Raw genomic sequence first — 217352 nt, 5'->3', positions numbered from 1 at the left:
TTGATTTGCGATTATACGCTTATAATTTTGTTTATTTGTTTTTTCATAATCAGCAATGCATATTATATGTCATGGAGAAGTGATAATTGTGTTTTAATTATGTTTGATTTTTTTGGTTGCATGTGACCTTTAAGAACATCGTGAAACCAAGCCCCAACACTAACACACAGGGCCTAGATTTTCGAAGCTCTCTCAGCGCTAAGATAGTCGTAAGTTATTGTTAATGTATGGCACTTACGAATATCGTAGCGCTAAGAGAGCTTCGAAAACCTAGGCCCTGATCATCGTGAGTTTGGCAAATTCTTTGGACAAATGGCTAAATCCGATTTAGGGATAACTTCTTTGAGTGGCATTTTAGAAGTTTGGAAGTACAATATAGAACAAACTTTATGGATAACAACTTCATTTATTCGTGAGTGCGACGTTTCGATACGGATTCTTGTACCGAATATAAGAAGTTGTTATCCACAAAGTTTGTTCTATACAGATTTGAGGATATTTTCAAGAAAAAAACGAGTTTGAAATGGTTATAATTTTCATGAAAATATATTGGAATTGAGAAACTGGAGCCATACATTTATACAAAACACATTTACAGTGTATTCTGTAGGTGTGGTTGGTAGTCCGATAGATACAGCGTTCGCTCGGTACACTAAAGTCACTGTATTGATTCCCAACACGGGTGAAGTCGTCAAGCCCGTGACATGCCGGATTTCTGACAGTGCTAAACACGTTGAAATTAACTTACTCACGGCATGGTAACAGAATACCATCACGTCACTTATGTGTGGATTAACGAATGACTGTACGCTCGTTGCCCCTACTCGCTGCTACAGTTGCGTTACATACACGAGCACGTAGTTAAGACATTGTTGGTGCGCACTTACGTGTAAGTATTCGAAATTTTAGGTTTTAATTTTACCCGCTGTGAGAAACACATCTCAATATAATGTCTGGTAATTTTACATGTTAAATACCCATAGACACAATTAAACACCAGGAGACGCATATTTTGGTTTAGTTTATGAATATACCGAACGTATTAACATTAACGTTGACGCTATGGAGTTGTTTACCCGCCAGCCGTTCAGGCCGTCTGCATTCCCCAACTACACGAGACGTTAGTGTGTCTCCATAACGCCATGCCATCACTTTGTACTTCTTGTTTAGAGCCCATTTACAATTTTCTCAATGTTATCGTGTAAGATTATCGCTATCGTGTTTACAGTTAGTAACCGGGAATTTATGCACTTGTATGTTTACGTAGCCAATCTAATTAAGGTATTAAAATGCCGGACTGATAGTCTTGCTATACGAGCCACGCGGTCTGAGCTCCGCCATTTTAAACCCAGCATTTCCCTGTATTGTCCGCTGTGTCATTCAGACAACCTTAACTTGGTGACTATCTTAAACACTGATAAAGAATTAGGTTAATTATTTCAATCTTAATTCGATAATTGCCCTTCCCCTCGCAGCGACGCCAGCGTTAAGCCTACCCTGCCTACTGAGATGGTGCCGAAGTACCGCGAGACTCGTGGGATTTCGGCGAGATCCTGCAGAGAGTGTGGGATAAGATATTGGCTTTCATTTCCCTGTATGGTGCGTTGTGTGTGTTGTAATTAAGAGCTTACGCTTATGCCAAGTCTGTTACGCAATTGTGAGTTACCTTGACGACAAACGATTGGTTCTGTTTAATATGAAACGTCTCTATTTCCGGTTATATTAATGTCACGTGTCTCGAATCTTCAGACCAATCACAAACGTTTTCTTAAACTGATACGTACGACTCTTTACGGCGCGTGTTACAACAGTACGAAAGTGGAACTGATAACAGTTTGCTTCTTTTTATGTTGTATCACTTGTATAATCGTGGTGGAACACGACCGCCTCCGTGAAGCTCGGTCTTGTAATTTAAAAGGGAATTTGCCCTTTGAAAACTGGCATTCGCTAGCAAGTTGGATCCATGTCGTGCCAACACCTCTTTGTGATTAATGTCAAAGAAACAGTTAATACTAACCCTAATAATATAATGATAACGTTTCAACGCCGCACCGATCATAGTGGACTGGAAACTGGCACCAGATTGTGGAGTGTGTGAGTGAGTTGGGGTTAATGCCGCTCTAAATGGCATCCAGGTTATGTCACAGCGTTAACCGCTTTGGTGGAACTCAGCTCAGTATGGTGACTCAAAGCAAGAAACGTAACGGGAGCGAACCGGGATTCGAACCCACCACAACAGGTTCTGGTGTGCCCAAGAGACGTCATTCTGCACCGTCCAGGTTGTGGTACATTGTGTTACGGTGTCCCTCAATGATATTCACGGTAGGAGTTATGTCAGCCCGATGTGGGTAAGGATTTATTTCAACCACCTACTTGAACACCTTACCACACTTTCGTCAGCAACACTTGTGTTATTCCATTACTACTCCATTTCCCCTCTTCGCCTCGTGAGTCTTATTTAGTGCCCCCCTATCAGTGTCTACTCTTGGTACTTCTCCCCTTGTCACACCATCCTCATTACATAATAAAACCCCGCCAAACACCCCCAGCAGCACCCCTACCTTCACCTACCCTATCGCCTTACCCCCAACGCTAGCGTCTCTATTAGCCTCAGCCCTAGCGCCAATCAACTCACCTCCTCAATGTTCCCACTCTTCCCTACCCTGGAGTCCGCGAGCCTCCTATCATAGCGAACCCACCGTCATCAACGCTAGTGCCCCTTCCCCTACCATAACGAACCCTACCTTGATAAACCGTGTGGTGGGGTTGCGTAGTTTTTAAAGCTCTTCACGCTGAAGACCCGGGTTCGATTCCCCACATGGAGAGTAGATTGAGTGAAGCCCATTTCTGATGTCCCCCTCCATGGTATTGCTGGAGTATTGCTAACAGCGACGTAAATCTAACGTCACTCTCTCACCATGAACACAAGTGCCTTCGCCCCTACCCTCGTCTACCTTAGTGGCTGTACCCTAGTCAATCACAGCGCCCCAAAACTCACCCGCCCCAAGCAGCACCGATGTAACACCTGTTTGATGGGAGTCTCTGGTTCCCATACACTCCGGCTGCCTTAAATCAGCAGATCCGACCGGCGACTCGGCCACTTTGTCCGCCATCTTGTTAATCAGGCGATAAACGCATACATAATTAATATGTCAATAGTTGTTAAGTCATATGCGAGTAATCTGCCCATAGAAGTGAAACAAAAGCCTGATGTTATGATAGTAGGTAGTCACACGATGCTGGCCAGATGGTGCGGGAATCCCTTCACCGAGCTTTAAACTTGTCCCCCTAATGAAGCGTGCACTTATGATGTGAACCGCTCCGCTCCTATCGTCTAAATCAATTCCCAGCTTGTAAGCCGGCCATTACGACAGGCGCCGATACTCGCAGACTTTTCCTAGGGTCACATCAAGCGCTTTTCTGACCGACTTCAAAAAGTGATTTGTCATTTAAACAAAGATTTCATGGTACATGGTTAGACGCAGAGATATGTCGGTGTGAACAAGGTATACAGACGGGCTACCAGTCATCCGGGGTGGCCCCCTCTCACCCCCAGAGGTTCAGAGCTCTGTGTCACGCTATTCGCTGCGCATTCTCTCTCACACACACCGGCATGTTCACAGTGTGTTGTTAGAACTATAGAAGATATACACCCGATAGCCGAAGGGGTGGCCTTTAGATGGAACAGATAGGGTCATGCTGGGATTGTTTCCCACATTAAAGGGACTCTTCGAGCAGATATATGTGTGCACCGATATACCAACGTTTGAGACACGAACTAACCCGGTTCCACATTGCAGGAACTCTTGGTACATGTTTAGCAAACTGCAAGTATCAAACATGCTGTGTGCCCTCTTTAACTTGTGTGTGAACATTGCAATGTCACTGACGTTCACATCCGTGTTATGTAATTTTATACAGATCTCAAGAATACACGATCATATTTATCCTCGGTACAGGGGCGCTTCCGTGGATTTTTCAGATAAAAGCTAGGCCATTATTAATTGCATTAGGGACAAAAGGAAAGAAAGGGGCCGGTGAGGAGACCGACGTATCGCCAGTACCCCTCCAAACCCCACCCTCCTCCAAACACCCATCCCCCACCAATCAACCCACCCCCCAAACCCACCGGATCTGCCGCTGTTGGTTGTGTAGTCTACACACATTACTATCATGCAACTTGAAATCAGGTTCCAACCTCCTATCTCCTCAACAAGATAACTTAAAGAAAGCACATCTCTCAGTTGCAAGATGTTTTGAAAATTACTTTTAACTCTGGGTGGCCTCTGTACAATCTGTTTGTCATAAATGGGCTCTTTGAACGTATATCGTACATGCACTGACGTACGTGTGCTCCAAGACTAATGGGACTCTTTATACATCCCTCAAAAGAAACGCGTTACCCAATTTTGATAGTTTTGGTAACCACAGTTGCAGCACTTCTGAATACATGACAGGGGATGACATCTTTCAGGATGACAGAGAAAAGGTGCATCACGAGTTAGGACATAACAAGGAAAACTACAAAAGGTCAAGGTCATGCGAAATCGGTGTCTCGGACTTCCACACTAAGCTCTCTTATACGTTGCCTCTATCGCTTAGTGTTTCCATAGCATGTGTATATAACAAATCATTTTAAGTTTCCCTTTTGAAAATATCATGTGAGCTACGACTCATACTTCAACCCGCATTAACGGGACTTTTCGAACATATTGGTTTTAATGCCGATGTGTTGTGTGAGAATTTCCCTAGGTGATGCAGATGCTGAAATTCACAATTTAAGGAGAATCTGAAATTCGAATCCATGACTATAGGATCCAGTCACGGGTAAGGGACGTTACTCTGCACGGCGGACTGCTGCGTGTTTGACGTCTAAGTTACCCGTATCCTCATACTTACATGGCAGCACCTATTGTGCTGTGGTTCACATAACGGGACTCTCCGGGCAGATCTTCCTCCAATCGTTTGAACACCACATTATAAAAGGTATACATGTTTCTTAGTTTGTAATCCGTACACTTGTATTCCTGCAGCTCAACGGCAAAGCTGGTAGGACTGAAAGGAGGTCTTTGTTTATCAACCTCCCAACCTGGACACGATACACGTACAAAATGTCACGCCTTGACGTCTTTGAAGGCTCATATTTGTACATGCCGCAAGTCTGACATCGTGGACGACCGCAACAACCACAACGTGTCAGCGACCCATCCCTCCGGCGAGAAGAGGATACAGTGATTCGCGAGTAGTAGGTGAGGTGAAATGGAGGTTAACGCCGCCTTCAAGATTATTGCATTTACGTATAAAATGTGCATGTGCGTGTGTGCGTGTGTGTGCGCGTGTGTGTGCGTGCGTGTGTAGGTGTATGTGTGTGTGTTTGTGCGCATATGTGAATGCCGCCGAGGATCGAACTATACCGGCCTTCTGCTGCCCTGGCCTTGTCCCCTAGGTCCGGGACGTGATCCGTGTCGGTTTAAGCACCCCTCCATATATACCACGGACCGTGACACCAACTTTGGGCTTCAGTATATCGATGTAAGGATTCAAACATGGATAATCCGTGCAGCAGAGGACCACTGAGCTACACTGTTGGTCTATGTTTTAAAAGAACACGGTCTGACAAACAAGCAAAAAGTTTAAAATAAAACATTTCAGATTTGTTTGTTTTTTTGAGGCATAGAGTTTTGGCTTGATGTCACAGAGATGACGGGTGAATACTACACAACGAAGAAGTAAGTTTGAAAACCACAGAAATGTATACTATTCCAAAAAAGATACGCATAACCCAGAAATCTGTTGCGAAAATGTTGTATTTTGAAACACGTATAACTCGTCCACAAATAGACTTTAAGAAATGAAATTTTACCTCAGTTAAGAAGAAGGAAATGTCTATACAACTAAGTGGATAATTTTAGATAACGGAGACGTTGAGCGCGATGGTGACCACGTAGCGTGGTCCCGACGTCGGGTCTCCTTGCTTTCAGTCCAATTTCTCTCAGCCTGTTCCGTACAGTTTGACCAGATAACCTCCGAAGTCCAGGCACCCTGGTTGTTGTGCTCTCACACGTGGCAGTACGATCACGCAAATGTAGTACCCGGATGTACCGATCTTGGGCTACAGTGGTGACTCGAGGTCTGCCTGTAAGGGGATGGTCATTTGTTATACATGTTTGGTAATAACGAGCTGCAAATCGTGATAACGTGCTCAGACTAACATTCAGACGCCTGGCAACAGAAAACTGGTATTCTCCAGCGTGCATTCTTTCAATGGCGATGTTCCGTGTCGCATCGTCAAGACTTGGCGTAGTCATTTGACCTTGAAACTCCTTCAAAACGGATGCCGATTTCCAAAAGTAATCTTGATTTTAATAACCAGACAGTGCATGCTCTTTACTGCACAATTTCAACTGGAAGGTGATTTCTGTTGCGTTGTGGCGATGCCTTTTCAATTCTTGTAAGAAATCTCATCAAAATCAACATTTTCACGTAAAGTCGACTTTTCACTTGAGCAATTGTGTTAAATCATGTTATCAACACTTTTGTTACATATTTCGACGATTGTTTGAACACAATAGGTAATTAATAGATTTTTTTAAAATACAAAACGTCTATGCGTTTCTTTTTTGGGATAGTATATTAAAGAACTTAAAAGTGTCATCGGACCTGTGAAAACAGGGTATTTTTAAAGATCAAACCTCGGACGCGTTTCATTAACCTCAGACGTGAGCTAGGCCCATTGGGGAGGCCTCACAGAAATGCGATACCTAGAGCTCTTATGTCAGTGCTGTTTCACGTCACGGACATTTAGTGCTTGGAGCTGCTGCTTATTGAGATTAAACGTCTGAAAAATGCAATGCATTGATATAACATCAAACGTCAGTAAGGCTGTCGATGCAACCTTTACGTCACAAGGTCGTAATAAGGGAACTCTAAAGTCATACAGCTACAAAGCTGACGAACGGTTCAGAGATCGAGACCTTGAACTCCCAGTCAAAGACAATACCCGGAACGGTGATGTTGCTTGACGCAATAGCACCTGCGACGTGACGGCAGAAACCGTGCTTGGTTGAAACAACCCTCATTCAGTCTGAGTACGTTAATGGGATTCCTGCCCCTGTGAATGGTCCAGTAACTCCTTCTCGTCTGAGATTCTAGATTTGACGGTTCCCTCACCTAGTGACTGCAGAGAATGTAGTCCCTCATAGTTTCACATAAATAAATCCAACAATGGCATTAACACCATAGGTGCTTCATTTTCTGTACATGCTTGTAGTCTGTCATTCTAGCTAATCTTGTTGATTCAGTGAGGTTTTGTGCGGTTCCCCAGCCAAATGGTGTCACGTCACAGCCTTCGGCTTGGTTTGTGGAAGAATGATGGTCATTTTACAAAGCTGGGCTATTTATTTAAGATTGTAGTCCTGATGTATAGAGTCACGGATGTCGGCCTTAGTCAGTCTTTACAATGATGCTTTCAGCGCATATAAACAACCCCCTAACCATCTCCAGTTACAAGGAAAACCCAATAACGGTCGGTTTCACAGTTGTGTTTCCGAATGGAAGTCTTTTGAAATTCTGTTTTGACACAACGTGGGTTTCCTGCTAAAAGACCTTGGATATATTTTTCGTACGTTAGCAACATATTGTTCCTAGCTTCCAAAGTCTCAGGGCAGTAGATGTATCTGGGGCTACTCTAGACTTTGTACACGCCACATTGTAATTCTGTAGTCGTTGTACACGCCACATTGTACTTCTGTAGTCGTTGTACACGCCACATTGTACTTCTGTAGTCGTTGTACACGCCACATAGTACTTCTGTAGTCATTCTACACGCCTCATTGTACTTCTGTAGTCGTTGTACACGCCCCATGTAGTACTTTACACGTCCCTTTGTACTGATGTACATATTGTGCACACACTTGAACATGTCAGCAATATGTCAGCTATATGACAGCTTGATAATAATAGACTCTGGGTCGGACAATCCAGTGACCGATAGTGTGAGCAGGTATCCTCGCCTTCAGTACACGTGACACTACCTAAGTCTGACCCGCAAACCTCACGGATCTGAGTGTGGTGGAATCTGGTGTATGGTTGTATTTCCATGGCAACCCGGAAGTGTTCCGGTGTATGACAATGTAATATGTGGTAATGTAATATGGGACATACATGATGGTGTTCTCGATGCTCAGCTTCTGACACGGATAACGCAAACCTAACATGGGGTCAGGAAACAAAGAAATGTCGGGTAAACCTAATCACAACGAGAGCGTGCCGGAACGTGTTGTTGTCGTGTCGGAGACAAACAGTATCTAATCAGTAAGTAATTTAATTCTTGTGATAATGATAATCATCATCGCCAGCCACAAATTCTGTTATTAGATTTCCCCGCGGCGAATAAATCGAGGCGAAGTGGCACTCTTCTTTGCTATTTTAACCAGTCTATCTGTAAGTGGAGAGCGCTTTCTCATTATTCGAGTATTTCTCCTGTTGCATGTAGTCCTTGAGTTACAGGCCACCCACTCGACTCGTTTGTGTCAGCCATCACGGGCCTCCTTCTAGAGCCAGCTCCAAACAAAATACCCCATAACATCCCCTCAAGTCACATTATCACCAAATAGAGATATATAGAACTATAAGACCAGGCTACTTGTATAGAACCAGAGATATGGCCAACAGTGCTCTGTCGCCAAGCTTACGTCTAGAGCTTATGTTCAACATACGTATGGCACTACATCGGGAACTTGTAATTTAACGCTGACATTTTCTCACAGAAAATTGCTGAGAAAACGTGCTCCTCACCTTAAGAGTAAAATCACTTCCGGTAAGCTATTAAACGCCCTTGGAGTTTCTCAGGCTATAGCGTATTGGAAGAATTTACACAATACAAAGAGACCTGGTCAAGGGGATGGGTGGACGTGTTTCCAAAAGAGTATCTGACTTGGCCACTGTCCATTGACAGCCGGACAACGGGGAAGTTGACAAGCCGGATTAAGTCTCCCGATAACATCTACTGTCTCCGATGACCACGTCAGTGACGACTGAACGTCACGGGGAACGTTAGCGCCCTCCTTGTGACAACTATCATATCTGGCCCATCATCTTAATCTCCTGTTGGCTTCGTTTAGTGGTCAGATGTTACTGGTCGTTCCCCCTAGGGGGCGATTGTCAGGTGTAATAATAACGCCACATCTACCTGTCACGGGCGTATACACCTCAAACTAGACGACCCTCAGATTCTGATGTGAATAGTCGCAACGTTACGGTAAAACCAGTCCGGTTTTTGTCCTAAATTTGTTACCAGTCTTAAGCTGGCGTGTGCGTGTTACTGTTTGGTGTTCGATAAGATAAGACCATGGAGTTTTTATTATTCAGATATCTTACGAAATATATAACGTACCGACGAATACGACGTACCTTCTGTGAGTGAATTAGTATGGTTTTACGCCGCTTTAAGCAATATTCCAGCAATATCACGGCAGGGGACACCAGAAATGGGTTTCACATATTGTACCCATGTGGGGAATCGAACTTCGGCGTGACGAGCGAACTAGGCCACCCCACCGCCTTGTACCTTCTGTTGGCACTACAGGGAGTTGAGACAAACATCTAGTTTATGAAATGAACATATTTATCCGAAAAAAACATGATAAAATTATATTCATAAAATATTATAAAAAAGGGACCAGAGACTTTCTTCATATTTCGCCTGAAACTGTGATAATCTAGACTTGCAACATGTCCTAGCTTGCATTGGCTTTCTTGAATATATTTGTTTCAGGGTCTGTATGACCGGCTACAGGAAGTACAATACACAAGGGTTTTCACGGTATATCCAACTGGTGTACGTGGTGAAGTGAAATGGGGTGTAACATCAGGGTTAATGCACATAGTCTCGCTTATGCATAAGTGTGAGTTTATTTGTCTCTGTGTGTTCGTGAGTTAATGTTTGGAACATAGTCTGTTTGCAGTGAAAACGTACCGATGAATTTCACTTTAAACAAAAAAAAGTAAATCGAGTAAAGTGAAATTAAGATTACGAATCCTCATAATTTTACAATGCCAATTGACCATTTAATCCCAGAATTTTATTCAACTTAGGATAAAGGTTATTTAACAAACGATCTTAGTTTCACCTCGCTATTATTGGTTTGTATTACAAGGGTGTGTGTGCATTAAATGAAACACCGAGAACAAGTAGGTTTGGTCTAAGTTAACGCTCGCCACGTACCGCACGTGCATTTGTTTCACTGTTCCAACTACTGTGCTTACCCCCTTGTAATACAAACCAATAATAGCGATTTGAATCTATGATCGTTTGTTGGACAACTTTTATCCTAAGTTGAATAAAATTCTGAGATTTAAATGGTCAATTGGAAGGTAAAATTATAAGGATTCGTAATCTTAATTTCACTTTATTCGATTTACTATTTGTTTAAAGTGAAATTCATCTACGTTTTCACTGCAAACAGACTATAATCCGGACATATGCCGTTTTTAGTGCAAGCCCATTGAGATACCTTGCCACTGTATAACATGGACAGCCCACTCCGACACACTGTACTGGCTCCTTAATGCCGAGCGCCAGGAACGGTAACAACAAATACCATCATTAGCGTGTTTCGGAATGACGCTCCCAGGGCGTTGAACCACTGACCTTCAGCACTCCATTCTATCCAAAACTGAAATCATCTTACAAAGCTGGCAAAAGGCTTTAATATGAGAGGGAAAAGCCTTAGTAATGGCACTAGACATCTGTTAAGTGTGTCATGTAAACACATGCAGTGCATACTATTTAATAATTAAGGCGTGGTCTGTTGCTATGTGTCTCTGTAAAGACTAACCCAATTCTAACCCGGATCTTCACAGGTGGCAATTAGTAAAGAAAAATACTCAATCATAGATGTGTCTGAGCAAGATCCACAAAAATGCACCGCCCTTAATACCGTTTCAACATTTTTGTAATGTCAGCGCACACCAGGGCGTGCAGCCTCGTTCTCAATCCTGCTTCCGGGAGCTATAGTGTCCCTGATAACCCCGCATATGTATCACCTTTGGCGTCGCTCTTGACCCTTGCAGCGACCTTGAAATACACACTGAAACCTTGAGGTTGCGACTGTCGTTATAGCTGTCTACAGTAGCAGAACAGACGTCAGGGGTTAATTCAAATTAACCTGTCGTGTTCAATCAGCCGATAGCAACACACGTTAGGAATGCATCGTTACCAATTCCAACTATTTTAATTCATCTGTACAAGCAGGAAGAAGGCTACATCGGGATGACGTTGGCGTGTGTGTAAAACACGGTCCATTATCTTCTTCTTTTAGTGAAGGACAGCTAAGCGATCAGGTGATTGAAGCGTTTGTTTGTCAAAAAGTCCAAGTTCGATTCCTGACAAGGATACAGTGACAAGCGTACATCTGTTGATCATTGACGTGGTCTTGCTGAAGGTGACGTACACCACTTGAGTCAGGTGGAGAATCAAAATGAATGGGAATATTTTTAGATATAATTTCAGTTTGTAAACCAAAACGTAGTCAGTTATCTTGTATATTTGTTTAAAACATGTCGCCAAATGATAAAGTTAAATGTTTTGACATTAGTGAGCGTAACCCCTCCATATCTGCGTGTGTGTATCAATACCTAGGTGTAATGCTTGTGAAATGTTGGAATCGCTGCAGAAGTAGTAGTTCCACATACATCTCTTTCAAAAAAAAAGGTTATTCAAATATTTATTTGGCGTTTGTCATTTCAAACACTTGTTTGTGTGTAGAAACAATAGCGTTACCTTTTTTATTTATGTGTGTGTTTTAACAACTTAAGGCTGTGTACAACATAAATGTGTCGCGTTTGTCTGTTTCTCAACAAACAACAACATGCAAATAAGTTCTTATCCGCTGTGTCGAAAGGTGTGAGCTTGGATGTAAAGTAATGCAAATAAATCAGAGAAACTATAAACAGGGGAGGGCGGCGCTCCTGGTTGCAGGGGCCTCGTTCTTGGATGTAGGCTGTGAAGATGTGGCATTAAACACGGGCTTGGTATGTGTAGCTCCATACATGTTTATATTTATGACAAGAATTATTATGGACAAAAAACCTCTTTAGTTATTCACGCAGAAAGTGAAACACTTGCCCGTTGATGCTAGACGCTCTTGTGTAATATGGTGTTGTAACGGTTGAATCATAAACGGAACAAAGATTGTGCTTGTTTTATGTGCACACATGAAAGGGTTGGCCTTGATACCAACACCAACCCAATCTGGCGTGTGAAGAACGGTAACCCGTAAGCATTTTACTGTCTGTAGGAGGGCATCTCCACCGGGTACAAATCTTGGAGGAACTGTACGTGTGTGTGTGTGTGTTTGTGTGCGTGCGCGTGCGTGTGCATGCGCGCGTGTGTGCATGCGTTCACGTGTGCATACGTGTGTGCGCACTTGTGTTTGTGGGCATTCGTGCGTGCGTGAGTGGGTGTGCGTCACTGTCTGAGCGTGTGTGCGTGCGTGCGTGCGTGCGTGCGTATAAAAATGAGGGACTGCGTGTTATTGCTGTTTATGATTCCAAGATACGTCACCACTCACTTCGTTGTCAACATGTACATCAGATACACGTTTGTACAAACAACACCAAACACTCTGCTCTCATCAGGCACCTGCCACGTTCAGACGAAGGGAATGGTACCAAAAAGACGAGTTTGCTTTTTACGTTTTATGGGTTTTTATCTTTATTCGTTCTTACACTATTATTGCAATTATATTTTGTTACTTGGCGCTGAAAACAGACAACACGACCAGATTATCTATGTCTACCTCAACAGTAGAGAGTTTGGAGAACTCCAGAACTAGCTTAGCGAGGATCCCTGTTTATCTCCAGGGAGCCAGGTAGCTACACTATGTCATTCAAGTGCCGAGATGTTTTTCTCAATGCAGATGGACAAACGATTTATGGTTCTCCTTCTCTCTGTTTTCCTCTCCCCCGACCCCCCGTCTGTCTGCCGCAGCCTCGCCCCGTCTCAAGGCATGATGCTCGAGGGAAGGAGTGAACGTGTTTTGGGGGGTCATAGAAATTGTTTTGTTTCCCTTCCCCTTATCAGTAAAGTGTATCAGGTACGGAATTCCCTCAATAGAAATAACGACTTAGTGTGCCTTAATTTCCCCTGATGCCAGATCAGTATGCTTCACGCTGATTGGTTACATGCTCACAGCTCAATTAGTGTGACTAATCAAACAGGTGGCAGGCATGGGGAGTGTGTCATAAACCTTTGGTATCTTTATGTTTTGCGAGTACCAATGATTTACAAATGAGCTCTAATTCAAGGCAGCGACGTCATGCGTCCATGATCGGGAAGAATTCCCAGCAATGTCGTATTTATTTAATTTGTAGGTCATGCGGTGCATGCTCTTTTGCTGCCTAAATTGCCTGTCAGTTGTAAATTAATGGAAGTGGTGTCATGAGTGAATGGATGTCGAGACGTAGATGTCATGTGTGTCTGATGACGTCACCTCCACCACGTTCTCCACCATCATTTGTCACAGTCGTTGCACACATGGTACAGAGGGAACGAGTTCCTTTGGAGGTAATCGTGGTGAGTGTGTATCTGTTCCCACAGAACACAGGCGGAAAACCCGTCGTGGCGTTATGATTCATAAAGACGATACATTAATGAGTTGACTGAGGTAGAATTAACTTTTTAGTTCGGGCCAGGCCGTTGACAATACTGTGTCACACACCACATGACGAAAGTTGATGTGAGCTCCGGATAAAGACATATCGCCAGACCGGGGGGTACTACAGCCTCACACCGGGGCTGGATAGCTTTCTGTCCTGTGTTGACGCGTTAGATGAATATGCACATTCTAAACTCACACCCAAGCAAGAGTGCAGCACTCAGTGAGTGAGGGTATGTAGGGTAGTGTTACACTGTCAGTGTTAGTGAGGGTATGTAGGGTAGTGTTACACTGTTAGTGTTAGTGAGGGTATGTAGGGTAGTGTTACACTGTCAGTGTTAGTGAGGGTATGGATGGTAGTGTTACACTGTCAGTGTCAGTGAGGATATATCTGGTAGTGTTACACTGTCAGTGTTAGTGAGGGTATGTAGGGTAGTGTTACACTGTCAGTGTTAGTGAGGGTATGTAGGGTAGTGTTACACTGTCAGTGTTAGTGAGGGTATGTAGGGTAGTGTTACACTGTCAGTGTTAGTGAGGGTATGTAGGGTAGTGTTACACTGTCAGTGTTAGTGAGGGTATGTAGGGTAGTGTTACACTGTCAGTGTTAGTGAGGGAGTGTTACATGTAGGGGGTAGTGTTACACTGTCAGTGTTAGTGAGGGTATGTAGGGTAGTGTTACACTGTCAGTGTTAGTGAGGGTATGTAGGGTAGTGTTACACTGTCAGTGTTAGTGAGGGTATGTAGGGTAGTGTTACACTGTCAGTGTTAGTGAGGGTATGTGTCAGTGGGTAGTGTTACACTGTCAGTGTTAGTGAGGGTATGTAGGGTAGTGTTACACTGTCAGTGTTAGTGAGGGTATGTAGGGTAGTGTTACACTGTCAGTGTTAGTGAGGGTATGTAGGGTAGTGTTACACTGTCAGTGTTAGTGAGGGTATGTAGGGTAGTGTTACACTGTCAGTGTTAGTGAGGGTATGTGTTGTAGTGTTTCCCTGTCAGTGTTAGTGAGGGTATGTAGACTAGTGTTACACTGTCAGTGTTAGTGAGGGTATGTAGGGTAGTGTTACACTGTCAGTGTTAGTGAGGGTATGTAGGGTAGTGTTACACTGTCAGTGTTAGTGAGGGGTATGTAGGGTAGTGTTACACCGTCAGTGTTAGTGAGGGTATGTAGTGTTTGTCACAACTGTTAGTGTTACACCGTCAGTGTTACACTGTGTTAGAGGGTATGTAGGGTAGTGTTACACCGTCAGTGTTAGTGAGGGTATGTAGGGTAGTGTTACACTGTCAGTGTTATGTGAGTGTTACACTGTAGTGTTAGTGAGGGTATGTAGTTACACTGTCAGTGTTAGTGAGGGTATGTTACACTGTCAGTGTAGTGGCAGTGTTACACCGTCAGTGTTAGTGAGGGTATGTAGGGTAGTGTTACACTGTCAGTGTTAGTGAGGGTATGTAGTAGGTAGTGTTACACCGTCAGTGTTAGTGAGGGTATGTAGGGTAGTGTTACACTGTCAGTGTTAGTGAGGGCATGTAGGGTAGTGTTACACTGTCAGTGTTAGTGAGGGTATGTAGGGTGGTGTTACACCGTCAGTGTTAGTGAGGGTATGTAGGGTAGTGTTACACTGTCAGTGTTAGTGAGGGTATGTAGGGTAGTGTTACACTGTCAGTGTTAGTGAGGGTATGTAGGGTAGTGTTACACTGTCAGTGTTAGTGAGGGTATGTAGGGTAGTGTTACACTGTCAGTGTTAGTGAGGGTATGTAGGGTAGTGTTACACTGTCAGTGTTAGTGAGGGTATGTAGGGTAGTGTTACACTGTCAGTGTTAGTGAGGGTATGTAGGGTAGTGTTACACTGTCAGTGTTAGTGAGGGTATGTAGTGAGGGTATGTAGGGTAGTGTTACACTGTCAGTGTTAGTGAGGGTATGTAGGGTAGTGTTACACTGTCAGTGTTAGTGAGGGTATGTAGGGGTAGTGTTACACCGTCAGTGTTAGTGAGGGTATGTATGTACACAGTCAGTGTTACACCGTCAGTGTTACACTTCAGTGAGGGCATGTAGGGTAGTGTTACACTGTCAGTGTTAGTGAGGGTATGTATGGTAGTGTTACACTGTCAGTGTTAGTGAGGGTATGTGTGGTAGTGTTACACTGTCGGTGTTATTGAGGGCATGTGGTGTAGTGTTACACTGTCGGTGTCGTGAGGGTATGTGTTGTAGTGTTACACTGTCGGTGTTAGTGAGGGTGTATATGGTAGTGTTACAAATTCAGTATTCGTGAGAGTATGCGAGGCATTGTTACACTCAGTTTTAGTGAAGGTATGCGAGGGAGAGTGTTATTTGCCTGTTATTGTTGTTTACGGAGAAAGCGGTTTTCTCATGGAACCTGGATTACACAAATACCACTCCCGGCGTTTAACTCACTCACCCGAGAAAACAAACCACTGTAGCTCCCGTCTCCCCATTCAAATGTTGACTCCGTGTGGACTTGCCTTATGCCACAGTCGTGTAGTGCTTGACCTTTAAACCAACTACCTCATGAATTATTAAAGGAAGCCACTATGTTATCACATCTAAGGTATTGTTTGTGGCTAACGACTGAAAACTCAGCGTCTTTCGCTCTTAATGCCATCACACCTATGTCCCAGATTAACTTTACGATCGTTTGTAAGGTTAAATACATATAACACCTAGCTTTAGAGAAATGGGTTTATAAAACATGCATAGACAATGCGAGGAATAATTCATTAACAGTGAAATAAATCATCGCTCTGTAATTCCTGTGTGACATAAATCCGACGACGACCAGCCAATCGAAGTTTCACAAGAGTCACAACTTGTTGTTTATCATGAGCCATTCCCTTCATGATTGCCTAACTCCCACTGGACTGGTTGTCCCAACTCAAAGACCTGCGTTCGTCTCGGCCGTCTAATCCCCCAATAATCCATGTTACCTTTAACAACGCGATCAGCAAATTAGTCCCGCTATTTGAACAGTGGAAATTAGTACGCGTGATAATTGTAGGTCTGGATGAATTTCAGTGTGAAATGTCTGTCTTCCCGGGGGTGGTCACGCAGTACGTCGATTGTATAAACAGATAAAGCAATAGCTGGTGTATACATGTTGAGTCAATCCTGGCATGTACAGATAGAGACATTGTTGGAGTACAAACGTAATACAAGTTCTGGTGTATACAGATAGGACCATCGCTGGTGTATACAGATAGGACCATTGCAGGTGTATACAGATAGGACCATTGCTGGTGTATACAGATAGGGCCGTTGCTGGTGTATACAGATAGGACCATTGCTGGTGTATACAGATAGGACCATTGCTGGTGTATACAGATAGGACCATCGCTGGTGTATACAGATAGGACCATTGCTGGTGTATACAGATAGGACCATTGCTGGTGTATACAGATAGGACCATTGCTGGTGTATACAGATAGGACCATTGCTGGTGTATACAGATAGGGCCATTGCTGGTGTATACAGATAGGACCATTGCTGGTGTATACAGATAGGACCATTGCTGGTGTACAGATAGGACCATCGCTGGTGTATACAAATAGGACCATTGGTGTATACAGATAGGATAGGGGCCATTGCTGGTGTATATAGATAGGACCGTCGCTGGTGTATACAGATAGGGCCATTGCTGGTGTATACAGATAGGACCATTGCTGGTGTATATGACATTGATGGGTATACAGATAGGACCATCGCTGGTGTATACAGATAGGACCATTGCTGGTGTATACAGATAGGACCATTGCTGGTGTATACAGATAGGGCCATTGCTGGTGTATACAGATAGGACCATTGCTGGTGTATACAGATAGGACCATCGCTGGTGTATACAGATAGGACCATTGCTGGTGTATACAGATAGGACCATTGCTGGTGTATACAGATAGGACCATTGCTGGTGTATACAGATAGGACCATTGCTGGTGTATACAGATAGGACCATTGCTGGTGTATACAGATAGGACCATTGCTGGTGTATACAGATAGGACCATTGCTGGTGTATACAGATAGGACCATTGCTGGTGTATACAGATAGGACCATTGCTGGTGTATACAGATAGGACCATTGCTGGTGTATACAGATAGGACCATTGCTGGTGTATACATACAGATGGGACCATTGCTGGTGTACAGATACAGTGTATACAGATAGGACCATTGCTGGTGTATACAGATAGGACCATTGCTGGTGTATACAGATAGGACCATTGCTGGTGTATACAGATAGGACCATTGCTGGTGTATACAGATAGGACCATTGCTAGTGTATACAGATAGGACCATTGCTGGTGTATACAGATAGGACCATTGCTGGTGTATACAGATAGGACCATTGCTGGTGTATACAGATAGGACCATTGCTGGTGTATACAGATAGGACCATTGCTGGTGTATACAGAAATGACCATTGTTGGGGCATGGACGTAGAGCAATTTCGGGTGTATACAGATAAAACCATTGCTGGTGTTTACAGATAGGCCCTCGCTAGTGTTTACACACAGCTCCATAACTGGTTATAAAGTGTAACAGTGTCTTGTGTATACAGGTAGAATGATTGCTTATACGAACACTTCCTTATGTACAGCGGTGGAACCATTTTAGGTGAATACAGATAGGCCATTTCTATATATATATACACCATTGCTGCTCTACAAAACTGTTTCTACGTGAAACGCATGGCAATAATAAACTTATCATAAAACTAACACTACTAATTAGTTAATGTTTTGACTATATTTCTCATTTTTAGGTTTCACACTAATTTGGTTGAACGTTATCAGAATCACGTATATCTGATCGGCAGTAGAGAGGATGCTGTATGGACAGGTGCGTGGGCCGACAGATGCCTCGCTCAGTCCAGTTGACCCCAGGATGTGTTTCTCCGCTCCTGCCACAGAGTTTAAACATGAGAATCACTTCTCTAGACACAAGAAATGTCTAAACACACATATACACAGCAACAATACCGAGGACATATTTGTTCAGTTTTGATGTTGTCGATGACAAATTTACACTTGAGATGATCTGTGCTTATATACACGTTAAGCCATGGTTCCCTCACCCCCCGTTAGTGCACAGTTTGTCTTGTAATCACCGGGTATTCCAGTGAAGAGGGAAAATTGTGGACTGATATTGACAAATTCATTCGAAGGCCAACAGGTTTGTTTAGAAAGGAAATAATATCGTATACTTGTCACTTCTGCCGACAGGTTAACACATTGCAGTTGTTTATTCACACGTTCAACATTCGGAACATACCCAGCAGGGGCTAGTTCTCATTCCGACCTCCATTCGTAGGATATCGACTGTAGAAATAGCAAGCGTTCAGTGTTGAAGCATCGCTCTGACCACTGCAAACAAATATCAACAGCTATGGGAGGAAATGCCAAGAGATTAGAAAGTTTAGAGCGATGATTTCTCAGGATTTGGGGCGAAAATTGCAAGGAAAATACCTCATGATTATCAGGCCTCAATAAACAATTTCAGGTAAAACGTGCTCGAATGGAACAAACATTTGACAAAACGTTTGAAATTACAGTTAAAAAATACAAATGCGTATAAATACAATGTATGTACACAGCTAAAAATATTGACGACTCGGTTCTTCAAATTTAATAACCGAATTGAATCTGTTGTGTCTTGACGGATTAACTGTAGCCATCTAAAAATGGGATGGTACTTAATTAGTACTATACGTGGATGCATGCTGGTGGAAACATTAGTCATGCAAATAAACTCCCATGTGAGCGGGCATCTCATCGTGAACTACTTGAGAGAGATTGATCTGTTTCATAAATTGTAACAATGCAATGTGAATGACGGATTGCTTGTTTTTAAATAGTGTGCTATGACCTTTTCTATTTGTAAAGAATAATGTAATTAATAAATATGTTTTTAAAAAAACCAAACTCATTTAAGCTTAGAACATGTACTTAAAATGTCCATGTATGCAGACTTTTCACAGCATGTTACGTTTTACGTTCAGTGTCGTTATCCACATAAAATAAAGATTTGACAGAGCACAAGGTTAAGTATAAAGTTTAAACTGTAGATTTTGTTAGATGAAGAGAAAGCTAGTACTATCATAAACTCGACATGCATGTTCCCATAAACCGAAGTGTCGCACTTAAAAACGTTAAAATCCATTACATTATGATAAGCTCATGATAAAAATGATCTTTATATTTATCTTTATCTCGTGTATATTTATTAATATACACGAGAAATTCATCAAAAGTTCATTAACTCAGGTCTGTGAAATAACAATGACGTGGTTGTGACGGCAGAAACCTACTCTTTCATGCCGGTATCTCCGCACGCTTAGCCTGCCGCCTAGTCTCATGACACGCCTCCATATATTGTACAAGCATTTGATGGCGGCTTCAGATTCGCCTCGGGCGCTCATTAAATTAAGCCGTTGCTGTGTGCATTCATTCACAGGACAGTATACTCAATGAATGGCATATATATGTCATTCAGAGACTGTCATGATTATAGATCTTTGAGGGGAGACATGTTCGGTATTTCATATGTCGCGTTCAGGTGAAATAGAACCCTTCCATTTTCCCATTCTTTATATGTCTGAAACCATCATTAGCAGTAACTGGTAATGATGACGGGCCCGGATGCCTAATGATCCATATATGGGATGGCTATCAAAGATGAATGAGGCAGCTCTATAGATGTTCAAAGAATTTCACATAATTATGAATCCTCAAGCTTTATCGTAAAACCCCCGACCCATCACTCAGACCTTGATCATATTTGTGTGATGGCGGTTTGTGCTGTAACCGACCCCATCTATTGTGTGATGGCGAACATCAAATATAGTGCGGGACTGTATTTTGAGCGGCATATCGTAATCCATCGCATCAATATTGTGTTAACGATTTTCCAAAATAAACTCTTTAAAACATATTTTCAGTTTATGAGGATGTAATGACTAAGCGTTGTATTCTACTGTGGTTAGATCATTTTAAAGTGCCGTGGATGACTGCGTTTCATTGCATCCCAGCGTGGGTCGTTTCTATTACACTGTTTGACCGGATCACAGTTATAACAGGTGGCAGTATTTCGTGCAATGTGGTGAGTGTTTAACATACTCAGTAATATTCCAGCTTTAAGACTGCGACCAGTGAATATCAGATTCTGAACCAGACAATCCACTGATTGAAAGATCCACGCCGTCGGGCTGCAATGACACGCATCCAACCAATTCACTATCTGATCAGCGGAACCTCTGGGTCTCCCTTTCGGGTCTCCCTGGGGGCCAGTCCTAACCCGGGATATATCCGTAGTGCAGGTTGATGGGGACCAGTTGATTCCCCGGGGTATATCCTCAATAAAGCAGGTTGTGGAGACCAGTCCTAACCCTGAATCCCCGAGATATATCCGTAATAGTGCAGGTTGCAGAGACCAGTCCTTACCCTGAAACCCCGGGTTATAGTGCAGGTTGCGGAGACCAGTCCTAACCCTGAAACCCCGGGTTATAGTGCAGGTTGCAGAGACCAGTCCTAACCCTGAAACCCCGGGTTATAGTGCAGGTTGGCGGAGACCAGTTCTAGCCCTGAATCCCCGGGTTATAGTGCAGGTTGGCGGAGACCAGTTCTAGCCCTGAATCCCCGAGTTATAGTGCAGGTTGCGGAGACCAGTCCTAGCCCTGAATCCCCGGGTTATAGTGCAGGTTGCGGAGACCAGTCCTAGCCCTGAATCCCCGGGGTATATCCGTAATAGTGCAGGTTGCGGAGACCAGTCCTAGCCCTGAATCCCCGGGGTATATCCGTAATAGTGCAGGTTGCGGAGACCAGTCCTAGCCCTGAATCCCCGGGGTATATCCGTAATAGTGCAGGTTGATGGGGACCAGTACTAACCCTGAAGCCCCGGGTTATAGTGCAGGTTGCGGAGACCAGTCCTAGCCCTGAATCCCCTGGGTATATCCGTAATAGTGCAGGTTGATGGGGACCAGGATCCCCGGGGTAAAGCAGGTTGCAGATGAAAACAGCATTGCCGCTATCATATTAATATCACAGCGTCATATAGGCGAGTATGCTGTATTTGTGTGCCGTGTCCTGGTTGGGAGGGCAGGGTTACATTACCGGAGTTCGTCAAAGATTAGACATGATTCATGAAGAGGTTCAGTCTGTACATCAATCAGTCTCCAGAGGTTTCTAGGATGAAGACAGAAAGGTGCCGCATCCCCCGGAGATACAGCGCGGAACGCCCGGCATCCTGGCTCCGAACCGTATATCTGCATACCTGTCTCAGACCTACCTTGATATTCATAGTGCACAGTCCTTCAATTAACACGGGTCCCGAAGATCGTTTAAAGGTTTACAGGAACGCGCGTACACGTTTCATGGCATTGTTGTATCTGTGATGTGATGCTTGTGGATCTGTGAAGTGTTTTTGGTGAATCTTGCTGGCGTGGAAGATGTGAAGAATAACGCTGAGATATGTTGCCGACTGCCAGGAAGGGGTGGCTCGCCAGGGGTATTCGCCACGTGTCTGGGCACGGGGTGGGGTTTGATCTTGGGGAGGGATGTCTGTCGGGGCTATTCGTCCGAGATGCAAGTCTGTGTGCGGGGGGTGGAGTGTTGCGATTAGGGGAGGGGTTATTCGACGAGGATACCTGTTTCTGGACGCGGGGGTGGAGGGGATTGTGACTTGGGGACAGGCGGCCCACCGGGTGTTTCGCCCGAGATACATGTGTCTGGGCGCGGATGGTGGTGTACTGTCATTGAGGGAAGGGTTGGTCGCCAGTGTATTTGCCATTCTACGGAGATAAATCTGCTACTCGATGTCCGGCAGAGCAGTCTGCTCTCCCAACCAGTTTCGAATGCATAAACGACTCATGGTCGACCTCGGACAACACCAGACATTTAACGCCGCTTTCAACAATCTGTTGTTCAGATATGTCAGGGAATATTAATACATTTGGAGTAGGCCTTACTTACATGGTGAAGTGGTCGCCCAGTCACCATCCACGACTGAGAGCATGGTGCTGACAAGTCAAGAATCATTGTAAGGAGAAACTTGGATTCCAACCCTCGATTATAGGAGTTTGCCATGTTAAAGGGGCACAGTTCGACAAAAACTTAGACGGATAGGAAACCCAAAACTAACAACTAGTCTCTGAAATGAACAAATTTTACACAAAAATCAGTTCATAATATAAATAATAAAATGTAATGAAAGGGAGCCCTGTGACATTCTTCATTCTCAGAAACTGTGGAAATCTAGACTTGCCACATAATCTAGACTTTCAGGGCTTTCTTGGATATGTTTGTATGACAGACTAGTGAAACCCATGCTTCCAGAAACCTAGAAGACACTAATGAGGAACTGAACTGTTGTGAAACAGACACACCATCTGAGAGGTTATGCCTTCGTCTCTTAATATGAGCAAAGGTACAACACTAAGTGTCAAAGTAAAACACTTTTAATCACATTTTTCTTAAATTTTCATCTGATATATACCTAACGAAACAAATAGAATCTTTCTTTTTCAGAAGAAAACTTAGACTTGCAAATGTATTGTAGGCTTGTTTGGGGATTTTTGAATGTGTTTGTTTAAGGTTTTGTTTAAGAAACTGAACCAAGGCAAGTTCTATAGACCTACTGGTGAAAAAGGAGAGTGAGACAGACAGCCGTGATCCTGGGGAGTAACTCAGCGTGTGTACAGCAGCATCATCAGCAGCAACAGCAACAGCAGTAGCAGCAGCAGCAGCCGTGTGTGCGGGATGTGGGAAGTGGCAGTACGAGCTACCGCTGAAGAACTTCAAGGACTGTTCTATTGTCAAGTTCAAAGGTCCGCTCCCGAATTAGCATTCCTTCCCATATCAAAGCGTGCTTCACATAGGCGCAAAAACAATCTGCGGTGTTGACGCAAAGGTCCCCGGACTGACACCAATATTTGCCTACATTTACCTGTCATTTGCCTAAAGCTTACTGCTATACCCTAGTTTATCAAAATACTGACTTGACATGAGTTTGATAGGCGTCCCCCAGTGGTTGGGAGCAGTGGAGTCGTCTAGAGGGGTAAACAGACTTGTACCCGCACTGGCCTGGGTCAACCCACGGGTGAAGGGCTAATCTGGGAATCCTGGGAGATCTGGCCTCCGTACAGCAACATTGTCAGGCAGTTATTCTTTTTGAGAGCTGTAGAACTGTTCGCTTGTTTTTGAACGATAGCAGATTGAGATTCATTCTGTGAGGCATTAATGGTGTCCCTGCTCCAGGTGTCATTGATGGTGAACGTTCGCTGGACTGACAGACATACGTACATACTGAAGTCTGACACCATAACATCCGACGCCAACCCCTGAGATCTGCAGTCTCACAGTGTAGTAATCAGTTTCATCTACGTTTGGCCTAAACACTAACCTGTAGCAACCGGTTCTATCTAGTGTAACCTAAAATCTAACCAGTTACAACATGTTACATCAGCTGTGACCTAAACTTTCAACATGCCGCAACTAGTTCCATCAGTTGTCACCCGGGAAGCTCCGGGTTAGAATTGGTTGTCGTAAGAGGCGATTGACGGGATCTAGTGGTCGGGATCGGCTTACACATCTCATCGTATCCCAATTGCGAAGATCGATGCTCATGATGTTGATCACTGGATTGTCTGGTCCAGACTCGATTATTTACAGACCGCCGCCATATAGCTGTAATTAAATATTGTTGAGTGCGGCGTTAAACAGCAAACCAAACCAAAATCCATCAGTTGTCACTTAAAACTTCAACTTGTAGCAGCCGGTTCCATGTAGTTTGAACACAACTCTCAACCTGTAGCAACCGGTTTTATCAGGTTTTAACCTGTTTTGACCAAAATTTTCGTCATGTAGTAACCGTCATGTAGTAAATTATAGACTAACGCTTGAAAACATTATAATTTTGATAGAAACAATCAATTCCTTTCAAATTGAAAAGGAGCCCGAGTTAGTAAGAAGAGTCCTGAACCTGAGGAAATCTAGACTTGATTCGTTGGGGCTTTAGCATTGCAGAAAGGGCTGGACAGAAGGGAAAATAACGCTGTTCGTGGACTGCGAGACTAACTGAAACTTGTACAGTAGACTGTTTTCCTTTTGTTCGAGGGATGGTAACAGTGAGTGAGTGAGTTTAGTTTTACGCCGCACTCAGCAATATTCCAGCTATATGGCGGCGGTCTGTAAATAATCTGGACCAGGCAATCCAGTGATCAACAGCATGAGTATCGATCTGCGCAATTGGGAACCAATGACATGTATCAACCGATCCCATCAGTCGCCTCTTACGACAAGCTGGGTTGCTGGAGATCAGTACTAACCGACCTTCACGGGTCGGTAACAGAAGAGAGAAATGATGAAACAATGTAGTTACTATTCAATCTTCGTCACTACGTTGAGTTCGGAGACCGCCTCCGTGGTGTAGTGGTTAGAGCGTCCGCACGGAGAGCGGAAGGTCGCGGGTTCGATCCCCGACCGCGTCATACCAAAAGACGTTAAAATATGGTACTTGTTGGTCCCTGCCTGGCTCTCGGCATTAATGGGTACAACAAGGACTGGTCGGCTCGGAGTCAGTATAATGTGTCTGAGTGGGGTATTCATGCTTCACTGCGGCATGGTATCTCAGTGGGCTAGTACTATAAAACCAGCTTAAGTCTGGGCTTGTACAAGCAGCCGCACATACACATACACACGCATGCACGTCGTCATATGAGCGAATTATTCTCAAGTACGACGTTAAACCCAATTTCACCTCACCTCACTCTAAATACTGTAAAGAACAATTTCAGTCTCTGATTAAAGCAAATATATAACATTGCCAAAAGTCCTGAAAAGAATGTCCGGTTAAGAATATTTCATTGTCTTTCCCTTACTAAGCTCCATTCTTGGAAATGTTTATATTAATGTAGTAACATTAACCTCTCCGGCAAGTATCACTTTCTGTGTCTCTGCATCCACCCATATAAGCCTGCCCAGACTCTATAAGGAGAGTACATTAAGATCTGGGTATATCTATCATGGGCAGCTTCAGGTAGTCGGCAGTCCGCGCTCCAGGCATCTCCGTGACTACTCCCACATATAAATGTTGGAGGGGTGCCTGGTATCCAACAACCGCTCCACGACAACGGCGTCTGTGGCGGTGACCCTCCTCCTCCGCGTATCCATTTGTCAACGCGGCAGCGTGTGGTGTGACACCAGGGGGCCAGGCCCCCGGCCCCCCTACCCGGCTCCACCCGGAATTCGAGTCAGGACCTGGCCACGACCCAGATGTAAAACATAGTACATAAGGGTTTGCGTGAGACGTCAGGGGCTAAGTGCCTATCCCTTCTGGCCGGCCCCACCCGGTACCGGAGCAAGTTCCAGGGCACGATCCTGATGTAAAACATCGTCTTGAAGGAGCGGGTAAAAGATGTGTGGCAGACCTACTTGACTTTTTTGCAGATCCAGGAACAGGTCGATTGACTTGAGGGCCAGAGTGGACTGTTCTGTACACACTGCCTACAGAAGAGGTTGTGGAGCATCCGAGGCCACAGGCAGATCAGTAGGTAGATAGAATTATCACCTATTATGGTATCTAGCTTATCTCGGAGGAATTTAATGTGTATTTACCATCCACTTGAAGCGAATGCTCGTGTTGCGAAAGATGACATCAACAGATTACACGCCATCCGAGTAAATTCCAGCCGAGAACCCTATACGAGGGGACAACAGATGTATGCTGGCCAATTTGGATGAGAGTCTCGTGGCGCTTACATGGGATCATTCTGGTGAAAAGCTGCCACTCTAAGCCTGTCAATCAACTAGTTTACTTACAAGAGATCAGTTTGGGAGAGCGTACATATATCTATCGCCTCGTGTGTGTCGTCTGCTTACAGGTCACATTACCGCCTCACGCCTCCCCAAGAGAACACGTCACTGTCACTTGAACTAAGCCCCTCGCGTCGCCAGTAATGGAAGAAAGCAGTACCTTCAAGTCTTCTTTGGAAAGTCTCGAGTTCACTCTGACACGAAAATCCATTGATATAACAGATCATTTAATATCAAGCAGTGCTGTCAAACCATTTCAGTCACATCACAAATTGTTGAGGAGCATCTACAAAATGGTGGGCTAATCTTCAATGGTTCGACAGACACTCGTCATGTGTAGGAACGTCATCATTGCCACTACCAATAGCGGGCCGACACAGGCAGGAGCTTCTAGTTCATTCGTAGTCTCATGCTGGAGTCAGCACTCTTACAACCATATTACGACCGCTTGTAATAATCGGCTGTGGTCCAAATATTCAAGTGGTTTATATCATAACTATCGTTCCAGCGTCACAGCCCACGTGGACTGGTATGGTGCTGGCAACCCAAGAAACCCACGTGGACTGGTATGGTGCTGGCAACCCAAGACACCCACGTGGACCGGTATGGTGCTGGCAACCCAAGAAACCCACGCTGACAGGTATATGGTGCTGGCAACCCAAGAAACCCACGTGGACTGGTATGGTGCTGGCAACCCAAGACACCCACGTGGACTGGTATGGTGCTGGCAACCCAAGAAACCCACGAGGACAGGTATATGGTGCTGGCAACCCAAGAAACCCACGAGGACTGGTATGGTGCTGGCAACCCAAGAAACCCACGTGGACTGGTATGGTGCTGGCAACCCAAGAAACCCACGAGGACAGGTATATGGTGCTGGCAACCCAAGAAACCCACGTGGACTGGTATGGTGCTGGCAACCCAAGAAACCCACGTGGACCGGTATGGTGCTGGCAACCCAAGAAACCCACGTGGACTGGTATGGTGCTGGCAACCCAAGAAACCCACGTGGACCGGTATGGTGCTGGCAACCCAAAAAAAACACAAGGACCGGTATGGTGCTGGCAACCCAAGAAACCCACGAGGACAGGTGTGGTGCTGGCAACCCAAGAAACCCACGTGGACCGGTATGGTGCTGGCAACCCAAGAAACCCACGTGGACCGGTATGGTGCTGGCAACCCAAGAAACCCACGAGGACAGGTATGGTGCTGGCAACCCAAGAAACCAACGTGGACCGGTATGGTGCTTGCAACCCAAGAAACCCAAGTGTTGAGATGAGGTATCCGAACCCACAATCACAGATTTCTGGCGGCATAAGGGGCTCAACTCTGCTCAGCGACATTGCAAGGCTTAGACGACGGGGCAGCTATGGAGGCGAGGATGTTGTTTAGACCTGGACCTAGGATCGCTTACGTTGCAAATTGTAAGTGTAAGTTTATCTAGCGGAATCCACCATACACATGCTGACTCGACTTCGGAGGTTGTTTCATGTACTGCAGCAGTGTCTTGCAGTTCCTACATGTACAGAGTGCCCCCTCCGCAGAACTCCAGCTCCGGGGACCTGATGTCGAACACAGTGGCAACGAGTGAGTTCAGTTTTACGCCGCTTTTTAAGCAATATTCCAGCAATATCACGGCGGGGTACACCAGAAATGGGCTTCATACATTGTACCCATGTGGTGAATCAAACCTGGGTCTTCGGCGTGACGAGCGAACGCTTTAACCACTAGGCTACCCCACCGCCCCCAGTGGCAACGAACATCATGAAGGCAACAGTATCAGTGATACATCTGTTGTCCCTTCGTACAGGGCATCGGCTGGAAAAACATCTGTACTGATGACCGAGCAAATGTTCCAGCAGTATTCCGGACAAGTCAGAGAGGCAGTCAGCATTGTGTGAAAGCCCTGAAAGAAGGACGACGTTTAATGCTTGGGTGAAACCAACGAGGGCTATGTCTACCACGGTCTGTAAACTCACCAATGGGTAGCTTGCTGTCCGCAACAGAGAATGAGTGAGTGAGTGAGTTGGGTTTTACGCCGCGTTGAACAGTATGTCAGTTACTGCGCGTCAGCTTGATGTGAGTGGAAAGAACTACATGATGCAGGTGTTAGATGTGTATCACTTTGAGGAAATCCAGAGCGCGCGGGGGAGGTGTGTGTGTGTGTGTGTGTGTGTGTGTGGTTTTGAGAAACCCAGAACCACTATCAGGGTGAAACGTGCACGCCTGTAGTACCCAAATCTGAACATGATTAACGTCCCCTTGTATACAGATACCATAGCCGTATAATATATATTTTTGCGTTAAACAGGAACAAACGATGAATTTCAACCAGAGCTCAACATCTCATCGTTACATATACGTGCGTAGCTTGGTTTAAATGCAAATGCCTACTGTTTCATAACACTGAAGGTAGGTTAGGTATCTGATATTGCCTCTATTGGACACACAAAAGAGTGAGAGACATATATGGTGTGGTGTTGAAAATGACCAGTTGGACGTTGCATGGTTGTGTAACTAATCAGAGTTAATGTCGGATGTGCAGGCACACTGAGATACCATGCCATATATTGCTACACTCCTTGTTCTATAACTAAAGGTCTAGCTGCAGGCAGGGTAACAAGAAGTACCATTTTCTAGTCTTGGGCGTTCCTCTGCGGCATGTACTCTATGCATTTATCCAGGCTGGTAGGGGCGACTATTGAGGGGGAAACAACTATTGTAATAGCGATGGTCTATTGCAACATACTATTGCAACCAACTATTGCAATAGTTTTGTTTTTCTCTCATGAATTATCTCATTTGAAGTCATTTCCCAAATGAATGTATAGTTTATATGAAATATAAATAAGCTGAAGTAAATTCAGTCTCTTTTAATAACTGACAAGAAACTTGAAACCCAGATCAAGTTTGTTTAAGAGGTCATATGGGTGGATATATAACTCTAAATCAAAGTGAACGAATCTGGTACTTCCTGCATTTTGCGCTGCGCATTTATCAACGGAAGTCAATTACTAAACTATCGATAGTCACACATACTATCGATGCACTGATAGTTTTTCGTTTCTACCATCAATTAATTGCTATCGGAGACTTAACAATTGCAATCCATCGATAGTTCGACGCATCGTTACAGCCCTACCACCTGGCCAAGAAACTGTGGTTGAATGAATGCCTTCTGGACCCTTTCACAATGAAACTATATACTGAGAGAAACAAACAAAGGATCAAAGGAAAATTCAAGCGTTCCTTTATTATTTTCCAGTTTTTGTCACCACAGCGCTATTCAAAGCTGGTGATATTGCTAAAAGCGGCATAAAACTAAACTCACTCACTCACTTTGAGTGTTGGTATTATCAAGATGGGGTATCAGCTTGATCAGACACGTAAACCCTTATAGTAGCATGATATGTTATTTCATTGTGTCATACATTGGTATACATGCAGAGACAAATGAAGATTGAGTGAAAGTGTTTATTTTCAGAATATCCACACACACAGGTGACTAACATACACGTGGTTGCACACAGGGATCTCAACACGCCTCTAGTAATGCTGCATATATGGTGAACTGCATCAAGATGATGACAAGTACCTGGTATAGTACTGGTCACAGTAGCCAGTACCTGGTATAGTGCTGGTCACAGTAGCCAGTACCTGGTATAGTACTGGTCACAGTAGCCAGTACCTGGTATAGTGCTGGTCACAGTAGCCAGTACCTGGTATAGTGCTGGTCACAGTAGCCAGTACCTGGTATAGTGCTGGTCACAGTAGCCAGTGCCTGGTATAGTGCTGGTCACAGTAGCCAGTGCCTGGTATAGTACTGGTCACAGTAGCCAGTGCCTGGTATAGTGCTGATCACAGTAGCCAGTACCTGGTATAGTGCTGGTCACAGTAGCCAGTACTTGGTACAGTACTGGTCACAGTAGCCAGTACTTGGTACAGTACTGGTCACAGTAGCCAGTACTTGGTATAGTGCTGGTCACAGTAGCCAGTACATGGTATAGTGCTGGTCACAGTAGCCAGTACATGGTATAGTGCTGGTCACAGTAGCCAGTACTTGGTACAGTACTGGTCACAGTAGCCAGTACTTGGTACAGTACTGGTCACAGTAGCCAGTACCTGGTATAGTGCTGGTCACAGTAGCCAGTACCTGGTATAGTGCTGGTCACAGTAGCCAGTACCTGGTATAGTGCTGGTCACAGTAGCCAGTACCTGGTATAGTGATGGTCACAGTAGCCAGTACTTGGTATAGCACTGGTCACAGTGGCCAGTACTTGGTATAGTACTGGTCACAGTAGCCAGTACTTGGTACAGTACTGGTCACAGTAGCCAGTTCTTGGTACAGTACTGGTCACAGTAGCCAGTACTTGGTACAGTACTGGTCACAGTAGCCAGTACTTGGTACAGTACTGGTCACAGTAGCCAGTACCCAGTATAGTACCTGACACTGTAGCCAGTACCCCACATTGTTGCATGTACCTGGCATGATAGTGTTGACTCTGTTGGGAGTGTCTGACGCAAGAAAGAGTTTAGTACAATAATTTGAGATATTGCATAATCCACAACATATATAACTTATTGAATTACATAGATTCATGACACATGAGAACATTTAGATGTCCTTAAAAATACAAAACAATAATCTGCAACATAAAACAAGGTTACCCAAGCAATGCTTAACAGAATTACAAGCTAGCTGGTTCCCGCTGTTACACGATACAGCCAGCAGACAACTGCAATGAGAATACATCAACAGCATGCACTTGCCTGTTGTTGCCAACCGGACCTGTTGACACACAGATACCTATCTCACAATCATGGAATAGGATGACACACGACAGGAGATACTGTTGACAACATAAGTTAGTACACTGTTACATGGTATTGAAACCAAAACATTTACCTACTGTTGACATCACAGGTGTTACCTATTGCTTACAACATTGTGATAAAATCTGGCCTACATCAACTGCAGAGAGCACCTCCTGTGTCCAGATACAGACACCTAACCCACATCTGTGAGAGTGGGTGGTCAGTAGAGAGCACCTCCTGTGTTCAGATACAGACACCTAACCCACATCTGTGAGAGTTTGTGGTCAGTAGAGCGCACCTTCTGTGTCCACATACAGACACCTAACCCACATCAGTAAGACTGGGTGGTCAGTAGAGTGCACCTTCTGTGTCCAGATACCTGTAGACACCTTACCCACATCAGTAAGATTGGGTGGTCAGTAGAGAGCACCTTCTGTGTCCAGATACCTGTAGACACCTTACCCCCATCTGTGAGAGTGGGTGGTCAGTAGAGAGCAGCTCCTGTGTCCAGATACCTGTAGACACCTTACCCCCATCTGTGAGAGTGGGTGGTCAGTAGAGAGCAGCTCCTGTGTCCAGATACCTGTAGACACCTTACCCACATCTGTGAGAGTGGGTGGTCAGTAGAGAGCAGCTCCTGTGTCCAGATACCTGTAGACACCTTACCCCCATCTGTGAGAGTGGGTGGTCAGTAGAGAGCAGCTCCTGTGTCCAGATACAGACACCCTACCCCCATCTGTGAGAGTGGGTGGTCAGTAGAGCGCACCTGCTGTGTCCAGATACAGACACCTAACCCACATCTGTGAGAGTGGGTGGTCAGTAGAGTGCACCTTCTGTGTCCAGATACCTGTAGACACCTAACCCACATCTGTGAGGGTGGGTGGTCAGTAGAGCGCACCTTCTGTGTCCAGATACAGACACCTAACCCACATCTGTGAGAGTGGGTGGTCAGTAGAGAGCACCTCCTGTGTTCAGATACAGACACCTTACCCCCATCTGTGAGAGTGGGTGGTCAGTAGAGCGCACCTTCTGTGTCCAGATACAGACACCTAACCCACATCTGTGAGAGTGGGTGGTCAGTAGAGAGCACCTCCTGTGTTCAGATACAGACACCTAACCCCCATCTGTGAGGGTGGGTGGTCAGTAGAGCGCACCTTCTGTGTCCAGATACAGACACCTTACCCCCATCTGTGAGAGTGGGTGGTCAGTAGAGCGCACCTTCTGTGTCCAGATACAGACACCTTACCCCCATCTGTGAGAGTGGGTGGTCAGTAGAGAGCACCTCCTATGTTCAGATACAGACACCTTACCCACATCTGTGAGGGTGGGTGGTCAGTAGAGAGCACCTCCTGTGTCCTGATAGAGACACCCCATCCCAACATCAGTGAGTGTGTATGACTTTTCAGTGACTGGTTCTGGTTCCACATCTGGCATCATCGAACATTACAAGACCCTTCATAACTTCATACTTGATAACTAAATAAAAGCTGAAAATACTGGTTCTTCAGCTTAAACTGACCTGTAGATATTTGCACTCCCATATCAAACAAAACCTAAACAAAAAGTACAGAGTGTAAATTAGTATCAAAATCTAGATATAAAATATTATTAACCTGTAACTGTGTCCATACGAAACATTCATATATTCACTTATTGGTGATTTTCACCATGACTGCTGTGCTGCAGGAACAGTTTTCAACATGGCTGGGTAAGCAATAGGTGAAATGACCCACAGAAGGGACCTGCCATGTAGCTCCATGCACACTGCAGTTGGCGAAATGTCGAAAATAGTAAGTTATGTCAAGCATAGGATATCACAGGGCACAAGGCTGTGACCTACACAGAAAGTATTGACCTGACATTAATCTCTCACAATCATCTGACACAACACTTGTCTTTAAGTCATGAACTGACATTCAGATCACACAATCATCTGACACAACACTTCTGTATTGAAGAAATGACCTGACATTCATCTGACACAACACTTCTGTCTTGACTGACTGACTGACTGAGTTTGGTTTTACGCCGCTTTTAGCAATATTCCAGCAACATCACGGCGGGGGACACCAGAAATAGGCTTCACACATTGTACCCATCATAATGACACAACAACACTGGATTCAACTCTAATCGGCTGACGACCTACGTCTTAACACTCTTGTCTTGAGTAATGACCTGACATTTAACCACTAGGCTACCCCACCGCCCCCTTCTGTCTTGAAGTAATGACCTGACATTCAGCTCACACAATCATCTGACACAACACTTCTGTCTTGAAGTAATGACCTGACATTCAGCTCACACAATCATCTGACACCAGATTCTGATTGATTCATGATCAAAAGAAATACATCTTATAAGACAAAACCAACCAGTCAGATAACTGATGATTTACTTCTTTAAAACACTGACAAACTCCAGCCAAGGTGGCTGAATATTCAGCAAGTCAGAAACACAATACACATACAAAACAATGAAGAACTTCACAGTATGACAGATATGCTCACATCAAATATTAAATACATTTATGACTTACAGATAGTAATACCTGTCCCGGAAGAGGAGGTAACACTTGAAAAAATCAACACCAATACATCATAATATATTCATATGACACCAGGTCTCAGTAAAACCGGTGAGTGTGTCCTGCTCTACTGGTAGAACCTGCCACGTAAAGGTCAAGGTCATTATGGAGATTGCCCTGGAGGAAATAGTCCTCACTTAAGTAATATGACACAGTTATTAACACCAAACAGTTTATTTTCTTTGCTTCCCGGTTTGTCTAATTTGATACACATCACGGCAGCCAAACACAGTTTCTCTATTACAAACATAATATGTGAACAAACACATAATTCTTCCTGAATTTATTTCCATTAATGTACAATAACAACTCTTAACAGGGACACAAAAAGAGATACTAACTGTTCTTGTGCTGAGATTTAACTAACTAATTACGTTATTATATACTCAGTCATACTCAGTAACTGTGTCAATGGTCCCAAACCTGGCCAGATTTGATAAAAAACCAAGGCAGTATAGTGAAGCTGTTGAAACCTATCAGATATAGATCAGAAAAAAGGATTAATACTTTCTGTATAAAGCTTTGGCATTAGGTACATCTAAAACTCTAAATATATAAACAAATGCATTTCAACAGCTGAGAAAACATTATCACAACAACTCAAAATATATTCTTTGAATAGATAGACACTTCAAGCTATAACAATTCTCATGGAAACTCTAGCCTTCCAAACATGTCATTAGTCATAACAGTAAAACATCGACATAGAGAGGAAACATGCCTCTGTTCACCCACCTCTGTTCATGGGTACCCGGTAGGATAATATAGAACTGTGACTGCTAGTGCCTCAGGAGCAGCTTCACTTGTACAGCCCCCAGGGTAGGTGCAATACACATCATCATCACAATCAAATTTGTATGTGTGAATTTTTCATACTTATTGGTAAAACAATGGACTCGGATGTATTTCATCCCAATGAATACCATGCCCTGTGGTTCGCATTCACTGGTGACTGTACTCTACCTGACTGTACTCTGTATCTACATACTAGAACACATATACTTAATAATGCTGTATTGTTTCATTAAATGCTGATACACAAAATTAAGTCTTTTCTTTAAAGACAACTTACAATATATAACAATCCATATGATATACAATCAATGGGTCGTGTGTACATTGTTAGGTAAACAACTGAATTGGAAATTACTTCCAGGACTATTCCAAAGTAGACTTTCACAGGCCCACAAACATGATCTACAGCAGGAGTGCCATCCACCACATGGTGGTGAAAGTGGTTGTACACAAGGGAAATGTCCCGTGTCCCTTTCTCTCTCCTGGCAAATCAATGTTTATGTTGAACACTATTATTACAAAAAAAGATTTTAGAAATAAAGAAAATTAGGTTAAGTTTCTAAAAACACATCTCTCGAAAATTTGATATCTTATAAAAATCTTGAAATTTATGTGAATATAATCAATCAGTCAAAATATTCTGCATATTAAAATATGTTCATATTGACAGTGTAAGGAATTTTGCTTCAACCAGCCTGAAAGAAATCTTAAATGACAGATCTGCTGGAGCTATATGGAAAAGAAATCCCTTGTAATAGCTTCATGATATAATAAGAACACCCATTGGTATACAATAAGAACGCACACAAACACAAAAAACAGTTGTCACTGTGAAGCAAATAAATTTGTCAATGCTGCAAGGTAATCTGTCACATCACACAAAAAGTAGAAAAGAAATACTGTGGTGTTATCAAATGCACATTGATATAAAACAAGTACCATTTTGATATAAATCTGTAATTGGTGTAAATTGTAAAAACTGAGACACACTTATAAATATCCCTGAAATCTGCTGACATTGTTATCTACAAAAGCTCAATTACAAAATCTGTACCTCATGACAGTCTAATCTAAACTTGACAAAAAACAGTTTAACATTTAAGCTCTAAAATATAAGTATATAAGTTCAGATTTTCATTTTCAACAGGTGTCATCCGCCATTATGTCCCACCTGTACAGTGTCTGGGAGTGTTCCCACATACAGGGCTGAGCTCAAAAGGTAATACATCTGCCTCAATAACACAGCTTGAACTTGCCATGGTGTAACAATATGAAGCCATATAACACTATATGAAATACATTATACAGGTGGAACTATGTGACAATCTGTTCATACAAGCATCCATTCTTGTGTGCATTCACTCTGTGGAAACATGTGATAAATGTTTGTGATAAGTGTACACACACAATAGCATGGGCGGATAATGTGGCAATGCTACAACATCGGTGCGGATAATGTGCCAATGCTACAATATCGGCGACATTACTGTAGCCGCAACATTGAATACAGCAACAGAGGGCCACATAATCATTTTCCCATTTGACAGTGTCAACAGCCTCTACAACAAGCAACCCTTCACCAATAATGAAGGCCAACATAAAGCCCTTCAACACTTACATGCCATTGAAAAGTTTATTCTGCTAATGCATGACTTCTGTATTTGGTCTTTTCATCCCGAGGCATAGTGCTTCCCAACACACCGCTTTCATATAAAATCTGAGACAATATTTTCCATACAGCTAGCTGGAAGTTATGGTGGAGCTCCGTGTGTGGTCCCCCCTCCTGATGGCGTGTCCCTCAGTTCCACTCCCCTACTACAACAGGGGGCGGGGCACCCACAGTGGGCGTTGTCAAGGCTCACTTTCACTCTCCAATCAAGGAGGTTATCATCAGCAGCTTTTCATGACAATTTCTACAAGATTTTTCTTTGAACAAGTTGTGTATTAGAAAGTGGGATTACATAGCAGCTGATTCTGAAAGCTGAATGGTTGACCTTGTGCATACCAGTCATGTTTTGCTTGGGCTCGCTTGTAAGGAAGCCTTCTCTACCAGTCCTCACCCAGCCCTGGACCAGGGACAGCTGTTCAAGGTGGGAGGCCATAGCTCACTAAATGATGGAACAAGCTCTAAAAAAACTAAAGCGGCCATAAAAAAAGTTAATCGGCTTGTAAAATGGTAGTATGTATGAAATCAACATGTTCACCATGAACAAACTACTTACTTCAAACTGAACACACACAAGCAAAATTGAAAATGCACACAATTTAAATGGTAAAATATCCATTTGTATATTATCATGTCTTTGGCTGTGTCAATCAAACAAATGCAATCAAATCAATAAAAGAACAGCTGCTGTTCCTCCCGAGACTGACACGTCCATGAGACGGAGACTGACACGTCCATGAGACGGTCTACAGTAAAGGGACTGCCACTTATAAGGGACTATATTCCACAGTGTTGAGCCGGTACATCATGCCAGATCAACACTTGTTAGGAAGTGACTTGTACTCAGACACTGTCTTTGTATAATAAACACAATAAATTACTGTTGGAATAGTAATCAAAAGTTGCAAAACCAGAGAAAAGACAGTCTCGAATAAATACCCAAACAGATTCAACTGGGTATAAACGCTAACATGGTAATGAGAATCATATAACTGGATCACTGATAATCAGTGAAGACACCAGGTGTCTGCGAAAGTGGTAAGCACGTTCTGCTGTACCAGTAGCACCTGTCATTTATACAATTGTCATTCCATATGTAAAAGCTAAAGCAAGCCAAGCTAATCTGAAGATGAAACTCACTGCAGCAAGGGTGAAGAAGGTAACCCATGTCTAGTCACCCAGTTTCAGAACGCAGTGAAACACGGCCATGCAGTTGATACGAAAGCATGTTACCCCCTGAAATGCCTAGAATCCTTCTGCCCTCTAGCTGGCTAGTGCAAAGTTCCATCCCTGACAAACTCTGGTGCCATTACACCAGTCTACAAGAGCAACACTATGATGCAAATATGAATGAATACTGAATGCTCCTCCATGTGGACAGAATGCACGTTGTTAAATTACGCTCTTCAGCTGGTCCCAGTCTTAGGGAGATAACAAATCCTTTTACTCTTATTTCTTACACACTACAGTACAGTTGTTGCACACTACAGTACAGTTGTTGCACATTACAGTACAGATGTTGCACACTACAGTACAGTTGTTGCACACTACAGTACAGTTGTTGCACACTACAGTACAGTTGTTGCACACTACAGTAAGTTGTTGCACACTACAGTACAGTTGTTGCACACTACAGTACAGTTGTTGCACACTACAGTAAGTTGTTGCACACTACAGTACAGTTGTTGTATGTTACAGTGCAGCATTTTTTGCAGGATACAGTACACCTGAAATCAGTATTAAAAAGTAAGAATGTAAAATTTGTAAATCAAAGTGACATTGTCATAATCCATAACTTTAAAATTTCAAGTTATTGCCACATAAATCAAAGGTCCCCCTCAGCTCAGAGCAGTTTGATGTTCTTTTACTGAAAAAGTGGCCATTTGTTAATGGTGTTCTAGTAGAAGTCAGAGGCGACCCTATTTTAGTGGCATTCTAGTACGCATCAGAGGTGTTCATGTCTGTGAGGTGTTCTAGTCCACGTCCCAGGTGCCCCTTTCTATGTGGTGTTCTAGAACAAGTTACTGGTGATCCATTTTAGTGACATTCTAGTACAAGTCCGAGTTGGCCATGTCTGTCTTGGTTCCGATGCGGATGAGGCGGAGATGTTCCTTCTCGTGTTCCTTCAACAGATACTGGTCCTCCTTCAGGTGCTGGCGATGATTCTGCAGCTTCATGTAGCTCTCCTCCCTCTGAGCGTGTGTCTGCCAAATAATCAGGGAGAATACATACAATACACCCTTGATACTGGGACAGGTAGAACACACAGGTACTGGGACAGGTAGAACACACAGGTACTGGGACAGGTACAACACACAGGTACTGGGACAGGTACAACACACAGGTACTGGGACAGGTACAACACACAGGTACTGGGACAGGTACAACACACAGGTACTGGGACAGGTACAACACAGCTACTGGGACATGTACAACACACGGGTACTGGGACAGGTTCAACACACAGGTACAGGGACAGGTAGAACACACAGGTAGAGGGATAGGTACAACACACAGGTACAGGGACAGGTGGAACACACAGCTACTGGGACATGTACAACACACAGGTACTGGGACAGGTAGAACACACAGGTACAAGGACAGGTGGAACACACAGGTACAGGGACAGGTACAACACAGCTACTGGGACATGTACAACACACAGGTACAACACACTGGTAGAGGCACAGGTACAATACACAGGTACTGGGACATGTACAACACACAGGTACAGGGACAGGTACAACACACAGGTACAGAGAAAGGTACAACACACAGGTACAGGGATAGGTACAACACACTGGTAGAGGCACAGGTACAACACACAGCTACTGGGACATGTACAACACACAGGTACAGGGACAGGTAGAACACACAGGTACTGGGACAGGTAGAACACACAGGTACAGGGACAGGTGGAACACACAGGTACAAGGACAGGTGGAACACACAGGTACTGGGACAGGTGGAACACACAGGTACTGGGACAGGTGGAACACACAGCTACTAGGACATGTACAACACACAGGTACAGGGACAGGTACAACACACAGGTACAGGGACATGTACAACACTCATCACATACAAGTAAAATACACAACATACAGAGCTTTCCTCTAACAAAGACAACACACTCATCACATACAAGTAAAATACACAACATACAGAGCTTTACTCTAACAAAGACAACACACTCATCACATACAAGTAAAATACACAACATACAGAGCTTTCCTCTAACAAAGACAACACACTCATCACATACAAGTAAAATACACAACATACAGAGCTTTCCTCTAACAAAGACAACACACTCATCACATACAAGTAAAATACACAACATACAGAGCTTTCCAGTCTCACCTCTAACAAAGACAACACACTCATCACATACAAGTAGAATACACAACATACAGAGCTTTCCAGTCTCACCTCTCAACAAAGACAACACACTCATCACATACAAGTACTCAATACACAACATATACAGAGCTTTCCAGTCTCACCTCTAACAAAGACAACACACTCATCACATACAAGTAGAATACACAACATACAGAGCTTTCCAGTCTCACCTCTAACAAAGACAACACACTCATCACATACAAGTAGAATACACAACATACAGAGCTTTCCAGTCTCACCTCTAACAAAGACAACACACACACATACAAGTAGAATACACAACATCATCAAAGACAACATACAAGTAGAATACACAACATACAGAGCTTTCCAGTCTCACCTCTAACAAAGACAACACACACTCATCACATACAAGTAGAATACACAACATACAGAGCTTTCCTCTAACAAAGACAACACACTCATCACATACAAGTAAAATACACAACATACAGAGCTTTCCTCTAACAAAGACAACACACTCATCACATACAAGTAAAATACACAACATACAGAGCTTTCCTCTAACAAAGACAACACACTCATCACATACAAGTAAAATACACAACATACAGAGCTTTCCAGTCTCACCTCTAACAAAGACAACACACTCATCACATACAAGTAGAATACACAACATACAGAGCTTTCCAGTCTCACCTCTAACAAAGACAACACACTCATCACATACAAGTAGAATACACAACATACAGAGCTTTCCAGTCTCACCTCTAACAAAGACAACACACTCATCACATACAAGTAGAATACACAACATACAGAGCTTTCCAGTCTCACCTCTAACAAAGACAACACACTCATCACATACAAGTAGAATACACAACATACAGAGCTTTCCAGTCTCACCTCTAACAAAGACAACACACTCATCACATACAAGTAAGTAGAATACACAACATACAGAGCTTTCCAGTCTCACCTCTAACAAAGACAACACACTCATCACATACAAGTAGAATACACAACATACAGAGCTTTCCAGTCTCACCTCTAACAAAGACAACACACTCATCACATACAAGTAGAATACACAACATACAGAGCTTTCCAGTCTCACCTCTAACAAAGACAACACACTCATCACATACAAGTAGAATACACAACATACAGAGCTTTCCTCTAACAAAGACAACACACTCATCACATACAAGTAAAATACACAACATACAGAGCTTTCCTCTAACAAAGACAACACACTCATCACATACAAGTAAAATACACAACATACAGAGCTTTCCTCTAACAAAGACAACACACTCAACACATACAAGTCATCACATACAAGTAGAATACACAACATACAGAGCTTTCCTCTAACAAAGACAACACACTCATCACATACAAGTAAAATACACAACATACAGAGCTTTCCAGTCCCACCTCTAACAAAGACAACACACTCATCACATACAAGTAAAATACACAACATACAGAGCTTTCCTCTAACAAAGACAACACACTCATCACATACAAGTAAAATACACAACATACAGAGCTTTCCTCTAACAAAGACAACACACTCATCACATACAAGTAGAATATACACAACATACAGAGCTTTCCAGTCTCACCTCTAACAAAGACAACACACTCATCACATACAAGTAGAATACACAACATACAGAGCTTTCCAGTCTCACCTCTAACAAAGACAACACACTCATCACAACAAGACAATACACAACATACACTCTTTCCATCTCACCTCTAACAAAGACAACACACTCAATACAAGTAAAATACACAACATACAGAGCTTTCCTCTAACAAAGACAACACACTCATCACATACAAGTAAAATACACAACATACAGAGCTTTCCTCTAACAAAGACAACACACTCATCACATACAAGTAGAATACACAACATACAGAGCTTTCCAGTCTCACCTCTAACAAAGACAACACACTCATCACATACAAGTAGAATACACAACATACAGAGCTTTCCAGTCTCACCTCTAACAAAGACAACACACTCATCACATACAAGTAGAATACACAACATACAGAGCTTTCCAGTCTCACCTCTAACAAAGACAACACACTCATCACATACAAGTAAAATACACAACATACAGAGCTTTCCTCTAACAAAGACAACACACTCATCACATACAAGTAAAATACACAACATACAGAGCTTTCCTCTAACAAAGACAACACACTCATCACATACAAGTAAAATACACAACATACAGAGCTTTCCTCTAACAAAGACAACACACTCATCACATACAAGTAAAATACACAGCATACAGAGCTTTCCTCTAACAAAGACAACACACTCATCAAATAAACAGGCTACCCTCTTAAACTTTTATCTGTATTCCATAAAAAGGGATCATTTAAAAGACCCTCAAAATTTAAATAAAGTGTGAGCACTTGAAATCTCTGACAATTTAATTTCACAAGCTTGTGCCTGCCATGCTATATGCAGAACTTCATTCAAACAGTGAAACTTCGCCATCCATTTAAGCACACACGTTACATGCTACCATACACTCCAGCATATCTGAGAGCAGTACAAGTAACAATGCAGTCAGCTCTGTGTACAGTTAAATGTTACTTATACTGAACTTGTCACCTACAGACAGTGTAGTGGGGTCTGAGTGGAGAACCGGCTGCCTGTAGGCCGGGTATTGACATGGGTGTTATCACTCCGCTCACACACAACATCAAAGAGCAATTTCCACCTCAGCCTCATCTTTAAATGTGAATCTATAACAGCACTGGCTTAGCGGACTGCGGGGACGAGAAAGTGATGATGTTGTGTTTACACACAAGCCCGACATACAGTGAGAGGACTACAATACCCATGTTATACCTCAATGGCGTCGGCTGAAAAACCGGTGCAAACCCTTCAAGCGATTTCTATGTGCTTGATCCTTAGATTATGGTTTGTGGTGATTAAATGAGATTAAGAAAATCTCACCTAAATATCCCCACAGTCTAATGTGCAAATAATCTTCTAAGAATTTATCAGGCTGAACTTTAAAGTAGTTTATAATTCTATGAGATTAGCTAGAGCGTATTATATATGATAATAATGTACTGTATGACTCTCTGATGTTACATATACCTTTGAACTTTTGTTAATAATTCTGAAGTCACCTGTACTGATTAAATTCTTACATTGTTTTTTACTTCTGGTAAGGTAAATGTTTAATCATGAAAACTCATTATAATATGTGTAAGGTAAAAAATAACAAGAAGCTTGTGTATCATTATGATACTCCTGATCACATTTTTCAGAGAATTGGGTCGGTGGGGTAGCCTAATGGTTAAAGCATTTGCTCGTCACGCCGAAGACCCGGGTTCGAATCCCCACATGGGAACAATGTGTGAAGCCCATTTCTGGTGTCCCCCGCCGTGATGTTGCTGGAATATTGCTAAAAGCGGCATAAAACCAAACTCAGTCAGTCAGTTTTCAGAGAAATACTTGTTTTGCCTTTGCATGTGTTTGCAATGAATGCTGTAATGGAGGGCAGGATAAACACACATTTTGGTGAACAATCCCTGATATCATCACCATTCAACAATGTATGCACACACGCTTCTGGTACAGTGGGAATCACTCAATGGACTCTAAGCTTTGCAGAGTCTTCTCATGTAGTGGTTACTTTGATGTTTCTACAAAATAAAGTGTACATTCCTCTTGAAACAGAGATGGTTCAAGTAACAAGGCATCACTATCTAGCCCAAACCGGAGCTTTTACTTTTATTCATTTGTAACCATGGTTCCACTTGTTTGAGATTTGTTGAGAACATGAAATGGCAATTATGGACAATCTTATCCCAATCTCTACTACAATCGCTGTACCTTTGTCCCCATTATTGTACGGCGATATAGTATTTATATAATGGGAACCCAAATCACAGTACCTTTCTCTCTATTATTGTATTGCGATATAGTATTTATATAATGGGAACCCAAATCACTATACCTTTCTCTCTATTATTGTATTGCGATATAGTATTTATATAATGGGAACCCAAATCACTATACCTTTCTCCCCATTATTGTATTGCGATATAGTATTTATATAATGGGAACCCAAATCACTATACCTTTCTCCCCATTATTAATGCAGTGATATAGTATTTATATATAATGGGAACCCAAATCACTATACCTTTCTCCCCATTATTGTAATGGTGATATAGTATTTATATAATGGGAACCCAAATCACTATACCTTTCTCCCCATTATTGTATTATTGCGATATAGTATTTATATAATGGGAACCCAAATCACTATACCTTTCTCCCCATTATTGTATTGCGATATAGTATTTATATAATGGGAACCCAAATCACTATACCTTTCTCCCCATTATTGTACGGCGATATAGTATTTATATAATGGGAACCCAAATCACTATACCTTTCTCTCTATTATTGTATTGCGATATAGTATTTATATAATGGGAACCCAAATCACTATACCTTTCTCTCTATTATTGTATTGTGATATAGTATTTATATAATGGGAACCCAAATCACTATACCTTTCTCCCCATTATTATGCAGTGATATAGTATTTATATAATGGAACCCAAATCACTATACCTTTCTCCCCATTATTGTATTGCGATATAGTATTTATATAATGGGAACCAAATCACTATACCTTTCTCCCCATTATTGTATTATTTCAGCGTATAGTATTTATATAATGGGAACCCAAATCACTATACCTTTCTCCCCATTATTATGCAGTGATATAGTATTTATATAATGGGAACCCAAATCACTATACCTTTCTCCCCATTATTGTATTATGATATAGTATTTATATAATGGGAACCCAAATCACTATACCTTTCTCCCCATTATTGTATTGCGATATAGTATTTATATAATGGGAACCCAAATCACTATACCTTTCTCCCCATTATTGTATTGCGATATAGTATTTATATAATGGGAACCCAAATCACTATACCTTTCTCCCCATTATTGTATTGCGATATAGTATTTATATAATGGGAACCCAAATCACTATACCTTTCTCCCCATTATTGTATTGCGATATAGTATTTATATAATGGGAACCCAAATCACTATACCTTTCTCCCCATTATTGTATTATGATATAGTATTTATATAATGGGAACCCAAATCACTATACCTTTCTCCCCATTATTGTGTTAGATATATATTATTTATATAATGGGAACCCAAATCACTATACCTTTCTCCCCATTATTGTATTGCGATATAGTATTTATATAATGGGAACCCAAATCACTATACCTTTCTCCCCATTATTGTATTGCGATATAGTATTTATATAATGGGAACCCAAATCACTATACCTTTCTCCCCATTATTGTACTGCAATATAGTATCTATATACTCATAGAAACGAATAAGGGAACACTTGAAAGTACAAGTGTTCCTTTATTTATTTCCAGAATTTAACTCGCAGTGCAATACATACCTTGTGAAAAAAGCTGGAAAAGAATAAAGGAACACTTGTACTTTCATGTGTTCCCTTATTTGTTTCCATGAGTATATAATGGGAACTAGTATTTATATAATGGGAACCCATTATTGCATTGCGATATAGTATTTATATAATGGGAACCCATTATTGCATTGTGATATAGTATTTATATAATGGGAACCAATTATTGCATTGCAATATAGTATTTATATAATGGGAACCCATTATTGCATTACGATATAGTATTTATATAATGGAAACCCATTATTGTACTGCGATATAGTATTTATATAATGGAAACCCATTATTGTACTGCGATATAGTAATTATATAATGGAAACCCATTATTGTACTGCGATATAGTATTTATATCATGGAAACCCATTATTGTACTGCGATATAGTATTTATATAATGGGAACCCATTATTGTACTGCGATATACTGTAGTATGTCTATAATGGGGACACAAATCATGTCACATCAAGGTCTGAATGCACACCGTCTTCATTCAAATGTAATATATGACACATGATTGAGAAAAGAGCCCTGCTACATTTGTTAATTTGCAGTCCCAGCATGGCCTCAACAATAAAGATCCCATTAAGTCTCACTCAATATTACAGGAGCCCTCCTTTGGGGTGGGTCTACACCAGCACACCCCAGGACACACAGGCAGAGGAGCTGGAGGGGGCACACATTAATTGAAAGCAGCACATTTATGTGCCAGTTCACATGAAACAGTTGGAGAAAAAACAATCAACTGAGAATTACTGATCATCTGTCCTGAGTGAAAAAATGGTATATCCCTGAACCCTTAAAGTTGACTTTCAGCATTCATTCACAAGGGGCACATAATCATTAAACCCTTTAGGGTGACTTTCAGCATTCATTCACAAGGGGCACATAATCCTTGAACCCTTTAGGGTGACTTTCAGCATTCATTCACAAGGGGCACATAATCCTTGAACCCTTAAAGTTGGCTTTCAGCATTCATTCACAAGGGGCACATAATCCATGATGTTGAGTTCCAGCTGGTCATTGTATATATGACACAAAGCCCTTGACAAATGAAGAAAAACATAAGATCTGCAAAGGGACTTCACACAAGTCAACTTATTGTCAAATGAGGTCATGTAAAAGGGCCGAAGGTCCCATGATGTCCTATGGCTTCAGTGGTCCAATCAACACTGGGAATCCACATTTGTAAATTTGTTTATTTCACATGGTCTTTTTACCCTATGGTGACGTCATGCCAACTGAAGGAGTACTTTAGACAAGTTCCTATGATCAGGAGAGGTTGGAGGTCAGTGACTCCATGCATGCAGCACATCCTATGCTGTTGCCTACATAAACCGTATATCAGGGTTCGTTGTAAGTTCTGACACTCACTTATTGATATATTGTCTATGAGATATTGTCATAGACGTACATCCACTAACATGTGAGTCACTTCAGCAAACTTAATTCCTACGGCAAGTAAGTACCACAAGCATGATACTGTGACTTTCAGACAAGGGACAAACTTGATGAATGTGATCAAGTACTTGCAGATATTTGACTGATCACAGCAGTTTGCTGATATAAACACAATTTACATGTAAGGAACATCCAGCCATCTTTTCTAACACTTCTTAAAGACTGAAGAGACACTAAAGTGAGTGAGTTTAGTTTTACGCCGCTCTTAGCAATATTCCAGCAATATCACAGCAGGGGACACCAGAAATGGGCTTCACACATTGTACCCATGTGGGGAATCAAACCCGGGTCTGAGCGTGAAGAGCGAACGCTTTATCCACTTGGGTCCTCAACCACCCAGAGACACTAAAGAAAATTGATGAAAGAATTTACATGTTGTCATAGAACTAATACTTCTGAGCACTGATTTGAAATTGAATATGTTATCATGAGGATCCTTTCTCCATTTCCCCCCCACCCCCTGACAAAACATCTGCTAGATATTATCAACCTGCTGGTGACAGCACAGATGAGCGTCTGTTGTGGCTTTGGATGTCACGCATGATACAACGCAACAAGTTCCCACGACATCATAAACTTTACAATACAGGAATCTAATTGTTTTCATCTTGTCACAACATGTTGCCACACATGATTTGAATAATAAATGATGTAGATGATGAGGCAACGTCATGTAGCAAGCCAAATCAACAGCCGCAGTTGTCACTCTGGCCGGGAACCAAGCTTCCTGTTGGACTCCATGGTAGAGGAGACGACACACACATGGAAACAGCTCTTGTCACCAGTTGTCATGTTTTACTGTACCATGTCTCTATACAAAGATGCTGGTCACTGACACTGTCAGGTAACCTCCAGCGAGAGGACATCAGCTCATGCTAGTCAGTAGAAGCCGTTTATTTATTTGTTTGAGCAGTTGAGCATGGTTTTATGGCACTTTTCGCAATATTCCAGCAATATCACTGTAGTTGATACCTGGAATGGACTTGATTATTTACAGATCACCGCCACATAGCTGGAATATTGCTAATTGGACCGTTAAACAACAAACAAATATACAACATCAGGAATGGTCTTCGCACATTATACATAAGTACTACTCAGGTGGGGAATCGAACCCTGGCCTTCAGCATAACAGGCAAACACTTTAACCACTAGGCCATCTGCTGCTCCGTTATTTGAAACAGGATATTTCTTCATTCTCTTCAAGACATTCAAGTCATTTCATTTTATGAAAATGTCCATCACCCCACTTGCCCTGAATATGAATTGAAATGGTTAGACCCTGCGACAACTTTCAAACTGTCAAACACTTTGGTCATGCCCTTTTACATTTTCAAACACATAAACTGTGTTCAGAGTAGATACTGTTTCAGGATGCCCGTTGAATGGTATCAGATAAAACACAATCTGATATATTTCTGCTGAAATGACTCTTCAAACCACCGCAAACTTCATTAAACAGTTGCCATTGATTTAGAGAGACCCAATGGTATTCATTAATTGATGAATAACCGCCATATATTGAATTCAAAGAAAATGGGAAACTTGCAAAAATTATTTATTTGATCTTTCTCGCAAAACAAAGCAGTTTAATCTGAGATGATAAAACGTCTTCCTGTTCCAATGCCTTACAACCTGAATTTTCATCTGCAGTTGCGTTCCAAAATCTAATTTTGACATGCGAGCTATTTTCTTTTCCTTTCTTTAACGTAGAGCACATTTACTTCAACTTGTGTGGTGAACTTCAAAAGAAATGCCAGGAAATAATTCTACTTCCAAAAAGTTATTCCATCTCTTTTGATTGTCTTTTTTTGGCCCTCTTGTAGTTGTAGAGCTGTTTCATCTCATGGTCAAACTCCATTACAGTCTCCTGTTCGCCGTTCACATCCCTTTCACCACACAAATGAATCACTTGAATGATTTCTTCATCATTTTGCAAGAAAGAATGTTATTTTTTCTCAAATAACTCAAAATGAAATTGGACAGAAACTGAAGCTTGTAGTTTTGTGCGAGCATGAATTATATGCTCTTTGTTCCCCAGCTACGATAACAGACCCTCTCCTACTCTTGTTGTTATACAGGATTATGTAGTAAGTACGCCTTGGATTTCAGGAAAAGGCACCAATAACATGTCTGAGAAGTACATACAGTTTACACACATTTGAATCATCTCTACAGCTTGGTTTATGGAAAGGCATCATTACTTAGATTAATGATCAACAAATTTTTCTCAATATTCCAAAGCACTGGACAGCTACAGGAAATTGTCTTAAAACACTGCCCGGCTAAGTTAGGTTAAAAGCAGGATTGAGAAGTACACTTAAAGATTTCACTACTTCTTAAATATTTAACATGTCAACAAACTTCAAATGTTCTGTTTGAACATTGTAAAAGCAATAATTCTGTAATATGACAATATTTGACCTTACTGTGGGAGTCCATAGGGATGTAGGTCACAGATGTATATAACATGGCGGTAGACACCAAGCTCAAGCATTGCCTTGTTTGTTGTTTGTTTAGCCACAACCAGCAACATTCCAGTCAAATGAAAGCAGCTGCAATTAGTTGAGTCTGGATAGTGATTGATATAATGAGCAGTCCCAAGAAGTAGGATATGGACCAGAATATCCAGTGATTGATATAATGAGCAGTCCCATGAAGTAGGATATGGAGCAGAATATCTAGTGATTGATATAATGAGCAGTCCCATGCAGTAGGATATGGACCAGAATATAGTTGATATAATCAGCAGTCCCAAGAAGTAGGATATGGACTGGAATATCCAGTGATTGATATAATGAGCAGTCCCATAAGTAGGATATGGAGCAGAATATCTAGTGATTGATATAATGAGCAGTCCCATCCAGTAGGATATGGACCAGAATATAGTTATTGATATAATCAGCAGTCCCAAGAAGTAGGATATGGACCAGAATATCCAGTGATTGATATAATGAGCAGTCCCATGAAGTAGGATATGGAGCAGAATATCTAGTGATTGATATAATGAACAGTCCCATGCAGTAGGATATGGACCAGAATATAGTTATTGATATAATCAGCAGTCCCAAGAAGTAGGATATGGACCAGAATATCCAGTGATTGATATAATGAGCAGTCCCATGAAGTAGGATATGGAGCAGAATATCTAGTGATTGATATGAGCAGTCCCATGAAGTAGGATATGGACTGGAATATCCAGTGATTGATATAATGAGCAGTCCCATGAAGTAGGATATGGAGCAGAATATCAAGTGATTGATATGAGCAGTCCCATGAAATAGGATATGGACCAGAATATCCAGTGATTGATATAATGAGCAGTCCCATGAAGTAGGATATGGACCAGAATATCCAGTGATTGATATAATGAGCAGTCCCATTAAGTTGGATATGGACCGGAATATCCAGTGATTGATATAATGAGCAGTCCCACGGAGTAGGATATGGACCAGAATATCCAGTGATTGATATAATGAGCAGTCCCATGAAGTAGGGTATGGACCGGAATATCCAGTGATTGATATAATGAGCAGTCCCATGCAGTTGGATATGGACCGGAATATCCAGTGATTGATATAATGAGCAGTCCCATGAAGTAGGATATGGACCAGAATATCCAGATATTGATATAATGAGCAGTCCCATTAAGTTGTATATGGACCAGAATATCCAGTGATTGAAATTGCAAGCAAAATACCATGCCGATGGGATATGATGACAGAATCTTCAAGTCACCAAGACTGACCATCCACTCCATGTATTCACCTGTTACTACTAGTACAGGTTGCTGGGGAACAATTTTAACCCTCAGTTCCCTACGGTTTATTTGATTTTCACAGCCTGTTATTAGTACTAAGCATTTGGTAAGACACTTTGTAAAATCTGGGTCACAGATTCAGGTGACGATACAAAAATGTAATCTTAAAACATTTCTGAAAAGCTACAGATCTTATTCATATTCTGCTGAAAGCAAAATTATATGTTAACAAGCATTGTCACTAAGGTGACATAATCCCCCGCCGCAAATTATCCAATCAAACTTATAAAGTAATGTTTAAGATGAAGTTAAATGTCAACAAAAACATGACCAGTCAACCTCTCTTGATATCTTGCTCTATAGTTGTTCAAACACACACATATTTTGAAGATTGACTTTGACCTTGACATGAATGTCATACTGATGAAATATGCACATATAGTACTAAAGAAATTGCTTATTGAAAAACATTCAAGAGAAGTCTTGAAAGTCTATGAAGAAAATCCAGTGAACCGTTCTTGAAATATCTTGCTTACAATTCAGGTTAACATGCTGAAATCTTCAGTGTGTCGTCGTGACCCTGAAAATAATGTGAAGGTCACCAAAATTGACTGGGCCCTGCGCCTTCCCTGGATGAAGCTTGGTGTCAAATATTAAGAAACTCAGCGAATGGTTCTTGAGATCTCTTGCTGACAAGCATAACATACCGGTTAATATGCTGAAATCTTTAAAGTGTCTCTGTGACCTTGAAAATTAAGTGAAGGTCACCAAAATTGACTGGGCTCTGCGCCTTCCCTCGATAAAGCTTGGTGTCATATATGAAGAAAATCCAGTGAACGGTTCTTGAGATAGCTTAACATGCCGGTTAATATGCTGAAATCTTTAAAGTGTCGCCATGACCTTGAAAATTATGTGAAGGTCACCAAAACCGACTGGGCCCTGCGCCTAGATAAAGCTTGGTATTGAATATGAAGAAAATCCAGTGAACGGTTCTTGAGATAGCTTAACATGCAGGAATAACGTCAAAGTCCCCTTGTGACCTTGAAATGAAGGTGAAGTCTACCAAACCTGACTTGGAGCTTTCTTATACTGTGATGAACCTAGGTACCAAATATGAAAAGAATCTAGTGAACGGTTCTTAAGACATTCCAATTTGTACGGACGGACGGATGGAGCCTAATACTTATCAACTATAACAACAAAATGACTTGGCATGTGACTGTTAAATCCGCAAGACATTAGATGGTATACAAATGACCAGACAACATGAAAACTCATACAGCACAAGGAGTGAGTCAGTGAGTTTGGTTTTACGTCGCAATTAGCAATATTCCAGCAATATCAAAGCAAGGGACACCAGAATTAGGCTTCACACATTGTACCCATGTGGGGAATTGAACTCGGGTCTTTGGTGTGATAAGCAAACGCTTTAACTACTAGGCTACCCCACAAAACAATTATAACCTGACATTCTTTATTTATTTTTATTTTCTTACTTTATGGATTTTTAGCGTGACAAAAATATATAAAATAAGCAGCACAAAAGCTTGGTCTATGACTCCAGTTTCCATTTACAAAAAAAAGTGTTATTCCAGATGTGTTTTCCATGTAATTGTTAATCAGCCAACAACCTGTCTGTCACTTGTGTGAGTACATAAATCTGTGAGAGCACCAGCAACTCATCAAATGTATATTGATAACAATCCAACTCTATGTCTGCGGACTTGTTGAAAGAGAAACTAAATTTGTTAAAGTGTGTTGATAAAAGGTCAACTCAATTTCTTCAGGACTTGTATCATATTTAACAGGAAAGCTATTAAAAATACAAATAATATACCAGGATATGTTGAACACATGACAACTGGGACAATGCAGCATATTTACATTCAAGAAGAATATGGATGGTAAACAAGCCAGACATATGGGCATGTGTGTAATTTTCTGGCACCATATTGTAAATGGTTGCTAATCACTGTGGCGTTATTTGTTATAACACAGTGCACATTTACAAGTCCGACAAGTCTTTATTGTCCTCACATGGTTTACATTGTCTCCAGTGAAGGCTGCCATTTTACCGCCATTGTGTTTGACACTAAAGAGAAGATATAACAAATGTGTTTACACGTGTTGTCTTCAGGAGGAGAAGACTTTCTAAACTAAGAATGGTTTGCGGGAGCTAAGTAAACAAATACAATAAACAAGCCTGCGCCAATGTCGATGGTACAAATGTGTGTATCAGGCAGGGTAGACAGGGGAGGCGACAGGAGAGCGCATAAAACACCACGGAATCAGACACATCCTCTCAGGGGGGCAGTCATGTGTTTATTGCAATTTCACTTTCATTAACATTTTGTCTTAAAGAAGGAACAACATTATATGCAGAAAGTTCCCATAATCTGTGTGATGTAAGACGAGCAATATAATCTGCAGTGAGAGCTAAACAGGAGAATATTTAGTATTTGTCTACAACAACTTTTTCTTTTTGCTGGATTTGAAGGAATTAAAGAAACTCAAATATTACTTACATACCACACAGGGCACAGGGCATTGTGTATGACTGAACAGGGCATTGTGTACGACTGAACAGGGCATTGTGCGTAATGAACAGGTTATTATGTATGCCTGCACAGGACAATTTGTATGACTGCACAGGGCATTGTGTGTAATGAACAGGGTATTGTGTGTAATGAACAGGGTATTGTGTGATGAACAGGGTATTGTGTGTGATGAACAGGGTATTGTGTGTGATGAACAGGGCATTGTGTGTGATGAACAGGGCATTGTGTGTGATGAACAGGGCATTGTGTGTGATGAACAGGGCGTTGTGTGTGATGAACAGGGCATTGTGTGTGATGAACAGGGCATTGTGTGTGATGAACAGGGCATTGTGTGTGATGAACAGGGCATTGTGTATGACTGAACAGGGCATTGTGTATGACTGAACAGGGCATTGTGTGTAATGAACAGGGCATTGTGTGTAATGAACAGGGCATTGTGTGTAATGAACAGGGCATTGTGTAATGAACAGGGCATTGTGTGTAATGAACGGGGCATTGTGTGTGATGGAGAAACAGGTCACGTGCATGATGCTTACAGCATTGTGTATGCTGTCTGAATAATACCCAGGGTACTGTGTGGTTGTTAGAGTTCCTTGTGCATGACTTTGTAGGACAGATGCTCTGTATAGTAAATACATCTAATACACAAACTGCGACCTTTTAATGCTAAATGTCCAGTTATCATCTTATTCATTATGTTTTATGATTTTATTCATTTGCATTTTTGTCAAGCTCTGTGATCCAAAACGAGTTCCTTTTAATGTAATAAAGCATTGTCTGTCTGTTGTCTTTACAGCACACAGGGCCTTGTGCATGACTTAATGCACCAGAAAACCATTAAAACAGTCTCAAGTGACATGGTTATAGGAACTCTTCATTACATGAAGTACCATCATGGTGGTCAGTCATTAGACAGCTGGTCAGAGGCTACCTGCGGACGGACGCTATATCAGGTGACTGCAGCATAGATCAAACATATCTTGTTTCATTCCAAAATAATAATAGATGATATCTGCTTGACATAAAAAGACACAATAGCCATCTTTAAGCCTGTCAGATCAGAGAGTCATTTCGTATCCATAGCCCTGTGTATATGGAATGGGAAGGAATAGGGAAGGAGTATGTGGTGCTTTGAGTAGCTGGTACAGAGACCGACTGATACAACAGGGGTGTAAATATCTCACCTGCAAATTTTGCAGGGATTGAAGTCATAACGACAGCGTCAAGTATTTTCATTCATTCATTTATGAGGTTTTTTTTCATGCCTTATGTCTTGATTTTTCATAAAGATACCTCCGAACACAAAGAACAGTCTGAAATTACTGTAATTTGCACCAAGGAAAGGGCATAAGGAATTGCTGCAGTATGGCAATAAACTAAGTGGTGAGGAGTCACACAAAGACAGCTATGCTGTGTGGGATCCCACGTTCAGCCGATGCTCACAGAGGAAATGATCATCACTGGACTATACCATTACTATGAACCATACAAGGAACTTGGTAAAAAGAGTAGCTAATCAGGTTATTCCAAGAAATGCAATCTGAAAGAATAACTGTATGGGTTGTTTAAACATTTGCAATTCATATTTTAATCTGAGACACCAGACATACCAGAGTCAAATATTGCTTGCTTCTTGCCTTACATGGTAGTCAAACAATTCCAGCCTTATCACAACAGTCGGCAAATAGTCTTGTCCAAACAATTCCAGCCTATCACAACAGTCAGCAAATAGTCTTGTCCAAACAAACAGGTGGTTGACGTTATGAGCAGCAGACTAAGATATCTGTACAAATCAACAAAGTCATAGCCCCTTCACCACTAAACAGAGCATTAGACTCCTCGAAACCTATTCCAACTGCAAGGGACAATTAAATCTAGTCATAACAAATTAACATCTGTAAAGGATGGTATGGAAAGTGTGAGTACTAGGTAGAAAGTGGGCAAGTCAACAGTTAGACATCCAGCGACACACATGCCGGCAGTCCCTGGCTCTACCAACAACACGTAGCCAGGTAGGTGTGACGGATGTATCCCTTCAACTCCCTCCTCACAGGTGTTCTAGCCGCAGGGAACTTGGGAAATCTGATCTCTTAATACTAATCTTCAAATCCCTATCTGGCCATCAGATGACAGACTAATTGAGGCAGTAGCATCTCACCTACATGTCTGTCAGCCCCGGGGTGAGTGGGTATATATCCCTGCCCCCCACCAAGGGACCAACATCTGATATTCTGTGGGGTGGAGGGGGGCTTGAGGCTCACGGTGAATTACATTTTAAGACATAATTTGTTCCAGAAAATATCTGACAATATTATGCATCAGGTGCGACCAACAACCCCCAAAAAAAGTTCACTTGGTGAATAAAAACATTTGTTTTGAGACAGCAACTGAAAATATATTCTGTCACGAATTCCCGCACAATAGCTCACCTACATATATACACAACAGTCAGGAAGGTCAACAAAGACCACTGAAAAATGTTCAAAGATGAGGAAAATAGAACAACAGATCCCTGTTACTGTGTGTTTGGTCTGATAAGCTGTGGCCTCATGTATCGAAACATGGATCCAATGAAGCAGATGAAATTAAATAATCTGTCTGTAAAGCAAGATAACAAACCAGTCACCTGATCAGTTCAGTCAGTAAAGCAGACTAACACACCTCCCACATTCAGTCAGTAAAGCAGACTAACACACTTCCAATGTTCAGTCAGTAAAGCAGACTAACACACTTCCAATGTTCAGTCAGTAAAGTATACTAACACACCTCCCACATCCAGTCAGTAAAGCAGACTAACACACTTCCAATGTTCAATCAGTAAAGCAGACTAACACACTTCCAATGTTCAATCAGTAAAGCAGACTAACACACTTCCAATGTTCAATCAGTAAAGCAGACTAACACACTTCGCACGCTCAGACGTTCAGTCCGTTCAGTCAGTAAAGCAGACTAACACACTTCCAATGTTCAGTCAGTAAAGCAGACTAACACACTTCCAATGTTCAGTCAGTAAAGCAGACTAACACACTTCCAATGTTCAGTCAGTAAAGCAGACTAACACACTTCCCATGTTCAGTCAGTAAAGCAGACTAACACACTTCCCACGTTCAGTCAGTAAAGCAGACTAACACACTTCCAATGTTCAGTCAGTAAAGCAGACTAACACACCTCCCACATTCAGTCAGTAAAGCAGACTAACACACTTCCAATGTTCAATCAGTAAAGTAGACTAACACACTTCCCACATTCAGTCAGTAAAGCAGACTAACACACTTCCCATGTTCAGTCAGTAAAGCAGACTAACACACTTCCAATTCAGTCAAGTCAGTAAAGCAGACTAACACACTTCCCATGTTCAGTCAGTAAAGCAGACTAACACACTTCCAATGTTCAGTCAGTAAAGCAGACTAACACACTTCCAATGTTCAATCAGTAAAGCAGACTAACACACTTCCAATGTTCAGTCAGTAAAGCAGACTAACACACTTCCAATGTTCAGTCAGTAAAGCAGACTAACACACTTCCAATGTTCAGTCAGTAAAGCAGACTAACACACTTCCAATGTTCAGTCAGTAAAGCAGACTAACACACTTCCAATGTTCAGTCAGTAAAGTATACTAACACACCTCCCACATCCAGTCAGTAAAGCAGACTAACACACTTCCAATGTTCAATCAGTAAAGCAGACTAACACACTTCCAATGTTCAATCAGTAAAGCAGACTAACACACCTCCCACATTCAGTCAGTAAAACAGACTAACACACTTCCCACATTCAGTCAGTAAAGCAGACTAACACACTTCCAATGTTCAGTCAGTAAAGCAGACTAACACACTTCCCACATTCAGTCAGTAAAAGTAGACTAACACACTTCCCACATCAGTCAGTAAAGCAGACTAACACACTTCCCATGTTCAGTCGGTAAAGTAGACTAACACACGCCCCACGTTCAGTCAGTTCAGTCAGTAAAGCAGACTAACACACTTCCCACATTCAGTCAGTAAAGCAGACTAACACACTTCCAATGTTCAATCAGTAAAGCAGACTAACACACTTCCCACGTTCAGTCAGTAAAGCAGACTAACACACTTCCAATGTTCAATCAGTAAAGCAGACTAACACACCTCCCACATTCAGTCAGTAAAGCAGACTAACACACTTCCAATGTTCAATCAGTAAAGCAGACTAACACACTTCCAATGTTCAATCAGTAAAGCAGACTAACACACTTCCCACAGTTCAGTCAGTAAAGTAGACTAACACACTTCCAATGTTCAATCAGTAAAGCAGACTAACACACTTCCCACATTCAGTCAGTTCAGTCAGTAAAGCAGACTAACACACCTCCCACATTCAGTCAGTAAAGCAGACTAACACACTTCCCACGTTCAGTCAGTAAAGCAGACTAACACACTTCCCACATTCAGTCAGTAAAGCAGACTAACACACTTCCAATGTTCAGTCAGTAAAGCAGACTAACACACTTCCCACGTTCAGTCAGTAAAGCAGACTAACACACTTCCCACATTCAGTCAGTAAAGCAGACTAACACACTTCCAATGTTCAATCAGTAAAGCAGACTAACACACTTCCCACATTCAATCAGTAAAGCAGACTAACACACTTCCCACATTCAGTCAGTAAAGCAGACTAACACACTTTCAATGTTCAATCAGTAAAGCAGACTAACACACTTCCCACATTCAGTCAGTTCAGTCAGTAAAGTATACTAACACACCTCCCACATTCAGTCAGTAAAGCAGACTAACACACTTCCCACGTTCAATCAGTAAAGTAGACTAACACACTTCCAATGTTCAATCAGTAAAGCAGACTAACACACTTCCCACATTCAGTCAGTTCAGTCAGTAAAGTATACTAACACACCTCCCACATTCAGTCAGTAAAGCAGACTAGCACACTTCCCATGTTCAGTCAGTAAAGTAGACTAACACACTTCCAATGTTCAGTCAGTAAAGCAGACTAACACACTTCCAATGTTCAATCAGTAAAGTAGACTAACACACTTCCAATGTTCAGTCAGTAAAGCAGACTAACACACCTCCCATGTTCAGTCAGTTCAGTCAGTAAAGCAGACTAACACACTTCCCACGTTCAATCAGTAAAGCAGACTAACACACTTCCAATGTTCAATCAGCAAAGCAGACTAACACACTTCCCACATTCAGTCAGTAAAGCAGACTAACACACTTCCAATGTTCAATCAGTAAAGCAGACTAGCACACCTCCCACGTTCTGTCAGTTCAGTCAGTAAAGCAGACTAACACACTTCCCACGTTCAGTCAGTAAAGCAGACTAACACACCTCCCACGTTCTGTCAGTTCAGTCAGTAAAGCAGACTAACACACTTCCCACATTCAGTCAGTAAAGCAGACAAACACACCTCCCACGTTCAGTCAGTAAAGCAGACAAACACACCTCCCACGTTCAGTCAGTAAAGCAGACTAACACACCTCCCCAGTTCAGTCAGTAAAACAGACTAACACTTCCCACGTTCAGTCAGTAAAGCAGACTAACACACTTCCAATGTTCAATCAGTAAAGCAGACGAGCACACTTCCCACGTTCAGTCAGTAAAGCAGACTAACACACCTCCCACGTTCTGTCAGTTCAGTCAGTAAAGCAGACTAACACTTCCCACATTCAGTCAGTTCAGTCAGTAAAGCAGAGTAACACACCTCCCACGTTCAGTCAGTTCAGTCTGTAAAGCAGACTAACACACATCACCCTGTTCAGTCAGTAAAGCAGACAAACACACCTCCCAAGTTCAGTCAGTAAAGCAGAGTAACACACTTCCCACGTTCAGTCAGTTCAGTCAGTAAAGCAGAGTAACACACTTCCCACGTTCAGTATGTAAAGCAGAGTAACACATCCCATGTTCAGTCAGTTCAGTCAGTAAAGCAGACTAACACTTTCCACGTTCAGTCAGTTCAGTCAGGTAAAGCAGAGTAACACACTTCCCACGTTCGGTATGTAAAGCAGAGTAACACATCCCATGTTCAGTCAGTTCAGTCAGTAAAGCGGGACTAACACTTTCCGCGTTCAGTCAGTTTAGTCAGTAAAGCAGAGGGCAACACATCACCCTGTTCAGTCAGTAAAGCAGACAAACACACCTCCCCAGTTCAGTCAGTAAAGCAGACAAACACACTTCCACGTTCAGTCAGTTCAGTCAGTAAAGCCGACTAATACACCTCCCACGTTCAGTCAGTAAAGCAGAGTACACACATCACCCTGTTCAGTCAGTAAAAGCAGACAAACACACCTCCCCAGTTCAGTCAGTAAAGCAGAGTAACACACTTCCCACGTTCAGTCAGTTCAGTCAGTAAAGCAGACAAACACACTTCCCACTTTCAGTCAGTTCAGTCAGTAAAGCAGAGTAACACACCTCCCACGTTCAGTCAGTAAAGCAGAGTAACACATCCCATGTTCAGTCAGTTCAGTCAGTAGAGCAGACTAACCCTTTCCACGTTCAGTCAGTTTAGTCAGTAAAGCAGAGCAACACACATCACCCTGTTCAGTCAGTAAAGCAGACAAACACACCTCCCCAGTTCAGTCAGTAAAGCAGACAAACACACCTCCCAAGTTCAGTCAGTAAAGCAGAGTAACACACTTCCCACGTTCAGTCAGTTCAGTCAGTAAAGCCGACTAATACACCTCCCACGTTCAGTCAGTAAAGCAGAGTAACACACATCACCCTGTTCAGTCAGTAAAGCAGAGTAACACACTTCCCACGTTCAGTCAGTTCAGTCAGTAAAGCAGAGTAACACACTTCCCACGTTCAGTATGTAAAGCAGAGTAACACATCCCACATTCAGTCAGTTCAGTCAGTAAAGCAGAGTAACACACCTCCCACGTTCAGTCAGTTCAGTCTGTAAAGCAGACTAACACACATCACCCTGTTCAGTCAGTAAAGCAGACAAACACACCTCCCAAGTTCAGTCAGTAAAGCAGAGTAACACACTTCCCACGTTCAGTCAGTTCAGTCAGTAAAGCAGAGTAACACACTTCCCACGTTCAGTATGTAAAGCAGAGTAACACATCCCATGTTCAGTCAGTTCAGTCAGTAAAGCAGACTAACACTTTCCACGTTCAGTCAGTTCAGTCAGTAAAGCAGAGTAACACACTTCCCACGTTCAGTATGTAAAGCAGAGTAACACATCCCATGTTCAGTCAGTTCAGTCAGTAAAGCAGACTAACACTTTCCACGTTCAGTCAGTTTAGTCAGTAAAGCAGAGCAACACACATCACCCTGTTCAGTCAGTAAAGCAGACAAACACACCTCCCCAGTTCAGTCAGTAAAGCAGACAAACACACTTCCCACGTTCAGTCAGTTCAGTCAGTAAAGCCGACTAATACACCTCCCACGTTCAGTCAGTAAAGCAGAGTAACACACATCACCCTGTTCAGTCAGTAAAGCAGACAAACACACCTCCCCAGTTCAGTCAGTAAAGCAGAGTAACACACTTCCCACGTTCAGTCAGTTCAGTCAGTAAAGCAGACAAACACACTTCCCACTTTCAGTCAGTTCAGTCAGTAAAGCAGAGTAACACACCTCCCACGTTCAGTCAGTAAAGCAGAGTAACACATCCCATGTTCAGTCAGTTCAGTCAGTAAAGCAGACTAACCCTTTCCACGTTCAGTCAGTTTAGTCAGTAAAGCAGAGCAACACACATCACCCTGTTCAGTCAGTAAAGCAGACAAACACACCTCCCCAGTTCAGTCAGTAAAGCAGACAAACACACCTCCCAAGTTCAGTCAGTAAAGCAGAGTAACACACTTCCCACGTTCAGTCAGTTCAGTCAGTAAAGCCGACTAATACACCTCCCACGTTCAGTCAGTAAAGCAGAGTAACACACATCACCCTGTTCAGTCAGTAAAGCAGACAAACACACCTCCCCAGTTCAGTCAGTAAAGCAGAGTAACACATCCCACGTTCAGTCAGTTCAGTCAGTAAAGCAGACAAACACACTTCCCACGTTCAGTCAGTTCAGTCAGTAAAGCAGAGTAACACACCTCCCACGTTCAGTCAGTTCAGCAGACTAACACACTTCCAATGTTCAATCAGTAAAGCAGAGTAACACACATCACCCTGTTCAGTCAGTAAAGCAGACAAACACACCTTCCCAGTTCAGTCAGTAAAGCCGACTAATACACCTCCCACGTTCAGTCAGTAAAGCAGAGTAACACACATCACCCTGTTCAGTCAGTAAAGCAGACAAACACACCTCCCCAGTTCAGTCAGTAAAGCAGAGTAACACATCCCACGTTCAGTCAGTTCAGTCAGTAAAGCAGACAAACACACTTCCCACGTTCAGTCAGTTCAGTCAGTAAAGCAGAGTAACACACCTCCCACGTTCAGTCAGTTCAGCAGACTAACACACTTCCAATGTTCAATCAGTAAAGCAGAGTAACACACATCACCCTGTTCAGTCAGTAAAGCAGACAAACACACCTCCCCAGTTCAGTCAGTAAAGCCGACTAATACACCTCCCACGTTCAGTCAGTAAAGCAGAGTAACACACATCACCCTGTTCAGTCAGTAAAGCAGACAAACACACCTCCCCAGTTCAGTCAGTAAAGCCGACTAATACACCTCCCACGTTCAGTCAGTAAAGCAGAGTAACACACATCACCCTGTTCAGTCAGTAAAGCAGAAAAACACACCTCCCCAGTTCAGTCAGTAAAGCAGGCTTACATACGTGACTGCTAACCGACAAGCTGATGGACAGCTGATTGAAGTCAACCTGAGAGAGCATATCTTTAGAAAATCCATCTCTTTAACTCAATAACCGAATTAACTCTGTCTATGTGCAGGCTTCCAGGAGTTTACTATATAAATGATATTGACTGAGGTTCAACCTGTTGGCTTGCGTGTAATCCACACTGTAAACAGGCTCCCTGACTCTGTGAATGAACTGGGTACTAGCTGTGTGCTGGGACAATGTACCTACCTGAATGTCAAATATATCTCCACTCTCTCTCAACCCCCAAAGTCATGTAGCATACCACAGCTCAAATGCAAACATATTTAGGCATTATCTAAATTGGAGGTTTTGAAATTCTTCATATAAGGATGAATGTGTGGTTTTTATTAAGCTAAATCCAAAAGGGAGAACAAAGGTTGGGCCAAACAGACAGAAAGGCATTTCCCAGCACAGAGCTTACAGACAGAACTCCTTCCTACAAACGGCGGAAAGGGAGCAGTCCCAATAGGACTCAGATACTATACAAGAAGTGGACTGCATGTGAACTAACGCTTCAACTGTAATTTGAATAATAAATGTATTTATTGTAATTCCAGCATCCATAACGCAAGACAAATTCCCTTCTTGGGCAATAAAGTATTATTATTATTATTATTATTTCAAATCCATCTTATAAAATTTTGAGAACAAAACAACTGCACTTCTAGCTAAGCAATACACACTTGGCTGACATTGTTTGTGTGTACATACTAACAGATGACTTCTTTTTTCTGTCATCCACTTCTCATTATACATTTACCTAGTTTTGTCAATGCACATCAAACACGGAGAGAGAAGGTCTCTTACTAACATTGAATAGTATAATTAAACCATAGCTGTTGTCTTTAATGGTACATCAACTGAATTGTTTGTCTGTGCAAAAAGTCTTCTGACAGAGGGACATTGGGGACTTTTACGGTAACGAACACTGGTTGTTTACTAGCATTTTATAAACATTATCTTTTCATGAAATATTTGTTTAAAGCAGTAATTTATATGTTACTCTATGCATTGTATGCATGTGGTATTTAATAGCTTTTGTTCAAAGAAATGAAGAAAAATATGGCATTATTCTTATCTTGATCAGAGTTCTGTTCTTGTATAATAGTAATACTTAGATGTTGATAAATGTGTTTGATTTTGTCAAATCTGATTTGCATATTTGTCCCAAAACTTCATATCAAGACAAGATGCATACACGAAAGGCTCAAGGAACACACATCACATGCATCACACAGGGTCGACTTACACAGTGTTTTCACAGCTAAACAAAGACTTCTCGAACATGTTTTAGAATATTGTTATCACAATATTGCAATGAATTCCTGATCTGTACAATGTTATCGATAACATGCTGCTTCAAGCAGTGTCAGCTGAGTCTCAGCTGATCACGTGGAAGAAGCCTGTTGTAGGCAGGATTGTATGTGATGTACTAATGTGTGTCAGCTGAGTCTCAGCTGATCATGGGGAAGAAGCCTGTTGTAGGCAGGATTGTATGTGATGTACTAATGTGTGTCAGCTGACTCTCAGCTGATCACGGGGAAGAAGCCTGTTGTAGGCAGGATTGTACGTGATGTACTAATGTGTGTCAGCTGACTCTCAGCTGATCACGGGGAAGAAGCCTGTTGTAGGCAGGATTGTACGTGATGTACTAATGTGTGTCAGCTGACTCTCAGCTGATCAGGGGAAGAAGCCTGTTGTCAGCTGACTCTCAGCTGATCACGGGGAAGAAGCCTGTTGTAGGCAGGATTGTAAGTGATGTACTAATGTGTGTCAGCTGACTCTCAGCTGATCACGGGGAAGAAGCCTGTTGTAGGCAGGATTGTATGTGATGTACTAATGTGTGTCCAGGACACAGATCTGTATGAAAAGAACACAGAAAAAATATATATTGCACCCTAAGGGACACGATAATGTTCATTGTGCTCATTTCTTGACAAGAAATCCAAATGTCTTATAATAAGTCATTATGTAATCTTCAAGTACACTACATTCATTCATTACTTACTTACTCGCATTTATTACAAGGGCCTTTAAAATTACATATTGGGGATCTCCTGAACCCTACTAGGTCAAGGTAAACACAGGTTGACACAGGTCTTAGATGTACAGCATTTTGGACAAACCCATGAGCAGTGTATGGTGCTTACATACAACCAGGGTGAACCAGGATTCGAACTCAGAATCACATGTATCTGGTAGCAGGAGACAGACATTACTCGAACAAGGAAACTGCAGTGAAACCATACCCCCATTTCTTTAGGCATTCATTTCACTTAATGAACTCAGCAAGTTATCATAATTAATGACCAAATATTTCTAGCCAGTTGTAAAGCAATAAATCTATGGCTGCTGTCCTGACTGTTCTGCTACACTTGGGCAGTTCCTATCTAAGTTCATAACTCGGCCATATTTCTTCCCCAAAATGAGCCCTATAAACATGGCCTGTATTCTCCCTGTCAGATTCACCCTTTTTTATCACAGGCCAACCAAGTGAGTCTCAACAGAAACAAATGTCCCTTTCATTATGAAACCTAACATTTATCTAAATGACATCTAATAAATTATGAAGTCTCTTTACAATCTGTAATGGCAGCTTTATATTAGGATGAGATATTTATGTGAGTATGAAGTGTTTCGTCTGTGGGACAGACTATCAGAGGAAGCAAAACACTGTGTGTCTGTGTCCATGTTTCCATTACAACATCAAAGGAGTTATGGGCAAATACGCCCTGTGCGACATCCGAAGGTCGACCTGTGATGAAAGGCTTGGATATGGAAAGGATCATTACATATGGTAGTTGATGTGATACAAGGTAGAATCTGTCAGCACTACCACAGCCATTTGCACTGTAACTGTGTACCAGGCTGTGATCCAGAACAAAGATCCGGGACTGGTCAGTGACTTGTCACAGCTGGGGACTGGACAGGGACAGCACTTTTCACTATTGTTAATTGTCACTTACAACCTTATTCACTCTGTATGTCGTATGACCTGACATCAGTAGTTATCACAATATGCTTTTAAGAAAAAACACATTTATGATATTAGGGCAAATCAGCTATATGGTATCAGGTAGGCATTACTAGTCCTGACCAAGCATCTCTCATCTATACATTGATGATGGTGATGATACAAGTGTCCATTAGGGTACATAAGATACACACTACTAACAGGCTACTAGACAACAAGTACATCATTACATAGTTCAATACATGTACCTTTCTACTATCAATAAATACTGACCATTGAATATACTTAGATACAACCATCTAAGTATTGACGAATACATCAAGATACAAAAGGTCAACGAATGGCCGACGAATGCATCAAGATACAAATGGTCAAGGAATGGCTGATGAATACATCAAGATACAAATGGTCAAGGAATGGCTGACGAATACATCAAGATACAAATGGTCAAGGAATGGCTGACGAATGCATCAAAATACAAAAGGTCAAGGAATGGCTGACGAATGCATCAAGATACAATGGTCAAGGAATGGCTGACAAAAGGTCAAGGAATGGCTGACGAATGCATCAAAATACAAAAGGTCAAGGAATGGCTGACGAATGCATCAAGATACAAAAGGTCAAGGAATGGCTGATGAATACATCAAGATACAAAAGGTCAAGGAATGGCTGACGAATGCATCAAGATACAAATGGTCAAGGAATGGCCCGGCGGAATGCATCAAGATACAAAAGGTCAAGGAATGGCCGGCGAATGCATCAATGCATCAAGATACAAAAGGTCAAGGAATGGCTGATGAATACATCAAGGATACAAAAGGTCAAGGAATGGCTGACGAATGATACATCAAGATACAAATGGTCAAGGAATGGCTGATGAATACATCAAGATACAAAAGGTCAAGGAATGGCTGACGAATGCATCAAGATACAAAAGGTCAAGGAATGGCTGATGAATACATCAAGATACAAAAGGTCAAGGAATGGCTGACGAATGCATCAAGATACAAAAGGTCAAGGAATGGCTGATGAATACATCAAGATACAAATGGTCAAGGAATGGCTGATGAATGCATCAAGATACAAAAGGTCAAGGAATGGCTGAGGAATGCATCAAGATACAAAAGGTCAAGGAATGGCTGATGAATACATCAAGATACAAAAGGTCAAGGAATGGCTGACGAATGCATCAAGATACAAATGGTCAAGGAATGGCCGACGAATGCATCAAGATACAAAAGGTCAAGGAATGGCTGACGAATGCATCAAGATACAAAAGGTCAAGGAATGGCTGATGAATACATCAGGATACAAAAGGTCAAGGAATGGCTGGTCGAATGCATCAAGATACAAATGGTCAAGGAATGGCTGATCAAGGAATACATCAATACATCACATACAAATGGTCAAGGAATGGCTGATGAATACATCAGGATACAAAAGGTCAAGGAATGGCTGAGGAATGCATCAAGATACAAATGGTCAAGGAATGGCTGATGAATACATCAAGATACAAATGGTCAAGGAATGGCTGATGAATACATCAGGATACAAATGGTCAAGGAATGGCCGACGAATACATCAAAATACAAAAGGTCAAGGAATAGCCGACGAATGCATCAAGATCCAAAAGGTCAAGGAATGGCTGACGAATGCATCAGCATACAAATGGTCAAGGAATGGCCGACGAATGCATCAAGATACAAATGGTCAAGGAATGGCTGACGAATGCATCAGGATACAAAAGGTCAAGGAATGGCAGATCGAATGCATCAGGATACAAAAGGTCAAAGAATGGCAGGCGAATGCATCAAGATACAAAAGGTCAAAATGGTCAAGGAAAGATGGCCGAAGGAATGGCTGATTTAACATCAAGATACAAAGGTCAAGGAATGGCCCGCCAAATGGTCATTGAATACATCAAGATACAAAAGGTCAAGGAATGGCCGACGAATACATCAGGATACAAAAGGTCAAGGAATGGCTGATGAATACATCAGGATACAAAAGGTCAAGGAATGGCCGACGAATGCATCAAGATACAAATGGTCAAGGAATGGCTGATGAATACATCAGGATACAAAAGGTCAAGGAATGGCTGACGAATGCATCAGGATACAAAAGGTCAAGGAATGGCCGACGAATGCATCAAGATACAAATGGTCAAGGAATGGCTGATGAATGCATCAAGATACAAAAGGTCAAGGCATTGATTGACCAATGAATAAGCCTGGATACAGACTATCAAGGCATTGACTGACCAATGATCTGCTGCTGAGTCTTATCCCCAAACAACAACCTCTGAAGACACTGTCTAGGTTCCAAGTCACTTGTGCCTATTAATTCAGCATTCTGTTACATCTGACCTGTTCCAGAAATAGCTATCTATTCCTTTTCTAATACCTGCCAGGAGGATAGAAATAATTCCATTTTGTCAATCTACCAATAACACTATTCACAACTTTTAACTTCAGAACTTAATCAAAATAATGAGAGTTATAAATGACAACTAATATAAGATGACAATTATCGCGACAAGACAGTGGGTCCATGACATAGTGACAGGTTGACCAACTCCAGAATGTCCAACTCTCTAAGGTACAGTGGGGGGAGGGTGCCTTACCACTGCCAGGAGAACACAGCCCATGTCAGCATAGTCCATATCAGCCCACCCCCACAAATCACCAACCTTACCTACTGCCCCAATAGCTGCAGCAGGGACCTACCACCACCACCTATCCCTTCTGCAACTCTGCCTTCATTCAGCATAATTGAAATAACTATGTGTACTGTAGTTGCCATCTGATTACTCCACCAAATACCTTTACTTATGTATTCTGTCGTAAAACCTAACCTGTATAGTTTTACTTGGAAAACTGGTGGAAAAAAGCCAGGATGTTCTGACTGAAAGTGTTTGATTTTTTTAAAAGTAAAAGCTGAGTTCATATAATACCAAGTAATAGGATCACAGATGCAAGGAACAAAGAATTTTGCAAATATTCACACCAATTACATAATAATATATAAGTATTACAGGACATTAACATTAAACAAATTATTTTAAAATGTAAAATTTCAAAACAATTTTGCTCACTCTGTACACTCATGTTCACAATCGGACACATCTATTCACCCATGTTCACTATCGGACACCTCTGTACACCCATGTTCACTATCGGAAACATGTTCACTCTCTTCACCCATGTTCACTAACAGACACCTCTGAACACCCATGTTCTCTATCAGACACCTCTATTCACCCATGTTTACCATCAGACACCTCTCTACACCCATGTTCACTATCAGAAACCCTTAGTGAGCCATGTTCAGAATCGGACACCTCTGTACAACCATGTTCACAATCGGACACCTCTGTACAACCATGTTCACTATCAGACACCTCTATTCAGCCATGTTCACAATCGGACACCTCTGTACAACCATGTTCACTATCTGACACCTCTCTTCACCCATGTTCACTATCAGACACCTCTCTTCACCCATGTTCACTATCAGGCACCTCTTTTCACCCATGTTCACTATCAGACACTTCTGTACAACCATGTCACTATCAGACACCTCTGTACACCCATGTTCACTATCTGACACCTCTGTACACCCATGTTCACAATCAGACACCTCTCTTCACCCATGTTCACTATCTGACACCTCTGTACACCCATGTTCACTATCTGACACCTCTGTACACCCATGTTCACTATCAGACACCTCTCTTCACCCATGTTCTCTATCTGACACCTCTCTTCACCCATGTTCACTATCTGACACCTCTGTACACCCATGTTCACAATGAGACACCTCTCTTCACCCATGTTCACTATCTGACACCTCTCTTCACCCGTGTTCACTATCTGATACCTCTATTTAGCCATGTTCACAATCGGACACCTCTGTACAACCATGTTCACTATCAGACACCTCTCTTCACCCATGTTCACTATCAGGCACCTCTTTTCACCCATGTTCACTATCAGACACTTCTGTACAACCATGTCACTATCAGACACCTCTGTACACCCATGTTCACTATCTGACACATCTGTACACCCATGTTCACTATCTGACACCTCTGTACAACCATGTTCACTATCAGACACCTATCTTCACCCATGTTCAGTAAAGGACACTCTGTACACCCATGTTCTCAATCAGACACCTCTCTTCACCCATGTTCACTATCTGACACCTCTGTACAACCATGTTCACTATCTGACACCTCTGTACACCCATGTTCACTATCAGACACCTCTCTCTTCACCCACTGTGTTCACTATCAGACACCTCTCTTTACCCCATGTTCACTATCAGACACCTCTCTTCACCCATGTTCACTATCTGACACCTCTGTACAACCATGTTCACTATCAGACACCTCTCTTCACCCATGTTCACTATCAGACACCTCTCTTCACCCATGTTCACTATCAGACACCTCTGTACACCCATGTTCACTATCAGACACCTCTCTTCACCCGTGTTCACTATCTGACAACTCTCTTCACCCGTGTTCACTATCTGACACTTCTCTTCACCCGTGTTCACTATCTGACACCTCTCTTCACCCGTGTTCACTATCTGACACCTCTCTTCACCCATGTTCACTATCTGACACCTCTCTTCACCCATGTTCACTATCAGACACCTCTCTTCACCCATGTTCACTATCAGACACCTCTGTACACCCATGTTCACTATCTGACACCTCTCTTCACCCATGTTCACTATCAGACACCTCTTCTTTCACTATCTGATACCTCTCTTCACCCGTGTTCACTATCTGACAGCTCTTCTTCCCGTGTTCACTATCAGACACCTCTCTTCACCCGTGTTCACTATCTGTTCACTATCTGATACCTCTGTACAACCATGTTCACTGACACCTCTCTTCACCCGTGTTCACTATCTGACACCTCTCTTCACCCGTGTTCACTATCAGACACCTCTGTACACCCATGTTCATAATCAGAAAACTCTCTTCACCCATGTTCACTGTTATCTGAGACACATCTTTACAGGCATGCAAGGATCTGCTAATTGTGGGCTAAGCTTCATGGACAGAGGACTTGCCAGCTGATATCTAGTTCCAGGACTACTTGACAAGTGACTGTGTCAAGTGCACTGTCAACATCAAACTATCTAACTCTGTCAAGTGCGTGAGGGAGCTTGGTTTGAGACCCTAAGGACAGTATTACCATAGCATGTCAACTGATGGAAGTTACATTCTATACTGATTAAGATATTCAGTCTAGATAGTTTAAACCACATATAGTAACCAGCATTAGTAATTATTTTTCTATTTTCTATTTCAGACAAATTTGTAACATACACGATTTCATTGATTTATTACCAGCATACTCCACTCTGTACACCATAGTGATGCAGGTAGGTATTGTCTTAGGAGCCATGTTCTACACAAGCAGCACATCATCCAGACAGACGGGGATAGAGGGGCGGCGATTATGCTAATGTGGGCAAAGGCATGCACTTCCTGGTTACATATCACTTTACATACGTTTTTTATTTGCTTACTCAACTAGGTCCCAATGACACATATATGTACGTAGCTATTTCCAACAGACACATATATGTACGTAGCTATTTCCCAATGACATATATATGAATGTACCTATTTCTATATGAATGTACCTATTTCTCAATGACACATAGATGTACGTAGCTATTTCACAATGACACATATGTACGTAGCTATTTCCAACTGACCAATTTTTGTACATAGCTATTTCCCAATGACACATGTATAAACGTAGCTATTTCCAAATGACACATATATGTACGTAGCTATTTCTCAATGACACATATATGTACGTAGCTATTTCCCAATGACACATATATGAACATAGCTATTTCCATATGACACATATATGAATGTTGCAATTTCCCAATGACACATATATGAACGTAGCTATTTCCCAATGACACATAGATGTACGTAGCTATTTCCCAATGACACATATATGAACGTAGCTATTTCCCAATGACACATATATGTATGTAGCTGTGTCTTAATGTCATATTTATGTTCATAGCTATTTCCCAATGTGGCATGCATGTCCTCACATGTGTGTGCAGCTACATCCCAGGGTTACATATCAGGGTGCTGTTACATCATAGCAACTTTATACTATGCTTATCATCATTTACACTCAAATCTGACTAAACTGCATGTGTCAAATTACTGGTTCTCTTAAACCAATTTGGGAGTACCAAGCAATAAAATTACACTCCCTAGATGACTCGGAAAGTTAAAATGAAAAACAGCTTCAACAGACAGGGCAAACATTAAATTCACTTCACACAAACCTGCATCACTGTGATTGGCTACAATTACAGACAGGATACCTTCTGACAACATGCCAATATCCAATCACGTCTATTAACACGCACACATTACACCAACTGAACAAGGTGATTACTTTGTACACATCAGCAGCAAGCTACCTTCTCATGTGATTGCCGTTGACACTTGAAAACAGGGTGAAACAGATTCAGATTTGCTAGTGAATCTGTTATTCAAGGTATGACTTATATCACTATACTAATCATGCAGAAAACAGTGAGATCAATGATACACTGGAGTAGCAATTCCTGTCACTGTCAACAGCCCCAGTACTGAAATTTAGGTATGTTTTAAAAAACTGTTGTTTCAATCCGACATTGAATTTTTTTCTTAATAATATGTTGCTGGGTAGATGTATGCCAGATAGGTGTATGCCAGGTAGATGTATGCCAGGTAGGTGGTGGATGTATGCCAGGTAGGAGTATGCCAGGTGGGTGTATGTCAGGTGGATGTATGCCAGGTGGATGTATGCCAGGTGGGTGTATGCCAGGTAGGTGTATGCCAGGAAGGTGTATGCCAGGTGGATGTATGCCAGGTGGGTGTATGCCAGGTGGGTGTATGCCAGGTGGGTGTATGCCAGGTAGATGTATGCTATGCCAGGTGGGTGTATGCCAGGTGGGTGTATGCCAGGTGGATGTATGCCAGGTGGATGTATGCCAGGTGGGTGTATGCCAGGTGGGTGTATGCCAGGTGGGTGTATGCCAGGTGGATGTATGCCAGGTGGATGTATGCCAGGTGGATGTATGCCAGGTGGGTGTATGCCAGGTGGATGTATGCCAGGTAGGTGTATGCCAGGTAGGTGTATGCCAGGAAGGTGTATGCCAGGTGGATGTATGCCAGGTAGATGTATGCTATGCCAGGTGGGTGTATGCCAGGTGGGTGTATGCCAGGTGGATGTATGCCAGGTGGATGTATGCCAGGTGGATGTATGCCAGGTGGGTGTATGGGTGTATGCCAGGTGGATGTATGCCAGGTGGATGTATGCCAGGTGGATGTATGCCAGGTGGATGTATGCCAGGTGGGTGTATGCCAGGTGGGTGTATGCCAGGTGGATGTATGCCAGGTGGGTGTATGCCAGGTGGGTGTATGCCAGGTGGATGTATGCCAGGTAGGTGTATCCCAGGTGGATGTATGCCAGGTCGATGTATGCCAGGTGGGTGTATGCCAGGTGGGTGTATGCCAGGTGGATGTATGCCAGGTGGGTGTATGCCAGGTGGATGTATGCCAGGTGGGTGTATGCCAGGTGGGTGTATACCAGGTGGATGTATGCCCGGTGGGTGTATACCAGGTGGATGTATGCCAGGTGGGTGTATGCCAGGTGGATGTATGCCAAGTGGATGTATGCCAGGTGGATGTATGCCAGGTGGGTGTGGGTGTATGCCAGGTGAGTGTGGGTGTATGCCAGGTGGGTGTGGGTGTATGCCAGGTGGGTGTATGCCAGATGGGTGTATGCCAGGTAGGTGTATGCCAGGTGGATGTATGCCAGGTGGATGTATGCCAGGTAGGTGTATGCCAGGTAGGTGTATGCCAGGTAGGTGTATGCCAGGTGGATGTATGCCAGGTAGGTGTATGCCATCAACATGCTGGTCTACAAGACAAATATTAGGAAAGCACTGTTAGTACCACCAAATAACACTTGGGTCAAGTTATGAAAAGTCTATCCCTGTATTTTGCTAAAATGAGGACATATATTGGTCAAACAGTTCATATTAAACATTGCATAATTACAATATTTTCAAGCTTAAATGCCAGCAAAATTAAAGTGTTGTTCAAGATGGCTACTAACGCAGCAGTTTGATGGCAGGTTGGTATTGTAGCCAGAGGTAGCCACACAAGCGGGACACAGAACCATGATGGTGTCGTCCATGCATAACAGGAAAGAGGTGTAAAACCCACCATAAAACAGGTCCCTTCAATAATTAATGTTGTTTAAACAACACAATGTATCCAATCAATACAACTCCACCAGCAATAAGGTGAGCCTCATGACCCAACAAGTCTGTATGGAGTAGACTTTAATGCAGAGCATACACAATGAAGCCACCACTTTCACCAGTGTGTTAACCAGTTGAGACCACACTTCTCCCCTTGTTCTGACCCTCTTGAATCATAGTGATCAGTTGCCATGTGCTTGTCAGACTTTCAGGTAACTATACCGGATATTCAGGCAGAATTATAGTCAATTCTCACATAAATAAGAATTTGAGGCCTTTGTATTGTTGGCCCAGGGGAAGATATGGGTCTTCAAGTGACCAATTTACCTGTACACACAATATGACTCACACAGTTTAGCAGTAAGAGGTCAAACTTGATTGCGAGGAGGACATATTTCCTCCTTCAGGTGAGGAGTTGACATACAAGACACCCCAACCTGTCACTCAAACCTGCTTCAGTGCATGCAGTATGCAGTGGGTTGTTCAAGTTCACTCACTACATACACCATGTCACTCACTCACTACACCATGTCACTCACTCACTCACAAGAAAATGTTCATATATAGACACACACACAACATCATGTCACTCATATACATACACACAACCTGTCACACACATACATACACTGGGGCGGTTTATTGCTGGAATTTTGCTAAAAGCAGTGTAAAACAATACTCACTCACACACACACACCATGTCTCTCTCCCTCTCACTCACTCACTTGCTCTCACACACACACACCATGTCTCTCTCCCTCACTCACTCACTTGCTCTCACACACACACCATGTCTCTCTCCCTCTCACTCACTCACTTGCTCTCTCTCTCACACACACACAATGTCTCCCCCTCTCACTCACACACCATGTCTCTCACACACACACCATGTCTCTCTCTCACTCACACACACACCATGTCTCTCTCACACACACACACACACCAGCCTCTCCCTCTCTCACACACACACACACACACCATGTCTCTCTCTCAAACACACCTGTTAAACACTCACTCCACCAAAGACACCATGTGACACACACACACACATCATGTCCCTCTCTCTCTCTCTCACACACACACACACACACACCATGTGACAACCACAGGCTCAATATCTGCTACACACAATGTGACAAACACACACAACACCATGCCATTTATTGAGAGACTCTCAGTCTCTATGCCAAGGAATAAAAAATTTGCCAAAGGCTGTGTCGAAAGGGTAAATTGACAGAACCATCTGCGATATCACTGACCCACTTATATACATAATTTGCATCAAGATAATGTTCTCCCTCAATATCAATCCGAAGCAAGTCTGGGACATAGATAAAAGCAAATTCTCCCTCCCATTCACAGTACGCATAACCCTGCTTCCAGGCTTCAAAGCTAAAATTGGCTTAGGTTATGAACGATGCACATTATCTTTGAAAAACTGACATTGACATAATGTCTATCATGTTTCTATTTATCATACACTGACTCAAATTATGACAGCAAGTGTCTGTGGGGAAGGTGTTCTGACATGGGACAGTACAGAGTCAAAAGTCAAGCATAAACTCTTCTGTGTTCAAGTCCGGGATGAAAGTCAATGGGTCCAAAAAAGAAAATTTATGTTTGATTGAAGATTAAAAGTATCCAACACTGCAATTCCTGAATTCTTTTCAAAGATGTTTTTTAACAGATCTGATCTATTTTAAGAGAACTCTCAAACAGTTTAATTTCAAACTACACTGATGTTTTATGCATCAGCAGTATTTCTCATACAACACACAAAGAATTGACTAAAACCCTCAAATTCGTCCCCTCTCTGAATAAAACATATTTTTTCCATATAAATATAAGTTTCTCATCAAAGGCAAAACACCAAACTGTAAATAACCAACAAAATATTCCAAAATGGTATCCCAGATAACACAAATTAGAGTATTTAGAGTGTGGGATGTTAATGTATTTGTGTTTCACGTGACTGTCAGGTAGTTTAAGACAACCTTCGGTATTAGCTGTTGTCAATTGCTGATGGACCAACAGTTTTCTCTAGTTCCACATCGTCTTTCAGTGTGTACAGGGAATCCACCCGACTCACATCCCTCTATTCACTCCAGTGGATACAGACTGCTTCACTGCCTCAGTAATTAATGTTGACTTGCAATTTCAATACTGAAGAGTAACTGGAGCAGCATTTAGTGTTGAGTGGGAATCCCGTGGTTTTAAAGGCTAAATCCCATCTTTTCATGTGAACGTGGGGGTTGGACAATGCATCTCAAGGGTTGCAATCAAACACGGCTCCTCCTGCCACTGAATGAATCATACAGCTCGTACGATCAGCTTTTTGTGTTAACACAAGCTTACAATGAACTCAAGTGTTGGGCATCCTTACAAATCCCTGCTCCTCACAATAGCTAACAAAGAAAAAACAGACTGTAGCTGTGTTAAAGATTTCAATACAGCAGTAGGTGGTCAATATTGTCTGATTTACCAGTCAAATTGAGGTGGCCATTACGCCCTGTACTTGACAGGCGATGCTATCATTAGCCAGTTTCCGTCACATTTCACTGATCCCCTGCTCACACTTTCACATTTTATCCAAGAACTTTAACTTTTTTTAAATTTACTGCTGTAAATCATCAATGAATCACTCTCAACCGGGGCTTTTAACGTCTTAACTTTATTACAAGCCAACTGAAGGGCCGGATGAACATAGCATATTCACACCTCATGAAGCCCCCTGTGAACAACACTGATCTTTGAAATTCCCCAACAAAAACTCTACTGACAAAAACACAAAATCTTTTCATCAGCAAATACTTCAAGCATACAGCATAATATCTGTATTATTGCATAGACTTCTGAAACATGACAGTATTTTCAAAATAGCCGGTTGGCCAACAAAAGAATTTGTTGACAATAACTTGGATATGAATGATTTTAACAATCATGTGAAAATTTTGGCATTGTCATAAATCTCCTTGATATCCAACAGCAGGTCAACATTTAAGGGAAAGACAGGCAGATCTTTGAGATTTCACAGCAAATAAGACATATTCCTAAAGTTACATTGTCACTCTTGAATACATTACAATCAAATTGATCTTGTTTTCAACTCCTCAATGACTTCATTTTAACCCTTTGACATTAATACATATAATTAAAAAAAAATTTGTTTACCTGTATGACAGCAAACAAGCACAGTGACTTCAAATGATTCCCCATAAATATTGTTTATGGAAGATCTCTTTCAGTAATTTAATATAAAGGCCCTTGCACAGATCACTTACTCAATAATCTCTTTCAGAGATTGCTTTGGAAAAAGCACAAAGATCATAAAGAGTCTTTATGAGACATCAGGATTTTCAATAAAGAGTCCCTTAACTTGAATATATGTGCTGCTTTGAACAGCAATGCAGACATGGGCATATTTACGACTGGAGTAAAATAAGCAATGTACATATATCTGATAGAGTCAGAGCAAGGTCTACCAGATGTAATCCTTCTATTGCCGGTATTTAATCTGCTTACAGACATCAGATTATCCGTAGAAATACCATAAAGTAATGCCTGACACCGCCCCCTTTCTGTGCCACAAAGGCAGGAAAATAAGTTCTACATAGGCATGTTTGATGGGAGCTACTGTACAGGAATGTGTGACAGGTGTTACAATACATGTAAGTATGACAGGTGTTACAGTACATGTGAGTATGACAGGTGTTACAGTACAGGTGAGTATGACAGGTGTTACAGTACAGGGATGTATGACAGGTGTTACTGTACAGGAATGTATGACAGATGTTACCATACAGGAATGTATGACAGGTGTTACTGTACAGGTGAGTATGACAGGTGTTACTGTACAGGAATGTATGACAGGTGTTACTGTACAGGAATGTATGACAGGTGTGACTGTACAGGAATGTATGACAGATGTTACTGTACAGGAATGTATGACAGGTGTCACTGTACAGGAATGTATGACAGATGTTACTGTACAGGAATGTATGACAGATGTTACTGTACAGGAATGTATGACAGGTGTTACGGTAAAGGTCTGTATGACAGATGTTACTGTACAGGAATGTATGACAGATGTTACTGTACAGGGATGTATGACAGGTGTTACTGTACAGGAATGTATGACAGATGTTACAGTACAGGTGAGTATGACAGGTGTTACTGTACAGGAATGTATGACAGATGTTACTGTACAGGTCTGTATGACAGGTGTCACTGTACAGGAATGTATGACAGATGTTACTGTACAGGAATGTATGACAGGTGTTACTGTACAGGAATGCAGAGCTCCAGATAAGATTTAGCTCATTTGGGTACTGTACCCACTGTATTTTTTTGGAGTGGGTATTATGAATTTTGAGTGGGTATTTCATTTTCCGTTACCCACTACTTTCAAATATGTGCGTATTTCACATATTTCACGTATTTCAGTCATTTTACTCACCTAAGCATTATGTCATTGAGTAAGTTTACTAAGCAGGTATGTTCTGCCTTAAGTCATACCGAAGCAAAACCAACTTAAATATAATGGAAATGATTTCATAAAAAATCACTCATCCTATACTGACAGTACAACTTAATAGCAATTGATATCTTTTTCATTACGCAAGCGAGTTTTATAAATATATTCCGTACGCATTTGTTTTAAACTTTTTGCGTATCTGACATTTTAAATGCGTAATTGGTACGCAACAATTATTTTTCAATGCGTAATTGGAAATTTTCTATGCGTATTTTACCCGGATACGCAGCTTATCTGGGCCTCTGGGAATGTATGACAGATGTTACGGTACAGGAATGTATGACAGGTGTTACTGTACAGGAATGTATGACAGGTGTTACAGTACAGGTGAGCATGACAGGTGTTACTGTACAGGAATGTATGACAGGTGTTACTGTACAGGAATGTATGACAGGTGTTACTGTACAGGAATGTATGACAGGTGTTCCTGTACAGGTGAGCATGACAGGTGTTACTGTACAGGAATGTATGACAGGTGTCACTGTACAGGAATGTATGACAGGTGTTACTGTACAGGAATGTATGACAGGTGTTACTGTACAGGTGAGCATGACAGGTGTTACTGTACAGGAATGTATGACAGGTGTTACTGTACAGGAATGTATGACAGGTGTTACTGTACAGGTGAGCATGACAGGTGTTACTGTACAGGAATGTATGAAAGGTGTCACTGTACAGGAATGTATGACAGGTGTTACTGTACAGGAATGTATGACAGGTGTTACTGTACAGGAATGTATGACAGGTGTTACTGTACAGGAATGTATGACAGGTGTTACTATACAGGAATGTATGACAGGTGTTACTGTACAGGAATGTATGACAGGTGTTACTGTACAGTTGAGCATGACAGGTGTTACTGTACAGGAATGTATGACAGGTGTTACTGTACAGGAATGTATGACAGGTGTTACTGTACAGGAATGTATGACAGGTGTTACTGTACAGGAATGTATGACAGGTGTTACTGTACAGAGATGTATGACAGGTGTCACTGTACAGGAATGTATGACAGGTGTCACTGTACAGGAATGTATGACAGGTGTTACTGTACAGGAATGTATGGCAGGTGTTACTGTACAGGTGAGCATGACAGTCGCTACTGTACAGGAATGTATGACAGATGTTACTGTACAGGAATGTATGACAGATGTTACTGTACAGGTGAGCATGACAGGTGTTACTGTACAGGAATGTATGACAGGTGTTACTGTACAGGTGAGCATGACAGGTGTTACTGTACAGGAATGTATGACAGGTGTCACTGTACAGGAATGTATGACAGGTGTTACTGTACAGGAATGTATGACAGGTGTCACTGTACAGGAATGTATGACAGATGTTACTGTACAGGAATGTATGACAGGTGTTACTGTACAGGAATGTATGACAGGTGTTACTGTACAGGAATGTATGACAGGTGTCACTGTACAGGAATGTATGACAGATGTTACTGTACAGGAATGTATGACAGGTGTTACTGTACAGGAATGTATGACAGGTGTTACTGTACAGGAATGTATGACAGGTGTCACTGTACAGGAATGTATGACAGGTGTTACTGTACAGGAATGTATGACAGGTGTTACTGTACAGGAATGTATGACAGGTGTTACCGTACAGGGATGTATGACAGGTGTCACTGTACAGGAATGTATGACAGGTGTCACTGTACAGGAATGTATGACAGGTGTTACTGTACAGGAATGTATGACAGGTGTTACTGTACAGAGATGTATGACAGGTGTCACTGTACAGGAATGTATGACAGGTGTCACTGTACAGGAATGTATGACAGGTGTTACTGTACAGGAATGTATGGCAGGTGTTACTGTACAGGTGAGCATGACAGTCGTTACTGTACAGGAATGTATGACAGATGTTACTGTACAGGAATGTATGACAGATGTTACTGTACAGGTGAGCATGACAGGTGTTACTGTACAGGAATGTATGACAGGTGTTACTGTACAGGTGAGCATGACAGGTGTTACTGTACAGGAATGTATGACAGGTGTCACTGTACAGGAATGTATGACAGGTGTTACTGTACAGGAATGTATGACAGGTGTCACTGTACAGGAATGTATGACAGATGTTCCTGTACAGGAATGTATGACAGGTGTTACTGTACAGGAATGTATGACAGGTGTTACTGTACAGGAATGTATGACAGGTGTCACTGTACAGGAATGTATGACAGATGTTACTGTACAGGAATGTATGACAGGTGTTACTGTACAGGAATGTATGACAGGTGTTACTGTACAGGAATGTATGACAGGTGTCACTGTACAGGAATGTATGACAGGTGTTACTGTACAGGAATGTATGACAGGTGTTACTGTACAGGAATGTATGACAGGTGTTACCGTACAGGGATGTATGACAGGTGTCACTGTACAGGAATGTATGACAGGTGTCACTGTACAGGAATGTATGACAGGTGTTACTGTACAGGAATGTATGGCAGGTGTTACTGTACAGGTGAGCATGACAGTCGTTACTGTACAGGAATGTATGACAGATGTTACTGTACAGGAATGTATGACAGATGTTACTGTACAGGTGAGCATGACAGGTGTTACTGTACAGGAATGTATGACAGGTGTTACTATACAGGTGAGCATGACAGGTGTTACTGTACAGGAATGTATGACAGGTGTTACAGTACAGGAATGTATGACAGGTGTCACTGTACAGGAATGTATGACAGGTGTCACTGTACAGGAATGTATGGCAGATGTTACTGTACAGGTGAGCATGACAGGTGTTACTGTACAGGAATGTATGACAGGTGTTACTGTACAGGAATGTATGACAGGTGTTACTGTACAGGAATGTATGACAGGTGTTACTGTACAGGAATGTATGACAGGTGTTACTGTACAGGAATGTATGACAGGTGTTACTGTACAGGGATGTATGACAGGTGTCACTGTACAGGAATGTATGACAGGTGTCACTGTACAGGAATGTATGACAGGTGTTACTGTACAGGAATGTATGGCAGGTGTTACTGTACAGGTGAGCATGACAGTCGTTACTGTACAGGAATGTATGACAGATGTTACTGTACAGGAATGTATGACAGATGTTACTGTACAGGTGAGCATGACAGGTGTTACTGTACAGGAATGTATGACAGGTGTTACTATACAGGTGAGCATGACAGGTGTTAGTGTACAGGAATGTATGACAGGTGTTACAGTACAGGAATGTATGACAGGTGTCACTGTACAGGAATGTATGACAGGTGTCACTGTACAGGAATGTAGGACAGATGTTACTGTACAGGTGAGCATGACAGGTGTTACTGTACAGGAATGTATGACAGGTGTCACTGTACAGGAATGTATGACAGTCGTTACTGTACAGGAATGTATGACAGATGTTACCATACAGGAATGTATGACAGGTGTTACTGTACAGGTGAGTATGACAGGTGTTACTGTACAGGAATGTATGACAGGTGTTACTGTACAGGAATGTATGACAGGTGTGACTGTACAGGAATGTATGACATGTTACTGTACAGGAATGTATGACAGGTGTCACTGTACAGGAATGTATGACAGATGTTACTGTACAGGAATGTATGACAGATGTTACTGTACAGGAATGTATGACAGGTGTTACGGTAAAGGTCTGTATGACAGATGTTACTGTACAGGAATGTATGACAGATGTTACTGTACAGGGATGTATGACAGGTGTTACTGTACAGGAATGTATGACAGATGTTACAGTACAGGTGAGTATGACAGGTGTTACTGTACAGGAATGTATGACAGTCGTTACTGTACAGGAATGTATGACAGTCGTTACTGTACAGGTGAGTATGACAGGTGTTACTGTACAGGAATGTATGACAGGTGTTACTGTACAGGTGAGTATGACAGTTGTTACTGTACAGGAATGTATGACAGGTGTCACTGTACAGGAATGTATGACAGTCGTTACTGTACAGGAATCTAGGTTCACCAGGTACACTACTTATCATCCACCTCACTATTCCACCAGGTACACTACTTATCATCCACCTCACTGTTCGACCAGGTACACTACTTATCATCCACCTAACTGTTCCACAGGTGCAGTATTAATCATCCACATCACTGTTCCAAACCGCTATTCCACTATCCCATACAGGCCACTGCTAGTTACGACCTTCCTGTCCACCCACACATCAACACACTCTAACCTTGTCCAGCTCGGCCTTCCTGTCCACCCACACATCAACACACTCTAACCTTGTCCAGCTCGGCCTTCCTGTCCACCCACACATCAACACACTCTCACCTTGTCCAGCTCGGCCTTCCTGTCCACCCACACATCAACACACTCTCACCTTGTCCAGCTCAGCCTTTTCCCGGATGAGCTTCTGTTCCAGTTCCTGTTCCTGCTGATGGCGCTCAGCGATTTCCTTCTTCAACTTGATGGCGCTGATCCTCTTGGTTTCCTGTAGATCATTTTGAAGCCGTCTAACAGCCTGCTCCTGTTTCTGCCGAGCATACTCAGCATTCCGCACCTTCTGGTATAAGTTCTGCTCTGTATCTTCTCCTTTCACAACCATTTTCTACAAGAACATGTACACTATATTGTAAACTGCATCGAACACCAGAAAAGACTGTTGATATGACATAAGCTGGTCGCTTCAAGTGGTGATTAAATGTAACATGCACTGAGAGATCCATAGCACTTTGTCTGATTTTGTGCACTTCATTCAGAGCGGTAACAATTATAAAGACAAGCCAAGAAATGTGAGCATGGCTCATTAATATAACACTCCCGTCCATGACTCCCAATTTCAGCTGAACCACAATTATTAATCATTTTCTTGACAAAAATATAATATCTGTATCAAATTATACACTGGCTGTTGTCTGCTGGTGTATACACATCAGCCTTGGCTTACTCAATTGTAAATTTGTAACCAATAGATGAAAATATTGGTTGTTTTTATTAATTTTAATTCACAATATGTACATTGCACTGCAACTCTCGTTAAAACAAAGAAGGTTATCCCCAAAATTAAAATAACTTGAAAGTTATTGGTTGAACAAACTTTTGTTAGTTCAAATTTTTAAATTGCTGGAATTCTTGACAATAAAGACCTCATTATCAAAATTTGCACAGCACAAATAGTTATCAAGTTATTGGTTGAACAAAAATGTATCCCGACAAAAATATTGGTATAGCTAATTAGATACAATTAGAGCTATAAAGCTCTTTACCTCAGAAATATACCAAAAAACACTCATTATGTAATTCTGTATACCACATACAAACTGTTAGGGATGCTAGAAGCCAGGAAATGAATAAAACACACAGAATTTATGGACAACTTCTGGTTTATTGTACATAAAAACCTAAATCAAATCGTGGACAATGCAAAACAAGAACAGTTGTCATTCATATAGTTTATGTTTTTTAATCTACCACATACCTGCTACACAGCAAACATCCACAATTATGCCTGACCAAATGGCCGAGAAAAGATCCAAAATGACATGTCAAGTTAACAACAGATGGACAACACACCACCATGATATAAGCTCACTCGAACTTCATGGCAGGTGACCGGGAATAAATAAATGTCAGCTCCATGCAGTAACAGAAAGTCATACACAACTCAATACCCACAAAGTTAGGTTTAAGCACTTTCAGGCTGGACAAACCCACAGGTTCTAGGTTCTTCAGATTTAATCATATTAACCTTCAATCACAACAATGAATTTTTTTGAAATAACATGTAATAGCTTTCATCATACTCTAAATGTAAAGATATTGTGGTGTACACAAGTTTGGAGAATCTATTTTAGATTGAGCAACCTACACTTCAGCATCACTGAATCACACTTAAGGCAGAAATCAAAAGAAATTGCCTACCAAAATATGATTCATTCAAAACTACTATTGTGCAGATTTCGAGAAACAATGGCTTTGTGTGGTGTGATAGGTTTCTCACCTGAAAGAACTTGAGTGAGTCTTCATGCTCCCTCCGCTGCTGCTCTGCGTGCCGCCTCTTGAAGCGCGCCTCCCACACGGCCTGCTGGGACTCCTCCTTGTCCTTCTTCTGACGCATACTGTTGTGCAGCTGTGTCACCCTGCGAGTGTTGTGGGCCTGGCAACAAAACAGTACAGGACATTATTAGGCAGTACAAGACACTATTAGACACTACAAACTGTTGTGCTGCTGTCACCATGCAGGTGTGATGGATCTTGCACCACAACAGTACAGGACATTATTAGACAGTACAAGACATTATTAGGTAGTACAAACTGTTGTGCAGCTGTCACCATGCAGGTGTGATGGATCTTGCACCACAACAGTACAGGACATTATTAGACAGTACAAGACATTATTAGGGAGTACAAACTGTTGTGCTGCTGTCACCATGCAGGTGTGATGGATCTTGCACCACAACAGTACAGGACATTATTAGACAGTACAAGACATTATTAGGGAGTACAAACTGTTGTGCTGCTGTCACCATGCAAGTGTGCAGGATCTGGCACCACAATGGTGCACAACACTCTAAACAGTACATGCTGCTGTGGAGCCACGTGAAACTATGGCAATCATCACCAGTCAGCTCCCCCAGTAGGTGGACAGTTTTAAGGAACAGTCTTGTCCACTCACAAACTATATGCTACTGACTTGAAAACACAAATGTTGAAGTTTAGTTTCCATTGACCAAAAATTACTAAATTTGCTTTTTATCAGTAATCATACTGAGGCTCCAGTCCAGCTGTGGATAAAGTACTGTTTATTACGGTTGTCCATTCAGGGAACTATTTTGTTCAATATTGGGGATGTGCACAGTTCATTGCTATTAGCAAGTACGTCTAATATGACAAGTAACAATACGATGTTCTTTACTTTTATTCACTCCAACCATCATGTCCAACTACTCTCTCACATGTATATGATTATAATTTTCTTCATATGTACATCTCATATTTTCCCAACCTGTCATTCACCTTCTGAACAAGCCCAAAATAACCCTGGGACTTTGTGTACGTGTAATAAAGAAGTTGTTATCCAGAAGATTACTTGTTGTGCATATATCCAGCTTGTATATGCCTACAAAGACTCTCTTCAGGATGTAATGTAGGAAGTGTAGAATGAGTTTCAACAAGACAAAAACAACAAACAAAATAACAAAACAAATATACTTTCTTGTAGGATCAGCAGCATAGCTATTACTTAAGTCATCAAATCTGGTCCTCAGCCTGCCAGGGAGTATTCAAAATGTTTCCTCGCATATCAAAATCAGCAAATATTATCTCAACATTAAACATTTTAGTTGAATAATAGTATTTCGAAGAGTTCCCATCAAGCCTCTGGAACTCATTTTAATTGCGCTTTTACAATTTTAACTCATTATTACAAGGAAGTTTGAATGCTGAAAGGTACAGTGTTGACTCCTGTTGTACACCAATGGATTCGATGAGTGATGGCAGTCTGTACAGTCTCCATCAAGATGAGGCACACTCTGAGTAATTAGCAAATAGCTCTGCCATTTCATGTCCAAGTCCATGCCCCATTAGCCCGATAAGCCTGCCTGGTACCCTGCCCATGTACACAAGCCAGATATGTGGGTGTCGTGCAACCCATCAAGGGGCCACGAAACCCCAGCTGTACCGCCCCAGTGTAAACATACTGTCACCCACACCACTAAACCTGGGAGTCTGTCACTCTACATATCTCCCCACACACACAGGCTACAGATAACTGCTTTGTAATTGCACAGCAGGATACTTGGGGCAGAGGGCACAGATTATTTACAGAACATCAGGCGTTAATGTCTATTAGATGTGTTCCTACAGTACACTTTTAGGCCTACAAATATAATGTGCACCATTGCTGCCTACTGTACTTATGCTTGTAACCGATCAATAGGATAAGGAAACCTTACCTACTGTACTCTTGTACAGTCCATCAATAGGCTGTGCACCATTGCTGCCTACTGTACGCTTGTACAGTCCATCAATAGGCTGTGCACCATTGCTGCCTACTGAACTCTTGTACAGTCCATCAATAGGCTGTGCACCATTGCTGCCTACTGTACTCTTGTACAGTCCATCAATAGGCTACACACCACTCCTGCCTACTGTACTCTTGTACAGTCCATCAATAGGCTGTGCACCATTGCTGCCTACTGTACTCTTGTACAGTCCATCAATAGGCTGTGCACCATTGCTGCCTACTGTACTCTTGTACAGTCCATCAATAGGCTGTGCACCATTGCTGCCTACTGTACTCTTGTACAGTCCATCAATAGGCTGTGCACCATTGCTGTCTACTGTACTCTTGTACAGTCCATCAATAGGATAAGGAAACCTTACCTACTGTACTCTTGTACAGTCCATCAATAGGCTGTGCACCACTCCTGCCTACTGTACCCTTGTACAGTCCATCAATAGGCTGTGCACCACTCCTGCCTACTGTACTCTTGTACAGTCCATCAATAGCCTGTGCACCATTGCTGCCTACTGTACTCTTGTACAGTCCATCAATAGGCTGTGCACCATTGCTGCCTACTGTACTCTTGTACAGTCCATCAATAGGCTGTGCACCATTGCTGCCTACTGTACTCTTGTACAGTCCATCAATAGGCTGTGCACCATTGCTGCCTACTGTACTTTTCTACAGTCCATCAATAGGGTGAGCGCCATCGCTGCCTACTGAACTCTTGTACAGTCCATCAATAGGCTGTGCACCATTGCTGCCTACTGTACTCTTGTACAGTCCATCAATAGGCTGTGCACCATTGCTGTCTACTGTACTCTTGTACAGTCCATCAATAGGGTGAGCGCCATCGCTGCCTACTGAACTCTTGTACAGTCCATCAATAGGCTGTGCACCACTCCTGCCTACTGTACCCTTGCACAGTCCATCAATAGGCTGTGCACCACTGCTGCCTACTGTACTCTTGTACAGTCCATCAATAGGCTGTGCACCATCTCTGCCTACTGTACTCTTGTACAGTCCATCAATAGGCTGTGCACCATCTGTCTACTGTACCCTTGTACAGTCCATCAATAGGCTGTGCACCACTCCTGCCTACTGTACCCTTGTACAGTCCATCAATAGGCTGTGCACCACTGCTGCCTACTGTACTCTTGTACAGTCCATCAATAAGCTGTGCACCATTGCTGCCTACTGTACTTTTGTACAGTCCATCAATAGGGTGAGCGTCATCGCTGCCTACTGAACTCTTGTACAGTCCATCAATAGGCTGTGCACCATTGCTGCCTACTGTACTCTTGTACAGTCCATCAATAGGCTGTGCACCATTGCTGCCTACTGTACTCTTGTACAGTCCATCAATAGGCTACGCACCATTGCTGCCTACTGAACTCTTGTACAGTCCATCAATAGGCTGTGCACCATTGCTGCCTACTGTACTTTTGTACAGTCCATCAATAGGGTGAGCGCCATCGCTGCCTACTGAACTCTTGTACAGTCCATCAATAGGCTGTGCACCATTGCTGCCTACTGTACTCTTGTACAGTTCATCAATAGCCTGTGCACCATTGCTGCCTACTGTACTCTTGTACAGTCCATCAATAGGCTGTGCACCATTGCTGCCTACTGTACTCTTGTACAGTCCATCAATAGGGTGAGCGCCATCGCTGCCTACTGAACTCTTGTACAGTCCATCAATAGGCTGTGCACCACTCCTGCCTACTGTACCCTTGCACAGTTCATCAATAGGCTGTGCACCACTGCTGCCTACTGTACTCTTGTACAGTCCATCAACAGGCTGTGCACCATCTCTGCCTACTGAACTCTTGTACAGTCCATCAATAGGCTGTGCACCATCTGTCTACTGTACCCTTGTACAGTCCATCAATAGGCTGTGCACCACTGCTGCCTACTGTACTCTTGTACAGTCCATCAATAGGCTGTGCACCATTGCTGCCTACTGTACTTTTGTACAGTCCATCAATAGGGTGAGCGCCATCGCTGCCTACTGAACTCTTGTACAGTCCATCAATAGGCTGTGCACCATCTCTGCCTACTGTACTTTTGTACAGTCCATCAATAGGCTGTGCCACATCTGTCTACTGTACCCTTGTACAGTCCATCAATAGGCTGTGCACCACTCCTGCCTACTGTACCCTTGTACAGTCCATCAATAGGCTGTTCACCACTGCTGCCTACTGTACTCTTGTAGGCAGCTTGATGTGGTAAAAGAGCACAGTAGCAAGTACACTCACCTCAAGTCTCTGTTCAATCTGCCGAGCCTTCAGGTCCAAATCTGCATTAACAGCAGCTGTGTTGAGAGATCTCTGCATGGTCGTGTTGTCTTCCAGTCGAATCTGTGTGTCCGTCAAATGTCTTTGTTCTGTAAAAACATACTCATAGTCTGCTTACTAATGCCTCAGTACTGTAAGATCTAAAACACCTCTGTGATACTATTGCCTTAGGTTACCTCTGCCAACCTACAGCATAGATTTCCTATAGAAATAATGACAAAGACTTGTTGTTTAGCACCACTCTCAGCAATGTTCCTGCGGTATGACAGCAGTCTAGACCACACATTCAAGGGAATGACAGCACAAGCATCACAGAGCATTCCCAGTCCTATTGGTCAGCAAATGATTGCAACAAGACTATAAGATGTTTTTCAACAATCAGATAATACCTTCCCAGTTCAATGACTGGTACTAAAGACTGGCAAGACAGGTATGCACATGGAACTGACCATCTCTCTTCTTGATGTCCAGGTGGGCCTTGGTGAGGGAAAGGTCAGCACTAAGCTTCCTCTTCTGCAGCTCTGCTGTCTTGCCATCTCCATCACTCCTCCTGGACACAACATACCCTTTTATATCCAACACTGACACCCACTGGAGACATCACTAGGGTGATATCAAGATTTATTACCCATGTGGTCAACGTATGGGTAGTTGCATACTATTCTTGTACATACCCCGAGTGTCGTATCGCGTTGACCTGTGTCGTAACGACTTGACCTGAGATTCTGAGATTGGATAACATTCTGGTCACAATTAGGTCACATTCTGACGTAACTATTTTTTCATTCATAACAAACACGTGAATTCATTCATTCTACAACTTAAATGCATTGTGGGAATGTAAACATTGCGAATGTTGCCGTGTCGCTGTTTAATTGTGAGTCGAACTGAGACATCATATCCGTCGAAAAACATAAATCCAATGTTTCCACCAGTGATGTTAGCCGAATGAAGCAACTGCAAACCAAGAAACGGGGTGCTACGGAGTAGTTTACTGTAGGAGGCTGTACGAGGCGATGACAACTGACATGCATCGTGACGTCGTTACCAAGGCAGTGACGTCATTACAGTGTGACCTCATGCAGATATTGTACTACAGTACAATACTCTTCCGCAACCTCTTTATGAAACCGGTTTAGGTTTGAAACCATAAAAATAACAAAAATACGCTATTTATGCATGTAAGACGTGGGTAATAAATAAAATACCACACTCGGTCTTATTTATGCAGGTAAGACGAGGGTAATAAATAAAATACCACACTCGGTCTCACTACATACGAATTATACGAAACTCGTGACCTTCGCTCGGTCAGATACCATAGGAAAGACACTCGTTTCGTATAATTCGTATGTAATGAGACCTCGTGTAGTATTCTCTATATATCACTACAAGGAAATTACATCACAAAGCTTTGCAGACCATTGTGACATAACCAGAAACCATGAAACTCTGCTCTACTGAAACTGGTATTTAACACAGAAGACAATGGTCAATGGATATTGCTGTTCTCCATTTAAAAACTGAAAAAATCCCAAACAAAAGATTTTAGGTAATACATGGTACATATCCAGTCGTTCAAGGGTTATTACAGCAGACATCAGCTCAATCACCTTGTTGATTCCACAGGTACTCTAACAGTACTACCTGGTTATATTACCACCCTGGATACAATGCCATATTTTCTCCTGGACAAACTGTGGCATTATATCCAGGGTATACTGTATTTAGAATCTCACTGATATTTTATGAATCAACTGAAACATAAACCTCCTTATGAAGACAGGTTGATATACAAGGGAGTCCGGTAATTCCGCGTGTCTGGTAATTCTGCGTAGCTGCAATAGCGTACTTCTGTATCGAGGTTAACATCGTCTGCTACCACATTTATGCTTGAAATCGGGACATTTCTACAAGGGACTGGCTTTTAATCACTAAAGGTAAGTAAATAACAGTAATTGACAGATAAATTGACAGTTTTATGAAAATTCGTTTTCTTCAGACTTTTAAACCTTTTTCTTCATTATTCACAATTGGATTTAATATGCAACACTCTTCCTTACATTGATGAAGTGATTTTTGAAAATTATCTGGCCCTAATACGCTTCCATACTTCGGATCCCCAGCTCGATGTTATGCGCATCAGTTGCTGCGCAGAATTACTGAACAGCAAGCGATGTCATCAGAACGCCGGTAAAGTCAACCATATGGCATAATGCAACATTAGAATCTTATAGTCGTCAATAAAACTTATATTTCTAGGTAAATATGATGCATACCAGCATGTTTAGGCAACATAAAACCACAAAAAATAAGAGACGTTAGTTGCCGTATTGCGATCGATGTGCTTAGGTGCGCGGAATTACCGGACGGCATTGTATACCACCAACATGGTATCAGATATACCATAGTGAGTCTGTGTGAGTCAAGTGTGAGGAGAGGGTGGCAAAACACAGACACAGGCATAATGTACAGTGATGAAAGACTGAGGCTGATACGGAGTTGGGGCCAAGTTTGTATGAATGGAAGCCACAAGATGCAGATTGCTAACATAAGAGCTGTGCCTTACACCACAATGATACCAGGGCCATCTGGGGTACATAGTATCAAGAGCACATCCTAAATAAAGGATTCTAAATTACTTATTTCAGACATAAGATTAAGAAACTTACATAAGTTTTGACTCCAGTGACAAGTCGGCATTGTTATTTTCATGTATTCTCTTCGTCGTGTCTGTCTTCACTTCTCTGTAAATGGAGATAAACATGGCAGGTTTACATTATGCAATGACTACTAACATCACATTTCAATATTCAAAGATTATAGGAATCACAGTCAATCAGTCATAAAATAGCAATAATGGAAGAGGTACCTGGAAGTGTCGACCCTCTGAACGCGCCTCTTCTGTGCCTCCATGTTGAGGGAGATGGCCAACTCGGCCAGCTCTTGCTTCAGCTTGTACTGCTCCACCTTGTGGGATGTAGAGAAAGAGAGACAGTCAAGGAGTACTGGTTAATGGACAAACATACAAGTGCCTTTGGTGACTCACTTAACAGATCTGTGTCAACACTAAACAATACAATGTCCATTAAAAAAAAAAAAATCAGCAAATTGCTCTTGGTGAAGACAATCCTTATCTTATCTGCTTTTATTCTTACCTCTTTCTCCCTCAACTTTGTTTCAAACTCCTGGCTAAAGCGTGACAGCTCCACCCTCTTGAGCTCCAGCTGGCTGAGTTTTGTCTGGTAGTCTCGCGCAACCGCATTTCTGGAAAGATCAGCAACAATATCATCAACATCCCCAGCATTGAGTCAGCATGAGTCTATCACTGATAAAAAGAGCGCTTAAGACAAAATATGGACACTTACTGATTATTTGAATAGCTTGCCATGCACTATCCATCTTGTGATGAGGACATTCTGAGTGTTCATGTGAAGACTGAACGAGACTGATCACTATGGTAAGTTGGCATGTGGGTCGTATTCGATATACCAGAAGAACTGACAAGTTTAAGAATGACTTTGAGTTGAAATTCAAGTCGACATAAGAAAATAATTACATCATCAGCTGTCCTCTGGGTTACTTTTCAGCATAAACTTTCAAAGGATTCCTATAAGACATTGAGAAGCATTTACACTTTGAATCTACTTTTCACTTAATATTATACTGAACAAAATATGGCAACTGATGCAATGATAGCAAAGGTTTCATGCAGAAAAATGTATGGAAACATAAGTTGGCCATGTAGGTCAATATCTGTGTGTTCACCATGATACATGCATTACAGCATACTGCTGTATATGGTTGCTTGTAAAGAGCTGTGCCAAGGTGGGCCAAGTTGACAGGTGCTTGGTCTCTGGTATACACTTTCAGCCTGAGAATATCCCACTATTTAGTATATGTCAAGGGAATTAGCAGATCAGTGCACTGACTGTATGCCCTCTAGTCAGAGAAAACCGGTGAATGACATCGTCATCTGGCTTTCAAAGAATTTTGCTGAAAATTCTTCCTAATGGAATTATGAAATGATTTCAAATTTCAGCAATAAATTGCTGTCCATTCAAATGTCCTTTCAAAATACCCCAAAAGTTTGTCTGTCATGTGGGATACAACCACACTCCATGACACTACCATACACATACTGATGACGGTCAAGAATTATTATTAATAATAATAATAGTGGATATTTGTAAAGCGCCAGTGTCCACCCACTCATGCATGCTCATGGCGCATTAAAACTATTTACAATAGAAGGGAAAATGTCAATTATAGCCTTTAGTAAAAAGGAATGTCTTTAGGTCCTTCTTAAAAGAGTATTACCCTGGTATACCAACATTTTCTAGTATCTGTGATAAAAGAATGTGGGCAGCTTTTGTGTATTTTGTGTCATAATGCATAAACAAGCAGTCTGTGTGGTAATAATTGTTGACATATCTATTTATTAGTTGACTTCAATATGTAAGTCTTTCCTTCATAGGTTTGGTTTGGTTATTGTTATACGCCGCACTCAGCAATATTCCAGCTATATGGCGGCGGTCTGTAAATAATCAAGTCTGGACCAGACAATCCAGTGATCAACATAATAAGCATCAATCATCGCATATCCATCATCTACATATATACCTACGTAAACATGATAAATATTGACATCAATTCTTAATTCCCTTGAGGTAGCTGACTGTACACAGTTGATCATACATCAATGTCTTCTGATTGTCTTCAATTAATACAAAACAGTTTTAATGTTCAGTACACCCTGTGACAGTGTTGCTACTGTAGGGTATAAAGTGCTGCATGGGGGGAATGTTCTGTCTCCAGAACCACAAATTAACTGCCAACAAGAACACTACTGAGATGACTTCACTCACTGTTTGACAAACACTTTCCGATCAATCTGTTTGGCACCTTGATCTCTTGACAAACTCAAACCTATTCTCTTTTTCGTTCTCTGAAAAATACAAATGATCCCTATATATGACATGTACAGCGTTGCAACAACTTGTCTTTATTCTACATGCTAACAATGTCCCAGATTCTACAGAAGTTGGGTATCTGAGTAGCCAAATGGATACATACATGTCGCTGTAGAAGGATGTTTGATCAGAACAAATGAAAAATTAAATGTTTATCAGTTGTTTATAGTTCTATAAATCTAGTGATACCATTTATAAACTAGTCATTGATGTACCTCTATCATCAATTACGAAGGTGGGTGGGCTGACACAGGATGGTGGGTGGACTGACAGGATGGAGGGTTGACTGACACAGGATGGTGGGTGGACTGACAGGATGGAGGGTTGACTGACACAGGATGGTGGGTGGACTGACAGGATGGAGGGTGGGCTGACACAGGATGGTGGGTGGACTGACAGGATGGAGGGTGGACTGACACAGGATGGTGGGTGGACTGACAGGATGGAGGGTGGGCTGACACAGGATGGGGTGGACTGACACAGGATAGGGTGGGCTGACAATGAGTGAGGGATTGGACCGACATAGAACGAAAGGTGGTATGACACAGGTCCAGGTGGACTGACACAGGATGGAAGGTGGACTGACACAGGATGGTGGGTGGACTGACACAGGATAGTGGGTGGACTGATTGGATGGAGGGTGGACAGACACAGGATAGGGTGGACTGACAATGAGTAAGGGATTGGACCGACATAGAACGGAAGGTGGAAAGACACAGCTTCAGGTGAACTGACACAGGATGGTGGGTGGACTGACACAGTATGGTGGGTGGACTGACACAGAGCGAGGGATTGGACCGACATAGAACGGAAGGTGGAATGATGTAGAACCTGGACTGACATTGAGTGGAAGGTGACAGGCATTAGGGTAGAGGGTGGACAGACACAGGATGGAGACGGATGGACATGAGGGTAGAGGGTGGACAGACACAGGAAGGAGACCGATGGACATGAGGGTAGAGGGTGGACTCACCTCTTCCTTCTTGTGAGTATGGTCTTGGGATATTTTGGTTAACTTCTCCAAAGCATGATTTAACTTCTTGTCCTCAGCCAGACGTTTCTTGTTGATTGCTGTAACAGATATGTCATTGTTTAGTTACCTGTCTTTGTGAAAGGAAAAGATAAAGGAGGGGCTCTGCTACAGCAAACTTGCCATTTCCAACATGAAAGATATTGATAATGACATTGTCTTTTGCCCCATTGATGGAAGAAAATTGACAAATCACTAGGAAACTCCTGAAATGAAAATTCTTTAGATTTTAAGTCAAACACAAGTTTTTCACCTTCAGGTATGTGAAGGTGAAGATGTGCTGTCACTAACTTGGTACAGAACTGAAGTCTAAAGATTTCACAGACTTTCAGCATTGTTAAGCGATCAGCTTAATTATTTTTTCTCAAAATAGTTCTATCAAAGAGTGTTAATTATGAAATTACTTGAAAACACCATCCCAAAACATCTGGTGTCTGGATCCCAGTCTACGTCTAGATGTTATAATTAGTGACTTGTGAGAAATTGAGACCCTGTTTGTGTGCAATGAGGGTAATGAAATACTAGAGTGACTGATATCCTTAAGTTTGAGTCAGCAGACAAGTCAGACTTAAACCTAACTTGTTGGGACTGACAACTGCACACCTTTCAACCCACCCATCATTTGTGGAAGACTCGCAATTCCATGATTGTGCATGTCTCTAGACATAACAGACTACTTCTCTTCCAAAACTGCATTTTTCAATTATTTAAAATTTGCCATCATTGTCCTGAAGAATAAAACAAAGGACAGCTTGTGGTTGATTACAAAAGTCTGAAAGCAAGTTTTCCAATTAAATCTGTATGTAATCGTCCATCTCTGCGTAACACATGGAGCATTTGGTTCCACATGATTATCAACCAAAACTGCTCAGCATTTCTTAAAAAATGATTTCAAAAATTATAATCATGGTGTTCGGATTAAAAATATAGATTGACTTTATTATGCCAACCAAATGCCCTGCCTATACAACACCTGGATCGACTTTGAAAAAGAAGAGATATGTTTGCAAGTATCCAGAAACCTGAAGGGAAGGTCTTCTCTTCCTTGCTCAAGGGAAACAGGACACATGAGTCCTTAATTACAACATGTTGTCAGGAGCATATTATTACTTGATGCAACACATTAACAGTGAAAGACAATCTCAGGTTGCAATGGCGAGTTCATCCTTACGATCAATAACATCATTAAGGCTTCAGGAAAACCCAGTTGCATACCAAGTGATGGTACTATCAGAACCTGTCTGTGATGGTGGTTGCAGAACTCAACTTATATTTAGTTTCACAGACCTTTCACTTAGAGGGTGCGGGGTGTTTCTGGACCATGAAACTGCTGAATAGTGTGGAAATACAACAGTGATGATGATCATAAAGAATGGCCTTCCCTGCATGTGCCTGTGTACAATCTCTAATCATCAGAGAAATAGTTTGAGGCCACTTACAGATGTTTTGAGCAAGTAAATGTTTAAGCATTTATTATTAAATTTAACTAACATTCATCATTAACAAACTGTGATAACCAAAATCATATGAAACCTATGCAACAGCATGGAAATACATTAAACAGAAAATGTATTATTCCAATATTGATGTGTTTCTATAAGTGATTTTAAATTGTTGTTTTAAAATATTTCTGTGCTCTTAATGAATTACTGTAATATCTGTAAATCGTATTGATATAATTAAATAGCTGTGTGTGTTCATTTTGCACATATAAATTACAAATAATGGGGAAAACTGCCAATTGTTTTGAAATTTGTTTTGACTTTGATTGTGAGTTAATTCAACAGAACTACACCACAACTAATTGCCCTTGTAATCTACTAACAGAGGCCATGACCTTGACTGGAAGAGCCTGATAGCCTATTGTTCTGACAGTGTAAATGTGATGGTTGGACATGCCTCTGGCTGTCAAGAATTAGGGAGAAGCGGCCAGCAGTGGTTGACCTTGGCTGTAACGCAAACTGGCATACGTGGTGATGAAGTCACAGAACAGTAAGGTACCCTTAGTGATTAACGTGTCCGTTCACACTGAATACTCGAGTTCGAATCCCAACATGGGTTCAATATGTGAAACCCATTTCTGTTGTCCCCTGCCATGATATTGCTGGAATATTGGTAAAATCTGCATAAGACCATACTCACTCACTGGTGATCAAGTCGGCTATCAAAAAACTCTCTGGTCAAAATGGTAACATGACTGGTAGTATTTCAATAATTATTTGTATATGTTAAAATATTCTTGTGAAACAGTGACTTTTATAAAACAGAAGTATTAACAATAATAAGACACTGTCGTCAGATTGTCTAGGAGTTGAAAAACTGAAAAATAGTATTATCTCAGTTTTCACAGTTTGCAGTACGAAGATTACAGTGTTTTACAATTCCTCTCAGGAGGTTTAGGATGAAGCCCACTCAGGACGGCTCAGCTGATCCTGGAACAGTGGCCAGACATTTCTTCCAATCACTCTAACATGCATGAAGTTGTATTTCCTGATAAAGTCAACGTTTGGGAGAAATGAAATTATCTGATGATAAAACTGGATGAGATGAGCAGTGATCAATGATAATTTAATAAATTTTGACTGATTTAACGTCATTAATTAGCTACAATTACACAATGTACGCAGATGAAGTGAAGGTGTGCGTCATGCTCACACACATGCAGAATCTGCTGGGGTAGTATCTGACAATGTTTGTCGAGAGTCAGATCATAAACCACTAACTAAAGACGAATTCACCGAACAGGAGAACAAGTTTTTTTGAAGATCTTGATTTGATCAACAGATCAACGGAGCAAGATCATCATTATACAATGTTCTGACATATGAGGCATACACAATGATTACAGCCATTAAACTTGGTTGCCCTTTATTAAAAACTCTACAGTGCACCTGATGAAGGAGTAAGAATATACCCTGAAATGTCCTATTCCTAAGAGTACTATGATGAAATCCATAAACGCCCTGATTTTGTGTACCACTTCCAAATGCCATTGTATACTGTGTATATTTTAGAAATATAAGACTGTTCTACCAGGTTACATTCTCACAATGATCAAGAAGCCTACATTTGGTAATGCAGTCCTATAAAATACTTGCTGGATCAACCTTGACCCTGGATGGCACCAACAGATTGAAGCATCTCCCTGCCCTGGACATCAAGTGCCAGGTTCAAACTCTGACACTGCTGACACTCAGATGTTCGAGTCAACCATGAAGAAGGTAAAGACAAACAGGAGATCCGAGCTGGGCAATTCCACCATTTGTGCTGCTCTGCTGATTTGCAAAGTGAATTGTAGGAACTGTGCTACTGCTCCTAATGCAATAGAATTCAGTAGAATTAGGAGAACTTTAAGTAAACCTAATTATACAACACAACTTAGACACTGAAATCTCTAAATAAACATCTGTTGTTGTTTATTAGATTTTTAAATACATCTAATCCAACGTGATATGACACTTTTTCTGAGCCTCATTAAACTTGTGAATTATCCGCTTCAAGTGTTATTGTCACTTTATAAAAAACTGACCCATTTTAAAAGCCAAAAATTGCCATGTTGACAGGTCTGGAATTGTCCCAAGCATAGCCCTTCTGTAAGAGACACTCAATGTGAAAGTCCAAGTAAAAGTGAGTGAGTGAGTGGTTGTGTCAACATGGAGACAGAACTGTTTCAGAGCAGTTTTAGCTTTATTGTTCCTCTCTCCTTGAATGCTGCAGAAGCAAGGCAGCTGTCCAGACAATGTATTCCTATGATATCTATAATGGTAAAAGCCACAAAGTTGGGCTCGCCAACAAGTTTATCAGAGATGGTGATATAAAAGTGACAGTGTGTTTGATGAGGGGACAGTAAGTGTCCCTGTAGCCTGCCACAATGGGGTAGCACCCTGCTGACCTGCACTGAAAAATCGTAGGTCAACAATGTCCACTCACAAAAAGGTCACATGGGTCATAACAATATTTCTGAAGTCCCATCTACTAAATTTTTAATCATCGTCCAGATAGTGTACTGTGAAACTGGCATTATGCGGGACCAGTAGAGAATGGCTTGCAAGACAGAGCTGGACTGCTAGGAGTTGGTCACAGGAAGAACATGTCACATTTACACAATTCATCTCCCATCAAGAGGAGGGGTTTTGATTGACAATGACTTAATTACCTTGCCCTTGTTTGCCTGATTACAGAGTTAATCGCCAGGTAAACATTAATATAAGGATTGCTAACATGCTAATCCCTGATCTGATCTGATGATCTGACAGCCACTCAGGGGTTGAATTTTTTTTCAAAACTCCACTGGACACAGGTCCAGTAAACTTTCAAAATCCACTTGACCAAATATTAATTTCACTTGACCACAATTAACAATTTGGTTTCTTTTGCAAATAATCTTTATCAATTGGTAGCAACTGCATTTTGTTTCATCATCAAAATACATATATCAAAACATTTCAGTAGTTTGGCACTACGGTACCACGGTAAAGTTTAATGTGGATATTTACTTGACCGACCGTAGAATTCCACACGACCCGGGCAATGGTATTTTTCAACCCCTGCCATGCTGTATGTAGAGATGTGACTTGGACAATTAGTACCAAGAATAAGATTTTTATAAAAAAATGTGTCCATAGAAGAAAGGGTAAGATTCAAATGGAGCGGAGTAAAATGGTAAATTGCTGAGGCAATCTGTTATGAATTGACAACCTCTTTATTACAATAGATACTAACACTGTTAGTGTTATCAAGCAAGTGATCACTTGCTTGATAACGGTGCTAGTATCAAGTCAGCGATACTGATTTACTACAGATCTACCATTAGGTAAAACATGTCGTCCACAAGGGATTGTCACCAGTCATACGACTGGGTTCCAGCTTTATGGGATGCAGTGGGGGATTCAGGTCCAAGAAACATATCACTTTGAGAAACTTACAAACCAGTGATCTTAATCACAGTTAACATGGGATTACAACCCATGATCTTGACATTACCAGGTCACTATCAATCAGGTGACATCTGAGTGTCACATTATACATAATTAAATCTTAATTACAGTAATGACTTCTTAAACAACATTCCAAGTAAATTTCTTCTTCCCCTACTATTAACTTAATGATCAGATGAATTTTAATGATCAATTATTTTAAGTTAGTTCCAGCCTGTTGCAGATCAGTGAGCATCTCTCCAGGGGAGAGGGCATCATGTAGAGCAGAGACTATATGTTCTCCGGGATGAGAACAGGTGCTCATCACAGACGACATGGGGAAGTCTCCACACCTGTCATCGACATACTTCACAGGCTTTCACACACATGCAAATTGTCACCAACATCTCAAAAGTATGCATTAATTGACACTGACCTCGGACTACTACCATTAATATTCTGTTAATGTGAACTTAAGCATGAGCTCGTATTTTTCACATTTGCACATAGAATTCATTAAGCAAATAGTCTGAGGTCTGTAATGCTTCCTCCCACTGTCTGGGTGTGGGGTGTGGGGAAACACATGTTCAGACAAGCTGTGATGAAGGAGAGCACCTAGCTGGTAGAACACTGACAAGTTGTGAGGCAACCATTAAGTAATAGAAAAACCTGAGTAAATCAATGTCTTCTCTCCTTCACATCACAACAGGGGTGTTGTTTATGTTGACAAACATCACAAGGGTTAAATTGCAGGTGTTAGTAGTTTTCATGCACCTGAGAATTTGTTGCAATCCTCTCATGAATAGTAATCAGCCGCTCATGTCCGTCCTGGAGGACAGGAGACACAGGTTATGCAGGTATGTGGGGGAAGGGGGTGTACTATTGGGGGCAGGAAATGGGGTCTGTTGGAGGGGACACTTAAAGGAGCACTTCTTGGGACATCAAGTGGGTCATTCATTGTGAGAACTGAATTACATTGGGTAGTCCATGGGACAGGGAGAGAGCACTGAGTTGAAACAAAAAACTGGGAATTGCAGTTTCAGGATGATGGACAATATTTGGGTGACGGAACATGTTGAACTATTTCGGGCACAGAACATGGGCCACTTTCCCATTTTGGAAATAACATCGGGCACAATGTGTGGGAAAGACAACAAGGGAACTTGAAGGGAAGGAGAAAGGGGAAGGACAAAACATAGGGCACAGTATGGTCAAAGAAAAAGGGGCACTCTTTTGGGAACGGAAAATAGGGCTCTTCGATAATGTTTAGGATCAGAACATGGTGCAATGTAAGGGGGGACACAACATGGGGCACTGTGGAGGGAATGTACATTGGTCACTGTATGTGGGACAACATGGGGCACATGGGGTGGGGGGTGGCAGCAGAACATGGGGAACTGTGTAGCGAACAGAACATAGGGCACTGTGTGTGGAACTGAACTTGGGGCACAGTGTGTAGGGGACAGAACATGGGGCACTGGCTGGGGGACAGAACATGGAGCACTGGGGGGGACAGAACATGAGACACTATGTGGAGGACAGAACATGGGGCACTGTGTGGGCAGAACATGAGACACTGTGTGGGCAGAACATGGGGCACTGTGTGTAGGGAACAGAACATAGAGCACTGTGTGTGGAACTGAACTTGGGGCACAGTGTGTAGGGGACAGAACATGGGGCACTGTGTGGGACAGAACATGGGGCACTGGGGTGGGGAAAGACAGAACATGGGGCACTGTGTGTGGAACAGAACTTGGGGCACTGAGTGTGGAACAGAACATGGGGCACTGGGGGGACAACATGGGGCACTGGGGGGAGACAGAACATGGAGCACTGTGTGGAGGACAGAACATGAGGCACTGTGTGGGGCAGAACATGGGGCACTTGGTGGAGGGAGGGGACAGAACATGGGGCACTGTGTGGAGGACAGAACATGGGGCACTGTGCGGGGCAGAACATGGGGCACTGTGTGTGGGCGCAGTACATTGGGCACTGAGTGTGACGGACAGAACATGGGGCACTGTGTGGAGGACAGAACATGAGGCACTGTGTGGGGCAGAACATGGGGCACTTGGTGGAGGGAGGGACAGAACATGGGGCACTGTGTGTGTGGGGACAGAACATGGGGCACTGTGGGGGGACAGAACATGGGGCACTGTGTGGGACAGAACATGGGGCACTGGGGTGGGGAAAAGACAGAACATGGGGCACTGTGTGGAACAGAACTTGGGGCACTGAGTGTGGAACAGAACATGGGGCACTGGGGGACAACATTGGGCACTGGGGGAGACAGAACATGGAGCACTGTGTGGAGGACAGAACATGAGGCACTGAGTGGGGCAGAACATGGGGCACTTGGTGGAGGGAGGGACAGAACATGGGGCACTGTGTGGAGAGGGCCGGAACATGGGGCACTGTGTGTAGGGGACAGAACATGGGGCACTGTGGGGGGGACAGAACATGGGGCACTGCGTGGGGGAAACATAACATGGGGCACTGTGGAGGACAGAACATGAGACACTGTGGAGGACAGAACATGGGGCACTATGTGGGGACAGAACATGGGGCACTGGGGGGGTGTGTAGAACATGGGGCACTGTGTGTGGGACAGAACATTGGGCACTTAGTGTGGGGGGGGCAGAACATGGGGCACTGTGTGGAGGACAGAACATGAGACACTGTGTGGAGGACAGAACATGGGGGCACTATGTGGGGGCAGAACATGGGGGCACTGGGGGGTAGAACATGGGGCACTGGGGGCAGAGAACATTGGGCACTTAGTGTGGGGTGGGGGGACAGAACATGGGGCACTGTGTGGAGGACAGAACATGGGGCACTGTGTGGAACGAACTTTGGGCACTGTGTGTAGAAAGAACTTTGGGCACTGTGTGTAGGGGACAGAACATGGGGCACTGTGTGTGGGGGGCAGAACATGGGGCACTGTGTGTGGGGGCAGAACATGGGGCACTGAGTGTGGGACAGAACATGGGGCACTGTGTGGAGGACAGAACATGGGGCACTGAGTGTGGGACAGAACATGGGGCTCTATGTGTGGGGGTACAGAACATGGGGCACTGTGTGTGGTACAGAACATGGGGCACTGAGTGTGGGACAGAACATGGGTCTCTGTGTGGTGGGGTAGAACATGTTGGCAGCTCATGATGAACGCCAAGGGGAAGATGGAATTTTCATATGGAATAAACTTCTTTCTTTGTTACCTGCATGATCATAACATGAACTCATGACCAGTGCACAAACAGATATTTTATGAGAGCTTCACAATAATTTCAGCTTATACATTTAATTGCCAATCTGCTCTTTATCATGAAAGAAACCTATAAACAAATAGAACTACATCAAGCAATAATTACTTTCAAATGATCAAATGCACGTGAGGAACTCAATTAACGACAGTTTACTGAATGCACATACCATCCCTAACATTATCTGCAATAAAACATGCATAGACCTCAAGATTCAGGTATCATAATTTCCCTACAACTATAACTAATAAACTAACAAAATCTTATCATGACTCTGTTGAAATAGACAGGTTATTTTTCATCAAACTACAGAAATTTAGAGTTATTTCAACCTACCCAGGGGTTCAAAATTTTCTTAAAAAGTAACTTGTCCTGACTAATTTTCCACTTGCCCTGATTTTATGAAATAATCATGATGATGTAATTATGAAAGAATAAATCAACATGGTATTTGATGCTAATGTTTACTGGACTATTTATTGAAAAGTGATAAATAACAAAGAAAGATAACTCTACTTCATTATCATTGCAAAATTTAATAGCTACATTTTGAGCAGATATGAATTTAAATCCAAGTTTATTTGCAGTTTGAAACCATAAGTGGAATTATCTAGTAGCCCATTTTTGAACCCCTGCTACCTAAGCCAAAACTTTATTGCTATATCTGAATGTGTATTATAGTATACAAGATACCTGGAACACAAGCACCCCAACAAGGATACAAAAACATTTTTATCGTCTAAGGAGATGCAATAACAATGAGACAACTGTGTTTTCCATATGCACCATGATGGATTTTCTTTGTAACTTTATCTCGTGAGTTTCATTTGTTTTTCCTAATGAGTAATGCCATGACAGAGCAGCACTCTGCTATTGTGGACACCGAATACCTAAGTGAGGTGACATGTTCAACCAGCTTGTGTCACCTTACAGCAGTCCAGTAGTACCACCTGACTGCCCTAACGACCCTCGGTAATCACTACCGCCACACATCGGCACCAGCCACAGCCACGGCACATCAGTCGAACTGCCGCCGCCTCTGTGACCGTGTCAGGTGTATAATCACCAACTACTCTGTTCCAGGGTTCCGGTGACAACTCCACATATGTCGTAATAACCACCTTGAGAGAGCTCAGAGCTTGGTTACTTAGTTCTCTGGGGTTACAGACATTTTGGACATACAAGAATAGAGAGTGTGTTATGGTGTGACTTTTAGTCAGTAATTAATGTGGAGGACTCTGGAATAGGAAAATATCGAAGCTACAACACAGCAGCCTGTAAATAATCCAGTCCATCAAAGACAAATACATTGAAGCAAGAGAAACATCTACTTTGTCCAAATACAAAGAAACACTGTCAATACCAGGTCATTATTGTTAACAGTTCTCACCATTTCAGCTGAATCCACAAAGTTATTCTGTGAAGAAACTAAGAAAGTGTTGTCAGTACTGACCATTTTCGAAGTCCCTGAGTGTGTGCCTGACTGAGCGATGGTTCTTGATGATGTCACCCTCCACCCTCTTCAGCTCCCTCTCCTCCTGCTTGTGCTGCCACATGTGGTCCTGGAAACACATGGACAGGTAGTGAGGACATGGCAGGGGACCATAACAGAAGTAGTGAGGGCATGGCAGGGGGACGGTAACAACCAAAACACATGTAGTGAGGACATGGTAGGGGACTATAACAGAAGTAGTGAGGACATGGCAGGGGGACGGTAACAACCAAAACACATGTAGTGAGGACATGGCAGGGGGACGGTAACAACCATAACACATGTAGTTAGAACATGGCAGGGGGGCGGTAACAACCATAACACAGGTAGTGAGGACATGGTAGGGGGACAGTCACAACCATAACACAGGAAGTGAGGACATGGTAGGGGGACGGTAACGACCATAACACAGGTAGTGAGGACAAGGCAGGGGGACGGTAACAACCAAAACACAGGTAGTGAGGACAAGGCAGGGGGACAGTCACAACCATAACACAGGTAGTGAGGACAAGGCAGGGGGACGGTAACAACCAAAACACAGGTAGTGAGGACATGGCAGGGGGACGGTAACGACCATAACACAGGCAGTGAGGACAAGGCAGGGGACAGTCACAACCAAAACACAGGTAGTGAGGACAAGGCAAGGGGACGGTAACAACCAAAACACAGGTAGTGAGGACATGGCAGGGGGACAGTCACAACCATAACACAGGCAGGGAGGACAAGGCAAGGGGACAGTCACAACCAAAACACAGGTAGTGAGGACAAGGCAGGGGGACAGTCACAACCATAACACAGGTAGTGAGGACAAGGCAGGGGGACGGTAACAACCAAAACACAGGTAGTGAGGACATGGCAGGGGGACGGTAACGACCATAACACAGGCAGTGAGGACAAGGCAAGGGGACAGTCGCAACCATAACACAGGTAGTGAGGACATGGCAGGGGGGTAACAATCATAACACAAGTAGTGAGGACATGGCAGTAACAACCATAACACAGGCAGTGAGGACAAGGCAGGGGACAGTCACAGCCATAACACAGGTGGTGAGGACAAGGCAGGGGGACAGTAGCAACCATAACACAGGCAGTGAGGACAAGGCAGGGGACAGTGCTGACCATAACACAGGCAGCAGTGAGGACAAGGCAGGGGACAGTAACGACCATAACACAGGCAGTGAGGACAAGGCAGGGGGACAGTAACAACCATAACACAGGCAGTGAGGACAAGGCAGGGGGACAGTCACAACCATAACACAGGCAGTGAGGACAAGGCAGGGGGGACAGTAACAACCATAACACAGGTAGTGAGGACATGGCAGGGGACAGTAACAACCATAACACAGGCAGTGAGGACAAGGCAGGGGACAGTCACAACCAAAACACAGGTAGTGAGGACAAGGCAGGGGACAGTAACAACCATAACACAGGTAGTGAGGACAAGGCAGGGGGACAGTAACGACCATAACACAGGTAGTGAGGACAAGGCAGGGGACAGTAACCACCATAACACAGGCAGTGAGGACAAGGCAACAGTCGAACCATAACACAGGTAGTGAGGACATGGCAGGGGGGCGGTAACAATCAAAACACAAGTAGTGAGGACATGGCAGGGGGACAGTCACAACCAAAACACAGGTAGTGAGGACATGGCAGGGGGACGGTAACAACCAAAACACAGGTAGTGAGGACATGGCAGGGGGACAGTCACAACCAAACCACAGGTAGTGAGGACATGGCAGGGGGACAGTAACGACCATAACACAGGCAGTGAGGACATAGCAGGGGGACAGTAACGACCATAACACAGGCAGTGAGGACAAGGCAGGGGGACAGTAACGACCATAACACAGGCAGTGAGGACATAGCAGGGGGACAGTAACAACCATAACACAGGCAGTGAGGACAAGGCAGGGGGACAGTAACGACCATAACACAGGCAGTGAGGACATAGCAGGGGGACAGTAACAACCATAACACAGGCAGTGAGGACATAGCAGGGGGACAGTAACAACCATAACACAGGCAGTGAGGACAAGGCAAGGGGACAGTAACGACCATAACACAGGCAGTGAGGACATAGCAGGGGGACAGTAACAACCATAACACAGGTAGTGAGGACATAGCAGGGGGACAGTAACAACCATAACACAGGCAGTGAGGACAAGGCAGGGGGACAGTAACGACCATAACACAGGCAGTGAGGACATAGCAGGGGGACGGTAACAACCAAAACACAGGTAGTGAGGACATGGCAGGGGGACAGTAACGACCAAATGACAGGTAAGGAGGACATGACATGGGGACAGTTACGACCAAAACACAGGTAGAAGACTTAATACAGCATTATCACACATCATTAAGCAAGCTTCAACCCAAACTCTATCCACAACATGTCAACACTTCATCATTTGGGACTGGATGTGTAACGATATGGCAATATAGTATTGTATCAAGATCAATTCTCACAATAATATACATTGACTCATTACTCCAGTATTGCAATACATATGATTCATTACAATACAAGTTATACTGATATGATTTCCTGGTTGGCTTTAATAGCAGAAGCTGCACAGTGCCCCCAAGATTATATGTTTCTCCTCTCCCCCTCTTTGCTATCTGACATTTGAAAAGAAACAATTCAGGATTGTCATTCACCTGCAAAAGGGATAGAATACAAACTTATGAAAATTAAAGTACTGCATCAGGATACAAATTGTATTGCATCTGTATCATTGAGATACGTATATCACACCCAAAGCTCTTACTGGGAGTTAACTAAAGTCAAGTTGGACTCACCTCGATCACCCTGATTCTTTTATCATAGTCCTTCTTGTCTCGCTCGACCCTGGATGTGAGGTTGACCACACTCGGCCGGTCGGAGTTGGACTGGGCGCGTTTCCGCAAGGGGTCATTCCGCAAAACGTAAGGGTGACCATACCGGGAGGAGTCCACGAAGCCATCTGGACCTACTTTCCTCTCCTGCTCTCTGCACAACAAAGTACAATAATGTGATGGGTAAACCATTTCACAGCATACGTTACATGTTCTGGAGGGAGGGCTTTGGCACGTTTAGAATGTTTTATTCATCATATCTTTTTTTGATATATATCATAGACTACAATTATCAGGCTGTGATTTTCTGATCTTCCTGAGGGCAGAGCTATAACATTTTCCTCACAATGCTTGATTGTATTCATGTCCAGGTTTAAACGCATTGATGTCATGGTTTCCACATGTTGAACCCACCTTTCCTGGTAATGTACAGTCAGTATTCCATAAATACAGCATTACAAGATTCAAAATGACAATGACGGATTGTAGCATTTTCAACTTCACATCCAGTACCTTGAGATATTTTTACAAGATGTGATATTCCTCACTCTAATAACCAAGTCTGACCACCCAATGCCTTCACTTGTTCCCCACGACAACTACAGCCTGCTGGGAAAGTGCCCTCATCCGGGAATTACCAAAGGGAAAAACATGGTTAACAGTGCTATAGTCTAGGGATGTCACGATACATAAGTTTCATGATTCGATACGTATCACGATACCTATTTTCGCAGCATTATGGCATAAATTTAGTTTCATTTTGAACATTAATACTTCATATTTTATAATTGTCCATGAAAACATCAACATTTTTTATTCTCAGAGATCAAAAAGTTCTAATTTCCCATCTTTGTGCATGAAAAATAATCATTTATGACTCGCATAACATAAAAAAAAACATGATACAATTGCAAAATGTAAATGATACACCAACATATTTAAACCGATACTTTCAAAACTAAATATCAATACAGCTTTGAATGTATCGATAATTGTATGGTCTTAGAAAATGTATCGATGCATCGATGTATTGTGGCATCCCTACTATAGTCTGTATGTGTCTTTCACTATGGTTAACTTGACATGCATTCAGAATTTCACGGGAACTCAAGGAACTTTCAAGTTTACATGTTATGCATAATTTCAAAAGTTCCAAAAGAAACTTTATTCACCAACACATACAATATATTGTAACATCTTATCAAAATTGGATGGTTGAAAATGGATGGTCTAATGCAAGCACAACTCAAAGAAACAATGGAATGCCCACAGCAAGGGGCATTTACATTGACTTGAACTAAACCTGTTGGTGTGATGTGTTGATTCTATAGCTACGTATGTGCAGTTACTTTGTGTGATTTACTAACAAGCACCAACATTCCTTTCTAGACACAACGTCAGAATCTGCAGGATTAAAGTATGAACATGTCTGCTGGTCTGGAAGACCCTGACAACTGAAGCCCTCATGTCCTCCTCTCACTCATGCTACACAGACTGAAAGGAGTTTAGGACATTGGACATAACTCAACAGAGTTGGAATCCAAGTATGAAGGTCCAGGAGCTGTGTCATAAACCTGATGTTAAACAATAAGACAGATGATGAACTACAATAAAATACTACAGCCAAAGTTCCAAATTCTTGGTATTATGTCAATGTCAGGAAATATTGTAAAGTAAAAAACATCTCACGCTTGATCTTATCACATAACTTCTTTTCAAAACATTCCTCATGATGACATATATTGTTCAGAGCCAATGTCACTCAAAAGTAATCTGTGCAAACATCTAAAATCTATAAACCAGCTTAATGCACAGCATAATTCCTAAAATATACCTGGGGATTCAAGAAGTTCTATTTCACTGACATGGAATAGGGGCCAACTTCAAGTTTATAACTACTTACTACCTTGTTATGTTCTTGTTTCCTCACTTACAATCCAAATAAAACACATAAACACCCCTGTGAACACCTTGTCGCACAATGGAGAAAAACATGTGTACCCTTGTAATCCTGGTAATAAACACAAACCTGAAGGCCTCCAGCACTCTCTGAAGTTTTATCAGTGTTTACAGGTTCTACCCTGGCTATGTCCATGTGACAACTACCTGACTGGCCAAGTGGACAACTATACACAAACATGCCTGAACAACGGAGCTAACACAGTACAAGTAAAGGGTGATAACATGTTGTGGTTCCTGCAGGTCACTGACTTGATCTTGTCAGTTTTGATAAATTTTGTTGTTATCCATTAAAACTACATTTGTTCCTTGAGACTTCTGAAAATATCCCTCTGAAATGAACAGTGAACCACAACAGATTATTTTAGGCCTATACTTGTGTTGGAATTGTTGTGGAATTGTTGGTGTACCCAAAATATCCAGGGATTGAACTGAAAAAACAGATGCATATATCACACATCATGACAATAACGATATGAGCATAAGGAATCGTATCACAATACTTGGATTAAACTGATAAACTCAGGGGTGGAAATAAGTTTAAAATTGCTAGTGTACTCCGGTACAGTGGCACATGTAAAGTCACTTGCCCTGAATGGGTTATTTCCACCCCTGAAACTGATTCTTCTAAAGCAGTCATGTCTAGGTAATTAAAGGGTTATCTCCCTTGCACTGCATGTTGACCATCTTGACTACACTTGCCTGTCTGACATACAAACAGACCTGAATGTACACACAGCATTTCTAAATTTAGTTCATTGCCAATATGAATTCATTTCACATTTGATTACAATATATATAAAATGATGTCATTTTACTTGGAAAAAGAAATGTGAGGTTCATACTTGAGAAATGCAGCATATCTCTTGTTTTCAGTGGTTGTGTCCCCCTCATCTGCGTTGCCAGGCGGGGCACTGTCTGGACGCCGGAGGAGGGTGTAGCGACTGTAGATGACAGGGCTGCGCTCAAATGGGAGATCAGTGAGAACCATGTTGGCAGGCTATGTTCACTCCACGTATCTGCAATGTAATGTCAGAACATATAGAATACATTTCATACCCTCCACCATGTTGTACAAGAGGCCAGAGAGGTTGAAGTTTCTTTAGAGCAGCCTAAAGGAAAGGGTTAATTCCCAAAATAAGCGATGTTTTCAAACAACACCAGTCAAGAAAAAATGTACCTCCATCAGCTGAGTTTTCTGTGCACCTCACCAACATTCAGAAATAAAATTGTAATGTGTGATGTGACTGTGGCAACATAATGATGTAATCTCCATAAGGCGTATCTCTCATACTGTCATTATGTTTTCACTGTGGCTTGAAACAATCCCCATCCCCCAGATTTGGTCAGTTTCAACTCAGAGTCTACTTCACAATCCAACATTTCCTGAAAGTAGTTTTTCCGTGGTAAAGTACAACCAAGCAGTGACGGATTGTGTAGGGGACGATCCATGTCACAGGATCTGACATCTTGGCTATTTCATAGGCCAGAGAGCAGTAGATTTTTACTGAGACAAGTAAAAGCAAATGAAATGGTAGTAAGTTTGCATAAAAATCTTGATTCAATAATTACATTTCTGTCACTATAATCAGTAAAAAGAAGGCTTTCTGCAACTCTTAGCATTGCATAAGAATGCAAGGTAATGACACAAAAAGCAGGAAATATCTCATCCTGTTTAGGTACCCAAAATTGGAAAAACATAGCCTTGATATATTATTTGACATGGATTATACCTTGGATTACTGATTTCATATTTAGCATATATTTATTGCTGTTTATCAAAAAGTATGTTATTGAGCTGTTTCAATTGAGTGGCCTGGCTAAGTATCAAGGTTGCATTTTGTCAAATGAACCCGAGTTTGCAAGCATAATTGTAAACAAAAAGAGAATAAATTTAAAATACAAAAATTAAAATTAAAACAGTATAGGTTCTTGAGAGGCATATAGAAGTTGGTAATCAAGTATAAGACGAAATATTATGGATGTCAACTTCTTCTTTATTGTATACACGTTTCTGGGCTATTCCTTGCCCCTTCGTCAGGTGAATGCTAACTAACAGATATACAGGATATATATACTAGTAATGTACATGAAGCCAGAGTGATTTTAAGCATGTATATACAATAAATAGGGGATTTTAAGATGAAAGATAATAAAATATACAAAAGCAGATATGGTGTTGTTACAGAGGATTAAGTTGGTAAGTGACAGAAGCCAATCAGTCTAATTGGTGTACAAAAGGGTGGCTGATAGTATACAAAAGGCAGCGTTGAGACTGTTACAGTGGATTAAGAGGTGATGGGTGAAGCCATGAACCTAATTGATTTCCCAGGCATTGGGTAGGTAAACCCCTTGATCCCTGTTCATCTGTGGTGCTAATCTTTTGATGCTGATAGACTCCGAAATCTTGCGTCTTCGCCAATCATGGATGTTGGATGCTATGATGGTTGTAGCTTGCCAGTCAATGGAGTGTGATGGATTGTTCACAATGTGTTCAGAAAGGGCTGACTTTAGATCTGATTTCTCTACTGAGGTTTTGTGCTCTTTGAGCCTGATGTCAATGGAGCGGGATGCCTCTCCAACATAGCTGCTGCCACAATCACACATTAGCTTGTAAATGCAACCCCTGGGCTTGTGACTGGTGTTGGTTGAGGTACCTCTACCATTGGCCTTCAGAATGGTTTTTAGTGTTTTGTCCGAGCTGAAGGTCACATCTATACCAGCAGTTTTCTTGAGCTGTCAGCTGATATGGTGGCTGATCTGACCTTGGTAGGGGATGTTTACTCTAATCGGGGATGGCTCAGGCTTGGGTTGGTGTTCTTCTTGCTGTTGGAGGGTCAATGCTATGGTTCTGTCCACAAGACGTTTGGGATAGGGGTTGAGGTTGATAAATGTGGTATTTAGATGGTCTATTTCTGCTTGGAGATGGTCAGGGTTGCAGATGGATTTAGGGTTGATACAATGGCGCGTTTGATCTGGGGGTGATGGTTGGAGAGGTAATGTATATACTGGTCAGTGTGGGTGGGTTTCTGTAGACGGAAAAGGTGATGTTGTCTGAGGAGTTCTGCAAGGCCACATCTAGGAACGGCAGTTTCTGTTGGTCTTCTATCTCCATCGTGAACTGAATGCGCAGGTGCTGCTTGTTGAGATGGTCAAGGAGGATGGCAGGGTCGTGGTCGGGATCTAGGATGGTGAAGGTGTCATCCACCTTTCTGTACCAGCAGAGTGGTTGGAAAGGGGATGTAGCCAGGGCTGTCTCTTCAAAGCTGGTCAAAGGTCACCAAAATAGACTGGGCCTTGCACTTTCCCTAGATGAAGCTTGGTGTCAAATATGAAGAAAATCCAGTGAATGCTTCTTGAGATATCTCGCTGACCATCTAACATGCAGGTTAACACACTGAAATCTTCAAAGTGTCACTGTGACCTTAAAATTAAGTGAAGGTCACCAAAATCAACTGGGCCCTGCGCCTTCCCTAGATGAAGCTTGGTGTCAAATATGAAGAAAATCCAGTGAATGGTTCTTGAGGTATCTCGCTGACAAGTATAACATGCAGGTTAATATGCTGATACATTCAAAGTGTCGCCATGACCTTGAAACTTCAGTGAAGGTCACCAAAATCAACTGGGCCTTGCGCCTTCCCTAAAAAAAGCTTGGTGTTCAATATGAAGAAAATCTAGTGAACGGTTCTTGAGATATCTCGCTCACAAGGGTAAAACGTTAAAGTCCCCTTGTGACCTTGAAATTAAGGTCAAGGTCACCAAACCTGACTGGGACCTTTCTTATACTGTGATGAACCTAGGTACTAAATATGAAAAGAATCTAGTCAACGGTTTTTAAGATATTTCAATTTGTACGTATGGACGGAGCCTAATACTATATCCACGCTTCGCACTAAACGCTCGGCGGGTGATAATAATATTGATGGGACTTTGTATTTCAATCATCAATATCAGAGGTCCGAAACAATGAGGTTTTAACATGTTTAAAGGTACAATGTCACACGCATTTCTCTGAAAATACATAATGCATTTCTCTCAATAATACTAACTATCAGCCCCCAGAGACGCTACCCTAAGATACGCTATTTACGTATTTAGATTACAAAATTAAATTAAAAAGTTCAAATGAATTAATGCAATGTTGCATTAAAACGACTCTCACGCCCTCTACCAGACGAACATCATTTCAAGCAAACGCCATAGAGTTATGTCCATTAGAGCTCTTGTTACGAATATCCTACGCACAACTTGTGATTGAAACCAGTTCGGCAAATGTCGACAAAACTGCGTGCGACAGTTTTCGATGTGCGGAGCAATCGTTTACATTCCATATATGGCAAGTTTTTTTTATTGGAAGCTGTTTGCCTCGAAGTTTCAACATCAATAAGAAGCTGAAGTGAGGGCATATGCCCCCAATGTATAAAATATAGGCAAAAATATTGTCGAAAAAGCCTGACATCATGCCTTTCAGCTTATTTAAACATTAACACTGAATGTAGCACGATGATAAAATACAATATACAATTTTAAACAAACTACCAATGTTTCTTCATTTTGTCTATCAAAGACACTTGTTTGAAATCTTAAATAAACTCCTGAAGTATCAACAATGGAACTGGCCATTTTTCAGATGCAAAAAAAAAATACTAAGCGGGAATGAGGTAGGTCTTATTCCCCACTAAATAATCAACAAGTCAAAGTAATGACGTCTAACATTTAATAAGGCAGAACAGACACAAAAAATACTCTTAAACCAATGAAAAATCCCCCACACTACACCTTCTATCAATTCCATGAAAGTGAATATTACAAGAATGGTATCATGACATAATGGAAGTTAATTTCCACATACTAATTCCTAACTGCTGACTGAAGTGTTATGGAAGTTTTCTCCCTCAGTGGCAATATTTCAAGTGACGATGTTAAGCTGTGCAACGATGTCATCAAATACAGAACATGAAAAGCACAAGATTTGCAAAACCATGTGCACACTGTGTAGCGACAGGTGTATTAGGGCGAGCTGACCCAATAAAGACAGAGAACAGCTGTTTCCTTCTGTTGAGTGTCAATCAAATTTTATCCTACTTCTAATGGTAGTCAATAACCTCAGCTCAGAATGTTTTTTTGGCTTTTTCCAGAACCGAACACAAGTTCTACTCATGTTATTTAGCAGCTAACATTTATGATATCCTAACATATTCCTGTATCAATGCAAACAGAGTGTAGGTAAACATATTGCTTGCTTGAGCCAAGCCATGACAGTAACATCATCCACACTACTGATGTTAATGTGATCCCCACACAAACTGCCTGACTTCTATACATACAGCTTACAGTTGAGTACACATTGTAATCTGAACAACACAATGTCATCATGACCCTTCACCTTAAGTTCTGGTTCAGAACATTCACAGAAATAACCACATCTCTCACTCACATCTTGGCTGAAATAAACAGTAATTCTCATTATGAGTGAGTATGGTTTTACAGAAATTACACTGCTTGGAGCAAAATTCTTGTTAAGGAAACCAGAAATGGGACTCATAAGAAAGTGTGGAATCGAACCAACACTTTCAGCAGAACAAGCAAACACCTTAACCATAAGACCACCCCCATCGTCTCATCAGGGACTACCTACATCATCAATCATATACAACTAGACACAGGCTGGTCCAAGGACTGAGGAAACCCTCCTGAGGTTACATATACTACTCACATGAAGTTAAGAACACTTTATCCTGGCATGATCGATTACCTGTAGTCATGAGAAAACCATAGGTGATCTTTAACGTATTTACAGTAGTGTATGTATGATAAAGTAAGGGAGTTCTTTTTAAAATATTTTCAAATTAGGCACTCCGGAAGATGTTTTGGTGTGCCCTTTCAAATTTAAGTGTACCAACAAGGGGACTATTTTTCAACTACCAAAGAGAAAGAGGTTAGAATTATGTCTATTATGAACATGCATGTTGCTATGGTCATTCATAATGACATTTCAAAAGTATTTCAGAGAGAGATTTACTTATATTCAAATGTCTGCATAGGTCCAAATGGTAGTCCAAAAGGAAACGGCATGAGTCCTTACTGAACTGTTCTCAAACACGTAGACCTAAGTTAACTTGAATGCTGCATTCTTGACTAACCTACTTGGACTGGGTCACAGTTGCCAAGCTACCTAGCATCTGGAGGAACTACTTCTCCCCTACCCTCGCTGTGTCATGTGAACCATCAGTCCATTGTGGATCATAACTCATGGTGTCTGCAGTACATCCCTGGAAAAGCCAACATCTTAGAACCATAAAGTTTTAATGTTTAATTTCCAGGAATCACCAAACAGACCAGAACATGCAAAACAGCTACACCGATACATTTAGGTGGACAATTTACATCCAGACAAAGATACTGGTTAGTGATGATCACAAAGAGATGCCCCATATGGTGAAGTATGTCTGGATCGGAACATACCTAATTGATTGAGTGTAGTACAACCACCAAACGCTCCCTGACTTCTGTCTACAGATACCAAGAAGCAGGATTTGTTAATAATACATGACAGTGGTGGGTTGGAGCAACTGATACCACATCTAAACGGAACACCTGTACAACTACAATCAATACTCAGATCCCATGGGTTTACACAACGAGCTGCTTAGTGTATCTCAAGATGTGTACTAAAACAATCTGCTGATTGTTGGTTTATTGAAACATGAATCCAAACTTGGTAGTAAATAATAGAAACAGATGCTGATTCAAGAACAATGTACCTCTAATATGTTACTATTTTAATATATTCATATATATCTATCAAATCTATTCAGAAGAAATTTCCAGTACCATCATTTAGGGGTGAAACGGTATGCTCTTACCACGATACGAATTGTGGAAAAAGTCCTACCTAGACAGATTTTGACAAAATGATTCAATTTCCAGGCACTTTGGAAAAGGTTTAAAAAGGTTAATAAAATGATGGTACGAAAACTGAAAATACCATATTTTTGGATTGCACCTCGGTAAAATGAACCAAATGGAAAATACTGTGGTATACCGTTTCACCCCTGCCATCACTTCTTGTATAAGCTGGCAAAAACATAGACTGGAAGAACAACTGGTTGACCAGGACCCTAGGGTACAGTCACATTTACAGTATATTCACATATCTTTCTCTAAAACTGTGGTTCAGTGGTAAAGGAAAATTAAACAAAGTTTATCAAAACTAATTCCATAGTCAAATTGCATGGTCAATCACGTCAGTCACAAAAGATGCATATTTCTTATCAGTCTCAGTGATGAGACATCAGACTACCTGGTCGTGTTAATACTGACCTTTCACACTACAACATCAGCCAACTCCAACATGAGAGATTATCAATATTGAGCAGAGTTAATTAAATGATAACAATTCTCACAGACTATCAAGTCGACAAAAAACATAACATAGCCAATTTCTTCCAAAATCTACATGAAAATTCTGGATATACTCAATTTGGCCAGTCTGTTTTAGTTTCACCTTTACATTCTGTTCAAAATGTTCAGTGAGTGTTTCTGAGAAGTATTTTCTGGATCATGTGCTTTTGTTTGTAACTAGGATCTTGAAACATGTCACACGTATCCCAGTCACTCTCACACCATGCTTAATTTACTGCTGAGCAGTGGCTGCAAAAAATACCCTTCCACATGAAAGCAAACCATCAAGTTTTGATACTTCATCTGTCACAAAGAATCCAAGATGTTAAATTTTACAAAAGATATCCCTGTGTTATTTCACATTAGGCCAAATAAACAAAATGTTGTGGTTCCGATTACACCTCTTTAAAATTTAGGTTAGGTAGGTCAGAAATAAAAAATTTTTACATATTTTTTTTAGAAGTAAAGTACAAACTAATAACACATTATCAATGTGTAATTGTTTATTCAATCAAGCATGTGGCCATCATATCGACTTTCTCTATCAGAATGACAGATATCTGTTGGTGCCGGCACAAAAACAATGTTATCTGAAAGCTTATTTTATTCATTCCGCTTAAAAACAATAGGGTCGGCACCAGAATTCAACGGTCGGTCGGGTTATCGGAACCACAACATATTTTTTTAGGCCTTAATTATATATCCCTGATTATTTTTGGAGACCAAAGTACATTAATACACCACACCAAAAGTAGGTACACTGTTTGTAGTCAGATAACATGTTGAAGTCAGAAGGCATACCATATTTCTACTGACATAGAGATTGACAACCATTCAGTAAACAAGCCATGCTACATTTTATTGGTCAATACCCAGTATATGCCCGAGAACAGCAGTGCTGCATTCTACATATAGTCTTTATCCACAGCCACTAGTCCTAAGCCGGGGTCTGGTTTGTTCAATTCTTTGTTGTTTAATGCCACAATCTTCCAGCTTTATGACACCAGTCAGTAAATAGTAGTCCAGAAGACCCAAACATTTGGAGTTTTCAAACTTTAATGTATGGGCATATATACATTAAATTGTGTTCAAAGAGAATTTTCGGAGATATAACTAGACATGCTTAGTGGCCGATATTTGGCCCCAAGCCTTTGGCAAATGACAAAAAATTTCTAATTTGAATTAAACGTTTCCCAATACATCTGAACTTACAAAAATACAATGGGTATAAACACCTAATCTTAAAAAATGTGGCTCTTTTCTTTTCAATAGTGATTTAGTTTGGAATCCTAAATATAAAATCTTAAAATTTCAACATGCCAGCACACAAATAATTTTAGTAAATAAACTCACACATGTCTGAGAGCAGAGACTATATAATAACATAATATATTGTCTCTGCTGAGAGTAAATTAAGGCATACAAGATGACTTAAACCATGCTGTTTATGCAATCATTTGTGAACTTTTCAGATCTGATAGAAAGAAACACATACAATGAATTAATTAAAAACACAAGATCAATTTGTTTACACGTGTGGCATGTATGAACTCTACATTCATGCAACCTAGTTACCATTTCTGACTCCAACTGAGTGAGCTAAAATATTATATTATGGGAAATTTTGAAAAGTATGTTACAGTATCTCAAATAACTCATAATCTGATAAAAGCCAAACATGTAACTGAAGAAAATGTGACAATTGCGAAGATACAACCAACACACTGACAGGCTGAAAAGATCTTGTCATGATATGCAAATTTCTCTGAACAGTTACTGAGTTAAATAGCAGGTGCCCTTTGTTAATAAAAGCAGGTGCCCTCTGTAAACAAACACTGAATACACGATATAAGGGCATAGGAGCTGAAGATACTTACATTTTATTGTCGCTGTTAAATAATCTAACAGAAAGACCCTAAGTTGTTGCTCCTTGCACGTGTTGATTTCTCCTCTAGTGACTACAAAACGGCAACTTTGACACTGTCCATAGCAGCCGACATGCAGCCACGGACTCAGAGCAGAGGTCGTCTTGGAGATAGTAATTCACAAAATATCAATTATTCTATCAAGATTTAAATGATACTATCGGGACGACATGTCAATTCAGTCCTTTCGCTATTTTGACATTCAAACTTTGGCGTCACCATCCCGCCAGTTTCCATGAAAACGTGACTCCATTCAGGTTGCTATGCAAAACTATATATCCTTACGCGAGTACCGGTATTATGTGTCGTCATTGAAACACAGCTATAAAAAGTATAAACGAGCTTTGTTTGCATGCTCTAAAGTTTATGTATGCAAAAATCACCAACCTTTATAAAATTGTATATGTAGTATGATTATATCATTGAAGAGATTAACATTTAATAATGCACTATTTTCTTTCACGTCGGTATATCCGTCGATTCCTTGTTGGCGAGAGGTCTCATGTAAACAATCTTCAGGATGGAGGAGGAGGTACCGAGTGGAAGTGACAATATTGTTACAGAATTCAGCACATATGAAGATTTTCTGGATTCACAGATAACGTCCTTGGATTTATATTATCTCGAGGTTGTATTTTTTATAACTTGGTAATCAGTATTGTTTTGTTTGGGGCTGCAAAGTTCGTTCTATAGTGAGATATGATTTGTCATGAGACGAATGTCTTTGGGTCAAAATTGAATTTTTCGTCAAGGCGATACATGATCTATTTTACTTTTCCACATCCTATTACAGATAAATCCTTCATTATTGTTCGTAATTCCGTTGCCTAACAAGTCGCCTGGGGATGGAGATCTCATTTTGTAATAATTATCCTCATACATAATGGGGTTTATTACAGGGTTCAGCTAAATGTACGTGTTTGTACACCTTAGTGGATAAGGAACCATTTTTTAGGAATGGAATGTGGTTTTCTTCCTCAATGGCCTGGCAAATAAATCACCCAGTGATGTTCCAACATGCATAATAATGACACTTTCTTCAATATTGTGCTCATACGTGCCATGATTAAGTTCGTACTTTTTCAGTTTTGATATTTTTACATGGCGGATGTAGTATTTACCTTGAAACAAGATTTTTAATTTTAACCATGACCATTTGGACTTGAGAAAGTCTCAAATTGCTGCAGTTGTTCACTTCCTACATTTGCTGGGAGTCTTTCTCATTGATGTTGATTTCTTTCATAGGATGAAGAACTTGCACGTCAATTGGTGGAACTGGGCTACAGGGCAGTGGAGAGGTTCTCAAGCGTGAGGAATTTGAGGCCAGAAAGAGGGCAGCAGAGGCTAGCAGACTTTCAAAACGCAGCCAACAGAAGTGTGTTTAGTATATATGATTTATTATATCTTACCCTTCAAGTTCAATGACCCACTGTCTGTTGATGATGCTAAATGAGACATTGTCCAAGAGGATGCTATAAATCTGAACTATATCATGATTTTTGCGTGTCTTGTGTTTTTCATCACATGTTTGTACATGTTAGTGATTAATGTTTAAGCATATTAAACCTGTTCACGTGTACCTGTTATACTCAATTCCTAATTTGCTGCGACATTCCATGATGATGTTCTATGTAAGGGTGCAGTAACCTCATGGCTTAGTGAAGGCTGAGGGTGCTATTCTCAATCTCCTTACCGTAAGCATTAAAAAAGTAGAAATTAATATATTTTTGGTTTGATATGTGACACTTTGTATGTGATGAACTGACTGTTAGTGGTATATAGACTAAAAGAAATCCCAGTACACAAACTTTGTATTGATCAGTGAAGACAAAATCATCCCAGTCAACATCCATCACATGCATTCTCTGCATCATTTTGAAAATGACAAAAGCAGTCACCAATATGAAAACAAAACATAAGGCTTATGATGCTTAAGTTGACATTTGATGATCAATTATTGTGATTACTCACTCTGCTGTTATGTTGTCACAGAACACTTGCAAGCTCTGGCAAGGACCTGAAAGATCCTTTCTCAAAAGCTCTGGCTCAGAGAGAGGAAGCCAACAGAAGTGGCAAGATGACAGTAAGTTAGCCATCCACCTACTTCTTTGATACTTGAACTGTGGAACATAGAAAGGCTGCGTGGGCAGTGTAGAATATTAGGGACACCTAGCTAGAAACAAGACGAGAATCAGATACAAGCCTTGCATACCATGAGGGTTCACAATGCCAATGATATACCTATCCATGTCACTGGCAGATCCAAGAGGGGTACAGGGGGTACAAACAGACACACATAGACACATGGACAAACAAATCAGCAAGTGTGACCAACCAATCATTTTACTCGCCTATCTACCAGAGACCATAAAATATTACACTTTTGTTTAAAGTTCATCTTGGTTTATCAAAGTATTGAATGTTGCATTGTTGACCTGTACTGAGTCTGAAATACATTTGCATATTGGGAATGGCTCACTTTAATGTATTGTGCACATTTGCATCCCTTAGGTTGTGGTTTGAAATCCAATATTTGCACAGTTACAATTCTTTGTAATTTTATTAGTCATTCAGCTGAAACTGCATCTACAATCTGCCTCTTCATCTCAGTTTGGTTTTAGTGCAACATGAAGCTGACACATAATGATGTAACTGAAGAAGTACTGTGGATTTAGATTTCTACAGCTTCATCCGTTATGTGTATATAAGTATGTCATTGTTTAACAATTGTCAACTTTCAGACAATTATATTCATCCGCGACAAAAAATGCCAGAGGCCAGGAGATTTCTGGATACATAGACTACGCTCATCGTTTGAAGACTGAGGATTTCGAGCCTTATTTTGGAGGTCGCAAGAGATTGTTGCCTCGACCATCAGACCTGAGGGACATTACAGCCTAAAATGTCTGTAACTCACATATAGTTTGACACAAATTGGTTATGTTTGAATTACAGTCTAAGGACAGACCTTTTATTATTTCATGTTTACATTAGGTTTGGAAAAACTAAATATTTAAAATCTGAATAAGACTTTTCAATTTGTGTAGTTGGTTTTATCTTCTGAAACTAAGGGAAAAGGTTGTGTAGCTTCTTGTGTGTAACAATGGATATGTTGTGTAGCTTCTGAATTTTGACAACGGATACATGTTGTATAGTTTCTGATTGTAACAAAGGATATATGTTATGCAGCTGTACCATGTAACAAAAGATATATGTAGTGTAGCTTCTGATCAGTGAAAATTGATATAAATTGTGTAGCTTCTTATAAAGTGCACTTATTACCTAGCTTCTACAACTGGGAAACTCAGACGTCCACCTCCAACCCAACACCCAACTACCAGGTCATAGCTGAAAATGCCTCAGGTTTGCTCTTCAAGAACAAGAGAGACCGGAAAATTATCAATGTTGATCCAAAGGTGAGTTGAACATTTTTCATCCAAAAACACTATCAATACCCCATAACTTGAGTGAAATTGGCATTGTTGGTCAGGGAATTGCGAACCATTGCTGGTCGGGTCACAAGTTAAAAAGCATCGGTGTATACATGAGCACAAACTAGAATCAGTCTTTTCCTGAATCTTTCACATGACAAAGAATTTACAAATCCAAAAATAAGTTTCTTGAAATTTAGAAAATACAAAGAGATGATTACACAAAACTAGCATAACTTTAGAAGTTGTTGAGACTCAGTGATCCGTACTGCTTAGACCTATATATAGTATACTGTACTTGAGCATAGGCGACCATGAATATTGGGGGGGGGGAAGAGAGTGTAATGGAAAATTGTTCAGTATATATGTTATGCTGTTATTTGGATTCAGCTGTTTCGTACTATTCTTCAAAATTTCAGTATGGTAATTAGCAGATTAGTAATTTCATTTTCAATTCCTACAGAATTGATATATTGGTACACAAAAATCATTCCTGAGCCAGTGTTAAATATTTTATAAAGATAGCTGGGCTGATAATTCACAAAGGTTACCCATCCGGTTTACAAATAATGAATGAAAATGAATGGTCTAATATCTGTTATCACATTGTTGACATTATTGATTACTTCAATCATTTTCAGCATAGTGTCCAAGGCAGATAAATATGAATACATCAACAAATCTTAAATGTTAAATTGGCTACAGTAAGATCATTTGCCTTCACAAATGAATCTCAGTATCCATAGATCATCATGTGAGCTTATATGAGTTTTAATGTTCTTTATTCATATATTTTACAAATGCAGTTTGAAACATCATATTTTCTAAAGTTTCTATTGCAATAAATCAGAATAGAGAGAAACGTACCTCAGGATGAGCCCATTCTGCATTCTTGATCGGAACTGTCATGCTGTTGTATTTTATTGTGTTATATAAGAAAGGAGCATACACAGTAGGGAATATTTCCTGATGCACAATACCGCTCACACCCAGTTGAACAGGAACAACTATATTCGGTTTCAGTTTTGGGATGTGGAAAATGGACCCGTTTAGAGTACCGGGTACGTTTCTGTATTGTGACGGGTTTTTTACCTTGGGTACAATTCTGTAGTAACTACCCCTTTTTACTGTTATTTTGAGGGGTCAGTTTTATTGAGATTGCAATGAAGTGTGTTCAATTTATGTTTTTCCATGGCAATGTGTTTCAGGCTCAGACTCCAGGAGACAATTCTACGCGGACAGTGGTAGAGACACCAAGATTCATCCAAGTTGTCATCTATGATCACATTACAAGGAGAAAAACATAAGATGTCAACATGATTGATTACTTTTTTGTATATACCTAAACTTGTGAAGTCATACTTTGTGTATGTGTAAATATATATTCATCATTACAAGACTTTATTGTCTTTTAAATTCACAGGGGTACAGTTTGTGTTCTGGAATCCCACACCATGATATTTAACTCAGTCAATCATTCTTGTTACCCTTTCTTGGCGCAGATAAGGATTATCTCCCTTAGTACATCAAGGGACTTTTGCCCCCGAAAGTAGAGATCAAATGAAGAGAGACCTATCAGTATTGGCTATTAATAATCTGCCATTTGTTGTAACTTCTATTATATACTCTTATAAAAAATTTATACTTGACATTGACTTTCAAAGTTTAATAACAAAACTGTTAAACAAGATACAAGCAACAAAAGATCATGACACTATAATAACACTAGACATGTATCTCTGGTAAACCACATGAAACATTTACACAGACGTGAGTGACATATGGGTGGTCAAAATGTCAGTATTGTTTATGACCACCATGAGCCCAGATGATGACGCATGGAAGCAATCAAACATTGCACAATATGCGAAGTGTTCTGTCACTCATGCTGCGGTGTCATAAGAAGTTGCGGCTGTGTCAGATTAGCTGCGGTGTCATAAGAAGTTGCGGCTGTGTCAGATTATCGCCAGACTGTCGTCATAAACCTAGAAAGTCGCTGGGTGCGACAAAGAAACAAATGTGCTGAGATCCTTTGACAGCAGGAAACGTGGCAGTGAATGTTCTCCCCAAGTTAAAGCAAGCAGATGTAAAGTAAAGTGAATATTTTATTTACGTGAAATGAAATTACCACTTGTTACAATGACGTGTATATAATAAATGAATTAACATGAAATCATACATACAGATAATTTACCCATCATAACATTAATTATTGTAATGTTCATCTCTGCAAGTACTGTCATTGCCCTTTCCACAAACCTGTCTTAAAGGATTGTAAATGGGGCTCTCTTCTGTCTGTTAATACATTATTGAATAAGCCATAGTAAACAGTCTAAATCAGTTGATATCTAACAGAACAGGGTCTCTGGCTGAAGGTTATGCAGGTCCTTCCAGCAACCACCCACTGAGTGGCGTCTTTAGCATGGTGATGGCACATCAAACACCGACGTGTTAGAAACCGGGGTTGAGAATCCGTTGAAGAACAGAGTCAAATTAACATAAGCTGAAACAATATAAGACATTGATGTAGAAATTGATATTTCCAAATAATTGCTAAAATCTTTCATTTAGGTAAAGACAATACTAGAAATGAATGACTAGTTCGAAGTTTCATTATGATAACTGATATCAACCCAAGAGAAGCATCCATGTGTAGGACAGTTTTGAAAGACAGACCTATTAGCAGAGGAGAGTTGCATCCCTTAACATGTGGTTATCCACAATTTGGTAAAAGTCCAAGGAAAGTGAAACTTTGAGCTCTCATCCCACAGTAAATTCAGTACTGTTATGTCACTGAAATGCTGGTCAGTTAGATATGTCTGATCATTTAACTGTTTAATGAGAATGATGAAATTAAAAGAGTAACAAATCAATGCACAACACGTGAACTTACGACCACTGATATCCTCGAAGATGGGAGTACAACTGTCTTGTGCCACGGTGATGGTGATGTTCATCTTGTAAGGATCCAGTGAAAATTTCCAGGCGTTAAAGGCAGTACCGTATTTGGGGAGACCAACATAGCTTTCTCCCAAGGAATGTTGCGGAATCTGAAAGAGGGCAATATATGCAGTCATCAACCTCTGGTCTTCTTGCTTTGTCACCATCACCAACATTGGAAGCAGTTCTTAATTGTTCTGTTGAATAATTGAATGGTAGATCAGATATTTAGTGGTTTAAATTGAACTCACTGGGCTGCATTATTTAAACTACTTACATGCATCTGCAGTACATGTGAAACCCCTTGTTTGGTTGCTTAGCTGCCATATTGTCTTAATATTGCTCAATGTGACGTAAAAACATCATCATGCTGCCAACCTTATAAACTCCGGGAGTCTGTGTCATTTCCTTATGGATGCTCACCTGGGATACAAGCGATCATAGGGACAGGGTTAGCAAACGATGTGCACTTGCCGGCTGGAGAGATCCTGTATGTTTTCCGCTGAAGATATACACGTAAACATTGGGGGATTAGGTTTTATACCTCACTCAATATAGGCTGTGGATGTTAGTCTGACGTACTTGGGTTTTTCCCAAGGGTGGTCAGAGTGTGATAAAATGCCACTGGCCTGACCTGTTACATGATGTAACCATCCAGGCTGAGGTGGACATGTCTGTAGGTCCTGTCTGATCCACATAGCCACAAACATTTACACTCCCAACTATTATAGCAATGACGCATCATGGTCGAATCACTATGACTGCTTTGTGGTACATGGGTTTATTATGTTCCATAATTCTTTTGGACTGAAACGAAAGACATGCATGTTGACAGCAGTGTCTACATGCACATTTAGGACTATTAACAATTTACACATACAGTGCTGCACACTGTCAACAACTTACCCATCACCAAATCAGTGCATGCACACACACACCAAGTGTGTTTGACAACAATGCAAGGCTGAAATTATCGCATTTGCCATTTGGCAACAAATCACAAACAGTTATCCAGATTATAATTTGCCATGTACCTTCTGTATCAATCTCTGACAAAAGAAATGTTTCACGCCACTGACAATATTTATCTGTGCATATGAAATAGTATGTTTCAAACACTATACAGTCTATTACCTGTTTTCCTAGCAATGACAGTGACACAATGTCTATACAAAACATGTTAAATATGAAGACTTACTTTGTTGTGGTCGGTGACGGTCCTAAAGCCTGCAACAGGGGCAGATCCGGGTTTCAGCAGCATTTCCTGCTGGGCTTCCTTCTTCAGGGTGAAATCGGAGTAGAATATAGAGTAGGGCTGCAGTGAAGTAAACAGATAATAATATAAACAATGGTTAAAGAAGGGGTGCAGGCTGAGTAAACAGACAATAATATAAGTGTTTAAAGATGGACTGTCAGTCAAGGAAACAGAATATTGAGAAAGCAGTGATCAGGAAAGAGCTGCAAGTCATGTAAATGGACATAACAGAACAGTATTTAAAGCAGCTGAAAATCGAGTAAACTAATTGTAGAGGAAGTAGTGATGAGAGACTGGCTCTAAGTCAAGCAAAACAAAGGAAGTAATATCTAAAGAAGGACTGGAAGTGAAGTAAAACTGTAGCAGAGTAAGTAGTGTACATCGATTATCAGTGATGAGTAAATAGATTGTTGTGGAGGCAGTGTTTTAAGATTCGAAGCATGTTTGTGTAAACAATCTATAGTTGACATACCTTCTAGAGTCACGAACTGAATGCTTGAATAAGATCATTCTGTTTGGGGATCACTACGTTTGGGCAAGACTTCTGCCCGTATTCCCCCTAAAGTTTAACGATGAGGAACAATTTCTTTCGGTGGCAAACATAAGTTTGATATGTCTTTAAGTATGTTCAGATACAATTAAAGAAACATGTTAAAACACACCCTTATCACATGAGGAATATATATTCAGGTGATATAATTTAACTAGAAGGAAATTTAAGGGAGGGGATACGGGCGGAAGTCTTTCCTATGTTTGTTTGTCACACATTGACAGAGTAGTTATATTTACTGGTACTTATAGTTATAGCTCAAAGTCCTACAAAGATGATTACATGTTCTGCAAATAACAGATGAAGTTTGAATGCCATAAAGCTTCTCTCTGTATATCTGAAATATGAGCATATTCTAAATGCATCATCGACCATGTTCACTTCTAAATGTCATGCTTCCAAAAGAAGCAGTCTAGTTCCCTGTGATTTAGAAATATCGCTCCTCCCTTATTGCCATTCAGTCACACAGACATGTCCTAGAATCTATCAGGAAACATTTGGAGAGGTATTACAATGTTCAATGACAGAAAAGTGTTTGAATACCATCTCGGTATTAATAAATCGTCCTCCTTGCATGGGCTTTCTGCTTACCAATGGGTCTTGGTTGAGTCTGCCACCTTGTGCAGTGTAAGCTTGCCAACTGTTGGGGAGACAACATTTGCGTGGATCTTGGGCCACAACACACGACACCACGCAGATCAGGAAGATGTAGGTTGCAACCATCTTGGAGATACCCTGAGCAGGAAGAGGTTTTGAATTTGCAATTAGTGGTGTTGCATTTATACTGGTATGAACATCTAGGTCACGTGCCCTTGGGGACACATACGGTGTATGTGTAGGTGGATATAAATAGCTCTTGAGTCGCTGTCACATGTGTTGATTTTACACAATAGACAATCACATGATCACAAAGTCATCTGACCTAGCTTGCCTTTTTATCCACATTCCTTCTACTCCCCACACGGCTGGTGATACAAACAGGGTGTGCATTATCTTCGTCACTGTGCACCATGTTTAGCTTGATCCAGTTCCTCTCATGGTGAAAGTCCCGAATGGGATTCAGCCTAAAAATGTACGTGAATCTGGACTTGGACTTTGCTGAGAAAGTATAATCCCATTGTAAATATATTCATATACAATGTATTAGAATGCTTTATTCACTAAATGCCGGCACGACACGGAAGCTCCACCATGTTGCTGTTGTTATGAACATGGGGGTCATATCAAAGATATTTGATGGTATTATTGCAGGGTGAGATAAGGGATGGTCCCCGGTGCCAGAGTGAAATAAGAACTGAAAACGACATGTTAAAATGATCATTCATTATCGTGTTCCTAGTGACATTACTGACAATGTCATCATTGGTATTGATAGTGGCAGTAGAGCTAGAATTTGAACAAATCTTATGGATAATTTTCAAGCTCCTTCTTTTGATAAACCACAAGTATTGTCCAACTATTTAAAAATATATTACGCTGCTGCAGTATGCCTACTTGACATCCTGACAAGAGTAATGTTAGAGTTTATATACCCTGCACGGGATTTGATTGATTGAACAGAACAGTTTATGTGATATGTACAGTGAATTGTAGTTCACTTAACCAGTTCTTTAAATTTACCCCAAAATGCTTGCATGCTTGTGAGATGGTCCCCCGATCATCTATCGTATAACCAATCAGCATGCTTCACTGGTTTGCCTGCTTAAACAATATAGGAGACAGCATCCAGGGAATCCCCATTAATTTAATTATTATTTTCACTTAGGCTCATTTAGACCTAGCCCCCGGCCAAGCATGTTGTCACAATTCACTTCCATGCAAACAGAAATACGTCAACAATATCAGTGCCTGTTCAGTTAGAAGAATTATGTACTCCCCCATGTCTAGACATTCATTCGTAGTAGGACACGCCCCATTTTGTATTTTTACTCGGCTTGTTATGGGATAACAATTTTTAATCCTTGAAATGAAATGTAGAATTCCTCAAGTCAAGGAGATGTTTCAATAAATACTGTGCGGTCAAGTGCGTTATACATAAATGCATAAAATATCTCAAAACAATAATCTTATATACACTTTTTGATGGGAAATTAAAATCCGAATAAGCATCTCAAATGGTAGAGCTTGTAGGCATAACAATTATAATACTTCTTCTTTCAACCTAACATCATATAATAATAATTCGGGGACCATTCACAGAAATCATTTTAACAAATATCTCAATTATACCTCAGCTGTCGTTATATAAATCATACATTAATTATATTTGCCACTGAACCAAATATTTATTAGTTCACAATCAGCATATTAGTAATGTAAAATACATTTAGTGTGTCCATACATGGGTGCAATATAGGCACAACTAGCCACGACAACAGATCTAATTAACTTACATATTCAATAACGACTGAGATTTTATGCATGACAATGTTCATGTAAGTACACTATGTACATCGTAATATCAAGAATTTAACCATATATTGTGCACTGTCACAGTACCATCATCGATATAGCACATCAACTGAACCATCAAGTTCAAAACCTCATTAAAACTACCACAACAGAACAAAACTTTTATTACGCTCAGCTCGTGATACTTTTGAAGATAGGTACGAATAAGAATACATAGTGTCCCGGGACGGTTTCCATGGAAGATTGTACAGTTTTCATGATTGTAATACATAATGAACATAGATTTTTTAAAACACTCATTTATTTCCATTTAAACAATTCCTTACATTTTAACACACTGAGGTTGTTTTCTATCGTAATGGGTTGGGATATACATGTACTAGTATTGTTTGTTGTTTAACGCAGCGGTCAGCAATATTCCAGCTATATGACAGCTGTACAGTACAACCAGAAATTATTGAGAATTTTAATACTCTCGTATTAAATGTGAATATTAGCAGAACATAACTCCAGATTCAAAGACAGGTAAACAGTTAGTATTTTGTCAAGTCACCATGGGCAGCAATGCAGGCTTCAATGCGGCGGGGCTTACTACTGATCAAAGAAGTTAGAAAGTCGTGGTCCATGCTGTCCCAATATCGGACCACCTCTTCTTTCATTTCAGCAATATATATTTGTCAGATTTTTTTTATTGACACCAAACATTTTCTATTGGATTTAGGTCAGGGCTATAGCTTGGCCAATCTAATAATGTCATATTTTGGGTCCGAAACCAGGCCTTTGCATGCTTTGAATGATGTTTTGGGTCGTTGTCCTGCTGGAAAATCCAAACTTTCCATAGAACACGTGAGCAGATGGAAGTAAATGTCCCTCGAGAATATCTGTGTACCGCTCACTGTTCATATTCCCTTCAAATACACAGAGGGGCGTTGCCCCTAACACAGATATGCCACCCCACACGTTAAATTTCGGACTGTACTTTGGGCGCTGATACAAAGGTTTTTTCAGTTTGTTTGGTCCATAATTTCAGTGTATTAGGAAACGGCCATACAGAACTTTCATCTGAGAAAATCACATTGTCCCAGTTAAAATTTCTATGCTGTAAGCACCAGTTCAACCTTCGCTCCTTTTGTTCAGGTTTCATGATCGGTGATGGAATTCCTCGACTTTTCTGCCAACCCATTGCATGCAGCTCAATTTTAATTGTCTCCTTATAGACAGCCACAGTTCCTCTATCAATCATATCCAGCCTTAAGTTTTCTAAACTCCTTCGTTTGTTTTTAGAAACAAGAATACCAATAAGCCGCCTCCTGTCACAGACAGTCAATTTTCTGGGCCTACCTGCGCCTCCCTGGTGCTCAATGCCATATCCATTTGCAATATTTTTCAAAACACGATAAACAGTGGACAAAGGGATGCCTGTTCTACTTGAAATCACTTTAGCTGATCTGATGTCCTTGTTATAATACTCTAAAATCAACTTCCTCTTCTCTAAATCATCCATACTGAGGATCACTGAAAATGTCGTCTGCTAGCAAGTAAACAAAGGGGGATAACTCTTCACAAACTAATGAAAAGGGATTAACGGAGTTGTCTCTCTTGAATGAAACCAAGCACTTGATAGCTGGTCAAGGTTGTTTATACTAGAAATCCAATTAAACATATTCTTAAATTTCTCAATAATTTCTGGTCATACTATAAATAATCGAGTCTGAACAAGACAATCCAGTGATCAGCATGGACCTACGAAATTGGGATATGATGACATGTGTCAACCAAATCAGGGAGTCTGACCACCCGATTCCGTAAATTGCCTCTAACGACAAGCATGGGTTGCTGAAGACTTCGGTTTTTTACTTTTCTTTTCATCTCATGTTTTAAACGTTTCCATTCCAAATTCATCTAGGTTAAAGCCCCTACATTTACATTTTTTTGGGCATGGTGGTTTATTCCCTATTACCAGTTATTCATAATTTAATGTTAAACCCCACCTGCCCCGTCGGCGAAATTGGCGCCCGCCAGAAGCCGACGTTAAACCATCTAATTAGTCGTCGACAGCAGATACTACTAGATCTACTAATCTAATGTTCCAACCTTTAAAAACACCAACCTACGATTGTGCATGTTGAATGTCAGGTCAGTCAAGACACATGTCACCACAAACGACAAGGCACAGGACATCCATGATCTTATCCTTCAACATAATCTTGACATTTTGGCACTTACCGAAACATGGCTAAGAGATGACGGCTCCGACAATATTGCAATATGTAAACTGACACCAAATGGTTACAAATTGGCACAAATCGCAAGGAAAGGAAAAAAGGGTGGAGGAACAGCAGTTGTTTATCGAAACAGCTTCACATGTTCGGATCTTATTGTTACTAACTCAAATACTACCTATGAAATCATCGGATTACAGATGAAGTTGGATGCGGAAGTCTTAAATTTGCTCACAGTTTACAGACCACCAAGAAGAACCAACATCTTCTTTGATGAATTCTCTGAACTTCTGAATTCTCTGACAACCATAAGTGGAAAACTTGTGATCTGTGGAAGATTTTAACTACCACGTTGAAAATGCTCAGAACAAGGATGCTGCAAAGTTCCTAGAGCTTGTCGACACCCACAACCTGCTCCAACACATCACAGACCCAACGTTCCTCAGTACGTGGTACAATGATGATATTAGAAAAGCAAAACGTAATCATCGTCAGTTGGAGAAAAGGATGCGGAAGACAGGTCTTGCTGTAGATTCACAACTCCTATAGACTTCATGTCACAGCCTTAGTGGAATTCTCTAAACGTGAATATTTCAATAGTGTTTTGGAAAATGTATCTGGACAGAAAGCTGTGTTCAAGGGATCAAACAAACTACTCTACAAGCAAAAGACTAAATCCCTTCCATCACACTCATCTCTAGCAAATCTGTGCGACCAGTTCTCAAACTTTCTTACAAATAAGATCCTGAAAATCCGAACATCTCTCAGCTCACCCACAGTTCAGGCCCCGGGATCATGAAAAAATCTTAAGTCTAAAATTTGCTTAGCACAAAAATATCTTAAGTCTAAATTATTTTGCTTAGCTAAGATTTTAGATAAGACTGGATCATGAAACTGTCTCAGCCAAATCTTAGCTAAGACTAAGACTAAGACAGTTACCATGGAAATTTTAGAATGATGTAATCATGTCCGGTCACTCTTAAATAATTGAGGAGAATAGTTTAGTACCAGGCACCTGCTGAAATGTTCCAAACAAGTCAACTGACGCTTTTATCCCTGCCGCGGTGACTTTTAGTGTCTTTAAGGTTGGGATGTTTTCTAAATACACCAACACGAACGCCTAAATGCGCTTTCTGCCATATTGCATTGGATAGTGTTTTCAAAATCACGTTTCGCGAAGGCCGGTATTGAGACGCCTATTACATCACGTATATTTCCTTTTCATCTGTGACAAATACATCACTGAATTCCTCATACATTTTAGTATCAAATAAGAAATGGTCTTTGTCACTAAAACCAAGTGTCTAGGTGATATGAAACGAACGCTGTGTGAGAAAGACAGCACTTGTTGAAATGTAAACAAAGAAACATTGAGACTTTACACTGTGTACTGCATTTTCTCAAATTTCAGACACCCATTCGTCTATTCGTAGCATGCATAGGCTCAATACTTTTAGAACATACATGGAAATAGTATCGTAGCAAAAAATAATAGATACAATACAGTAATGTGATATGTTTATACGAAATTGTCAAAGTTTCTGTGCAGCGTAACGTCATGACTGACGGAAAATCTCGCAGAACAACAACGGTAATGATCGGCATATCTGGCTTCTTCTCTTACTTGCAATGAAAACGATAAAACATGTAACAATACACAGATAGTCAGAATCATTCTGATTACTCACATCACACATTTATGTACAAACGATCCCCGAATCAAAGGAAAGGTCCTCGCAAAATCCTGTATACCCATGTCACCGAAGCCGCCATTTTGTAAGAAATCGGTCACGGGTTGTGACGTCATATACGTCAACATTGTTGTTACATATTTGGCAATTTCTTTGAGGTGAAGGTCGGTTGAATAACAGTAAACACAATCGCCATGTTCCACCGATTACACTTTCAGTGTATATTTTGAGTATCTTTCAGATATTTTTCATGAAACTATAATTTCATTATCTACATTTACCCTTGTTCTATATCATATCCTTGGATATAGGGTATACGGTTTTCATTCTTTCAAGGGTTTTGTTTGTTTGAATAATATTTACATAAGAAATTGATATACTGAGTGTAGTACACCATATTTTAAATCCTTAAACAAGTTTTAAAAGAACAAACGAAGGCGTAACTGCAACATGTACTTAAATAGTTCATGTATCATGTGCAATATTCGCCATTCGGACCAATATTACAGTTGCATATGAACAGGTTATGAATAGCGATTTAACTTTCATGACCCGGGGCCAGGGTTGTGAAATATTCTGTTTAATTTACGTCAAATTGATGCCAAACAGGTGCGTGTGTTGTTCATATTAAGATACAAAGTCAAACCGTCTAATTATGGATCTATTCAGGACATTATTTAAATGGTAAAATCAGTCATTTTAAGTTCTGTCACAAGAGTGTTAAATTCAGACATAGAAACCAAAACCTTTTACACAATTCATGGATATTATGTGAGATATATACTGATCAGCATACCAGTGCCGTTTTTCCGACGTCGCAAAATACATAAAACAAGCAATGACGTCTACTACAATTTTGTAATCTTTTCAGTAATTTCATTATATTTGAAGATATGGCTAGTACTCAGTAAATAATGATGCAAAATCAGTCAAAATACATCTACACAAACAGGAGAATATGTGAATTTAAGAACTAATTTACATATCGGATAGGGCCATCAAAATCGCTTTTACGTGCTTTCTCATGTAGTACATTGTCATCTTTTCTTATAACTTGTGAAACTACTAAAACGTATCCGCTCACATTGGGGAACTTTGTATTGGAATACATGTAGTTTGGTTCACGGTGAACAAAACATAAGGAAAATATAGCGTCCGTATCCACAACGAATTCTCTCCAAGTGATATGAGTTACATTGACCTAGTGTTAAGCATAGCGGAGTTATGCCCCCCTTATCTTTATACGCGTATGACCTCTCTGTCGTCCTTTGACGTCATAGAAGAAAATCCATTTTTGACATTTATTGCGAGTCATTTTTAATGTTGAGCGTACAACGTTATGCATAAGCAAATAAACCCATTTCATATATACTTATGTCGTTCAGATATCAGGCTGTAATATATTCGCTCACACTTTCTGTAAAGATGCCAAATTAAAAAAAATCGTAGCACAGTGCTTTTACCGGTGCACGATCAAAAGCGGAGAAATTTACTGTTTTTGAATGCATAGCAAAATTTTGGACATCATTTAGCAGTGTTTATTTCTCAAACCGCCGAGGTATTTGCATTTATACTTATACCAACGGATAGGAAATTTAATATTCCACATTTCTGTGTAATTTTATAGCTGTACGCAGATACAGGACCACGCGAGCACAAATCTCGCACAACGTTCACTTTTCAAACCTTATGAAATTGTGCGCCAGAAAAAAAACCTCGGCATCAAAAAGGACTTAAGACTGGTAGGTAGCAGTCTCAGGATTTAAGACAAAAAATGATCTCAGTCTTAACTTTTAAGACTAAAAAATGTACGTGATCCCCGATTTAAGACAATTTTTGGGACTTAAGATCAAAATGACAGACTTAAGCAAATTTTAGACTTAAGTCACTTTCATGACCCCGGGGCCAGGACAACTGTACATCCCAGGATGAAGAGAAAGTGTTACTTGAAGTGTTTCGACCAGCAAGCGAGATAGAGGTGTCAAGGGTTATCAAACAGAGCCCTGAAACTTCTTGCAGTCTGGATCCCATGCCCACCTGGATTTTCAAGAAGTGCATCAGCACCATTGTCCCTATAATGACTGACATAGTTAATGCATCGCTCAGTGAAGGGTGTCTTCCTGTGTCACTCAAAGAAGCCATCATTGAACGTGTGGTTGCTACAAGACTGAAAGAACATCTCACTACTCACAGCCATCTTGAACCACTGCAATCAGCATACCGTGAATATCACAGTACTGAAACCGCCCTTCTCAAAGTGCAAAGTGACATCCTGGAAGCAGTGGGTTTGACCGGAGCAGCCGTTCTTGTTCTCTTAGACCTGTCAGCTGCATTTGACACCATTGATCATCGCATGTTGCTTGACATCTTGCAATACAGAATATGGATCACTGGGCAAGTTCTGGGTTGATTTGATTCATATATGACTGACAGACGACAACGTGTTGTCATTGATGGTCATTCCTCCGAGTCATCAGATTTGCTGTATGGTGTGCCGCAGGGCTCAGTGTTGGGGCCCATACTGTCCACCATCTACACTTCACCACTGACTCATCAGATTTACTGTATGGTGTGCCGCAGGGCTCAGTGTTGGGGCCCATACTGTCCACCATCTACACTTCACCACTGACTCATCAGATTTACTGTATGGTGTGCCGCAGGGCTCAGTGTTGGGGCCCATACTGTCCACCATCTACACTTCACCACTGACTCATCAGATTTACTGTATGGTGTGCCGCAGGGCTCATTGTTGGGGCCCATACTGTCCACCATCTACACTTCACCACTGACTCATCAGATTTACTGTATGGTGTGCCGCAAGGCTCAGTGTTGGGGCCCATTCTGTTCACAGTCTACACTTCACCACTGACTCATCAGATTTACTGTATGGTGTGCCGCAAGGCTCAGTGTTGGGGCCCATTCTGTTCACCATCTACACTTCACCACTCGGTGACATCGCACGATCACATGGACTCTCGTTCCATCTATACGCAGACGACACTCAGCTATACATGGCATTCAAACCGTCGGTGAAGGCATTCATTTCTGTCACCTTCACAGTGCTGGAAACATGCATGGACGAGATAAAAGAATGGATGACATCCCATTATCTAAAGCTGAATGGAGACAAAACCGAGTTTCTTATCATAATGCCCAAACATTCATGTCACGACATTGTATTACCAGATTTCCACATCGGCAACCATAAGATCAGCCCAAGCAAACAGGCCCGAAATCTCGGTGTCATTTTCGATGCAAACATGACACTTGAGTCTCACATAAACTCTGTCTGCAGGAAATCTTATTTTCATATCCGCAACATTGCCTTGGTACGAAGGTACATGAACAAAAGAACCGCCATCTCCTTGATCCATGCCTGTGTGTTGTCACGCATTGACTACTGTATCTCACTCCTGCAAGGTTTGCCATCATGTCTGATCAGGAAGTTACAAGTTGTACAAAACTCAGCAGCCCGAGTCGCAACAAGAACAGCGAGACATGATCACATCACACCAATTCTCCAACATCTACACTGGTTGCCAGTGCCACAGCGGATCAAATACAAACTTGTCCTGCTTGTCTTCAAGTGTCTCCACAATCAAGCCCCTCAGTATCTCTCCAGCATGATAACCAAATATCAACCTGTCAGATCTCTTCGATCCTCTCACCAGTTTCTCCTTCAGCCACCTGCACTAAAAACCAGTCGCATCACCAGCCGTTGTGGAATCAACACCTGAGATCTAACCACGACCTGGACTCATTCAAATCACAGCTAAAGACTCATTACTTCCGTGAAGCATACAAAAACTAACTTTCCATCAGAGTCTCAAGCACTGCAGAGCAGTTTATTTCTGGATATGGCGCTATATAAGTTTTTCCATAGATAGATAGATAGATGGATGGATGGATGGATGGATGGATGGATGGATGGATGGATAGATAGATAGATAGATGGCTTCAGATACAGACTCAATAACCGACGACAGACCTGCGTACACTGAAAGTGTGTTCATGGAGGCTGCCTTGGTAAGTGCACCACAGTTGGACAGTTTGTTTGAAATCAGGCCCCTTACAACCATCCACAGGAACGCTGATGAGACCGTCTTCCCCAACTGTGACATCCGTGGCTGCTACTTCCACTACACACAGGTTCTCTGGAGGAAGGTTCAGACTCTCGGCTTCAGTGAAGCCTACCAGCAGGATCCTGAAGTCAACAGTTGGGTGAGAAGAACAGCAGAAGGCCCGAGGACGAACAATCATCTCGAGGGTTGGCATTCACATCTCAACAAGACTGTCCAGGGAGCTCACCCTAACATTTTCGCTTAAATAGCGAAAGTGCTTCAGAAGTTGGAGAAAACTGAGAGGAACAAGTTAGTGCAGATGTCGAAATTTGTAACCACTGGTGCGTAAAATTGTTTATTTAAGACTGTAGACGTTATTCCCTGTAGGCATTAGTAGACTCCACCAAATTAATGAGAGATTTTCCCCTTGACGGACACTATACATTGGCCGAACTAAATCACCATACTGACCCTGTCTGTATTATCAGTGGTTGGAGAAGCAGGAATGTGTATAAAAAGGCCAGATCAGATGACTTTGTGATCATGTGATTGTCTACTGTGTAAACTCAACTATGACACAGGGAGCTGACTCAAGAGCTATTTGGAGCAAACCACACATATACAGTTGACAATCTTACACTCCACAAGGTGGTAGACTAAACCAAGACCCGTTGATAAGCAGAGAGCCCATGCAAAGAAGGACGATTTATTAATGTAGAGACATTTGTCTTGACAGACATGATGGTATTTTGGCACTTGTCTCTGACTGGCACTTTTCCATCATTGAAAGTTGTAATATGGACATATCTCTCACTAAGAAAGCTCAGGGGGATCAAAATGGGTTTTTTTTAATTTTCTGGGGACGATATTATACAATTATAGACTCTTGTAGAGGTCGATATCGGTTTTATTGATCTGAGTAAAACAATATCGACCGAGCTTGCGAGGTCGATATTGTTTTTCTCAGGTCAATAAAAACCGATATCGACCTCTGCAAGAGTCTATAATTGTTTTATTATATAATGAAAGAGAAACGGGTTTTAACATAAACTTTTAATGCACACACTGTGCCATCTATCCGAGTGATCTGATTGGCTGAAAAGCGGGGGAGGCCCCTTCGTACGGGATTCCTTGTCTATTTTTAGTAACCCAAGTCAATATCGTAATTTATCAGAAAACTCAAGTCAATATCGTGTTTTGTAGTCAATCATGTGACGGTCTTTTGACCAATCGTGGTACAGGAAAAATACTACCTATATAATAAAATGGTTTACAGTTATGATGTGACAATGCTAATTACTCTCTGTCACAATGGTATTAGACCCTGCTTGACTAGCGGAAAGCTGAGAGTCACCACACTGTAGGCAGTTTCTATCAATTTATGTTGGAGAGTAATGAACAGAATACTAAACTCGCTTTTGCTCGTTTGATATCATTAACTCGTTTAAAAAAAAAGGTATCATACGGAAGGTCGTTTAGTATCCTCTTTTTATTTAAACGAGTAAGTTAAGCAATCAAAAAATGAAAATGCACAAAATAAACTCAAGATTTGGACAAGACATTCCTGTAATGAACAAAATTGTAAGCTGTGGATTTTCTTTAATACCGAAGCTGAAAATGATACATGTGTATCTAGATATTCTGAAATGATTAAGATATATTTATAGAAACTATATGCAAACTTAAATGCATCAATCAATTCATGGCGTTATTTTTTAAAATGGCAAAAATGTACATAACATTTAGTATGTACAATGAAAGTTCAACTGTGATATTAAAAGATTATTTTAAAACGCATGAAATGAATATAAATAAGAATAGGTAAAATTTAAAAGTTCTATATAATTTACTTGTTTCAAAAGTGGTATTTACCAGAAAAAAGTGGTAATTACCAGTTTCAGAAGTGGTATTTAACAGAAAAAGTTTGCAATTACCAGTTTCAAATATTTTAATTACCAGAAAAAAGTGGTATTTAACAGAAAAAGTGGTAATTACCAGAAAAAAAGTGGTTATTACTACTTGTGGAAAAGAAAATTCAAAACACCATTTTGACCCCTCTGTGCTTTCGTACTCTGGGCCTTCCTACTAAAACAAAGTATGTGAGTGGCAATAAGAGAGGAGCATTATTTGTAACTTGTACATTTGTCTAGACAGGGAACTCAGGCTATTTCTCCAGAAAGCAAAACATTTAGAAACGATCACCCTCCATGATGTATTTAGAATATGCTCATATCTCTTGCGGGTGATATCAATTATTATGATAAAGCTATTCATTCATTTCTGTGGTATAGCATTTTTTGGAAATATCTATTTCTGTATCAGACAATGTCTTATATTGTTTCAGCTTATGTTGACATGACTCTGTTCTTCAACGGATTCTCAACCCCGGTTTCTAACATGTCGGGGGAAGGATAACCTTCACCCAGAGACCCTGTTCTGTCAGATATTGACTGATTTAGACTCTCTAATTCAATAAGGTATTGACAGACCCATTTACAATCCTTTAAGACAGGTTTGTGTAAAGGGCAATGACAGTACTTGCAGAGATCAACATTACAATAATTTATGTTTTGATGGGTAAATTATCTGTATGTATGATTTCATGTTAATTCTTTTATCATACACACATGTCATTGTAACAAGTGGTAATTCCATTTCACGTAAATAAAATATCTACTTTACTTTACATCTGCTTGCTTTCATTTGGGGAAAACATTCACAGCTATTTTTGGTGCTGATAAAGGGTCTTTGTTGTTTAACATCACACTCAGCAAGTTTCCATGTATATGACGGTGGTCTGTAATTATTCTGGACCAGACACTCTAGTGATTGACATCATGAGCATCAATCTATCCAGTTATGATACGCTGACAGGTGTCAGCCAAATCAACCGGCCTGACCACCCAATCACTTTAGTTGCCTCTTGCATTGTTGCTGAAGACCATTTCTAACCTGGATCTTCACGGCAGGGATGTTTGCTTAGAGGCATGTACAATGTAACATTCTGTCCCCACATCACTTAGGGACCATTCATAATTTATGGCTATGTGTGTGTGTGCGCGTGCGTTGATCTGTGTTTCAATTCAAAATAAATCAAACACCAGAATATCTTCAGAATGAATTTATTCATAACAAAATGATAACATGAAGTATCTTTATAAACAAAAATAATACAACATGTGTGTATAATGCTGGACAGAACAACTTTCACAGATTTGGTAACAATTAACGCATGTACAATGATGTAGTGATTACAAATGGAGCCAAAAAAGATATACTGTGGTTCCAATCACTGAAAATTAGTGAAACCTCAATCAAAACCACATTAATTCACTTAGATACAGGGATGTTAACAGGTATAGTAACAATCTTCCATGAAGTCTCATTGATATTTATAACTTATTAAATAGGCTACAACAATAATATTTAAACTTCAAAATACTTTCTATATGTATAAAATACTGTTTGATGAAGTGCGATGCCAAGACATTAGGCATAAAAAGGAACATGGTACAAACCTAAGAAACATACATTCCTTTCCAGAATTATTTCCCTTCAATTGCCTGGTGAATGAAAGGGCAATATGTCTGCTTGGGAGATTCAATATAACTAAAGCACTATGAACACAACCACCATAACACAACACACTATCTGCATACAGAACAGATTCAATATTATAAGGAAGGCTAAAACAAGCTTTCTGTGTAACAGTATAAAAATAACTGACATGCTGGTCAATACATGAGATGGTCATGTTTTGGTATTGCCATGGAATTTCACACATGCTGTATTATTTTGTTCCTATCCAATTACCAGATTTTTTAATAGCTTTCTTCCCTTTTCTGTTTGTTCTGATAGGTTCATTGTAACTGTTGAAAATTATACACATGTGTACAATAAATCAACTTGACTGCACTTGAATCCATTGGAATTGCCTTTGTTTCATTTAAAACATACACTCATCAAATCTATGCCAAGTCCAAATAATCAAAAGGTGATATAGGTGAAGTAGACAAACATAAAGATTAAATAAGCAATGTGATGCAGTGGACAGACATGAAACATGTACTGCAACCAATACTGCAAGCATCTCAAGAATGGAAGAAACATATTTGCTTAATCAGCAAACAAAAATCGACAAGTTTCCCCATGGCAAATCGTACTACTGAAATGAAATCAAGGATCACCCGACATTATCAATCAAACATCATACAATCCATGTAAATTCCAGGTTTGTTGGATTGAACATCTGGTTAAAGGTTCACTGCAGATAACAGATTATAAGGGAGAGAATACATGGATGTTTACTTTTGTATTATGAGGATCACAACATTTTGGAATGTAAGTTTCTGCTACAATGCAGAGCATGTATATGTGCATGTATTAAAGAACAGCAAAAGTAATAAGATACATCACAATACATATGACTTCATAAACTTTACTGTAACAACAGAACTTGTAGTGCAACTTGTGAGTGGAAATGTGAAATGAGCATGAAACACTGACAAATGACAATATATTCTCACTATCCCAAAACCATTGAGATGACAGGGTCAAATTTCGTGTGGTTTATAAATTCTGTGATCACAGTCATGCTCGAAGCAAACATATTGTCAGGCTACAGGCAGTTCCTGGTATAGTTTTTGTCTATCTTCTTGTTGTAGTGTATACACTGACAGGCAGACCAGATGGAAGAGCTTTGTCCAGGTCACATTACAAATGAGGACATGGCATGTGCATGCTGATATGGGAGACAACTCTCTATGCACTGTAGTACCATGGATGAGCACATCCTCATGACATGGCACACAACTTGATACAGTCATCAGCTCCAGCCACAGCAAACAGCCTCCCTCCCATGGTGGTGTCAAGGGCCTGCACAGGCTTGATCATCTTCACCTCACCAATCACCTGCCACAAAAACACATTTAACTCATACATCATATTAAACGGTAAGCTATAATATCTGTAGAATCTTTTTTCTCTAAATATAGTTATTTTTATAATGCGGAATTCAGCTATCAAGACTTGCATTGTATTTAATCTAGATTGGTATTGATTAAATTAATCGCAGATACTTCACTATCACAGTCAACAGCCATGGTGAAAGAGGCATGTAGACTTGCACACCTTACCTATCACCTGTCACAAACACATACTCTTATGCAATGCATTATAACTCATGTTATAACTCACATTAAAATGTGGCTAGGGTTGGGTAAATTGGCTAAGAACCACAACATTCTTTTACAAATGAACAATAGTAATGTGAAAGAATCATGTGGTCCTCAACTTCATTGAGTAATATATTTATTTTCCATGTGTATGACATTTGTCACCTGAAAATACACTTGGTTAATAATTTCTAGTTAGCAGTTAGGTGTATTACTTAGAAAAAATGTTTCATTTTCTGTAATAACTAGGGATGCCACGATACATAAGTTTCATGAATCGATACGTATCACAATCTTCTGACCTATTTCTTTTGTTAAATGAATCAGAATTTCTGGACAGACTGGGTAAGTTCCACAAAATGATCTCAGCAACCCATAATGTACTTGGCGTCTTGGTTAATTGCATGTCATGGAACTCTGATGGTGTGGGACATTGCTATACATATCAATCACTGGCCTGTCTGGTCCAGTCTTTATCATCTACAAGTTTCAATCATATTGCTGAAATACTGTTGAATCAGCATTGTAAAACAAACAAATAGAAGTCTAGCGGTTTAAAGAATCAATAACTTGAACTTCCTATTGTTCAGTAAAGGCCACCTTACAAATACAGCAGTTTTTGTTCTAAATAAAAACTAAGTAAATAGTTTTACAGCTATCATTAACGAATCTTAGAGACCCACTATCTTGAACTTTACACACTGGGGTTATGGCAAGGACCCCTTGATTTGGTGACATGTTGAATTCATGATCTACAGGACTCATGTTGTTATTAATTAATTAAGTAATGTATGAAATATTGATAATATTATAATAGGTCCATTGACCAATGTGCATCTTTTAGAATAGGAACATTCTAGATATTAAGTCATGGTAAAACATGACTATCCACAAATACAAATGGAAACACTTGTTAAAACACCAGACTAAATAACACATGCTCCAAAACTTAAAAATACTCCAGCTGCTTGAATGTATGCACACAACCATACTCACCTCATTGGTGTCCATATTGATTGCCTTAGCACTGTTAGTCCCACTTCCCCCTGCCAGCACCACATTGTTGTCACAGAACTGAGCACAATACAGGTAGGCACCCTTAGGGCCTGGGAATTTCACCGTCTTCTTGGGTTTGCCATCAGTGTAATTCCACACCTTTAAAGCATCTTCAGCTACCCATGATCCAGTCAGAATGTCATACCCCTGAATAGTAGGGAAGAATTATTGCTTAGATGAACACATGTACACAAAATCTGTGCCAAAACAGAACCCCCAGCTTAAATTAGATCTTTTACTCTGATGTGGGAGTCAAAGATCTGATTTGAATGAGATTGGATGTGGGATTTGAATGATTACTAACAGTCCACAGTTCACTCAAACAGCTTAACCAGTTACCTCTATTATGCTTGTAAATAACTCGATGGTTATAAGTGTGACATTGACCTTTTCAATATTTCAACATAACAATATAGAGACAAATGCACTGAAATTTGTGAACTGTATGTTTGTATATGAATATTATAAACCCATCACAGAAGCTACAAATGCTGTTTAGGGCAATAGTTCTGAATGTTCATAACATAGGGATTTAGCACCATATCAGTAATTATTACCCTCAGATCCAAACTGTCTCCACAAATGTGAGGTCCCCATATCTGTCGCTTGATTCCATCTGTTGATCGAGAATCCCAGATCTGAAAACAACCATAAACATTAAATGTGTCTTGGACATCTTTACCTATCATACCTTTCAAAGCTTGAAGAATTGATTTCATGGGCAAAGCTGATAGCATATACAGAGGTGTTGAACCGTGTTCTATACAGACATATCCTGTAACGTCACAGCCACCATTCTAATTAACTAACATATGACACATGTGTTTCATGCACTGTCATCAATCACACATTAAAACTTCCAAAATGAATTTCTCTTTAGTTTGTTACACCAGTACTTCATTGCTCAACATCTCTGAAGAAAGCATTTATATATTTTACATAAGAAACCTAGCATCCTTCAAGAGGTAACTGGTCAGCAATATTCAAGATGGTCTTAACTGCACTGTTCCTTATGAAGGGATATGGATCAAGGTTTTAAGATTGAAAGCCTAGGTTATGGTTTTGCACCAAAAAAATGCTGTGCATATAATGTGCCTAACTGTCTGAGGTCTAAAAGCCAAAACTTCATTTTCTGTCATTGTTATTAGATTATTACCAGCTGAGCTTACTGGACCAAGCATTATTTACTAGACTGAGGCTAAACTGGCTAAAGTCACACAGTGACAGGTATGAATATCAAAAACATTAACAACATCAACACAACAATACTTGTTGGGGTGCTTTACAGATTGACCAGATTAAAGTTAACATTAGAAACATAATATAAATAGATTCACTTACAGAGGGAAAGAATTGAGTACAATGTATACGTATTACTATATTTTAGAAAATGGTCATGGTTTTGAGCTGCTAACCTTGACATGGTTGTCCCATCCACCAGTCAGAAATATGTCGTTGTACTCGGGGTGGTATTTCAAAGCAAAGACTCTCTGTGTATTTCCCAAGCACTTCATATCTGAAGGATCTTTAGAGTTGTCATAGCCATCATATTCATTCACCAACTGCAATGTGGAATATTCAACATCATCTGGGAGTTCTGTCTTATTGTGTATTGATAATGTAGCCTATTCATAATAGAAAACAAATTACACAAACATTTACGATATGTTCCTCAAAGCGATCATAGCACTTAGCAACAGTCATAAGTCTATGTTAAAGTATAGGAGTTACGATTATCTTAGTGCTACGAACGCTTTGTGGAACAGGACCCAGAATCATAAACCAAATAATAAATGTAACAAAACATTTAGATGTGCAACAAAACTAACAGTAATAACAAATGCAAGAGGCTTTATGGAATTGTCATCCATAAAGCATCTTGCCTGTGTTATTGATACTTACTAATCAACTCTAAAATGTCAATCAAAGAGATTAAATGAACGGTGATCCATTGAATACTGTTTCTTTGAATGTGACAAACAACACTAATGTTTGGATCCATGGGGATATAACACAATGAGACATTACCTGGCAAGTTTTGGTATCATATATTCTGACTGCAAGGTCTTTGCCTGAGGTAGCAAAGTTGTACCCATCTTCACAGAAATCAAGACAGTTAATTTCATTATTCTTTTCTGAAAGAAAATAGACACAAAATATATGATAATGTTTCAGCTGAAAACTAACACTTTCAAACTGAAATGGAACTTAAGTAAAATATATAACGACACTGACAAATGTATAACAAGGCAATATTCACTGTCCGACTATTTTGTCGACACAAAAGACATAGAATGGTTGATATTAATATGTTGATCTTATCAGCTGATTGAAGTGAATGAGCGAGTGTGAAGTCAAAAGTATCATAATACATGTAGAAATGCACATGTACTGTCACACTAAAGTGGGTACAATTCATTTGGTTACTCAAAGGAAAAATTAGGATACCCAAATGAGATGAACACAAGCGAGTACATAACTCAATGACCCAAAAAGTTATCTGTAACTCTGTACCTTAATTATTGAATATTATCATTTTTTGTCAAATGCATAGTATTGTACATTCTTGGCACACATTACATATTCTTGTCTGCGGTCATTCTATACATTTGTGTGTACAGGACACACATTTCTGTGTCACGTAAAACCATGAACACAGACACACACACACACACACATATATATATACATGTATATATATAAACAGGTCAAGATAATGACCACTGTGAATGAGGAGTGTTGAAGGTTTATTATTTAAGACCTGTCATTGTACCAGTGCTAGGCATAAAAGTCAAGGGGTCCTTGTCATTACCCTAATGTTACACTGTAAAGATTTAGGGGTCCCAGATTCTCGAAGAGGCAATGCCCAAGGACCCCAGGATCCCCCTTAATTTCAAAACACTGCCTTAAATGATATATGTATTCTACCGTGTTGTGTGTTAGAAGGTTCAAGAAGCCATAATAAGGATACTCAAGATTAGAAGTGTCTTTTTCACTGACAGAAGTCGGTTTATGGCTGTCCAGAACATGCATGTAGGATGTATCACAAGGAGAATAAAATTTTTACTGCTGACTCATTATTTTAAACAAAGAATAAAATTTTATCTTTGCTAAACTAAAACTACCATATTCATTGTATTAACCCCTGACCAAACTCATGATATTCATACTCATACTGGTTTTTTCTAAGAATACCAACAGTGCAGGACTGGGTGCAGTTTCTACCTTTCTTTTTTGTATAGTGGAAATATTATCATGTTCATGTTAACAAACTTTAATAATATGTCAACAGATCTCATTTGAGGGCAGCCATTTAGATGCTTTAAGACAAACATTATATTAGGTAACCGACAATGTATAACATTTATTTACATATTTTATACAGCAGTAATTATTCAACAGTTAAAAGTGTGTAGCAAAAGTATTACCTGACAGAATAAAGTTTCATCAATGTTTGATCAAACTTTGTTCTCTACTGCACAATCTGACATGAAATTCAACTCTGTATATTTTTATCACACTTTATAAGTCTCAGGGGTGTTTATGTATTATAGTGGATACGATGCATGATTAATTCTATTTCAAATAATCTGATTATGCTTACAAAATATGTCTAAACAAAGATAATATTGGTTCCTTATACAAAAAAGTATAATGCTTCAAAAACATTTTAAAACAAGATCTAAGTTGTCTACAGAACACAGTTGACATCCGCATGTTAAGAATATTATTTCTAGGGTATTATTTAGTGATAAAAGTAACCAAAATATGCTTTGGGGCACACACATAGCAGGTGTAAAGCTTTTGTCTATCAAACAAATACATGGTATTTTGGTGGAGACAATCCTCTTTGTGTATGTTTGTAGGCTTAGTCTATGGGAATTAGCTTAAGAGCAGGCTTACTGCCAAGGGCTAGGGGTTTCTGACAGGTAGGCAGGAGAATTCCACCAGTCTGTCAACATACAATGCCTATGTTTTAATTCATTTGTCAACAATTTATTGTAAATATCTGTACAAATATGGATGAATATTTTTACCTAAATGTCCTCACACATTTAAGGCCTACCAAAAGCAAATACAATGTATAACCATTTCACTTTACAATTTTGTGAGTAGAAATATTTGGAAGTTTATACACTCTTCAAACAAGAAAACTTGTGTCCAGGGACACGGATGCCCCCGCTGACATTCATAAGACATATAAAGATCAATAATTGAACAAAATTCACAAACAAGTTCAATAAACATCTATGCAACTAATGCTAACTATGAGATGCACACCTTTCAAGTCCCAATGAAATACATCTATAAGCTTAATCAATTCTGTTGAGCAGTTTTTGTTGAGAAGTGGATAGACTTACTCCTCCCAGATTGTATCTGATATAGGCCCCCTATTTCACTATCATCAAAGAGAAATTCAACAAAATGTATCTAAGTTCAAATGTCTCTAAACATACAAAAAACTACAATATACAAAAACAAAATATGAGATGCACACCTTTAGAGTCTCTATAAAAGACATATGTAAGCTAAATGAGTTTTGTGCAGTGGTTTTTGAGGAGAAGTCGATAAAGTACACCCCCTGTTGTATGGGACGAACAGGATGAATAGAACCAAATTCAACTAAGTTCAAACATCTGTAGAAGTGACAAAATTAAGAAATTAGATGAACAAGGTATGAGATGGACACCTTTAGAGTCCCAATGAAACACACGTAGAAGCTCAATCAATTCTGTTGAGCAGCTTTTGTGGAGAAGTGGATAGACTTCATCCCCTATAACACTATATCGATTTGCTACAGCAACAAAAAACTGCAGGACATGTCCCTGCTCTTCTAAGAATTTCAGACCAAACCATCAGAAATCGTCTGAGAGAAGTGGGAATTTGAGCATACTGACCAAAAGTTGGACCTGTCCTGACACAACTACACCGACAACGACGTGTCCAATGGTGCAACAGGGTACAGGCATGGAACCTGGGGAACTGGCGACGAATTTAGTTCAGTGATGAATTGCGTTTCCTCCTGCAATGACGGGTTGGGAGACAATGTTTCTATCAACATCGACACGAGCATTCTGCGCCGAACTGTGTTTGACAGGTGGACAGATTTGGTGGAGGAAGCATCAAGGTGTGGGGAGCCATGTCTTACACTGGTAGATCAGAGCTTGTGGTCGTTCAAGGCAATCTTACAGCAAATCACTACATTGACCAAATCCTGCGACCTCACTTCCTCACTCTTTTTTTATGCTTGACAATGCTTGACCCCATACAGCTTGTGTAACAGGTGCTTATCTCTCTGATGCAAGCGTCAGTGTCCTTTCCTGGCCTTCCAAATCACCTGATCTGACCCCGATTGACCATCTATGAGATGAACTTGATAGATGCGTCCATAAATGTCATCGTCTTCCTCAACTTGCTAACACGTTGCAGGAGGAATGGCAAAGAATTCCCCTAGCAAAAATCCAAAGACTTGAGCAATCCCTTCCAAGGCAGTGTCGAGCAGTGACGACTGCAAGGGGTAGTGTGGCATGGTACTGACCTAAATGCCCCCTTGTATCTACACATGTGCAGTGAGTAAACTAATTAATGCTACAATGACAACAATACATATGTTCATCCGTGTGTCAATTAGTGGTGTTCTGATTAATTAATATAATCGAAGATTGGTCGCAGTGACCAAACGACCAAGCCATCGATCACATTTTTTACAAGCGAACACAAATGATTTTGGGAACTACTGTTTCAGTGTTTGAAACACTTCACAATGGAACATATCTTCAAAGTTGTCAGGGCCTGAAAACGTGTTTAATTCTTAGAAAACTCACTTCACTTACTAAAAAGTCATGACTCCAGGAAGTCCAAATGTTCATGATATATCAGTCATCACTTTAAAATAGAATCATTTTACATTTGATGTGAAGTTTGCAAATGCGGAATCGCTCAGTTTTTACAGGAAACAAAAAACAACAGAGAACCATGTTATACTTATCTGCAATAAGAACCTGAATAGGAAAATCTGAAAAAAGACGCCTACCAATTTTTTTTCGATGATTGCTCGTTGGTAGTGTACATTATTTTTGGTCTGTGTGGGTGGGTTTTTTTTAACAGTTTATAAATAATCTCTGCATTTGCTTTTATGGAGATACTTTCTTCATAGAGGGTCATTATGGGAATTGTCATGACATATGGACAAGTACAATGTATGTGTGAGCACTGACTTGGGGTAATCATTATGATGCCTAATTATTATAATATGATAACATACTAAACTTGCCAGTCATTTCAAAAGCTGATGGGCCATACTCATTTGATATTTTTTTGCTATATGTGACATATGTAACATGTGTAGGAAGCAGTCTGCCAACAGAATGTCTGTCGAATGATAACAGTTAATTTTCACCAAAATATCACATGCCTCTGTAATTTGTGTGCAAGAGCAATAAAAGTGTCAGTCAAGCTCATACATCCCTAATGAAGGTTCTGATGCCTGGAGAGCATGGTGAAGTTGATCAATGTCAATGTGTTTGCACTCACATTTGTTAATGCACTGACAGAATCAATATTTTAACAAAGAATTATATTCCAACAATGTAAATGAATTCATGTGATTTACTGCTATTGATCAACAACCAAGTAGTATGTTGAACAATTCTTATTCTTAGAAATTTAGATTGCAGAAACACCAAACATTGACAATCAATTATAAGGGTTGCTAAAGAGAGGATGAAATATTTATACAAGATTAACCCTTCAGCAGTTGTGCAGCAGCTGTGCATGCTGTTGCTATAGTGTCAGTCTGTGCGAAAACCTTTCAGGCAACTAGCCACAATATTTAAGCCCAGAAATTATTGTTATCATATTTGTTTCTGCAACCATTACTTCATGAAATATGTTTTTAACTAGTGTCAAAACCACCTTTAGCATGCCTAAGGTTGTGAAACACATGTGAACAACAAAGTAACAGTTTAAAGTTTGGAAATGAAAACATCCAAATGCATATCAAATTATATGCCAATTACATTCATCTAGTTTATCATTCACAACAAACCTTTCAAAACAGTGAAATAATTGAAACTAGTCACATCCAAGTCTGAAACTGAAACAAATATATCCAATACAGCCCATGCAAGTCTGCAATATTTGGCTTGTCTTTATTGCTAAAGTTTCAGGATTATTTTCTTTAAATGAATACAACCTCTTGGCTCCTTTTAATTATAATTTCATTAGTAAAACTATTTATCATCTAATGTAGGGTGTTATTGGTGCAATAAAGCAATCTGATAAACTTGCAAATTACGTCAATCCACAAACTACTTTCTCAAAACTCCATACATGCCATGCAAACCCTAAAACATTTAACATTTCATTGATGACGTTGTCGCGAGTTTACATAGCATGGACGGGTTTGTAAACAAACATGGCTGCCCCCATTATCCAAATTGGTGATTCTGTACGGATTGATGACAGAGGTTCTGGAGTCGTTACTGCAGTAATTGACTTTGGAAAACATGAAACGGAGAACTTCGTTCAAACTGAAGGTACGGATTATGTAGCACGAGTGACAGGCTATCGTCTAAGAAAAACACCAACCAAGGATTTCAATCCATCGGTCACAACAAAAAAAGATGACGAATCGATTCCATCAGCTATCAGAAACTGATACTGATGAGGGGATTACCCACAATGAAAATAGAAACACTACCAAGAAAACCCTGCCTAATTTTGTTGTTCTTTTTAGACAGAAAGATATTATTTTAGGCATCAGTTATGTTTGCACTGTATTAGCGACTAGTCACAACCATATGCTTCCGTCAAGAACGACCTTCACCTTGGTGTACCGCTAAGCATTCTTAAGTGAATGCTCGATTCTCTTCATATATAAATTCACGTACAATTCGCCAAAGGCTCGCATAATACAATTTTTATTCCTAAGATATGATATTAATGATACGGAAACACACAAGGTTAAAGGTCACATGCAACGTAAAACACAACTTTGCAGATTCTGATACCTTTCGGTATGGACTTACCGAAAAAAAGCGTCAAAAATGCAAATTCAACTTATAAAGTTGAAAAATAACGCGATGAAAAAAAACGCGTGAAATCGGAGTTCAAACGTTTCACTAATTTTCCCCAGACTTTTCTGGGGAATACGGGTTTCAACAGCTGGCTGCGCTCATAGCACGTGCGCAGTGAAATAGGTTCACGCAACTTGGAAGCGGGCTGTCTGGTGAATACTCAGTGAAGGCTTTGGTGTGAGCTAGTTTCATAATGTTTTGTTGATATCTCACAGGCGCGAGCTTTTTGTATGTTATGACAGTAAATAAACTGTTTATATAATTTCATTTATCTATTTCACCACACGTTCTTCTTACCGAGTCACTTTCTCAGTTCGATACTTAAAAGCAATGTCATTATTTAGAGTTGACACGATTTCTAACTGTGATATAGATATGTCGCTGTCACAGACAAAACTCAATGTCTTGTTTTATTGACACCAGTGTGTGTGTCTGCCTGCCTGTCTGCTAATGACAATATTCAATACACAACTGTGATCACTGACCACATGCAATTTGAACTTAACACCAATCAGGCTATACACCATAAACAAAACACATTGATTTATGGCCCGAGTTCGGTCTCTGTCACATTATGTAATTACACAGACAGGCAGGTGTGATACTTGAACACATGACATGTTATGATGTCTGTTGATTGCAAAATGTCATACACAAAAAATGAGCATGTATTTACAAAACCCAACTTTCTATATATACACACACAATGACCCGTGAAGGCGGCATCTGCTAATGAACCAGCCGTTACACTTGAGTGCACACCCACCCGCTCTGACTGGGTTCGTTTCGAGGGAGGTAAACCCAAGTACAAAATATTGCACTTTTGATTTGCGATTATACGCTTATAATTTTGTTTATTTGTTTTTTCATAATCAGCAATGCATATTATATGTCATGAAGAAGTGATAATTGTGTTTTAATTATGTTTGATTTTTTGGTTGCATGTGACCTTTAATAATCTCTATGTATCATCTGGGTGGGATGGGGGGTTTGTTGTTGATTTGTTTTTTCTATAAAATTTATTCCTTTTGTAGACTAGATATAAGTCGTCTTAAAAATGTAAATGACAGTTTGTAAGACAATAAATCAGAAAAAAATAGACTACTTGTGATGCCCTTTCTCATAAGCTGCCCAAGAATCAATTGCTTTTATTATTCCAGTCCTTGTGCTGCCATGGTTGAAGCATCAATAGTTTTATGACCTGGGCAGATTTCCTGATTATACTAAAAAGTATGGTGTTACTTGAGAACATGTTCTAATTGCTTCCAAAAGCTGTATTTATTTCTCATTTTGCACTTAACAGTATTATATCAGACGCAGTGGATTTTCTCTATCATATTATGGCTATGCAAATGTGCCATAAGAAAACAGTTCAGTTTGAGATTGAAGCTTAGTCTGCCTGATACTATTGACATCACAAAGAAGCACGCATCACCTATGGATTAGTTCTTTCAGCACAACATTATCCACCGTTAAAATTATTACCTTTTCACACAAGACAGATTACAGGTCATGTGTTCACTTCACAAATTATGATACACAACAGCTAAATTATTGAAAATAACCTATCAATTTAGATCCTCCAAAAGTAAGTGTTTCCTAATTTAAGACATGGCAAAAAATACTCATTTGAAACTTTTACCACTGCAAAGAAACCACTGTCTAGTCTAAATTGTTCTGGTCTTGTAAACTCAAATACTAACAGTCAATACCTTTTCAACTGTATCGACCTTCTAGTGAAAAGTCTGCGCTAACAAACTCAGATTGTGAAAGCCTTGTGAATATAAATGCATTTATAATATGCAAGCATGGCGTACCTGTGAGCACCTGCTTGTGAGTGCCATCCTCTGTGTTACATGCATACACATACCCCTCAGAAGTGCTAGCTAGCAAGATGTGGTGCTCTTTGGTGTGAAACTGCATGCACATTACAGCATAGCCTCCATGTCTTGTTTTTCGTATCTCCTTGATCATTTTCCCCGTGCGTGATGATAACAACTAACAACAGCCAGCAAACATCATGCAACACATACAGCTGAGAGCACACATTGATCAGTAATGCTTTCACATTCGACAATAAGAATTAAAGAAAATTAATAAATGTATAAAGAAATTACTTAATGAAAAGAGTTGTTTTCTGTCATTTTCAACTTGTTCATCTGTAATATATATGTTCTGTTGTAACATGTCTTTTGTGTTTTTCCATTGATTAAAACAACAATTAATTTCTGTCATCATCAAAACGCATAGTGAAATTAATATTCAATGTTATTTACGAAAACATATGTCATTACACATTTAACTAAATCATGTTATGTTCAGTTCCTACCTGAATTGCACCATTTCTGAATCCGACTGCAAGCATTTCTCCATCATATGAGTATCTCACAGCAAAAACACCACCTAACGTTGCATCCAGTTTCACTTCCTTCAGGACTTCTACTTTAGTGAATTCTCCTTCAAATTCAGAATACAAAATACATCTATAGTGAGAGCGTGAGGGCAAGATTCAGCCCTGTTATGACTTGAGGGTGACAAGTTATACACATATACAAAATTTATATTAGTAACTGTCATCAAAGGACAGTATAATAACAAGAAATTTGTTACAGATGTTAAATCTAGCTGGAGAACATAAAAATATGTGTCGAGACAGCTCAATATATAAATGGATCTTTATAGACAGAAATGCAATAATGCATTGACACATACATTTTTAGATACATTCTGGATGAGTATCCATAAGACTAGTAGAAACTGCTTCAAGTTTAATGGTTTTCACATATACATCATCATCAGAGCCCATAGCTAAAAATATATTGTATCTAAATGTAATGTTTATTCAGCATGGAAATAATGATGTGGAAATAAATCAAATTATAAGTAACATATGTTAAACAACAATGTGTAAGTGCTGGTAATAATGATGTGGAAATAAATCAAATTATAAGTAATATATATCAAACAACAATGTGTAAGAATAGAAAATAATGAAGCTTACCTTTATCCATGGCCTTCCCTGCCTCCAAGGCATCTTCCAGCCTTTTTTTGTACACACTCTCTATCTGTCTGCGTGCCATTGTTACCCTGCTGCCACTGTCTCCGACTCAAAGTGACCAACACACGGAAGTGAACTGACAGGTGAGATAATATCTCCTGGCAATGTGATCACAGCTTAGCTGTCAGGAAGCTGGATCAGAAAAAAAGCATGGCTTGCTATAGCAACATGACGATCCATACTGAGCCTCTCTAGGGGCAGGAGGGTGGAGATGGTGGGAGCATCACACAACAAGACTCAAACATTACATACAATGCCAGTAGGAAGCACAGTGCTCAATCAGGTTCACCAAAATGAGCAATATGCCACAATTCTCAATAAGTATTTAACCTAGAACATATGGTTCTAACGGCTTTTTGGTCAAACAAACAAAATGCCACAAGATGAAACTAGTCAGACTGTAACATTTTAATATTGGTGGCATTGCATACAAACAAATAATTATGAACAGTTACGTGTATAAGGTGCCTCAACACACTTTCAGATGAGTTCAATATTGTGTGTAAATTTGCAAATCTGACATTATTTATGGACTTCCACCAACATTTTATTTCCATAGCCAGACTGAACTTACTGTCAAACAAAAGATTACTGTATTCTAGCATACCAGAATATAAATCAATCTATTTAATTGTAAAATAATTCATTTAATTACTTTTTTCCTGTAGAACAACAAATTAAAGTGTGCAATCTGTAGTTTTAGCCACAAGTTTGATGTCCAAGTCTAGTAACATTCTGTTTGAAAGAGTTAGCTCAACTAATTAAAGTTCATATAATAATGCTAAGCTCATGTTCAGGCAAACAGTGGCCAACCACAGACTAAATGCATACAATACCAGAATACTGACTGACCAAGACCCACATCCAGGTTCCCAGGTAGTGTTGAACAAGTAATAATACCTAAAGCAGAAAATGTGTATTGATTGTGTGTTGATTGTGAACCTGCACCCTGTGTTATTGACTATATTAGCTATAGTGTGGACAGAAATACCTCATCTTCTTGACCATGTCAGTGTAATTAGTAATGCATAGACCCTTATAATTAGTAATGTCTCTCCTGTTGTTGTCAGTACAGTGGGTATTTTACTACTCTGGATTCACTGGCTCCACAATGGAGATTGTTCTGAAGGGACTAAAATAGCACTGGCCAATCTAGAGGGTGTGTCCAAAGGGTGGGCAACCCTACCTTGTTATCAAAAACCACAGTGTCAAGTTACTGTCAACCAGTGTCAGTCTTGCTATGTGACATAGGTTTGCATTATCTGCTTTTTAGAATCCAGAATCAACATCTGAATAGTTCTATGCTGGAGTCATTTCATAAACAGCTGGCAGTCCCCAATAAACTAGTACGTGTATGTCAAATTCAATTTATTTATAGGCTATACATGACTGATACAACTTGCCTACACTTGCAACAAAACACTCAATGGCAGAATACTTCAGCTAGTGTTCACTCATACTTCGATACAAGATTTTAGCTTTAATCTACTATGCCTCAACTACTTGGAATAGATCTCAAATGCTTTGTATAGAATTACAGGTGTAGATTTATCAACTGGCAACAACACCCTCCTCATATAGCACTCCAACATTGAAAGGAACCTGACAGCCCCATTCATGATAACATGTTGATGAGCGTTCCTGTAACCTGCCTGAGTGCTAAACACTTCTTTGGAAGACTGGTATTAAAGTGTAGTTAAATAAGAGCTAGATATCCATTACATTTTATTTAATAATTGAAATATACCCATTATATCGTATGCAGCTACTTGTTTCAGTGCATTCTTGTACATGTTAGAGACACAATGATTAACAATGAATTCTTGTATAATCCTATACAACTTACAAAAAGCAAGTGAACTCCATTTGAATGAAGCTGTTGTTGAGGTGGACATTTACTAGGGCTATGTGTTCAAAAAGGAATTGTATTGCAAAGGTGTTTGACACTGATTGAACATGCATGTCCAATTTTCTACACACTTAGATCCCCTCAACTACAACAACCATTTAAAAATTTAAAAAATTGTTATGGTTCCGATAACAGCAGTCTGAAAATTAGGGGATATGATTCTTAATTTCTATTTCAATGATTCATAATATGAAGGAACAGTACATGATGTACAAACACATCCATTCTGCTCCTGTGGTCACCCCTATGAGGATACTTTACATTACTTCTTTACTTGTCCTAATTATTCCAATGTCAGATGTCACATGTATTTTTACGAACGTGGATATAATGTTAATTCTGTCCTAAATGGTAATCCAAACAAAAATAAACTTATAAATTCTTTTATACTAAAATCTGTCCATACTTTTATAATAAATTCGCATAGGTTTGATAAATAATTAATGATGTTCAATACGCAGGTTGCTTGCTTTCCTATCATACTGCATATTATTTAATATTTGTTTTATTCATGTATCAATGAAATGGAGAGGTATTCAAATAATCCATTACAGGTTGTTTACCAATCCTAGTTCAATATATTGTGAATAAAATATGTTTACACTAAGCACACAGAAGCCATAGTGTGAGAGGCTGAAGGAGAACCCAGTGTCAATAATGCAACTGAGCAAAGCACATACATAAAATGCCTCAAAAACAGTATCTCAATAAAAAGGCAAAATGGTGGACAGTAGGTAAAATAGAGCAGAGGATGTCAATATCCCAAGTTGCCTCAGTGTTTTTCAAAGCAAAAAGTGTCATTTCTTGACTGTGTGAAAAGTATCGTCCAACAGTTTGGGTGGCAATGAGACCTGGATGTGGTCGGCTCAAAACCAAGCAAGACTCATATCTGCTCCTGTTATCAATAGTGAATTCTGCACAATAACAGGAAGACGAATTATAACATACAATTCGAAAATGTCTGTGAGGAGCTTGTCTGAAAGCAAAGTGTTCTAAGAAGGGTGTCACCCTAGAATTATCAGCAGAAATTTTGAACTGCATGATGACAATGCCAGATCATAAATTACCCAGGTTGTCTCTAACAGGAAGGCATACAGACATTATCCTGGCCTGCTAAATCATTTTCATTACAGAATGTATGCCAGAGCTCCAACCAAAGTGTCTCATCCTGGGGAAGCTCTATGGGCAGAATAGCATGCATGACCAAGTGCAACTATATGGAAGTTAATCCACAGTATGAAATCAAGCCATCATGCATATATTTGCCAACATGGTGGACAGACCAGATATTGATCTACCTGCCTGAAAAGAATTTTATAGATATTTATCGTCTGTACACCTTCACTACCATTTAATCAGTTCCCTTATTTTTGTCAGTAGTAAATATACATGGGGTTGCTGTAAGGTTCTGGGTAGTAAATGATAATGTTAGGTCAATAGCTTGCTGTATATAAAAGTTTGCTTAATACAGGTAAACAAGTACTAAATATACATGTATGAAGCACAATGTGCCAGTGAAAGTTGTTGTTGTATTGGTTCCCAAGAGCACCTTGTCTTACTGAAGTGAGAATAAGAGCGAGCCTTTCTTATTGTTTGTCTCTGGACCAAGGCCTAGCTATCTAACAGTGAGTGAGTGAGTGAGTGAATTTTAGTTTTACGCCGCTTTTAGCAATATCCCAGCAATATCATGGCAGGGGACACCAGAAACTGTCCAACAGTAATAATGAGAAGAGAAGTGATGTTATGGCTGAAGGGTAATTAGTCTTTGGATATAAATCGAATTGAAATTTTAATTAAAAAATGTATCATTTTGTGTGAATTTAATCTGAAATTATTTCCTTTAAAACCATTCACTATTGAATAACAATGTCCTCAGGACAATCAATATATGTCAGTTTCTATCTGCATCATTCATTTCATTAGTTTTGATTATTTCATCAATGATATGAAAATGTGACATAAAAATATAATTTTTTGAAAATATAAATACCAAAGCTATAAATATCATCATTACAAACACTGAATTGTTGACTTAATTCCTCAACAATATTCAACAGAGTTTTTAGTTTTCCTCAACAAGTACCACCAGGATGAGTGGATATGGATTTTTTTCACCATGTCTGTCAGTTCGCTCTTGAAAAAGCTCCCAAATGCAAGTGTTGTAAGGTCAGCAGAATTACTGTACTAACTGTAGACGTATTCAGTGTTGTTAAAGAGCATAAAACTCCCATACACATCCCTATTAGCATTTCCTTCAAGGCCAATACATTACATGGCATATCATTTCACCTAGTTGTCAAAGCTTTACTATGTGTATTATTGCCAATTGTGTGGCCTGACCCATGTTGCTTCAATATACACAGGACTAGGTTAGCTGATCTATTCAACCATATGAAATGACAGATTATCTGCTGATATATTCAGCTGTTATACATGTACTTGTGTTAACACGGTAATAACATTGATGACAGCTATTCCGTGATTAGCATTCTTGTTTTCCAATAAGATATTATCATATCCTTTCAAATGGTTTTTACTGTAATCCAGAAATATCATGATACCTGTATTACCACTGTAATATCTTTGGATAAAAGGCATTTTGTGATTATCAAAATCAATCTTCATTTCAAATAAGATGTTATCATATCATTTGAGATTGATTTATTGAAATCCAGAAATATAATGATACTTTTGTTAACACTGCAATGTCATATAATAAAAGGCATTCAAAGAGTAGCAAAATCAATCTTCATTTTCAATAAGATATTATCATATCATTTTAGATGGTATTCATTGCAATCTAGAACAGTAACATAACATTACTTGATGCAAAATATTGCACTGGGTGACCCAGTACACGGAAATAATGAAAACATACACATAATATGCACTGGAACACCACTGGGTCGCAGAATTTCTGTTTGAAATATATAAACTAGCTCACTTGTAGTGTGCTCTGTAAAATAAAAGAGGCACTGATGTTGTCTTTGTCATGGATAAACAGATGATATCCCAGTAATCTTGTCTTGTTTGCGACTTTTGTGGATAGCATAAAGGTGTATCTTCACACAGATCAACAAAAATGAAATACAGTTTAGTCTTGGAATTAATAAGAACATGTAGACATATTTTGGGTCGCAGTGGAAATGGTGGTAAAGTTCCGATAAATCACTTGCCCCGTAGTCTGTGACTTATGATTATGACAATTCCAAACATTTTCACTTCTGATTTCATCTTATTGATTGAAAATGATAGTACTAAAGAGAATGAATGTCAATGGTCAACTTACATTTTTCTCCTTTTCGGTCCTTTTGAATCTCTTATGAAATGTTTGTGAATCTGTTCAATAAATTAAGTTTTCCATTCACTTTGTCTGATGACTGATATACTAGTATTTAGAATAGAAATATTATCGACTACTTAAGTGAATCATACTTTACACGCTGACTAAACATATACACATGTACAAATGAAAAGGCTTGCGAAAACTATGACTTAGTGTTATCTCTCTCACTTCACTTCTCACTCCAAACAATAACGCAAATTAAGCACAGTGATTCTATTCAATCTACAGCAAACATCGTAATTACAACAAACAAAATTATGTGTATAACATTAAGCAGTTATTGGTACCTTTGTTGAGGAGTGTTTCCATAAATTACCAGATGAAGGAATAATATTCCATACATCTGCAACTGTACAAAGGAACTTTTCAATGTCACATGTCTTTGTAAGAATCCAACAGTTTATAAAATATACTCTCCCCAAAAAGAAACGCATCATGAAAATAGCAATTTCATGTAGCAATGAATTAAAACGTGATTCATTTTACAAAAGGTTTTGCACTGTTTATGAGTCCTATGGTGTTTATGTTTTGAAACATCACAACAAAACGCACCATCCGTAAAATACCCGTATTTAACAGCATGATTTTCAATTTCGGCGTGTAGTGTCACAGAATACACAATTCACATGCAATGCACCTGAAAGTTGGGGATCAGATAGTCTCAATGATGGGTATAAAAGGTTGATCGCTGTCTGTTGATTATTCACTGTATTTAGACTATTGTTGACGAACGCAAAATGCCACGTCTAAGTGAAGCCAACCGTCATATCGCCATTGGTTTGCTTGCAGTTGCCCGACGCATGAATGTTCATGAAAGCACCATTTCACGGCTCTGGGAGAGATATTGCCGGCAGAATTCAGTAGCAGATGCCCCTCGTAGTGGGCGACCTCGAGCGACCACTGCGGCGCAGGATCGCTACATCTGGGTACATCACCTGCGTCATCAAACAGCTACGACAAATACCCGGATTGAGGAGGCTTTCTGCACAGACCGTCAGGAACAGGTTGAGAGAGGCTGGTTTACGTGCAAGAAGACCTTATTTTGGCCCTGTGCTTCAACAAGAACATCGTCGACATCGAGTTCAATTGTGCACCAACGTTCAGGCCTGGAACCTACCGAATTGGCATAGAATCTGTTTCAGTGATTAATCACGATTTCTATTGGAACGACGCAATGGAAGAATGCGGGTGTACAGACGTCGACGTGAACGTTTCGCCGACGCTTGCGTTCCCCAGGTGGACAGATTCGGCTGGGGCAGTGTTATGATGTGGGCAGCGATCACCTGCCATAGGAGAAGTGATTTGGTACGGTGACGAAATCCTACGTCCACACCTCCTTCCAATCATTGATCGCCAGAGGGAGTTGTTTCAACAGGACAATGCCAGGCCCCACACAGCACGTCACACTAGAGACTTCCTCCAGAACCACAACATCAATGTGCTCCCCTGGCCCTCAAGATCACCGGACTTAAACCCGATCGAACATCTGTGGGATGCCCTGGACAGACGGGTGCGACGCCGTAATCCTCAGCCCCAGACACTTCAGCAACTCGCACAGGCACTACAGGCAGAGTGGCCTGCGATTGGGCAACACGAGATTCTGAGACTTATTCGTTCGATGCCGAGGCGATGCCGTGCAGTTCTGGATGCCCACGGTGGTCACACGAGGTATTGACTTCAGCGCCACCACACGTCTCCATGTGGCACTCAAACTGACTTTCCTCGAGTTGGTGCCAAAGACGGATAAGTCTGCATTCCCGGTGTGCAATTTCGCTATATTTCATTGACTCATAAAGCCTACAAGATGTTTCAAAATAAACATAAAAATACAGTTGAAATTCCTATATGCGTTTCTTTTTTGGGAGAGTATATTACATATGATGTTATAACTCATGTTCATTTCTCAACATATCACATAAGTTTGTTTCAGGTGTTTTATATAGGAGTTAGGTCTCACTGGTTAGCTGAGATAACACATGACAACTCTGTTCATGATGTCCACAGTTCTCTGAAAATATCCATGGTCAGATACCAATGAGCAATTGTTCAACATATTCTCACCTAACTCTTTGAATAAAGTTACTTCCCTTCTATTTCAGAAAATATTTCGTCTGCTTTAGCAAACCTACATTTATAAACATTCACTTTTGACAAACCCATCATGCATGATAACAGTGATTAATCAATCATTATCAGTTAATCCTTTGATAAATGTATTTTTGGGGGTACCTGTACTAATCATTCCTCTCTGGCTGCACTGCAACATGCATATTTTTCATAAACTTCACCATATCAGACCACAAGGAATTAAAGACTTTCATCAACAAGAATGGTATAACACAGTTTGTTAATCTGGAAAATTGATGCCTATCAAGGAATTTAATTATTCTGAAATACAGAATATTACCTGTCTGCCAGCTGCAGTGGCTGAGCGGCTGACTTTGTGTACTGGCGATTAGGTGTCTGACTCTGAGGGTGTGGGTTCGAATCCAAGATGGAACTCAACCAGTGTGCAAATTAGCCACTGGCCCGCTAGCCCATGGCTAGTAAAAATCCAGTTGGGCCAGTAAATCTCCACAGTCACTGGCCCAACTGGCTAGTGAATTTTCATGGGGTCATTTTGTAAATATATCACTCTCTCCGACTTGTTAAGTTATAATACACTTTTAAATCATGCAAGATTATGGGCTGATAAAAATGTTCATCATATTAGCAGCTTAATGATGACTTATTTGAGCATACACAAAATATTTCAGACATGTGTTTTCGTATTTGTTTTTGATGGTATTTTACCTTTTTGTAATCTATTGCTTAGTCTCTACATTCAAATTTCAGGCTAGTGAATTATTTTGTGTGCTAGTAACTTTCAGGCATAGGTAGTCCAACTGGCTAGCAAAATTTGGAAACTATTTTGATCACTGGACTCAACCCAACAAAAGTACTAGAATCTGTACTTTACAAAATGAGAAAATGTAATCACAAATATAACATATGTTACGTTTCTGAATTGTCTTCTCTTAATCAATTTCATTTTTAATGCAAAAACTTGCCAAACATAATTTCATAACTACTATAATAATATCACTAAACTGTATCAAAACAATAAATGTTTCATTAGACGCACAGCAAACAAAGCATGCTCTCTTACAGGTGAGTATTATCAATACCACGATAGACTACTGACAAAGACAAAATGAAACTAATTGTGTTGTTCACAGCACCTTGGTATACAAAGGATCACTGATTATGCTGAAGTTATTCCTAATCAGCACACTTTCCTCCTCGTAACTGGACTCATACCATAACTGTATCTTCTGACAATATACATGCTGATGACATGAAATGTTCACATGAATATTTTGTCATTCTCACATTGTCTCAGAAATGGTTTTTTAAGGTTACATACAAGGAGCAGTAATGATATTTTGAGGTTACAGCGAGTGTATGAGGACTGAAATATGGGTCCCTTCACTTCTCTTGATAACGCATGTGATCATACATACCTCAGGAATGAGCCTCTTACTGATAAACTCCCTTGACACGCTATGAGTTCAATCCACTATGCGACCTCAGGTTTTATTTACTTGTGCACATTAGCAGCTCTATGTACAGGCACCAGGAATTCACTTAAAGTAAACAGTGCCGATAAACAAGTTTAGGAAATTAATCTACCTGGACATAATGCACACTCACCTTACGCCCATGTGGATCAGGCTCTTTATACCATATAGAGACAGATGTAATTTGATGAAGAAATCGACTTGCTTTACAGTACACCAACCTTCCTTACTTGATGCCTTGCATAAAATCTTTGGAACGGTTCGACAGTCACATATTTATAATCACATTTACATTCACGGTCCAAAACACACAGTGTTTACAAGCTGAGCCTGGAGACAGAGAGAATCAACCAGCCTGGACTTGAATCTGTTCAGCTGAGGATTACTTTGTGTCCATAAGGTCAGGGGTTATTAGCTGCTTTCACTCCAACACAGTGCTTTACAATGTACGTCAGTAATATCCAATTTAACACTAGGAATATAGAAATATGATTGTCCATTGATTACTTGTATTCTTTTTACATGTTTTTCAAGAGAATGACGCTTTCATACGTATGTCTAAATCTTTGACTCCTTTTGTGTGTAAATATATAGATACATGAAACCTCAATTGCAACATCAAGAGAAACTAATTCTATATTGTATCATTTGTAACTGAACACTAATTAAAAGGCAATTAAGGTGCATTTTGAGATTCCGGTATTAAAATTATAAAGCATGATGAAAAAAAATGTGAAGTTTCAAAATACAATTTCCTTTATTTAAGAATTTATATTTTTCCAAAGAATTGTTTTGTTTGAGGTTTCAGTTTTTCATTGGTAACCTTAATCTAAACATTCATTTCAATATAATGAAAAAGGGTAAATATTTTTTATTTACCAATACTCGGAGAAACAAAACATAAAAGTGGTATCCTCTATATTGTTTTTTAGTGGCTCTTACAGAAACCTTTTGAGTGAGTAATTTATGTTTTAAAGTAGACAGAAACTGTGAGGGCTGCAAAAAATATTGAAAACACCGATTGACTAATCCAAACACTTTCATCTTTTTAACACCAAATGGCCAAAATGAATGATAATATCACCAAATGAATTCTGATAATTCATTTAGTTTTAAAAAACAGAGTGTGAAATTCAAGACTGGAAAGATTTCATCTGGATTGTGAATTGTGTCTGCAAAGTTAGTAAAGAATAATAAGTAGATCTATTTCCATACTACAGAGCTACTATCCACTTCACACATATAGTACTCTTCATCAAACTAAATATTGCATGTACAAATTGGAATTATTTACTTGCAGATCTGGATTATTAACATCCTCGATAATCTCCAGGGTATATGTTCTGATAAATCTCCACTATACCCTGGATGCGTCTATGGTTCAAGTTGATGATTGTATTACCTTCATTTGCTGGCTCCGCATTCTCACAGTAGCCAATCAGATAAGCTGCCGTTACAACTGAGCTTGCCAGTGTCAACAAAGATAGCGGTTGCAGCCGTGAAAATTTGTTCGCATTGCGACTCAGATTTTTGGGGAAAACATACAGACAAATTGACAGGTCTGAAACCTTAAAACAATATATGCAAGAACTCCTTCTACCTCTTTCAGAGTACCTCTGCAACAATATATTATTGTGTTGCCAAGTTTAATCTGTAAGATAATCTAAAAAGTGAAAATGAGTTGTGATTGGTATGTTTAACTTCCCAGCGTAGACACCGGATTCAATCAGCTGATTGGATGAAAAGCCAACCAAGGGAGGTAGTAAAATCATTGGCTCGAGCCGCAGATGCATCCAGGGTAAAGTGGAGATTTATCGGAACGTCTACCCAGGAGATTATCGAGCATGGACTATTAATAGCCTAAAATTGCTCAATATATTGAAAATGACCTTGTAAATCTGAATATACATGTAATAACTGAACGTTGTCGAAGTAAAATTCTGGTTTTCAGTCCGTGAAAATAATATAGCGTTAGAACAGATGTCCCTTTATCACACTGGCATTTGAAATAACTCATTTCAGTGCTCTTTGAACCATTGGATTAATTAATAGATTCAATTAATATTTCAGTAATAATTCAAAATATAATTGTGCCATATACATTTTCCGAATTACAACCCATTTTGATGCATACACTTATACATGTACTATATCATATTATATTGGTGCGCCAAGCAAATGACCCCATTGCAAATAAATAATTATAATTCAAAACTTTTTCAAATGATTTTGTTGGGCAATTGCTGTTTGAAATTGATATGATAATATTTTAATATTTTAATAGACCCTTATATGTCTTTTACGATCATGTATCATTTAGTCACCAATATTGTCAATAGAATCATGTGTGGTCACCAAGTCGGTGTCTTGTACCTGTCCTGTTTGACTTCTTGTTTCTCCAGCTTCAACAGTTTGCTCTCGTATTTTCTAGGGAAAAGGAGAACGAACCTTCCACAACTAAAAAGAATTTCTTTGCTTTGAATATGACTTATAGAACAAATACAAAGTTATGCGATAAAGGCCCAAATGAAAGTATTACTGAAACTGGCGTTTGTCTCCACTAGCAGACGAAAAGTTTCAGCTGGATCGGCAGCCGACGATTCGTTGTAAAAGCAAATATGATTGGTCAATCTGTGATTGACATGCGTACATTTTCCGGAAGTCTGTAAAGAAAATGGCGATGGTTTTCGGAAATCATGTGAAGTAGAGAAAAAACCCTTAGGTTACAACGATAAATGAAAATAATGTCGAAAATATAGTTTGCAAGATTGCAAGTTTTCTCTTAGATAAATATAATTCAAATTTTGATTCTGAATCGACCAAGGGTTTTAGTCGTTATCCCTATTCATCAAAATGTGACACCGTACATCCACTTTGCCCTTGAAAAGTTACGGAATATATTTATTGCAATTATTAACGTTCTCCGTCAGTCATCATGGGATCAAGAAGAGACGTGAGAATATTACTTGTGGGAGATGGTAAGTTGCCATGTTTACACACCCCTGAAGATTAACCCATAATCAACTTATGGCCATGGTACTTTCATTTAAACGTCATGCACAACTTCGCCACAAGCCTACTGTGAACTCTCTGTCGAGAGAAGATCTTTAGAATCCACAATTCAAGATTGTATGTCTAAGTATGGGCTAATTTGACACAACCAGTCTCATCCTGAAAGGTCTTTGTTTCATAAACATGATGCGGTGGGTCAAACAGCAGTTTTATGTAACTTTTCCTGAACCACACTGCTTACTATGTTAGTTGTGATTTCTGGAAATAGATCTTTATACCACTGATCTTCATCAAAGTGAAATTTATGAATCATGTCTCCCCACTTTCAAGACTTATTCTAGAGGTTCGGATTTGGGAATCTTTGGATGATTTGGTACATAGACTCACAGTTGTGTACCAATTTGCATTCTTATGTCGTATATTGTTTAAATTCTACACTAATCATAACTTGGTCAACTAAAACTAGTTCCATCATCACTGGTACATCTTGACTTAGCGTGTCACAAAATACGAAAGATATTTTCCAAACCTTTTTTTTCCCTCTATTCTAGTAAATTTCGAGGGATATGCCTCCTAGTGTGTTTATAACAGAAAACATTTGTTATGTCAGTCTTATTCATACCATCACTTTTTCGTATTGTTCCCTGTGCTTATGGTATTGTTTTTTTTCTAATTCATGGGTATCTATTTGTGCAAGACAAAATTTCATTCAGTGAAATGAACATTCAGCATATTCAGTACCACTTTGATATAACGGGCGATGGGGAAGCCCGGTGGGGTAGCCCAGTGGGTTAAGTGTTCACTCATCACACCAAATACCTGGGTTCGATTCCCCACATGGGTACAATGTGTAAAGCCCATTTCTGGTGTCCCCTGCCGTGATATTGCTGGAATATTGCTAAAAGAGACGTAAAACCCAACTCACTCACTCACTCACACGCTTTTATCTAACAAAAGGTCAGAAATACTGAGGTATTTCACAGTGAAAGACAGAAGTAGGAGGAATAGATTTGATATGTAACAATATCTCTTGAGCTTTTTGATAAGGTGTACAAAATAAGTCTGTATGTTATGACAGTTTATTAAACTTGTTAATCATGTTATGTTAACTGTTCAATAATAAACGTAGAGCAAAAGCATGTGCAGTGTTAATGAAAGTGGGGATTGTGTTTAGGAACGGGGTTTTACTAGTGGTGGTCCAATTAATTGAAATAATCGAAGATTGGTCGCAATGACTAAACGACCAAGCAATCGATCATGTTTTCTAATAATCGAACACAAACAATTCTGGAACACTTGTTTGCATTTAACAATATTTTTCACAAGGTTGGTTTTGTCTGTTACATTTTTCATAAACATTACAAGCTCGTTCCAAGTCAGGATTGAATTTATCTTGAAGACTCCAGGAAATTATGTTCCTAACATATTAGTCATCCATTAAAGATGTTATATTTGCACATGCATTTTGTGGAATTTGCAAAAAGACTCATAAGAACTACATGTACATGTTTTTTCTTTGTTTTTTGTACAGTAACAAACATAACCAGAAAAATTTGATCAATGATGCTGACCAATTATTTTCGATGATTGATCGGTTGTAATGAACCAATCATCAATTATGAGATTTTATCCAATTCCCAACACTAGTTTTTACTCAACTGTATATGAATTTTGGATTGAACTTACCCTATTTTAAACACAGTACATATTGAATGACCATGAGGTCGTAACAGCTGACATGTTCATGACTGATCTTCTCAAATATAGCAGACTGGTGAGCTTAAATGTTAAAAATTTTGCTTAAGACTGAAAGGAATGCCATAAGATAGGTTCATGTTGTCTTAGTGACTTGCTGATATGACATTCTTTAACATCTTGACTTATGGGAACAAGAATGTTAAGGATATTTTGAATGTCAGTCATTCGGTGATCCAGAATCGGAATCGATCTAAAACCCTCATTACAAATATTTCCTTTCAGCTGGGGTTGGCAAAACATCCTTGATACTGTCACTTGTTAGTGAAGAGTTCGCTGAAGATGTGAGTATATTATGTGTATTGATCAACAATGTGCAGCAATAATATGTTTTGATTCACATCAAATGTATAATAGCTGCCAAATTTATAGAGGAAGTCTGTGTAGATCTACTGTTATCTGAACTCTACATACTGTTATAATGGTTATGTTATGGAATATGTAATAAAAGAAATGTTCAATTTTGTTGAATGTCAAAATTAGTCAAATACTTGTTACATTTACTTGAAATAATGTTTTTGATCTGTTCTTGAAGTACACAATTGATGTTTTTTTTTGAATGTATGATGTGCATTGTGAATACTCCTGAGAAACCTTTTCATATTTACAAAGGTACCATCCCGTGCAGAGGAGATCACCATCCCAGCTGATGTAACACCTGAACACGTACCTACGCACATCGTAGACTACTCAGGTTGGTTGTCACTTTGTAAAAAGAACATAATAATGATCTTGCATCATGTTCATTGAATTATGATGCAACCTATCATCTATATATCCAGAGCTGGAATTTGGTAAACCTGCTTTATCAGACTGACAGGTAAAAGAAGCCCACAAATATTGTTTCAACAGAAAGGATGTCTTTATGTCCTAAGACTTGTGATGGTTTCTGTTTCTAGATGATATAAGTTACCTCGTACTCTTTCCTTATGTCAGCATTTGATTGGTCAGTAAAATATTAATGAAAATCAAGGGTGGGTAATTTGCAGTGACAAGAACCACATGAATTGATCCAGGGGTTAGTGTAGGTAAAACAAAATGCAAGGTCTGGAGATGTAGAGGATGGATGTGACTTGATGGGAAGTATAATGTATTTGTGCATGGATCAGTATCAAAGGTTCACTTTTGGCTCACAAGGCTACTTACCTGCATGATGAAACTGAGGTGGTGGCTTTGTGTGATATGTATCACATTTGGGTCCAGAGGGGATGGGAAATGTTCAGAATAACACAGGTTTTTTCATCAAAACGTAAACATTATTGTACATGAGGACGGTATCCATTGCTGTAATGGGATATTGGTAGGATCTCATTAAATCTTAAAATATCTCACTCATGTGAATCCATGAGAGCTATTCTCTCAGTGGCAAGGCAAATCCCTGAAACCACCAACCATCCCTTTTAAGAAAGATCCTTTATACTATGGTATATCATTGCAGACAATGAGCTGTTAGTCATAATGTCTGTTTACTCAGGTATATTCTGCTTCAATGAAAATATCAACTTGAATGTTCCTAGTGCACAATTGGTAGTAAACATGTTGTCCAAGAGTTATTTCCTTTACCAAAGACAATCATACACATATTGTTGTTTGCAGCACAAGAACAAGATGAAAATGTGCTTCAAGAAGAGATTCTTAAGGTGTGTTCACTAAGTATACATTTTATTGTTATACATGTGGTTTATGGAAGTGTTAAGGTCAGTGACAAGAAGCAGATTTGATTAGGTTTGTTAAAGAAACGGTAATGGAAATGGTGTTGTGAAACATTACAGTTTACTCAGTATATGACAGCTCAGATGATTTCTGAATAATTTCACAAGGCTCAGGAAACAAATGGCCAGAACATATATATTCAACAATACAAATTATGCTTTTCACTTGTAATTTACCCCTCATATCTGTGTTTTTGTTCCAGGCGAGTGTCATCTGTGTGGTGTATTCTGTCACAGACGAGGATTCCATTCAGAGGGTAGGTGCAGCTATAACACCCTTGTATATGAATGTACTTCCAGATTTAGAAATTGTTAAATGTTTTAAAATTAATATTTTGTACAATTTCAAGGAATATAACATGTCATTAACTGGTGCCAGTTCTTTTGTCACAACCTCAGTTCTATGATTGTGGGAGATGCAACAGGTGAAATTTATGCAGGATGAAATTATCAAAAAGTCATCACATAGACATGTGAATGGATTGTGGCTCAAAAGCTCACACATATTAAAGGAAATGCAGTTCAGTTGTTCGTAAGAGTTATGTCACGTTTGCAAATAATGTATATATTACAGTTCTCTAAAGCCTTTTAAAATATATGTTTCCCTTCCATTTTAGCTGACCATGTACTGGTTGCCATTACTTCGTGCAAGTTTAGGGGATGAGCACCGAACCCCAGTCATTCTGGTGGGGAACAAAGTTGATCTAGCAGACTTCCCATCTCTAGAGGTAGGACATAGACCAAGAGTTACCTCCCTTATGTGAAACCTTGAGCAAGTTGTGAATCTGGCTTTGATATGTTAATGAAAGTTTCATACTTTGCTCAATTAAAATAACTAACACTACCCTTTTAGGAAAGGTTTGTTGTATTTTCTCACACAGTACCTTATGTATTTAAGTGCAGTGAATGTTGCTTGGGCATTGTGTGTTTGTTGTAGCTGAATCTTTTGTGATTACACAATGCCATTTAGAAAGTGGTCAAATGCAACATATGTTATATTTGGGATTACACTTTCTTAGTAAAGGACAAATTCTATTACTTTTTTGGGTTGAGTCCCATCCGGTATTCGAACCCACACCCTCAGAATCAGGCACCAAATCGCCAGCACACAAAGTCAGCCGCCTAACCCGCTCAGCCACCACGACTTCCACAAAAATGGAAGTCAGACAACTGGTAGTCTAGACTGCGGACTTTGTGTACCCCTCTGATAAGTGTAAATTGGCACGGCTCCCACGGCCGAAAGTTATGATAACACAATGCCATTTAGAAAGTGGTCAAATGCAACATATGTTATAATTTGGGATTACACTTTCTTAGTAAAGGACAAATTCTAGTATTTTGTTTGTTGAGTCCCATCTGATTCAAACCCACACCCTCAGAATCAGGCACCAAATCAGGCGGCTGACTTTGTGTGCTAGCGATTTGGTGCCTGACTCTCAGGGTGTGGGTTCAAATCCCAGATGGGACTCAACCCCAAAAAGTACTAGAATTTGTACTTTTGTAGTAACAGTGGTTATTATTTATTATGAATACAATTTTATCGTTTGTCAGACTGATCAGTTGATTACTTTTGTATCTAATAAGCCAGTTAGCTTTTAACAGAAAAATGTAGCAACTGAAGCACAGTGCTGTGTCTACACAGATTCATACCTATCAAAACATTACGTCATCATGGAGTGACATGTTTTCAACAAGATAAAGTAACTAGTTTGGGCAGACAAACCCAAATTGTTCCTCCAATTATGTGCCACCATTTTTCTATTTCAAGTGCCCCCTCCCAGAAAATGTTGTGTACCCAATCTCACTAAGAAGCTATGTCTGTGCTTGAAAAGTGTTTCACTTTGACTTGTTGACAGTGTTCAGCACGCACCCTGAAGAACATCAGCGAGGTGTTCTACTACGCCCAGAAGGCCGTCCTCCACCCCACAGCCCCTGTATACAACCCTGAAGAGAAGGAGGTAGGTACTGGTAGGTCGCAGGCAGGCAGGCAGGAGTAGTGTTCCAGTATCAGCTAGCTGTTGTGTGTCATCATGACCCAACCACATTGATGGATGCTCATGCTGTCAATCACTTGTTTGTCTAATCCTAGTTCATTGAGCTGCTGTGATACAACTAGAATATTATTGGTCTGAAAGTCACGAAACACTCACACTACTAGTTTTATCATGGTGGGTTCTACTCGAATGTTTGCCTTTTTAGTCATTAACCTTTTAACATATCACTTTTTGAAATATCAGGAAATCGATTGGTGCCATCAGGTCAGTTAAATCTTCATTCTGTCTGGTTGAAAACTTATTCAATACAATTATTTATTTTCAGTTGACACCTGCTTGCAGAAAGGCTTTAACAAGGATTTTCAGGGTAAGTGTGTTTTTGACATTATGTTGGAAGTATTAAAGTAAATGTGGATGTTATTATCTAACCCTGGTTGTCAGTAAGGTGTTAAATGTTTCCTCTATATTTTGTACTAATAAATCACCAAGTAAACTGAATATCTTATTATTAAATATTTATATTTCAGATTTGTGATTTGGACAATGATAACAATCTGAATGATGAAGAAGTTAACGCCTTCCAGGTAGGAATGAACAGGATCAAGTAGCTGGAGGCTAACATCACATATAGGCCGAAAACTATTCTTCTTTGTCCATGCAAACCAGGCATCTTCACAACTTTCTCCCCTAAGTGAAAAGTAGATACATGTGCATGTAAATCTCTGTGAGCTCAACACTTTTAGATGTGACATTAAAGCATATTTTACCTCAACCACCACCTAAAAACTTGGGCAAAACTCTGCTATTTGTGTGTAGAGGTTATGTTTTGATTTAGTTAATGATTATATTTGAAGAATAGATCAGTAATAAATTATTTATCATATGTCATCAACGCAAGTATCTTTGAAGAGCAAAGACTCCACTTATTAACTCTAATATATCTGGTTTAAATCGTAAATGTTTTTTGGGTTGTTTTTTTTTCAGCAAAAATGTTTCAATGCACCCTTACACCCACAAGCATTAGAGGATGTGAAGGCTATCGTCAGTCGGCACACCAGCGAGGGCATTTGTGATGATGGCATTTCACTCAAAGGTAACCAGCACCATGTTGTGTAGATCTTCAGAAACTAGGCCAGGCTTATTGACTGTCCTGAATATTGACAGATGTTCTCGTTGAAACAGGTATAGTTGAGAAGTAGAAACAAACAGAGGTATAGTTGAGAAGTAGAAAGGTATAGTTGAGAAGTAGAAACAAACAGAGGTATAGTTGAGAAGTAGAATGATAATGAATGAGTCAATGCCATGATTCTGTTGTGTTGTCGTCAGCTGTGTATCTGTCTATCATAAGCTCAACAGACATGTGACTCTGTCTTACCCAGATATGTTGCACATCCTCTGTACCTCTACAGTAAACATGTGGTATATATACATTGTTTATATGCTGCATATCTGTGTATATATAATATGGACCATTTTGCACATACAATACTGGCTGTCTGCATATGTCCATATTGACCACCCAGGCCGAAAATACATATCAGCCATATCAGCACTAGGGCCCGAGAATCAGCCATATTGCTTGGCTACTAAACTGGTACGTAATGAATTCATGCGAACCCTCGAAACTTCAATAGACGGAGACAACTTTATTTTAGAGTTATGTCCCTTTTAGTGGTATATGATAAAAAGGTTATGATATGACAGTTTCCCTTTCGCCAGTCATATCAGCCCAAGAGTACAATATCAGCCCTCGGGGGCTTCGACTCTTGGGCTGATAATGGTAGTCTTGGACTGATATGACTGGTGAAAGGAAAACTGTCATGTATGAACCTCTTAATACATGCATATAAGATGTGTATTTGTGTACATGTATGTGTGCTGCATATCTGTATACATGTTGTATACATGGTGCATGTCTGTATACATGTTGTATACATGCTGCATATCTGTATACATGTTGTATACATGCTGCATGTCTGTATACATGTTGTATACATGGTGCATGTCTGTATACATGTTGTATACATGCTGCATATCTGTATACATGTTGTATACATGCTGCATGTCTCTACATCTCCAGTGCATTTCTTTTATTTCTTACCTGTGAAGATCCAGGTTAAAATATTGATCTTCAGTAACCCATGCTTGTCATAAGAGGCAACAAACGGGATCGGGTGGTCAGACTCACTGATTTGGTTGACACATGTCATCATATCTCAAATGCATAGATCGATGATCATGCTGTTGACCACTGGATTGTCTGGTCCAGACTTGATTATAGACAAACTGCCGCCCTATAACTGGAATATTGCTGAGTGTGGCGTAAAACTAAACTCACTCACTCCTATATTTCTGCTGTATATGGTTCCCCCCAAGTTTCACAACCATGTTTGTGGGTTTCACCCAAGTGGTAATGACTGAGACCTGCATCACTTCAGACTTGAAGCTGCGGTATGTGTGCTGTATTTTTCATGTTGTATATCTCCTGCATATACTGGTACATATTCCAGGTCTTTTAACTCTGCTGTTTATTTGTTGCAGGGTTTTTATTTCTACATACACTATTCATACAGAAGGGTAGACATGAAACAACATGGACAGTGCTACGCAAGTTTGGATATGATGACAACCTGCAGTTGACTAAAGATTTCATTGCACCTAGGTCAGACCATTACCTAAACATTACAGATCTAAACCACAAAACATAGTCAAAATATTACATCCCATAATAGAGACCTGATGTCTTTTAAAATGACATAACCTTCCAGAACATTAATGTTAATGTACAGTAGAACCCTGTCAATCTGGAAAACCTGCTTAAGAGACCATTGCTTTTAACAAGGGTACATACCTCTAAAATCATGATTCCTTAGTTATGCCTTGATTGATTCCACTGAACTAATCCAGCCCATAATGACTGTGAATGATGTTGGGATTATTTACAAACTGTGGTTCATTATCCAGGTTACAAGTGGGTCCAGGGAGCACAACAGAACTGACACACCAAGGGTATTCCTTCCTAACTCACCTGTTTGACAAGTATGATGAGGTGAGCCATTACATTGTATGCCTTGCAACATTCTAATGCTTAGATCAATCGCTGGAGGACTTTATATGAATCATGACCTATGGCAGTTGTGCCTTCTGTAGAATTTTGCCCTTTTAACCCAGTGAGATGCAATCTGTAAGATGAAAATCATTTGTACTTTTGGGTTTTACAGAGCAGAATTGGCCGCAGGTTCCCAAGCTTGTCAGATGAGCTGACTTCTTAGGAATGTGTGGCGTGAATGATTGTATCAAGAAGTCATGATTGTGTGCTTTGTGTTCATGCTGTGACTGGTTTGTCAGAACTGACTGGATTATTTACTGTCTTTCCTTCACTTGACATGTGAGACTTGAAAATCTTTGAAATCATCCATGTGTGGATTATTTAGATAGTCTAAAGTTTTATTTTTGCTAGTAGGCCTGCCTCATCATGGTTCAGGCATCAGTCCTTCCCTGCAGAATGTATGAAGTCTCCTTTCCCACTGTGATAGTACAGGAATAGTGGCTTACATTCATCAGAATTTAACAACAGATGCAGCCCATACTCTCGGCAAGTCTCTTGTTCTATCTAGACTGGATTATTCAAACAGCATTCTGTTTGGACTCAGCTCTTCACACTTGACAAAACTCCAGAAAATCCCAAGTTTAGCAGCTCATATCGTATCCTTAACATCTAAAAGATCTAATATAACCCCTGTCCTAAAGTCTCTTCTATGGTTGCCCATTCAAGCGAGAATCGAATTCAAGACCTTGACCATTGTGTTCAAATGTCTGCATGACCTAGCGCCTCAGTACTTCTCTAAACTCATCTCAGTGTACACTTCCACCACGACAGTTGAGGTCACACCAGCAGTTCCTCCTAACAACACCCCCTGTTTATCTCAAGAACTAGGGGCGGTGGGGTAGCCTAGTGGTTAAAGCGTCCGCTCATCATGCCGAAGACCCGGGTTCGAATCCCTACAAGGGTACAATGTGTGAAGCCCATTTCTGGTGTCCCCCGCCGTGATATTGCTGGAATATTGCTGGAATATTGCTAAAAGCGGCGTAAAGCCAAACTCACTCACTCACTCACTCACTCACTCACTCACTCACTCACTCACTCAAGAACTGTGGTCACAGATCATTCAGCTTTGCTGCTCCTTCACTGTGGAACAGTCTTACCATAACCATCAAAACAGCAACCTCCTTGACTCATTCAAATCTTCATTGAAGACCCATCATTTCAGGAAATATGAGTGACTTGTACAACTGCTGCAGCTTTTACCAGTACACACAAGGCGCCATGCATACACTTGTGTGTGGATATGGCGCCATACAAATGGACATTATTATTATAGGTGTACTCAATATCATATTCACAGCCAGTGTTTCCGTTCTCCGGTATATACCTGAAAATTGCCGGTAAAATTCGTTGGGGACCGGTAAATTGAAAGCCAGCCGAACACTGTGTCCGGTAAATAATCATGTATTAAAATAAAATATGTAACATCTGTCCCTATGCTAATAAAAAAAAAATTTCATGGTTAAGCAAAATCACAGCCTTGGCTGTGATTTCACTGACGCAAAAAAATTATGTTTTGGAAATACCCAGACTAAAAATAACTTTAAAATGAGTACTTACAGTATGGTAATAGGATATGACCGGCAAATTTCTTTTATGACCGGTAAATTGTTAGGTTGCCAGACACAGTGTCCGATAAATAATGAAGTCAGCGGAAACACTGACAGCTGTGTATGTTTTAACATTAGTCCATAGTTTGATGACCTTATGATTCCCGTGCCCTCTGCTGCAGGACTGTGATGGTTGCCTGAACCCCACAGAGCTGCAGAATTTGTTCAGCACCTGTCCCATCATGCCTTGGGGGCCCGACGTGAACAACACTGTGTGTACCAACAGCGAGGGCTGGATCGCCCTGCAGGGCTACCTCGCACAGTGGACGTGAGTAACAACTATATCTTCAGTACTTTGTATTTGAAGACACTGATAGAACTTGAGGATTGTGTTTGGCATTATCAAAAGGTTTCCATAAAGACAGCATCGTTTATGTTATGGTGTGTCATTGTATTTGGTGGCACATGGTTCTGTGTACCGCGCCGATATCAATTGTAAGGCAGAGTTAACTAATGTTAGTTTCATGGCTGACCATCTTGGGCAGTTTGTCTCCTGAGAATTTCTAGAAATTCTTTCTTGCACCACACTGAAACACGTTACCTGTGGTGCCACCTTAAGGCAAGTACTTTATCATACAGTGGAAGCTGTCAAAACCGGCAGCTGTCCAATCTGGCAAGTTGTCAACATCGGCATAAAATGACTTTCCTGTCCGTGGCTAGTACATTAATCATCATTTAAAAGCTCTGCAATCCGGCAGCTGTCAATTCTGGATCTTGGCATGAAATGAGCCGCCCGAATATGAGTTTATACAGTAATCAACTCTGTCTAATCCGGCACCTGGTGAGGAGCCGACCGGACGTGTGTTAATCCTGCGTTGAAATAAGAAGGGATTATGAGCGTGCTGCAGTCATCACAAGTGTAGTAACTACATGGTTGCTGACAAAGATAACTTGATCTTAGTTCAGTATGGGTATACTTGTACATGTAATTATGTGTTGATTTATCATGTTTATATTATGAAGTGAATATGAGCTCAGTTCTAGTTGTAGGTAACTGTGTAAGCTCTACAATCCTGACGAGTGCCGGTTTAGCCAGCTTCCACTGTAAATATGCCTCTGTTCACTCAGTAGTAGATGGGAAGAGATGGAAATATGACTGTTAATCTCGTAGCACTAACAGGTGTACTTGACTTTTCACGCAAACTTAACTGTATCTGATACATTTACTTCAGATTAACAACATTATTAGATGTTCCAAGGACTCTAGAATATCTTGGACACCTGGGCTACCATTACCACCATGAAACTCAGCTGTCAGCCATACAAGGTAATAAACCAACTCAATTCATGGGAATGTTCCAGGTTAGAATTGGTCCTCAGAAATCTGTTGTTTGTGGGAGGCAACGGAATAGACTGAATAGTTTTGTGACGTTGTTGATAAAAAGTCTTCATATCCCAACAGTCTGGATCGTTGCTCCCAATATGAGTCACGTATTATGTTAAGGCCACTGTCATGCATCTGGAATGTTCACTGATACACACACATGATCAGGATGAAGAGGTTTGATTGATTGAATGCAGGGATGGATATAACTTTAAAATTGCTAGTGTACTCCGGTACAGTGGCACATGTAAAATCACTTGCCCTGATCATTTTTCCACTGTACCAGCTTGTTGATTTTTTAAATGTTCAACTGAACACTGGTACATCGTGATATACAAATTTGCTTGCCAGACAGAAAAAAACACTTGACTGGGACATCAGGGAATTGGTTATTTCCACCCTTGGAATGCTTGCCACTGTGCTTTGATTGCATTGGTAGCTCATGCTTTCAATACTGGTTTTTCTGTTCCAGGTTTGTTTACTTATAGCGAGATTATATAGATTTAATATAGCATAAAACAGCATGCACTCATTATTGTCATTGTTCTTCTCATCTTTGCAGTGACACGAGACAAGAAAATTGACTTAGAAAAAAGACAAACAACAAGAAATGTATTTCGATGTCATGTATTGGGGTCAAAGAATGTGGGAAAGGTAGGCACTATAGTGTTTCAATCTATTACAGCAAACAGCAATGGATTACAAAACGATAATGTATAACAAATATACCAATGTTTTACTCGACACAGATTGTGCTTCCAGTGTGCATCAATGTAATAGATGGATGCAGCAAAAATATTATTCACTGTTCCAAATTCTTGACAATGTATATTAAGGTCATGTAATTAAAGTAGATATATAAACTTAAAGTACTGTACATTTTTACCATTTCATTACTTTAGGGCCATGATATTTCTTGTAAGGAAAATTTTTTTACAAGGTCCCCTAGTTTTGGAGGTTACGGTAAAACTCTGTATACTCTGATGGACCTCACATTTTTCAGTCAAAACATGAATATAATAATTAATAAGACATACACATTAATATGTGTCAGGTGAATGGTATTAATCATCCCACCTCTACAAGGCCACTTACAGTATCAGCTTACTTGACCTCATGTATGTTATATTTGTAGACATCATTACGCCAAGGGCTGTTGAGTCGGAACCTGAGGTATGTGGCCACTCTGAACAAACACTTGCTGTCCAGCTTCACCATGAACACTGTGCAGGTGCTAACAATGGCCAGGAGAAGTATCTTATGGTGAGCAGCCTCTCTTATACTATCTCCCCTGTCACATATACTGGGGATCACAAGCCAGATACTTTTAACATTTAAACTTATCCTGTCCTTAACACTGTGGCAGGCAGTCTTTGTCCATGGTCTTATTATATGTAAGGAAAATTTTTACAGGGTCCCCTAGTTTTGGAGGTTAAGGTAAAACCTCTGAGTTTTTCAGGAATATAATAATTAATAAGACATACACATTAATATGTGTAATGGTATTAATCATCCCACCTCTACATTTCCACTTACAGTATCAGCTTACTTGACCTCATGTATGTTATATTTGTAGACATCATGTATAGAAGTATCTCATGGTGGCCTTTATCTGATGGACCTCACATTTTTCAGTCAAAACATGAATATAATAATTAATAAGACATACACATTAATATGTGTCAGGTGAATGGTATTAATCATCCCACCTCTACAAGGCCACTTACAGTATCAGCTTACTTGACCTCATGTATGTTATATTTGTAGACATCATTACTGCAAGGGCTGTTGAGTCGGAACCTGAGGTATGTGGCCACTCTGAACAAACACTTGCTGTCCAGCTTCACCATGAACACTGTGCAGGTGTACGGCCAGGAGAAGTATCTTATGGTGAGCAGCCTCTCTTATACTATCTCCCCTGTCACATATACTGGGGATCACAAGCCAGATACTTTTAACATTTAAACTTATCCTGTCCTTAACACTGTGGCAGGCAGTCTTTGTCCATGGTCTTATTATACTGATGGAAATGAATGAAAGTTCAAGTGTTCCAGATTTTCATCTTCAGTGCAAAACCAAGCGTGCAAAGAAACCTGGAAAAGAATATAGGAATATACATTTTCAAGTTTTCACTTATTCATTTCCACCAGTAAATGTTAGATCAGCAGCTGTCTTTGGCCTTCAGAAGTTACTCTATAGTTAAGTATATTATTTGTGTAAATTGTTTTTAGTTTCATAGCTTGTTACATAGCGGATGAATTTGTATGGGTCATGGACATCCTTTTACTACTTGCCAGTATCAGAAACGCATCTCTAATGTAGACATCTGATGTGCACTTTGCTTTGCAGCTCCATGAAGTCGATGTTGCCATGTGTGAGATGTTGACGCCGACGGAGCTAGACTGTGATGTGGCATGTCTGGTGTATGATGTCACCAATCCACGGTCGTTTGAATTCTGTGCTAGGATGTACTTGGTAAGACACAGGTTATTTATAGCTTGGACTTGCATCTGTTTGTGACCCCAGACAGTTCAACATAACTTGTCATTTCTGGGAGCCAGGACCTGAAAGAATGCTCACCTGTTTTGTTTGTAAAAAGTATCACAAAAATGACAAAAGGGAAAATATTACAAGAGAATAGAAATATTTCAGTTGTAACATTATTGTTGCTTCCTTCCTTCTCTAGGTTACAGTACTGTTTTGATCATGGGTTGCCTTTAAGATAAAACACAAGGTAAAATACCTATTGAATCCACTGGATGGATGTGAATAATGAAAAGGTATCTCATCTGAAGCTATTGAGCAGCGTTAGTGACAGGACCCGTTTATGCACCTGGATCTTCAATCACCTGTGGGCATTCCAGGGTAGAATAGGTCTCCAGTAGTCTATGTTTGTTGTAAGAGGCAAACCAGTGTAGATCAGGTAGGCAGACTTGGATACTTGTTTGATTCCATGTCGTCATACCACAACTGACAAGGTGCACATATATTTATCACTATTTTGTTTAGTCCAGACTTGATTATTTTCAGACCGCTTTGATATGACAGCAATATTGCTAACTGCACATGAATACCACAGACAACTGTTCCCACAACAGCTGTATGTGGCAATATTTAGCTGATAAACAGATACATGATGTATTTAGATGGCTAGTTGGTCTCCTTGTCAGTTTACTTTAGTTGTTATGACTCTCTTCCAGAAACATTTCATCGATAGTAAGATCCCCACCCTCATAGTGGCCTGTAAGGCTGAGCACCCTGAGGTTCGTCAGGACTATGAGTTCACCCCGGCACAGTTCTGTAGTCGCTACAAGCTGCCCCCACCTCAATACTTCACCTGCATCGACAAAGTCAACTGGGATGTTTACGTCAAACTTGCCACCATGGCTGCATATCCGTAAGTCAACCATCTCTCTTTACATTTTAATTATGATGTCTATTTTTCCTCAGATATCTAATCTTTTGTTCTTTTAGGAGTCACTAATGTCACCAGCATGTTCCTGTTGGTCAAACTTTATCACGTCCACACTTGCCTCTAAGCTTTCTTCTGTTGGTTAACTCTACTGTTTACAACCTAGAGGACAACCTGTTAGATGAACACACCCTAAACTTGTACAATAACGTAGAACATCCAGGTGTCAGTCCTAACCGTCCAGATAGTTGTGCTTCGTGTGTTTCGGATACTGAATAATGCAGTTGTAGACTTTATTCTGTGTTTCACTCCTCCATTAATCATTTTTTGAATTAATGTGGTTTTGGCCAATTCATTTGCATTGATATTTTGCGGGGTGAAACGTTTCTCTTTGATAAGATACATTGTTATTTTCATTTCATTAATGTTAACATTTTTATTTCAGCAAAGGCACATAATGAGTTGTACATGTAACCGTGATCCTGACCCTTGAATGAATGTGGTTGTGGGAGGTTACAGAGGGATGAATAACCAACCAGTGCTCCTGGGTGGGGGTCTCTTAGCTAGATGAACATGTACAGGTGACGGAGATGGTGACCCTTTTGCTTTCAGGGGTTTGGGGAAGCCTTTATAGTTAAAGCTAAGAACCAGGTACTGGTGGAATATTTTGCAAAGTGACTAAAACCCTACCTTTTATCATTAATAAGGTGGGCTGGGATAGCAAGGTGGTTACAGGGTTTGCTCATCCTGCCAAATCCCTGGGTTAGATCCCCCCACATGGGTACGGTAATTAAGCTTGTTTCTGGTGTCACCTGCTATGGTGTTGCTGGAATATTACAAAAACCAAAATATACCAACTCACTCTCTCACTTTGTCACTGTTATTAAGGAAGAGATATACAAATAGAACCAATCCTGTTTTTCAAGAAGACATCGTGTTCATACCCACTGAATCCATGAACCAGCTCTATTGATTCTGTGTCACATTTCATGTGCTCATGTTTCGTCAAACTGCAGGAGATGACTTCTCTGGATGCCATCATTACATGGGCATACATGCTACATGCCACATCTCTCCCTCATCTAAAGTTTCTCATACTCTGCTGTGGTATCATATGTCCTTGTGTACATGATATTCCCGCTCCTCTCTCCTGACACCAGTGTAGTATGGTCCTGGTTGTGTTTTTCAGCAATCTGAAACGTCTAGTACACATGCTGTTGGTCCATCAGAAGTCTCTCTGGCTGGAGGAGAAGTTCAGGTTCTTCCCCCTTTCCCAACTTCTCATAACATGTCACCTCTTTAACATAGACCCACTTCATGGACATGCTGTCTCCTTACAATAATCTACTGTATTCCTCGATGCAGCTCTCTCAAAACCTATTGTGTGACATACTAAACATGCTTAAGCTTGCATATTCACATTAGTATTGTAACTGTAATAGTGACCTTTAGAAATATGATACTTGGAATTCTTTTGGATCATTATTGAAGTTCACCATGTATATGAAAGCATCTCCATGAGTGTCCCTATACTCTCAGTCTAACAGCATGGGGTTCCTTGTAGCATTTGTTTTCAGTCTGTGGTGTACATATTTGTTTCATTTTATTTCTTTATTTCCTTTGTAGGCTTTGTACTCACAGTGGGTGTTTTTGTTGATGTTTTGGCACTCTTGTTTCAGGGATGTGTAATTAGAAACCATGTCCTGCCTCTTCGCAGTTGGACAATGTGGGATGTAATGCATAAACCATGCTTCAGTCATTCTAAGACCGTAAACAATCAATGGTTGTAGGAGTTTTGTGTATCACAATTTTTGGGAGGGTTTGCTACTGTGATTTGCATCATTGTGGGTTCTGATGGGCTGCTGCGCACCCATGTTTACACTGTCTGACTGGGATTCAAACACATAATAGAGAAGGGTCCTCATAGAGAAGGTCCTTTTATAACATGTGTACAATGTCAACCACGAGAAAGGACTGTGGGGTAGCCTTGTGGTTTATGCATTTGCTTGTCAAACCAAGGATCCTGGTTCAACTCCCCACATGGGTGCAATGTGTGGAGCCGATTTCTGGTGTTCTCTGCCATGATATTGCTAAAAATGGCATAAAACCATACTCGCTCACTCAGGGAAAAGGTTTGTAAACTATCTTGCCTATATTTAAACTGGCAGATGGTGTGACAAATTGCAGTCCACTATGAAGCCAACATAGGTAGAGAGAATTATGCTTGTGTTCCGAATGTACTGGTAGATGCTCGTACAGTGTCAGCCTGTCCCAGGAGTATTCAGAGAGTCTGTAGAAACTTAACCCTGTGCACCTTCTCAACTAATCCAAGGCCTGGTTCCACAAAGCTACGACAGTGGAAATGTGTTACAATGTGGAAATCACTGCCTGCACTTGGATCACTTTGTGGAGCACGGCCGAGGAATACAATATTCTGTTGTGGCACACTTCTCTGTAGATGCAAATCGTGGCTATGTACTGCTCTGCTATTACTGTCCAACATGCACTGGTCACTCAAACTTTGTATGATTCATGCCATTATGACATTCTGCTAAAGTCTGATGCTGATTTTGCTTCAGCTTCGCACCATCTGTCAAGTGCAAATTACAGAATATATTTGGACAAGTATGATTTTGACACTTTATCGAAACTTAAGTATTTGATCATGTTCAGAATCCATACGTGCAAGTGTAGGAAAGAAAAAAAAAGCCTACTGGCCTGCTGTTTAAATCCTGTTTCAATATTTCTGAGTTTTGTACAATGTTTAAGATTTGACATTCTCAGTGAGCCAAAATGATCCTTATCATACAGTATACTCCCTTCTAAAGGAAATGTGTTGCTCTGTTCAGACGTAAATATTTTATTAACAAAAGGCTGTCAGCTTGTCCGTAATATTCTGGAATTTCCACTCAGATGAAGCTTGTTGCAAAATCCTCATGAGATGTTGGTAGAACATTATGAAGGGGTGAATCATAGCTATCAGTGGATGTTATATTGAAAAGGCAGAACAGCACATAGCTACCATTTAACAGCTAACTTATATACATACCATTAACATCATGCATGCAACTATACTGGTTAACCCTTACTGGTCTCTGTGGATATGATGTTGTCATGTGCAAACATTTTGTTGGTCTTTCTTTTCTTTCATCCTTTCTGCACTGATGGAATGAAGTCACCAGTAATTAGTGTCACTTGAATAGATAAACATCCTTTTTGATACTCTGACCTGCTGAAAAGTGATGTTGATCCATTTGTTAGAATGCTGAAAGCAGTTCTAGGCATTATGAGGAAAGAAGTCAGCTTGTTGTTGGATCAGTTATCAGTAATAAGTTCTTGTGCATGTCTGGAAGAGTTTGACTACGCTAATTCCAATCTCAAAGATTTTATGAGCAAACACCAAACTTATCCTTGAGCGGACACACAAGCTTGCAGTATTTTTAAAACAGGCTTTCATGACGTTTCATATAGTTCAAGTCTCAGGAGTGGTGAATTTGTGAGGCTTGAAATTATACATGTGTATGTGTTTAGGTAGTGAGTGAAAAGCCCCTAAAAATGACCCATTGACAAACTTATTTTGTTTATGAATTCAAAGATGATGGCACACATGTTGCTTGTATCACTACTGACAAATGATCAATAAGTTGGTAGTAGAGCAGATACTCCAACATGCTTTTACATCTTAGTAAGATGAACATATACTGTAGCAGCATAGATTTCAATCCCCTTTTTAGAATCAAATTATTTCACTTGTCGTACCTCGAGTTCTCTGTACTTGAGGTCTGTGTATTTCCACCCCAGTCAAAATGTTTTCGTTTTCATTCTTTTCCCATCAGGATGTTATTTCCTCTGCTTGAACATTGCTGTTTTCATTTCAGCATTTGCCTGCATTTTGTTATTTTTCATGTTTTTCTGCAGAATGACTTGCATTTGGTTGATGTTTTGGCTTATTTTTTCAGTTGAGATTAATTTCCTACCTTTCTATAAGCCACCATGTTATTTAGTGTTGTGTGTTAATTAATAAAAATATAAATCTATTAATACAGAAAAAAAAACTGTTCAAAATATAATGTAACTAAAATTCTTGATGAGATAATCGTTTTGGTCTTTTTAATTAATATCTGTTTGTTTCAACTTAATTTTTACATCTATATCTGACCACTGATAAATACAAAGAGAGACTTTTGTTCAGATACGTCAGGGAACCATGTGAGTTGTAAGACCTGTTAGCCATGTCTAACCATCAGCTCTCTGTTTCCAGGCATCTGAAGGGCTTGTACACTGACGAGAACAAGGTGTACATCAGGCTAGGGATTGGCCTTGTTGCACTCACTGGAATGGGGTTTGCCATGTATAAAATACTCAGAGCATTAAGATGAGGACTCATGTTACTAGGATTTTAGCACAAATATACCTTGTGATGAAGAGAAAATGGACTCTTGTTGAAGTGAAGACCTGCCGTATCAAAGATTACCTGCACAACCCTCCAAGTTTCTTGTTTAGATTTCAAGCTTATATTCTCAGTACAGACATTGCTGGCGACTTTTCAGGATGTATTTCATTTCGTGTCAAGTATTTATCATCTAATGAGGAAGAAGCAAGGACAGTCTGTGTTAACCTAAGGGATGTCACTCTGTGTTAGTTTGACAAGAGGTCATGGTGTATTTCCTAGATGAGGGTCATGAGAAGTAGCACCGGGGACTGACATCACAGTCATGACAAGGGTAAACAGGTGTGTATGTAACCTGCTGCTAGTGGTGTCATAGGGATCCGGCATCAGTGGAGCTGAAGACAGCAGGTGAGACAATTCACAAGCCATCTGTGGAGGTATTGTCTCACCCCATCTATCTGTATCCCAGTGGCTAGCGTTTTGTAAACCTACACCAACACCAGGATTCTTTCCCTTGGTTATTGTGATCTCAAATTACCTGCCACCCGTGAAGGTCCGGGTTAAAATATTGATCTTCAGTAACCCATGCTTGTCGTAAGAGGTGACTAACGCGATCGGGTGGTCAGGCTCGCTGGTTTGGTCGACACATGTCATCGGTTCCCAATTGCGTAGATCGATGCTCAGGCTGTTGATCACTGGATTGTCTGGTCCAGACCTGATTATTTACAGACCGGTGCCATATAGCTGGAATATGGCTGAGTGCGGCGTAAAACTAAACTCACTCATTCACTCACTCAAATTACCTACCCTTGATTTCCATGTATCAGTTTCTGGGCAATACGTGTTCTGTGTTTTGTCGATATTTGACTGGTCTGTAAAATAGTTAAAAAAGATCACAAGACCTTTGGAAAAGGATCGAGATATTGGCTTAGGTTTACTCAAATGCCAGCTGTGGATATAGAGGATGATCATCACCCTGAGGGCTACGAACTCATCAGCAACCTGTGCTTTTCGTAAATAACTCAATGACAGCCTTTTAGTAAGTCACAGTATACCCAGCCTCTTCAGTTACGAACAGTACTCACCACACAAAGTTTTATATGTTCTGTGTTAGTGTGTTTGTTTTCCCTGTTCTGCAACAACGGCTTTACAAACTTTCTGAACAACCTTTCACACTGCTTGTTGAATTTACATACATACTTTAACTGTAGTTTTGAATATTTGGCAATGATTGTTGATTTTGTGCTTGGTACATGAATAAGTTTATATTTTGTTTGTTTTACAAATGCTTGTATAAGTGACTTCAAGCTTCAGGCAAGCTTCTGCAAGACTGTATGTACCCGGTGGGTGGGGTTGGGGGTGGGTTTTGCCTGAGTAAGCTCCATGTGATCAGCAAGGTCACTGCCACCAAAGACTGCTCCATATATGTCAGCTTATCCCTTGTGTAACGTCCCTTGAAAGTCCCTGATAACTACATATTCTCTGGGAGTGACTGATTTTAGGGTAGGGTAGCAGATTTAAAGGAGAAAATGTTCCCAAATATTCTGGCTCCCCCACCCCCAAAATAACATTTGTGATACTGGACAATTGTTTTGGACTGCCCCAAACCAGAAAATGTTTGTTCATAATTGGTCCTAATTCTAGACTCATCCCACAGAAAAGAACATTTCCAATTCAGTTACATGTAGTGAATCCATGGTTTTGTGTATGAAGTATGATTTAAGATATAAATGTCATTAAACAGCAGGATTGTGTTACAAGGTACATATATTACACAATTGATGGCATTTATGTGATAGCCAAACTGGACTGGTTTCATGTCACGCTGGGTACATGGTGTATGTAGAAAGGTACTGGGGTGTCTAGCAAGGGGTACATGTCTGTAGTAACAATGATGACAGTCCCAAAAATAACCTGCATTGTTTTGCTGTTTAGTCCTTTTCCAGCAAAGAATGTATGGTTATATCCTGTGAACATGAGTAGGTCTATTGCAGTAGTTCCCATGAAATATTTACTCTCAGGTATTTCGCAGTCATTCTGATGCAGAATGGGTAGTTCTGAAGGTGTAGTTTCGAGGTAGAGTAACTCCTGAGTCATGGGTCCATGGTCATCTAGGTAGCTCAGTAAGTCAAAATGGGCATTTTATTATCATTTACTGGCATTGTGTAAGGTTCAGCTGTTCTTCTACCTGCCCATCATGAAGAACAGCCATTGATTTATTTAATCAAGAGTCATTTTGTTACATATGTCATAGTTCATTGTCATCACCTATAGATAATGTTAATGTTGAGGATGGCAGATTCAAATCCTTCGATGGGTAATACTTAAGTGACATTTGTCATTCACATGTTAACTTTGAAAGTGAGAATAAAAGGGATACTTTGTAGAACTAGTTCTTTTACTCATTAGAAGAAATGTAGAAGATTGACTAGGTAATTTTCTAGGTAACTTTTACTCTGTAATGTTACTTTTCGTGTACAGTTGTGTAAATACTTCTGTTGTGGTGTTGTGTACTCAGTTTTCTTTCCACAAAGTGCAATGCTTTATTTAATCGTGATGGAGAAGGCTCTGTCTTTTTTGTCAGACTAGTCTCCTGTTTCTGTTTATACACTTGCTTCAAAAGTATTGGTGAGCTTGTGTGTGTGACAGACCAAGGGTGCAGCATTTACTAGGTAACAAACTAAATTTGAACAGTGTTGTTAAGGATGTTAGCTGTTGAAAATGGAAGCCCCACTGGTTTGAGGTTTGGCTGTGCATTGTTATGTCCCTGATCCACTAACTATACTGAGCATATAGTACAGATTTTGATGCTTCTCTGTAATCTTGTGGGTTTCACCAAACAGGGTAACATGTGCGACCTGCATCACTTTGAATTGTTCAGGTATGATGTGATAATGGCCATAACACGAAGGGTTTTTACAATTATCCAATAGATAGTCATGCATTTCAGATTTGGCACAACTGAACATAAGCATTTTCATTATTGTGAGGTTAATCAAAGTATATAATGCCTTTGACCTACATCAAGCTTGTGAGATAACATGGATATCCTGTTCAAACAGAAATACGTAAAAAAAACAGTAACTGCATGTAAACTGCTATACTATACCAGGTGCCTCTAAGACATGACAAGTAGGGGTGAAACGGTATACCACGGTATTAGTAGAACTGCTGTATTTTGCCTTAGGTTCGGTATACCGTAGTGCAATCCAAAAGTTCAGTATTTTCAGTTTTCGTACCATCATTTTAAACCTTTTCTAAAATGTCTAGAAATCGAAGCATTTTGTCAAAATCTATGCATTTCTTTGCTAGATGGTCGCTATTTTCCTGGAAGTAAGTTCTCATATACCGAACCAAAGGCCTTGTATCGCAATACATACCGTACCATGGTAAGAGCATTCCGTTTCACCTCAGACAGAAGCCTGGTTCAAATCCCAAAATCAGCCTGATTACAATTCTTGGTGAGTACCACACCTGTGCTTGTTGATTTCACCATGGCCTACAACCTGGTCAGTTTGGGCATTCTTCCCACATTCAGCCGATATGCTGTGATATGAGTGAAGTTCTTTTCAAAGAAATGTTGTATTTAATTCACCGACACTAGGTAAAACATTTGGCTCTCCTACTGAGGACCTAGCTTGACTTAGTTGAACAGATACTGCTGTCCCTGAATGGTGTACATACAGAGGTCTTGTACCGGCTGCCCCTGTGTGAGAGATGTGTTGTGACAAATGCATTGTAATGTAGATTTTATTCCAGATGTGCAAGAAAATCTTGAAAGTGCATTAAATATCATGACAACTATCTGTTTTGTTGTTGTTTTGTTTCAATAATCATTTGCCTCAATCTGAAACAAGTGGTGCTGCTTTCTTGGTCATGCAATGTTATGCCTTGAGAGATCTTAAGTCATAGTTCTGCCAGCACTGTGCTCAAACTTCCTCATCAAGATATGACAGAAACACTAGATGTGACTATAAATCTTAACTCCCTCACACACTCAAACATTATTTGAGGTGGCACAGGTGGTCCTTGTAGGCATCCTTTACCCTGTGCAGTGTTGCAAGCCATGTTCATACCAGAATCTGATGATTGCAAGCAAGGTCCTTCATTGTGCTGTCCTTTGTGGTGTTACTTCACTTTCACAACCTGGCATTGTGGAGGTGATTGAAGTATAGGAATTTGGTTCACTGGCTTTATCCCAGATTGCTGCAGATAATAATGCTTGGTTTGTCACAACCTTACCTGCTCTTGGTTGTTTCACTAAAGGATTAAAACTGCATAACTTAGCACAGGGAAAACACCATTACCCACTCGTCTCTCAGCCATGAGAGTCCTGGCCCCGATTTCTCAAAACAAACTTAAGTTATTACTTAAATTTCAAACTGAGTTTGACAATTTGAAAAAGCTGAATTTTTTACTCAACTGCATTTTAAAAATAAACAAGAAGACAAAGTCATCAATATCCCCCGCAATGGCAAAATACTCCATGATTATGTCTACGAGTTATGATTATGTCAAATATTTAGGTGGGTATATAGAAAAGTGGAAGGAGAGTATTGAAAGGTTTTTAAAGTTCTGCTCCAGAAAGGAGCACTATCACCAATTTCAGTCTATGTTAAACTTGTTGCCATGGAAATGCCAAAAATATTTTATTCAGAATTCCAAAACTACCAAAAGGCACCAGTACACCACCAGATCTATGTATGTGCTTAGGTTGGTGAAGAAACATTGAACGGTTTTAGAGTTCTGCTCCGGAAAAGTGCACAACCACTAATTTCTGTTTTAGTCAAATTGTTGCCATGGAAATGCCAAAATATTTTATTCAGAATTCCAAAACTACCAAAAAGGAACCAGTACACCACCAGATCTATCTATGTGCCAAGTTTGGTGAAGAAATAGTGAACGGTTTTAGAGTTCTGCTCCGGAAAGGGGCACTACCACCAATTTCAGTCTATGTCAAACTTGTTGCCACGGAAAAGCCAAAAATATTTTATTCAGAATTCCAAAACTACCAAAAGGCACCAGTACACCACCAGATCTATCTATGTGCCAAGTTTGGTGAAGAAATAGTGAACGGTTTTAGAGTTCTGCTCCGGAAAAGAGCACTACCACCAATTTCATTCTAAGTCAAACTTGTTGCCATGGAAACGCCAAAAATATTTTATTCAGAATTCCAAAACTACCAAAAGGCACCAGTACACCACCAGATCTATCTATGTGCCAAGTTTGGTGAAGAAATAGTGAACGGTTTTAGAGTTCTGCTCCGGAAAAGAGCACTACCACCAATTTCATTCTAAGTCAAACTTGTTGCCATGGAAACGCCAAAAATATTTTATTCAGAATTCCAAAACTACCAAAAGGCACCAGTACACCACCAGATCTATCTATGTGCCAAGTTTGGTGAAGAAATAGTGAACGGTTTTAGAGTTCTGCTCCGGAAAAGACAAATGTGCACGTTCGGACGGACGGACGCACGGGCGGAGTCTATTTTAATACCCCCCGCAAAACGCGTTGCGGGGGGGGGAGGGGGGGGATAAAAAGCCCCAACAACTTTAGTAATCTATCCACGAAACTCAAATTGTCTAATATGTTTGAGTTTAATATCGATTTCAGTTCATTCTGGGAAATGCATTTTGTCAAATTTGAGTAAAAACTCTTTAAGTCAAAACCTTAGACTTAAGTTTGTTTCGAAAAATCGGGGCCTGGGGGTGAAGATCATCACAAGAATCACTTGATGGCAGAATAATCAGGGGAAGATAAATGTGTTGTCAATTCCATAAGCTGAAAATTGGGTAGGTTGTGCTGAGATCAGTTGTTCACTTTCAAGGTAGATATCCTTGACACCGAACACCAGACTCGAGAGTGTTTGACCTTCAGTTCCAGGATCCATTACTATGTGGATATGTAGAGCTGCTTGTTAGCCACATAGTCCATGGTAAGGCAACGCATGGTTCTCAGCCTCTAATAAGTCAAGGTTAAAGGTGGGGTGAGGTGAAATGGGGTTTTAACACCATGCTTAGAATATTTGGCTCATATGAGGATGACCCGTGAAGGTCCGGGTTAGAATTGATCTTCAGTAACCCATGCTTGTCGTAAGAGGCGACTAACGGGATCGGGTGGTCAGGCTCGCTGACTGGGTTGACACATGTCATCGTATCCCAATTGGGTAGATTGATGTTCATGCTGTTGATCCCTGGATTTTCTGGTCCAGACTTGATTCTTTACAGACTGCCGTTATATAGCTGGAATATTGCTGAGTGCGGCGTAAAACTAAATTCACTCACTCATATGAGGATGTGCGTGCGTGTGTATGTGCGACTGCTTGTACTAGCCAAGACTTAAGCTGGTTTTATAGTGCTAGCTCACTGAGATACCATGCCGCAGTTCAGCATGAATACCCCACTCAGACACATTATACTCCGAACTGACCAGTCCATGCCAAGTGCCAGGCAAGGAACAACAAGCACCATACTTTAACGTCTTTTGGTATGAAGCAACCGAGGATCGAACTCACGACCTTCCGCTCTCCAGGCAGACACTCTTACCAGTACACCACAGAGGCGGTCCAGGTTAATGAATTAAGGAACCTTGTAAGGCTAAGATCGTTTGATTGAAGAGGACCCCGAGTTTGAAAGACATTTGGTGACTATCATGAGGTGTAGGACGATCCTCTGGGCTGTGACTTCTATCTTTGTCATATTCTCTCGAAAGCTCTGCAACAAACAGCTGTGCTAAAAAGTCTCATTCAAAACATTTGTATTGGCTCTAAATAGAGCGAGGGTTGGTAGAAATGGACAAATGTTTCAATGGTACATTGAACCAAAATTGCTGTAAACAAACAACAGCAAAGGGAATTTGACATCTTCACTGTATTGTTCATTTTAAGAGCATAAATCATGAGACAATCTTCAAAAAAAACTATGTATGTCACAAACACTCGTATTATTAATTGTAGTTCTATGTTATAAACAAAACAATGATTCATCTTGTTATTCGTATTAAAATTTACACCGAGAGAGTAGACGGAAAACTTTCAGTTTTAGTGTTTAACTATGATAATGTCTTGATTGGCATTTTAGAAGATGATATTTGATGAACATAGAGATTTTTTCTGGGTTACATCTTCTTTTTATTCTGAATAAATCTCTATGTTCATATGATAATGTCACTGAAAACAAAAGCAAAAAGATTTCCTGAAACTGATGACTCACGAATGGAGAAATAGGTTCTGTCAGCTTAACTGGCTTTTCTTTGACCGAAAGATCTGTTTCGGCATTAGCCATGGCATTAAAGTGTGTGGGGACTCCAGTCTGACATTCATATCCCAGCAACCTATGCTTGTATGAGGTGACTGACTTGAACGGGTGTAACATGACATGGCTTACAATCACTTGTCTGGTCCAGCTTGCACAAAGCGATCTCAAGGCCATCTTAGACCATGTTAGTGTTGTGCTGAGATCGCCTTGAGTGAGGTGACCTTGGCCCAGACTTCTGTTATTTCTGGGAGAATGCTGTAGATTATCCCCAGTTATTTACAGACTGTCGTTTTCAAAGCTGAATCCAGAGACCAAATTTTTTTATTATTATATTGTGCTTAGACAACAAATTCAGACAAACGCACATGACTTAGCAATTTATGTGTGGTGCCCGTGGAAATAATGCAGTTCTGTGAGTCAACCCAAGTATCGTTTTACGCCGCTTCAAGCAATATTCCAACAATATCGTGGGGAATCGAAACACACGTCTTTGTCGTGAACGCCTTCGTAGGCTAAATATGTTAGTTAGTAAACAACATTGATTCGGTGAATTTATTAGCTGAAATAACCTGGCATATAATATCTATATACTGAGAAAGAAATCATAAAACAAAATTCCATTACAAATCATACTACTATTTTCACAAGCGAGATAAACTGCATCTTGACTTTGCAGTGACAAGTAAAACTCTGCGCAACAGTTCGCTGGCAGTTATACGGGACTGGGCCCAGACTGGTTTCATGTCTACCTAAACGATTAAAAGCGCTTGCTCTGAGTTCGTGCACCAGCAATGGAACCTGTTTAAAGTTGCAGAGTTATCTACCTTCTTTCGTAGGCGGCGTAGGGGGATAGCCACGCAAGCCGGGCAAGAGGACAGGCTGGTGTATGTGGAACTGTCAAAACACGTTATGACGATAGATCTCACAGGTGGCGATGGGGTAATTATACTGTTTTTTTAGCAGCTGGCGTGTCTGATGTGTACAAACAGAAAAAGCCGGCCGTACCATTTAATAACTTCGGCTTAACTTCCTTTCAAAACAAATCATTTAATGGCGAAAAGAAACAAGTTTCCGACTAGGCCTGAACATGTGCTATTCATTATAACAAAATTAAAATCAATGTTTGTATAGACATCGACTTTACATTTCCATGCATATCTAGCAATTGTTTTGATGTCAACATGTATTCATTGGTGATGGGTTTTTTCCGTTTTCGTGGTCGCTAATGCCTCGTGTTTTGGTAGCGTAGTTACTAATGCCTGCTTGTGAAATACATATATTGAACCTTTGTGAAGAGATTGTTTTATACTCACGATAAGTTTCTATATTTTGATTGCCTTAATTCTTAAAAGGGGCACAGTTTCATCTGTCTTCATTTACCTTGTCCAGTATTGCAGGTAAGTTTCAAAGCATGACCCATCTTTTGTCGCTTTATACTTTCAATTATATACAAGCGAGTCCGGTAATTCCGCGCAATAGTGTACTTCCGTATCGAGGTAAACATCGTCTGCTACCACATTTACGCTTGAAATCGGGACATTTCTACAAGGGTCTGGCTTTTAATCACTAAAGGTAAGTAGATAACAGTAGTTGACAGATAAATTGACAGTTTTATGAAAATTCGTTTTCATCGGACTTTTAAACCTTATTCTTCATTATTCATAACTGGATTTAATATGAAACACTCTTCCTTACATTGATGAAGTGATTTTTGAAAATAATCTGGCCCTAATACGCTTACATATTTCGGATCTCGATCTGGATGTTATGCGAATCAGTTGTTGCGCAGAATTTTTGGACAGCAAGCGATGTCGTCAGAACGCCGTTGAGGTCAACCGTATGGCATAATGCAACATTAGAATCTCAAAGTCGTCAATATAACTTATATTTCTAGGTAAATATGATGCATACCAGCATATTTACTCATGTAAACCACAAAAAATAAGAGATGTTAGTTGCCCTGTTGCGATCGATGTGCTTAGGTGCGCGGAATTACCGGTCGGCATTGTATATTTTGTAGGGGTGATATTGGGGAGAGTGTAACCAGTATATGAACTGACACACCAGCTTAATATATTTTGATGTTCAAAAGTGTATTGGTTATACAAGTTAAGACTTTGAAAGACAATGAACTTTTTTATTTGAATGAAGGCCACTGGCCCATAGGTCTATTCAAAGAAAGTGCATATGTGCATATTATGGTGATAGATAACTTCATACAAAATATACCTTACGTATACGTTATTCCAGTGTTAAGATATATATTTACATAAACTGTAGTTTTCTATGTAACTACATAGGTTTCTAAGTAACAGCACATCATTCGATGAGAGGGCATTTTAAGTTTATACATTTTCAGATTATGACAATACATGTACCTGAAAATGTATGTTGCAATCTTTATATTTTGTTGTGTAAATGGCAGATTTGTTGTTAAAGTTAAAGAAAACCAACTCAGGAACAGGAGTTGAATGGTTTTGTCAAGTAACTCTTCATTTCAGTTGTGATTTGGTTTCATGGACATCTGATCTACCAAAGTACTGTACACTTCACTTCAAATAAGTCAAGCTTTTTCCCTTATAAATGTAGGTAAGTGTTGACACTTGAACACAACTATGTGTGTACACAGTTTTCGTATTAAGATAATTGTCCTTCATATTTTTACAGAACTTTCATTGTTGAGACTGTCAGAGGGTAAGGTTATCATGATGAGATGCACTTGAGTTGAAGACATAACCACTAGAGTATGTAACATGCTCAGGAGACAGATGATTAAAGTGCACTATGGTGTATGATTTATTTTTACTGGTTGTAATTTCTCTACTTCAGCATATATGATAGCTGCGGTTAGTGATGTAAGAGTGTCATCAAACTTCAGCATCCCACGAAGAACACCTACAGCATGTCCAGCAACAACAATGTTGTGATTGAAATGAAGGGGGAACCCATATCCAGCATGTCAACAACAGCCAAAGGGATGCTTGCAGCCTTGTTTTATGGAGTCTGCTCTGTAGGCACAGCATTTATCAACAAGGCCCTCATGACATCAATGAAGTTTGACTTCCCAGTATTCATCATGGTTGTGCAGATGATGTTCACAATCATCCTTTTGGAGACTCTCAGTTTTTGTAGAGTGCTTGACATACCCAGATACACTTTGGCCCGAGCCAAGAAGTTTGTTTGGCCAGCAGTATTCTATGGAGCTAATGCAGTGCTTGCTCTTACGGCACTGGCCCACATGAACATTGCCATGTATGGAGTAATGAAGCGTTGTGTACCTATCTCCACCATGCTTCTTGCTGTCGTAATCCTCAAGAAAGGCTTTCCGTCCCGTCTGACCCTTGTGGCAGTTGTCATGCTCTCCATGGGCTGTGTTGTTGCGGGTGAGTTTCATTCATGTTATCTTGTCACAAATCACATTCCTCGGCTGTATATAATGAATTATACTTTTTTCTTTTTCTTATTTTATTATTCATCTTTTTTTAGGTACAAGATCATGACATCAAATGACAACCAAAATAAATCATGCATTTGTATGCAGAGTTTAGCGGTATATCACATTGTCAAACATTATAACAAATCCCATAATGAAAGTGGGTCGGCTGTACGTCAATATAAATCAAACAATTGATGGCAATCAGACCTGAATCCAACAAATTGGGTAAAATTACAAGAAGAGATGGCATGTGTAAACAAATGTTACAATATCGAATTATATTTATTGATATCCACTGTTTTATCTGATGCTTAGGGCACTCCAGTCTTCTAAGGTGCTGCAATGCTAAGTGGAGTTTCATCCCCTCATCATACATGATTCTGAGATCACAGGTTTGGACCTGGATTTTCCTGATTATATTTCACAGGCAGTGGGGTATCCAAATGGTTACTGCATTTGCTCGTCATGCTGAAGATCCAAGTTTGATTCCCCTAATGGGTACAATGTGTGAAGCCCATTTCTGTTGTCCCGTCGTGATATTGCTGGAATATTGCTAAAAGCGACGTAAAACCTCACTCACTGATTGTGTTTCTGGGTTTGTCAGCAATGTTACAAATACTATTAGCTTCAGCAAAGTGATACCTATCAAAGACCTGCATCATTTCGGTCATATCAAGCTCTGCTAGAACTGAAATATTGTTTTTGTGGTAAACCAAACTCATTTACTTGATAAACTGATGCTGAAATATTACCGTACTAATTTGCACCTCTAACTTGATCTTTTGGCACATGATTGTCTTTCGCTGAACCAGCTGATCATGCTAACTTAGATACATAGATGAATATCTTAAAATGTGATTAAGAAATTTATAATGAGGTATTTTCAAGTAATTGATTTTTTTAATGTTCGGTAGATTTTCGTTGAAGTTTTTTGCCTAGAGAAGGTTTATCATTCTGCTTCACCACCAGCAGCAGCAGCTGTCATTCACTCCAGCTTGGCTGGTCATACACAGAGCATAGAGGACAATCAGGTGTCTGACTTTCCTAATGACAAATCAATCAAATATCAATAGGGTTTCAATGTATGTTAGTGTAAGTTGATGTTGAGGGACTGTTTGATATAGTCCCAGAGAAAATCTTTACCAGCATTGAAAGTCGGATCGATTTCGCTCTGTCCAGCAGAGGCCCAGATAAGCTGCTTATCCGGGTAAAAGACGCATAGAAAATTTCCAGTTACGCATTGAAAAATAATTGTTGCGTACCAATTACGCATTTAAAATGTTAGATACGCAAAAAGTTTAAAACAAATGCGTATGGAATATATTTATAAAAATCGCTTGTGTAAAGAAAAAGACATCGATTGCTGTACTGTACTGTTAGTATAGGACTAGTGTTGTACTGTCAGTATAGGATGAGTGATTTTTTATGAAATCATTTCCATTATATTTAAGTTGGTTTTGATTAGATATGACATAAGGCAGGACATACCTGCTTAGTAAACTTACTCAATGACATATACTTAGGTGAGTAAAATGACTGAAATACACACATATTTGAAAGCAGTGGGTAACGGAAAATGAAATACCCACTCAACATTCATAATACCCACTCCAACAAAATACAGTGGGTACAGTACCCACATGAGCTAAATCTTATCTGGAGCTCTGGAGCTCTGGTCCAGGCTGTATCAGTGTAGGTATCTTTTTCCAACACAGGTGCATGACAGTAGTTTGATTGGTGTAAAGTTCCATTATTACATATGTGCTCTCCTATTGTTTGTATCAGGTGTATTAATTAACTGAACTCCCCAAAATGTCTGTTTTCATGTTTATAGATCGCATAAATAGAAAACCCACTGTACACATTCTTGTGACATTTCTTGTAAGGTCAGATGTCACTGTGTAAAACATCATTTGTAATCATGGTAATGGTGGACAAGCTGAGTTTGCCACTTAGAAACGAAATCAAATTTAGAATGAAAAATTCAGTTAATAAAGCCACACTCTATCAATACACCCTTTCAAACATCGAGTTATGTGTAATCTGAAGTTGGTTGTGAATATCCTTCTCAGTCTGCTGATAAAGAATCGTCTATTGTCAATGTCAGTGATGAAATTGTTCATAACATGGGGCAGGCAATATTTTGATGGTGTATCCTGATTACTTCCCTTGGTTGCACCTTACGCAGAATGCGAAAAAAAAGTGAAATCGTACCGTCTGACAGTAAGAAATTGCATACTTTTATAACACAGTTGTTTTTTTCTGACACAGCTCATATTCATTGTCAGTCCAGACTGTAGCTTCTAGCAATTCACTGAATTAATTAGTTTAGCTTTCCTGGTGTGTCATGTTAGTCAGTCTGGATTGATCAATTGTCCATTCACTTTTGTCTGTGCATAAAGCCACCGCAAGAGCTGTTGGAGATAGAAGCACTTCTGTTTCGTCATGTCACTACCTTGTACTTGTGTACTTTGAATTCACATTGGGAACTGGTGGTTTATTATAACATGTTGGGGGGGCTTCATGAAAAGATTATTTCTTATAGTTATAAGTTTAGTACATTATTAAGGGACTGGGCACCTTGTAACAGAGATGTTTGAAAAAAGATTTAAGGATATGAAAGCTGAACAAACAAAATTTTCTGAAAAGTCTTATGGATCATTTAGATGACCCAGTTTCTGTGGCGGTACTTCCCATGGACTATGGAAAGGTTTCCTTGTTTTAAATGTTTATCATTTTGATCAAAGGGTATAGATTGATGATAATTTTGTCAGTCAGTCATGCAGACCCAAAGTGTTATTGTGGAATGCTTCCTATAACTAATAGTATTAGTCTTTTCAAGGTTGATTAGAAAACACATGCAGACATGATCTCATAAACAGTCCTCTGACTGGTCGATTAGAAGTTGGTCTGACTTCCTTTATTGGGGTGGTGGTGGGGTAGCTTAGTGGTTAAAGCATTGGCTCGTCACGCCGAAGACCCGTGTTCGATTCCCCACATGGGCACAATGTGTTAAGCCCATTTCTGGTGTCCCCTGCCGTGATATTGCTGGAATATTGCTAAAAGCGGCGTAAAACTAAACTCAGTCAGTCAGTCCTTTATTGGGATATCCTCATATCTATGTGTAGCAGTAGCAAGCACAAGATGTGAATTGAATGACATCCACCATATCCACAATGATCCAGACACATGTTCTTTTTTTGATTGCCTCAACAAACTTCCGACTATGTAACCATGGCCTGTAAAACTCTAGCTTAGAGAAACCAGTGATGTATATCAGAAGTGATGCATGTCATTTGAAGCAGGATGAAAGGCTATCAACCACGGCACCAGGATGTCTGAAAACCTTTGTTAATGTGTTGTTATTTGCACCTGTTGTAAAGTAAACTTAGGCTCAGTATTATTCATTACACTGCTATACTGAGTCTAACAAACCCTAGTAGAATGTCGCGTCAACGAACCTTTGAATTGACCAATCAAAACACAGCTTACCAAATTGCAAAATGTTAACAATCGCACATACCGTTTGTACTTTTACCTCAAACGATTCTGAATGCTATTTTCCGCACAATCTCTTTTGAGTTATACACATGGAGGATGCCATTATTTACAACAGTGAGTAAACAGTCGCTGAAAATAGCATTTTTGTCAATATTCCAGGATGTCATCTTGTGGAAATATAAGTTGATAGTAAACATGTCATCATAAACCCCTAAGCCTTCATATTGCAGGTCAAATATCTGAGTTTCTTTGTTGAGAGATCAGTGTCACTGACTGTGAAAGAGAAAATCCAAAAACTATTTTGTAAGTCCCGCCAAACCCTAAATAGTAATTGTTGTCTGGTTAGTTAAATACTTTCATCCGTCTTGTGTTTGATTGGATGGTCATAGGTCACTCAAAGGTTAGCTGACCCAACCTTCTAGTAGGGTTTGTTAGACTCAGTATAGCAGTGAAACGATTAATATTGAGTCTACTTAAACTGACCCATTGTGACCTGAGTCACACATAATATTTACTTGATTTAAAGTTTGTTGAATAAAAAACAAAATTCTGAATTTGCCACTGTTTTCATCGTGCAGATACACTGTTTTGGCACACAAATACACATTTGTGCCCTGAACTGATTGTAATGGTGCAGGTGGTAACACTTCAAAATCTAAACAATATTCTCAATTGATATGTAAAGTTTGCATAAAGCTGTTTTGCAGGCTCTTCCTGCCTTGTTAAACTGTTTTTTTGTTTTTTATATTGTCATCATGAAATTATGGGAAGACAGGAAAACAAATTAGCTCTTCCTTTTTTAATTCCCGCCTAACAGGTATTTGTTTCAAATAAATATGTAGAGAATTTTATAAAGTATTGTGGATTATATGTTTTCAGACAGCAGTATTATACACACTATAACAAAGTGGGCTGTGTCACACTTGCACATTGTTAATGCTTTTGTTTAAGATAAAATTGTCTTTTGTAAGTAATATGTATTATAGTTGTCCATGTGATTAACAAGAAAAAAGAGTATTCTAAAGTGTCCAAATACCCCATATGTGAGGATATTTATTATCTCTGTTACTGAACGTTTCATGTCAGCTGCATGTTGCTTCTCTCCCTGCAGGTTATGGAGACCTGTTCTTCCACCTGAATGGCTACTTGTGTGGCATCTGCAGCAACTTCACACAAGCCATGTACCTGTTGCTGGTACAGAAGTATTCTGAGAAGGAGCAGTCGACCGTGGACACGCTGCAGCTCAACAGCTTCAACACCCTACCATTCCTCATCGTCGCCTGCATTGTAAACGGGGAGCTGTCTTCTCTGCCAGAGTACGACCAGTTCAACCAGCCGCTGTTCTACGTGGTGCTGCTGGTGGCTGTGGCTTCTGGGTGCCTGCTCAACTACTCGCTGTTCCTGTGTACGGGCCTCACCTCAGCCCTCACAACCAGTGTGGTAGGAGGTCTTAAGGCCATGGTGCAGACAATCATCGGCCTGTTCACCTTTGGAGGCGTTAGTCATAACTTATCAACATTCATTGGCATCTCGATGAACCTATCGGGAGGAATGCTATACATTTATGCCAAGTACAAACAGAACAAGCAGAAAATATCAGGGGACTTAAAAAAAGTGATGAGCTTTTCATCATCAGATGCTTTACAGCAACTGGCCAGTGTGAAACCAGGTCACAGGCATGTTTCTAATGGAAATGTTGCTTATTACCAGAGTACAGATGATAACACTTCTCGCACAGAGTCATGATGGCGGTAGTCGACAGAACACCTGACTAATATGAATAATATAATAATCCCAAGATCATTCACTTTATGCTGAACTGAAAAAGACTTAACAGCTGAGGTATATAAGTTAATAAGTGAATCGAAGAAAATAACAAAATATCAATTTGGAAATGTAAGATGGGAAAAGAGGTCTGAAATTTACATGCAAGTCAAAGCAATAACAAATGCTTTGAAATATATGTGTATCATAACAATGATCATGATTATTGTAGCAATTAAAAAAATAGTTAATTGTTTGTGTTGAACTTCATGTAAACAGAGAACATAGAATACCACTGATAAAGGTTAATGTTTTTACAACAGATGAAATGCTACAAAAAGGGAATGGGAATTTGAAGAAATTATATTTTGGTGAACTTGATTTGGGAACACTGTATTATTCTCACCAAATAGTTTTCCAATATGTGCATGGTTATTTTATAAACATTTTAAAGGAATACATGTGTGCATTAGAACAATAACTCAGCATTACTGGTGTAAGTAATATACCAAGATGAAATGTGTATATGTGCTAGTTTTAAAGAAATGATCATAGGAAGTCCAAAATGATTTGAGGAAGTCCATCATTTACACTTGCCTGTCTTGTGGCTCAATATTTTAGGAGCCGTCTACTCAGACCTACATTAGTGGCTCTGAAACTATGCAGTATGTTGGCAATGCAAGAGTTTTATTTTCAAAGGATTCTAGATTTTTACTGCGAATGGCAAGATTTCTGAATGAAGAGTTTGTTCAGAGATGCCAATAAAGGATGGTTTGTTGGCATTGGTGAACCAAATGAATAAAAATAATTGTGGAAAACTCCCAAATGCCAACTTTTTTTTTTCTTAATAGGGACATCAACTACAACTGATGCACACTAGATTGGTGAAAGCTGAAAAAGATCATCCCAAATACACCAGTCATTTAATGCAATACTTGTTCACTGAACAGATGCTTCTATCAAGGATTTGATTTGATTTGATTTCCCACATGGAAAATTCGCAAGAAAGTCTATACACCAAGAAATAAAAACTCTTGCCTTTATCGTATATATGGTTGATCGTCAGCCATTATGTGTCATGGTTTATATACATAACAATTGTACATAGGGAAATATATATATAATTTAGACAAAATTGTGGTGTGTGATGTTATTTTGCTGCCTGTAGAATGTGCTTACAGGGAATTTCTGTGGTGGGGAAGTCCCAGGAGGGGCTCTCAGGAATACAGTCCGATGTTCCTGGCAGTATTAGTACCTTGGTTGATCACTGTGACCTGCTGGGTGTGACAATAAGCTCATGGCAAATGGACTACCAAGCATTTTGTTGACATTTCATACATAATAGATATAACATGCCAGTTCAGGAACCCTGTGTTAAATATAGATATGATAGCGGGGAATTCCTTGTGAAGAATGTCATCGGTGATTGAATGGAGAAAATCAGAATTGGATAGTCTGAATCTTTGATTGTACTTCTCATGCTTCAACAGAATTAATTTGTAATTTTGCATACAGCAAAATGTTCATATTATTTGTGTCCATTCTCAGTTTTTAAGTTTGAAACTGTGCTATTTTGTGTCTATGACTACCATTTGTTATACAGCTCTGTGATAAATCTGAGTTTACATGTGGCTGGAGCACCCCCCCAGAGATAATAAGGACTTTGTGATAATCAGGATCTGGTGGGTTATGCTACATGATCAAATCTTTATTTTGTATAACCACATATTGCAGCTGTCATGACTCACTGTGTATTCATGCAGAGGCATGACGAGAGGGTGTATGTTTTGTCCATTAATATGTGTTAACCCTTCCAAAATGTGACTATCATCAAGACAAGATGGCCAGTCTTTCAAATTGCCATCATGTTGGCCTGTTATGTCACCACCTCAACAATTGTGTGTTGAATGATTGTTGGACAAACATAAATTACTTATGTTATGTTATATGTGGGAGATATGTTTGGGTTTAAGGAGTTGATAATAAGTTGATGGGAGGCAGTGTAGAGTGTAATCATTGTAATGGGTTGGAAATCTGGGACAACTGTAGTGTTGAAATAGATGGTTTATTACTTCAGGAGACGTCAAAAGTTAATCTCTTGAACCATAAAGGAAATCCCAAGTACACAACAATTTATGCCTTGGTAACCTCAAAAAGACCAACATCACATCACATGACAATCTCCCACATCACACAACAATAATCTCACATTACATGACAATTTTCCACATAACATGACATTTGTCCACATGACTTTCTCCCACATCACATGATAGCTTTCATGTCATGTGGGGCAGTGGGGTAGCCTAGTGGTTAAAGCGTCCGCTCGTCACGACGAAGGCCTGGGTTCGATTCTCCACGTGATATTGCTGGAATATTGCTAAAAAGGTGCCGTAAAACCATTCTCACTCACTCGTTCATGTCATGTAACAATCTCTCACGCATAACTATCTTGCAAATTGGATGTCAACCTTCAACATCACATGATAACCTCCCAACATAACATGACATTCTTTCACATCACATGACACCAAAATCTCCCACAACATAGGCTAAAAATGACATTTTATGGAAATTTGGCAAAATGTAACTTGTTAACCCTTGCTTTTATATTTATAACTATTTTAGCATTACATTTAATGCATTAATACAGAAAGTGTACAGCCATTTTTCTTCAGTGGTCCTGTAAGTAGTCATGAAATACAAGCCATCCACTACAACTTGACCAACAATCTTTTTAATATGTGACCATAATAAGTATCTTATGGAATATAACCAATTTAATCCAATACACTACATAATGGTTACTACTACATGGTACTGTTGGTGGTGTTTTACTAGTACTTATCTTCGGTGTGCATTGTCTGTTGGGGTTAGACCAATTTATGGAGGTGTCCAATGGGATTGTTTTTTTCTCAACTGATTTAAAGAGTTGATAGTGTAATGGTAATATTCTCAGATAAATGTCAATTATATGGACATAATATATGACTGTTCTGCAGACAGGGGAAAGATCTCATATTCCTTTTTGTTGGTATAGCTTAGGCTATGCAATGTTGAATTATTCTTGGAAACATGTATCTGTCAACTTGTATGTTTTGTAAGGTCTGTAAGCAGTGGTCAATTTATTTTATTTGTTGTTGTAATTGTATGCTGCAAAATATGATGATAGATTGCTCAAAAGCAAAATTATATATATTTTTAAAGAGTTCACATAGTTGCCGATTAGTTGACAGTTCTCTTCATGCTGGGCCAAGGTGTAACCTAAATGCTGACCCTTTGGTTTTTGATGAGATGGAGAACTATGTTCCTGCATGGGCCTGTTGGCCAGAAGCCACTAATTGTGGGTCGCTATCACAGATTCATGTCCGGCCTGTGGGTTTCACCTATGTGGTCTCCGACCTGCATTACTTTGGGCCATAATGTTACTGAAATACTGTTCAAAGCAGCCTTAAACCCAACTCACTCCATCATATATTTGGCAAAACCATACTAATGAGTGAATTCCTCTTGGATTTCTTTGTGTCTCAAAGGGCATGGGTTCATTTCTCATGGATAATACAGTGAACTATGTTCTTGACAAACATGCCTACAGTGAGCTATGTTTGACAAACATGCCTACAGTGAACTATGTTTATGACAAACATGCCTACAGTGAACTATGTTTACGACAAACATGCCTACAGTGAACTATGTTTACGACAAACATGCCTACAGTGAACTATGTTTACGACAAACATGCTTACAGTGAACCATGTTTACGACAAACATGCCAACAGTGAACTATGTTTACGACAAACATGCTTACAGTGAACCATGTTTACGACAAACATGCCTACAGTGAGCTATGTTTGACAAACATGCCTACAGTGAACTATGTTTATGACAAACATGCCTACAGTGAACTATGTTTATGACAGACATGCAAACAGTGAACTATGTTTACGACAAATATGCCTACAGTGAACTATGTTTACAACAAATATGCCTACAGTGAACCATGTTTATGACAAACATGCCTACAGTGAACTATGTTTATGAAAGACATGCCTACAGTGAACTATGTTTACGACAAACATGCCTACAGTGAACTATGTTTATGACAAACATGCCTTCAGTGAACCATGTTTATGACAAACAAGCCTACAGTGAACTATGTTTATGACAAACATGCCAACAGTGAACTGTTTACGACAAACATGCCTAGAGTGAACTATGTTTACGGCAAACATGCCTACAGAGAACTATGTTTACGACAAACATGCCTACAGTGAACTATGTTTACGACAAACATGCCTACAGTGAACTATGTTTATGACAAACATGCCAACAGTGAACTATGTTTATGACAAACATGCCTACAGTGAACCATGTTTATGACAAACATGCCTACTGTGAACTGTTTATGACAAACATGCCTGCAGTGAACTGAAGGATGTAATGAACTAAGTTTGGCCCTGACCACTTGCTGTATATTTTAGTTGAAATGCCTGTAGCAACCTTCAGTTATAACAAACTACAATAAGTAGGCCCTTTGAGTTTGTTGTAACCATAGTTTACTCTAGTATCCATGAGAAATGGAACCATGCTCTTCGGACACTAAGAAAGTCAACTGACTCTATTTTATAAACTGCAGCCTATGAAGATCCGGGTTAGAATTGATCTTCTGTAACCCATGCTTGTCTCCCATGAAGATCCGGGTTAGAATTGATCTTTAGTAACCCATGCTTGTCGCAAGAGGTGGGCGGTCAGGCTCGCTGACTTAGTTGACACATGTCATCATATCCCAGTTCGTAGAACGATGCTCATGCTGTTGATCACTGGACTGTTTATCCAGATTTGATTATTGGCAGACCACCGCCATATAGCTGGAATACTGCTGAGTGTGGCGTAAAACTAAACTCACTTAAAAACTGCTTGTATAAGTATGCTTGTCATTTTAAAGGTCCAGTTTACCCCCAAGGTACCTATTTTTGAAGTCCACGACTGGTTTCTTCCAGTGTTTTATTCCTTGTATTATTGCTGAAAGAGCATAAATCCTAACTGGTCAATGAAATCCCTCTCTAATGTACGGAGATAACCAAACCAAATATCGTTGTATCATATCTCGGATTGGCAGGGCTGTTGTTTCTGTCTTTTTAGTTTTACCAACACTTGTACATATGCACTGGTCCGTGTACAGCTGAGGACCCTAGTGTCCAGGGCCATCACGGTGGCTACTGCACAATGGTTATGTAACTTATTGAAATATTATCAAATTGTGGAAGTTATTCAAAGAGGGTTAAATATTTTTAATAAAAGAATTTACATATGTGTTTTGCTCTTTAAGTTTTATCACTGCCAGGCGTTTAGGGATGGAACAGATTACAGCTGGATGTACTTTAAGGTCCAGGTTGAAGTCACGGGAAACGTGGACGTGGTGACCTTGGATATCAAGGTGACAACATGGCGGTCGCACGTGGTGAATTCAGGAGTAGCAACACCTCGCGACCTATCAAGATCTGTGTGAATAGTAAATACCAGCTTTTCAACCAGTAACCAAGAAGATTATGTATACAAGAAATCAAGTCTGTATCGCGTCATTTGGCAAATCGATTAGATTGTAGGAGGCATACAAAGTTTAAGCTTTGTACATATGGTTTGAAAAACGAGCAATGAATGGCGGTGGTTTCTAAGTTTGTGCAATATAGCTACACTTTGGGGCGACAAAGTAATACCACGATACACAAGGCTATGGTTCTCATCGGAATGCAGTTTGATGTAACAGCAGTACTCGTATATTGTCCAAACTGCAGGACTGACATTGACAATACATCTCTCCAGTTTGACTATGTGAAGTGATCATGCAGATCCGATTGTAAACCACACCTTGATTGCCCCAAACAGGCACAAACCTTCAGAACGAGCCCTGGTGTTAGCTCGGCCATTGCACTCAGCCCGAATTTTGAGGAACAAGAAAAGCAGTCTGTAGAAGGGGGGTCGTCTTATCCATGGGTTATGCTTTCGTCAAACTTTTTTCCAGGGGTAAGAAAACAACATCGTATCACATCGCGTGAACAAACAACAGAAGAAGACTTTGTCAGTAGAGACGTAAAATTTGCAATTAAACATCACTAGACAAGATTATTTACCTTTTAAGTTCTAAGTTGTTTTTGCTGGGCATTGTATAATTTGCAGGGATTACGATTACCGTGTGTATCTGAGCTGGAAATAGCAGTCAGCTGTGCACATGTTTCCCGGCGATCAAGTTCAAACATGCACAGATAATTATAACGGGACGAATTCTGACGCAGTCATCAGTAAAATATAATACAGAATACTATTATTTAACCCAAAGAAATATATCCTAGCATTGTGTAATTTTAGTTACAGTTTTTTTGCTCTATAAATTAATTAAAATTAAGATTACCATGTGTATTTGAGTCGGAATCGCCGGGGATCGACTTATGCACGAAACATACCATTTTGACACTGATTTCAAGGGTCAAGTTTGGGGGTCGTCTTATCCATGGGGTCGTCTTATAGACGGTCATATACGGTAAGATAGTAGAGGTTAGGTGCTGTCACTGGGTCTGTCTAGGACAATTCCCACCCGGACAATTCCCACCTAGGACAATTCCCACCCGGACAATTCCCACCCCAAAATAAAGATAACATGATACTCTAATACTCTTTACCTATTTCATATTTTTGTTTACCTTTTTAATTCGGCATCCCATTCAAATTTCCCTTACTACTCAGTTGTTGGGTTTTTGGGGGGTAGTAAGTAACACCACTCTTTCAAAATTTCTAATTTTTGTTCCCCTCATTTCTTAATAAGTGTACCGTCGCCGAAATACCTTAGTTGTGCGTGCGACATTAAATAAAGCAAAAAACTACTACTACCTTACTCCAAACGACACATCGCTTCTTCATTGATAATTGGGCTGTTCCATTATTCTACAGGGCAAAAAATCATTTCCCACGCTGCCTACAATATTTTTGTTGGCAGTTTGGTATGTAGGCAGATTGCAACTGTAGGCAGTATGGGACCTAACCGATCTGCCTAGCACTTGCTCACAATACAAATTCGTCAATGTTATTTTATTAAATAGGTCTTATGTTTGCACTTAAGTTCAAATTTCATCAAGTTGATATTTTATCAAAGTCAATATTACATCAATGTAAAAAAGTCAATTTGTTTTAATGTCAAAATTTTATCAAAGTCAATATTACATCAAAGTGAAAAATTCATCAAAGTTAAATTTCTTTTATGTCAAAATTTCAATATTTTATCATTTTCAATATTAGACCAAAGTCAATATTTCAATATTTCAAAGTCTGGGTGGGAATTGTCATCATTATAGTGAAAATAACTGGGTGGGAATTGTCCTGCTCCCGCTGTCATTATCACTGAAAAGGTCACGAACGCCCGTGATAAGCAGGCAGCCCGGTGTAACGAAAGGTCCGCAGAATATATATTACAGTGTCGCCTGGATTTGGCCTTAGTTTAAAGCAATACAAGACGCCAAATTACGTATGGAGTCACACGATTTTGGTATGCGGTTTTACAGAGTAAAACACTTAGTATTAGCATAACACATTTGTACCTGAAAGTTCAAGCTACTGATTGATAAAAACAATATATACAAGTCAATTCTATATACAAGCATAAAGTCGTTGACTCCTACATAACATCTTTCTTCCAATATTAATTTAGTAGTTGCACACATTTAGGTGAGGTGAGGTGAAATTGGGTTTTACGTCGTGCTCGAGAATATTTCGCTCATATGACGATGTGCATGCGTGTGTATGTGTATGTGCGGATGCTTGTACTAGCCCAGACTTAAGCTGGTTTTACAGTGCTAGCCCACTGAGATACCATGTCGCTGTGAAGCATGAATACCCCACTCAGACACATTATACTGACTCCGAGCCGACCAGTCCTTGTTGTACCCATTAATGCCGAGCGCCAGGCAGGGACTAGACTAACAACTAGTCTCTGAAATGAACATGTTTTACTGAAAAAAGTTCATAATAAAAAAATATAAAATATAATGAAAAGGAGCCCTGAGACTTTCTTCATTTTCAGAAGCTGAGAATATCTAGACTTGCCACATTTTCTAGACTTGTGTGGGCTTTCTTGGATATATTTGCTTCAGTGTCTGTACGACAGACTAGGCAGGGACCAACAAGTACCATATTTTAACGTCTTTTGGTATGACGCGGTCGGGGATCGAACCCGCGACCTTCCGCTCTCCGGGCGGACGCTCTAACCACTACACCACGGAGGCGGTCTGCACACATTTAACGGCTGGTTAAAATTTTGAACAATTTCAGTGGATTGGTTTCAAAACTGTCTAGAAAAATTTTCACCAGATAAAGCGTTCCTTTCTGTCAAGGACAATAAATCAATATCCATGTTGACCCCGTCAGAAGGTAGATACCGTGGCGAGGTCCGCTACACCTCTGACAGGACGACCAGTAAACGTGCGCAGTAGTCTGAAGAACGCACCAAACGTGTATGCATGTCATTTGAAGGACAATCTTGCACGCCAGTAAGATATGGGGCTGATGACCGCTGTAGGATGTTCGGATTGGAGATAACACGGATTTGGGCAAGGGTAGACTTCCACCTCTGTGACCCAACTGATAGTGAGGTCTTCACATTTTGTCATGCTTCGTCATGACTGCGCCGGGGTGGGGCGCATGGGAACACCTCCTTAATTGTGAAACTGTTGACATCCCGTCTTCGATGTTAGAATAGTTAAAAGAAATTTGGAAAAGCAATTTGGATCCGAAATTATACTCGAATTATAAAAAAAATAGAATCTGATTTGATAATAAGGTATAAGTATGACCATGTCGAGATTAACATGCCTGATGTCACGAGATTGAGTTGATTGAAATGTCGCTGATGGATGTTGCACGGTGTTCAGTGTATGAGATGCGTGATAACATACCAGAGTGGTGGGTGAGAGTAGACCCAGAGGTCAGTGACCGAGCGGATAGGGTTTTTTGTACGTGAAACACCTTATAGTGAAACTGTTATGGCAAAGTTTATACTCTCGCTTGATGTAAAGGTTAAGAGGGAAATGTAGGAAATCGATTGAAACAGTAAAAATATAATCATATTTAAAGGCGAAGTTTACGACCGATGTCGTATTTACAGTCGCTGGTGACAGGCGTAAGTGTTTTAAAACCAAATGTTACATTTAGCCCTACAATAAATATACAGAAAAACCACGAGGGTTTTAATATTTACACAGCAAGAACGCTCTACTGGTTGATATGATCACGTGGTTTGCTCCTGTTTAGGGACAGGTCGGGTACTTGTTCCTGCAGGATAAACGTTTCTGAAGCCCGTACGCGATGTGTCGTTTCTGAAGCCCACAAGGTAGGTGTCGTATTATTTGTTGGTAACTATTTGATAAATTCACAATGTCGATACATTTATGTTGTGAAGATAACGTGAAATGTGGAAGCACGTTGATGACCATGTTTGCTGGGAGTCATAAATCTACTAGGAACGTTATGTATTCATGGAGAAGGCTAAGCACCAACTTTGTGTGTTTATGTCCTGAACTTCTATGTATATTTACTTCATCTACATTAATCTTTATTGCTGACCTGATTTTGATTAATGTAAAAGATATACCATGTGTATGTAAGACGGTTTATATTCCTTTAGGTGGTCGGAACCATGACAGACAGATTTATTTCGTAGAGTGGCCATGAGGCCAATAGTACAGTGACATTTTGACATCATGTTCTTTGGAGCGCAGGCATGAGAAGTACACTGGCATTTATAAGTATCATAAAACGTTATGAATTTTGTTTACAAATATGGCTAGGCGTAAAATAATATTTGCATTTTGGGTGTTAAGTAAATTTACAAACTTCTCTATGTTGGGATTTACACAATAATATTGTGGTATATACCTGATGCGTAAATCAGAAAAAACAGGACATTGTAACAGAACATGGTACTCGTCCTGGACAATATTGACGCAATGAGCGCACATGGCAGAACTGATATCATCATCTTTGGATCTTCTATAGGTTTGTACATTCAGTTTACTGATGCCACATCTAAATTTTGTAAGAGATCTGCGGAGTTGCACAGAGGATAATACTTCTAGATATGTTTCATGGACAGTGTCATGTTTAAATAGTGAATATGCATACAAATATTTGGAGCTTGCAATATCGGATGACCATTCTTGGTAATATATATCTCTACAGCGTTGTTTGAATAGCTTTAAGAACATATTAGGATCTCCAACTGTTTGGTGGATCCATACATGTGCATAACCGTATTGAAATAACAATGTTCTAACTGAAGAGGTCCAGTTAGTATCTCCATTATCATCTAGATTTTTCATCATATTATAGCAACGTTTAGAGTGTCTTGTGGCTGGCTGGCTAAGTAGTCGTAACCAGTATGATATAACTCTTGTTTTATAATTGACTTGGAGTGGATATCTTCCACATTCCGCTAAAACAGCTTTATTAGGAGAGCGATAACCAACTCCTAGGACAAATTTGCAAAACTTAGAGTGGACTTTTTCAATGTTATGACGATACATTGTTCCCCAAATTTCTGAGCCGTAGAGCAAGATTGGTTGAATTTTGCCATCAAAATCTTAAGGCATGTATCTGGGGAAGAGATTTAAATCGACATATAAATTTTTGATAGGATATAACGCCTTCTCGGCTTGTTTACACAGAACCTCACAAGCTCTTGAAAACAGGTTCCGGCATGAAAACACTATTCCGAGATATTTGTAATAGGAAACAGATTCCAGTCTTTCAGAGCCAATAAACCATTTTTCATTTTTTGAAAGTCCACCACCTTTTTTAAATACGACAATCTTAGTCTTTTCGGTATTAATCGACAGTCCCCATTTTTTGCAATATGAACATCTATTTTCTTCTGCAAGTTTATGACACTATCTCCAAATATGGCGACGTCGTCCGCAAATAATAAGATAGATAATGCATCTACAGTTTCATCAATGAATGCACCACTGTATTCGCTATTCACAATATCGTTTACGAGTTCCTCTATATATAGAATAAATAAAACGGGAGACAGTATACAACCCTGTCGGACTCCGGCTGTCGACTTAAATACATCAGTCATAGTCTGCTTACTGCATCTCACAGCTGCTCTCACATTCGAATACATATTGCGAAGCATGTATTGCTAAGAAACCAATGTTTCACTTAAAAGTGATATCACAAGACCACTAACGTGGGCTTTATACATATTTGCAAAGTAGTATACCATTTCGGTCTCAGCATTTCTGTAAATATTATATTTTTGTCAACAAAAACGGATTATGTTACGTTTGCAAGTATACACGATGCAATTTTCGGCAATGGCTTCATGGAAATATCTCGTTGTAGAACAGAAAAAACGTGCAAGTCTGTATGACACCATATGGAAAATCAAATGCTACATTAAACCTGTGTAGAAAGGTTCATATATATTTGGACTCACACATAGTATCCGCAAGCCTTATCTAACTAGCGAGCCTTTTCAAAACAGTGTTCGTGATGGAATTTGTCGATACAGTAGACCTCAGTCTCACCTCATATATACAGTAAAAGTACACGTAGAATTGGGAAAATATAGCAGTATAAGGAATGTTCTGAAAACTATGAACCGATTAAGAATGATAAATAGGACACTGCGTGCGCCACAGACAAAATTATTCACTATGTATGTTGAATAAAATATTTTTATCAGGCCATTGTTGAAGTCCAGATTGAAAACCGTACTTAATAGTGTGTAAAAATGTTTTTTGAAAAGAGTGGGGGCACTTTTAGGGGCGGGCAAGAAAAACAACTAAGACGTTTTGAAACATTAGGAAAAGGTTCACCAATCTATAATTTCACCATAACAATTTTAGATCTGTTTGTAAGGAAATTGTGTGCATTGAAGGAGAGTGGGTCGGGAGTGCTCAGTACAATTTGATTTTCCCCGTGCAACTGTACCCAAAAAACTTTTAATGTACTGAGTGAGTGTGTGAGTTTAGTTTTACGCCGCACTCAGCAATATTCCAGCTATATGGCGGCGGTCGTAAATAATCGAGTCTGGACCAGACAATCCAGTGATCAACAGCATGAGCATCGATCTGCGCAATTGGTAACCGATGACGTGTGTCAACCAAGTCAGCGAGCCTGACCACCCGATCCAGTTAGACGCCTCTTACGACAATTCTAGTAATTCCTGCAAAATCACCATGTCGGCTACCGGATGTCAAACAATAATTGTCATTGAGTATAATTCTCAGAATACTTCAGCTGACTTGTGGTATCAACTACCCTTGCAGGGCCTTGCTTACCCTGTGACCATGGCAACCTCATCTCCTTGGTCATATAAGATAACAAGAGGCGGTTCCCATACCTTCCATGTTCTTCGGTGTCTGTAAGGTAGAATATCTGGGCTCGCTGGACTTAGTGAAGACACTAATGCAACTTTGATAAGATCTGGCATTGAGTACATTATATTGTTCTTGCCTACAAAATGGCAGATACCTAAGTATGGCTTTACTCCAATGGTGATCATTAGTGACTTGGAAGAAACCAATAACTATCAGAATGATAACACAATCTGTCTGTTCTACCTTCTTGACGACATTTGTTTAGGAGAGACCAAGGAGAGAATGCGTAGCAAAAAACACACATCCAGTTCAACGATAGCACTTTTGCAGATCTCGTACTGGACTGGCGTAAACTTCGAGTTTGCTGTTCGGGCTGGTGTTTAAACGATCCTGCTGATGAGTGTCCGATTTATCTACTACTCACACGTTGATAAGGATCACAAAAATTCACAACTTTACTTAAACGTAGATATATTGAAATTGTGTCCATTTAAAACTGGATAAATAATGACATGGTTACCCCTCTTAAGGCAAACAGCCACTTTAATCTAACCTTATGCACTTGATACATGAGTAACCATAAAAATGGTTTTCATGGCACCAATCATTGATTTTGCAAATCAACAAATAAACAACACCTGTCAATAGCAGGTATGGGATCAACAAGATGCAATGACATACTGAAACCTAGCATCCATGCTAACAATAAGCTTAGATATTTAACCCAAATTTGACCCCACATCACAGTTTTCTGTTGAATCCATGATTTGATCCTTAGCAAAGTGTGAGTAGTATATAATCCGAATCCAGAGACCCTTCTGTACGAACCAAAAGTTATTTGTCAGATTTCTCTTATTGACATTTCCTTCATAAGTCCCCAAACATTTTCTATTGGATTTAGGTCAGGGCTATAGCTTGGCCAATCTAATGTCATATTTTGGGTCCGAAACCAGGCCTGTGAATGCTTTGAACGATGTTTTGGGTCGTTGTCCTGCTGGAAAATCCAAACTTTCCATAGAACACGTGAGCAGATGGAAGTAAATGTCCCTCGAGAATATATGTGTACCGCTCACTGTTCATATTCCCTTCAAATACACAGAGGGGCGTTGCCCCTAACACAGGTATGCCACCCCCACACGTTAAATTTCGGACTGTACTTGGGCGCTGATACAAAGGTTTTTCAGTTTGTTTGGTCCAGAATTTCAGTGTATTAGGAAACAGCCACACAGAACTTTCATCTGAGAAAATCACATTGTCCCAGTTAAAATTTCTATGCTGTAAGCACCAGTTCAACCTTCGCTCCTTTTGTTCAGGTTTCATGATCGGTGATGGAATTCCTCGACTTTTCTGCCAACCCATTGCATGCAGCTCAGTTCTAATTGTCTCCTTACAGACAGACACAGTTCCTCCATCAATGATATCCAGCATTAAGTTTTCTAAACTCCTTCGTTTGTTTTTAGAAACAAGAATACCAAGCCGCCTCCTGCCACCGACAGTCAATTTTCTTGGCCTACCTGCGCCTCCCTGATGCTCAGTGCCATATCCATTTGCAATATTTTTTAAAACACGATAAACAGTGGACAAAGGGATGCCTGTTCTACTTGAAATCACTTTAGCTGATCTGATGTCCTTGTTATAATACTCTAAAATCAACTTCCTCTTCTCTAAATCATCCATACTGAGGATCACTGAAAATGTCGTCTGCTAGCAAATAAACAAAGGGGGATAACTCTTCACAAACTAATGAAAAAGGATTAACGGAGTTGTCTCTCTTGAATGAAACCAAGCACTAAATTTGATAGCTGGTCAAGGTTGTTTATATTAGAAATCCAACTAAACATATTCCTAAAATTCTCAATAATTTCTGGTCATACTATATATCTCACTGCCCCCAGATATACTGAACATCATTTGAAACGCACCACCTGTAAATTTTGAAATATGGTAATAGGATTGTTTTGAGAGTGAAAATGAACGTTGGAAATGTTGTTAACAACACAAAAGACAATAAATAATGCTGTACAGTAAAGAACGGATTGCCCGAACACATCATGGAACACATCACATGACAACAACAAAATTCATGCACAACACACACGAAAAGCACACATTGCATGCTGATTAGGGGTGTCACCAGAGGAACGAGAACGGGCGTTGGGCATGTCGCAGGTTGGCACATCAAGCAGGATTATTGCCAGACGATTTGGTTGCCATCATTCCACCACCATAAGGCTTGCCAACAGGTACCAACAAACAGGAACCACCAGGGACCGCCAACGTCCTGGCCAGGCACGTGTTACCACCCCTCGCCAAGATCGAGACATTGTTCGGCGCCATATTCGGGATCGTACGTTGTCGGCTGCCAGAACCGCCAACGCTGTCCAAGGCCGACGTGGTTTGATCAGTGCTTCCACCGTCCGACGCCGTCTCCGTGCGGCAGGATTACGGTGTCGACTCCCTAATGTTGGACCTATCCTGACTGATAGACATCGCCGTGAACGCCGACGATGGGCTGAACAGCATCGTTTGTGATTGTTACGACGTTGGCATGGTGTAGTGTTCTCCGACGAGTCACGTTTTCACTTGCGAAATGCTGACGGGCGTCGACGGGGAGAACGTTACCATCAGGACTGTGTTGTGCAAACAGATCGGTGGGGTGGAGGCAGCATTATGGTGTGGCGAGGGATCAGTTATCTTCACAAAACCGCTCTGGTAGTTTGTCGTGGCAGAGTGAATGCCCTTTACTACCGTGACACCATTCAACGTCGTTCCCTTCTTTAACCAACATCAAGATCTGCACTGCACACATTCAAGCAGGACAATGCTCGAGCGCACACTGCACGCGTTGCAACACAGTTTCTGGCAAACAACAACATTCCTCTACTTCCATGGCCTGCATTGTCACCAGATTTGTCTCCTATTGAACACTTGTGGGATTACATCGGCCAACGCCTCTCACGTCGCCCACAGATCAACAACCTTGGGGAACTTGAGAATGCATTGCAACAAGAGTGGAATGCATTGCCTCAAAACATTATTCACAGACTTATCAGTTCAATGAGGAGGAGACGTTGCACAGCCTGTGTTGCTGCTAACGGTGGTCATACACGTTACTGACTTTCCAATTTGACTCCATCTTTCTTTCATGGTCAGCTGAATTAAAACTTCACTGTTTTGCAGGATTGGTTCTTGTTTCTTTTCTTTACGAATCATTAGACTACAAAAGTATGTAAAATTTACACCGATTGCTGATTTATGCTTTTCGAAATCCAAACTTATACAGGTGGTGCGTTTTCAGTGATGTTCAGTATATATGCTACTCCAGAAGCGTTGTACGTCATGGTTGATGTAGTCAATGGCTTCATGTAATGCGAGCTAGGAAAATGACCTATATATTCCTAAAATGTAGGTGAAGAGAAAATGTAGTGTTGCACCATCCACTTGAGTGTCATTACCTATTTTGGACACATTAGTCAAAAGATAAGTCCTTAGGTGGAAATGTAGGCAATGTCAATTGCAGAGAATAGGCAAAGAATTAATTCTAATTTGATCCGTCCTTTAAGGTTGAATCGGAAATTCCAAGTCGAAAGATCTTGTGTTTATTCAATACATTAAACAGCATCCCCAGACACAACATCCAACACCTGTAAGATCTGATGGGGTCTATTTAGAACCGGCAAATCATGCCTTTTTGCTTTCTTTTGCTTGAGGTGATCTAGTCTGCCTCACAGCCCCTTTACCTCAGTATTTTCCCTGCTGCCTTGCCCTCCAATGCTAAAGCCCTAAATCAAGCAAGTCTAGATTTCCTCAGGTTCAGGATCTCTGGTCTCCCTAGGTCTCCTTTTCAATTTGAATGGGTTTATTTGTTACTTTCAACATTATATATATTCAGAGACTAGGCGTTAGTGTAACAGTGACCCTGTGCTGTAATTGCCAGCACACAAAGTCAGCCATCTAACCCACTCAGCCAGCGCTGCTTCCACAAAACTAGAAGTTGGGCAACTGGTAGTCTAGATCTTTGTGTACCCTCTGACAAGTGTAAATTGGCACGGCTCCCACGGCCGAAAGCTATGGATAACAAGTACAAAACAAGTGTGTAACAAATACAAGTGTGTAACAAGTACAAAATATTCAAATAGTCAAATGTTCTGGAAAAGCAATCTATTTTAATGTCTTGTCTTATGTTCTTGTTTGGAATCAATTCATAACACCTTAAACAATAATACAATTGTCAGTGAAAAGGTTTACATTTTCACAAGTCCATGATTTATTTATAGTCACCACTGGGTCATGGGTCAA

General features: G+C 40.1%; 6 protein-coding genes and 1 long non-coding RNA gene across 16 annotated transcripts; 3 read left to right on the top strand and 4 right to left on the bottom strand.

The window, feature by feature from the left end:
* Window positions 1–29932: 29932 nt before the first annotated feature.
* On the bottom strand, window positions 29933–33366 carry LOC124275894. 5 transcript variants are annotated; one of them, XR_006898378.1, is made up of 4 exons: window positions 31949–33338; window positions 31586–31608; window positions 30750–31521; window positions 29933–30656 (listed from the first exon to the last, which is right to left on the bottom strand). It is a non-coding gene; the product is annotated as an uncharacterized LOC124275894 (long non-coding RNA). The 5 variants fall into 5 exon arrangements; XR_006898376.1 differs by having other exon boundaries at window positions 29933–30687; window positions 31949–33337; XR_006898377.1 differs by having other exon boundaries at window positions 29933–31521; window positions 31586–31734; window positions 32459–33366.
* Window positions 33367–33665: 299 nt separating this feature from the next.
* LOC124275833 (calponin homology domain-containing protein DDB_G0272472-like) lies at window positions 33666–117974 on the bottom strand. Its single transcript, XM_046711517.1, has 14 exons — window positions 117620–117974; window positions 109184–109357; window positions 106344–106533; window positions 103503–103611; window positions 93814–93911; window positions 92736–92815; window positions 91026–91134; window positions 90740–90837; window positions 90540–90614; window positions 88317–88417; window positions 87829–87956; window positions 83567–83722; window positions 81947–82174; window positions 33666–38539 (listed from the first exon to the last, which is right to left on the bottom strand). The coding sequence occupies exons 2-14, from the start codon at window positions 109327–109329 to the stop codon at window positions 38384–38386; spliced, it is 1674 nt and encodes a 557-aa protein (XP_046567473.1). The 5' UTR covers window positions 109330–109357; window positions 117620–117974; the 3' UTR covers window positions 33666–38383.
* A 176-nt stretch (window positions 117975–118150) lies between these two features.
* LOC124275866 (cilia- and flagella-associated protein 299-like) lies at window positions 118151–122492 on the top strand. The gene is given in 8 exon segments (XM_046711553.1): window positions 118151–118295; window positions 118913–118949; window positions 118952–119042; window positions 119660–119750; window positions 120409–120429; window positions 120431–120552; window positions 120954–121083; window positions 122307–122492. Coding segments are annotated over 8 exon segments (699 nt in total). The 5' UTR covers window positions 118151–118187; the 3' UTR covers window positions 122406–122492.
* A 257-nt stretch (window positions 122493–122749) lies between these two features.
* Window positions 122750–127541, bottom strand: LOC124275877. 2 transcript variants are annotated; one of them, XM_046711570.1, is made up of 6 exons: window positions 127464–127541; window positions 126435–126578; window positions 125237–125353; window positions 124462–124540; window positions 123992–124148; window positions 122750–123601 (listed from the first exon to the last, which is right to left on the bottom strand). In XM_046711570.1, the coding sequence occupies exons 1-5, from the start codon at window positions 127524–127526 to the stop codon at window positions 124087–124089; spliced, it is 465 nt and encodes a 154-aa protein (XP_046567526.1). In that variant the 5' UTR covers window positions 127527–127541; the 3' UTR covers window positions 122750–123601; window positions 123992–124086. The 2 variants fall into 2 exon arrangements, with proteins under 2 accessions (XP_046567526.1, XP_046567520.1); XM_046711564.1 differs by lacking the exon at window positions 127464–127541 and adding an exon at window positions 126775–126989.
* An 11794-nt stretch (window positions 127542–139335) lies between these two features.
* Window positions 139336–164994, bottom strand: LOC124275843 (uncharacterized WD repeat-containing protein all2124-like). 3 transcript variants are annotated; one of them, XM_046711527.1, is made up of 9 exons: window positions 164784–164994; window positions 153539–153727; window positions 152867–152994; window positions 152355–152535; window positions 144488–144594; window positions 143875–144021; window positions 143017–143097; window positions 142400–142606; window positions 139336–141140 (listed from the first exon to the last, which is right to left on the bottom strand). In XM_046711527.1, the coding sequence occupies exons 2-9, from the start codon at window positions 153615–153617 to the stop codon at window positions 141024–141026; spliced, it is 1047 nt and encodes a 348-aa protein (XP_046567483.1). In that variant the 5' UTR covers window positions 153618–153727; window positions 164784–164994; the 3' UTR covers window positions 139336–141023. The 3 variants fall into 3 exon arrangements, with proteins under 3 accessions (XP_046567483.1, XP_046567498.1, XP_046567490.1); XM_046711542.1 differs by lacking the exon at window positions 164784–164994 and adding an exon at window positions 162632–162748; XM_046711534.1 differs by lacking the exon at window positions 164784–164994 and adding an exon at window positions 162544–162642.
* A 73-nt stretch (window positions 164995–165067) lies between these two features.
* Window positions 165068–185354, top strand: LOC124276337 (mitochondrial Rho GTPase 1-like). The gene is given in 20 exon segments (XM_046711968.1): window positions 165068–165388; window positions 167403–167461; window positions 167790–167871; window positions 168774–168817; window positions 169093–169146; window positions 169507–169611; window positions 170722–170847; window positions 171209–171250; window positions 171411–171467; window positions 171868–171976; window positions 173425–173545; window positions 173848–173932; window positions 175722–175867; window positions 176772–176866; window positions 177486–177577; window positions 178691–178813; window positions 179273–179398; window positions 180124–180320; window positions 181525–181593; window positions 184597–185354. Coding segments are annotated over 20 exon segments (1893 nt in total). The 5' UTR covers window positions 165068–165345; the 3' UTR covers window positions 184715–185354.
* Window positions 185355–192819: 7465 nt separating this feature from the next.
* On the top strand, window positions 192820–201508 carry LOC124275811 (UDP-galactose/UDP-glucose transporter 7-like). 3 transcript variants are annotated; one of them, XM_046711506.1, is made up of 4 exons: window positions 192830–192920; window positions 194483–194566; window positions 194811–195364; window positions 200030–201508. In XM_046711506.1, the coding sequence occupies exons 3-4, from the start codon at window positions 194884–194886 to the stop codon at window positions 200662–200664; spliced, it is 1116 nt and encodes a 371-aa protein (XP_046567462.1). In that variant the 5' UTR covers window positions 192830–192920; window positions 194483–194566; window positions 194811–194883; the 3' UTR covers window positions 200665–201508. The 3 variants fall into 3 exon arrangements, with proteins under 3 accessions (XP_046567456.1, XP_046567462.1, XP_046567448.1); XM_046711492.1 differs by having other exon boundaries at window positions 194483–194570; XM_046711500.1 differs by lacking the exon at window positions 194483–194566 and having other exon boundaries at window positions 192820–192920.
* The last annotated feature ends 15844 nt before the right edge of the window (window positions 201509–217352 follow it).

This window comes from Haliotis rubra, unplaced genomic scaffold (genome assembly GCF_003918875.1).
Source record: "Haliotis rubra isolate DU_JTF1 unplaced genomic scaffold, ASM391887v1 Scf105, whole genome shotgun sequence".
Lineage (NCBI taxonomy): Eukaryota > Metazoa > Mollusca > Gastropoda > Lepetellida > Haliotidae > Haliotis > Haliotis rubra.
The sequence above is the reverse complement of the archived record's forward strand: the minus strand, read 5'-3'. Positions and strand labels throughout refer to the sequence as shown.

Coding starts and splice junctions, on each gene's coding strand:
- LOC124275843 (XM_046711527.1), bottom strand. CDS start 153,617: ATGGCACGCAGACAGATAGAGAGTGTGTACAAAAAAAGGCTGGAAGAT. Junction 152,995..153,538: donor AGGGAAGGCCATGGATAAAG/GTAAGCTTCATT, acceptor CTGAATTTGAAG/GAGAATTCACTAAAGTAGAA. Junction 152,536..152,866: donor TCAGAAATGGTGCAATTCAG/GTAGGAACTGAA, acceptor GGCTGTTGTTAG/TTGTTATCATCACGCACGGG.
- LOC124275833 (XM_046711517.1), bottom strand. CDS start 109,329: ATGGTTCTCACTGATCTCCCATTTGAGCGCAGCCCTGTCATCTACAGT. Junction 83,723..87,828: donor AGATTGAACAGAGACTTGAG/GTGAGTGTACTT, acceptor TTTTGTTGCCAG/GCCCACAACACTCGCAGGGT. Junction 38,540..81,946: donor AAAAGGCTGAGCTGGACAAG/GTGAGAGTGTGT, acceptor ATTATTTGGCAG/ACACACGCTCAGAGGGAGGA.
- LOC124275811 (XM_046711500.1), top strand. CDS start 194,884: ATGTCCAGCAACAACAATGTTGTGATTGAAATGAAGGGGGAACCCATA. Junction 195,365..200,029: donor CATGGGCTGTGTTGTTGCGG/GTGAGTTTCATT, acceptor CTCTCCCTGCAG/GTTATGGAGACCTGTTCTTC.
- LOC124275877 (XM_046711564.1), bottom strand. CDS start 126,855: ATGGTGCACAGTGACGAAGATAATGCACACCCTGTTTGTATCACCAGC. Junction 126,579..126,774: donor GAAGGAATGTGGATAAAAAG/GCAAGCTAGGTC, acceptor CTTCCTGCTCAG/GGTATCTCCAAGATGGTTGC. Junction 124,149..124,461: donor TATGATCGCTTGTATCCCAG/GTGAGCATCCAT, acceptor GCCCTCTTTCAG/ATTCCGCAACATTCCTTGGG.